This window comes from Podarcis cretensis, assembly GCF_951804945.1.
Source record: "Podarcis cretensis genome assembly, chromosome: 8".
Taxonomy (NCBI): Eukaryota; Metazoa; Chordata; class Lepidosauria; order Squamata; family Lacertidae; genus Podarcis; species Podarcis cretensis.
In genome coordinates, this window is record NC_137177.1 from 16970597 (window position 1) to 17235322 (window position 264726).

The following is a 264726-nucleotide window of genomic DNA, read 5'->3' on the forward strand; positions in this document are numbered from 1 at the left end:
GGGAAGTGGGAGTCAACAGACACTCAAGGAATAGTTTCAGAGAAAAAGGTTTTATTTCTACCATCCATGAACTGGTAGAAGGAGCAAGTGTGATAAGTCACAAAAAGCATGCACGAAGTTCACAGTCATGTGCACAAGCATATATACCCCTTTCCAGTTCCCTCCTCCTTTCTCCTCCTTCCAGAGTCCTGCCCCATGAGTTCCTCTGAGCATGAACAGAAAGCTGTCTTGGGACTATTGTGGACTCTTGGCACCCTTCCCAGGAAAGGGGTTTCAAAGTGTTCAGATATGTTTCAATCTCTTGTTCTGGCATGGTTCCCGGACAGAAAGTAAGTTGCAATGTGGTTCTTTAGCAAGGCCAGAAGGCATGAGAAAGGCCTGAGAAACAATGGACTGTATTCCCTACCTTTGTTGCAATCTTTTTAGTTACAGCAAGTGGAATGTTTCTGATGCTTAGCTAATGCCTTTTAGCTGCTGAGAAAAATGATTTTGAAAAGCTCTGAGAAGCTTTGAGCCTGCTTTGGTGGGGGGTGACTTCGGGCCTAGGTGAGGTCACCTGTCCTCACTTTCCTTCATTATGAGCCATCCAACCTCGGAAACCCAAAAGGTTTCCACAGTGTTGGCCACTAGTGTGGTTCTCTCTGTCACACACACACATTCTACATACAGTGTAGAATCATAGAATTGTAGAGCTGGAAGGGATCCAGAGGGTCATCTAGTCCAACCCCCCTGCAGGGCAGGAATCTTTTGTGCTACGTGGAACTCGAACCCACCTCCCTAAGATGAAGAGTCTCATGCTCTACCGACTGAGTTATCCCAGCTTTAAATGTTTGCTGTGAATGCACCTATGCCTGATTTCCTGACAGAGGAGAACTCCTTGTCCGCTCCTCAGTTGCTGGCTCTGATGGGCAGGTATTTCTGTACTGGTTTTTGCAACGCGCTATGGCCTAGTGCAAGGGGGCGCAGGTGGTGCTGTGGGTTAAAGCCTCAGCGCCTAGGACTTGCCGATCGAAAGGTCGGCGGTTCGAATCCCTGCGGCGGGGTGCGCTCCCGCTGCTCGGTCCCAGCGCCTGCCAACCTAGCAGTTCGAAAGCACCTCCAGGTGCAAGTAGATAAATAGGGACCGCTTACCAGCGGGAAGGTAAACGGCGTTTCCGTGTGCGGCTCTGGCTCGCCAGAGCAGCGATGTCACGCTGGCCACGTGACCCGGAAGTGTCTTCGGACAGCGCTGGCCCCTGGCCTCTTAAGTGAGATGGGCGCACAACCCCAGAGTCTGTCAAGACTGGCCCGTACGGGCAGGGGTACCTTTATGGCCTAGTGCAAGACAACGCAGGGCTCCTGCACCTTAAATAGGGGCACAGGAGAGGGAATTTTGGCTTGTCTGCTGCAATTTCCTCTTCTGCACAACCGTTAAAAGGTGCATGAAAGCTGTGCCTTTCCCTTTCCTTTATACTTTCTTTGCGCCTGGCTAGTCTACTCGGACAGCCGACTCCAGTGGGTAAGAGATTCTGTAGATTCTGAGACTAGGATCTGCCAGTACAGTGGTACCTCAGGTTAAGTACTTAATTCGTTCCAGAGGTCCGTTCTTAACCTGAAACTGTTCTTAACCTGAAGACCACTTTAGTTAATGGGACCTCCTGCTGCTGCCGCGCTGCCAGAGCCCGATTTCTGTTCTCATCCTGAAGCAAAGTTCTTAACCTGAAGCACTATTTCTGGATTAGCGGAGTGTGTAACCTGAAGCGCATGTAACCTGAAGCGTATGTAACCCGAGGTACCACTGTAGATCTCGGGTTGGTTTGAATTTCCTGCTGCAGATTGTTTTTACAACGGAAGCAACAAAGCAGCATGTGGCACGCTGCTGAATAAAAATAGTGAGGGTGAGCAGAAATGTGTGTCTGTGGTACGGGTGTAAGAAATACCGTAGTTCAGTTCTGGCACTCCAAACAAGTTTATGGGCTGAGAAATTTTAAGGGTATGCCTTTCACCTCAGGCTCCACTTGCTGGATCTCAGGCTTTGTAGAGATTGGAAGAATCAACTGAAAATGAAAGAAAGCCATCAGGAAAAAGATCTTTAGCAAGCATTTAAATCACAGGTAGGCAAACTAAGGCCCGGGGGCCTGATCCGGCTCAATTGCCTTCTCAATCCGTTCTGCGGACAGTCCGGAAATCAGAGTGTTTTTACATGAGTAGAATGTGTGCTTTTATTTAAAATGCATCTCTGGGTTGTTTGTGGGGCATAGGAATTCATTCATCCCCCCCCCTATATATATATATGTTTTTAATTGCATTGTGCTGTTTGCCATCTTGTAGTATGGCCTGCCTGGGCTCCTTCAGGGGGAAAGGCAGGTTAAAAACCAAACTGATAAATAACAACAGAAGCACTCTTCTTTAAGCATAGAGAATCTTATTAACTGCCCTGAGATCTTCAAATGAAGGGCTTTATAAAAATTAATAAATCATTATAATCCTGAAGGAGGTGCTCCTGTACAGATGCTCATACAAGGGCTAGGGCCACAGCATTCCTCCCAAGGCAATCTGGGTGGAGTAGTACCTATCTGATCAACCTCTTGGTGAATCAACCAGCGGGCGGCCTGGTTGATATGCGTTATACGCAATGCCTAAGTCACAGCTCCTTACATCTTTAATCAATGAAGTTGTGGCCTAATTTGAACCAAAAATAATGTCATGAGTGGTTTGATACACAGTGTGGGATGGCTGGCTCAGTGCCTGGGAATGCAATTAATATCTTAGCCCATTCTTGCTGCATGCAGTTTGACGCTTCTTAAAATGTTGGTAACTTGACTTTGGCCCAATTTTGAGTTTGGACCTCTGAGCACTTTGATTGGCAGGTCTGCAGAAACAGCAGGGAAGGACTGTGGCTCAGCAACAGAGCTCCATGCAGAACAAACCGGGCTCATTCCCAGCATCCCCATACACTGGTACCTCGGGTGAAGAACTTAATTCGTTCTGGAAGACCGTTCTTAACCTGAAACTGTTCTTAACCTGAGATACCACTTTAGCTAATGGGGCCTCCCGCTGCCACCGCACCACTGCCGCACGATTTCTGTTCTCATCCTGAAACAAAGTTCTTAACCCGAGGTACTATTTCTGGGTTAGTGGAGTCTGTAACCTGAAGCGTCTGTAACCCGAGGTACCACTGTATAGGGCTGGCAGAGAACTCTTTCTGAAACCCTGGAGAGACATGCCCATTAAACAGTACTGAATTAGATTGTTTGACACAGTAGAAGGCAGAGTCCTATGTTCTTAGGCAGACAAAGATAGGATCTCAGTTTTTTCAACTTTTATTAACTTTCACTCAATACAACAGAGAAGATGGCAAATACCCCTGAAAGGCCGAAATGAAAACAAGAGGCAAAGGAGGAAGAAAGGAGTATTTCTTCATTGCTGAGATGCTGCAAAAGAGACATTATAAGAGAAGTTTCATCAGCAGGAGAACCAGGAGGGGATATGCTAACGAGGTAGCAGCCCTGCTGGCTTGAGAGACCTTGGCCTGGGAGCAGGTCACATTTCTCATATTAGGAAAGCCAGAAAGCGATCTGTTCATTGATTGTAGTGTCTGGCAGCCAGATTCAGAAATGCAGCCCTTCATGGTGCTATTTACAACGTTTGTGTCTGCAAGGGAAATCAAAGGCGAGTGGTCAGGGGAGTCAGGAACTAGTGCACACACACACAAAAAACCATCCACTCAATTTTTAAAAATACCTATCCACGGTAGGACACATATATTTTATCCATCATGGCTGACCTTAAGCTGAGATACCAAATTAGAACAAAGGAGCAAAAGAGGTTAAGGTATTATGATATTGTTATGTAAATGTATGAGCAGGAATTGATAATTATTATTACACAGTGGTACCTCTGGTTAAGAACTTACGGTAATTCGTTTCGGAAGTCCGTTCTTAACCTGAAACTGTTCTTAACCTGAGGTACCATTTTAGCTAATGGGGCCCCCGCTGCTGCCGTGCGATTTCTGTTCTCATCCTGAAGCAAAGTTCTTAACGCGAGGTACTACTTCCGGGTTAGCGGAGTCTGTAACCTGAAGCATTTGTAACCCGAGGTACTACTGTAATTAACAATAATAATAAATTGAATACAAGGAATGAAATGTGAATCAGAGATAAATATGTAATATCAAGCAGCAATGGGAGAAAGTAGGGACACACTGAGGACAAAGAGTGAGAAGTCAACTTTTGGGGAGAAATTATATTAAATTTGGTGTAATTTGGCATTTATTTGTTGAAATTTTGGGAAACTAATAAATATTATTTGGCAAACAAAAATACAGAAAAGGGAACATCAGATGAAAAGGTCAACTGCAAATAGCCTAAGGATAGCAAAGAGGAGGTTTCAAGGAAATACCCAGTTTGTCAGACCATCTAAGCTCTTGCCATGGTTACCATGGTACAGTCTGTTTGAATCGGAACAGGTTCCCCTGACAATACAGAGCAAGACTGAAAGAGCCCAACCAACTGTTCTGCTTTCTAACCAAAATGGTTGCTGTGACTGGACTCGAAAGTTACCTGCCTTGAGCTACTAGACCGGAGGAGGCAGGGGGACCTCTGCCCCACTGGCTAATTTTGGCCTCCCAGGCACATGAGGGCATTTCTCTCAAGCCACACCGACCTGCCAAGACATCACTCATGACATCAGTTGATGGGCAGAAGGGTGGGGCTCAATTATGCACCTGCTGCGGGTGCTTCCAGGCTGGTATTTATTGTGGGCGTATTTTGCAACATGTTGTTGGCACACTAATAGGAAGTAAGTGGTGGGTTTCCAGGGCTACCACATTATTCCTGTCCGGAGGGGATTTAGCCCCCAACGAAAGAAGGACAAAAATAAACATTTGTGGTAGGAAAAGTTATGGGATTTCAGCAGGATATGCACTGGTTCGAAATGAAGCAGTGACTGTCCCAGAACCTTTGCAGCAGCAGTCTTGAAAAGGAGAATCGTGTGTCATCACCCTGATAGTATCCTGAGTACAAATCATCATGAACACACAATCAAAAGACGACTGGATAAATCATTCTAGCTCATTATTGTCCGCTACTCTGACTGGCAGTGGCCCTCCAGAGTCTCAGGGAAGATCTTTTCCATCTATGGCCTTTAACTGGAGGTGCCAGTGATTCAGCTTGGGGGTTTTTTGCAAGGAAAGTATACTAGAAGCAACATTAACTACACCCATGCATTTAAGGTGCACATTTTTCTTGGGTAAATAGCAGCCACAAGAAAGTCTGAGGGGACAAGGGGATGAAGGGGGCGGGGTTGGGAGGAAATCAACTCTCTCCCTGCCTCAGTCTCCACAAAAGTCACCTCTCTGAAGATGCTGTTTGCATCTCAGGAAAAGCTAGCCCTGAGCTACAATTCTTTCCCACCGATACTGAAAATCAATCCACATCCCATAGGAAGAAGAAAAACTGAAATGGACTGCAGCATCGGAAATCACAATTAGCAATACCTGTAACGGTGATAAAACCTATGCAGAAAGCATTCCCTCCAGTACAATAGACATATTCCTCAGGGCATTCCTCATTTTTAGAATAGCAGGATGGGCAGAACTTTCCATTGACATCAGGGGGCATTCTTGGCACTGAAACGTAAGAGGAATCAATTGAATTAAGGAGAGACAGTGTGGTGCAGATTAGTTTAGACAAAGTATTCCTAGTCCTTACCTCCCACCTATGATCCCCTGCCCCCAGCAGTGCAGAAGCAGAAGCTTCCTAACCATTTTTGATGCATGCTGTGTCTGTCTAGACAGAGTAGAAAGTGATTACTTCTTTCCTCATGGTATTGGGCTAAAATGACTAATAATAATAATAATAATAATAATAATAATAATAATTTATATCCCGCCCATCTGGCTGGGTTTCCCCAGCCACTCCGGGTGACTCCCAACAGAATATTAAAAACACGATAAAACATCAAACATTAAAAAGTTCCCTAAACAGGGCTGTCTTCAGATGTCTTCTAAAAGTCAAAGAGTTGTTTATTTCCTTGACATCTGGTGGGAGGGCGTTCCACAGGGCAGGTGCCACTACCGAGAAGGCCCTCTGCCTGGTTCCCTGTAGCTTCACTTCTCACAGTGAGGGAACTGCCAGAAGGTCCACGGAACTGGACCTCAGTGTCTGGGCTGAACGATGGAGGTGGAGACGCTCCTTCAGGTATACTGGGCCAAGGCCATTTAGAGCTTTAAATATCAGCACCAACACTTTGAATTGTGCTTGGAAATGTACTGGGAGCCAATGTAGGTCTTTCAGGAATGGTGTTATATGGTCCCGGCAGCCACTCCCAGTCACCAGTCTAGCTGCCGTGTTCTGGATTAACTAGTTTCCGGGTCATCTTCAAAGGTAGCCCCACGTAGAGCACATTGCAGTAGTCCAAGCAGGACATAACTAGAGCATGCACCAGTCTGGCGAGACAGTCTGCGGGCAGGTAGGGCCTCAACCGGTGTACCAGATGGAGCTGGGAGACAGCTGCCCTGGACACAGAATTCACCTGCTCCTCCATGGACAGCTGTGAGTCCAAATTGACTCCCAGGCTGTGGACCTTGTCCTTCAGGGGCACAGTTACCCCATTCAAGACCAGGGAGTCCTCCACACCTGCCCTGCTGAATTCCTTCATGTGCCTGAAGGGCACATCCATTGATCTCCACACATCCATCGTTCTCCACACATCCATCTTTTGCCAGTTATGCTCCTTGTCAGACTTCTGGTCTGGGCAGAATGCCGGAAGAATGACCTGAGCTCTACGGAAAGGTTTGCTTTAGGAACAAACATACCTAGGATCTGTTTACAGCAAAGTTCTCTCAGGGCAGAAAACAGAAGGTTGCATATGCTACTAGTCCACTGAGATCCAATGGGGAAGCCCCAGGGGTAGTTTTCCAGGGAGCAAAGGAAGCTTCCAGGCTGAGCCTGATGCCTGGGAAACTGATCCTGCCCACTCGCTCAGCTGCAAATTGCGAGGGGGTATAGGGGGCCGATCACCAGGAGTGGGCTCAGCCCACCCCTCTAGTATATGCGGCACTGCCCCATCCTGCTCTGCCACCCGCTACCGAGCACAGGCAAATGACCAATTGAAATGTGCCCAGTTGGCCCGCAACTGCACAAACATGCATGGTGCCAAACCCATACTTTAAAAATGGCAAAAACCACCTTAAAAGAGGTTTCCAGAGGTTTTGAGGTTGTTTGGAGGCTTTTCCGATGGTGTTTCAAATATACTCGATTTCACATAAATGCTCGGAGCCTCGGAACATAACCCCTGTGCAAATTGGGAGTTGCCCGTAAAATAATACCTACATTCAGGGGATTCTGGCGAACAATTCTCCTTTGAGCAGCAGACAGTGCTTTCCCTGATGTGTTTATCCTGTCCAAGATCGATGTCAAACCATATTTTGCAGAGGTCAGGGGAAAGGCAGCCCTTCACTACTTTTGTAACTGTGGTGTTATCTGCAGAAAACAAGAAAGGAGGGTATATTTAGAAGGCGTAAGGGGATGCCTGCAGAATCCTCGTGGGTTATGCGTCAAATGGGCATGCACGACAGGCATACACAAGCTAACCTTTTTCACTTCAAGGGCAGCATGACAGAACTGGGCAGAAAGTGAAAACCAGACTGAGGTAAAGAACAAAATTGGGTGGGGTAAATCCCAGAGCCCTAAAGGAGATTAAGTGTGAGAATCTCACCCTTCCTTAGTATGCAGTATGCTATTCAATAAGGCTTGAAATATCGAGTCCCCACCCCAATATGCATTTATAGACAGGAAAATGGAGGCACAATGAGTTATATAATGAGAAGAGACACTATTCCTCTTGGGCAGTAGAGGCCCAGCCAATACACCCTGAGCTAAGGACTGGGCTGTCTTTCTGAGAACGAGGGTAAAACCCAACATATGGCTTTAAAGGCCATGACCCTACTTGCTTTCTCCACACCTCACACACAAGGATGAGACAGTTGCTCAGTAGCAGGGCTAATGTCCTGCACACAGAAGGCAAGAGATTCTCTCATTCGAGGATGTGAGCAGCCCTCCAGGTTGGGAAGGACCAATGTTGCCAGTGGATTCATGAGTTTGGCACAAAACTGCAGTCTATTCACTCCTACGGTCCACCTTTTGGGCGTTCTGCCAAAGTAATGTAACACACATCATCAGCAGAAGGGCAAGCTTCCTTTCTGCCAGTGCAGAATGTTTGTCCACGGCAAACTACACAGTCCAAAGAGGCACCTGGAGAAAGGGAAGAGAAGACAATTGCATGAATGATACAGGGTGGGCAGAATTCAAAGCTGTCAACCAGAGTAGAGGGTTGATATGGCTGCCCCTCTACTTTTGTTTTTGTATTTATTTTTAAACCACTCAGAACTCTTTCTGGCATCCTTTTTACTGCATATTCTATGACTTGTACTCAACAGTGATACTAGGGCAGTCATACACATTCCAGTGCTGTTTAAGCCTGCAAACGTTTTTGGGCGGTCACATTTCATCATTTCCAATCAGGGTATTTCCCGCCCCCCGCCCCCAAAGAAAAAAAAAAATTGCTCCACACAACAATAATGCAATAGTATTGGGGAAGCTCTCCAGAACAAACTAAAGCAGAGCATATCCACCAGTAATACACTGCTATTGTATTAATGACATTATTGCAGAATATACCCACAACAAAACAGGGTCTCCAAAACCTTGTAGCTATAAGCAAGGCTCTGTGCGCTTCATATACTCCTTATTTATTTTAAAAATGAACCTGTATGCCAGATAAAGGAGCAAATTTACATTAAGTACATTTTTGCCCTCCTGTGTTTCTGTGGAATCAGAGCACGCACACAGACCCTGTTCATGCATTGCTCTTGTATACAGCAGTTAGGTTCGTAGATAGCAGATAGGATTGGGACCGTACTTTTAGCCTTGCCCATGACATTGCATCTTACCATAAGCATGTGTTGGGTGTCTGCCGGGTGTACCCAGGCACCCCCTAATGTTTTAAAAAACCAGTGACCAGGAGAAGCAGACAGAGAGAGGCACAGGCAGAATAAAAAGGCTAGAATGGATCTGCAGCTTCTGTCTGCATCTCTCTCTGGAAGTGGCAATGGGGTGATTGGCTCCAGCGGTGGCAGTAAAGGAGGAGGAGGACCTGGGGTGTTTTTTTTTAGTTTTTTAAGTTTGGCGCTTTTTTTGCTATTTATTTTGCGTTTCTGTTTTTGAGGCTTTTTTGAAAATGCCGATTGATTTTCCCGAGGATGAAAAAAATAATCTCAAACTCATGCAGAAATATGGAGAACTAAATTTAAATTGGAAAAATGATGAGCTGAGAGAGAAAAAATGAAGTTGACAGATTCAGCCATCCCTACTGGATAGTCATGTAAATAAATAGACACCAAGTCATACCAGCTTGGATGTAATTCAGTGTTTTGCAGTTGATGGCCCGGGATTATGAGAGTTGCAGTCCAGGGCCTCTAGGCTGAAGAACACAGATTTCCTAATGAAATAAATCTCCCACTCTGATACCATTAGGAGCTTCCAGCTGCCCCTTACCTGTAGTTAGCAGAGAGAAGAAGAAAATTCCCAGAAGAGCCTGCATGGCGATGGTTCAAAAGCTCCTTCAATGAAGCAAATGTTGTGACTCAAAGTATCTGCTAAAACATTCACGGCAGCAAGATAAATAAAAATATAAGACTTGTTGCCCAGCAGGAAATTCATTACCACAAGCTGAAAACATGAATTCCAAGTAGAGGTGACCTATCCTTTGCCCAAAGAGTCATGTTGGCAATTGAGCAAGCAGCTGAGCTCTGGTTTTTGCAAGCTCTCTGTCTTCCTGAAGACACAGTCCAGCTGCACAGTGGTACCTTGGTACTCAAATGCCTTGGTACGCAAATGCCGAAAACCCGGAAGTAAGTGTTCCGGTTTTCGAATGTTTTTTGGAAGCCAAACGTCTGATGCAGCTGTCGGCTATTGTTTCCAGGGCACCTTCACCAATCAGAAGCTGTGCCTTGGTTTTGGAACATTTCAGAAGTCAAACTGACTTCTGGAATGATTAGGTTCGGCACTCCCCCCCCCTTTTTTTTTTTTTGCTATTTATTTTGCGTTTTTGTTTTTGAGGCTTTTTCAATTAATTTGTTTTAGTGACTGTGTGGAACCCAGTTACAGATAGGTAGCCGTGTTGGTCTGCCATAGTCAAAACAAAAAAAATTCCTTCCAGTAGCACCTTAAAGACCAACTAAGTTAGTTCTTAGTGTATCTGAAGAAGTGTGCATGCACACGAAAGCTCATACCAAGAACTAACTTAGTTGGTCTTTAAGGTGCTACTGGAAGGAATTTTTTTTGTTTTGTGTGGAACCCAGTTCAGCTCCTGATTGATTGATTGATTGATTGATTGATTGATTGATTGTGTGACTGCGGAAATGGATAAAAGCCCCCCACTCCATCCAATGACTATCATTTAATTTTAATCATCTACAATACTGTCTTATTTATTTTATAGTACAGTACACTGATTGTTGCTTTCATTTTATGGATCAATGGTCTCGTTAGATAGTAAAATTCATGTTAAATTGCTGTTCTAGGGGTTGCTTTTAAAAGTCTGGAATGGATTAATCCGTTTTGCATTACTTTCTATGGGAAAGCACACCTTGGTTTTGGAACGCTTTGGTTTTGGAACGGATTAAGTTTGAGAACCAAGGTACTACTATACTCCTAAACAAGAGGCTTCTTTCTGCTGTGCAAAGAATCCTAATATGCTTCTCAAATGCTCATCTCATGCTCCCAAAATATCTGAAACAAATTACAGGAAACTCCCCTGCCATGTTGGAGGATTAGTAGAGCCTACAAAAATTTGGAGCTGGCACTGCACCCAGTCAGGCTTTTGATTCTCCTTGGCAGGAGACACTCACCCCTCACAGTCATCTGTTGCAGAGGGGTATCAGGCACTGGCCTCTGTCTACCCCACTGAAGGAGCAAATAAATTTGGATTTGAACCTGGGACCCTCTGCACGCAAAACAGATGCTTTGCCACTGAGCTGCAAATTTCCCGCAAGAGACGGGCAGGATCAGACCAAACCTAGCCCAACCAATTATGTCATCTGGTTATTATGAGCAACTGTTTAAGAACTGGTGCATGCATTTGATTCCACACACACACCCTTCCCTCTCTACCTCTTTTCCCTCATGTAACACATTTTTTAAGACTGTAAAAGTCTGTCTTGTTTTTAATTGATTGCACGTGAGCCACTCTGGGAGCCTTCTTGGCATAAGGGCAAGGTACGAATGCTCCAAATAAATAAATAAAGTAAGCCAAAAAGGAGGTAGCTGGGGTTATTGGTTTGTTTTGGTTCTTACTTTTATTATGCATTTGGGGGTTTTTATTGTATTTTTTTTGTTGCAAATCACCCTGAGATCTATGGATGGACAGTGAAGAAGAAGAAGAGCAGCTTTTTTGGGGGGTACGCAAGGGTATGCATACCCCTAAACATTTTGTAAATCTTTATACTTTTGTTCATGTACTGTATTTATTTCCCCCTGATTTGAACTATAAAATTGTGACTTTCTTGAGTCAAATTCAACCCTGCATCAAATTCCAAATTGTTAGGAATTCCACAGCAGGCCTTTTATCTCAAGGCCGAGGGAGCTTAGGGGCTGGGGCAACCCCGTTTGGGTGGGTGGGGGAATAAGTCATTTTTTAAAATTATTATTATTATTATTATTATTATTATTATCATCATCATCATCATCATCATCAGGAAACTAGCAGGCCTTGGATTCATTAATTGTTTTGTTTTGTAAGGTGTATACCTACCGCCTGGGGAAAAAAATAAAAATAAAAACCTTCAAAGCGGATCAGAGCAGGAATGCAGGCTGAGGCCTAGTCCTATCCAGGGTAAGAGCCTTTGCCACCGCCACCCAGCCCTCTCCCCACCCCGGCTTCTTCTTCTCCCTACAAAATTGGGGAAGGGGCCTCTTCTTTTTGGCCTCTGCGTAACAAACTTCTCCAAACAGACTCCCAGCCGCCAAGCGTCTCCGTTTTTGGACCCACCGTAAATGCAAAGCGCTACAGAACCGCTATGGAACTGTCATGGCTCCCCACCCACCCCGGCCTAAGGATCCTAGGAACCAGTGCCGGATTTACGTATAAGATAAACAAGCTATAGCTTAGGGCCCCACTCTCTTGGGGAGGGCAAAAAAAATAAAGGAGGGGAAAAACTGGATGTACGTTTCCAAAATATAAGATAAAAAAACAAATAAAACCTACATACAGCAACAGTCTTTTGTGTTGTGTAGGCTCCTATGATGTAAGTCATGGGCCCCGGCTGCTAGCCTGCTCCCTAAAATATCACTGGTTTGCTCATTTCTATATAAATTACTTTGATAAAATGCGTATTTTGTTATGTGCAAATGGCTTTAGATACCTATTAGGTCCATAAATTACCATATAGCATATATTCAGCACAAAAAAACAGTGACAATTTGTTGTTGACAAAGGAAAGCTGGACATATAAATGGCCCCATTACCTTCAGTAGTTTAGGGCCCCAACCAACATAAACCTGGCCACGCTGAGAACTATAGTTTATTATTTATTATTTATATTTTATTTATGCTTTTCAGGTTTATACATTTCACAAATTTAACAGTCTTTTTAACATTTCAAAACTTGACTTCCTTCCTCCTCTTTCTGCGGCTCCTTAAATTTATTTTTAATATCTTTTGCATATCCAAGTTAACTTAATTTGCTCATTTATTCATCTGCTTTGAATATATACTTCTATGAAACTGCAGGTTATTGCAACAATCCTGCCAATGTTCTTACCTGTTTACAATTTATCCGTAAACATTCAATAAGCCCTTCCCATTCTTTTATAAAATGTTTGTTATCTTGCTTTCTTATTCTTCCGGTAAGTTTCACCATTTCTGCATATTCTGCATAAGTTTTTGGATCCATTCTTCCTTTACTGGGACTTCTGCTTCTTTCCATTTTGGGACTGGTAACATTCTTGTCGCTGTAGTAGCATACATGAATATGTTTCTATACACCTTAGGTAGTTCTGTCCCTGTAATTCCCAAAAGAAAAGCTTCTGGCTGTTTTACAAATGTTATTTTAAACATCGTTTAAAATATATACCGCTTTCCAGTTCCCTCCTCCTTTCTCCTCAGGAGTCCTGCCCATGAGTTCCTCTGAGCATGAACAGAAAGCTGTCTTGGGACTATTGGACTCTTGGCACCCTTCCCAGGAAAGGGGGAATGAGAAGCCGAGGGGGTGGGTCAAGGAGCCCTGGTGGTTCAGCATGTCCAAGATGTTGCAACCGAATGAGATAAGATTCAGTTTCTCAGGCCTGCTATGAACAGAGCCTATTCGTTATCCTTTAAAAGTAACATTTTGCCTTTTGCCACAGCATCTTGTGAGAAAAGCAGAGAAGAGCAGAGAAAAGCTGTTTTGGATTTTTTAGAAGACAAAAGGAGTTTTGGACAGTTTTGAGGCCTGGGGTGATTATTGAAGCCTGGGGTGATTTCACAGACAGGATTTGGGTATTCTGTCCCTTCACCACCACATATGATAAAAAGAACCTTATTTCTCTTTACATTTTCAACACTTATTTGATTTAGATTTATACATTTTTGCCAATTTACTCGGTGTTTTTTTTTTTTTTATAATAATTTTTATTAATTTTCCACACAAATAATAAAGAACAATATAAAACAGTACAACTTCAAGCTCATCGGTTCATACCCTTCTTTCTTTGACTTCCCCATACCTCCCCATCCCTGCATCCTTGTTTAATAATTCTTTAGCAACCCTTATGTCCATTGTCTTAATTCCCTTTCATAAAAATTTCTAAGTTTTTTTGTTTACTGCTGCAATTCTTTACTTCTTACCCCCTGACATCTTAACATTCCTCAATTTTGCAATTATTTTTGAGATATATTTTGAATTTCTTCCAGTCCTCTTCCACTGTCTCTTTCCCCTGGTCCCGGATTCTGCCCGTCATCTCGGCCAGTCCCATAAAGTCAATCACCTTTGTTTGCCATTCTTCCAGAGTAGGTAGTTCTTGCGTCTTCCAATACTTTGCCAGTAGAATTCTTGCTGCTGTAGTGGCATACATAAAGAAAATCCTATCCTTCCTTGACACCACTTGGCCCACCATGCCCAAAAGGAAAGCCTCTGGTTTCTTAGGAAAAGTCCACTTAAGGACCTTCTTAATTTCATTATAGATCATTTCCCAGAAAGCTTTAACCTTTGGGCAGGTCCACCAGAGGTGGTAGAAAGTGCCTTCAGTCTCATTACATTTCCAACACTTATTACTAGGCAAATGATATATTTTTGCAAGCTTGACTGGGGTCATGTACCACCGGTAAATCATTTTCATAATATTTTCCTTTAAGGCATTACATGCAGTAAATTTAATACCGGTGGTCCATAACTGTTCCCAGTCAGCAAACATAATATCATGACCGATATCTTGTGCCCATTTAATCATAGCTGATTTCACCATTTCATCCTGTGTATTCCATTTTAACAGCAAGTTATACATTTTTGATAAGTTCTTAGTATTGGGTTCCAGCAATTCTGTTTCTAATTTTGACTTCTCTTTCTGAAATCCTATTTTCCTGTCCTGTTTAAACGTCTCATTTATCTGATGGTAGTGCAACCAATCTCGAACCTTAGGCTTTAGTTTCTCATAACTCTGAAGTTTCACCCTTTCACCATCGTATTCTAAAATCTCATGATATTTTGGCCATTTAGAATCCATATTAAGCTTTTTTACTTCCCTAGCTTCCATTGGTGACACCCACCTAGGGGTTTTACTTTCCAACAAATCTTTATATCTGATCCAAACATTATACAATGCTTTCCTTACAATATGGTTTTTGAAACTTTTATATACCTTTACCTTGTCGTACCATAAGTATGCATGCCAACCAAAACTATTGTCATACCCTTCCAGATCCAAAATGTCAGTATTCTCAAGAAGTAGCCAGTGTTTCAACCAGCAGAAAGCTGCTGATTCATAATAAAGTCTTAAGTCCGGCAGGGCAAACCCCCCTCTATCCTTTGCATCAGTTAAAATCTTAAATTTAATTCTGGGCTTTTTGCCCTGCCAGACAAATTTTGATATGTCTTTCTGCCACTTCTTGAAACAGTCCATCTTGTCCACAATCTGCAACGTCTGGAATAAGAACAGCATTCTAGGCAATACATTCATCTTAATAGTAGCGATTCGGCCTAACAAGGAGAGTTTCAGCCTTGACCATATTTCCAGATCCTTTTTAACTTCTGACCAACATTTTTCATAATTATCCTTAAATAAGTTCACATTCTTGGATGTTAAGTTTACCCCCAGGTATTTTACCCTTTTTGTTATTTCCAGGCCTGTTTCATTCTGAAAACTCTCTCTTTCTTCCATTGTTAAATTTTTTTCCAACACTTTCGTTTTTTGTCTATTCAATTTAAAACCTGCTACTCGACCAAATATTTCAATTAGTTCTAATACTCTTTTAGTACTAGTGTCTGGCTGTTGCAAAGTCAATACTAGATCATCTGCAAATGCTCTTAATTTATAATGTCTAACTCCGACCTGAACTCCTTTGACCAACTGGTCCTTTCTGATCATGTTTAACAAAACCTCCAGGACTGATATAAAAAGCAAAGGGGATATTGGGCAACCCTGTCGTGTACCTTTTTCTATAGGTATTTCTTCTGTTACCACGTTATTTACAATTAATTTGGCCTTTTGTTGAGAGTATATTGCACCTATACCGTTTTCAAAACCTTGGCCTACCCCCATCCCTTGGAGATTCTTTTTCATAAAAGTCCAACAAATGTTGTCGAAGGCTTTCTCCGCGTCCACAAAAATCAAAACTGCTTTCCTGTTAATGTCAACGTCCAGCAGCTCCAGAATGTCTATAATGTTCCTCACATTATCTGACATATGTCTACCTGGGAGAAAGCCTGTTTGGTCCTTATGAATCTCTTCTGCCAACACTCTTTTCAATCTTTTTGCCAAAATGTCTGCAAAAATTTTGTAATCCACATTGAGTAAAGATATAGGGCGGTAGTTTTTGACCTGGTTCTTCTCAGTCTCTGTTTTCGGTATAAGTGAGATGAAAGCCTCTTTCCACGATTCAGGTGCCTTTTTCCCCTTCAAGATTTCATTGCAAACTTCCTTCAATGGTTGTATCAGCCGTTCTTTCAGCATTTTGTAGTATTTGGCCGTCAGGCCGTCTGGTCCTGGTGATTTTCCCAATTTCATATTTTGAATGGCACCCTCTATTTCTTGTTCTGTTATTTCCTCATTTAAGATCCTTTTACTTTGTTCTGGAATTTTTGGTAGACCGTATTTTCTGATGAATTCTTCTATTTCTTGTTCGTTAATTGGCCCTTGTGCATACAGTTTCTTAAAAAAACTTTGAAAACAATTGTTTATCTCATTGGGTTTGTGGATAATTTTTCCATCCATTTCTAAACTTGTTACAGTATTCATTTTCTGCCTTTTTTTCAATTGCCATGACAGAAGTTTCCCACATTTATCCGCTGATTCAAAAGTTCTTTGTCTCATTTGCTTTATCTTCCATTCTATTTGTTGGTTCATGAGCTCCATGTACTGCATCTGATAAAACTTTATTTCTCTCAAAATCTCATGGGACTTTGGTTTGGACCTCAACTTCTTCTCTCCTTCTTTTATTTTTTCTAAAATTTTTTCCTTCTTCTCATTTTGTTGCTTCCTCTTTATAGAATTTTGTTGAATTAGGAAACCTCGCATCACGGCTTTGCTTGCGTCCCAGATTATTCTTTTTTCCACATCTGTTTTCCTGTTGATCTCAAAGTAATCTTTTAATGTTTTAAGGGCCTTCTTGTGGATCTCTTCGTCCTTAAATAGGGTGTCATTCATTCTCCATCTAAAGGATCCAGTTGTTGTTAGTTTCATCTCCATCTTCACCGCATTATGGTCGGAGCACGTTTTTGGACATATTTCTACTTTTTTTATTCTTGGCGCCAGACTGCTAGAAATCCAAATTTGGTCTATTCTTGTCCATGTCATTTTTGCTTCAGAGAAGAAAGTTCCCTCTCTCTCTAGAGGATTCTTTGTTCTCCAAATATCAATCAAGTCCATTGTTTCAGTCATTTCGAAAAAGATCTTTGGTAGTCTCCCTTCTTTTGAAATCACTTGTCTCTGTGCTTTATCCATGTTTGTTGAGACAACTCCATTCATGTCTCCCATCATTAGGATTTTATAATCTAAAAAGTCAACTAATGTCTCATGCAACTTCCTAAAGAATTCGGCCTTCCCTTCATTTGGGGCATAAACTCCCACAATTAGTATCTTTTCTCCTTGAATTTGTATTTCAATTGCCAGGTATCTTCCTTGTTCATCTTTAAATATCAGTTTTGGAGCCAATTTTTCCTTTGCATAGATCACCACACCTCTTTTCTTTACTTTGTCTGATGAGATAAATTCTTGACCAAGTCTCTTATTTATCAGTAATTTCCTATGTATCCTGGCAATATGGGTTTCTTGCAAACATATTATATCTAATTGTTCTTTCTTCAAAATGTGAAAAACCTGTCGTCTTTTCCGAGGAAGGTTCAAACCGTTACAGTTCCAACTAAGGAGTTGCAGAGACATTTTGTATTTAAGTAGCTGTTCCTCCAACTGCTCCAAGCTTCTGCTCTTCCTCCGATGGTGGTGGTAAAAGTCCAAATGACAAATTTGCTATATCAGGTGGTTCCCTCTCCTCCACGGTTCCTTTCTGCAAATCCTCCAGGTATCTCTCCAGAAATTGTTCTTTGTCCTGAATTGTTTTTATTTTAATCTTCCTTCCTTTAAAGTTAAAGGACAATCCTTGTGGAAACTCCCATCTGAATGGTATGGTGTTTTTCTTCAGCAGATCTGCTAGGCTTTTGTAATATGTTCTCACCTCTAAAATGTATTTGGGAATGTCCTTAAAAATCTGTATCTGACAATTTTGGATCACCAATGCCTTTTGATAATGCAGATTCAATATTTTATCTCTTTCTTCTTTTGATCTCAGTGTAATTAGACAATCCCTTGGTTTTTTATCCTGCTTTCTACCCAATCGAAAGGCTGATGTTATCTCAAATTCATCCTCTTCCTCCCATTCCTCCTGCCAAAAAGTTATAATGTTCTCTGTAAGAAATTTCACAAGGTTGTCCCCTTCCCCTTCAGGCACCAATCTAAGTTTTAGGTTCTTCTCTTTACGTTGAAGTTCCAGTAAGGAGAGGGCTGCATCATGCTCATTCACTTTTTTAATAATAGGCCCAAACTTTTCCCTTGTCTCTTCGGCCGTTGTTTTTGCACTTTCTGCAATCTTTCGTGTTTCTGAATTTTCCTGAATTAATCTATTTATAGAATCTGTGTTAGATTTAACACTAGCTGTATTCACATCCAATCTTGTTGTCAACTCTGTTAATTTTTTAGAATTCTCTGTCGATAGCTTTGTCAATGCTTCCAGGGATTGATTTATTTTAAGTAGTGCCTGAGTCATAGGATCCATAGAAGCTGGTGTTTTTTCCTGTGCAGCTGGAACAGTTCCTGATATAGAGCCCCTTTTCTTCTGAGATTGTTTTGCTTTCTGCCTTGTTACTATCTCTTCTGTAGGGGCACTCATATCCTCAAGGTCGTTTTCACAGAGTTGATTTCCAAGTGGAAAATCCCACTGTTACTTTTCCAAGTGCAACAGTTTCACATAAAACCCTCTAGAGGGAGCATTCAATTGTATCCAAATGGCAAAGATAAAGAAAAACAAAGAAGCAAGGAAGTATAACAGTAGCCAAAAGTTTCCAATATCCAAACTGTAACGTCTCTATCTTCTATGTGGCCAAAATGCAACAGGGTAAATCTAAGGTCCAGTAACTTTGTTACAAACAAACCCCCACTTCGCAAAGTTTGACAGTCCACGTCCCGGTGTCTTATTTGGGCAGCCCGACCCAGGGGGATTTGGCAATGGAAGATCTTAATTTTCCAATAATTTTCCAGCAGGTTAACAACGTTCCAATCCCTTCCCCCCTTCTCCTGCCAATCTGGGGGGAAGTTTTAAGTCCGATGTCAGTTTGACAGCTTAAAAAAAATAGAAAGGTTCCCTTTAAATGCAGCTTGATTTTCGTTGCTTTATCTCTTCTGCGGTTCCGGGGAGGCAGACTTCCTTAATTTATGCCTTTCCCGTTTTCAGCCGAATTTCTTATTTAATGTCCCGTTACTTTTTCGATCTTACTCACGGGTGCTGTGGTCAAATTCCAATTGCAGGAAGGAATCGGCGCTCTCCGCTCATGGCGACGCGGCTTCACTCCGCTAGCTGGGTGACGACTCTCAGCACCGCGCTTACCCCGATGCCGCTCAGAAGCCTTTAAAAAGGCTCCCTCACAGTGCCGGGGGGCGCGAAAGGTGCCCACCGAATCTCCTTTGTTCACAGGCTCCGCGCCTGTGATTTTAGGGGTCCCCCGCTTGCCGTAGCGGGTAAGACCCGAACTAACGAAGCAGTCCTGCCTCGGAGCTCGAGGCTCGGACCGCCATTAAGCGCTGGCGCTGACCGGAAGTCCCAATTTACTCGGTGTTAGATACCATCAATATATCATTTTCATATCCTGGGGATAAGGGTGCTAGGAGTTTAAGGGTGCTAGGAGTTGTTAGGGGTGGCTGCAAATTCCCCTGACAGAGCTACAATTCCCCAGGTGGTTTGAACAGATGGTCCCCTCCCCATTGCCTGACCTCCCCCCTCCCCAAAAAACCCTCTTCTCAAAGAAGCATCTAAAAAGGCTCCTTCCCCTGCTTCAGGTATCTTGCACCCTGCGATCAACAGGCGAGGTCCTTGGAGCCAAGTCCTAGGGGCTGAAGTCACTTCAGCCCCCCAGTAAAATATTTGAGGGGACTGCCCCACCAAAATTGATGGGCATTGCCATTCGAATGGTGTACACGCACCAGGGGTTACCCAGGTCTCCCCAATATTTTATTCAAGTTGGCACCCCTGGAGGACAGGTGAGCCAGTGGCTGTTGACCTATGGGGGGGGGGCCTTTGCGGTGGCATTTCCCTGGTGAAGTTTATCTGCCTCCCTAGTTAATCAACTTTTAGGAAGAAATTAGAAACATTCCTGTTTTAGACACACATACTTACAGCTCCCATTTAGCCTTTTCATATCTCTTGAGCTGTTGCATAACATACCCTCCAACGTTTCTCCGATGAAAATGGGGACATCCTATTCCATCATCATCATTTTATTATTTATACCCCGCCCATCTGACTGGGTTGCCACAGCCACTCTGGGCAGCTTCCAACATATATAAAAACAGAATAAAACTTTTTTAAAAACTTCCCTACGCAGGGCAGCCTTCAGATGTCTTCTAAACGTTGTATAGTTACTTATCCCCTTGGCTTGGGGGTTGCATAACTCCATACGCTCAAACATTTCTCCGATGAAAATGGGGACGTCCTAAGGAAAAGTGTGACATTCCGGGATCAAATCAGAAACCAGGACAGCTTCTGTAAATCCAAGACCGTCCCTGGAAAATAGGGACACTTGAAGGGTCTCTTCTAAATATGCTGACATTTTTCAGTTGTACATTTGAAGGCTATACATTGAAAGTAAAAAAACAATGGAGGTTAAAATATAGTGTATTATTACTGCTGACAATGACTAATAAAGATACCGATAATTCGCTTCTGAGTGTGTGCTGGGGGACACACACATTTCACAGGCATTCAATGGGTAAAAAGACAGTTCCTGGCAACCTGGAAATCAATGGTTGAATGTTTTTAGAATGCTTTAAAAATGTTTTATCTCAATATGTTTGCCGTCTTGGGCTCCTTCAAAAGGAAGCATGGGATATAGATTACATAAACTACTATTATTATTACTACAGTGGTACCTCAGGTTAAGTACTTAATTTGTTCTGAAGGTCCGTTCTTAACCTGAAACTGTTCTTAACCTGAAGCACCACTTTAGCTAATGGGGCCTCCCGCTGCTGCCATGCCGGCAAAGCACAATTTCTGTTCTCATCCTGAAGCAAAGTTCTTAACCCAAGGTACTATTTCTGGGTTAGCAGAGTCTGTAACCTGAAGCGTATGTAACCTGAAGCGTATGTAACCCGAGGTACCACTGTACTACTACTAATTATAATATCATCCATTGATTGCCTTATCCTCCACAAATTTGTGAAAATTTATTTGTGTACCACCTATTAGTGGTACACCCTCAGTGAGTGCAAAATTGGCCATGGTAAGGACATTTTCAGAAACATCCCTACTATGTACAAATATCATTTCCATTTATTAATTTACCTGACCCTCCAAGCATTCATTTTCTTTTTTCTTTTTTCTATAATTTTCTCATTTTTACATCCTTAAGATATCAATGACTTCCTTTCTTCTCTTTCCATGGTTCATTTTGCATATCATACTGTAAATCCCTGCATATTTTACAAAACTATACCATTCAGTATTCCATTATTACACCCATCAAAACTTATTACACTGTTGAATTTATCTTAATGCTGCCAGCATTTTCAGCTGTACATAGTTATTTCCCATATATTCAATAAAAAAATTCCAATCTTCTCTATATGTATGTTCTTCTTGTTCTCTTATTCTGTGCATATTCTGTCAATTTAAGTTGCCATTCTTCTTTGGTTGGGACCTTGCTTGTTTTCCATATTTGGGCTAACGAAACACGGGCTGCAGCAGTGACATACATAAATAACCTTTTTTGACACCTGGGAATTTCAGTCTGAATTATCCCCAACAGAATGGACTCTGGGGTTTTTTTGGAAAGTACTTCTGAACATTTTTTCAATTCATTATGGATCATTTCCCAATACTCTTTTACCCTTTTACAAGTCCACCACATATGAAAGAAGATTCCATCAACCTCTTTGCATCCCTAGCACTTATCTGATTCAGTCTTATACATCTTAGCAAGCCTACTTGGAATTAAATACCATCTCAAGCATTCATTTTCTAATCAGATAGAAGCACATCAAACAAGATTACTGCTCGAGAAGCTGCAGGATACATATGGATTGCAGCTAGCATCATGTGGCTTCAAACACCAGCTGTGGGAGATTATCAAAGTGGGTAAGGTGTACATGGTCCAAGTTTCGGATGGGTTGGCAGAGATTACCTATTCTTTCTCTTACCTAAACACTGAGAGGCAGAGGAGCGAAGGTTTCTCTTTTATACCTTCCAGCCTCCCCAGCCAAAATGCAGTAAAATGCCCCTGTTCATTTACTAGCAAAGCTGTTTGCTCAAGCTATCATGGGAGCCAGATTATTAAGAGAGCTGAGACAGGTCTGACTTGTTCATGTGCTTTATTACCACTAACTTAACTCCAAACAAAGCTGTTCCTGGGTGGTGACATCATCTATTACTTATTAAATTTATAGACCACCTTTCATCCGAAGATCACTTAGTTGTTCACAACTTCAAAAGCTGTAGCTGGGCAGAGGCTCAACCCCCTTTCTGCTAGATTCCCCTAGATTCCGAGGGATGGAAAATTCTTTACCTAAGCTGGGGTTGCACAGGAAAGCAGGTCTCCCGGCTGTGTGGGGTGCAGTTGGGTAGGGCATGCTGCAAGGGGCAGGACTGGATCAATACCATTTACGAAAGTATCACATTCTTAGTCCATCCTTCCTCCAAGCGTGTTCAGGGTTCCAAATATTGGATTCAGGGGAGAAACTGGGGAATCAGCTCTGATCAACAGAAACAGACAAAAACTGAACCTTGTTTCTATTCCAGCATTCATTCATCTTCTCTCTCAGCAAAACATTGGATCTATTCCGTCAGCACTTTCTGAGCCCACCCTTCCCTCAAGAAGGTCTGGGCTGCTCCCAATGTCTCCAGATGTTGAAAGTAGGCAAATAATTATTTCACCTCTTATCCCTGGGCAGTGGATCTATCTGATCAGTGGATCAATAGAACAGGAAAATGGCACTGACTCATTCCCCCCCAACTTTTATTTTATTTGTTTCACTCAATAAAACATAGAGGAAGGCAAATCCCTCTGAAACTCAAAAACAAGAGGCATCTTCCTTCAGCGGTGAAGTGGTGCAAGAAGCTCATTACAAAAGAAGCTTCATCAGCAGGAGAGCCAGGAGAAGAAATCTGAATGGGAGGGGAAAGGAGAGAGGAGAAGGAGGAGAAGAAGAAGTGATGGCTGCCACGGCTGGGGTACACTGAACATTTGCAACATGATTAACATCATGAAAAATCCCTCCGTCAAATGTTTTTAAGTGGGTGCAGGTGTCTTCACGAGTGCAGCCCTTCCTGGAGCCGATTACGACATTCTCCTCTGTGCGTAAAAACGAAAAGATGAGTGGTCAGAAGATCCAGTAGCCTATACACACACACTGAAAAATGCATCTAGCCACGATATATAGCGTTACATGCCACTCCAATCTCCACCAAGCGTCTGCGTGAGACAGGCACTTTCCCAGGGTCATGTTTCCGTTGGGAATCAAGGCACAGTGAGGACTAGTGTCTTTTTAAAAAATATGGTTTATTTTACACATATTTACACCTAAAGCCTTCCATTGAGGGAATGCAGAACATGAGGCCCCAGGAGTGTCCCTCATTGCCCCTCTAGTAACTTCAGTGAGCTTGGGTTCAAAGCAGCAGCCCGCCATGGCTCCAGAGTTCTCCCCTTTGTTTCCCTCCTTCCTCCAAGAACACCTTGCCAAACGCAACACCTCTCCTTCTGTCTGCTCCCCCCCCCCCCATACACACTGGGGAAACCTCTGTTTTTTCAAAAGGAAGGCATTTTTCCTGTGTGACATCACACCCATGTTACCCTGGCAACCTCCTTTGGTGGGCTATCAACCCCTTCAGTCTTGCTTAATATCTTCCATCCCAAGTGATACCTTGAAAAACAAACTGAGCTTGCGTTTTGTTCTGTTTTTTACACTGCTAAGCTATATCTCACCCAGGGGAAAACTCCAAGCATTTAGTAATTTCTAGCACTCAGTAATTTCTAACATTCACTAACTTCTTAGAATTGCAGGTGCTTTTACACCCCCAAACTCTGGGGCTATGCCCTTGCGCGTACCTCCCCAGCCAACCTCAACAAGTAAGCAAAGCAAACTAAAAGCCTGTGCAAAAAGCCTGTCACGGGGGAGCACGGGGATGCTGGTCCCCATCAGTCTTAGATTGGAAAGGTTTCTCTCCTTATTGAGAAAACATTAAAGAGCTGATGGATTTTAAACAGTCCTAGGTGCCAGACTTGCAGGGCTGAACCTCTGCTGTGCCAAATCCTTGAAAGAGAAGCTAGCTACCCAGCAAAGACCCTTCACTGCAATTCATATTGGCTAACATCACTAACAAGTGGGCTCATCCTTCCTGGCTGAAATCACTACTAGGATGGCAGGATAGCAGACCATGCTAACCTCCTAGGGAGCCTCCCTGCCTCACTCATTGGTACTCAGCATCTCTGCAACTGCTATGTACGTATCAAGAAAGCATGCATGTTAATTGCATTCATGCTGTTCACATCAAATCCAGCTTGGCCCAAGCTACTATCCAACAGCGCTGCTAAAAGGCACTTCACACAGCAGGAGTAGCCACAGCTTAAAAGGGCCATAGCAATAGAATCAGAAATACCTGTAAGTGTGGCATAGCTAACACAGTAAGTTTCAGATCCAATACACTCTGTGACCGCTGCAGAACAGTCGCCTTTGTTAGACGAGCAGCCTGGGCAAATCTTCCCATTGGCTCTGGTATTCCGTTCTGGAACTGAAAAGCAAAAGGAGTGTGAGAGGTTCAAGGGAGCTTGTGTTAGTGTAGTTCTCCTTAGAAAAAAACCCCTTCACTACGGATGAAGTAGTTTTGTTTGCGCCACATTTTTAAGCAAAGCGGCCTAATTTGCATCCCCTGGACCCGTGGTTCCCAACGTGGAGGCAATTTTATTTTTAAGGGGGGCAATTTGAGAATGAATTAGACCAAGTTAATGGCCTTTTAGCTTCCTCCACGTGAATAGGAGTTCACTTTTTGAATAATAAGAATTATATGTCATGGAGGGTGGGGGGACATTGGGATTTTAGAGGTGCTTAGGTGGGGCATGGCCAAAAAAGGCTGGGAACCACTGCCCAAGACCAATACAAAATTCAGCAAAGTTAGGAACCCCTGGAACCGTCCCGTTGCCTCCACGAGGCAGAGGACTGAAGGATGTGCAAGGGCTCTGAGAGCTTTCCAGGGCTTTCCTGTGACCTTCTCAGAACTCGGTAAGCAAGGAAAACCTGCTGGGTGTGCAGATGGTGGTAGGAATAAATAAATGAAGAACAGGGAATAGTAGGTTCCCCTGCTCTTTATATATTTATTTGCCTCCCCCTGCCACCACTCCCAGCTTGCGTAAGGTTGTGGTAGCATAAGTAAACAGATCCTAAGCTACTAGCCCCTCTTAATGTGATTTGTACTTCTCCAAATTCTGTTCTACAATTCTTGGCTCAAAACACAGACCAAAATGTATTTAAAAAACATAAATGGTATCTCAGGATAAAATACATTTATAAATGTTGGTGTTTAGGTAAATTACGTATTTAATGCTAAAATGTGCATCAGAACCATATTTAAATATTTCTACAGGTTTTTTATTTTAAAATATCCACAGATTGATGCAGAAAGAGGACAGCCTAAACGTATGAATAAACACATGCAAGGGTACCATAAACCAGGAACAAAATTATGCGTCCATCTCTGAACTGAACTAAGGATGGGTAGATCAGCTTATTTCCGGTCCTTGACACTTTTGCATGTGTTTGTCAGTTCTTGTTCCGTCCAGTTTCTGCAATAATTTCTAATTTTTTAAAAAACAGAAACCTACAGAACAAATTGCATTATTGAGGTATTTAAATGCACATTTTCCTTCACATATTCTATTGTTACGCGGGTGGCGCTGTGGGTTAAACCACAGTGCCTAGGACTTGCTGATCGAAAGGTTGGCGGTTCGAATCCCCGCGACGGAGTGAGCTTCCGTTGCTTGGTCCCAGCTCCTGCCAACCTAGCAGTTCGAAAGCACCTCAAAGTGCAAGTAGATAAAATGGGACCGCTCTCCGGCGGGAAGGTAAACAGCGTTTTCATGTGCTGCGCTGGTTAGCCAGAAGCGGCTTAGTCACGCTGGCCACATGACCCGGAAGCTATCTACGGACAAGCGTCGGCTCCCGGCCTCTTGAGCGAGATGAGCATGCAACCCAGAGTCAGTCACGACTGGACCTGATGGTCAGGGGTATCTTTACCTTTACCTTAAAGCCACATTTTCCTTCACATATTCTATTGTTACCTTAACTTTTTGAAAGTCTTAAATTATTGTTGTTAATTGTTTTTGTTGTTGTTTTCTTATTTATAATTTTATTGAGGTGTCTTTTTTGTAAATGGTGGGTTTTTTCATGATCAACCATTGTATAAATTTCAAGAAATAAAAACAGATACAAATGAAAGATTTCAGCAGTGTTTGGAGCTGGAGCGAGGACCAGCAGAACAACAACTGGAGAGTTTTAATTACAGTCAAAGGACACCTGGTGGCAAGCCATGATTTATCCCACGTGGAGAGGCTGCATTTCCTACCACACATCGCAAGAAAGACTTGAGAGAATTATTTATTATTATTATTATTATTATTATTATTATTATTATTACCCCTCCCATCTGGCTGGGTTTCCCCAACCACTCTGGGCAGCTCCCAACAGATTAAAAACACAATAAAACATCAAATATTTAAAACTTCCCTAAACAGGGCTGCCTTCAGATGTCTTCTAAAAGTCAGATAGTTGTTTATTTCCTTGACATCTGGTGGGAGGGTGTTCCACAGGGCTGGCGCCACCACCCAGAAGGCCCTCTGTCTGGTTCCCTGTAACTTCTCGCAGGGAGGGAACCGCCAGAAGGCCCTTGGCGCTGGACCTCAGTGTCCGGGCTGAACGATGGAGGTGGAGACACTCCTTCAGGTATACTGGGCCGAGGCCGTTTAGGGCTTTAAAGGTCAGCACCAACACTTTGAATTGTGCTTGGAAACATACTGGGAGCCATTGTAGCCCCAAGGGCTCTTGCCTGCTAGGCACAGAAGGTCAAGCCCTACTGCAGCTTGTGCCCTCCAGAAGTTTTGGAACACAACTCCCATCATTTCTCACCATTGACCATGGTGGCTGGAGCTGATAGGAGTTGCAATCCAAAGTTTCTCGAAGCCACAACCTTTGGAGAAGGCTGCCTTACAGGATGTGGGTACATCACGCTGCTCAGTACTGCCTGGCGAATCATCTACCTCTCAGTGGGTCACTGAAAATATCGTTCCAACCCTGGAAAATAATCTGTGTTTGTAACATACGGTAGGTCCTTTCAAATTTCCAGAGATGTCGCTTCTTGCCCATGTACTGTAGTGACTCAGCAGTCCTTTCTCATTAGTATTTATTGTTTACCGGAAGGTTCCAGGCTGTCTGAGCCCTCCTTATATAACTGTGTGCAGGTGTGAGAGCCAGTCAGTCTTTCTTTCGTTTTCAAGCTATTCAAGTTCACTGCCTTCTCTCTCTAACTGTTTTTTTGAAGCTATGCACACAGCCAGGGATCTGGCTGAGGGCTTGTAACCACTATGCTTATTGAAATGCTTTCGTAAAGTGTATTTGCTTATGGAGTGAGCTGTTTGTGCTGCCAACACACTGCTGAGTTACTCTGCTGAGCTCTTTACATGCCCTGGAGTCTGAGGGAGTACTAGGCATGCATACTAGGAAAGTCCTGGGGGTGTCAGGACCCTAATCCTGACAAATGCAGCCATTTAATAAGAACTTAAAGTATATTCTATGGGTCAAGATTTCATTAATTAATTGTTAGGCCTTCATCTGTTGGAAACCGAGACCGCACGGAATGGCCACCTCATGCAGACAAACAGAAAAAGGAGACAACTTATACAAAAACAGAAACCTACGTATCGGAGCAGCTGGATTGCAGGCATGCTCTTCACAACAGGTGGCAACCTGCCTTAGGTGGCTCCCATTGCCATCAGTCATAGTGATCACACCAAAAAGGCAGATTTCAGGGTTTGCACATCCCTTTGCGATGAATACATCCTTAACTACACAAAAAAGAAGAAAAGAGAGGATACATTTAGATGGTGAGAGGTGTTACCTACTCAGTCATAGTGTGCTATATACTTGGGCATGCATGGAGGGAAGGGACCATGTCACAACTATTTATTTACCACAGTATGATGACAGAATTACAGTACTTAAAAAAACACACCAAGAAAGTGTGACCGGCCTCAAGCAAAAAGGATCAGTCTAAATCAGGCATCCCCAAACTAGGCCCTCCAGCTGTTTTGGGACTACAGTTCCCATCATCCCTGACCACTGGTCCTGTTAGTTAGGGATGATGGGACTTGTAGTCCAAAAACAGCTGGAGGGCCAAGTTTGGGGATGTCTGGTCTCAATTAAATGAAAGAAATGGGTCCCACAAAACAAAATTTCCTGTCAAAGGCCAAGGTAAACAGGTGGGTCTTCTTCAGCATATGGGGAAAGCTGTAGAAAGAAAGTGTCAAGTGCACCTCTGTGGGGACGGAGTTCCACATTTTAGGGCAGGGCTTTCCAAACTGTTTGTCGCGACACGTTGGTGTGTCAGCTGCAGTGCATAGGTGTGTCACATGAACGGTCCCTGCTCTCCTCCCAGGGCTGTAAAGGGGTTAGTTTAACCTCTGGTTTGCTAGTAAAACTAAATTACTGTGTCGCGAAATGATGCATGTCTAAAAAGTGTGTCACCAACATGAAAAGTTTGGAAAGCTCTGTTTTAGGGACTGGCACACAGAAACCCAGGCTCCCTTTCCCCGCACTTCTATGGATAGTGGAACTGCTGAGGGAGGCACCTCTGCTAATTTTAACACCTGTAAGGAACTGCAGAAATAGAGGCAGACTTTCAGATATCATGGGTCTAAGTTGTTTAAACACCAATATTTCGAACACCTTGACTTGGGCCTAGAAGCAAGATGATAACCAGTGCAGTTGTTTTTAAAACAAGGATGGTAAGAGCTCTAAATAGAACCCTGTCCAGTAACGTAATCATTGCATTTTGTATCCGTTGAAGTTTCTGCATCATCTTTAAGGGCTGCCTCACATAGACACCATTGCAGGCAGAGCCGTCTTTCCCATAGGGCTTAGTGGTGCGTTGCGGCAGGGCGCAGGCCTCTCAGGGGCGCCCCAGCGAGCGGGCGGGCTCGCAGCTTCCCTCCCAAGCCTCTGTGGGGATTGTTCTCCTGCAGTGGCATGGGGGAGAGTTGCAGGCCTCCCAATAGCTGACAGTGTGCAGCTTTGCCCCCACTATCCAAGGTAATTTGGGGGTGCTGGGCGGATATTTGCACTCCGGCGCTGCATTTGCTAAAGACAGCCCTGATTGCAGCAGTCCAATATTAAGACACACTGAAGGCTTAATATAGGCCTTAAGTATAATCGACCCCCCCACCCCAAGTATAGCTTTGATTCCCAAGAACCTACTGGCTCTCTCTGTGGGGCTATTGGTAGTAGCAGAAACCAAGTTCTGCACAGAGGGCCTCAGATGTGTTCTCTGGTTGTAATATATAACTCCCCTTGCTGGCAAAAAGAACAGGTCTCTGCTGGAAGCCTGGGATAAATTCAGAGTGGACGGTACTGGGCAAAATGGAGAACTGATCTCACTCAATATTAGGTGGCACCACTTATTCACATATTTTGCACAAAAATGTGGCCTATTCACTATATGGCCTGGTTGACCTATGATCCCTCTCATCCACCTTTACTGTTTTCAAGCAGAGAGCTGGAACAGGCGAAAAATTCTTCAGGACAAGTCTGCCTCTCGCTTGTGCAGGTGTCGACTCCCTTGCAAATCTCACACTCAATAGAGGCACCTGAAGGAGGGAACAGAAGGGCTTTCATGTAGTGTATGGCATGTACAGAGTTCAAAGTTATCAACTCCAGAAGAGGGTGTCAAGTCCAAATGAATTGCTAATGCAGTGCTCTAACATAAAACTAGATGACTCTTGGGTCCCTTCCAGCTCTGTGATTCTATGATTTGCGATATACAGTATTGCCAGGTCAAAAATTATAAATACAGTGGTACCTTGGGGTACAGACGCTTCAGGTTACAGACTCCGCTAACCCAGAAATAGTACCTCGGGTTAAGAACTTTGCTTCAGGATGAGAACAGAAATCACGCGGTGGCAGCGGGAGGCCCCATTAGCTAACGTGGTACCTCAGGTTAAGAACAGTTTCAGGTTAAGAACGGACCTCCAGAACGAATTAAGTTCTTCACCCGAGGTACCACTGTACATATAAATTAACTACACATATAAATTAACATACACAAATTTTATGCAAAGAGTATTTTCTGGTTGTCATTGTTCTTTGATCATGCATTTTCTCATTTTATGAACAACATGAAAGCAGTTCCCCCTACTTGGATCTGAACGGCTGCATTGATCCAAATGTAATAATTTTCCTTTTCTGCAAAGCTAAAAGTAACATACAGTTCAAGGCAACAGCGGTTGGTCATGGTGACAGGGGCTGTGTTGTTCTTCCTCCTTCTCAATGCCATTGTCCCCAATGTTGCTGCCAGTTCTTGGGTGGCAGGGAGTCAGCATGCTGCCGGCACGGCAGCAAAGCTAATCTGATATTCCCAATATTGCACTTGTGCCATGGCAACCTCCCCACTGCTTTGCCTCTCTCCCTCTAAGTAACCAGCAGCAAATCATGACACAGGAAAGCCAGAGGTGCCATGCAGCTCTATCCTGCCCTGCTGGCCCCTATTGGTTCCAGGGCACGTGCAGAGTTCCAGATGTCCTGAGTTACTCAGTGGCACCCATCCCATAGTGAGCTTACCTGTAGTTAGAAGCACAGAGAAGAGGAAAAGCCCCAAGAGAAACTGCATGTTGATGGGAAGCACACAGTGTGAAGCCTAGGAGAAAGGAAGCAAATTTTGTGGCTTGAAGGACCTGCAGAATACGCAAAGCAGTGGCGTAAACAAACAAACAAACACCAAAAGAGTAAAGGTAAATAAACCCACAGGAAATTCGCTGTAATAAGCTGCAAAGAGGAGTTTCAGTTAAAAGTGGTCTAATCTATGGAAGAAAAGCCATATTGACAATCTGCTCAGCAGCAGAACCCAAGATAACTGTTGTATAGTCACGGTTTGGTCATCACCGCCTTCCCCTTTCTAGGGTTAGAAAATAAATTGCAACAAAAACACAAAGCTAGCCTGAACTGAGTAGAGCGACCATAACATGGATTATGAATAGGTGGCCATACTAAAATTTGCAGTTAGGCAGCTAACTGTTGGGTGTGCGGCAGCCACCTTCCTGGTCGAAGCAGTGATGGCCCTTCCCTTGATTGACTACCGCCGTAGGGCCTTCTGAGGAAGAACTGCCGTTTTATATTATATTATATTATATTATATTATATTATATTATATTATATTACATTATATTAGTGTATTTATTTATTTATTACGTGCCCTGCCGGGAGTTGCAAGAGGGAGCAGTGATGCCTCCTTCAAAACTGGCTTTCCGTTCCCTTCTCTAAAACATGTACCCTGCACAAAACCCCTCTGCAACCTCCAGCCAGTCAGCCAAAGGATTCGGCCACTGGCGTGTGCCACGCACGGAGCAGAGGCGGGCCTGGCTTTTCTGAGGGCTTTCCTAGACTTGTTTCAGATGAAGGAGACGTAATCCTGCCCTGCTCCTGAATACGTCTACCTTTCCCAGCTCACACGTCTCGGACCCTCCTTGCTGGGGCCGTTGCCCTGGCTGCCAGCTTTCCCCTCCTTTTACTCCCATGTAAGCGCACCTGGGGCCTAAGAAGCCTTTAAGCACGGCCTCCTTACTATGTGGGCTGGAGTGGGGCAGGGGCTACATCAAGCAGGCAGAGTGGAAGGAGCAGGAGGAGGCCTGACTTCCAGGCCTCTTCCGCTTATACCAGGGGTAGGCAACCTAAGGCTCATGGGCCACAAGCGGCCCATGGGGGTTGTTTAACCGGCCCATGAGCCGCCCCTGAACCAAGCCAGCCGCTTGGCAAGTCCCCACGCGCTGCACTAAACTGGCGCAGCACAGTGCGGGGACTCGCTTCCGCTGCGCCGGAAATTGCGTCTGCGCAGATGCAGACACCAGAAATCACATCTGTGCAGATGCAGACGCCGGAAATCGCAGGCGTGTGTGCACGATCCGGCCATAGCTGTCAACGTTTCCTGTTTTTTAAGGGAAATTCCCTTATTCCGAATAGGATTCCTCGCAAGAAAAGGGAAAAGTTGACAGCTATGGATCCGGCCCATGGAGGGATCTCCGCTGGAGTGCACCGACCCAGGCGTGGTAAACCTTGCCGACCCCTGGCTTATACCCAAAAATGGGGCAACCTAGTGACCTCCAGGATCACCTTCGGGCCCGTACTTATGGGCCTGAAGCCCCACCCCCACCCCTCTTTTCCTCACAAACAAGGAAGGAGTCGAGCGGCCCACTTTTACCCTCTCGCTTTTGCACTCAGCAGGGTTTTCACAAGTTGCCGTAAGCAACTTCCAATTCTCTGTATTAGCTTCTGGGGCGGATAGTTACGCATCAACCCCAAATTAAATAGAGGGAACCCATCTGCACAAAATTTGCCCATGGCGATTTGCAACGTCCGTTTGCAGTTTTGGAAAGAGCTGCTATCGATGAAATGGAAATGATGCCTTGCTATAGCAGAGAAGGCTCTGGGGGAGTTCAGTTCCTTCTCAATTCCCACTGAGAACGTGCTGCTAATGGTCGGCCAAATCCAAAGCTCTTTTTTCTTTCTTTCTTTTTTTTCATGGTTTCTTATCTTTAAATGAGAGTTGGCCGGGGGGGTGAGGGGACAGCTCTCAAATAATAGAGGACGCTTTGAAACAAAATAGAGAAATGTCCTCTGTAATGTAAGACATGGTAGGGCTTTTAACACAGACCTCCAGCAAGGTTGCTCCTAGTCTAATATAGATGAAGGAAGGGAGGGGACTGGTGGATAAAGTTTCTTAAGAAAACAGTACATGCTTCATTTCCTCTTATCTGAATACAACAACACATCCCCACTTAAAAAATCAGGAGTCAGATTTTGTTGGATATGTCTGTGCCCAGGCTTGCATCAGGGGACGACTCAGCTATAAAGCTGCAAACAAAAATGTTTCAAGTGTGTTGTAAAGTGAAACATACAAATGTGACACTAGATGGCATCAGTGAGCAATGGCAAATTCAATGTGTTTTTCAAAATGTTTTTTTAAAAAAGCATTTACACAGTGTTTCTTTACATGTGCGTAGGATTCCACCAGGGTGTCTCATCACACTTTCATTCTTTGGAAGCATATTGGATTTCTGTGTTTTTGCGGCAACCACCACGGGATCACCACCCCCACCAGAAAAAATGCCCTAGAATAGGGATGGATGAATCTGCTGGTTTTGGATTTTTTCTGTTTCTCATTTTTCCATTTTTAAGTCCTCTATGATTCCACATCAGTTTGCTTTTGCTTTTTTTAAAGCACTTCAAGGTGACATTCTGGACTCCACAGCCAAGCCCCCGTCTCCGCCAATGACTGCAGAGAGGGTAGCAGAAGGGCTGAGGGTGGATCACCATAGCATTCTCTACTTGTTGTTTTGTTTTTTAAATGTTTTATATTCAGAGATGTACTGACCAGTCACATGGCTACAGCTGCTCATTTTCTTATTGTCACTTTTAAAATATATTATCATTTTATAAAGGAAAATTGTGCTTATTTCCAAGTAATTGTGAATTTACCATGAGGGCAGCAGAAGCAAGCCTCCTTTTATTCATGTACTCATGATGGCACTGCGATTTAAGTGAGACTCCTGGCTATGTGGATTTTTATACTTATCAATTTTTATACTTTTATACTATGTGGATTTTTATACTTCTCAATGGTAGACACACACACACACACACACACACACACACACTCCAAATGGGTGTAGAATTTTTCCCATCAGTTTTTGGAAGCATCCCTGCCAAGCGCTATATAAATCACACTTATCAAAGGACCACATTCTTAGGCCATCTTTCCCGCAAGCAGCTAACAAGCAATAATAAAATAATAAAAATAAGTTGAATGAATACAACTTAAAAACAAAATTAAAATACAACATTAAAATATTGAAACATTAAAATATTAAAATGTAGCCTCATCGCAGGAGGAGAAAGGAAAAGAAAAAAGAAAGAGGGGGAGGGAGGGAATCAAATTGGCTCCAAGCCAAAGGCCAGGCAGAACATCTCTGTCTTACAGGCCCTGGGGAAAGAAATCAGATCCTGCAGGGCCCTGGTCTCAGGAGACAGAGCGTTCCACCAGGCCAGAGCCAGAGTTGAAAAGGCCCTGGTTCTGGCTGAAGCTATTCTAACTTCCTTAGGGCCCGGGACCACTAGGGTGTTGCTATTTATGGACCTTGAGGGTCTCCGTGGGGCATACAGGGAGAGGCGGGGGTTTCTGTTTCAATTAGCAATTCATCCACAATTTGACCCATGCATTAGTGCACTGACTTGTTTGGTTGGTTATTTAAACATTAATAATGCACTGTGTTGCCTTTTTTAAAAGCATCACTGCAACTGGAGATGTAAGGAACAGAACCTGGGATGTTCTTCATTCAATGCTTGCAAAGATACTTGATGGAACCTGCATTTTAAACATGGGTGGTATATTTGAGCCCAGCTTCAGTTGTTAACAGGCTGGCACAGCAATGTATTTAAGACTAAATGTTCCATTGAGGCATCTGATCAAGGCCTGTATTTTAAAATGAACTTAAAGATATATTTGCAAATGTTTGTGTGTTTCATGCCAGGCAGAAACCAGCTGGCTAAGTACTCTGGCAGTTGTTTATCTTCCTGCTCTCCTGAACAAGGGCCCCCCTGATTTATAGCAGTAGCAGGAGACAAGTTTCTCAAAGTTGTAAAAGGGAATTAGAGGCTGGGAGCAAATGTTACACTGACCCTACATATTACAGAATACAATCAAGCTGCAAAAACACTAATTAAGAGTTGGTAAATAGTAAGATTTATTGTTTAACAGAAAATAATACCATGTGCCTCCCATCAGACTCTAGCCATATTTTCCTAAGGTTTAAGGTATACTGAGAGAGTTAAAGGGCAATAAATTTTGGGAAGAGCTAATGGGAAAAGCAGCTGGCTGGGAAAGGGGGGTGTAAACTGAAGAGGCTTCTTTTGAAGCTGTTTTTACTGAGTTCCTTTTTTACTTTACAAAGGCCTTTTCTTCTAAAAAGCTATCTATGTTATGTATGAGATTTGTTGGCTTAATGTAATTACGCAAAGGATTTAGAAAGTAAGAAATGTTAGATTCTTATGTTAGATTCTTATTTCATTGATGGTGTGTGAGAATGTGAACCCAAGATCTCTGTTTAGATAGAATTTAATACCACGAGCCATTTGTTTTAGCCATTTGTTTTGGAATGCAGGGGCAACAGGGGCAAAAGGTGATCTGGTAATTAAGGTACCTTGTCGAGGCAAATGTAAGATATATGGCTACTTGTCTGCCATTTATGGATAGAAGGAAATATAGCTCTTTGTCTGCCATAAAAGGTAATAGGAAATGGGTGTATCTTTTATGATTGGTTCTAGCAAACAGCTAATAGTAATTTAAACCAGGTTGATTGGACAGAGGCAGCCAAAGGAGGAGCAAGGAGGCTGGGCTGAGGAAATATAAGTGCTGGCCATCAGGGCTGGAAGGGGCAGAGCTTTGGTAACCATATACCACTGTGTCTATCATTTATTTGTCTGACAAATAAATTATTATTTTAATTTCTCTACTGCTGCGTTGAATATTTCATTCCAGCTAAGCGTTAACCACAAGCAGGGTGCTACACCATTGCTACACCATTCATGGCTGCTTGCTTCCTCCCTCCCAGATCTCTGGCCATAATGTCTGAGGCTGATAGGAGTTGTAATCTAACAACATCTGGAGGGTCCTTAGTTTCAGGATTGGCTGGAAAGATGAAGAAGCGATTCTCGAAACAAGGAAAATTTCATTCAGTATGCAAGTTTATTACTACATGCTCGTAATACATAGCACACAGATAAATACTCTAGCTCACTAAACCTCATCTAGTCCTATACAGAAAACAAACTACTGCTTTCCCACCAAATACTGAAGTTTCTGTTGCAAGGGCAATTTACAGAAGGAATTGGTGGCATAACCAGAGCAAATAGACAGTGTTGGCCTCCCACTTAATCCAGTCCAAAATCTGGGCTTTGTTTTGGTGTGATCAAACATCGGAGAGTCCCCAGCCCTGTTCTGAAGAAGTGATGGCCCCAATTCACCAGATTCTCTTCCAAGATGAGTGCCTGCCAATATGGACCCACTCAGAGCTATGTGTGACGCAACACTCTATCGCACATCTATGCAAATAGTAATGTAAGACAGGTTAGGGCCCCTACAAACTGGCGTTTTATTGTGGGTGAGTTCTGCAACATATAAACACAGTAATAGTATATCAGTGCCTTAGTGGTGCATTTGTTCTGCTTTATGAGTTGTTACATTGAAGGGGTACAGTTAGGGTTACCCCAGAAACCCCTAAAAACTGTTTGTGAATTCCACCCCCTCCCCCAGCCAGGCCTCCCCTTAAGCATTTTAAAAACTTCATTTTCCTCTAAGCAGCCTCTAAGCACGAGCTAAGCAGTCCTCTCTGTAACAAAAACGCTGTAGCAAACCTACAGCTGAGAACAGTAAAGCTTTTCGCTTCCCAGATCCAAGATAACCTTGTCCTGGTACAGTACATTGATTTGCAACATACTTCCGGGAGCAGAGCCAGAGAACGAAAAGCAACATTTCTATGTAAGAATCTGTGAAGAGGGAGAGGGAAGAAGGGGTTTGGAGAACAGGATAAAAACCTGATGTAAAATGCTTTTTGCTGCGGCCTGTCTTTTGTGAACTGAATCGCACAGGTGCCTCTGCCCCCCCCCCCCATGGCAGAATAAAACGCTCTTTCTCTGGATTAACCCCTTGGTGTCGTTTGGCTCCTGTTGTCTCTGCTCAGGTGCAACAATTTTTCCTACCCATGGATTAAAAAGGCTACAACATCATGTTTTCCCAATACTACCACATCATCCAGAAGGGCTGGAGCACAAGAAAAGTGGGACAAAAACAAAGCAAACACCCCGAACATTTGTGGTTTGGAAAGTTATGGGATTTCAACATGAAGTTACAGGAAGGGCACTGATCAGAAAGGAAGTAGTATAGCAGCCCCAAAACATATTGAAACATTAGTATAGTATAGTATAGTATAGTATAGTATAGTATAGTATAGTATAGTATAGTATAGTATAGTATATAGAGTAGTATATAGTATATAGTATATAGTATATAGTATATAGTATATAGTATAGCCCCAAGAATATCATGAGCACAAATCTTTTTTTAAAAAAAAATATTTATTCAACTTTTAAAGATTACAAAGAGAAAAAAGAAAAAATAAAAAAGAGAAAAATAAGAAAAAACAGAAAAATGCAAGCAATTTAAAAAAAAAACACAGATCAAACCTTTACATAACTTTATTTCCTTTGCTTATTTCCTTGACCTCCTCACACCTCCCTTTTTTGTGTTCTAGTTCAATTAGATATTTCAGCAAATCCTTTCCAGCTTTGTTTTTATCCTATTAATTTATCTTAATATACTGTAATTTTACATTCTCGTCTTTCACCAAACAATTAACAAATCCATTTTTACCTAATCCTTTATATCATTTCTGTTAAAACCACATTACTTCATTCCAACATCCTTCTAACATTCCTTAATTTTGCAATGTTTCTGTAGATAAACTTTAATTTTTTTCCAATCTTCTTCCACCGACTCTTCACCTTGGTCTCGGATTCTGCCAATCATGAGCACAAATCAACTGATAAAAAAAGGACATTCAAGGGCCCCTTTATTCTTAGAGGCTAACGCAAAATCTCCTTGATATTTCCTTCACCTTAAAGTTCCTCTGTTCTTTATATGTATAGATCACCTAAGTTCAGGACCCTGATTTTTCAAGTGCTCATGGCACTCACAGCCAAGTACTCCCCATGAACTCTGCAGCTTCTATTGTTATCTTTATCTTGTTTCATGTATTCCATGAAATACCCAAAACAATTTATGAATATAAACAGGAAAAGCATATAAAGAATTTTACTTGCAAAACCATTTCCTCCCCTCCAAAAAACCCCAAAACATTGATTTTGCGGATTCCATGTTACTAGCAGATCTCTAAACACAATAGATAGGTGTCTGGTCTTTATTTGGGACTTTCAGCGCTCAGAGGCTTTTGCACGAACATTCTCCGCATCTTCTTCGACATCTTGCAGAAAGCATTGCAGCATGTAGTAGATGGTTTTGAAAGAAATAGTGGAACTGCCCAACACAGGTATGAACTCAACAATCTGTTCTAGCACTGTTGGTGCTTTACTCTTGGCCAAGAGATCAAGTACAAATTCTTTGCTGATCTCATTAGCCAGTGGAGACTTCTTAATAACTGATTTCAGCTCACTTAGAGGTTTACCAACCCGGTTTGCAAGACTGCACAGGGACTCTTCATCCAACCCAAAAGCCATGCAGAACTTTTTGAGTGTTGTCACCAAGAAGGAAATATGCCAAGGTAATTTGAGAGCTAACCGAGTCACACAGCCAAAATAGGAAGACACAAGGGCCTGCTTCCATATAAGTTTCCTCATCTCAGATTTCTTCTTCTCCAGGATATCTCTTGAGAAAGTTGGCACTGAGAGAAGGAAGGCGTGTCTTTTGAGATGATTCAGTTCCTTCTGCAAGGTTTCTTGCAAAATGGGGAAATCATACATGGTCAAATCCCAATTTGATATCAGAAAAACCTTTGGAGAAGCCTCTCCCAGTTTTCTCAGTTTATCACAACAATCTTGCCTTAAGTCCTCAAGTGTCTCCATTTCATTGAAGTTGGGTTTCCTTCTTTCAGCAGCCATGCTAAGATTAATTTTAGGGTGCACATAGTAAAACTTCTTTTTCATTTTCTGAATCTCACGAGCCAGCTGGGTGTCACTCTCTGTAAAACGTTCTGAAGTGATGATAAAGAAATCGTATTTACTAAAATCTACCTTCTCCAGATACTCATCTGCTTTGAATTCATCCGTTCCAATTCCTGGTAGATCCCATAGTGTCACCTTGGGGAACTTCGGGTGCTGATATTTTGTCGCAAACATGGTTGTCTGTTTCACCCCCGTCTCAGCTGAGCCCTCTCCAAAATCTGGCATACCCCGCAAGGCATTGACAAGAGAAGACTTGCCAGTACCTGTACACCCTGTGATGGCAATGTCAAGTGTGACATTGCTTAGCAAATCTAACTCTTGCCGAATCTGGGCTACCACATCTGGGAGATTTCTTTGTCTTAAAACAGCCTTCATATTTCCCAAGTCAGCAATAAAAGTTGAGATGTCACACCACTTGGCTCTTCTAGATGAATCACTTGATCTAGGAAAGAAAAAAGCATTTTCAATATTAAAAAATACTACATATTTTTCTTTGACAACCTAGATGTACAGTGGTGCCCCGCAAGACGAATGCCTCGCAAGACGAAAAACGCGCAAGACGAAAGGGTTTTTCGGTTTTTGCGTTGCTTCGCAAGACGATTTTCCCTATGGGCTTGCTTCGCAAGATGAAAACGTCTTGCGAGTTTGTTCACTTTTTTCTTAAAGCCGCTTGAAGAGGCGCGGTTGTGACGGACCGTGATTCGCAAGACGAAAAACATCACAAGACGAAAAGACTCGCGGAACGAATTAATTTCGTCTTGCGAGGCACCACTGTAGCTGCATGGAGGTGAACTGATGTATGTAAGAGTAGTACTGATGGAGGTTATTGCATGCCAAGGCACCTGAGCCACAAAGTTCCCAGGAGAACAATAAATCACACTGACATGGAATATTTTGGTTTATGGGTTCAAATAGGCCACAACTTTATTGGTTACAGATGTGAGTGGTTTGGCTCAGGCATTGGGGTGAAGCCAGGTGGTATCTTGACTCTCGCCCATCTGCAGGGAATCCACAGAAGGATAAACCCCCCTTAACTTACATTAGATAGTGACACCCTGAGGAGTCCCCATAGGGGACTCATGTCCAGGCTTCGGACAGGATTCACACCCCAGATCCTTTTAACAGGATACCCTTACTGAGGAGGGGCAAGCGAGGCAACAACCTCGCAACATCAGACTGCCTTAGAACCATTGTGTGTTCCTCATTTATATGGGAAGGGCATATAGCTCGGTGGCAGAGCATCTGCTTCAAATGCAGGCGATCTCAGGTTCAATCACTGGCACCTCCGGTTTGGGCTGGGAACATGCCCTTTCTGAAACCCTGGAGAGCTGCTGCCAGTCCGTGTAGCCAATACAAGGTCTAGCTCAATAAATGGTCTGACTCAACATAAGACAGCTAAGTTCCTTACTAAGGTTCTGTACAGGGTGCCATTACTCCAAAGATAATAATAATAATAATTTATTATTTATATGTATTGTTTGAGTCAGGGAGGACCCTGACAAAGAGAAGGGATTCACCTCCTGCAACTGAAACCTCCAGACACAGTTTGCTTTGTGCTCTACCCCCTGCCGGCATAAATGGCAGGAGCCTTGCCAGAGGCTTGGAAAGAATTGAGGAGCATCAGATGGTGACATAAATGGCCTAAGCTGAACCAAACGTACCTATCGAGTATCTGGCTTAGTACTAAGGCATGCCTCTTGAGATCAATAAATTCATCTTGCAGGGTCCTTTGCAGGAGGGGGAAATCATACATGCTCAAATCCCAATTTGAGATAAGAAAAACCCTTGGAGACGACTCCCCGGCCTTTGCCAGATTTTCACAGTAGTAGTTCCTTATTTCCTTAAGGGTTTTGTCCTCCGTGAAGTGTGGGTTTCTTCTTTCGTCAGTTATACTGACATCCACTTTGGTGCGCACATAGAGAAACCTCTTCTTTCTTTTCCAAATTTCACGAGCCAGCATGGCATCGTGCTCAGTGAAGCTTATTTCACTAACAATGATAAAGAAATCATACTTGTTGAAATCCATCTCTTTTACGTATTTCTCTGCTTCAAACTCATGTGTTCCGATTGCTGGCAGATCCCAGAGAGTTACGTCGGGGTAGCTGGGGCACAGGTACCCTTTGAGTTCCTTAGTACCTTGTATCATATCAACCACGGCAGCATCCTCCTCATTGTCTGCCATATTGCGCAGGGCATTGACCAGGGATGATTTGCCGACACCTGGCCCCCCTGTGATGGCAACGTCCAGGCTGCTTTTGCCTGGTGGGTGTCCTCTTTGAGCTGATGTGTCTGATCGGGAGCTGTTAGCACCCATAGCTGCTCCTCCGGGACATTCATCAGGTCTAAGTAAGAACAGAAATATAGCAATGGTTAACTCCTTCTTACATAAAGCTCCTGCTTAAAATAGCTGTAGGCCAAGTCCAAGAAGGCTCACATTAAAGTCCTAAATAAACAAATACCGTATTTTTCGCTCTATAAGATGCACCAGACCACAAGACGCACCTAGTTTTTGGAAAAATATATTCTGAATCTCAGAAGCCAGAACAGCAAGAGGGATCGCTGCGCAGCCTGCATTCGCTCCATAAGACGCACACACATTTCCCCTTACTTTTTAGGAGGGAAAAAGTGAGTCTTATAGAGCAAAAAATACGGTATATGAAAGACTGACTCCTTTCCTAAAGACTGCCCCACAAATACCTGCAGTTCAAAGGTGCCACAGCAGTGGCCACACATGAGTAGGGAAGTGAAGACATTGATCCAACAAGGAAACACTCACTGCCACCCCATTATAAGGGAAAGGGGTGGGCACAGCTTAGTGCTACAAGCAGCAAATGTTGCTGAATTACAGTTCCCATCAGCCCCAGCAGGCATGGCCAATGGGCAAGGAAGATGGGAGTTGTAGTTCAGTGATATCTGGAGGGCCAAACGTTCTTTACACCTAACATCGGATTTGGGAAAATTGAAATGGATAACCCACTTCATAGAGGCCTGACTCATGCAATGCAAGGCTTATCAGTTCAGTTATCAGGTAACCCCATTGCATCCTTCCCACCTCAGGTCTTTGTGCAAGAGAGCAAGACTCTGGGGAAAACAGGGGTGGGGTATAAATAACATTATTATTATTATTATTACTGCTTGATGCCAGGAGCTGGAGTGGGGTACAGTCAACTAAATGAGGAAAGTGAGGGGAGATATAGTCTCTACATCCTTATATATGGGTACAGCCACAACAACACAGAAAAAAGAACATGTTTGCTTTCATATTGCATTGAATAAAGTTTGGCTTCAGCTGAAACCAACATACTTATTGTGTATCTTCCTTCCTGGGTCCTGGGGTGGTAGTAGGGCACGCCTCTGGAGATCAATACATTCATCTTGCAGAGTCCTCTGCAGGAGGGGGAAATCGTACATGCTCAAATCCCACCTTGAGATGAGAAAAACCCTTGGAGGTGACTGCCCGGCCTTTGTCAGACATTCACAGCAATCTTTCCTTATTTGCTCAAGGGTTTTCTCCTCATTGAAGCTTGGTTTCCTGCTTTCAGCAAATATCATAACATCCACTTTGGTGCACACATAGAAAAAACCCTTGTTTGTTTTCTGAATTTCGCGGGCCAGCACGATGGCATCATCAGTCAATCTTCTTTCGCCAACAAGGATGAAGAAATCGTACTTTTTAAAATCCATATCCTTTATGTATCTCTCTGCCGGAAACAGAGGTGGTTGAATCCCTGGTAGATCCCAAAGGGTTACATCTGGATATTGGGGGTACAGGTACCCCGTTGGTTCCCTAGTACCTTTTATCACATCGACCGCAGCTGCACCACCCTCATCGTCTGCCATATTTCGCAGGGCATTGACCAGGGATGATTTGCCGACACCTGAGTCCCCTACGATGGCGATATCAAGGGTACGTTTGCCAGATGGCTGATTCATTTGAGCTAATGTGTCTTGTTTGCTGCTCTTACAAGCCATGGCTGCTCTTCTCTGAGATTTATCACACCTAAATAAGAACAGAAATATTGCAGCAATTAATACCTTCTGCATCTAACTCCTCTTTTAAAACAGCTGGATGGGTTGCCAGTTCAGTTCCAGGCCCAGTTCAAACTACTCACATTAGTGTTTAACTCCACTGAGCATTCAAAGGAAACCATGTTCTGGGTAAGCACTGGAACCCCAGGAATCTCTTACCAAACAGAAATTGGGGTGCAGGCAACATTATAGTTATTACAACATCTTAAGTAAACAGCTTCAACAAATGCTGTTGAAATTCCTGTACAGCTTTATCTGCCTCTCAGTTTTCCTGCCTAAACCCCCTGAAATGGCTGCAATGCTTTGATGAGAAGCTTTCAAACTGCATAAATTGGACTTCCTGTCCTGGTGAGGGTTTCCCCTGGAGAGAGAAACTCTGATATACAAGGGTGCCTTGGTTTCCGAACTGCTTAGTTGTCGAACAAATCGGCTCCCAAATGCTGCAAACCTGGAAGTAAGTGTTAGGGCTTCCGAATGTTTTTCAGAAGCCAAATGTCCGACACGGCTTCTGCTAGAGTGCAGGAAGCTCCTGCAGCCAATCAGAAGCTGTGCCTTGATTTCAAACGGTTTCGGAGTCGAACTGACTTCCAGAATGGATTAAGTTTGAAAACTAAGGTTCCACTGCAGTGCTTTGTTCTGGGAGTACGCATACACCTAAACATTTTGTGAATCTTTGTACGTTTGCCCATTTACTGTATTTATTTTTTCCCATTTGAACTATAAAATGGTGATTTTCTTGAGTCAAAATGAGAGTATCCCTAAACCTTTTTAAAGGGGGAAAAAGCACTGTTCCACTGTATATTTGATTGTGCTCCTTTCAAACATACGTTCACTGCTGAATACACTGCTGAATAGTAGGAACGGTTGAAATATGGGAAAGTGAGCAAAGAAAGTAACAGAATTACCGTATTTTTCGCTCTATAAGACGCACCAGACCACAAGACGCACTTAGTTTTTGGAGGAGGAAAACAAGAAAAAAAATATTCTGAATCTCAGAAGCCAGAACAGCAAGAGGGATTGCTGTGCAGTGAAAGCAGCAATCCCTCTTGCTGTTCTGGCTTCTGTGATAGCTGCGCAGCCTGCATTCGCTCCATAAGACGCACATACATTTCCCCTTACTTTTTTGGAGGGAAAAAGTGAGTCTTATAGAGCAAACAATACGGTAATTAGGGGGGAGCTCCTTTGAGAGCTGAAAGGCAGCATAGAAATACTTTTACAATCAGCAAATTAAAATTGTTTACCATTGGCAGCCCGTAGCTCTTTGGAAAAACAGTGACTCCCTTACAGTGACAAGTTGGACACCTATTTGAGAAGATTGCTTTCTCTAGCATGGAGAAAAACTTATCTGGTACATGGCACTCTTTGAAATAATTTTTTTACAGTGACACTGAAAGCAGCTTCGCTTCCCTCTGCCTTCTGAGCAATGAATAACAGCCAACAAGGAAGTGAGGCAGAGTGGTTTCACAGTGAACTGAATTCTGTTCTGAGAATATGAGCCTGGCCTTGGTGGGCCATTGGCCTGATCCAGCAAAACTCTTCTGTTCTGACATTTACATGGGTCTGAACAACAACAACAACAACGTAACAAAGCAACTTGAAATGTAGTTTGGTTCTGACTGGGACCTTCCAGAAGCCAAGATCCAAGTCTGGGGAGGGGGCTATGTGTGGAACTTAATGGGGATGAGGAGGGAGATGCATTAAGCCAATGTATTATGATCCACAAACAGTAGACTGGCGCAGCAATGTATTTCAGACCAAATGTTCCATTGCTGATAATTCCTGGCTGCTTGCCAGCACACAGCTCTGCTCAAACGGCTGATTTCTGAGAAAGCAAAACCTAGACTGGGTGGTTCTGTTTCCTCTTCATTGTAAACCATTTGGAGAACAAAAACAAACAGAAATCTCTCCAGCCAGACTAGCAGAAGCTAAGCAAGCACCGAAAGCCTTCCCCAGCAGTCAAGAGAATGCAGAGGGTCAGAGGGGTGGTTGCCCCGGGTGCAAAATTTTGAGGAGGCACAACCAGGCTGCCCCACACAGGTGATGTCTCATTTCATCCGCCGTCACCGCAAGGCACCTCCACCTCCACCAGGCCTCCATTGCAGCAGCTGGCGTGCTTCAGGAAGGAAGTACATCAGTGGCCTTGGCACAGGTGGCAGGCTTTGGTAGAGGACTTGCGGCAGCGGAGACAGAGTGTGAGTTAGGCGGGGAGATGGGGGGTGGCAGGCAAGTGAGCGAGCGACGGTGGGGGGGGGGGCAGACACGTGGTGGCAGAGACAGGTGGGGGCAGGCATGGAAGGGCTGACCCCAGCATAGCCCGGCCTAGAATTCCTCTCTGGGGGTGCTGCCAACCCACGGTACACCACTGCTCCCAACTACACATTTTGTTTCCTAGTGCACTCCAAAAAACAAACAGCCTTTGAGCACCAGAATATGTGTGAGTGCAGGGGAAAAGGAAGCCCTGCAAGTCCCAGAGGATGTTTGCAAATGTTTTTAGTAAACAGGGAAGAGGAACAGAGAAAGATGAAGGACAGGACAGCGACTATGTGGACAGCTTCCGAAGAGCTTATCTCTCCACTGTGTCAACCCAAAGGAAAGGAAAAGAGGCAGGCGGCAAGAGGAGGAAAAGGAGGAGGGCAGCTTCCTAACAGCTAAAGAAGGATAGTATGTCAAATTAAAACGCAGCATCGTTTGAGAGGGAGATCTGGGTTGGTTTCAGAGCAGTTACTTAAAGTTCTTATAGTAGCAATAGCTCAATAGTGAAGGCATGTAATTTATTCCCTTTGTAGCAGGGAAGAAGAGCAGCCGTCTCCAACATTAATAATAGTAATAATAAACAACTCTGGCCGCCCCGCCCCACCCGCCTAGCAAGGAGCTCAGAGTCGATCAAGCTCAAAAAGAAACGGAAATCATCATAATCGCAAGAGAAAAGTTCAGCTCCTCACCTGCTGCCCGCCCGATTTTTTTACAGCAAACCTCAGTCCACTCCTCGGTCTCTTAACACTTTTCTCCTTCCAACTCTCTTCCTTTCTCTCTTTTATTCCCTCTACCTCCTGCTCGTCGCACTACTAAAAGCAAAAACGAAAGCGAAGTTGCGAGCGAAGACAACGTAAGATTGCAGGAGAGTTTGAAACTTTCCCTTCCCTCCCATGGTGATAATCGCCTATTTCCCGATGGCAGCAAATAGCAAAAGCAGCTTTCCCCGCTAGGGGGAGCACCGAGCAGCCGCTTGATAGACGAGATTCTGCCTTTCCTGGGAAGTCCCGAAGGATGCCTTGTGAAACTTGAAGCATCTCTGTTGTTGTCGCCTCTGTGTCAGTCTCAGCAGCAGCCGAGTTGTCTGCAAGCCCACACAATCCAGATATTATTCCTTGACGGCTTCCTTGTGGTCGGCTTTTGCATTGTTACATTGATAGGCTGCGAAAAGTGGAAGGGCTCTAAAGCTGTGGGGGTTTGGGGCATCTTAGAGGAAATAGTTTAATTTTTTTGAAACATTCTGATATTCTGCAAGGTGCTGAGCGGCTTTGGAGCCTGCACGACAAGCTGGCTTTGCAGACCAAAACAAACACAATACCTTGTTACGCAGATGCAATTACAACAACATATGGAGCGCAACAGGCTGAATGGTAATGTTCGTAACAAATGTCTTACTGGTTACTTCCTAACATATGAATCAAGTCCAGAATATACACCATATACAGTCCTAAAGCAAGGCATATAACCTGTTAACGGAGAAATCTGAGGGCTCCCTTGGACAAAAAAAAACAGGAATACCAGAGCAAAACAGCAGCCAGTAGGCTTGGTCTTTATTGAAGACTGTCGCCACAGGACTCCCACCTGCCACAAGGCGGAACAAGATGGAAGCCCCAAACTAAAGAGCCCCCAAGCTTTTATTAGCTGTTAATCCCCATGTTATCCCCCCCCCACTACATCACTCATACATCACGGTTACATCATGAAAGGGGAGGTCTGGTGGCAGTAATCGAAGCATCCTGGACCCTGCCCCATGGTTCTCCTTGCCCTCCACCAATCACCCATCAAGTGTAAGAAAATTTACATTTCCCCATTTCCCAGCCAAGTTAATCACACCCTTTTGTCTTCATCTGGGTTTTTTATTTCTGGAATGGCTACCTGTCTGGCACTCAGGTGTCAGGATGCCAAGGATTATCACTCAGGCAGACAGGCTGCTGAGTAGCTGAGCTCACATGTCTATATGAATTTCTGAAGTTTTCCCAGTGAGCCAGTACATTTATCAGTGAATTGTTACATTTGGTATCGTGCAGGCAAAGGCCCTTTGAATAGATAGGAAGAAACTGTGATGAAGTGTTTTGTGGAGACAAATCACAAAAGTCACAAAAGCGATTGTGCTGATTTTGGTAATGGGCTGCACTTGCATGATATCTGCTGTAGGGGCAACCCCCCCCCCAACATATACATAAATTCCTGCAACAAACCTATTTAATTAAATCCAATGTAGATACATTTCTTCCTTTCTTAATACATGTTTGTTTGAGTTCATATATTACACAGTCCTCAAATGTGGTTAAGGAAAGGTCCCCGGAATGTAATGGGCTGCAACATGAGCAGCCCTGCTTGGCAGGGGGTTGGACTCGATGGCCCTTGTGGTCTCTTCCAACTCTATGATTCTATGATACAGCTGTTGAGGTTGGCTAGCATAGGTAGCAGACACAGGCAGGCTGGCCCAGGCAGCTGGGTTGGGTATGACAAGGTTTCCGGATATTTCCTTGTTTTGCCCCGAAGGGCTTCCTCAGCTGTTAATAGTTCTATATAATAAATATAAACACTTGATAATACAATGATTAATATTAGACATGTAGAAATTACAAATATAAATATATTATATCATGACTAAAATTATGAAGTTCATACATTACACTGGGCAACAATTTTTTACTTTTTGAATGTTGTCTAGATTTCTACAACTGATTTAGGGTATTTTTGCACTGCTGAATCAGGAAATGGCATCCGTTTCTCTCCATCAGGTCAGGTTTTCTGTAAACTGAATGGTGGGCATTGATAAAGGTAAGTACACGTAAATTGCATGTTGCTTCACCATTTTTCAAACTTCAGGGCTTGAACTTCTGTTTCTTGGAACTCCTGGAATGCTCAGCAGCACGGAGGTCTCTCTTCAGAGTCCAACAGTAGTCAGCCATCATGACTGCGTCACAGCGACCCTGATACCTGGTCTCCATCTCTTTCATGTCCTGATGGAATCTCTCCCCCTGCTCATCACTCATTGAACCCAGGTTCTCAGAAAACCGGTCCATATGTGAAAATAGGTAGTGCATCTTGACGCTCATGTTGCAGCCCAGGTTTCTGAAAGCAGTCAGCATGTTGTTGACAAGTTCTGCGTAGTTTCTGGCCTTATTGTTGCCAATAAAGTTATTCACTACCAGAACAAATGCCTTCCACGCTTCCAGTTCCACTTCGTTCATTGAGTTTCCGAACTCTGGATCTCTGATGAGCTGACGGATCTGAGGACCATCAAAGATGCCAGCTTTCAACTTCTCCATGGTCAATCCTGGAAAAGCCTGGCACAAGTAAATGAAGCAGTCACCATCATTGTCCAGAGCCTTGGTGAACTGCTTGATTAAGCCGAGCTTGATGTGCAGTGGTGGGAAGAGTATCCTGTCTCTGTCCACCAGAGGGTCATTGATGACGTTCCTTTCTTTGCAAGGCACCAATTCCTTCCACACAGGCCAGTCCTTCTTCGTGTAATGCTGAGCATGGTCCCTACTCCTTCAGTGTACTCGAGTGAGCCAGGGGTATAGAGGCAAACTGGTTGCCGTTGTGTAGCAGAACACATTTCAGTGATCGCTTGCTGCTGTCAATGAACAGTCCCCAATCTTTGGGTTCGTACTGTGGCACTCCAAGCTTGAGCAGAAGCTGCGCAATATCTGCACAGTACACCAAGTCCTTCTCTTCCGAGAAAAAATGGAGGTACTCTTGATGCCTGTTGTGTAAGAAGCTGATGCGAGCACTGTCAGAGAGGAGGTTTTTTCCTTCAATCTGGATGCCAACAGTTCGGCAGAGTCCTTTGACAAGCTGAGGTCGCAAATTAGATCATTCAACTCCTTTTGGGAAATTGGATGTGGAGCATCATCTTCAAGAACCACTTCTTCTTCATGTCCTTCAACACTGGAGGCATCTTCGTCACTAATGTCAGGAAGTACTCCGAAGATAGGCACTGGAATTTCATCACAATGAGCTACAGGACGACGAGCTGATTGAAGATCAGGATACTTCATGGGGCGGCTGCCCCATTAACTTAGTTTTGATCGCCCAACTTTATGCTTTGCTGGACCAATTTATGGAAGATTTCGAGGTTTTATGACTTCAAACTGATCCCTTTTCGACATAATCACCCAGAACTATCGGACCTGAATACTTCTTGTCATTAAAATAATCATTTCCAATCAAAACAATTATTTGACAAGGCATTTTACCCCCACCAACTTCTTCTAAAATGCTCCACACAAGCATACATGTGAACAAAAATGTAAAAAAAGACATGTGGCCATAGCTCAAAACCTTGACCTGATTGAGCAAAACCAATGTGATTTTGGGATTCAGCGCATCAGATTCATCCTAAATCAGCTGAAAAAATGCAGACAACAAATTTGTTGTTGACCAGTGTTATCAATCATTATAAGATACAGTACAGAGGTTGTGCATACCATCAAAGTGTGTAACAGATCACGTAAACAATGATTCTTGGACGATTCTCAATAGTAATGGCCAATGAATCGAATCTCAGTACACCCTTAATAAGCAAAACCATATGATGAGACAGGTGTTAACCTAAATGCAGTCTTAAAGGAATATGACCACAATGGTGTCACATAGGCAGAGCTCTTATGTAGTATATGTTTCACATAGCTCAGGGGTTAAAATGCATCTCTGGGTTATTTGTGGGGCATAGGAATTCGTTCTTTTTTCCCCAAAATATAGTCTAGCCCACCCCATGGTCTGAGGGACGGTGGACCGGCCCACAGCTGAAAAAGGTTGCTGACCCCTGACATAGCTTGTGTGGGATATGTCATTATAAAAAGCATGTATACAATTCAGTATTTAGACCTAAACGATGCAGAGTGTTGAGTAAAATAAATAAATCTGCTTTCCTTCTGTGTAAGGACTCTTCCTGCATTTTCAAGAGGTCCTTGATAGGTCCAAAGTACAAAAAAAATGTAAGGTCATCCTCAGTGTGCGACTTTTGAATGAAATGGGATACCAGAGGAGCACCCAAAATTCTATTTCTGATCCTAGAACGATGCTCCAGTTGTAGCCTTTTGTTGCACCCACGCACAGACAAAAGGAGCCAAACGACACCAAGGGGTTAATCCAGAGAAAGAGCGTTTTATTCTGCCATGGGGGGGTGGGCAGAGGCACCTGTGTGATTCAGTTCACAAAAGACAGGCCGCAGCAAAAAGCATTTTACATCAGGTTTTTATCCTGTTCTCCAAACCCCTTCTTCCCTCTCCCCCTTCACAGATTTTACATAGAAATGTTGCTTTTCGTTCTCTGGCTCTGCTCCCGGAAGTATGTTGCAAATCAATGTACCAGGACAAAGTTATCTTGGATCTGAGAAGTGAAAAGCTTTACTGTTCTCAGCTGTAGGTTTGTTACAGCGTTTTTGTTACAGAGAGGACTGCTTAGCTTGTGCTTTTTGTCTTAGAGGAAAATGCAGTTTTTAAAATGCTTAAGGGGAGGCCTGGCTGGGGGGGGGGGGATTCACAATCAGTTTTTAGGGCTTTCTGGGGTAACCCTAACAGTACCCCTTCACAATATCCTGGTTCTGATTGGTCTTGTGGTTTGTCCCACATATAATAAACCACATGTGCATTTTATTACATAGACAGTGCGTGCAGTAGCACATGTAGCAAATGATTGTATGGTGAATTTAAACCCTCACTGTTGGTGAACTCTTTTACCAGAAGTGCGTATCTGCATGCAACGCAGTGTCCACACTTGAAAAAACCTCTTGGGGCTGTTATTAAAGTCTGTCGTTGTGGTATGGGTTTTAGATCAGTGTGTACCAGTATGTCTCGAAGGGATCTAGTGCGTCGTTTCCCGAAGCATGGAAGGACCTCGCAACCAGGAATATCTTTTAAGATATGGCAATGCTGTTTCACTATTCTCACAATGTCTCTCGTCATGTGATTAAATTCTTTTTTAAAAAATATATTTATTTGTTTTTACAGAAAAAAAGGAAACATCAGAAAGGTACAGAACAACAAAAACAATCACAGATACACATAAAACAGATAAAAAAAGCAAAATACAGAAAGAAAAAAAAATTCCCTCCATTAGAAAAAGAAAAAATTAAATATAAAAACTCCAATTTTTAAATTCATGTTTACAAAACTTTCTTTCATGACTTCCTCACGCCTCCCTTTTTTGTGTTCCTCTTTGTCCAATCAGATACAGCAAATCCTTACCCTCTTTAGAAACTCATTTCTAATTATTAAAATCAATTCTATTATGTCTCCGATCTTTCCTCCTTATGTTTAAACACCTTTAGCATATTGTTTACTTTTGACATAATATAACTTTAGTCTTTCACCCTTTTTCTATTACATTTTTGCATACATTTTAACACTGTATCACTAATGCCATATTATTTTTATATCCAACACCATTTTAGCATTCATAAACTTTGCAGTGTTTCTGCAGATAGTCCTTAAACTTCTTCCAGTCCTCTTCCACCGCTTCTTCTCCCAGGTCTCGGATTCTACCAGTCATTTCTGCCAGTTCCATGTAGTCTATTACTTGCATCTGCCATTCTTCCGTCATGTGATTAAATTCTAAGAAAGAATGGATTCTCTTGGTGATCCCATGAGTATCAGTCCAGGTTTTTTAAAGTGTGGATCCATCCTTAGTTCTAGTTATTTGTTTTTTTAAAAATAATATTTATTAAAGTTTTAAAGGTTACAAAAAGAAAAAGTAAAAACACCATATTAAAAACAACAACAACACATCGCAATAAGGGGGAAAAAAAGACAAAGAAGAAAACAGAAAAAAACAAAACAAAAAAACAAAAACACAGCTAATCTTCCCATAACTTATCTTTCATTTGCTTGTTTCCTTGACCTCCTCACACCTCCCTTTTTTGTATTCTAGTTCGGTTAACTATTTCAGCAAATCCTTTCCATCTTTTCCAATTTTTGTCCTGTAATTTATCTTAATATAATGTAACTTTACTTTCCTTCCTTTCACCAATTAACAGTCTATTTTTTCCTAAACCCTTATAACATTTCTGCTAAAACCACATAACTTCATTCCAACATCCTTCTAACATTCATTAATTTTACAATGTTTCTGTAGATAGTCTTTAAATTTCTTCCAATCTTCCTCCACCAACTCTTCTCCCTGGTCTCGGATTCTGCCAGTCATTTCCGCCAGTTCCATGTAGTCCATCACCTTCATCTGCCATTCTTCCCGGGTGGGTAGATCTTGTGTCTTTGCAATAAGTATTCTTGCTGCTGTTGTAGCATACATAAAGAAAGTTCTAACCTTCTTTGGCACCAATTGGCCAACCATGCCCAGGAGAAAGGCCTCTGGTTTCTTCAGAAAGGTATATTTAAATACCTTTTTCATTTCATTATAGATCATCTCCCAGAAAGTCTTAATCCTTGGGCATGTCCACCAAAGGTGAAAGAATGTACCTTCAGTCTCTTTGCATTTCCAACATTTATTATCGGGCAAATGGTAGATTTTTGCAAGCTTGACTGGTGTCATGTACCACCTGTAGATCATTTTCTTTATATTCTCTCTTAAGGCATTACATGCCATGAACTTCATACCTGTGGTCCATAACTGATCCCAGTCAGCCATCATAATATTATGTCCAACATCTTGTGCCCATTTAATCATAGCTGATTTCACCGTTTCATCCTGAGTGTTTCATTTCAACAGCAAGTTATACATTCTTGACAAGTTCTTAATATTGGGATCTAGCAGTTCTGTTTCCAATTTTGATTTTTCCACCTGGAAGCCAATTTTTTTGTCCAAATTATATGCCTCCATTATCTGGTAATAATGGAGCCAATCTCGCAGTCTATTTTTTAGTTTTTCAAAACTCTGCAGTTTTAATCTGTCTCCCATTTGTTCCAAAATTTCCCAATATTTCGGCCATTTGGCCTCCATATTGAGCTTTTTCTGAGCCTTCGCTTCCATTGGTGACAACCACCTTGGGGTTGTATTTTCAAGCAAGTCCTTATATCTTAACCAGACATTAAACAGTGCTTTTCTGACAATATGGTTTTTAAACGCTTTATGTGTTTTGACCTTATCATACCACAAATATGCATGCCACCCAAATACATTGTTAAAACCTTCTAGGTCCAGCACGTCAGTGTTTTCCAGAAGCAGCCATTCTCTCAGCCAGCAAAAAGCGGCTGATTCATAATAAAGTTTTAAGTCTGGCAGGGCAAATCCACCTCTTTCTTTAGCATCAGTTAATATCTTAAATTTTATTTGAGGCTTCTTGCCCTGCCAGACAAATCTAGAAATATCTCTCTGCCACTTCTTGAAACAATCCATTTTATCCAAAATTTGCAATGTTTGAAACAAAAACAGCATCCTTGGCAATACATTCATTTTTATCACAGCAATTCGGCCTAGCAATGATAGCTTCAGATTTGACCATATTTCTAAATCCTTTTTCACTTCCATCCAACATTTCTCATAATTATCCTTAAATAAATTCACGTTCTTGGCAGTCATATTTACCCCTAGGTATTTCACTTTCTTAACCAGTGTTAATCCTGTCTCCTTCTGAAACCTCTCTCTCTCAGTCACTGTTAGATTTTTCTCTAAAACCTTGGTTTTTATCTTATTCAACTTAAATCCTGCTACTTGTCCAAATTCTTGGATCAGTCCCAGTACTCTTTTAGTACTAGATTCTGGCTCCTGTAATGTCAATACCAGATCATCAGCAAATGCTTTCAATTTGTACTGTTTAGCTCTGACTTGTATACATTTAACCAATTGGTCCCTTCTAATCATGTTTAAGAGAACCTCCAGGACTGATATAAAAAGCAATGGAGAGATTGGGCAACCTTGTCATGTTCCTTTCTCTATCTTAAATTCTTCCGTCACTACATTATTCACAATTAATTTAGCCTTTTGTTCTGAGTAAATTGCACCTATACCGTTCCCAAAACCTTGACCATCCCCTGTAAATTCTTCTTTATGAAACTCCAAGAAATATTGTCAAAGGCTTTCTCCGTGTCCACAAATATCAGAACTGCTTTGGTGTTAATATTCACTTGTAGTTTTTCTAAAATGTTAATTATGTTCCTCATATTGTCAGACAAGTGTCTACCCGGGAGAAAGCCCGCTTGATCTTTATGGATTTCTTCTACTAGTACCTTTTTTAGTCTTTTAGCCAAAATATCTGCAAAAATTTTATAATCCACATTAAGCAAAGATATGGGGCGGTAGTTCTTAAGCTCCTTAGTTTTAGTTCTTTGTATGGCTGTGGACACCACTGTACTGTTAGGATATTTCCGTTCCACCTTAAAATGGAGCAGGCTTTTGTGAGTCACAGAGTCTGCGTATTTCCTGTTCACAGGATGTTTATGTTTTGCTATTGCTTTCGTTTCTCTCTCGGTGCCTGAACACGCTAGCAGGCGGTCATGTTTTTCTTTGTTCTGACTAACGCTGAATAAACTTGTAAATATGCTCTCCTGCTGTGCAACTTTCGCTGTGTGAATTCTGCTGATAGAGTGTGCACCAGCCTAAGAATGTGGAAGGTATTTTTCTAAGGCTTCGTGTCGCTAATTGCTGATACTGCATGTCTACGGGAGATCGATGGACGTCCGGAGTCCGGCTGGAGGCAGTGATGGCCTATGTCTCCCTGGCAGTATCCCAACATGTACGTGGGCAACCACATTCTAGGAAAGAGGTTACCAACTTGTCAGAGTGATATTTCAAATCCTTCAGATTAGAAGAATTTATTTTGAGCCATAGAAATTGACCAAACGGAAGGTTATCTTGAAGGTGTCTTGGATGATTGGAACTATAATGAAGTAAAGAATTTACATCTGTACTTTTTTAAAAGTGGCAAACCTTGATTTTTAGCTGGTCAATGTAAATTTCCAAATCAAGAAAGGGTAGAACTGAATTTACCTTCAAATTTTAAATGTGAGTTTAGACCCTTTGTCCACAGATTAAACCGATCAAAAATATCCTCAGTGAATATAAACAATAAATCACCAATGTAACGTCTATAAAACAACAAATATACTCCATATGGGTCATTATGAAAAATGTGTTCTAAATCAAAATTACTCATGAAAATATTGGCCACGCTGGGAGCGCATCTCGAACCCATAGGCACACTCTGTTTCTGGATGTAATATTTAGTCCCAAAACAGAAGTAATTGTTGTACAAAATTAAAGATACAATTTCCATGAGGAAATGTGCTGGTGGATATGTTTGATTATGATCTATTAACATTTACTTAATCAGCGTCTTCACCTCATCTAGGGGTACATTGGTATATAGTGAGGAAACATCCCAAGTGGCTGTGATACTACGCTGGGTAGGTTCTCGATTAAGGTAATGACATGTTTAGTATCACGGATATACAACGGTGTTTCTTTGGTAAGGGGATTCAAGAAGCTATCAATGTAGTGTGAACAATTTTTCTAGAAGAGAGACTGAGGCTGAAAATATTGGTCTCCCTGGTGGGGGCAGTACGTTTTTATGTATTTTGGGGAGGGTATAGAATATAGGTACCCTCATATGCTGGGGACATAGAAATTCAGCCACAGAAGTATCAATATAGCCTAATAAGACGGCTTCATCTAGGATGGACTGAAGTTTATTCTTTATCACCGTAGTTGGATCACCAGGTAAGGGTAAATAGAAGTGGGTATTACTCTGGCTCTCAGTTTCCTTTACATAGTCTGCTTTATTCAGTAGCACTATTGCGCCACCCTTGTGATCAAGTCTTTGGCCGTGGTAAGCTTATTCAGGACCTCCCTCTCCTCCTTACTCAAATTCTTACAGAAATTGGGGTGCGGGCAACGTTATAGTTATTACAAAGTCCTAGGTAAATAGCTTTAAAAAATGCTCTTGAATTTCCTGTACAGCTACATCCGCCTCTCAGTTTTACAGCCACCACCATTCACAGCTGACCCTTCAAGTCAGCTGGATTTACAGAAGCCATCCTGGTTTCTGATTTGACCCTGGAATAATAATAATAATAATAATAATAATAATAATAATAATAATAATTTATTATTTCTACGCCACCCATCTGGCTGGGTCCCCCCAACCACTCTGGGCGGCTTCCAACAAAACACTAAAATGCAATAACCTATTAAACATTAAAAGCTTCCCTAAACATGCCCCGTTTTCCTTAGGACACAGAGCCATAGCTAGGTGGGGCCTTGCCAGAGGCGCAGGCAGGGTGTGTGTGTGCAAAATCGGCTGCCGAGACCCTCCGCCAGGCGCCCTGTCTGGCCAGCTCTCACTGCCCACAGCCCAGGCAGGATGGGGAAGAAGGCATGCTGGGCAGCAACTGCTCCCAGCTGCCTCCCTCGCCGCTTGGTCTCCCTGTGCATGCCGCAGTGCCCCATCCCATTTGGCCATGAGGTACCAGCTCTGCCTCTCCCAGAACTCGCTTGGGGTCGGGGCCAGGAAGCTACACCAGCCCAGTGGTGGAGCAAGTTGATTGGGCGCCTGGGGCGGGGCCAAGGGGCGGGGCCAGCCACCCATGGGGCGGGGCCAGCCTGGGCAGGACCATCTGCAGGACCACCAGGGAGTCTGCCTGCCTCCTCCCAGTCAGCCACACTCCAGCTGAGGGTGAGGCAGCAGGTGGACCGTTTGGTGCAGGGCGGAGCTGCACTCCCAAGGGAGACACTTGGCTTGGGCGTGCTGCAGGCCTGTTGTGAATGCCGCCTGGCTTTTTGTCACCCCCCCTCAGTGGTGATACCCAGGGAGCCCGCCCCTACCACACCCACCTTCCTCCGCCCCTGCACCAGCCTCAGCCCCTGACACTGCCCAGCTCACCTCACTGCTCGCACCCCTGCCTCTCCGGACGTGGGGGAGGGAGTTGCCAAGTTCAAAGCCTGTGTACTCCGGAGTCACTTCTCTATCTCTCTAGTCTTGCTCACCCTCCTTCAAGAGTGTCAACCTGAATAAAATATATGGGGGGGGGGCAGGTAAGCACCGCCCTGTATAATCAAGATGGAGCACACACACACTATTTGAATGGCAATGCCCATTAACATGGGGGGCAGCCTTCTCAAATATTTTAGGGAGGGGCAAAGGAACCTTGACCCCAAGGAGCCGGCTCCCATGCACTCCTCCCTATTAAAGTGGGGTGCTCCCCACTTTATGCGACTTCACTTATGCACACAAGGCCCTGGAACATAACCCGCAAGTAAGTGAGGAGACGCCTATATACCATCATCTAGGTCAGCCTTCCCCATCTTGGTGTCCTCTCTCTGTTTTGGTCTCCTTCAATCAGAATTCATTACAAAAGGGAATTCATTACAAGGTGAAGTGTGTGAGGAATTGAACTGAATGGGTGCTGGGGGGGGGGGGGTTGGAGGAGAGACAGAAAGAAGAGCCAATTTGTCCGTGGCTAGGGGGCACAATCTAGACAGTTCTGCCAGGGTCTCAAGATCACCTAGCTAAAGCTCTGTTTGTTGTTGTTGTTTAGTTGTTTAGTTGTGTCCGACTCTTTGTGACCCCATGGACCAGAGCATGCCAGGCACTCCTGTCTTCCACTGCCTCCCGCAGTTTGGTCAGGCTCATGTTTGTAGCTTCGAGAACACTGTCCAACCACCTCGTCCTCTGTCGTCCCCTTCTCCTTGTGCCCTCAATCTTTCCCAACATCAGGGTCTTTTCCAGGGAGTCTTCTCATGAGGTGGCCAAAGTATTGGAGCCTCAGCTTCAGGATCAGTCCTTCCAGTGAGCACTCAGGGCTGATTTCCTTCAGAATGGATAGGTTTGATCTTCTTGCAGTCCATGGGACTCTCAAGAGTCTCCTCCAGCACCATAATTCAAAAGCATCAATCTTTGGCGATCAGCCTTCTTGATGGTCCAGCTCTCACTTCCATACAGCTCTGTAAGGCTGTCCCTATTTCTGTCAGAGAAATGTTGGAGGGTATGGCACAGGTGCACCAGCACTGTGTGCCATCATCCCCCCCCCCATCATAGCCCAGCTGGTTGTGGCGCAGGTGTCCTGAAATAATATGCAAAAATACATTGGGCAAAACCTCTTTTAAAGATGTGGGTTTTGAGATGAAAGTGCATTGGTGTTCATCAACCATTTGTTGGCAAGCGGTAGCTTCCAGCTACAATGGCGCTACTCTGTCTCCCCAGTATGAGGCAGCAATGCATCTGAACACCAGTTGCTGGAGACCACCGAAGGGGAAAATATTTTTGTGCTTAGGTCCTGCTTTCCAGTTTCCCACAGGCATCTGGTTGTCTGTTTTGACATTTACATGGGTCTGAATAACAACAACAACAACAACAACAACAACAACAACAATGCGACAAAGCAACTTGAAATGTGATTTGGTTCTGACTGGGACCTTCCAGATTCCTCTGAAGCCAAGATCTAAGTCTGGGAAGCGGGCTATGTGTGGAACTTCATGGAGATGAGGAGGGAGATGCATTAAACCATGGGTAGGCAAACTAAGGCCCGGGGGCCGGATCCAGCCCATTCACCTTCTAAATCTGGCCCACAGACGGTCTGGGAATCAGCGGGTTTTTACATGAGTAGAATGTGTCCTTTTATTTAAAATGCATCTCTGGGTTATTCGTGGGGCATAGGAATTCTCCCCCCCCCCCAAAAAAAAAAAAATATAGTCTGGTCCCCCACAAGGTCTGAGGGATGGTGGACTGGCCTCTGCTGAAAAAGTTTGCTGACCTCTGATTAAACCAATGTGTTATGATCCACAAACAATAGATTGGCACAGCAATGTATTTAGGACTAAATGTCCTGTTGTTGATAATTCCTGGCTGCTTGCCTGCACACAGCTCTGCTCAAATGGCTGATTTCTGAGAAAGCGAAACCTAAACTGGGTGGCTCTGTTTCCTCTTCATTGTAAACCATTTGGAGAACAAAAATAAATGAGTTTTAGCACATTTTAAATTGGGTGTGGAAGGTTGGCACACTGCAGAGTGTGCCAGGTGGAACATGATCTAATCTAAATACTGGATTATGCAATAGCCTGATCTATTAGAAGGCTCAAAATGCATGAGAATCCTCCACTGATGTAAGCAATAACATTGAATATAAAAACAATTACAGTACACACAATAATTGGGTCCCCCCTTTGTGGAAAGAACATACTGTCAGACACATTTTAGCATTCCTACATAATATCACACAACAAACTAATTAATTATCAGTTGCATATTTTGAGGCAATCGTGATCTTTTACACACCTTTTCAGTCCTGGAGCACAGAGTGTTGAGGTTTAAAAAGTGAGAGAATGTCCTTGCAATTCAACTCCCCCCTCCCCCTTTGTCAGCCTCCCTCCTCCATCAGTCTATACCCTTTGAAAGAACTTGCTGTGGCCACTTTGAAAACTCAGGTGTCTGTTGTTGTTGCAGGTAATAAGTAGTCTTGTGGTCACGAGGAATTGGGGAATTGGGTTGAGGGGTTGTTGTTGCTTTTTCATCATTGGGTCTGTAGTAAGATATCTGTAGACAGGATATCCTGTAAGGGGCAGGATTTTGGGGGGGGACTTAAAGACAGTTAGAAAAGGAAGGGGCGAAAAGCAAAAAAAGAATGTCATTGAGCTTCCTTGGGAAGCTGCAAACAATAAAAATCTTTTTTCCCCCGTGAAATGAATTAAAACAATTTAAAAATCCCATAAGGGAAAAGGGCAGATTTTTGTTTACTACATTAGAATGCAAACTACTTGTCTTTTCATTCAAAGGGAGATTCAGCAGTCTTTGCTGTTGTTTAGTCATTTAGTTGTGTCCGACTCTTCGTGACCCCATGGACCAGAGCACGCCAGGCACTCCTGTCTTCCACTGCCTCCCGCAGTTTGGTCAAACTCATGCTGGTAGCTTCAAGAACACTATCCAACCATCTCGTCCTCTGTCGTCCCCTTCTCCTTGTGCCCTCCATCTTTCCCAACATCAGGGTCTTGTCCAGGGAGTCTTCTCTTCTCATGAGGTGGCCAAAGTATTGGAGCCTCAGCTTCACGATCTGTCCTTCCAGTGAGCACTCAGGGCTGATTTCCTTAAGAATGAAGAGGTTTGATCTTCTTGCAGTCCATGGGACTCTCAAGAGTCTCCTCCAGCACCATAATTCAAAAGCATCAATTCTTCGGCGATCGGCCTTCTTTATGGTCCAGCTTTCACTTCCATACATCACTACTGGGAAAACCATAGCTTTTACTCAGCAGTCTTTAAATGGGCAATAAAAGGTCCTGCTGATCAAGTTGTAAAATAAAACTCAAACACCACTCTTTTTGGATCGGGCCCACCACAATGGCAGCCCACTGGGGTTTGCCAGTGGACAGAATAAAAGACATGGGACGCTGGCAATCCAACGCGTACAAAAGTTATATCCGCGACAACTCCAAAATTTAAAACAGACCTATCACTTACACTTCTCTGTCATTTTCTTGCTTTTCAGGGACAAACTGCATAGAAATTTGGATTGTGGGACACAGTATCGTCCATTGGGCCTGGGAACAGGCAGCAGCTAGTGGCCAGGGGTGCCAGCTGGGTTTTCCATCGCACATGGGATGCGCTGGGCAGAGACGATGCCAATTGTGAAGGCCAGGGTGGATGCACATGCCCCCCCCCCAACGCTTTGGTTTTGCAGCTGGCTGAGAACGATTTGCCTTGCCGGAAAGGCGTGGACTTGCTCTTCAATATCAAATAGGACTAGGACAATCTTGCGCTGAATTTCCCGAAAATGACTCTCTTTTGGTCGCTGCTCTTGGAGAGACGCATTTGGTGTGGCAGCAATTCTCCAGCCGCAACAGATCATGGCCGAAAACACTTGAATCGTTCTGTCTCACAGAAGGTGATCACGTTGGGTGGCTGGGTGATCACGCACCCTTCCATAGTTTTCACCATGATGGCACTATTTCATGATGATGTCATACCCCTTTCCAATTGGGGGAATGATATATGGCTGGCCGATGACCATGACACAACCCCAACAGGAACACCAGGGGGAGCTCAAAAGGGCTTCCCCTTCCGGAGGTTTACCCTTACTGGACTTCCTGCGCATCGGGCAGGAGTCAGATATAGTCGGGGCCATTCAATGCCTAAGCAATTACCACTCACATTCTGTAATCAATAAATTTGTGGCCAAAATTTTGCCCAATAACATTAACCTAATATCCGTGTCCTTGTTTGAGTTATTTCTCAACGAAAGGGTGGCTGCGGGGTCTTGACACGCAATTCCTGGCTGCTCACCAGCACACAGCTCTGTTCAAATGGCTGATTTCTGAGAAAGCGAAACCTAAAATGGGTGGCTCTGTTTCCTCTTCATTGTAAACCATTTGGAGAACAAAAACAAAAGGAAATCTCTCCAGCCAGACTAGCAGAAGCTAAGCACGCACAGGAAGACTAGTTTGGTGCAGCCAATTCTGTCCAAAGCAGTGAAGCAGCAGTAGTGGAAAAATCTGAGAGTTTGTGACAATGATGAATCCACAAAAATAAACACTATTTCCCGGGACACTTTTGATTAATAAAAGAGATTTTTAGAATGCAAACTACTTGTCTTTTCATTCAAAGGGAGATTCAGCAGTCTTTAGATGGGCAATAAAAGGTCCTGCTGATTAGGTTGTAAAATAAAACTCAAACACCATTAGCCATATGACTTAATATTGAATCCATAGGGTGTTTAAAAACAGCAGCAGCAGCAGCAGCAAAAGCAACAACAACAACAACAACAACAACAACAACAACTGTGTTTTTCCTCTTGCATCCAGCTCTTGCAAAAAATGGGGCTCTGTGTGAGCAGGTACTCACAGCCATACAGAACAGGATTTAACAGCTGATAATTGCGATATTAAATCCTTCTGCTTTCACTGCCTGCACCCATTCCCTGCTGTCTTAGCCGACACCTGGAGCCAACCTAGAATCCAACACCATGCACCTGCCCATCAGCTGATGGCAGCTGTTTGGCAGGTAGACGTGGTTTGGAAAATATTGTGATCGGAGGCCAAATTGGACCCCTTCATGGGCCAAGATTGAAATAAGAGCTCCTCTGTTTACTCAGCTTGCCTCCTGATTGAATAATGATGGGAAGGCAGGTGTCACTAAAGTAGAATCATAGAATCATAGAGTTGGAAGAGACCACAAGGGCCATCGAGTCCAACCCCCTGCCAAGCAGGAAACACCATCAGAGCACTCCTGACATATGGTTGTCAAGCCTCTGCTTAAAGACCTCCAAAGAAGGAGACTCCACCACACTCCTTGGCAGCAAATTCCACTGTCGAACAGCTCTTACTGTCAGGAAGTTCTTCCTAATGTTTAGTTTGGATCCATTGCTCCGTGTCCGCTTCTCTGGAGCAGCAGAAAACAACCTTTCTCCCTCCTCTATGTGACATCCTTTTATATATTTGAACATGGCTATCATATCACCCCTTAACCTCCTCTTCTCCAGGCTAAACATGCCCAGCTCCCTTAGCCGTTCTTCATAAGGCATCGTTTCCAGGCCTTTGACCATTTTGGTTGCCCTCCTCTGGACCCGTTCCAGTTTGTCAGTGTCCTTCTTGAACTGTGGTGCCCAGAACTGGACACAGTACTCCAGGTGAGGTCTGACCAGAGCAGAATACAGTGGCACTATTACTTCCCTTGATCTAGATGCTATACTCCTATTGATGCAGCCCAGAATTGCATTGGCTTTTTTAGCTGCCGCGTCACACTGTTGGCTCATGTCAAGTTTGTGGTGAACCAAGACTCCTAGATCCTTTTCACATGTACTGCCCTCAAGCTAGGTGTCACCCATCTTGTATTTGTGCCTCTCATTTTTTTTGCCCAAGTGCAATACTTTACATTTCTCCCTGTTAAAATTCATCTTGTTTGTTTTGGCCCAGTTCTCTAATCTGTCAAGGTCGTTTTGAAGTGTGATCCTGTCCTCTGGGGTGTTAGCCACCCCTCCCAGTTTGGTGTCATCTGCAAATTTGATCAGGATGCCCTTGAGTCCATCATCCAAGTCGTTGATAAAGATGTTGAATAAGACCGGGCCCAAGACAGAACCCTGTGGCACCCCACAAGTCACTCTTCTCCAGGATGAAGAGGAACCATTGATGAGCACCCTTTGGGTTCGGTCAGTCAGCCAGTTACAAATCCACTGAGTGGTAGCATAGTCAAGACCGCATTTTACCAGCTTCTTTACAAGAATATCATGGGGCACCTTGTCAAATGCCTTGCTGAAATCAAGGTAGGCTACATCTACTGCATTCCCTTCATCGAGCAGGGTTGTAATTCTGTCAAAAAACGAGATCAGGTTAGTCTGACATGACTTATTTTTCAGAAATCCATGCTGACTATTGGTGATCACAGCATTCCTTTCTAGGTGCTCACAGACTGTTTGCTTATTGATCTGCTCCAGAATCTTCCCTGGTATTGATGTCAGACTGACTGGGCGGTAATTATTTGGGTCCTCTCTTTTCCCCTTTTTGAAAATAGGGACAACATTTGCCCTCCTCCAGTCTGCCAGGACTTCGCCTGTTCTCCAGGAATTCTCAAAGATGACTGCCAGTGGTTCTGAGATCACATCTGCCAGTTCTTTTAATACTCTTGGATGCAGTTCATCTGGCCCTGGAGACTTGAATACATCTAAACTAGCCAAGTATTCTTGTACTATCTCCTTAGTTATTCTGGGCTGTGTTTCCTCTGCTGAATCATTTGCTCCAAATTCTTCAGGTCGGGCATTGTTTTCTTTATCGGAGAAGACTGAGGCAAAGAAGGCATTGAGGAGTTCAGCCCTTTCTGTGTCCCCTGTTTGCATTTCACCATCTTCTCCTCTGAGTGACCCCACTGTTTCTTTGTCTTCCTTTTGCTACGAACATACCCATAAAAGCCTTTTTTGTTGCTTTTAACCTCTCTAACAAGCCTGAGTTCATTCTGTGCTTTAGCTTTTCTGACTTTGTGTCTACACGTGCTGGCTATTTGTTTGAATTCCTCTTTGGTGGTTTCTCCCCTTTTCCATTTTTTGTACACATCCTTTTTTAATCTTAACTCAGTTAAAAGTTCTTTAGATAGCCACCCTGGCTTCTTTAGGCACCTTCCATATTTCCGTCTCATTGGTATTGCCTGAAGTTGTGCTTTTACTATCTCCCTCTTAACAAACTCCCAGCCATCATGAACTCCCTTTCCTTTTAGTATTACTGTCCATGGGATCTCACCCAGCACTTCCCTAAGTTTTATGAAGTCGGCTTTCTTAAAGTCAAGAAATTGAGTCCTAGTATGCTTGGCTGCTCCTTTCTGCTGTATAGTAAACTTCAGAAGAGCATGATCACTCGCACCTAATGATCCTTCCACTTCTACCCCACTAACCAGGTCATCAACATTGGTTAGGACCAGATCTAAAATGGCTGTTCCTCTTGTTGCTTCTCCCACTTTCTGGACAATGAAGTTGTCTGCAAGGCCAGTGAGGAATCTGTTTGACCTTATGCTCTTGGCTGAGTTTGACATCCAGCAAATATCTGGGTAATTGAAGTCCCCCATTACTACTATCTCCCTTCCTTTTGCATGCTTGGCCATCTGTTCCAGGAAGGCATCATCTATGTCCTCCGTTTGGCTTGGGGATCTATAGTAAACTCCCACAATGAGGTCACTGTTATTCTTCTCTCCCTTAATTTTGACCCAAATGCTCTCACTTTGGCTTTGAGGTTCTAAATCTTGGATCCCTTCACAGGCATACACATCCCTGACATATAACGCCACTCCTCCTCCTTTCTTGTCTGGTCTGTTTCTCTGAAATAGATTGCATCCCTCCATTATTACATTCCAATCGTAGTAGTCACGTTGCATTAACACACTGTTGTGCTAACTGCTTAGCACCCACTGCCACACTTTGTGGTCAGGGACATAGGAAGGGGTGCGTTGGAGACAGTCGCCCCGGGTGTCATCCCGGGGGGGGGGCATGACAAACCTCCCCCCCCCCCGGCAGATCGCGCCACTGCGCCACTATTGGCCCATTCCACCTATCGCTCTTGCGATACGTCATCACACACCCCAAGGTAGCTGGGCCCCTAGGAGTTGGCCCGTTGGAGTTGGCCCCTATGTATGCCCCTTTCCCAGCATGGGAGCCTAGCCAAGCATTGCCGAGTCATATCCTGAATCTAGCAGGATCTCATGGTGAGATCTGGATCCCTCCCAGTGCCTTGCGCAATTTCCCCCTGGCCAGGAATCTCCGAGTGGTGCGACCACATAAGGGTTAAGGGGAGTGGGAGAGCTGGGCTCCCTAGAGCAGTCCGGAAAAGGCCCCTCTCTCTGTCTCTCCTCCTCATCTCATCTCCTCTCCATGCTTGTCTTGGGAGGCCACTGGGGTGGTGAGTCTTTTGGGTGAAGGGGAGGCTCTAGGGTGATTGGGGTTGCAGAGGAGACTGTTGGGGGGCTGAGAGATGAATGGGGGAAGGGAAGCAAAGGGACCCAAGGCCTCTCAGCACCCCCCTGGAACGCTCACCCTGTCCCCGTGGGCGGCTAGCCCTGCCCCAGGAGCCAGAGCACCTAGCTCCACCACTGTTTGTGGAGCCAGCTCCTTTTGGAGAGCATGGGTTGGTATCGTCAGTCCTTGGTTTCAGGTTTGGCTGGAAAGATGAAGAAGGACTTCTCGAACCAAGGAAAATTTCATTCAGCATGAAAGTTTATTAATAGGTAAAGGTAAAGGGACCCCTGACCATTAGGTCCAGTCATTGCCGACTCTGGGGTTACGGCGCTCATCTCGCTTTATTGGCTGAGGGAGCCGGCGTACAGCTTCCGGGTCATGTGGCCAGCATGAATGAGCCACTTCTGGCATGAAAGTTTATTAACAGGTAAACGTAAAGGTAAAGGGACCCCTGATCATTAGGTCCAGTCATTGCCAACTCTGGGGTTGTGGAGCTCATCTCGCTTTATTGGCTGAGGGAGCCGGCGTACAGCTTCCGGGTCATGTTGCCAGCATGAATGAGCCGCTTCTGGCGAACCAGAGCAGCGCACGGAAATGCCGTTTACCTTTCCACCAGAGCGGTACCTATTTATCTACTTGCACTTTGACGTGCTTTCGAAGTGCTAGGTTGGCAGGAGCTGGGACCGAGCAACGGGAGCTCACCCCATTGCGGGGATTCGAACCGCTGACCTTCTGATTGGCAAGCCCTAGTCTCTGTGGTTTAATCCACAGCGCCACCCACATCCCTAAGTTTATTAATACATGCTCTTAATACATAACACACACATAAATACTCTCTAAATCTAGTCCTATACAGAAAACAAGAGGCTTGGGTAGAATTGAGGAGTGTCAGATGATAACATAAATGACCTAAGCTGAACCCAATGTACCTGAGAGCCAGTGTGGTGTAGTGGTTAAGAGTGGTAGTCTCGTAATCTGGGGAACCGGGTTCGCGTCTGCGCTCCTCCACATGGAGCTGCTGGGTGACCTTGGGCCAGTCACACTTCTTTGAAGTCTCTCAGCCTCACTCACCTCACAGAGTGTTTGTTGTGGGGGAGGAAGGGAAAGGAGGATGTTAGCCGCTTTGAGACTCCTTAAAGGGAGTGAAAGGCAGGATATCATATCCAAACTCTTCTCTTCTTCTTCTTCTTCTATCACGTATCTGACTGGGTACTAAGGAATGACGGGAAATCCCCCAAAGCCATCTCTGAGGGTGGATCATCCTAACAGGTCCCCCAGCTCTGCAGAGGGGGAAAGGTGCTGAAAGCCTAAATCTCAACAGGAAGTGATCTGACCATGACAAGGGACTGATGTCACTATGCCCCCCTTTCAGATCATGCTCTTCTTGCCCAGTTGAGAAAACAAGGTCCAGAGTGTGGCCTGCCACATGGGTTGGGCTGCTGACATGTTGGGACAGCCCCATGGTTGTCATGGCAGCTATGAGGTCCTAAGCCATCCCAGAGCTGGTCACCTTGGCATGGATGCTGAAGTCTCCCAAAACCAGCAGTCTATGAATCCTCAACACCCGCCCTGAGAGCCAGTGTGGTGTAGTGGTTAAGAGCGATAGACTCGTAATCTGCGTAATCTGAGGAACTGGGTTCACATCTGTGCCCCTCCACATGCAGCTGCTGGGTGACCTTGGGCCAGTCACACTTCTCTGAAGTCTCTCAGCCTCACTCACCTCACAGTTTGTTGCGGGGAGGAAGGGAAAGGAGAATGTTAGCGGCTTTGAGACTCCTTTGGGTAGTGATAAAGCGGGATATCAAATCCAAACTCTTCTTCTCTGAGAGGTTCTTTTGGCTCAGGCAAGGAAACTGCTGGGCAGCGAGACAGGCAGTAAGGATATCAAACACCATTAAGACCTATTACAATAGTTTGGGGTAGTTTGTTGTTGTGTGAAAAAATGTGGAAATCCTTACTTTATGAATCTCAAACTTTTAACTATGTTTTAAAACAATTTCTAGCCCCTGTGGAAACATGTTGGTGCAGGCAACTCTCCCCAGCCACCTAACCCAGAATGTCTCCCTTTGAGAGATGACCCTCTTCTGCAAAGCAAGGGAGAAAAGAGGGGCTGCTGCATTAGTGTCAGCAAAGCATTTTGAAAGTAAAAAGGGGAGAAGAGAACGGGCAGTGTGACAGTTTTGCTTTGTTCAGGGGGAAATCTAAGCTCGATTTCTACAAAGCAGCAATCAAATTTCTCATCTCAGTTCCCTTTATGACAACTGTCATGTTGAAGAGGAGAATTAGCCCCCCTTCATATCAACATAGAAAATTCAGTGTTCAAGGATGAGTCTTCAGGCACGTAGCAAACACATTTCCTTTACTTGGTGGAACTTAATTGAGCACTACAGAAAATAAGATAAATGAGGTTAATAACATAAAAACATCATAAAAGTTACCATTACCAATTTAAAATATTGTTAAGGCTGAGAAACCTTTACTAAGTCTTAACTAAATTATAATTGCCTGAATCAGCAAGGCTAGAATTTGGCAGGAAGCAAAATATTATATGGGTCAAATGAAAGGGGGGGGGTGCTCAAAGGAATGGATATTTATTCCCAAATTCTCCTTTGAAGGAGGTATTTTTTCCTAAGCTTTCTCCATTATCGAAGAAAAGCAAGATTACATTCCACAAAATCTGCAGCCTCAGAAAGGAAAAAGCTATATGCCCAAAATACCTACCCTTCAACTTCTACAGTAATTTTGATTACTGCCTACTATCATCTAACAAAATAATTTTAAGGTAAAGGTGAAGGTACCCCTGCCCATACGGGCCAGTCTTGTTGCTTTTTATTCCTATTTTTAAAAGCTTGATTGTGTTGTATTGCGGTAAGGCAAATCAGCTATAGGGTCTGCTCCATTGTCTCTAGAACCAGCCAAAATGGGTAAGAAAAGGGGTGCCAAAGTGGGAAGACTTGCCATAGCAGCAGCAGCAGCTCCTACAACCCCACCTTGGGTTGCATCATGTCTTATGCCAGTTCTACTTGGCCCTGAGATGCTCTGCCTCACACTCTTCCAGTCCTAGGGCTTTCTTTCGAACCCTTTCAGCATCCTCAGCTAGATTATTCAGGAAGCTTGACAGCATCCCATAAGTGATGACAAAAGACACCCCTGCCATGTCTCAGTTCTCCAAAGGACCACAGACCCTGGGTGCATGCCAGGAACCCCACAGCCTCTTGCCACTGCTCGGCAGAGAGAGAGGGAGGTTTTCTAACTTTGCTTCAGAAGCATGCCATTTGCACCCCTCAGACTGCTTTTGTCCCACTGCCTAGTCTTATGTGGCTTACAATGTACCTTTCCACTGATCAGCCATGTTGGAGGGGGGAGAAGGGGAAGTTCCAGATAGTTTGCCTTGTTGCATGGGCAATCGGGTATGGTGGGCTTCAGATAACTGTTAACTTCTGCTGTCCAGCCTCCTTTTAAGCACTCTCAGAGGCTCCCCAGTTTGAAACTTTCCCTCCCCATCCCATGATTCTGATGATAATCCCTCTCCCCGCAATGCTGCTATTAATCTTAGGGAAAAGCTTCAGAGCAGCAGGAGATCAAACATCATTGGGATCACAAGCCTGCCAGCTGAGCAAGGGGAAAGCAGGCTGGGAGGGAAAGACGTTGAAGGACCTCTCTTAAGACTTACTTGCTCCTCAAGATCCTTGACAAACAGTTGTTTGAGGAGAGGAGGAGAGGATAGTTTATCTTCTCACTTCAGCTGCTCACACTCTCTCCTGTTAGTGTTGAAAGGGCTCCCTAAGCAGAACAAAGTATCTCTGCACATGCTAATACAATCCTTTCACTTCCCCAACCCCCATCTTTTTAATGCAAATAACAGGAGAGGTCTATTCAGAGAGCAGGTTAGAAGAAAGAACTTGACACACTTCAGACATGAGGCAGAACCTTGTTGTCATTGCATTCTTATATTAATAAGTCTGTGCCCAGTGCGCATCTGATGCACTGCACATGCTGGTCTGGTTGTGCAACCATGGACGCCACGTGTCCTGATCAGCCGAATTCTCCTCATAGCGCTGCTCTGCTCCCCCAGCCTGCCATTTACACCCCAGCCTAAGGATTTTATCCAACATTACTCATGCTCAGAGCACACCAATGAATGCAACTTATTAACAAGAAGGTTTTTTAAAAATTTCTAGGAAAAATCTAGGAATATTTCCTTTGCAAATATTCTACACTGCAGTAGTACGAAGGCTGGGCTCTAAGCAGCCCTCTTTCTTCAATGCCACGCTGCAAAAAACTCAGGTGCTGCTGAGACTGGCACAGAGGCAACAGCAGCAGAGGTGAAGGATTACTTCCATGGGATGCTTCCACAGGTGATCTTTTGGGACTTCCCCGAAAAGGCAGCATCCCCGCTGGCAAACGGGCTGCTTGGAGCTCCCTCTGGCCAGGAATGCGGCTTCGGCTATTTGTTGCGATCTTATCTCATCCTCGCTGGTTACCTTCGCTTTCTTTTTTGCTTTTAGAAGTGTGACGATCAGGAGGGAGAGAGGGTATAAAAGAGAGGCACACAATGAGAGAAGGTAAGAGAAAAGCGCGAGAAACCTCGAAGCAAAGACGACTGAGCTTGGCTGCAAAAAATCGATCCGGCAGGAGGTAAGGAGTTGAACTTTTTCCCTCGATCTAGAATGATTTCCGTTTCTTTTTGAGCTTGTTTGCGTTAAAGGAGACTCTGAGCTCCTTGCTTGGTGGGGGTGGCAGAAACAATTGCTGTTGCTGTTGTTGTTTACCTTTTACCTTTTTATTGTTATTTTTCACCTTTTTATTGTTATTATGTTAACCATTACATTATAGCTATTGTGATATCATATATCATATATCATATATCACATATCATATATCACATATCATATATCATATATCATATATCATATATCATATCATATTATTAACAATAATATTATTGTTAACAATGATGTTCGAGAAGGCTGCCCTTCTTCCCCGCGGCAAAGGGAATAAATGACATGGCATCACCAGGGAGCAAGGGTCCCCCCCCCCGCGCCCGAGTTTAATAAAAGAGGTCTGTTAGCATTGCAATGCAGTTCATGACCCCACCCGCTTTGTCAGAGCAGGGAATGGGGTGCAGAACAGAGGAATACAGCAACTACTATCCTGCAAACAATGCCCTGAGTGCTGAAGAGGCAGAGACCATCGGGGCATCCCCTTAGTGCACAAGCAAAGCACAAGAGATTTAAATAACTGCCCTGCCACCCTTTTGCGTGTTAATTCAATATATCCCTCTGCAGACACCCCCCCAGTCCCTACAAGAATGCAGCAGGAACACGGCTGCTTCCCAGCACTTGCTGATGTGTAAAAATGGTATCTGTGCACCACTTCTGATTAGAAAAACTGCATGGCAAGGGTTCGGGGCAGGGCAGAAGATGCTGGAGCTTCTCTTGGTTCTGTGTAGGTGCTGCCTGATGAGCCTGGGTAGCTCAGTTGGTTAGACCATGGTGCTGATAACACCAAGGTTGCAGGTTCGATTCCTGTATGGACCAGCTGACTATTCCTGCATTGCAGGGGGTTCGACTAGATGATCCTCAGGGTCCCTTCCAACTCTACAGTTCTATGATTCTGTGACTTTCTCATAGCTCTTTTTTCCTATAGCTGTATTTCATTTATTTATTTATTTATTCATTCATTCATTCATTCATTATATGTATATAGCTTTAAGGACAAGATAATGTTGCTGATTATGGGTTGTCTTCAACTAACATTTACTCAGAGTAGACCTATTAAAATTAATGGATCTTAGGCATGGTTATTAATTTCAGTGAGTCATCGCTGAGTAAAGAGCTCCATGTGGATATTTCCCCCAGTATTGAGCATTGCCTTTAAGAATATTTCTGGGCTCTTTCTGCATCACTTATTTCAACCATCTGGCTCCTTTTTTTCACCTCCCCCCCCCCCATGACATTTTTAAGAACATTCTTTTTACTGGTGACTTTTGTAAAAGTGGCAGGGCAAGACTTGGCCAGAATATACAAGGGATATGCACAGTGCATTAACTTATTTATTTATGAAGTGTTTTATCCAAAGTTTTAGCCAAAAAAAGGGAATCTTTAGTGAGGTGTAAATGCTTCCTTTAGACACATCTCTAGAGGAATGAATAATTTGAGTTCAAAAAAAGATCCACATCCCACATAAACATGTTTTAAGGGTTTTGTGTGAATGCATGCACATATAGATTTTTGTGAGATTGACAACAGGAACAATACTTCACTTTATTGAAATACTACCAACTGCTGCTCAAACAACCCACTGGTCTTAGAGATATGTCCTATGTAAATTGATTTCCCCCCATAAAACATGGATTCTAAATATGTCCATATAAGTGTGTTGAAGGCTATCATTTAACTATTATAGTTTTCTTCTCTTTCTCAGATAAACTGAGCCACAAGGAATCACTGTCATGGATCCTGCCATAACAACAAAAACAACAGAAAAACAATATGTTGCAACAACAGAAACCTTAAGAATAGACCTTGCTAAAGTGAAGTCTGCTTTCAAGAGAAAAACATTTGAAGCTGTTTCAGCTGAAGCTAAAGAGCAGTCAAATTTATTAAATAACGCCACGTTGGAAATTGCCATCACAGGAAGATCAGGTGCTGGGAAATCATCTTTTGTCAATGCCCTGCGGGGAATGGCAGATGATGAAGAGGGTGCAGCTCTGACGGGGTTGACAGAAACAACAATGGTGCCACAAGAATATACACACCCTGCATTCCCCAAAGTCAAAATTTGGGATCTACCAGGATTTGGATACAATGGATCTAATGCAGAGGAATACCTAAAGAAGGTCAATTTCAGCAAGTATGATTTTTTCATCATCATCGCCTCAGATCGCTTCACTATACATGAAACCAATTTGGCTCTTGAGATCCGTAAAAATAAGAAGAAATTCTACTATGTGCGCAGCAAAGTGGATATTGATATAGAAAACAACTGGAAGTCAAAACGCATCTATGAGGGGGACATCCATGAGAAGATGCTGTGTGAGGAGAAGACTCTTGACATTATACGGAAAGAAAGCTATGAGAAATTGAAGGCGTTAGGTGAGTCTTCTCCAAGGGTCTTTCTGATATCAAATTGGAATTTGCGCAAGTATGATTTCCCCCTCCTTCAAGAGACCTTTGAAAAGGAACAGGATGAAATCAAGAGAGATGTTTTAATTATGTCTCTTCCAATTTTAACAAAAGATAGCATTAAAAAGAAAAAGGCTGCTATGGAGAGCCTGATATGGGAAAAAGCCATGGTGAGTTGTTCTGTTGGGTTGATTCCTCTCCCATTCCTCTCGCTTGGTTGTGACATTGCCATTGTGGCTGTGACAATGAGGGAGATCTGCAAAGTTTTTGGCTTGGATGAAGATTCCCTCAATATACTAGCAAATCGTGTGGGGAAACCTGTTGAGGAGTTGAAATCTGTTATTGAACATACCCCAAGCACCAGTAATATCACGAGAGAATTCGTCATGGATATCTTGAAGAGGTCACTAATATGGGGAACAATCACAGCGGTAGAGCTGGTTCTGGATTTCATACCTGTGTTAGGGTCTCTCTATGGTGGGGGCAGTTCTTTTGCTACCACATTCTACTTGCTGAAGAATTTCCTGGAAAACGCTGTGAAAGATGCAGAGAAAGTTCTGGCAAAGGCTGCTGAGCCCAAGAGACGCAAGTAAACAGCCAATACATCTACCTGGGAAGAGACATCCAGGTACAACATGCATAATCTCATCTTTCTACCACAGCATAAACCAATCGCTCCCTTTATTACTCTTCAGCTCAGCACTCGTAGGGTTGCCGTATTTCAAAAAGTGAAAATCCTGACACAAATGTATTTGAGCTTTTCGCTGGGCGGGAGGCAACGTTGATGAGCTTTTTTTGGCAAAATCTCAAAAAAAAAAAAGTTTTTGAGCTATTTTTAAGGAAATTCACCAAAAAAAGGCCAACACTTCTGACATCGGTTGCCATCTTTTTCCATATGTTTTCACAGACACTTTTACCAATTTTTGAAAATTCTGCCTGGACGCTACATCTAACTAATGAATCCCAGACATATGGAAGTCCTATTGTAACAATGCTTAATTAGTAGCCTGCCTGGGTGATTTTTGGCTAGTTAAGAGGTTCCTTATCTCCTACCTGTCAGTGTTAAAGTGATGGATATCATCCAAGGCAAATAAAAAAAAAGATGGCAAAGATCAAACCGTGGCCTCCTCTACTTCTCCTCCTCCGACATGCAGCAAATTTGCAGCAGCAAAACATAAAGAATCGGGAAAAGAAGAGAAGAGAAATGGCTTCTATTGCTGATAGGCTTAAGTAAATTGTGATGCAGAATCAATGTCTGAAGGATAATTTAGCAAAGGTGAATCTTAAAATTACAGCCCTGAATCAAAAAGTTACTGATATTAATGAGGAGATATCAAAATCTGAAGCAGTTGAAATTATACAAGATGTAACACAGATATCGTCTTGGATGGGATCCTGCGAGATATGCTTATCCATTCAAAAATATACTATATAGTTTTGTAGCCTTTAATATATTTTATGGTTATTTAGTTATTGCTGCTTTTAAAAATGTTTTAATATATTCTCTGCCTCCTTTGATTTCTATTATTTCCTTTTCCCTTATTTACTTAATCTCAATTAAATAATAAATATCAAAATTTTAAGAAATGTTTTTTTCTGAATCCTCCCTACTGCAATTATTTCCCCAACTGTTCTAATTCTAAAATCATTTAATCCAGGCATGGGAAAGCTGCAGGCAACAGTCCAAATTTAGGTGTCCTAACCTGAACCACAAGCCTGTTTTCTCTCAGCCTCCTTGCTGTAATGATCAATCTTTTCTTTTCTTCACCAGCTGGGTGGGTGGGTAGGGGAAGCCTGAGCCTTTGGGGAGGGTTTTTCCTCAGGAAGTAAGCATACACATACCCACAAATTTCCTTGTATTTTAGGATGCTATGAAACAGAGAAAGACTGGTTCATCTTCAACATAGTAGGAGGAGAGGGAGTTTTGGGTGTCCTCCTGCCACAAATAACTCCAGATAGGTGCTTCTTATTCTTTCTTTGTTTTGTTTTGTTTTTTTAATAATATTTATTAAGTTTTTACAAAAAGAAGTTTAAAAAACAAAAACAGACAAACAGACAAAAAGACAAAAGCCAAAATTTAAAAAGAAAAAATTAAAAATCACTCTTTCAAATATCGTACCACTCATTAACTTATTTTCATGACTTCCTCACACCTCCCTTTTTTGTATTCCATTTACAAATTTGTTCAGCAAATTCATACCCTCTTATTCTACCCTTAATTATTTTTCCTCACATATTTTAACTTCTAATCATATTGCTAGAACCACTTTGTTTCATTCCAACATCATTCACATTCAAACATTTTGCAATGTTTCTGTAAATAAATTTAAAATTTCTTCCAATCTTCTTCCACCGACTCTTCGCCCTGGTCTCGGATTCTGCCGGTCATTTCCGCCATCTCCATATACTCCATTACTTGCATCTGCCAGTCTTCCAGAGTGGGTACATCTTGTGTCTTCCAATGCTTTGCTATGAGAATTCTTGCTGCTGCTGTTGCATACATAAAGAAAGTTCTGTCCTTCTTTAACACCAGTTGGCCGACTATGCCCAGGAGAAAGGCCTCTGGTTTCTTAGGGAAGGTGTACTTAAGTACCTTTTTTAGTTCATTATATATCATCTCCCAGAAAGCCTTAATCCTTGGGCACGTCCACCAGAGGTGAAAGAATGTACCTTCAGTTTCTTTACATTTCCAACATTTATTATCGGGCAAATGATAGATTTTTGCAAGCTTGACTGGGGTCATGTACCACCTATACATCATTTTCATAATATTCTCTCTTAAGGCATTACATGCCGTAAATTTAATCCCGGTGGTCCACAACTTCTCCCAGTCAGCAAACATAATGTTATATCCTATATCTTGTGCCCATTTTATCATAGCAGATTTTACCGTTTCTTCCTCAGTATTCCATTTCAACAGCAAATTATACATTCTTGACAACATCTTAGCATTGGGTTCTAACAATTCTGTCTCTAACTTTGATTTTTCCACCTGGAAGCCCACTTTTTTATCTTGGTTATAAGCCTCTTATTTGAAAATAATGTAGCCAGTCTCGCACCTTATTTTTGAGCTTCTCATAACTCTGCAATTTCAATTTATCACCTTCCTCTTCCAAAATTTCCCAATACTTTGGCCATTTAGTCTCCATGTTAAGTTTTTTCAAAGCTTTCACTTCCATAGGTGAGCCACCTTGGGGTTTTACTTTCCAAAAAATCTTTATATCTCGACCATACATTGAACAATGCTTTCCTGACAATATGGTTTTTAAAAGCCTTATGTACTTTAATCTTGCCATACCACAAATATGCATGTCATCCAAAATGCATTATCATAACCTTCAACATCTAAGATGTCTGTGTTTTCAAGAAGTAGCCATTCCTTCAACCAGCAAAAGGCTGCTGATTCATAATAAAGTTTCAAGTCTGGCAGGGCGAATCCCCCTCTATCTTTAGTATCCGTAAGTATCTTAAATTTTATTCTGGGCTTTTTGCCCTGCCAGACAAATCTGGAAATATCTCTTTGCCACTTCTTAAAACAATCCATCTTATCAATAATTTGCAACAATTGAAACAAAAACAGCATTCTCGGCAGTACATTCATCTTAATAACAGCAATTCGGCCTAGCAAGGAAAGCTTCAAGTTTGTCCAAATTTCCAAATCTTTTTTCACTTCTGACCAGCATTTGTTTTTGAAGGATATGTGCTTTTTATTTTTTATTTTTTCGTTTCTTGGTTTTTGAGAAAACCCCCAAAATTTGTCTGTATAAATACTCTAAAGCATTTAGAAAGTGGCAATGAACTTGAAGATGAGCCAGAAATCATTCTTCATTTTGCCCCAACATCAACTTAATTCATCTTCAGTTTACCCAGAAATTATGGGAACTACTTTCACATGTAGTTCAGATGTTTTTCAAACTAATTCAGTGCACATTGAACTTGTTCATTCCAAGCACTAGCCAGTTGTTTTTGAGATTGTTATAGTCCGTGCGTGATTTTAGCAGCTGCTGAAATAAAAATCCAAGTTTTTCCAGCTGTCGGAGGGGGCTACACGGACAGCTACTAGCTGCTACACTAAGAGATGGCTATGCATCAAGCTGGGAGTCAGCAACACCAGCTCATATTTGTGGAATGAGTTTATCCCTCCTCAGAATGCAACTTTTCTGTAAAGCCTTACAGCCTTAAAGCCTTGGAGGTTGAAATGTTCCCCCACTGGCTGCCAACACAAATAAACAAACAAAGTAATATAGTTTTTATTGACAAATAGCAAAACACATTCAAACTCACTAGGTGTGACCAATTTTCTGTGCATTAATTACTATGTACTCTCTCTGCTTATATCTGTGTTTTGGTTTCTAGACAACTCTAACCAAATAAAGCTCTGTGTCCCCATTCATTATAATGAGGAATCAAATAATCCCCTTTTGGTCAAAGTAGGTGAAAGTAGGTGAAATTTGCAGGCATAAGAGACCCTACAAATTGGATTGAGCCTACATAAATCCAGGGGCTCTTTGTGGAGGAAGTTAAGTGGGTTTACATTCCTCCATACATATTTGATATTTTCATGGGTGGGTCTGAGCACAAGCTTCTCAGACTCTGCCCAACACCATCTGATTTACAACACTGCTTTGGCTTTCTGAACAGCTGAGAGCGAACTGCAAGGGACTTATGTTCCATGTTGAAGCTTCTGTGGCGCTGAGAATGGAACTTCATGAGGAGAATTATGACAACTGAGAAAGAGACTTGGGACAATATGGCAGCAGGGGCTCTAGAGCTAAGTGTTGCTAGAAAAATTTCAGTTTATTTAAGAACACGTTTCACTTGGGCTGTGCATCAGATCCAGCCCAATCCAATTAATGAACTAGACTGGGCCAGTTTGTATCAACATAGGATTGGGTCAGATTACGCTGAGGCAATCCTAGATCACACCAGATCAGGCCAGCCAACCCATCTCACTCACTCTTTCATCTTTAAAAACAATTTATATACTTGTAATCACAACAACATATTAACCTATCCAGACCATGAGATCATCTTCCGAGATCCTCCTTCGTTTGCCTCCTCCTCAAGAGATTTGGAGTGTGGCAACACGAGAATGGGCCTTCTCTGCAGTGGGTGCCCGACTGTGGAATGCTGTTCCCAGGGCAGTTTGCCTGGCGCCTTCATTATACACCTTTAGGCACCAGGCAAAAACATTCCTTTTCAACCAGGTCTTCGGCTGGTCCGATTTACATCCTATGCCCTTTTAAAATGTGTTGTGTTTTTTTTTGCAGGAGGGGGGGTATTGTTCTGTTGTTTTATTTTTATTTGGTATCTTGTGGTTTTATATCTTGATTTTATTCTGTGAAATGCCTTGAGTATAGGGCGGTATATAAATTCAATCAACAACAACGCCAAACACCATCCAAAATGACTCAGAGCAACAACAACAATGACAACAATTTTATTATTTGTACCCTGCCCATCTGACTGGGTTGCGCCAACCAGCCTGGGCACCTTCCAACATATATGAAACAGCCAGTTGGCTGCCATGTAAGGGAGTCTCTCAAACATGAATCTACTGGAGCGGTGAAAGAAGGCAGCTCCAGTATACAGCCGGACGAGATGGAAGGAAATGTGTCTACCTCAGTAATGAGCTCACAGAAACAAGCTCTGGAAATTTGGAGTTGCCATGCTGAGAGCAGAGTTAGATGCTCAGTTACATTCGTAAAAGCAAGCAATGCAAAAGACTGGGAGAGAGCTAATGTCTCTGGAGTGGCCTCTTGCAGAATACGAGGAGCTGTTCGTATCCCCCCTCCCCTAGGGAGAAAATGCTGGGGGGGCACACATCGGGGTCTCATGGGGTTTACACTTGCCCAGCATGCTTCAGAACAGGCCCCTCCCCCTGTGACAGACTCTGATAACCACTTTAACCACAGAGTTAGGAGTCTACATGTGTTTCTCCTCCAAATATCATATTTGAGGGGCACCCCCCCCAAAAAAAAGTTGATGGGCATTGCCCTTGCCCTTGTGAGAAAGTAGCAGGAACACGGCTGCTGCTGGGCTTGGAGAGAGAGAGGGAGCCAAACAGCAGAGGTAACAGGACTGTGTGCTGGGGTGCCGACTGAAACAATGGGGGAGGCAGATAAGCCCTGCCTCACCTCATAGATCACAAGATGTGGCGCACACCCCATTTGAATGGCAATGCCCATCACCTTGTGGGGAGCAGCCCCCCTCCAATACTTCAGTTTCTCGGCCCCTGGCAGCTGGCTCCTATAACTGTGCGCAAGTCATTCTCATTCTCGTGCTCCCCAGCTCCTCTCCCTCTTTCACCCATCACGGCTCAGCTCTGCACACCAAAATGGTGCCCAGGCACTTCTGATTAAAGAGGCTGCTAAATCACTTTTGAGAATTATACTTCTGTGAAGGGAATAGGGGCCTCCTAACAAGTCTCAGCACCTTTAACTAACTACCTAGAATTCTTTGGGGAAAGCCATAACTGTGGTATCCTAGGCATAGGGCTCCAGTTTTTACCCCACACCACCCCAGTTTTTCTGCCCTTTGGAGCCAGCCATGTGGGGATCACACTGCATCAAAACTCAGGAGAAATGGGATGACATGATACAAAGACTCCAAACAAATTTGTTCTTTGGACTGTTGGGGAAAACTTCCTTTGCATTCTCCTCCTCTGCTTTCAGGCTGCAGAAATTTCTGCTTCCTTTGCTCTCTGTCATGACCCAGCAGAGTCCAAGAAATTATTTACAAGGGGGAGGAACTAGGGTGAACTCATTTAGGTTTCGTTTTCTCAGAAATCACCTGTTTGAGCAGAGTTGTGTGCTGGTCAAGGGTGGGGGAGAGGAAAACTTGGAAACAGGATGTAATTTCTGCTCCAAGATAACAAAAAGCCGCAGCTCACTTCCCCTTTCTAAGATTAAGCAGGATAAATAAATAATCAGCAACAGAGCTGATAATATAATTTATTATAAATGCTCTGTTGCTGAGCAGTACATGTTCGCGCTGGTTTATTATTTTTTGATCATATCTCGAAGTCCGAAAGACCCATAGTGATAGGGGCATTCTGCCATAGGGAACTTTATTAGCGCCAGCCATTTCTGAACTCTGTCCGCAGTACAGTGTGTCAAAAGATTTCAGATTAAAATTGCCACTGCTGGCACTGAGAGCATGGGACAAGAAATTCCTGATGTAGACACTTCTCAGATGGCTTTGCAGATGCTACCTGGTCTGCACTGAGAGGGTGGGGGTGGCAAAGAGCTCCAGCTCCCAAGGCTGCAGGAAGCTGGAGGACAAGCTGGGGAAAGGGAAAGCAAGTCTTTCTGCGTGAGGCTGGAGAAACCCCTGAAGGGAGCAGTGCTGGGGGCCCCTGCATTATGTCCCCTAAGGCTGAAGGTGTCAGATAAAGCCACTTCCGGACCTGGCCCAGGAGGTGGGGTTGCGGGCTTCACGCCCACCTCACGTGAGTGGGGGCTGGTTTCAGCCCCCGCTAGAGCAGGGGAATCCCGGCTGCGTCGTCCACCCAGCCAGCCAATCGGGTGGCTGGGAGGGCATGGCCTGCCCTATTTAGGACCGGCGCTGGCTAGCCCCCGCGTTTTCCCACCCTCCCTCCCTTTAGATAGGTAGGTTTCTGGCTTTGCTATGGACTTCGGTCTGTCGCCGCAAGGGGCATGGTAGGAATTTTTCCCAATTGGCAATTTGCAGCCATTTGGTTTTTTGCCTACCTCGTAGCAACTCGTCACAACTCCTCGGCATTGGCGGTTAGGCATTGGTAAGAAGGGGTTAAGAGGATGGGGAGGGGAGGAACGCCATCACCTCCCCCCAGAGAATGAAGGGTGGTCCGGTAAAGGACTCCGGGAGGGCGTGGCCCTGTCCGAAGCCTATGGAGGTGTGGGCCTAAGGCACGCCCCCGAGCGGTGACCCGGGGGAGCTCCTAGTTGACGTGCCTCAGCAGGAGACTCCCCCACTATGGTGTTAACCCTTCCTGTCTCTCCAGCAAATGGGCTGGAGCCGGATAGTCGGTAGGACCAATAATAATAATAATAATAATAATAATAATAATAATAATAATAATAAATTTTATTTATATCCTGCCCTCCCCAGCCGAAGCCGGGCTCAGGGCGGCTAACAACAATAAAACAGTACAACAGTACAACACAACACAACACAACACTCTAAAATCATTCATTAAAAATTAATTCAAAGCAAACCTCTGGCAACCATTGGGCCAGAGTTCCGCAAAGATTGCTGAAGGAGGGAGTCAGGCTGTGCCCTGGCCAAAGGCCTGGTGGAACAGCTCTGTCTTGCAGGCCCTGTGGAAAGATGTCAAGTCCCCCAGGGCCCTAGTCTCTTGTGACAGAGTGTTCCACCAGATCGGAGCCACAGCCGAAAAAGCCCTGGCTCTAGTTGAGGCCAGCCTAACCTCTCTGTGGCCTGGGACCTTCAAGATGTTTTTATTTGAAGACCGTAAGTTCCTCTGTGAGGCATACCAGGAGAGGCGGTCCCGTAGGTACGAGGGTCCTAGACCGTATAGGGCTTTAAAGGTTAAAACCAGCACCTTAAACCTGATCCTGTACTCCGCCGGGAACCAGTGCAGCTGGTATTGCACCGGGTGAATGTGATCTCGCAGCGAAGACCCCGTAAGGAGTCTCGCTGCAGCATTCTGCACCCACTGGAGTTTCTGGGTCAGTCTCAAGGGCAGCCCCACGTAGAGCGAGTTACAACAATCCAGTCTGGAGGTGACCGTCGCGTGGATCACAGTGGCTAGGTCAGGGCGAGAGAGGTAAGGAGCCAACTGCTTAGCTTGGCGGAGATGGAAAAAATGCCGCCTTTGTTATAGCTGCAATCTGCGCCTCCATGGAAAGGGAGGTGTCGAAGATTACACCCAAACTCTTAACGGACGGTGCTGGCACTAATTGCGCCCCCGCAAGAGATGGGAGTTGCCCCCCAATCCCATATCATCCCGTCCCAGCCACAGGACCTCTGTCTTCAAAGGATTTAGCTTCAACCGGCTCCCATGTAACCATCCAGCCACAGCTTCCAAACATCTGCTCAGTGTGTCTGGGGCCGAGTCAGGATGGCCATCCATCAACAGATAGAGTTGGGTGTCATCAGCATACTGATGGCAGCCCAGCCCAAAACTCTGGACAAGCTGGGCGAGGGGGCGCATAAAGATGTTGAAAAGCATCGGGGAGAGTATCGCACCCTGAGGTACTCCACACACCAAGGAGTGGCGCGATGACAATTCCCCCCCAAACGCCACCCTCTGTCCCCGACCAGAGAGAAACAAGCGCAGCCATTGAAGGACTGTGCCCTGGATCCCCATGTCGGCAAGGCCAGGAGTTTGTGATCGACCATGTCAAAAGCTGCTGACAGATCTAGAAGAATCAGCAGCCCCGACCTGCCTTGATCCAGCTGTCTACGAAGATCATCTGTTAGGGCAACCAGAGCCATCTCGGTCCCATGACCAGCGTGGAAGCTGGACTGGAATGGATCCAGAGCCAATGTTTCATCCAGAAACCCACCAAGCTGTTCAGCAACCGCTCTCTCAATCACCTTACCCAGGAACGGAAGATTCGAAACCGGGCGGTAATTGGTTAGATCTAAAGGATCTAATGATGTTTTCTTTAAGAGCGGGCACACCACTGCCTCTTTCAGTTCCCCTGGGAATGTCCCCGTGCCAAGGGACAAATTGATGATATCCCCTAGGGGGGACCGCACCTTGTCTGGACACGCTCTAATCAGCCAAGACGGGCACGGGTCAAGAGGACAGGTGGTGGGCTTTCCAGCTCGGAGGAGTCTGTCCACATCGGCTGGGGATATCAGGTCGAAGTGGTCCAGTACTGGACCCAAGGACAGTCGAGGGGCCTCCAGTTCCTTTATTGTATCCAAATTGGCAGGGAGGTCATGGCGGAGCAACAAGACCTTCTCCACAAAAAAGCTCGCAAATGCCTCACAGCTGTGTGTCAAATTGTTATTTAAATTTGGCTGTCCCTCAAGGGACGTTAAAGACCTAATTATACTAAACAATTGCGCCGGGCGAGAGCTAGCGGATGCAGTGGAGGCCGAGAAGTAAGACTTCTTAGCAGCCTTCACCGCCATCTCATAGGTTTTCATAAAAGCCCTATAAGATTTTCTTGAGGCTCCATTAAGGGCACCCCGCCATACTCGCTCTAGCCGTCTGAGGTCCCGCTTCATTTTCCGGAACTCCTCGGTAAACATGGGAGCCCGGTTTCTGCGGGGTCGCAGAGGGCGCTTAGGTGCGATCTCATCCATGGCTGCCGGGAGCTGGATATTCCAGCCCTCAACGAGCTCAGTCAATGAGTCGCCAGGGGGAGCAAGGTCCCACAAGGGTCCATCAGCCTCTGCGGGCGAGCCCAAATCGGCTCGCCACCTAAGCAGGGTGGGGGTGGAAAGTCAATCCTGGCTTTCAGAGTGTAGTGATCAGACCATGGCACCTTCATCGAAGGAGACATGATCACATCTATACCTACGCCGAAGATCAAATCCAGCGTGTGGCCTTCTTGATGTGTGGGGCCCAAAACAAAATGGGAGAGCCCTGGTGTCGCCATGGAAGACACCAGGTCCAGAGCCTGTGAGGAGGGAGTGGCATCAGCATGGATGTTGAAGTCCCCCAATACCAATAGGTTAGGGAATTCCAAGGCCCAGCCGGCCACCGCCTCCAGCAGGCCTGACAGGGTGGCTGCTGGTGCGCTAGGTGGCCGGTACACCAGCCAGACAGCCAAGCTCTCCTCGGAGCCCCACACTAGGCCAACACATTCAATGCTGGGGATCGATGGCGATGGTAGAGCCCTGAAAGAACAATCTTCCCGGATTAATCATGCCACCCCTCCCCCCCAGCCCACAGTCCGTGACTGGTGGAGGACGGAGAAACCCGGGGGTGCCATCTCTCGTAAGGTAGCTGTTTCCCCTTCGCGCACCCAGGTCTCCGTCACACAAGCCAGGTCAACCCCCTGCGAGGTAAAGAAATCTCGCAGGGTGGTGGTTTTGTTGCCTATAGACCTGGCATTGCACAGCACCAGTGACGGAGGTGAGTAATCCTTGCTCACCCTACCCTCGTCCCTTGGGATGGGGCGCAGATTGGAAGGGGTACGAGCATATTCATATCTTGATCCCCTTTGCCTATAACATCTGCCCCCACCGCCATACCTCCCTCGCCCCTCCAGGGTAGCAATCCAAAGCCTCATATTAGCCTCCATTGATGGCAATTAATGTTATTCTTTCCCAGGCTAAAACAATAAAACCTTAAACAATAAAAACAAACAAAATAAAGAAACCCCAAAACAATAAAACAATACAAATAAAAAACTGCAAAAATTACAAATCCATCAAAATCAAACAAATTCCCAAGCCCAACCAAACATCCATCCCACCCCCATATACAAAAATTTAAAATATTAAAACATGTTAAAAAGAACTCTGCACCCCTCCGGGTCCTCCTGGGCAGCAGAGCAGTCCTTTGAGGCTTCATGCCCCACCCTGGGCCAGATGGTAAGTGGCAGGAAGGAGCAGGGCCCTCAAGCACTCACACTGCCTAAGCCAATGCCTCTCATTCCTGAATTCAATAAAGTTGTGGCCTAATTCGCCCATTTAACCTTAAATTCTGGTGTCTGGTGTCTTTATTTATTCTTGGTGGGGGGCAGGAACTCGCCACACAAGACACAGGCTTTGCTGTCAGTCTAGGATCACTCTGAGGAGAGTTTGGTGTTCTTCCTGCCTGCCTGGTTTGCAAAGCCAGCTCATCATGCGGGCTCTATAGCCGCTCTGCATCCTGCAGAATGTTAGGACTTTTCTAAAAAATAAATCATTTCTTCCTCATGTGCAATCTTGTAATTTGAAGCCATTTGAGGCCCTACCCTCTGGAGCAGAAGAAAACAAGCTTATTCCCTCTTCTGTGTGAGATATTTGAAGATGGCTATCGTATCTCCTCTCAATCTCCTCTTTTCCAGGCTAAACTTACCCAGCTCCTTCTACCGTTCCCCATAAGGCTTGGTTTGTGGAGCTTTGATCATCTTGGTCTCCTTGCTCTGTACACGTTCCAGCTTGTCAATATCCTGCTTCTGCGGGATATGAGGAGCTTCCAGCTTCAACATCACTGTGTGCATCACATCTCCATATCAGCTGGCTATTTCCTTTTTAAAAAAAGTTCTCATGAAAATTCATCAGGACTTCTATTTATTATGATTATGATTATGATTATTATCTTCCCCAAAAGGCAGTGTACAAAATGCAATGAACACAGCTGAAAAGCAGTTAAAAACAACACAGGGGGGAAAAGTAAATATGTTTTCAAACAATGCTAAATAGACACTCATGGCAGCAACCTATTCATCCACTTGGGAAAAAACATCTTCAGTTGTTTCCAGAAATTGCAGGTAGCGGGTTCCTGTTGTATCTCTGCAGGAATGCTATTCCACAGAACAGGGGAAGCCACACTCAAAGCCCTGCTCTGAATTACAGAAGATCTACCCAAATATCAGCAGATTTTATCCTGCCTGCATGATTGTCCTCATTTGCACTGGTTAATAGGGGCCAGAGAGTACACAAAGCTTTGTTACCATCAATGTTAGATACCACCTTTGTTGTAATGGGTTTTTTAAGCAATAAATACATCATGGTACAAATGTTGCCACTAATACATCAACGAGATCATGAGCCACAAGCATCCACGCTGTGAAGAAAGCATGCTGGAACAACACTGTTTATTTCCCAGCATTTATGTCCTGCTTAATTGCAATAAACCTCAAGGCAGTTGAGACAAGCGATAGGACCCGTTCTGCTTCTTTACAGGTGCCAAAACATTTCACGCTGCCCCTGAAATTTCTACTGTCCTTTGCTAAGACTCCAATCTACACTGCAGTAGGAGGAGAGCCGGGCTCTGGAAAGTCATAGGATCGTAGAATTGCAGATCTGGAAGGGATCCCAAGGGTCATCTAGATCAACCCCCTGAAATCGGTGCCATGTGGGGCTTAAGTGCAGAAAACGCGGGAGCTGCTGAGACTGGCACAGAGGCAACTACCGCAGAGGTAAAGGATTAACCATCTCGGTCGCTTCAAGTTTCACGAGTGAGCCTTTGGGACCTTCCCTTTTAAAGGCAGCTGCACTGCTGTCAATCAGGCTGCTTGGAGCTCCCTCTAGCGGGGAATGCGGCTCTGACTACGCGTTGCAATCTAGTCCTCGCTCCTACTTTCGCTTTCTTCTTTCCTTTTTTTTGTGCGACGACCGGGAGGGAGAGGGAATAAAAGCGAGAGCGAGGAAGAGAGTTGGACGGAGAAAAGCCTAAGAGACCAGCAAGCAAAGTCTCCGAAGAGAGGACTGAGCTTTACTGCAAAAAAACCGAACTGGCAGCAGGTAAGGAGGTGAGCATTTCTCCTGGGGCTCTGATGATTTCCGTGTTTTTTGTTTTTTTTTCTGAGCGTGTTTGCGTTAAAGGAGACTCTGAGCTCATAGCGAGGCGGGGGGGGGGGCAGAATCGTTTATTTTTACTCATATGAATAATGATGTTGGAGAAGGCTGCCCTTCTTCCCCGCTGCAAAGGGAATAAATAACATGCCATCACCAGGGAGCAAGCCGAGCTGGTGCTACTCTAAGAGTTGTAAGTAACTGCTCTGAAGTCAACGCGGGTCTCCCTTTCCAGCGGTGACGCGTGTTCATTCAACATCTCCCTCTGCAGCTGCTACGAGGCTGCCCTCCTGCTCCTCTCGCCTCCTGCCTCTTTCCCTTTTTGGGGTTTGGCAAAGTGGCAAAGTGGAGGGGAAAACTCTTTGGAAGCAGGCAGAGCCTTAGCGGGGTGATCTGGCGCCCCTGGCAGAACCGTCCAGATTGCGCCCCCTAGCCAGGGACAAATTAGCTCTTCTTTCCCTCTCTCCTCCAACCCCCCCACCACCACCACCTATTCAATTCCTCACGCACTTCCCCTTGTAATGAACTCTTTCACAGAAAATCCAGTATTAAATTTATCTTGATAAAACGTTTCAGGAAAGAAAATGACATTTTGATTTGACTTGACAGTTTTTTTTAATGTAATTCAGGTGTAAAACAATACACAGACATATAAACCATATCATACTGATTTGTTCCACAATGATAAGTTTCTGGTCTCAGAGCTCTCTCTCTCTCTCTCTCTCTCTCTCTCTCTCTCTCTCTCCCCCTCCTCTCTCTCTCTCTCTCTCTCTCTGTGTGTGTGTGTGTGTGTGTGTGTGTGAGAGAGAGAGAGAGAGAGAGAGAGAGAGAGAGAGAGAGAGAGCTCACAGCCCACCTCCCTTGCCTCCCCAACCTGGCGATCCCAGATCTCTCCACTGGTGCACACAGCCCTCCCTTCCAGGCTGCTCTTCATCTGCCTACCCAACACACACCTGGAACAGGGAGAGAGAGAGGGGGGGAGGGAGACCTCGTTCATTAGCCCCTGGCGCTCGTTTCCTGACTCCTCCCTCACCTTGGATGCCAGGATCAGAAGGAAAAGAACTCCCATCCCACTCTCTCCCTCCCTGAAGGGAAGATGGTAGGGAGTGGGGGTGAGAAACGACCAGTTCTGGGCCATCTTTACAAGCTGGACCCTGCTCTGCACTTCGCGCGCGCGCGCCCCCCCCCCCCGTTTGTTTAGAGGGTTTTTTACCCCCTCACTTTCCTCATGCAACTCTCCCCCTTCCTCTCTCAGCAACACCAACACAAAATCTCAGCAGCCCTCCAGGTGACTTCTTCAGAGGGGGGAAGAGAGAAGGGGTGGAATAAAGGTTTGCTGAGGGGTCAAGAGGTGAGGAATTTGTTTCTGGTCCTTTCACAGGTTGGGGAGAAGGAGGGGGGAGGCTGTCCCGAATCAGAACAGAAACAATTCCTTTGGAAAGCTGGTAATGTGCACATTGGGGGAGGGAGGGAAGTGGGTGGGGGAATTCAGACACATTAGGCATATGAGGTTATTAATTACTTAAATCAGTGGTTTTCAACCAGTGTGCCGTGGCACCCTGGGGTGCCTTGAATGCTGGTCTGGGGTGCCATGGGCAACACTGGCCTCCGTCCCTCTTTCATTCCCTTCCTCCTCTGATGCCCTCTGTTGTCTCTGCCTCCAAAACTCTTGCACATCTGTTTGTTGCTGCATCCCTGGCTACAAGCGCCCCAGGCGAAAGGTGCCTCTGGGGCTGGTTTCCAGGAGCTGAAACGGGGCCTCAGAGTAAGCAGGCAAGTGGGCGAGGGAGCCCAGACAGACAGACCACCAGCCCTTGCTGCTGGGAAGGGACAGACAAGTCCCCTGTGGGGCAGTGTGAGGAGGCACCTCTCTTGAGGGCAGGGGAGTGGCAGCTCAGAGACCACAGGTAGGAGCAGTGGCTGCTAGAAGACTCCCAAGGAGAAGGGAGAGGAGAGGAGGCTGAGGGAAGACTTCACAAGGGGGGGGTTGTTTGAAAAAGGGTGAGAGGCTGCCAGCTCTGTGGGAAAGGGGTAACATAACTGGGCTTCTGAGCCCCACTGGGGTGCCGCAGAAAGGAGGTCAAAGGAGCTGTGGACTCAAAAAGGTAGAAAACCTCTTACTTAAATGGCAAGCAGGGGAAGAATTTACATACAGTATCTAAAGGTAGGATGTGCTCTTAAAACATACTTAAATAAAACTGCCCCAACCCCTTCATCATTTTGACCAGACCCTCCTCTTCTGCCCCTTAAGGCTGGTAACACTTTGTTGCATCTTTCTAAAACATGTAAGGTCATCATCAATGTAATGGGCACAGCCTCCCTCCCCAACCTAAAAAAATAAAAACAAATCAAAAATCAGGAAGTGCAGTTTCTTAAAATGCTGAGAGTCCCCTTCCTCATATCCCTCTCTATATTCAGGGCTCTTGGGCTCTGCTCCTGTGTCCTGGGCTGGCTGGAAGCAGAGGAGTGGGGGGAGGCACCAGATGGGGAACCCCCAAGGGAACCCCCAGGGGAAGAAGGATGGCAAATGATAATAATATTGCAGACACTGGAAATTTTATGGAGGGCATGCCACTAATGAATGCTTCTATTTTTTTTAAAAAAATAATATTTATTCAAATTTTAAAGATTACAAAAAGAAAATTAGAAAAGATAAAAATAAAATAATACAGAAAATACAATACAAAAATACAAGCAGTTAGAAGAAAAAGAAAAAACAGCTCAAACCTTTACATAACTTTCTTTCCTTTGCTTATTTCCTTGACCTCCTCACACCTCCCTTTTTTGTATTCTAGTTAGACATTTCAGCAAATCCTTTCCAGCTTTGTTTTTATCCTAATAATTTATCTTAATATACTGTAATTTTACATTCTCGTCTTTCACCAATTAAAAAAAATAAATCAATTTTTACCTAATCCTTTATATCATTTCTGCTAAGACCACATTACTTCATTCCAACATCCTTCTAACATTCCTTAATTTTACAATGTTTCTGTCTTTCACTATATTCTGTCATTCATAATTCTACCTGTAAAGCTTTGTTGCTTGGCAAATGATAATAATACTGCAGACTCTGGAAATTTTACAGAGGGCATGCCACTAATGAATGCTTCTGGTTAGGCCGGTCGCTTAACATTTTCCTGCTTCCTTTCTCTGCAGCGCACTGAGATCCACAATGGTGGAAGACTTCGAGGTAGCCATTTCTCAGGGCCAATTGGCAGGTGCTGTGTCGCAGGTGCTGGCAAAACCACTGCACTTCTTCAACAGCACTCCGCTCCACATTGCCGTAGTAGGAGAGCCTGGCTCCGGGAAGTCCTCCTTCATAAATGCCATGCTGGGTCTTCGTGGCAATGACCCGCGTGCCGCTGCGACTGGCATACAGATGACGACAGTCCAAGTCAAGGATTACCCACACCCGACACTTCCACAAGTGATCCTTTGGGACCACCCCGGAAGGGGAACACCAACCTTTGGAGAGGACAACTTTGAGAAGAAGGTCGATTTGACTCACTTTGATTTCTTCATCATCGTCGGCTCCCAGCGCTTCCGCTCCACCCATTCTGACCTGGTCCGTGAGATCCAAGATATGGGCAAGAGCTTCTACTTTGTGCGCACCAAAGCAGACCTGGACCTGTCGGCCGCCAAGAGGCAACGGCCATCTGACTACAGTGAGAAGAAGGTCCTCTTGCACATCCAGGAGGACTGCAAATAGTGCTTGGTAAGAGAAGGAGTGAGGGACCCACAAGTCTTCATCGTCTCCAACTGGGAAGCCGACCGCTTTGACTTCCCCCTCCTGCAGGAAACGCTGAAGAACGATCTCTTGCGGCTGAAGAGGCAAGCCTTTCTGCTCCGCTTCCCTAGCATCTGCCTGCCTATCTTAGAGAAAAAGAAAACCACTGTGAATGAGAAGATTTGGACCAAAGGGCTTGTTTTACTGGTCGCTCTTGGAAGCCCAGTTCCCTTCCTTCTCCCCATATTTCTGTTTAGTAAGTTCCGCTCCTGGTGCTTCCTAGACTTTGGCCTAGACAATCGATCCCTTGCAGCTCTGGCCCAGCGTGTTGGAAAGACAAGCACAGCCCTTAAAGCAGCAATGCAGTCCCTGGGAATGTTCTCTGCCATTTTATGGGTGCTGCCCGACTTGGTGGGACTCTCAGTGATGGCTTATGAATATCACCACTGGGAGCATTTCCCCATCTTTGGCTGCCTTCTGTCGGGAGGGATTTCGCTTCTTCGCACCTACTTCATGCTGCAGAAATGCATATCGGGTGCTGCTGATGACACCCAGAGGGTTCTGTCCAAAGCTCTTGAGGCAGAGGGGAAAAAGTCCATCTAGCAGCAAACAGATGCACGATGATGACAAAGTGCTTGATATATAGTATCTGGTGAATTATACATGTTTCCATTTTTAAAACAACCACCACCAAAAGACATTAAAATAATAATAATCAGATGATCAGGTTTCCCTCTTAGCACGTTTATGCCTTCCTCTTTGCTTGTTTCTCCTTTGCGTCCTGAGTTTGAGTGTCTTCAAAGCCCATGGCATCTTTGGTAAAGGCTATTCTCCAACTGGAGCACTCACAGACCAGTGTTTCCCAGTTGTAAGTGTTTATACTACATTTTTTTAGATTTGCCTTGAGACAACATGTCATTGACACAATAATAATGCATGGGGGGGGTTGTTTATAGTGGGCCATTCAGATACCATTCCGCTCTATTAAGAGTTCTGCAACACTTCCCCAATGTCACTCAGTTATTATTCCCATCTGGAAGGTCACTCTTGCTCTGTAGTGTGACAAAAGTGGGCAACACACACACACCCATGAACATTTGTGCTATGAAAAAGTTGCAGGGCTTTAGCAGAAAACTATGGACCCATGCCTATTGCAAATGAAGCAGTGTGACCATCCCAAAACATTTGCAGATGCAAAGGGTATTGAAAGTGGGATCACGTATAATCACCCCAGTATGAGCTCAGATTTGAATGCTCAATAAAAAGGACGTCTGGAAGTTCCCTACAGCCTTCCTCAAACTGATGCCTTCCAGATGTTTTGGGCTTCATTGGCCATGCTGGCTAGAGCTGATGGGAGTTGTAGTCCAAAACCTCTGAAGCATTGCTTGCTTGGGAGGGCTGAGGTGAAATACTACTATACCGTGGGATTAGGACAGAACTAAACCACCCCTCCCACAATTTACCACTCTATTTGTGGTTGACAATGGGGAGTTTCAACCATTTCTTTCATTGTGGGGGGTCAAAATGATGCAACCTGTTTGAGTGAGGGAATGGCATTTCATGTGGCATTCACTCCCTAACTCTTCAGCCCTGGCCTTCACACAAATTCATTTCGGTCTGGATAGATCAGGCCCATAGATCAATGTTAGCACTACCCCCAGCATGAGTAAATTTGAAGGACTGGCTGCTTGAGCAGGGGGCTCCACAACTTCTATTTTTCTATCTTCAGGAAGCCTTGTTCCATGTTCTGTCATCGGGTGTTGCCATTTTCTTGGTCTAGCCCAACAGGGCCAGCTCTTCTATTAGCCAGTGTGAAGCAGCTGCCTCAGGTAGCATATGCTGAGAGTGTGCCTATTGGAGGAAGCCCAGTGGTGGCGGCTATCCCTAACCATTTCTCTTGAGGATCCCAGCTAGCCACTCTCCTCTTTTCAGATGCCATGAGACCTTTTTCATACCCTCCAAATTTCTCCAGTGAAAACAGGGACGTCCCATTCCATAATGATAATTTTACTTTTTTTAGCCCCACACATTTTACTGGGTTGCCCCAGCCATTCTGGGCAGCTACCAACAAATATAAAATAATAATAAAACATTAAACATTTTAAAATAACTTCCCCATACAAGATTGCCTTCAGGCGGCTCAGGGGTCAGATAACTCCAGACCCTTCTACATTTCTCCAATTAAAATAAGGAAAAGCGGAACATTCCAGGATCAAATCCGAAACCAGGGCGGCTTCTCTAAATCAGGGACATCCCTGGAAAATGCAGATACTTGGAGGGTCTGACTTTGCTGTTTTTGCTTCAACAGACTGACATGGCTACCCCTTTGGAAACAGCCTGCCTAAGTCCCCTAAGGCCATTTCCCTCATGTGAGGAGAGGACAGGGCTCCATTGCCAGTGTTCTGAAGTCATTCCATGGCTGATCCAGTTGCTTTCTGCTCATGGAATGGAGTGAGGGGCAGCAGCCATCTTGTCCACCTCAGGCAACAAAACGTCTTGGGTTGATTCTTCCTCAGAGAATAGATGTTGGGGATTGTGAATGTGGCGGAGACAGGGGGCCAGGAGGCTGACCCAGGAAAGGGAGCCACTGGTTTATGTAGCTGGGAGCCACCCGGCAGGCAGCAGCCGGACCAGGCAGAGGAGGAAGAAGAAGAGTTAGGGCAGGATGAGGTGGAGGAAGAAGAAACTGTTCAGGCAAGGGATGGGCCAGTTGACTCCCCGCCTTCCCCTGCTCCGCCATCTTCTAGAACCAGGAGGGGCTTGAAGAGGAATGAGCAGCAGCGGTTTCCATGCTGAAGGCGCCCTGTGGGAGCTGCTGTCGGTGTTTCTCTTGCCAATAAAGTGTCAACTACCAGCCATGCATCTTCCTGAGCTGCTGCAGTGGGCCATGACCATTATGTTCCAGTGTGTTTTAACCAAAAAAGCAAAACCACACATGCAAAACCCAAGTTCACAAAATCCCTCATAGCCCAAATAGTCTGTAGGCTCTACTATCCTCAGACTGAACGAAGAAGCGAGACTCATGTTTTAAAGAATGCCATAACAAAATGTTCAAAATGGTGTGCAAGTCCTTATCTTTATGAATCTTGAACTTTTAACTATGTTTTAAAACAATTTCTAGCCCCTGTGGTGCAGGTTACTCTCCCCGGCCACCTAACCCAGGATCTCTCCCTTTGAGAGATGACCCTCTTCCTCAAACCAAGGGAAGTGTCAGCAAAGCATTTTTGAAATAAAAGGGGGAGAGGAGACCAGGCAGTGTGATGGTTTTGCTTCGTTCAGGGGGAAAATGTATGCTTGACTTCTACGAAGCAGAAATCCAGTTTCTCTTTTTAAAAAAAAAATAATAATATTTATTCAAATTTTAAAGGTTACAAAAATATTCAAAAAAGAAATCAAAACAATAAATAAAAGCAAATCACATCCCCCCAAAAAGTAAAAAAGCGAAAACAGAAAAAAGAGGGGGGGGAAATTAAAGATACATACAGACAAAAAGTAAAAAAAGAGAAAAGAACAAGTTAAACCTTTACATATTTTTCTTACTTTAACTTATTTCCTTGACTTCCTCATCAACATCAGCAAACAAAACAAAACAAAATACATTAATTTCACATCGTTTTCATAACTTATTTCTCTTTTGGACTTCCCTCAGCTGTTCCGTAAATCATCCATAGTCATAATTTTAATTACACATTTCTCGAATTTATATTGACATTATTTATCTCTTTTTTTCCTATTCCCTTTAGACAATATTTCTTACTTTTTTACAGTGCTTCTTTAAATCCCTTAAGCGTCATCTGTCCTTCACTTAAATATTCCAGATATTCCACAAATTTCCCCCAGTCCTCGATGAACTTTTGGTCTCTTGAGTATCTAATCTTCCCTGTCAATTTATCTAACTCTGCGTAATCTAACAATTTCATTCTCCACTCTTCCACGGTCGGTATTTCTTGCTGTTTCCATTTCTGGGCCAGTAACACACTTGCGGCTGTGATTGCATATCGAAAAAATTTGCAATCTTTCCTTTTTATCTCATTTCCTACTATTCCCAACAGAAAGACTTCTGGCTTCTTTACAAATGTGTATTTTAAGATCTTCTTTAACTCATTATATATTTTTTCCCAGAAGTCTTTCACTTTCTTACATTCCCACCACATGTGGTAGAAAGTACCCTCTTTCTCCCTACACTTCCAACACCTATTGCATGTCTTATACATTTTTGCCAGTTTTACCGGTGTCATATACCATCTGTAGAACATCTTCATCATATTCTCTTTCAACGTCATACAGGCAGTGAATTTCAGACCCTCCTTCCATAGTTTCTCCCAGTCCTCAAATTGTATATTATGACCCACATCCCTGGCCCAGCTAATCATCACCGACTTGACTTCTTCATCTTCCAAATTCCAATCTAACAACAGCCTATACATTTTAAATAAATTTTTACCGTCATTATCTATAACCTCACTTTGAAATTTCGATTCCTTTTCCGTAAAACCTCGTTCTTTACCATCTTTCTTAAACATCTCATTTGTTTGGAAGTAGTGCATCCAATCATATACATGTTCTTTCACCTGCTCATACGGTTTTATTTTCCACTTTCCTCCTTCCTTAAATAACAGTTGACCGTACGATATCCAATTACTTCTCATATTAGTTCTCCTTACACTCATGACTTCTAGAGGTGATAACCAACGTGGTGTTCTAGGTTCTAGTAGGTTTTTATACCTGTCCCATACCTCAATTAACGGACCCCGGAAGATGTGGTTCTCAAAACCTTTATGGATTCTCCTTTTCTCATGCCATAGGTAGGCGTGCCATCCGAATCTATTGTCGAACCCCTCTAGATCCAACAATTCGTTATTCTCTAATTTAATCCACTCTTTCACCCAGCAAAGACATGATGCCTCATAATACAGTTTCAAATCTGGCAGGGCAAAGCCTCCTCTTTCCTTTATATCTGTTAACAATTTAAATTTGATTCTCGGCTTTTTGCCCTGCCAGATGTATCTTGAGATCGCTCTTTGCCACTCTTTAAAAATCTTACTCCCCTTAATTATAGGGATAGTCTGAAATAAAAATAATATCTTTGGAAGCACATTCATTTTAATTGTAGAGATCCTTCCCCAGAATGACAATTTCAGTTTTCCCCACACCTCTAGGTCCTTTTTTATTTCCTTCCAAACTGGTTCATAGTTATTTTTATATAAATCTATATTTTTGGGAGTTATCCATATACTCAGGTATTTCACCTTTTTAACCACCTCTATTTGTGTTTGTTGTTGCATTACTTCTATTTGATCTTGATCCATATTTTTCACTATCATTTTTGTTTTTTTCTTGTTTAGTTTGAAACCCGCCACACTCCCAAACTGTTCCATTTCCTCCAAAACTTCTTTTACCGTACTTGTTGGTTCTTCAATCATTATTACCAAGTCATCCGCGAAATCCAGTTTCTCATCTCAGTTCCATTTATGACGAAATTAGCCCCCCTCCCCCTTCATATCAACACAGAAAATTCAGTGTTCAAGGATGAGTCTTCAGACACATAGCAAATGCCTTTCCTTTACTTGCTGGAACTTAATTGAGCACTACAGAAAATAAGATAAATGATGTTAATAACATAAAAACAGTATAGTATGTTAGCATTACAAATCTGAAATATTGTTAAGGCTGAGAAACCTTGACTAAATCTTAACTAAATCATAATTGCCTGAATCAGCAAGGCTAGAATTGGACAGGAAGCAAAATATTACATAAGCCCAATGAGAGAGAGAGACGCTCCAAGGAAGGGGTATGTATTCCCAAATTCTCCTTTGCAGGAGGTTTTTCCCCTACGCTTTCTCAATTATCGATGAAAGGCAAGATTCATTCCACAAAATCTGCAACTTCATCATCATCATCATCATTATTATTATTCTAAATTGAATTTATATACTGCCCTATACCCAGAGGTCTCAGGGCAGTTCACAGAAAACTTCATGAAAGGAAAAAACTATATGCCCAAAATACCTACACTTCAACTTCTACAGTAATTTTGATTATTGCCTACTATCATCTAACAAAACAGTTTTAGCAACATCTAATAAAACTACATCAAAGTCAAACAATTCTCTTTTTTAAAGGCATACCTGGGTAGACGTTACACAGAGAGGTTTCAATAGGATGTTACATCAATATGACAAATGTGTCTAGTTTACATCTGAGCATATTTTAAAAGTATCAGCTAAAAATAGCATTCACTGTGGACATGACATGTTTATGAATCTCTAAGGGTGGGATGATTAAACCTGGCCAATTCAATTCATAAGATTATTGGGTTCCATACAGGAAATGGGGAGCAGTGGTGTGCCTGTCTGGCACGCTTGTCTCCAAAGGACTTTACAAAAATTCCTGCTTTTTATTCCTATTTTTTAAAGCTTGATTGTGTTGTATTGTGGTAAGGCAAGTCAGCTATAGGGTCTGCTCCATTGTCTCTAGAACCAGCCAAAATGAGAATGAAAAAGGGTGCCCAAGTGGGAATGTTTGCCATCGCAACAGCAGCAGCTCCTACTTACTGTTAGAATTCAGGCTCGGTCAGAGGTATGTGCCTATCTCTCCAGGCACCGGCTGAATTCTTTCGACCTCCCTCCGGCGACTCCCGGCAGGAAAAACACACGAGGTCCGTTCCGGCGATTTTCCTCAGGCTGTGAGAAAAACACACCACCTGCTTCTCCTCCTCCCTGCTCCCTGCATATCCCCAGGGAGGGGAATCAGACTCAGACAGAAATGTATCTACATGTCTTTATTCCTGTCTTTAGCAGTCATACAGTAAAAGATGTCTGCTCTCTTCAACCAACAGAGAGAAACACCAACTCCACCCATGTACATCCTGTACAGGTCATATGACACACACACTTAGCTAACATCCGGTGCTCAGTACAGAATGGACTGCCCCTTTGTTCCCATGGCAACAGTCACACACATCCTGTTTGGCTTTCCAGCCACAAGCAGCTGACTGAGCTGCTAGAGCCTTTGCTTGCTGCTGCATTGCTGCTTTAGAATAACACTTACTTCACCTTGGGTGGCATCAAGTCCCGTGCCTGCCTGGGGCTCTGGGTTCCAGGGCTTTCTTTCGAACCCTATCAGCATCCTCAGCTAGATTATCCAGGAAGCTCGACAGCATCCAATAAGTGATGACAAAAGACACCCCTGCTGCTACCAAGCTTTTAACTAGGGAAGGTGGGAAAAATTCTTTTGCATAATTGGTTATTTTCTTTATAACCAGATCGTTGGTAATTTCTTCCCTCTGAGCAGACTTCATCACAGCCTTCAGTACTTCAACAGGCTTCCTGGCCAATCTGGCCAGCCTAGCTAAGAAGCCATCATCCAGCTCAAATCTCTTGTAAAAGTCAACCATGGAGCAACGCAAGAGGGCAACATCACAAGTCAGAGGAAGGTTTGGAATGGGAATAGCATTGATGCCAGCAGACACCAGGGATATTTTCCACAGGTGGCTCTTCAGCGCAGATTTCTTCTTTTCTGTGAATTCAGGGGAAAACATGGGAAGGCTGAGCAGGAATGCAAGTCTCTTCAGGCTGGGCAGATCTTTCTCCAAGGTCTCCACCAGTCGGGAGAAGTCATACTTGTCAAGGTCAAAGGAGGAGATCAAAAAGATTTGAGGGATGGTGTTCCTGAAGCACTTCCTAAGCTGCTCCTTGAAGTCATTCCTCATCTTTTCAAGGACCTCGTCTGCATTGAAGGTATTTGGGTAAGACCTTTCCATGTTGGATAGATCTGAATCTACTTTGGAGCGCACAAAATAACACTTCTTCTCCATCTTCTGGATCGCCTGAGCTAGGTCAGTGTGGTTGGATTGGAATCTCTCTCTTCAGGCCTCGGAGAGCATTGATGAGGGTTGATTTCCCAGAGCCCGTCTCTCCAGTGATGGCAATGTGAAGCTCAGTGTTTTCCAACTCCTCCAGCTCCTCTTTTACCTCAAAAGCTGCTTCCTTCATTCTACCATCACTGAAAGCCTCCTCATATATCTTGATTGTTAAATTGAAAAATATATCGGGGTCTACATTCACACCTGTATTTTTCAATATAGCCTGGATACTCTCAGAGAACAATGAAAGTTTTTCTGCATATGAATTCATCCTAGAAGAAAAAGGGAGAGCTTAGAAAGGCTTGGTCAATACTATTGGCCCGTCTAGCTGGGAAACTCAGTGATGATTTACACTCAGCTCAAATATAAATATTCTCTGCTCAGCAAGAAAAAGCTTGAATTTTGATACTGTGGGCATTTCTACAAGGAATTCCTTTTGTGCTCAGTGTTGCTCTTAAATTTACATTCTTCTCAGTGTCCACACAACAGCATCATTATCAAAATGCCATTTTATATTTCACACACCCCTTTTAATGCAGACTTTCAATTTCCTTGCTTTTTCTGTTTTTGTTTTTACATACACTGGTAACTCGGGTTACGAACTTGATTGGTTCCAGAGGTCTGTTCTTAATCAGAAACTGTTCTTAACCTGAGGCACGCTAGTGGGGCCTCCCGCTGTCCCTAGGAGTTGGCTCCTATGATTCTAGGACTGGGAGATAGCTTAAATGATATATTTGGGTCCCCGCTAAGCCTGTGATTTCATAACTGTAAGATTGGATTTTGTAGTAAAAGGAACTGAAGTGGTCAAACTAATCTGGCCAAGTTCATGGATCTGGACAAGTCTGTTGGGCATTCATTTACATATCTAAAGGGTTGGTCAAGTTCAGATGTGTTGCCATAGAAATGACTAGCTAATAATGCTTCAAGAAGGACAGGATAGGCTCCCCCGCTCCCATCAACTGTCTGGATGCAACCTCACCAGGGCCTTTGTCTAGTCTCATCTGGAACAGGGAAGACAAAGACCAAACTTGCTCTCTGTGCTGAAACCCTGCAAGAAAACTTTTGGGGAATTAACATCTGTTGGAGTGTTAATGTTGTGAGCCCTTCCATCTTGTGCTGAGGTGGTGGGTGGGTGGGTGTGCAAACACAGCACCATATATCAAAAAGACACCACAGTTTCCAGCGGCTTTACACTGGAAGATTCCAAGGCAAGTGTTGGCACTCTTGAAGTCTCTCCCTACACAGGTGATGGGGTGTTTGTTTGAGGCAGCAGGAAATGAAGAGTTTTGAGCAAGATTTGCTGGGAGGAAGAAGGAGGAAGAAAGACTGGGATCCATCTTGGGCAGGCTGGCTGCAGGCTGACTGGGAGAAATGCCCTGGGGCTGCACTACTGTGGGGGGACAATTCCCTCTTGAAAAGAGCATGCTGTAAGATCTGGACTCCCTCCATGCAGACTGAAAATAGGGTAAATAGGTGAATTTCTTAAAGTCCCTGCTGTGTCTCAATTCTGCAAAGGACCACAGACCCCATGGGCTCTTGCCACTGCTTGGCAGACAGAGAGGGAGGTTTTCTAACTCTGCTGCAAAAGCATGCCATTTGCTTCCCAATGCTGCTATAAACCTTAGGGGAAAGCTCAAGAGCAGCAGAAGATCAAACATCATTAGGATCACAAGGCTGCCAGCTGAGCAAGGGGAAAGCAGGCTGGGAGGGAAAGACTTTGAAGGACCTCTCTTAAGACTTACTTGCTCCTCAAGATCCTTGACAAACAGTTGTTTGATGACAGGATAGTTTATCTTCTCACTTCAGCTGCTCATACTCTCCTGTTCTCTCTGGACTTTGTGGCAGAAGAACTAGTTCAGAGTTTTACTGAAAAACAAAGCAATTGTCCAAGTCCCATGGCAATCACAGTGAAAAACATTGAGATGGGCAGACCTCAGAAGGCTGTTGAACCAACTTTGTCTTTCTCAGTTAGGCTGATATGCTTCCCATAACAGGAAGCATAGGGTAGATCCACTCAGTGATGTAATGTGGGGGGGGGGGTCAGAGGAGTGGTTGTCTCGGGCACAAGTTTTTAGGGGGCACAACCTGAAATATACTCAGAGTCCTGTAGTGATTTCATACTCTTTATTGCCGCTTGTAAAACAGTAATTGAATTGCCCCCCAAATCTCATGCTTTTATATACATTATTTACACAATGAATCCCATCTGATTGGCTGATTCTGCTTAACTCCTGGAGCCTGATTGGTCTTTTCCTGCAAGCCAATCAGTTGCTGCATTCTAGAATCCTACTTGCCTATTCTTCTAGGATCCAAGCTTAGTACGTACATAAGTCTCTCTCTCTCTCTCTCTCTCTCTCTCTCTCTCTCTCTCTCCATATATATATATATATATATATATATATATATATATATATGCTGCATTTGCTTTTTTCTATCACAAGTATCATGCAAATCTATTTCAGAATTTGCTTTCCCTCGTACACACTCAAACTGAAGGAGGGCATTTAGCTAGACAGGAGCCTCCACATTTGTGAAATAGAAAGTTGAGGTAATTTTAATCTGTTCTAGTATTTTAACTCTTGCATATCTTAAAGCACGACTGTAATTGTTTCCTGGTTTTATTTTATCTCTTTGCAAACCGCTTTGAGGTTTTATTAGAATCAAGCGGAGTATAAGTTTTTGTGAAATAAACTAATTGGTTAAATTAATCTCCTTGCCACTTCCAGGATGTTTGTGTTATAATCAACGCTGCTTTCACATGATCACTCTAATTATTTTAGAAATGTCGAGAAAAACCAGATGTATGGCAGACCATGTTGGTAGTGTAGCTTTTGGGGGGTAGAAAAAACCCTACACTTTTGTGTTTGGATTTTCTCCTTTTGAAATGTGGCCACCCTAACTAATCAGCTTTCAGTTTTCCATGAGAAATATTGTGAATTGTCTTGACTCCCCTCCAGACTGGTGTCTTTTGTGGGTGTATTCTGCAACATGTCATTCACACAATAATAATGCATGGGGGGTTATACTGGGCCATCCACATACAATTCCCCTCTATTAAAAGTTTTGCAACACTTCCCCAATGTCACTTGGTTACTCTTGCTCTGTAGTGTGAAAAAAGTGAGCAACACCCACCCACCCATGAACATTTGTGTTACGAAAAAGTTGCTGGGCTTTAGCAGGAAACAAGGAGTCTGTGCCTATTGCAAATGAAGCAGAATGACCATCCCAAAACATTTGCAGATGCAAAGGGTATTGAAAGTGGGGTCACGTATAATCATCCCAATATGAGCTCAGATATGAATGCTCAATAAAAATGACGTCTGGAAGTTCCCTACAGCCTTCCTCAAACTGATGCCTTCCAGATGTTTTGGACTTCATTGGCCATGCTGGCTAGAGCTGATGGGAGTTGTAGTCCAAAACCTCTGAAGCATTACTTACTTTGGGAAGGCTGAGGTGAAATACTACTATACTGTGGGGTTAGGACAGAACTAAACCACCCCACCCACAATTTACCACTCTATTTGTGGTTGACAATGGGGAGTTTCAACCATTTGTTTCATTGTGGGGGGTCAAAATGATGCAACCTGTTTGAGTGAGGGAATGGCATTTCATGTGGCATTCTCTCCCCAACTCTTCATCCCTGGCCTTCACACAAATTCATTTCGGTCTGGATAGATCAGACCCATAGATCAATGTTAGTGCTACCCCCAGCATGAGGAAATTTGAAGGACTGGCTGCTTGAGCAGGGGGCTCCACAAAGCCACCCAACCTCTATTTTATCTTCAGGAAGGCTTGTTCCATGTTCTGTCACCGGGTGTTGCCATTTTCTTGGTCTAGCCCAACAGAGCCAGCTCTACTATTCGCCAGCGTGAAGCAGCTGCCTCAGGTAGCAGATGCTGAGTGTGTGTGTATTGGGGGAAGCTCAGTGGTGGTGGCTATCCCTAACCGTTCCTCTTGAGGATCCCTGCTAGCCAGTCTCGTCATTTAAGATGCCATGAGACCCTTTGCATATCCTCCAGCTTTTCTCCGGTGAAAACAGGCACGTCCTATTCCATAATGATAATTTTACTATTTTTAGCCCCACACATTTTACTGGGTTGCCCAAGCCACTGGGTTGCCCAAGCTAAACATTACACAGCAGGCACGTCCAACATGTAGATCATGATCTACTGGTAGATCACTGGCCGTCTGTGGTAGATCACTAGTAGATCACTAGCTCCCCTCAAATAAGCTCAACAACTTTGACCTCAAACCCCCCCCCCCAAAAAATGGGCCTTCCTTCTTCCTAAAAGAAGCTCAGCATCTTTAACCTGAACCCCCCCCCCAAAAGGGGGGTAGGTCAATGCCAGTTTTTAACTCTGTGAGTAGATCGCAGTGTCTTGTGAGTTAGCCACCCCTGCTCTACAAGATTCCCTTTAGATGATTCAGGGGTCAGATAACTCCATACCCTCCAACATTTCTCCAATGAAAATAGGGACATCCTAAGGAAAAGCGGAACATTCCGGGATCAAATCAGAAACCAGGGTGGCTTCTCTAAATCAGGGACGTCCCTGGAAAATACGGTTACTTGGAGGGTCTGCCTTTGCTGTTTTTGCTTCAACAAACCAACATGGCTACCCCTTTGGAAACAGCCTGCCTAAGTCCCCTAAGGCCATTTCCCTCATGTGAGGAGAGGACAGGGCTCCATTGCCAGCGTTCTGAAGTCATTCAGTGGCTGATCCAGTTGGTTTCTGCCCATGGAATGGAGGGAGGGGCAGCGGCCATCTTGTCCTTCACCTCCAGCAACAAAACGTCTTGGGTTGACCCTGCCTCAGATAATAGATGTTGGGGACTGTGAATGTGGCGGAGACAGGGGGCCAGGAGGCTGACCCAGGGAAGGGAGCCTCTCGTTTATGGGGCTGGGAGCCAGACCAGAAGCAGGAGGAGGAAGAAGAAGAGTTAGGGCAGGATGAGGTGGAGGAAGAAGAAACTGTTCAGCCAAGGGATGGGCCAGTTGACTCCTCACCTTCCCCTGCTCCACCATCTCCTAGTACTGTGGCCTTATGAGGCTTGGCCCTCGGGTGGGAAAAATATTGCGCCTGGGAAAGGGAAGTGGGAGTCAACAGACACTCAAGGAATAGTTTCAGAGAAAAGGCTTATATTTTTACCGTCCATGAACTGGTAGAAGGAGCAAGTGTGATAAATCACAAAAAGCATGCACGAAGTTCACAGTCATGTGCACAAGCATATATACCCCTTTCCAGTTCCCTCCTCCTTTCTCCTCCCTCAGGAGTCCTCTGAGCATGAACAGAAAGCTGTCTGGGGACTATTGGGACTCTTGGCACCCTTCCCAGGAAAGGGGTTTCAGAGTGTTCAGATATGTTTCAATCTCTTGTTCTGGCATGGTTCCCGGACAGAAAGTAAGTTGCAGTGTGGTTCTTTAGCAAGGCCAGAAGGCATCAGAAAGGCCTGAGAAACAATGGACTGTGTTCCCTACCTTTGTTGCAATCTTTTTAGCTACAGCAAGCGGAATGTTTCTGATGCTTAGCTAATGCCTTTTAGCTGCTGAGAAAAATGATTTTGAAAAGCTCTGAGAAGCTTTGAGCCTGCTTTGGTGGGGGGTGACTTCGGGCCTAGGTGAGGTCACCTGTTCTCACCTTCCTTCAGTACCAGGAGGGGCTTGAAGAGGAATGAGCAGCAGCGGCTTCCGTGCAGAAGAAGTCGCCCTGTGGGAGCTGCTGCCAGTGTTTCTCTGTACAATAAAGTGTCAACCACCAGCCATGCATCTTCCTGAGCTGCTGCAGTAGGCCATGACCCTTATGTTCCAGTGTGCTTTAACCAAAAAAGCAAAATCACACATGCAAAACCCAAGCTCACAAAATCCCTCCTAGCCTAAATTGTCTTTAGGCTCTACTATCCTCAGACTGAACGAAGAAGCGAGACTCATGTTTTAAGGAATGCCATAACAAAAAGTTCAAAGTGGTTGCAAGTCCTTAACTTTATTAATCTCGAACTTTTAACTATGTTTTAAAACAATTTCTAGCCCCTGTGGTGCAGGCGACTCTCCCCGGCCACCTAACCCAGGATCTCTCCCTTTGAGAGATGACCCTCAAACCAAGGGAGAAAAGAGGGGCTGCTGCATTAGTGTCAGGAAAGCATTTTTGAAGTAAAAGGGGGAGAGGAGAGTGGGCAGTGTGACAGTTTTGCTTTGTTCAGGGGGGAAATGCATGCTCGAATTCGACAATTTCTCAATTTCTAACTGTTGACTTCTGCTGTCCAGCCTCCTTTTCTGCACTCTCAGCGCTTCCCCAGTCAGCTCAACAGCCCAGAAGGGATTTGCAGGCCAAGGAGAGTTTGAAACTTTCCCTCCCCATCCCATGATTCTGATGATAATCCTTCTCCCCACAATACTGCTATTAAGAGGAAGGTGAGGACAGGTATGGTCTCTGCATCCTTCTATAAGGGTGCAGCCACAATAGCACAGAAAAAAGAAACATTAAACATGTTTACTTTCATACTGAGTTGAAGATATGTAATTGAATAAAGTTTGGCTTCAGCTGGTAGATCCCAAAGGGTTACATCTGGATATTGGGGGTACAGGTACCCCGTTGGTTCCCTAGTACCTTTTATCACATCAACCGCAGCTGCACCACCATCATCATCTGCCATATTTCGCAGGGCATTGACCAGGGATGATTTGCCGACTCCTGAGTCCCCTACGATGGCGATATCAAGGGGACGTTTGCCAGATGGCTGATTCATTTGAGCTAATGTGTCTTGTTTGCTGCTCTTACAAGCCATGGCTGCTCTTCTTTGAGATTTATCACACCTAAACAAGAACAGAAATATTGCAGCAATTAATACCTTCTGCATCTAACTCCTCTTTTAAAACAGCTGGATCGGTTGCCAGTTCAGTTCAAGGCCCAGTTCAAACTACTCACATTAGTTTTTAACTCCATTGAGCATTCAAAGGAAACCATGTTCTGGTTAAGCACTGGGACCCCAGGAATCCCTTACCAAACAGAAATTGGGGTGCAGGCAACATTATAGTTATTACAATGTCTTAAGTAAACAGCTTTAACAAATGCTGTTGAAATTCCTGTACAGCTTCATCTGCCTCTCAGTTTTCCTGCCTAAACCCCCTAAAATGGCTGCAATGCTTTGATGAGAAGCTTTCAAACTGCATAAATTGGACTTCCTGTCCTGGTGAGGGTTTCCCCTGGAGAGAGAAACTCTGATATACAGGGGTGCCTTGGTTCCCGAACAGCTTAATTGTTGAACAAATCAGCTCCTGAACTCTGCAAACCCGGAAGTAAGTGTTCCGGCTTGCGAGCGTTTTTCAGAAGTTGAACGTCCGACATGGCTTCTGCTTGAGTGTAGGAGGCTCCTGCAGCCTCTTGGATGCAACGCCTTGGTTTTTGAATGGTTTTGGGAATCGAACACACACCTGGAATGGATTAAGTTCAAGAACCAAGGTTCCACTCGAAGTATATTTGATTGTTGTCCTTTCAAGCAACCGTTCCCTCCTTAATACATAGCAGGAATGGTTGAAATATGGGAAAGTGAGCAAAGAAAGAAACAGTCAGAATTAATTAGGTGGGGCTCCTTTTAGAGCTGAAAGGCAGCATAGAAATATTATTCCTTGATGGCTTCCTTGTCGACTTTTGCATTGTTACATTGATAGGCTGCATAAAGTGGAAGGGCTTTAAAGCTGTGGGGGTTTAGGGCGTCTTAGAGGAAATAGTTTCTTTTCCAGAAAAGTTCTAACATTCTGCAGGGTGCAGAGCGACGTTAGAGCAAGAAGCTGGCTTTGCAGACCGGGCAGGCAGGCAGGACACCAAACTCCCCACAGAGTGTTCCTAGATGGACAGCAAAGCCTTTGTCTCATCCGCCATCCTCAACCTGAGAAGGAGATGATGCAAGGGATCATGGCGCTGCTGCACTCCAGGGTTTCTACAGCCGTACGCAGAGAGGCTCGCCTTCCATTCCCCCAGCTTGTCCTCCAGCTTCCTGCAGCCTGGGGAGCTGTTGCTCTTCCCCACCCCCTGCAGACCGGGCAGGCAGGAAGCAGCTGGATCTGCAAAGCCAGCTGAGAAGCGGCTGCAGCAGGATCTTTTCCTATCCAGCCCACAGTGCCAGTAGTGGCAATTTTAGACACAGTGTATTGCGATAAGAGTTCAGAAACTGTTTGTGCTAATAAAACTCCCAGTGGCAGAATCCGCCTTTTCCTATCCAGCCCACAATGCCAGTAGTGGCAATTTTAATCTGAGTGTATTGTACACAGTGTGTACACAGTGTATTGCGATAAGAGTTCAGAAACTGTTTGCGCTAATAAAACTCCCAGTGGCAGAATTCACCTATCACCATGGGACTTTTGGGCTCTGAGATATGATAGCCATCTTCAGATATCTCAAGGGCTGCCATATGGAGTGTGGTGCAAGCTTGCTTTGTCCTGCTTCAGATGGTCAGACCTGGACAAACAGCTTCAAGCTACAAGGAAAGAGATTCTGACTAAACACGAGGAAGAACTTTCTGAGAGCCAGAGCTCTTTGACAGTGGAACGGACTCCCTCTGGAGTATTAGTATTAATACAGTGGTACCTCAGGTTACATACGCTTCAGGTTACAGACGCTTCATGTTACAGACTCCGCTAACCCAGAAATATTACCTTGGATTAAGAACTTTGCTTCAGGATGAGAACAGAAATTGTGCAGCGGCGGTGCAGTGGCAGCAGGAAGCCCCATTAGCTGAAGTGGTGCTTCAGGTTAAGAACAGTTTCAGATTAAGAACAGACCTCCAGAACGAATTAAGTTCTTAACCCGAGGTACCACTGTAATATAATTTTAAAAATGGGTGTGGAAGATGAATGCAGAAGAGGTCAATTCTAGATGAACAAGAATGGAAGCGATGAAAGAAATCTGTTGAGTCAGTGGTGCTTTTATTTATAAATTATGTAATTTGTTTAAAGTCTTTGTATCATATCATCATATTCCTCCTGAGTTTTGATGAAGTGTGAGCCTTACAGTGCTAGCTTTTGCTCTCTGTCATGACCCAGCACAGTCCAAGAAATGATTTACAAGAAGGAGGACCTACAGCGACTCCATTTAGCTTTTGTTTTCTCAGAAAGCAGAACTATGTGCTGGGCAGGGGAGGGGGAGAGGAAAACTTGTAAACAGCATGTCATTTCTGCTACAATATAATAAAAACCCAAAGCTACTTTCCCCTTTCAAGGTTATTCAGGATAAAAAGTTGCAAATAATCAGCAGCAGAGCATTTAGAAAGAAATATGTGCCTGTACCAGCTTATTAGGCTTTTGTCAGAGATAAGCTCAAAGTACCTTGGTGATTTTAAACTGCATGGGGGTTTTCAGTCTCTGTTTGGGGTCTCCCATCTGAAGTATGTATGTCATTTCAAGATCAAAACCGGTGATACACTGTCATGACTGCTGATCTTCGGTACACAGATACAGCAAGGCACAGCCTATCTGTGAGTTTATGGACATTGCCAGTTCATGGACCTTGACAATGAAACCTGACAGGTCTGAGCATGTGAACCAATATAACATGCCTTATGATGCTTTTCCATTCTCAGAGGAGGGGGACCAAGAAGGTAAAAGTTCTGGAAATTGTTGTAAATAAAAATATGCCCTTTTCCCTTATGGGGTATCCAAGAGCCCATATGGAGTCCTTACATAGGTTCCCTATTGGTAGTAGAGAATAACAGAGGCCAACCAGAGAATATTGAGAAGCAAAGCAGCTAGTAAGCTTGATCTTTATTGATCTGTTGCAACAGGGTGCTCCCCTCACTCGCAGGAAAGGCGGTGGACCCACAAAAATGCTGTGCAAGGGCTTATAAAGACTTTTGAAATTTTCATCCTCTAGATCAAGACCACCCCCAGAAACATTATGCATACATCACAGAAGGGGTGTGACCTAAGACCACCCCTCAGATACATCCCATCTACATCACAGAAATTTAAATGTTGTGGGAAATCTAAGCTCGATTTCTGTGAAGCAGAAATCCAGTTTCTCATGTCAGTTCCCTTTATGACGAAATTAGTCCCCCTAAATTCAGCTGTTCAAGGATGAGTCTTCAGGCACATAGCAAATACCTTTTCTTTATCTGGTGGAACTTAATTGAGAACTACAGAAAATAAGATAAATGAGGTTAATAACATAAAAACAGTATAATATGTTAGCATTACAAATCTAAAATATTGTTTAAGCTGAGAAACCTTGACTAAATTTTAACTAAATTATAATTGCCTGAAGCAGCAAGGCTAGAATTGGGCAGGAAGCAAAATATTATATGGGTCAAATGAAAGAGAGAGGGGGTATTCAAAGGAATGGATATTCCCATTTTTTTTCCTTTGAAGAGGGCATTTTTTTCTAAGCTTTCTCCATTATCGAAGAAAAGCAAGATTACATTCCACAAAATTTGCAACCTCAGAAAGGAAAAAGCTGTATGCCCAAAATACCTACACTTCAACTTCAACAGTAATTTTGATTATTGCCTACTGTCATCTAACAAAATAATTTTAGCAACATCTTAATAAAACTACATCAAAATCAAAGAATTCTCTTTCTTAAAGGCCTGTCTGGGTAGAAATTACACAGAAAAGTTTCGACAGCATGTTACATCAATATGACAAATGTTTCTAGTTTACATTGGAGTATATTTAAAAAGTATCAGTTAAAAAAAGCATTCACTGTGGACACGACATGTGTAATGAATCTCAAAGGGTGCATTGATTAAACCTGGCCAATTCAATTCATAAGAGTATTGGATTCCATACAGGAAATGGGGAGCAGTGGTGTGCCTGTCTGGCATGCTTGTCTCCCAAGGACTTTACAAAAATTGTTGCTTTTTATTCCTATTTTTAAAAGCTTGGTTGTGTCATATTGTGGTAAGGCAAATCAGCTCTAGGGTCTGCTCCATTGTCTCTAGAACCAGCCACAATGGGTAAGAAAAGGGGTGCCAACGTAGGAATACTTGCCATAGCAGCAGCAGCAGCTCCTATTACCCCACCTTGGGTTGCATCATGTCTTGTGCCAGTTCTACTTGGCCCTGAGATGCTCTGCCTCACACTCTTCCAGTCTTCCTTCCTAGGGCTTTCTTTCGAACCCTTTCAGCATCCTCAGCTAGATTATTCAGGAAGCTTGACAGCATCCCATAAGTGATGACAAAAGACACCCCTGCCATGTCTCAGTTCTCCAAAGGACCACAGACCCTGGGTGCATGCCAGGAACCCCACAGCCTCTTGCCACTGCTCGGCAGAGAGAGAGGGAGGTGTTCTAACTTTGCTGCAGAAGCATGCCATTTGCACCCCTCAGACTGTTTTGTCCAACTGCCTAGTCTTATGTGGCTCACAATGTACCTTTCCACTGATCAGCCATCTTGTAGGTGGGAGAAGGGGAGGTTCCAGATAGTTTGTCTAGTTTCATGGGCAAAGGGGGATGGACAGTGTGGAGGGCTTCAGATAACTGTTAACCTCTTGCTGTCTAGCCTCCTTTTAAACACTCTCCGATACTCCCCAGTCAACTCAACAGGACAGAAAGGATTTGCAGGCAGAGGACAGTTTGAAACGTTCCCTCCCCATCCCATGATTCTGATGATACTCCCTCTCCCCCCAATGCTGCTGTTAAGCTTAGGGAAGAAGCTCAAGGGCAGCAGGAGATCAAACATCATTGGGATCACAAGCCTGCCAGCTGAGCAAGGGGAAAGCTGGCTGGGAGGGAAAGACTTTGAGGGACCTCTGTTAAGACTTACTTGCTCCTCAAGATCCTTGACAAACAGTTGTTTGAGGACAGGAGGATAGGATAGTTTGTCTTCTCACTTCAGCTGCTCACACTCTCTCCTGTCCTCTCTGGACTTTGTAGCAGAAGAGCTAGAAGATCTCAACAGACTGATGCTCTCGTTCTTGTGAATTGGTGCTAGCAACAGGAAATCTGTGGTCTGCCCTCAGCTAGGCTTTGAGCATAACAAACAGGTGCAGAAGAGGATGTGGTTGCTCGCTGCCTGGACCCCCTCCCTCCTGTTTTGAATTTTGACATCAAAATTCCCAGCTGCAGTCTGCTAGGTTACAGAATTCCCTTTTCTAAGGCTTGGCAGCTTCTAGCTAAGAAGGTGAGAATAGGTGGCTTGTGTTGCCTAAGGACTAATTGAGCAGAGGCCAAGTAGGGATGCATCATGGCTGAACTCATGTTGTTGCAGGAGAACCTGAGCTCTCACTTAAGTTCCTCCAAAGAGTCACACACATGAGGCGTTTGGTGAAGAAGAAGTTCGTTTATTGGCTCTGTACAGAAGCATGGTCCAGGGGGATTGCACCCAAAGGCTGGACCTGAGTCTTGGCAAGCCCCCTCTGTTATACCCCTCTCCCCTTACCATAACCTTTCTTGACCAATTATATTCCCCAATTACGCTTATTCCCTTATATAGTGGTGTTCTGCAGCTTGCATCATCTCTTATTTGATTGTATACCTTTTGCCACAAAGCCAGGCATGCGCACGTCTACCTCGTGTCACATGAGCTTTTACTTACTGCTGCTGACACAGTCTCTGACTACCTATGATTTTCTATAGCCTCCGCCCTTTCCAGGCCTGAGGCTCACCGCAATGTCAAGTGAGTCTGTGCCCCAGGTCCAGGTTCCAATTCCATGTTTGCCTCATTGCTGCTTGGTAGAAAGCTCAGGAGAACTTTAGCACAGTGCATTTCCTTCAGATGACAGACCAATGGAGGCTCATTGCCTCGTTGTCATTCTCTGTTTGCCACTAGTACAAGCAGTGGTGTAACTGTGTAAGATCAGAGAAGATGGGGTGGTCTCATACTGATACATGGTTTTAGATGAGGCCTTCTAAAATGCCATGTGGGGAGAGGGTGAGAATGTGGCCATGGTAGATGGGTAAAGATCTTGGAGCAGAAACTGCATCCTGTTTACAAGTTTTCCTCTCCCCACGCCTGGCCAGCAACACAGTTCTGCGCAAACAAGCTCCCTCTGGCCAGAAATGCGGCTTCGGCTATTTGTTGCGATCTTATCTCATCCTCGCTGGTTACCTTCGCTTTCTTTTTTGCTTTTAGTAGTGTGACAATCAGGAGGAAGAGGGTATAAAAGGGAGACAGAGGGAGATAGCAGGACGGAGAAAAGCACGAGAAACCTCGAAGCAAAACCTCCAAGAAGAGGACTGAGCTTGGCTGCAAAATATAAGTGCGGCAGCAGGTAAGGAGTTGAACTTTTCTCCTCGTTCTAGAATGATTTCCCTTTCTTTTTGAGCTTCTTTGCGCTAAAGGAGACTCTGAGCTCCTTGCTTGGAGGGGGTGGCAGAAACAATTGCTGTTGCTGTTGTTTACCTTTTATTTGTTTTTTTTTTACATTTTTATTGTTATTATATTAACCATTACATTATAGCTATTGTGATATCATATATCATATCATATCATTAACAATAATATTATTGTTAACAATGATGTTCGAGAAGGCTGCTCTTCTTCCCCGCGGCAAATAACATGTCATCACCAGGGAGCAAGCAGAGCTCGTGCTGCTATAAAGGTGTCCCCCTCTCCCCCCCCCCCGCGCCCGAGTTTAATAAAAGGGGTCTGTTAGCATTGCAATGCAGTCCATGACCCCACCCGCTTTATCAGGGCTGCGTCTCAGCACTTCCTGGTGTGTAAAAAAGGTATCTGCGCCACTTCTGATTAGAAAAACTGCGTGGCAAGGGTTCGAGGCAGGGCAGGGCAGAAGATGCTGGAGCTTCTCTCGGTTCTGGGTTGGTGCTGCCTGATGAGCCTGGGTAGCTCAGTGGGTTAGACCATGGTGCTGATAACGCCAAGGCTGCAGGTCCCTGTATGGACCAGCTGACTATTCCTGCATTGCAGGGGGTTGGACTAGATGATCCTCAGGGTCCCTTCCAACTCTACAGTGCTATGATTCTGTGACTTTCTCATAGCTCTTTTTTCCTATAGCTGTATTTCATTTATTTATTTATCTGTTATATGTATATAGCTTTCAGGACAAGATAATGTTGCTGATAATGGGTTGTCTTCAACTAACATTTACTCAGAGTAGACCTATTAAAATTGATGGATCTTAGGCATGGTTATTAATTTCAGTGAGTCATGAGTCATCGCTGAGTAAAGGTTAGTTGACAAGAACCCAATGTGGATATTTCCCCCAGTATTGAGCATTGCCCTTTAAGAATATTTCTGGGCTCTTTCTGCATCACTTATTTCTACCCTTTGACTCCTTTTTTTATCTCCCCCTTGGTGACATTTCTAAAAATATTCTTCATTTTATGGTGACTTTTGTGAAAGTGGCAGGACAAGGCTTGGGCAGAATATACTAGGGATATGCACAGTGCATTGGCTTATTTATTTATTAAGTGTTTTATCCAAAGTTTTAGCCAAAAAAAAAAAAAAAAAGAGGAATCCTTAGTTTGTGTGTAAATGCTTCCTTTAGTCAAATCTCTAGAGCAGGCATGGCCAAACTCAGCCCTCCAAATGTTTTGGAACTACAACTCCCATCATCCCAGGCTAACAGGACTAGTGGTCAGGGATGATGGGAGTTGTAGTCCCAAAACAGCTGGAGGGCCAAGTTTGGCCATGCCTGCTCTAGAGGAATGAACAATTTGAGTTCAAAAAAGAGCCACATCTCACATAAACATGTTTTAAAGGTTATGTGTGAATGCATGCACATATAGATTTCTGAGAGATTGACAACAGGCGCAATTCTTCACTTTATTGAAATACTACCAACTGCTGCTCAAACAACCCACTAGTCTCAGTGACATGCCCTAAGTAAATTGATTTTCCCACATAAACCACGGATTGTAAAGATGACCAGAAAAGTGTGTGGAAAGATATCATTTAACTATTAGAGCTTTCTTCTCCTTCTCAGATAAACTGAACCACAAGGAATCACTGTCATGGATCCTGCCTTAACAAAAGAAACCTTAAAAAAAGACCTTGCTGAAATGAAGTCTGCTTTGGAGAAAAAACCATTTGAAGTCGTTTCAGCTGAAGCTCAACAGCTGTTAAATTTATTAAATAACATGACGCTTGAAATTGCCATCACAGGAAGATGTGGTGTCGGGAAATCATCTTTTGTCAATGCCCTGCGAGGAATGAAAGATCAGGAAAAGGGTGCAGCTAAGACGGGGGTGACAGAAACAACAATGGTGCCACAAGAATATTCACACCCCACATTCCCCAAAGTCAAAATTTGGGATCTACCAGGAATTGGAACAAATGAATTTAATGCAGAGGAATACCTAACAAAGGTCAATTTCAGCAAGTATGATTTTTTCATCATCATCTCCTCGGAACGCTTCACTAAGGATGACACCAATTTGGCTCTTGAGATCCAGAAAAATAAGAAGAAATTCTACTATGTGCGCAACAAAGTGGATGTCGATATAGATAACACCTGGAAGTCAGAAGGCATCAGTGAGGAGGACATCTATGAGAGGATGCAGTCTGAGAAGAAGACTCTTGACATTATACGGAAAGATTGCTATGATAAATTGAAGGCATTAGGTGAGCCTTCTCCAAGGGTCTTTCTGATATCGAGGTGGGATTTCAACAAGTATGATTTCCCCCTGCTTCAAGAGACCTTTGAACAGGAACAGGATGAAATCAAGAGAGATGTTTTGATTATGTGTCTTCCAATTTTAACAGAAGATAGCATTAAAAAGAAAAAGGCTTCTATGGAGAGCCTGATATGGAAATCAGCCATGGTGAGTTGTTCTGTTGGGTTGATTCCTCTCCCAAGCCTCTCGCTTAGTTGTGACATTGCCATTGTGGTTTCGACAATGAGCCAAATCTGCAAAGTTTTTGGCTTGGATGAAGATTCCCTCAATATACTAGCAAATCGTGTGGGAAAACCTGTTGAGGAGTTGAAATCTGTTATTGAACATACCCCAAGCACTGGTATGATCACAACAGAATTCGTCATGGATCTCTTGAAGAGGTCACTAATATGGGGAGCAATCACAGGGGCAGAGCTGATTCTGGATTGCATACCTGTGTTGGGGTCTCTCTATGGTGGGGGCAGTTCTTTTGCTACCACATTCTACTTGCTGAAGAATTTCCTGGAAAATGCTGTGAAAGATGCAGAGAAAGTTCAGGCAAAGGCTGCTGAGCCCAAGAGACGCAAGTAAACAGCCAATACATCTACCTGGGAAGAGACATCCAGGTACAACATGCATTATCTCATCTTTCTACCACAGCATCAACCAATTGCTTCATTCACAAGTTCGACTTCTGGTCTTGCAAGATGGCATCCTAGCATGCTTCCTTTATTACTCTTCAGCTCAGCACTTGTAGCACTGCCATACAGTGGTACCTCGGGTTACATATGCTTCAGGTTACATACACTTCAGGTTACAGACTCCGCTAACCCAGAAATAGTACCTTGGGTTAAAACTTTGCTTCAGGATGAGAACAGAAATCGTGCTCCAGCGGCGCGACAGCAGCAGGAGGCCCCATTAACTAAAGCGGTGCTTCAGGTTAAGAACAGTTTTAGGTTAAGAATGGACCTCTGGAAAGAATTAAGTACTTAACCCGAGGTACCACTGTATTTCGCAAAGTGAAAATCTGAACACAAAAGTTATAGAGCTTTTCGCTTATTTTTTTGGGGGGGGGGCAAAGTTATAGAGATGGAGACGGCAAAGTTGATGAGCTTTTTTTGACAAACTCTCCCAAAAACAAAAGACGTTTTTGAGCTATTTTAAAGGAAATTCACCCCAAAAAATCAACACTTCTGACATTTCACAGACATTTTTACCAATTTTCAAAAATTCTGCTTGGACACTACTTCCAACAGGCGAGAATCCCAGACATATGGCAGCCCTATTGTAACAACGCTTAATCAGTAGCCTGCCAGGGCAATTTTTGTCCTGTTAAGAGGTTTCTTATCTCCTACCTGTCAGTGTTAAAGCGATGGATGTCTCCCCCTCCAACATGCAGCAAATTTGCAGCGGCAAAATGAAAAGAAGAGAGACACATGGCTTCAGAGACATCTGTTGCTGATACACTTAAGTAAATTGTGATGCAGAATTAATGTCTGAAGGATAATTTAGCAAAGGTGAATCTTAAAATTACAGCCCTGGATCAAAAAGTTACTGATCTTAATGAGGAGATATCAAAATCTGAAGCAGTTGAAATTAAACAAGATGTAACACAGATATCGTCTTGGGTGAGATCCTGCGAGACATGCTTATCCATGCAAAAATATACTATATAGTTCGGTAGTCTTTAGTATATTTTATGGTTATTTTGTTATTTCTGCTTTTAAAAATGTTTTAATGTACTCTCTTCCTCCTTTGATTGCCATTCTTTCCTTTTGCCTTATTTACTTAATCTCAATAAACTTATAAATATTAAAATTTTAGGAAATGTTTTTTTTCCTGAATCCTCCATACTGCAATTATTTCCCCAGCTGTTCTAATTTTAGTTGTAAAAAAATCACTTAATCCAGGCATGGGAAAGCTATAGGCAACAGTCCAGATTTAATTTTCCTAACCTGAACCACAAGCCTGTTTTCTCTCAGCCTCCTTGTTGTAATGATTAATCTTTTCTTTTCTTCACCAGCTGGGTGGGTGGGTAGGGGAAGCCTGAGCCTTTGGGGAGGGTTTTTTCCTCTGGAAATAAGCATACACATACCCACAAATTTCCTTGTATTTTGGAATGCTATGAAACATAGAAAGACTGGTTCATCTTCAACATAGTTGGAGTAGAGGCAGTTTTGGGTGTCCTCCTGCCACGAATAACTCCAGATAGGTGCTTCTTATTCTTTCTTTGTTTTTGTTTTGTTTTTGAGGGATATGTTTTTTCTTTTCTTGGTTTTTGAGAAAACAAAGAAACCAGAGACGACAACATCGGAACAAACAAGACTTCAATCAGGTTTCTGTCCATATCAGAGCTTGGAACTAGTTCAAGTTCAACATGTCTGTAAAAGATCTAATTCCCATTCATGTTCATTCCTTTATGAAACAAACCAGTTCTCTTTATGTTCAGTTCACTTTAAGTTAATCCAAATTACCCTTGGCAATTTTTTTTTTTTTGTAGAAATACTCTAAAGCATTTAGAAAGTGACAATGAACTTGAAGATGAGCCAGAAATCATTCTTCATTTTGCCCCAACTTAATTCATGTCCAGTTTACCCAGAAATTATGGGAACTACTTTCACATGTAGTTCAGATGTTTTTCAAACTAATTTAGTGCACATTGAACTTGTTCATTCCAAGCACTAGCCAATTGTTTTTGAGATTGTTATAGTCCATGTGTGATTTTACCAGCTGCTGAGATAAAAATCCAAGTTTTTTCAGCTGTCGGAGGTGGTTACACTGACAACTACTAGCAGCTACACTAAGAAATGGCTATGCATTGGCTATGCATCAAGCTGGGAGTCAGCAACACCAGCTCTTATTTGTAGAATGAGTTTATCCCTCCTCAGAATGCAACTTTTCTGTAAAGCCTTACAGCCTTAAAGCCTTGGAGGTTGAAATGTTCCCCCACTGGCTGCCAACACAAATAAACAGACAAAGTAATATAGTTTTTATTGAAAAATAGCAAAACACATTCAAACTCACTAGGTGTGACCAAGTATCTGTGCATTAATTACTCTGTACTCTCTCTGCTTATGTCTGTGTTTTGGGTTCCAGACAACTCTAACCAAATAAAGCTCTGTGTCCCCATTCATTATAATGAGGAATCAAATAATCCCCTTTTGGCCAAAGTGGGTGAAATTTGCAAGCCTAGGAGACCCTACAAATTGGATTGAGCCTACCTAAATCCAGGGGATCTTTGTGGAGGAAGTTAAGTGGGTTTACTTTCCTCCATACTTATTTGATATTTTCATGGGTAGGAGGTTATTTCTGATCTTAAAATAATTAAGAGGTGTCTGAGTTTTGTGAATTTTTGCTTATACATTTTTAAAAAGAGCTTTGCAGCTTCACCCTGGCCTTTCTGGTGCTAAGCCTTACAGGCCACAGATAAACCTAAAGTGAGAGGCAGAGTTCTTGGTTCTGTTGTTTGTTTGTTTCCTTGTTCATTAAAGCAGTGCAACATAGGAATCTAAGAAAAGGAGGGGTACCCTACCTGGAACAAAGGTCTCTCTTAAAAATATAATCCTCCATTAGCATGTTTTATCCTCAGCTCTTTAGTACTCTGTTGGCAATGTTATGAATGCTTGTCTTGCCAAATGCAAGGTGGTTCTTTTAAACTGAGATTCAGAGGCAATACAAAACACAAGTGAGTGAGAAGATTTAAGATTTTATTCTAAACAGCAAGCAATTTCTACATTACTAAGCAAGCACTTCAGTCTGCCACTTGGAAGCCCTCAAAAAGTGGCAAAGCGTCTCCCAGGTAGCCTTAGGTTTGCATGGCCATGTGATCGATCAGTCAGAGCACAAACTTCTCAGACTCTGCCCAACACCATCTGATTTACAACACTGCTTTGGCTTTCTGAATAGCTGAGAGCAAACTGCAAGGGACTTAAGTTCCATGTTGAAGTTTCTGTGGTGCTGAAAATGGAACTTCATGAGGAGAATTATGGCAACTGAGAAAGAGACTTGGGACACGTATGGCAGCAGGGGCTCTAGAGCCAAGTGTTGTTAGCCAAATTTCAGTTTATTTAAGAACATGTTTCACTTGCGCTGTGCATCAGATCCAGCTCAATTGCTGGATGCTGACAGGAGGAGAAGAAGCAGGCAGAGGGAGAGGACAGTTAACAGCAGATAGCAGAGAGGAGGGGGAGAGCAGCTGTAATCTGAGCTCTGACCAAAGGGACAGATAGATGTGTGAGAACTACGATAGTGGGCAAGAGGTGGGAATGCAGGAAATACTCTCTGCCAAATCTCTTAGGATTTCAAAAGTAGCAGAGATGCACGAAAGATACGGGAAGAGAAGGTGGGGGCTTCCGTGTTGGGGAAGGGGGAGGAGCTGAGCCGGGCAACTCCATCTTCTGGGGAGGGCGGTGAGTAGAGAAGCTCCGTCTTAGTTTGTTGCTTTAGCAATAAATCTGAAATAATTAACAGCCAGATTCGTCTCACGTTTGTGGGAGAGACCAAGCCATAACAGTTTGCCCGGACTCACTTTTTCTCTCATGCCGGAGGCCAACAGAGAACGTGATGGAAAGGCAAGTGCGGAACGTGGGGAATGCAGCTGGGGGAGCAGAGGGAGGGGCAGGAGAGCCCACGGACCCATAATAGAATTGAGAAGCTACACATGGCAACTCAAATCACAGCTCGACACGCTAGCAGGAGCTCTAGATGAACAAAGGAGGAACACACAGGCTGAAAGGGACTTCAGGGCCGGCAAGGGGCCTGGGGTTCATCCTGCAAAATTCAGTGGGGACAGAGAAGGTTATGCTGCCTTTAAAATGGAATCCAATTACATTTTGGATGTGACATCAGCCAAATTTAGCTTGGACAAACAGCGGATAGCTTATCTGATAAGCTGGCTGGAAGGATCAGCTAAGGACTGGGCCATCACTTTAATGGAGAGCCAGCACAGCACGCTGGGAAAGCTGCGGGAATTCTGGGGACAGATGGATGCAATGTTCAAGAGCCCCATGGAGCATGCAGCGGATGAGAAATAACTGTTGAATCTGCGACTGGAGGGAGCGGGGGACTCTGCGGCCTCTTATTGGGCTGCTTTCAATGCCTTAATGCAAAGGGTTGTCTGGGGACAGAACACGGGACTGCTGGCACCCATGTATGGAGCAGGATTGAACCCATCGATCCTGGATGAGATGGCGAAGATGCAACCCATGCAGTTGCTGGACGAGTTAGAGCCTCCCTACAGCTGGGGTTACATCAGGAGCAACAGACGTTAGAAAAGAGGGGGGCTGGGGGGCCTGCGCTAGTAAGGAGCCACACTCCAAGTCTTTCTGCGCCAGGGATGGGCAACCCATCCACCCAGGGGCAAGGAGTTGAACCAATGCCGATTGGCTCGGTAGAAAGAGGGAAGACTAGGATGGCATGGAAAGAAGGGAGTCAATGGCGTTGGGAAACACACAGTTGCTTTGTGTGCGGGAGGCAGGTGCATTTGGTGAAACTGTGTCCCAATAGGAAGGTGGGGGGGATCCCTGTCAGGGGCCAGTGTAGAAGAGAGGCCCAAACCCCAAGAGACACAGACGGGAAACGGCAACTACCTGCCTGCCCCATCTGCACTGAGAGGGAGTTGGAGGGTGGGGGTGGCGAAGAGCTCCAGCTCCCAAGGCTGCAGGAAGCTGGAGGACCAGCTGGGGGAAGGGAAGGCGAGTAGCTCTGCGTGAGGCTGTAGAAACCCTTGAAGGAACCTGTGCCTGGTGGCCCCCTGCATGATGTCCCCCTAAAGCTGAGGGTGTCAGATAAGACACAAGCTTTGCTGTCAGTCTAGGAACACTCTAAGGAGAGTTTGGTGTCCTTCTGGTCTGCCTGGCTTGCAAAGCCAGCTTGTCATGCGGGCTCTATAGCTGCTCTGCACTCTGCAGAATGTTAGAATTTTCCAAAAAATAAACTATTTCTTCCTCATGTTCAGTCTTGTAATATGAAGCCATTGGATCAGGCCCTACCCTCTGGAGCAGAAGAAAACAAGCTTATTCCCTCTTCTGTGTGACAACCCTTCAGATATTTGAAGATGGCTATCGTATCTCCTCTCAATCTCCTCTTTTCCAGGATAAACATACCCAGCTCCTTCAAGTGCTCCTCATAAGGCTTGGTTTTCAGAGCTTTGGTCATCTTGGTCGCCCTCCTCTGTACTCATTCCAGCTTGTCAATATCCTTCTTCTGAAAGATATGAGTAGCTTCCAGTTTCAACATCACTGTGCATCATGTTTTCTCCTCACCCAAGCGAATGACTTGCACACCTTCTCAGCTGGGAGCAACTATCCAGAGCAAATTTTAGAGGAGATGTGAGGGGGATGAGTTGAAAAAGAGGACAGGGACTCCTGCCCCATTAACATTTGTGTAGAAGGGGGAATGTCAGCAAGTATTTCCCTCAGCAAATCTCCTGAGAGAAGTGGGCAAATTTATTATTTTCCGTTTCTCTCAGTTTCAAATTTTTCCAATATTTAAGTTCAGCTCCTCACATCTCCCTATCTGTTGTGTATTTCCACTTTTAAAAAGTTTTCGTGAAAATTCATCATGAAAAAACAGCTTCGAATTTCTTTTGATCCCAAGCAGACTTCGCTTCAGACAAGGTCTTTTGTTAAGGTTTCTATTGTTACGGCAGGATCCATGACAGTGATTCCTCATGTCTGTTTATCTGAGAAAGGGAAGAAAACTGTAATAGTTAAACGATAGCTTTCCACACACTTTTATGGACATCGTTACAATCTGTGGTTTATGTGGGAAAATCAATTTACTTAGGGCCTGTCTCTACCAGTGGGTTGTTTGAGCAGCAGTTGGTAGTATTTCAATAAAGTGAAGAATTCTGCCTGTTGTCAATCTCTCAAAAATCTATATGTGCATGCATTCACACATAACCCTTAAAACATGTTTGTGTGAGAGTTTTACTTAGCATAGACACACTGAAATTAATAACTATGTCTAAGGTCCAGTAATTTCAATAGGTTTACTCTGAGTAGATGTTAGTTGAAGACAACCCATTATCAGCAACCTTATCTTGTCCTGAAAACTATATAAATATAATGAATAAATAAATGAAATACAGCAGAGGAAAAAAGAGCATAACATCCTTTTTAGAATTAAAGACATTCTAAGGACCTAACTGCATGATACATTAAGTGTGGGGTGTTATCAGTGGGGTTTTGTTTGTCTGTTTGTTTTTGTTTGAATTGATATGGGGAGGCGATTTTGCAGCAGGACTAAGGTGCATGGAGAAGGGAAGTTTCATCTTTGGTACCACAGTCATGGAAGGACACAGAAAGCCCCGAGAGGGCGACTTGGGAAAGTCGTAGAAACATAGCACTGTAGAGTTGGAAGGGACCCTGAGGATCATCTAGTCCAACCCCCTGCAATGCAGGAATATGCAGCTGGTCCATACAGGGATCGAACCTGCAACCTTGGTGTTATCAGCACCATGGTCTAACCAACTGAGCTATCCAGGCTCATCAGGCAGCACCTACCCAGAATCAAGAGAACCTCCAGCACCTTCTGCTCTGCCTCAAACCCTTGCCATGCAGTTTCTCTAATCAGAAGTGGCTCACAGATACCATTTTTAAATGCCAAAAAGTGCTGGGGCGCAGCTGTGTTCCTGCTGCTTTCTTGTAGTTTTAATATCCATCAACTGGGGGGGGGGGCTCTGCAGAGGGAAATATTGAATGAACCCTCGGAAGGGAGACCAGCCGCATTGGCTTCAGGGCAGTTTCTTAAAACTCTTAATGTAGCACCAGCTCTGCTCAATGGTGATGGCATGTTATTTAGGCCCTTTGCCACGGGGCAAAATGGCAGCCTTCTAGAACATCATTGTTAATAATATTATTGTTTATAATATGATATGATCAGTGCTTTTTTCTGGGGGGGGGGGACGCAGGGGTACACATACCCCTAAACATTTTGTTGTTACCACCTCCGATGGCTGCTTCCTTTCCTTTCCCAGAAGGGAATCAGGAAGATGTTAGTGCACACAACCTCATGCCAATGTGGAAGCTGCTGTGAGCTGTGTAATATGAGGTAATGCATGTTCTTTGCACTGACCATTTACTGTATTGATTTACCCTGATTTGAACTATAAAATGGTGGTTTTGAATGGTCAAATGAGAGTACCCCTAAACATTTTTTAAGAAAAAAAGCACTGGATGTAATATGATATGGTAGTATAATATAATATCACAACAGCTATAATATAATTAATATAATAACAATAAAATGTTAAAATGTTAAAAAACAATACAAAGGTAAAAGGTAAACAACAACAACAATCATTCTGCCACCCCCACCAAGCAAGGACATCAGAATCTCCTTTAACGCAAAGAAGCTGAAAAAGAAATGGAAATCATTCTAGACCCAGGAGAAAAGTTCAACTCCTTTCCTGCTGCTGGACCAATATTTTGCAGCCAAGGTCAGTCCTCTTCTCGGAGGTTTTGCTTCGAGGTTTCTCACACTTTTCTTCATCCTGCTCTCTCTCTGCCTCCCTTTTATACCCTCTCTCCCGCCTGACCCTCACTACTAAAAGCAAAAAAGAAAACGAAGGTAGCCAGCGAGGATGAAATAAGATCCCAACAAATAGCCGAAGCCGCATTTCTGGCCAGAGTCCAAGCAGCCCGTTTGCCAGCGGGGATGCTGCCTTTTCGGGGAAGTCCCAAAGGATCACCTGTGGAAGCATCCCATGGAAGTAATCCTTCACCTCTGCTGTTGTTGCCTCTGTGCCAGTCTCAGCAGCACCTGAGTTGTCTGCACTTCCTACTACTGCAGTGTAGAATATTTGCAAAGTATCGTAGAAATTTCCATTTTTTTTAACCTTCCAATTAATAAGGTGCATTCATTTCAGCCGGTGTGCTCTGAGCATGAGAAATGTTGGATAAAATCCATAGGCTGGGGGAGCAGAGCAGTGCTGTGAGGAAAATTTGACTGATAAGGGCATGTGATGCCCATGGTTGCATAACCAGACCTGCATCTGCAGTACATCAGATGTGGTAGCGGTAGTAGTAGTAATGATGATGATTTGTTATTTATACCCCGCCCATCTGGGCAGCTTCCAATAAAATATTTAAAATACAATAAAACATCAAACATTAAAAACTTCCCTAAACAGGGTTGCATCCAGATATCTTCTAAAAGTCATATAGTTGTTTATTTCCTTGACATCTGACCACTACCAAGAAGGCTCTCTGCCTGGTTCCCTGTAACCCCCCTTCTCACAGGGAGGGAACCACCAGACAGCCCTTGGAGCTGGACCTCAGTGTCCGGGCTGAACGATGGGGGTGGAAACTCTCCTTCAGATACTAGGCCAAAACCCTTTAGGGCTTTCAAGGTCAGCACCAAAACTTTGAATTGTGCTCGGAAATGTACCAGGAGCCAATGTAGGTCTTTGAGGACCAGTGTTATATTGTCTCGGTGGCCACTCCCAGTCACCAGTCTAGCTGCCTCATTCTGGATTAGTTCTAGTTTCTGGGTCACCTTCAAAGGTAGCCCCAATTAGAGTGCATTGCAATAGTGCAAGTTGGAGATAACTAGAGCATGCACCACTCTGGCAAGACAGTCCACGGGCAGGCGGCCTGCATACCAGGTGGAGCTGGGAGACAGTGTAAGAATGCAATGACAACAAGGTTCGGCCTCATATCTGAAGTGTGTCAGGTTCTTTCTTCCAACCCTGTCTCTGCATAGACCTCACTGGTTATTTGCAACAAAATAGATGAGGTGTGTGTGTGTGTGTGTGTATATGACAGTGAACGTATTGCATTAGCATGTGCTTCTGTTCTGCTTAAAGGGAGCCCTTTTGCCACTAACATGTCTACTGAGGGCCTCCTGCACATCCTTTGTCACGTGACTCATTTGCCTTGCAGAAAATTCTGAGAATGCAAAAGCATCATAAGCATGTTATATTGGTTCACATGTAGTGCTGCTCAGACCTGTCAGGTTTCACTGTCGAGGTCCATAGGCTGGGAATGTGCATAAACTCACAGACAGACTTGCCTTCTTGTAGCTGTGCACTGAAGATCAGCAGGGATGACCATGTATCACCAGTTTTGATCTAGGAATAACATACTGCATTTTTCCATGTATAACACACCCCCATGTATAAGACGCCCCCTATTTGGGGGGACTACAAAGTAAGAAATTTGTACAGTGCACTATCCGTGTATAAGACGAACCCAATTTTTAAACATTATTTTAAGGTTAAAAAAAACCCCTAGTCTTATACACAGAAAAGTATGGTACATACTTCTGATGGGAGACCCCGAATAGAGACTGAAAACCCCTATGCAATTTTAAATCACCAAGGACCATTGAGCTTATCTCCGACAAAAGCCTAATTAACTGGTGCAGGCATGTATTTGTTATTAAATGCTCTGCTGGTGACGTCACACAGAACTGTTTATCCCTGTAAGTTCTGATTCTCCTCACAGATTTGCAACTTTTTATCCTGCATAACCTTGAAAAGGAAAGTAGCTTTGGGTTTTTAATATCTTGGAGCAGAAATTAGATCCTGTTTCCAAGTTTTCCTCTCCCCCACACTTGACCAGCACACAGCTCTGCTCAAACAGGTGATTTCTGAGAAAACGAAAGTTAACGGGGTCGCTGTAGGTCCTCGTCCTCCTTGTAAATCCTTTCTTGGACTGTGCTGGGTCCTGATTGGGTGTCTGAACTCTTACCGCAGTACAGTGTGTCAAAAGATTTCAGATTAAAATTGCCACTGCTGGCACTCAGAGCGTGCGGCAAGAAATTCCCCCTGCAGACACTTCTCAGTTGGCTTTGCAGATGCAGCTGCTACCTGCCTTTCCAGTCTGCAAATAGATGGAGTCGGAGGGTGGGGGTGGTGAAGAGCTCCAGCTCCCAAGGTTGCAGGAAGCTGGAGGACAAGCTGGGGGCCATGGAAAGCCTTGAAGGGAGCGTTGCCCGGTGCCCCCTGTATTATGTCCCCTAAGGCTGAGGGTGTCAGATAAGACACAGGCTTTGCTGTCAGTCTAGGATCACTCTGAGGAGAGTTTGGTGTCCTTCCTGCCTGCCTGGTTTGCAAAGCCAGCTTCTCATGCAGGCTCTATAGACACTCTGCACTCTGCAGAATGTTAGAACTTTTCCAAAAAAGTTGGCTATTTCCTTTTTTAAAAAGTTCTCGGCAAAATTCATCAGGACTTCTATTTATTATGATTATAATTGTTATTATTATCATCCTCAAAAGGCAGTGTACAAAATGCAATGAACACAGCTGAAAAGCAGTTAAAACAACACAGGGAAAAAAGTAAATATTTTTCCAAACAATGCTAAATAGACACTCATGGCAGCAACCTATTCATCCACCTGGGAAAACTTGTCGGAATGAAAACATCATCAGTTGTTTCCAGAAAGTGCCGGTAGCAGGTTCCTGTTGTACCTCTGCAGGAATGCTATTCCACAGAACAGGGGAAGCCACACTCAAAGCCCTGCTCTGAATTACAGAAGATCTACCCAAATATCAGGAGTGAGGGGCAGATTTTATCGTGCCTGCATGATTGTCCTCACTGGCCCTGGTTAATAGGGGTTAGAAAGTATGATGAGCACTGACTCATTCTATACATAAAGCTTTGTTGGAAGAGGTTTTAAAGCAATAAATACATCATGGTACAGATGTTGCTGCTGTTGGACCAACGAGACCGTGAGCTGCAGGCATCCAAGCCATGAAGGAAGCATTGTGGAACAACACTGTTTATTTCGCAGCATTTATGTCCTGCTTAATTGCAATAAAACCTTAAAGCAGTTGAAACAGGCGATAGGACCCGTCCTGTTTTCCTCTCTGCAGGTGCCAAAACATTTCGCGCCGCTAGGATCTGGGATCGTAGAATCGCAGATCTGGAAGGAAACCCAAGGGTCATCTAGATCAATCCCCTGCCATGTGGGGCTTAAGTGCAGAAAACGCGGGAGCTGCTGAGACTGGCACAGAGGCAACTACCGCAGAGGTAAAGGATTAAGCATCTCGGATGCTTCAAGTTTCACGAGTGAGCCTTTGGGACCTTCCCTTTTAAAGGCAGCAGCACCGCTGTCAATCAGGCTGCTTGGAGCTCCCTCTAGCGGGGAATGCGGCTCTGGCTAGGCGTTGCAATCTCGTCCTCGCTCGTACTTTCGCTTTCTTCTTTGGTTTTTTTAGTGCGACGACCGGGAGGGAGAGGGAATAAAAGCGAGAGCGAGGAAGAGAGTTGGACGGAGAAAAGCCTAAGAGACCAGCAAGCAAAGTCTCCGAAGAGAGGACTGAGCTTTACTGCAAAAAATTCGGACTGGCAGCAGGTAAGGAGGTGAGCATTTCTCCTGGGGCTCTGGTGATTTCCGTGTTTTTTGTTTTTTTCTGAGCGTGTTTGCGTTAAAGGAGACTCTGAGCTCATTGCTAGGCGGGGGCAGCATAATCGTTTATTTTTACTCTTGATGATGTTGGAGAAGGCTGCCCTTCTTCCCCGCTGCAAAGGGAATAAATAACATGAAAAATCCAGGGAGCAGCAAGCAGAGCTGGTGTTACTCTAAGAATTGTAAGTAACTGCTCTCAAATCAACGCGGGTCTCCCTTTCCAGCGGTGACGCGTGTTCATTCGACATCCCCCTCTGCAGCTGCTACGAGGCTGCCCTCCTTCTGGTGCACACAACCTCCCTTCCAGGCTGCTCTTCGCCCGCATACCCAATACACACCTGGGGCAGGGAGGGAGAGGGGGGGGGAGAGGGAGACCTCATTCATTAACCCCTCCTCTCGTGTCCGGGCTCTTCCCTCACCTTGGATGCCAGGATCAGAAGGAAAAGAGCTCCCATCCCATTCTCTCCCTCCCTGGAGGAAAGATGGTGGGGTGGGGGGAGAGAGAGAAAGGACCCAACTTCCGGCCAAGTTTCCAATCTGGACCCTGATCTGCACTCCCCCCCACCGCCCTTTCCCAGCAACACCAACAAGAAATCTCAGCAGCCCCCCAGGTAATTTCCAGTCAGGAGCGTGAGGAAAATTCCCTCACTCCTAACAAACTTCGGAGGGGGGGAGAGAGAAGGGGAAAGAAAATAAAGGTTTGCTGAGGGGTCAGGAGGAGAGGAATTTGTGTCTGGTCCTTCCACAGGTTGGGGAGAAGGAGGGGGGAGGCTGCCCCCAATCTGAGAAGAGAAACCATTTCGTTGGTAAGCTGATACAGTGGTACTTTGGTTTGCAACCGCTTTGGATTACAACCGTTTTGGGTTACAACCATGTCAAACCCGGAAGTGCCTGTCCCTTTTTTTGAATCAAAACCAATTTTTGGGGGGAGAGGCCCCATTGGCGAAAGCGCGCCTTAGGGTAAAACCTGTTTTGGTTTACAACCAAACCTCTGGAACGGACTATGTTTTTAAACCAAGGTACCACTGTAATGTAATGTGTGGGGACGCAGGTGGCGCTGTGGGTTAAAGCCTCAGCGCCTAGGACTTGCCGATCGAAAGGTCGGCGGTTCGAATCCCTGCAGCGGGGTGCGCTCCCGCTGCTCGGTCCCAGCGCCTGCCAACCTAGCAGTTCGAAAGCACCTCCGGGTGCAAGTAGATAAATAGGGACCGCTTACCAGCGGGAAGGTAAACGGCGTTTCCGTGTGCGGCTCTGGCTCGCCAGAGCAGCGATGTCACGCTGGCCACGTGACCCGGAAGTGTCTCCAGACAGCGCTGGCCCCTGGCCTCTTAAGTGAGATGGGCGCACAACCCCAGAGTCTGTCAAGACTGGCCCCTACGGGCAGGGGTACCTTTACTTTTACCTTACCACTGTAATGTACAGCTTGGGGGAGGGGGGAAGTGGGTGGAGAATTTAGACACATAAGGTGTATATGGTTATTAATTACTTAAATCAGTGGTTTTCAACCAGGGTGGCGTGGCACCCTGGGGTGCCTTGAATGGTGGTCAGGGGTGACGTTGGCAACACTGGCCTCTCTCTCTCTTTCATTCCCTCTCTCCTCTGACGCCCTCTGGTGTCTCTGCCTCCCAAAGGCTTGAAGAGCTGTTTGTGGCAGCAACCCTGGTTACAAGATCCCCAGGTGAAAGGTGCCTCTGGGGCTGGCCAGGGGATGCTGGTTTCCCGGAGCTGAAATGGGGCCTCAGGGTAAGCAGGCAAGTGGGTGAGGGAGCCCAGCCAGCCAGACCACCAGCCCTTCCTGTTGGGAATGGACAGACAAGTCCCAGGTCTCTGTGGGGCAGTGTGAGGAGGCACCTCTACTGAAGGCAGGGAGGGCAGCTCAGAGACCAGGGGCTGTATCAGCAGCTGCCCGGAGGACTCCCAAGGAAAGGGGAGAGGAGGCTGAGGGAAGACTTAGCAAGGAGGGGGGTTGTTTGAAAAAGGGTGAGAGGCTGCCAGCTCTGCAGGCAAGGGGTGACATAACTGGGCTCCTGAGCCCCACAGGGGTGCCGCAGAAATAAAGTACTTGGTCAAAGGAGCTGGGGACCCAAAAACATTGAAAACATCTGACTTAAATGACAAGAAGGCAGAATTTACATGCAGTGTGTAAAGGTAGGATGCGCTCTTAAAACATTCTTAAATAAAACTGCCCCAACCCCTTCTTCTTTTTGACCAGATCTTCTTCTTCTGCACCTTCAGACCGAGAACTCTTTGTTGCATCTTTCTAAAAAACATGTAAGGTTTAATCATCAATGTAATGGGCACAGCGTCCCTCCCCAACCTAAAAAACAACAACAAAAATTAGGAAGTGCAGTTTCTTAAAATGCTGAGAGTCCCCTTCCTCGTGTCCCTCTCTATATTCAGGGCTCTTGGGCTCTGCTCCTGTGTGTTGGGCTGGCTGGAAGCAGAGGAGTGGGGGGAGGCAGCAGTTGGGGAACCCTAGGGGAAGAATCTCAGAGCCAAGGGATGGGGGTGGGATGGAGATGAGTGGTCAGAGGGAGAAGAGAGAGCAGACTGGGAGGAGGAGAAGATGTCAGAAGCTGAAGAGGCAACAGGGTTTAGTGAGCAGGAAGAGTCTGTGGAAGAGAGCGGTCCAGAATCAGAGGCAGAACTGGAGGGGGGTCAAGAGGCAGAGTAGAGGCAGAGAATCTCCCCCTTGTGGTGTAACCAGTTTCTCTCCCCCCCCCCCCCCCGGTCTCCCAGAACATGAAGAGGAATGAAGAGGGCAGAGCAATGAGAGACAAGATGAAAGAAATTCAGGTTGCTGGGGAAGAAGGAGCCTTGGAGAGCGGGGGATGTGGGGACCTACAGTCCTCGCAACAGCTTCATTGGGGCAAGAGATACTGGGGAGAGTTGCTGTGTTCACTTGGCCTGCACTGTTTGGTTTTCTTTGAGTAAAGAGTTAACTTCACAGACAACGGGCGTTTTATTGCTCACCAACTCCAGCTCCTGAAGTCCCATGACCTTTGGGCACTTTATCCTTCCTCTCACTTCTGAATTATGGAATGTGATGGGATTCATACCTTCTACCTATAAAGCTTTGTTGCTTGGCAAATGATAATAATATTGGCGACGCTGGAAATTTTATGGAGGGCATGCCACTAATGAATGCTTCTAGTTAGGCCGGTCGCTTAACATTTTCCTGCTTCCTTTCTCTGCAGCGCACCAAGATCCACAATGGTGGAAGACTTCGAGGTAGCCATTTCTCAGGGCCAATTGGCAGGCGCTGTGTCGCAGGTGCTGGCAAAACCACTGCACTTTTTCAACAGCACTCCGCTCCACATTGCAGTAGTAGGAGAGCCCGGCTCCGGGAAGTCCTCCTTCATAAATGCCATGCTGGGTCTTCGTGCCAATGACCCGCGTGCTGCTGCGACTGGCATACAGATGACGACAGTCCAAGTCAAGGATTACCCACACCCGACACTTCCACAAGTGATCCTTTGGGACCACCCCGGAAGGGGAATGGCAACTTTTGGGGAGGACAAATTTGAGAAGAAGGTTGATTTGAATCACTTTGATTTCTTCATCATCGTCGGCTCCCAGCGCTTCCGCTCCACCCATTCTGACCTGGTCCATGAGATCCAAGATATGGGCAAGAGCTTCTACTTTGTGCGCACCAAAGCAGACCTGGACCTGTCGGCCGCCAAGAGGCAACGGCCATCTGACTACAGTGAGAAGAAGGTCCTCTTGCACATCCAGGAGGACTGCAAAGAGTGCTTGGTAAGAGAAGGAGTGAGGGACCCACAAGTCTTCATCGTCTCCAACTGGGAAGCCGACTGCTTTGACTTCCCCCTCCTGCAGGAAACGCTGAAGAACGATCTCCTGCGGCTGAAGAGGCAAGCCTTTCTGTGCCGCTTCCCTAGCATTTGCCTGCCTATCTTAGAGAAAAAGAAAACCACTGTGAAGGAGAAGATTTGGACCAAAGGGCTTGTTTTGCTGGTCGCTCTTGGAAGCCCAGTTCCCTTCCTTCTCCCCATATTTCTGTTTAGGAAGTTCCGCTCCTGGTGCTTCCTGGACTTTGGCCTGGACAATCGATCCCTTGCAGCTCTGGCCCAGCATGTTGGAAAGACAAGCACAGCCCTTAAAGCAGCAATGCAGTCCCTGGGAATGTTCTCTGCCATTTTATGGGTGCTGCCCGACTTGGTGGGACTCTCAGTGATGGCTTATGAATATCACCACTGGGAGCATTTCCCCATCTTTGGCTGCCTTCTGTCCATTGGGATTTCACTTCTTCGCACCTACTTCATGCTGCAGAAATGCATATCGGGTGCTGCTGATGACACCCAGAGGGTTCTGTCCAAAGCTCTTGAGGCAGAGGGGAAAAAGTCCATCTAGCAGCAAACAGATGCACGATGATGACTAAGTGCTTGATATATAGTATCTGGTGAATTATACATGTTTCCATTTTTAAAACAACCACCACCAAAAGACATTAAAATAACAATAATCAGATGATCAGGTTTTCCTCTTAGCACCATGCAACATCTATTTCAGAATTTTCTTTCCCTCATACACACTCAAACTGAAGGAGTGCATATAGCTAGACAGGAGCCTCTACATTTGTTAAATAGGAAGTTGAGGTAATTTTAGTCTGTTCTAGTATTTTAACTCTTGCGTATCTTAAAGCACGACTGTAATTGTTTCCTGGCTTTATTGTTTTATGTCTTTGCAAACCGCTTTGAGGTTTTATTAGAATCAAGTGCTGTATAAGTTTTCATGAAATAAACTAATTGGTTAAATTAATCTCCTGGCCACCCTTACTAATCAGCTTTCAGTTTTCCATGAAAGTCTCATAAATGAGAAATATTGTGAATTATCTAGACACACAGCCCTCCTTCTTTGGCGGCCACTCGTAGCTGAGTACGGTTGTCTTCCATAAACATGGTTTTAACACCAAGTCCGTAAGTGACTGTGGAGGCCAGTTCTGGATCCACACGTCCTTCCACAGTGGGGACATTGGTTTGTGGGCGGGTGTTGATCACGGTGTGGATTTGCCAAGCATGCCTTCCTCTTCAAAGCCCATGGCATCATTGGTAAAGGCTATTCTCCAACTGGAGCACTCGCAGACCAGTGTTTCCCAGTTGTAAGTGTTTATACTACATTTTTTTAGATTAGCCTTGAGACAACATGTCATCGACAATAATAATAATGCATGGGGGGGGTTTATAGTGGGCCATCCAGATACCATTCCGCTCTATTAAGAGTTCTGCAACACTTCCCCAATGTCACTCGGTTATTATTGCCATCTGGAAGGTCACTCTTGCTCTGTAGTGTAACAAAAGTGGGAAACACACACACACCCATGAACATTTGTGCTATGAAAAAATTGCATGGCTTTAGCAGAAAACTATGGACCCATGCCTATTGCAAACTAAGCAGTATGACCATCCCAAAACATTTGCAGATGCAAAGGGTATTGAAAGTGGGATCACGTATAATCACCCCAGTATGAGCTCAGATATGAATGCTCAATAAAAAGGACATCTGGAAGTTCCCTACAGCCTTCCTCAAACTGATGCCTTCCAGATGTTTTGGACTTCATTGGCCATGCTAGCTAGAGCTGATGGGAGTTGTAGTCCAAAACCTCTGAAGCATTACTTGCTTTGGGAAGGCTGAGGGGAAATACTACTATACCGTGGGATCAGGACAGAACTAAACCGCCCCTCCCACAATTTACCACTCTATTTGTGGTTGACAATGGGGAGTTTCAACCATTTGTTTCATTGTGGGGGGTCAAAATGATGCAATCTGTTTGAGTGAGGGAATGGCATTTCATGTGGCATTCACTCCCTAACTCTTCAGCCCTAGCCTTCACACAAATTCATTTCGGTCTGGATAGATCAGGCCCATAGATCAATGTTAGCGCTACCCCCAGCATGAGGAAATTTGAAGGACTGGCTGCTTGAGCAGGGGGCTCCACAAAGCCACCCAACCTCTATTTTATCTTCAGGATGGCTTGTTCCATGTTCTGTCACTGAGTGTTGCCATTTTCTTGGTCTAGTCCAACAGAGCTAGCTCTACTATTAGCCAGCGTGAAGCAGCTGCCTCAGGTAGCAGATGCTGAGAGTGTGTGTATTGGGGGAAGCTCAGTGGTGGCGGCTATCCCTAACCGTTCCTCTTGAGGATCCCTGCTAGCCAGTCTCGTCTTTTAAGATGCCATGAGACCCTTTGCATATCCTCCAGCATTTCTCCGGTGAAAACAGGCACGTCCTATTCCATAATGATAATTTTACTATTTTTAGCCCTACACATTTTACTGGGTTGCCCAAGCCACTCTGGGCAGCTAGCAACAAATATAAAAACATAATAAAACATTACACAGCAGGCACGTCCAACATGTAGATCGTGATCTACCGGTAGATCACTGGCCGTCTGTGGTAGATCACTAGTAGATCACTAGCTCCCCTCAAATAAGCTCAACAACTTTGACCTCAACCCCCAAAAAACAGGCCTTCCTTCTTCCTAAAAGAAGCTCAGCATCTTTAACCTGAACCCCCCCCCCCAAAAAAGGGGGTAGGTCAATGCCAGTTTTTAACTCTGTGAGTAGATCGCAGTGTCTTGTGAGTTAGCCACCCCTGCTCTACAAGATTCCCTTTAGATGATCCAGGGGTCAGATAACTCCATACCCTCCAACATTTCTCCAATGAAAATAGGGACATCCTAAGGAAAAGCGGAACATTCCGGGATCAAATCAGAAACCAGGGTGGCTTCTCTAAATCAGGGACGTCCCTGGAAAATACGGTTACTTGGAGGGTCTGCCTTTGCTGTTTTTGCTTCAACAAACCAACATGGCTACCCCTTTGGAAACAGCCTGCCTAAGTCCCCTAAGGCCATTTCCCTCATGTGAGGAGAGGACAGGGCTCCATTGCCAGCGTTCTGAAGTCATTCAGTGGCTGATCCAGTTGGTTTCTGCCCATGGAATGGAGGGAGGGGCAGCGGCCATCTTGTCCTTCACCTCCAGCAACAAAACGTCTTGGGTTGACCCTGCCTCAGATAATAGATGTTGGGGACTGTGAATGTGGCGGAGACAGGGGGCCAGGAGGCTGACCCAGGGAAGGGAGCCTCTCGTTTATGGGGCTGGGAGCCAGACCAGAAGCAGGAGGAGGAAGAAGAAGAGTTAGGGCAGGATGAGGTGGAGGAAGAAGAAACTGTTCAGCCAAGGGATGGGCCAGTTGACTCCTCACCTTCCCCTGCTCCACCATCTCCTAGTACTGTAGCCTTATGAGGCTTTGCCCTCGGGTGGGAAAAATATTGCGCCTGGGAAAGGGAAGTGGGAGTCAACAGACACTCAAGGAATAGTTTCAGAGAAAAGGCTTTTATTTCTACCATCCATGAACTGGTAGAAGGAGCAAGTGTGATAAGTCACAAAAAGCATGCACGAAGTTCACAGTCATGTGCACAAGCATATATACCCCTTTCCAGTTCCCTCCTCCTTTCTCCTCCCTCAGGAGTCCTCTGAGCATGAACAGAAAGCTGTCTTGGGACTATTGGGACTCTTGGCACCCTTCCCAGGAAAGGGGTTTCAGAGTGTTCAGATATGTTTCAATCTCTTGTTCTGGCATGGTTCCCGGACAGAAAGTAAGTTGCAATGTGGTTCTTTAGCAAGGCCAGAAGGCATCAGAAAGGCCTGAGAAACAATGGACTGTGTTCCCTACCTTTGTTGCAATCTTTTTAGTTACAGCAAGAGGAATGTTTCTGATGCTTAGCTAATGCCTTTTAGCTGCTGAGAAAAATGATTTTGAAAAGCTCTGAGAAGCTTTGAGCCTGCTTTGGTGGGGGGTGACTTCGGGCCTAGGTGAGGTCACCTGTTCTCACCTTCCTTCAGTACCAGGAGGGGCTTGAAGAGGAATGAGCAGCAGCGGCTTCCGTGCAGAAGAAGTCGCCCTGTGGGAGCTGCTGCCAGTGTTTCTCTTGCCAATAAAGTGTCAACCACCAGCCATGCATCTTCCTGAGCTGCTGCAGTAGGCCATGACCCTTATGTTCCAGTGTGCTTTAACCAAAAAAGCAAAATCACACATGCAAAACCCAAGCTCACAAAATCCCTCCTAGCCTAAATTGTCTTTAGGCTCTACTATCCTCAGACTGAACGAAGAAGCGAGACTCATGTTTTAAGGAATGCCATAACAAAAAGTTCAAAGTGGTTGCAAGTCCTTAACTTTATTAATCTCGAACTTTTAACTATGTTTTAAAACAATTTCTAGCCCCTGTGGTGCAGGCGACTCTCCCCGACCACCTAACCCAGAATGTCTCCCTTTGAGAGATGACCCTCAAACCAAGGGAGAAAAGAGGGGCTGCTGCATTAGTGTCAGGAAAGCATTTTTGAAGTAAAAGGAGGAGAGGAGAGTGGGCAGTGTGACAGTTTTGCTTTGTTCAGGGGGGAAATGCATGCTCGAATTCAACGATTTCTCAATTTCTAACTGTTAACTTCTGCTGTCCAGCCTCCTTTTCTGCATTCTCAGCGCTTCCCCAGTCAGCTCAACAGCCCAGAAGGGATTTGCAGGCCAAGGAGAGTTTGAAACTTTCCCTCCCCATCCCATGATTCTGATGATAATCCTTCTCCCCACAATACTGCTATTAAGAGGAAGGTGAGGGCAGGTATGGTCTCTGCATCCTTCTATAAGGGTGCAGCCACAATAGCACAGAAAAAAGAAACATTAAACATGTTTACTTTCATACTGAGTTGAAGATATGTAATTGAATAAAGTTTGGCTTCAGCTGGTAGATCCCAAAGGGTTACATCTGGATATTGGGGGTACAGGTACCCCGTTGGTTCCCTAGTACCTTTTATCACATCAACCGCAGCTGCACCACCATCATCATCTGCCATATTTCGCAGGGCATTGACCAGGGATGATTTGCCGACACCTGAGTCCCCTACGATGGCGATATCAAAGGGGACGTTTGCCAGATGGCTGATTCATTTGAGCTAATGTGTCTTGTTTGCTGTTCTTACAAGCCATGGCTGCTCTTCTTTGAGATTTATCACACCTAAACAAGAACAGAAATATTGCAGCAATTAATACCTTCTGCATCTAACTCCTCTTTTAAAACAGCTGGATCGGTTGCCAGTTCAGTTCAAGGCCCAGTTCAAACTACTCACATTAGTTTTTAACTCCATTGAGCATTCAAAGGAAACCATGTTCTGGTTAAGCACTGGGACCCCAGGAATCCCTTACCAAACAGAAATTGGGGTGCAGGCAACATTATAGTTATTACAATGTCTTAAGTAAACAGCTTTAACAAATGCTGTTGAAATTCCTGTACAGCTTCATCTGCCTCTCAGTTTTCCTGCCTAAACCCCCTAAAATGGCTGCAATGCTTTGATGAGAAGCTTTCAAACTGCATAAATTGGACTTCCTGTCCTGGTGAGGGTTTCCCCTGGAGAGAGAAACTCTGATATACAGGGGTGCCTTGGTTCCCGAACAGCTTAATTGTTGAACAAATCAGCTCCTGAACTCTGCAAACCCGGAAGTAAGTGTTCCGGCTTGCGAACGTTTTTCAGAAGTTGAACGTCCGACATGGCTTCTGCTTGAGTGTAGGAGGCTCCTGCAGCCTCTCGGATGCAACGCCTTGGTTTTTGAATGGTTTCGGGAATCAAACACACACCTGGAATGGATTAAGTTCAAGAACTAAGATTCCACTCACTGTATATTTGATTGTTGTCCTTTCAAGCAACCGTTCACTGCTGAATACATAGCAGGAATGGTTGAAATATGGGAAAGTGAGCAAAGAAAGAAACAGTCAGAATTAATTAGGTGGGGCTCCTTTTAGAGCTGAAAGGCAGCATAGAAATATTATTCCTTGATGGCTTCCTTGTCGACTTTTGCATTGTTACATTGATAGGCTGCATAAAGTGGAAGGGCTTTAAAGCTGTGGGGGTTTAGGGCGTCTTAGAGGAAATAGTTTCTTTTCCAGAAAAGTTCTAACATTCTGCAGGGTGCAGAGCGATGTTAGAGCAAGAAGCTGGCTTTGCAGACCGGGCAGGCAGGCAGGACACCAAACTCCCCACAGAGTGTTCCTAGATGGACAGCAAAGCCTTTGTCTCATCCGCCATCCTCAACCTGAGAAGGAGATGATGCAAGGGATCATGGCGCTGCTGCACTCCAGGGTTTCTACAGCCGTACGCAGAGAGGCTCGCCTTCCATTCCCCCAGCTTGTCCTCCAGCTTCCTGCAGCCTGGGGAGCTGTTGCTCTTCCCCACCCCCTGCAGACCGGGCAGGCAGGAAGCAGCTGGATCTGCAAAGCCAGCTGAGAAGCGGCTGCAGCAGGATCTTTTCCTATCCAGCCCACAGTGCCAGTAGTGGCAATTTTAGACACAGTGTATTGCGATAAGAGTTCAGAAACTGTTTGTGCTAATAAAACTCCCAGTGGCAGAATCCGCCTTTTCCTATCCAGCCCACAATGCCAGTAGTGGCAATTTTAATCTGAGTGTATTGTACACAGTGTGTACACAGTGTATTGCGATAAGAGTTCAGAAACTGTTTGCGCTAATAAAACTCCCAGTGGCAGAATTCACCTATCACCATGGGACTTTTGGGCTCTGAGATATGATAGCCATCTTCAGATATCTCAAGGGCTGCCATATGGAGTGTGGTGCAAGCTTGCTTTGTCCTGCTTCAGATGGTCACCTCGACAAACAGCTTCAAGCTACAAGGAAAGAGATTCTGACTAAACACGAGGAAGAACTTTCTGAGAGCCAGAGCTCTTTGACAGTGGAACGGACTCCCTCTGGAGTATTAGTATTAATACAGTGGTACCTCAGGTTACATACGCTTCAGGTTACAGACGCTTCATGTTACAGACTCCGCTAACCCAGAAATATTACCTTGGATTAAGAACTTTGCTTCAGGATGAGAACAGAAATTGTGCAGCGGCGGTGCAGTGGCAGCAGGAAGCCCCATTAGCTGAAGTGGTGCTTCAGGTTAAGAACAGTTTCAGGTTAAGAACAGACCTCCAGAATGAATTAAGTTCTTAACCCGAGGTACCACGGTAATATAATTTTAAAAATGGGTGTGGAAGATGAATGCAGAAGAGGTCAATTCTAGATGAACAGGAATGGAAGCGATGAAAGAAATCTGTTGAGTCAGTGGTGCTTTTATTTATAAATTATGTAATTTGTTTAAAGTCTTTGTATCATATCATCATATTCCTCCTGAGTTTTGATGAAGTGTGAGCCTCACAGTGCTAGCTTTTGCTCTCTGTCATGACCCAGCACAGTCCAAGAAATGATTTACAAGAAGGAGGACCTACAGCGACTCCATTTAGCTTTTGTTTTCTCAGAAAGCAGAACTATGTGCTGGGCAGGGGAGGGGGAGAGGAAAACTTGTAAACAGCATGTCATTTCTGCTACAATATAATAAAAACCCAAAGCTACTTTCCCCTTTCAAGGTTATTCAGGATAAAAAGTTGCAAATAATCAGCAGCAGAGCATTTAGAAAGAAATATGTGCCTGTACCAGCTTATTAGGCTTTTGTCAGAGATAAGCTCAAAGTACCTTGGTGATTTTAAACTGCATGGGGGTTTTCAGTCTCTGTTTGGGGTCTCCCATCTGAAGTATGTATGTCATTTCAAGATCAAAACCGGTGATACACTGTCATGACTGCTGATCTTCGGTACACAGATACAGCAAGGCACAGCCTATCTGTGAGTTTATGGACATTGCCAGTTCATGGACCTTGACAATGAAACCTGACAGGTCTGAGCATGTGAACCAATATAACATGCCTTATGATGCTTTTCCATTCTCAGAGGAGGGGGACCAAGAAGGTAAAAGTTCTGGAAATTGTTGTAAATAAAAATATGCCCTTTTTCCTTATGGGGTATCCAAGAGCCCATATGGAGTCCTTACATAGGTTCCCTATTGGTAGTAGAGAATAACAGAGGCCAACCAGAGAATATTGAGAAGCAAAGCAGCTAGTAAGCTTGATCTTTATTGATCTGTTGCAACAGGGTGCTCCCCTCACTCGCAGGAAAGGCGGTGGACCCACAAAAATGCTGTGCAAGGGCTTATAAAGACTTTTGAAATTTCCATCCTCTAGATCAAGACCACCCCCAGAAACATTATGCATACATCACAGAAGGGGTGTGACCTAAGACCACCCCTCAGATACATCCCATCTACATCACAGAAATTTAAATGTTGTGGGAAATCTAAGCTCGATTTCTGTGAAGCAGAAATCCAGTTTCTCATGTCAGTTCCCTTTATGACGAAATTAGTCCCCCTAAATTCAGCTGTTCAAGGATGAGTCTTCAGGCACATAGCAAATACCTTTTCTTTATCTGGTGGAACTTAATTGAGAACTACAGAAAATAAGATAAATGAGGTTAATAACATAAAAACAGTATAATATGTTAGCATTACAAATCTAAAATATTGTTAAAGCTGAGAAACCTTGACTAAATTTTAACTAAATTATAATTGCCTGAAGCAGCAAGGTTAGAATTGGGCAGGAAGCAAAATATTATATGGGTCAAATGAAAGAGAGAGGGGGTATTCAAAGGAATGGATATTCCCATTTTTTTTCCTTTGAAGAGGGCATTTTTTTCTAAGCTTTCTCCATTATCGAAGAAAAGCAAGATTACATTCCACAAAATTTGCAACCTCAGAAAGGAAAAAGCTGTATGCCCAAAATACCTACACTTCAACTTCAACAGTAATTTTGATTATTGCCTACTGTCATCTAACAAAATAATTTTAGCAACATCTTAATAAAACTACATCAAAATCAAAGAATTCTCTTTCTTAAAGGCCTGTCTGGGTAGAAATTACACAGAAAAGTTTCGACAGCATGTTACATCAATATGACAAATGTTTCTAGTTTACATTGGAGTATATTTAAAAAGTATCAGTTAAAAAAAGCATTCACTGTGGACACGACATGTGTAATGAATCTCAAAGGGTGCATTGATTAAACCTGGCCAATTCAATTCATAAGAGTATTGGGTTCCATGGGGAGCAGTGGTGTGCCTGTCTGGCATGCTTGTCTCCCAAGGACTTTACAAAAATTGTTGCTTTTTATTCCTATTTTTAAAAGCTTGGTTGTGTCATATTGTGGTAAGGCAAATCAGCTCTAGGGTCTGCTCCATTGTCTCTAGAACCAGCCACAATGGGTAAGAAAAGGGGTGCCAACGTAGGAATACTTGCCATAGCAGCAGCAGCAGCTCCTATTACCCCACCTTGGGTTGCATCATGTCTTGTGCCAGTTCTACTTGGCCCTGAGATGCTCTGCCTCACACTCTTCCAGTCTTCCTTCCTAGGGCTTTCTTTCGAACCCTTTCAGCATCCTCAGCTAGATTATTCAGGAAGCTTGACAGCATCCCATAAGTGATGACAAAAGACACCCCTGCCATGTCTCAGTTCTCCAAAGGACCACAGACCCTGGGTGCATGCCAGGAACCCCACAGCCTCTTGCCACTGCTCGGCAGAGAGAGAGGGAGGTGTTCTAACTTTGCTGCAGAAGCATGCCATTTGCACCCCTCAGACTGCTTTTGTCCAACTGCCTAGTCTGATGAGGCTCACAATGTACCTTTCCACTGATCAGCCATGTTGGAGGGGGGAGAAAGGGAGGTTCCAGATAGTTTGTCTAGTTTCATGGGCAAAGGGGGATGGACAGTGTGGAGGGCTTCAGATAACTGTTAACCTCTGCTGTCTAGCCTCCTTTTAAACACTCTCAGATACTCCCCAGTCAACTCAACAGGACAGAAAGGATTTGCAAGCAGAGGACAGTTTGAAACGTTCCCTCCCCATCCCATGATTCTGATGATAATCCCTCTCCCCCCAATGCTGCTGTTAAGCTTAGGGAAGAAGCTCAAGGGCAGCAGGAGATCAAACATCATTGGGATCACAAGCCTGCCAGCTGAGCAAGGGGAAAGCTGGCTGGGAGGGAAAGACTTTGAGGGACCTCTGTTAAGACTTACTTGCTTCTCGAGATCCTTGACAAACAGTTGTTTGAGGACAGGAGGATAGGATAGTTTGTCTTCTCACTTCAGCTGCTCACACTCTCTCCTGTCCTCTCTGGACTTTGTAGCAGAAGAGCTAGAAGATCTCAACAGACTGATGCTCTCGTTCTTGTGAATTGGTGCTAGCAACATGAAATCTGTGGTCTGCCCTCAGCTAGGCTTTGAGCATAACAAACAGGTGCAGAAGAGGATGTGGTTGCTCGCTGCCTGGACCCCCTCCCTCCTGTTTTGAATTTTGACATCAAAATTCCCAGCTGCAGTCTGCTAGGTTACAGAATTCCCTTTTCTAAGGCTTGGCAGCTTCTAGCTAAGAAGGTGAGAATAGGTGGCTTGTGTTGCCTAAGGACTAATTGAGCAGAGGCCAAGTAGGGATGCATCATGGCTGAACTCATGTTGTTGCAGGAGAACCTGAGCTCTCACTTAAGTTCCTCCAAAGAGTCACACACATGAGGCGTTTGGTGAAGAAGAAGTTCGTTTATTGGCTCTGTACAGAAGCATGGTCCAGGGGGATTGCACCCAAAGGCTGGACCTGAGTCTTGGCAAGCCCCCTCTGTTATACCCCTCTCCCCTTACCATAACCTTTCTTGACCAATTATATTCCCCAATTACGCTTATTCCCTTATATAGTGGTGTTCTGCAGCTTGCATCATCTCTTATTTGATTGTATACCTTTTGCCACAAAGCCAGGCATGCGCACGTCTACCTCGTGTCACATGAGCTTTTACTTACTGCTGCTGACACAGTCTCTGACTACCTATGATTTTCTATAGCCTCCGCCCTTTCCAGGCCTGAGGCTCACCGCAATGTCAAGTGAGTCTGTGCCCCAGGTCCAGGTTCCAATTCCATGTTTGCCTCATTGCTGCTTGGTAGAAAGCTCAGGAGAACTTTAGCACAGTGCATTTCCTTCAGATGACAGACCAATGGAGGCTCATTGCCTCGTTGTCATTCTCTGTTTGCCACTAGTACAAGCAGTGGTGTAACTGTGTAAGATCAGAGAAGATGGGGTGGTCTCATACTGATACATGGTTTTAGATGAGGCCTTCTAAAATGCCATGTGGGGAGAGGGTGAGAATGTGGCCATGGTAGATGGGTAAAGATCTTGGAGCAGAAACTGCATCCTGTTTACAAGTTTTCCTCTCCCCACGCCTGGCCAGCAACACAGTTCTGCGCAAACAAGCTCCCTCTGGCCAGAAATGCGGCTTCGGCTATTTGTTGCGATCTTATCTCATCCTCGCTGGTTACCTTCGCTTTCTTTTTTGCTTTTAGTAGTGTGACAATCAGGAGGAAGAGGGTATAAAAGGGAGACAGAGGGAGATAGCAGGACGGAGAAAAGCACGAGAAACCTCGAAGCAAAACCTCCAAGAAGAGGACTGAGCTTGGCTGCAAAATATAAGTGCGGCAGCAGGTAAGGAGTTGAACTTTTCTCCTCGTTCTAGAATGATTTCCCTTTCTTTTTGAGCTTCTTTGCGCTAAAGGAGACTCTGAGCTCCTTGCTTGGAGGGGGTGGCAGAAACAATTGCTGTTGCTGTTGTTTACCTTTTATTTGTTTTTTTTTACATTTTTATTGTTATTATATTAACCATTACATTATAGCTATTGTGATATCATATATCATATCATATCATTAACAATAATATTATTGTTAACAATGATGTTCGAGAAGGCTGCTCTTCTTCCCCGCGGCAAATAACATGTCATCACCAGGGAGCAAGCAGAGCTCGTGCTGCTATAAAGGTGTCCCCCTCTCCCCCCCCCGCGCCCGAGTTTAATAAAAGGGGTCTGTTAGCATTGCAATGCAGTCCATGACCCCACCCGCTTTATCAGGGCTGCGTCTCAGCACTTCCTGGTGTGTAAAAAAGGTATCTGCGCCACTTCTGATTAGAAAAACTGCGTGGCAAGGGTTCGAGGCAGGGCAGGGCAGAAGATGCTGGAGCTTCTCTCGGTTCTGGGTTGGTGCTGCCTGATGAGCCTGGGTAGCTCAGTGGGTTAGACCATGGTGCTGATAACGCCAAGGCTGCAGGTCCCTGTATGGACCAGCTGACTATTCCTGCATTGCAGGGGGTTGGACTAGATGATCCTCAGGGTCCCTTCCAACTCTACAGTGCTATGATTCTGTGACTTTCTCATAGCTCTTTTTTCCTATAGCTGTATTTCATTTATTTATTTATCTGTTATATGTATATAGCTTTCAGGACAAGATAATGTTGCTGATAATGGGTTGTCTTCAACTAACATTTACTCAGAGTAGACCTATTAAAATTGATGGATCTTAGGCATGGTTATTAATTTCAGTGAGTCATGAGTCATCGCTGAGTAAAGGTTAGTTGACAAGAACCCAATGTGGATATTTCCCCCAGTATTGAGCATTGCCCTTTAAGAATATTTCTGGGCTCTTTCTGCATCACTTATTTCTACCCTTTGACTCCTTTTTTTATCTCCCCCTTGGTGACATTTCTAAAAATATTCTTCATTTTATGGTGACTTTTGTGAAAGTGGCAGGACAAGGCTTGGGCAGAATATACTAGGGATATGCACAGTGCATTGGCTTATTTATTTATTAAGTGTTTTATCCAAAGTTTTAGCCAAAAAAAAAAAAAAAAAAAAAGAGGAATCCTTAGTTTGTGTGTAAATGCTTCCTTTAGTCAAATCTCTAGAGCAGGCATGGCCAAACTCAGCCCTCCAAATGTTTTGGAACTACAACTCCCATCATCCCAGGCTAACAGGACTAGTGGTCAGGGATGATGGGAGTTGTAGTCCCAAAACAGCTGGAGGGCCAAGTTTGGCCATGCCTGCTCTAGAGGAATGAACAATTTGAGTTCAAAAAAGAGCCACATCTCACATAAACATGTTTTAAAGGTTATGTGTGAATGCATGCACATATAGATTTCTGAGAGATTGACAACAGGCGCAATTCTTCACTTTATTGAAATACTACCAACTGCTGCTCAAACAACCCACTAGTCTCAGTGACATGCCCTAAGTAAATTGATTTTCCCACATAAACCACGGATTGTAAAGATGACCAGAAAAGTGTGTGGAAAGATATCATTTAACTATTAGAGCTTTCTTCTCCTTCTCAGATAAACTGAACCACAAGGAATCACTGTCATGGATCCTGCCTTAACAAAAGAAACCTTAAAAAAAGACCTTGCTGAAATGAAGTCTGCTTTGGAGAAAAAACCATTTGAAGTCGTTTCAGCTGAAGCTCAACAGCTGTTAAATTTATTAAATAACATGACGCTTGAAATTGCCATCACAGGAAGATGTGGTGTCGGGAAATCATCTTTTGTCAATGCCCTGCGAGGAATGAAAGATCAGGAAAAGGGTGCAGCTAAGACGGGGGTGACAGAAACAACAATGGTGCCACAAGAATATTCACACCCCACATTCCCCAAAGTCAAAATGTGGGATCTACCAGGAATTGGAACAAATGAATTTAATGCAGAGGAATACCTAACAAAGGTCAATTTCAGCAAGTATGATTTTTTCATCATCATCTCCTCGGAACGCTTCACTAAGGATGACACCAATTTGGCTCTTGAGATCCAGAAAAATAAGAAGAAATTCTACTATGTGCGCAACAAAGTGGATGTCGATATAGATAACACCTGGAAGTCAGAAGGCATCAGTGAGGAGGACATCTATGAGAGGATGCAGTCTGAGAAGAAGACTCTTGACATTATACGGAAAGATTGCTATGATAAATTGAAGGCATTAGGTGAGCCTTCTCCAAGGGTCTTTCTGATATCGAGGTGGGATTTCAACAAGTATGATTTCCCCCTGCTTCAAGAGACCTTTGAACAGGAACAGGATGAAATCAAGAGAGATGTTTTGATTATGTGTCTTCCAATTTTAACAGAAGATAGCATTAAAAAGAAAAAGGCTTCTATGGAGAGCCTGATATGGAAATCAGCCATGGTGAGTTGTTCTGTTGGGTTGATTCCTCTCCCAAGCCTCTCGCTTAGTTGTGACATTGCCATTGTGGTTTCGACAATGAGCCAAATCTGCAAAGTTTTTGGCTTGGATGAAGATTCCCTCAATATACTAGCAAATCGTGTGAGAAAACCTGTTGAGGAGTTGAAATCTGTTATTGAACATACCCCAAGCACTGGTATGATCACAACAGAATTCGTCATGGATCTCTTGAAGAGGTCACTAATATGGGGAACAATCACAGGGGCAGAGCTGATTCTGGATTGCATACCTGTGTTGGGGTCTCTCTATGGTGGGGGCAGTTCTTTTGCTACCACATTCTACTTGCTGAAGAATTTCCTGGAAAATGCTGTGAAAGATGCAGAGAAAGTTCAGGCAAAGGCTGCTGAGCCCAAGAGACGCAAGTAAACAGCCAATACATCTACCTGGGAGGAGACATCCAGGTACAACATGCATTATCTCATCTTTCTACCACAGCATCAACCAATTGCTTCATTCACAAGTTCGACTTCTGGTCTTGCAAGATGGCATCCTAGCATGCTTCCTTTATTACTCTTCAGCTCAGCACTTGTAGCACTGCCATACAGTGGTACCTCGGGTTACATATGCTTCAGGTTACATACACTTCAGGTTACAGACTCCGCTAACCCAGAAATAGTACCTTGGGTTAAAAACTTTGCTTCAGGATGAGAACAGAAATCGTGCTCCAGCGGCGCGACAGCAGCAGGAGGCCCCATTAACTAAAGCGGTGCTTCAGGTTAAGAACAGTTTTAGGTTAAGAATGGACCTCTGGAAAGAATTAAGTACTTAACCCGAGGTACCACTGTATTTCGCAAAGTGAAAATCTGAACACAAAAGTTATAGAGCTTTTCGCTTATTTGGGGGGGGGGGGCAAAGTTATAGAGATGGAGACGGCAAAGTTGATGAGCTTTTTTTGACAAACTCTCCCAAAAACAAAAGACGTTTTTGAGCTATTTTAAAGGAAATTCACCCCAAAAAATCAACACTTCTGACATTTCACAGACATTTTTACCAATTTTCAAAAATTCTGCTTGGACACTACTTCCAACAGACGAATCCCAGACATATGGCAGCCCTATTGTAACAACGCTTAATCAGTAGCCTGCCAGGGCAATTTTTGTCCTGTTAAGAGGTTTCTTATCTCCTACCTGTCAGTGTTAAAGCGATGGATGTCTCCCCCTCCAACATGCGGCAAATTTGCAGCGGCAAAATGAAAAGAAGAGACACATGGCTTCAGAGACATCTGTTGCTGATACACTTAAGTAAATTGTGATGCAGAATTAATGTCTGAAGGATAATTTAGCAAAGGTGAATCTTAAAATTACAGCCCTGGATCAAAAAGTTACTGATCTTAATGAGGAGATATCAAAATCTGAAGCAGTTGAAATTAAACAAGATGTAACACAGATATCGTCTTGGGTGAGATCCTGCGAGACATGCTTATCCATGCAAAAATATACTATATAGTTCGGTAGTCTTTAGTATATTTTATGGTTATTTTGTTATTTCTGCTTTTAAAAATGTTTTAATGTACTCTCTTCCTCCTTTGATTGCCATTCTTTCCTTTTGCCTTATTTACTTAATCTCAATAAACTTATAAATATTAAAATTTTAGGAAATGTTTTTTTTTTCTGAATCCTCCATACTGCAATTATTTCCCCAGCTGTTCTAATTTTAGTTGTAAAAAAATCACTTAATCCAGGCATGGGAAAGCTATAGGCAACAGTCCAGATTTAATTTTCCTAACCTGAACCACAAGCCTGTTTTCTCTCAGCCTCCTTGTTGTAATGATTAATCTTTTCTTTTCTTCACCAGCTGGGTGGGTGGGTAGGGGAAGCCTGAGCCTTTGGGGAGGGTTTTTTCCTCTGGAAATAAGCATACACATACCCACAAATTTCCTTGTATTTTGGAATGCTATGAAACATAGAAAGACTGGTTCATCTTCAACATAGTTGGAGTAGAGGCAGTTTTGGGTGTCCTCCTGCCACGAATAACTCCAGATAGGTGCTTCTTATTCTTTCTTTGTTTTTGTTTTGTTTTTGAGGGATATGTTTTTTCTTTTCTTGGTTTTTGAGAAAACAAAGAAACCAGAGACGACAACATCGGAACAAACAAGACTTCAATCAGGTCTCTGTCCATATCAGAGCTTGGAACTAGTTCAAGTTCAACATGTCTGTAAAAGATCTAATTCCCATTCATGTTCATTCCTTTATGAAACAAACCAGTTCTCTTTATGTTCAGTTCACTTTAAGTTAATCCAAATTACCCTTGGCAATTTTTTTTTTTTGTAGAAATACTCTAAAGCATTTAGAAAGTGACAATGAACTTGAAGATGAGCCAGAAATCATTCTTCATTTTGCCCCAACTTAATTCATGTCCAGTTTACCCAGCAATTATGGGAACTACTTTCACGTGTAGTTCAGATGTTTTTCAAACTAATTTAGTGCACATTGAACTTGTTCATTCCAAGCACTAGCCAATTGTTTTTGAGATTGTTATAGTCCATGTGTGATTTTACCAGCTGCTGAGATAAAAATCCAAGTTTTTTCAGCTGTCGGAGGTGGTTACACTGACAACTACTAGCAGCTACACTAAGAAATGGCTATGCATTGGCTATGCATCAAGCTGGGAGTCAGCAACACCAGCTCTTATTTGTAGAATGAGTTTATCCCTCCTCAGAATGCAACTTTTCTGTAAAGCCTTACAGCCTTAAAGCCTTGGAGGTTGAAATGTTCCCCCACTGGCTGCCAACACAAATAAACAGACAAAGTAATATAGTTTTTATTGAAAAATAGCAAAACACATTCAGACTCACTAGGTGTGACCAAGTATCTGTGCATTAATTACTCTGTACTCTCTCTGCTTATGTCTGTGTTTTGGGTTCCAGACAACTCTAACCAAATAAAGCTCTGTGTCCCCATTCATTATAATGAGGAATCAAATAATCCCCTTTTGGCCAAAGTGGGTGAAATTTGCAAGCCTAGGAGACCCTACAAATTGGATTGAGCCTACCTAAATCCAGGGGATCTTTGTGGAGGAAGTTAAGTGGGTTTACTTTCCTCCATACTTATTTGATATTTTCATGGGTAGGAGGTTATTTCTGATCTTAAAATAATTAAGAGGTGTCTGAGTTTTGTGAATTTTTGCTTATACATTTTTAAAAAGAGCTTTGCAGCTTCACCCTGGCCTTTCTGGTGCTAAGCCTTACAGGCCACAGATAAACCTAAAGTGAGAGGCAGAGTTCTTGGTTCTGTTGTTTGTTTGTTTCCTTGTTCATTAAAGCAGTGCAACATAGGAATCTAAGAAAAGGAGGGGTACCCTACCTGGAACAAAGGTCTCTCTTAAAAATATAATCCTCCATTAGCATGTTTTATCCTCAGCTCTTTAGTACTCTGTTGGCAATGTTATGAATGCTTGTCTTGCCAAATGCAAGGTGGTTCTTTTAAACTGAGATTCAGAGGCAATACAAAACACAAGTGAGTGAGAAGAATTAAGATTTTATTCTAAACAGCAAGCAATTTCTACATTACTAAGCAAGCACTTCAGTCTGCCACTTGGAAGCCCTCAAAAAGTGGCAAAGTGTCTCCCAGGTAGCCTTAGGTTTGCATGGCCATGTGATCGATCAGTCAGAGCACAAACTTCTCAGACTCTGCGCAACACCATCTGATTTACAACACTGCTTTGGCTTTCTGAATAGCTGAGAGCAAACTGCAAGGGACTTAAGTTCCATGTTGAAGTTTCTGTGGTGCTGAAAATGGAACTTCATGAGGAGAATTATGGCAACTGAGAAAGAGACTTGGGACACGTATGGCAGCAGGGGCTCTAGAGCCAAGTGTTGTTAGCCAAATTTCAGTTTATTTAAGAACATGTTTCACTTGCGCTGTGCATCAGATCCAGCTCAATTGCTGGATGCTGACAGGAGGAGAAGAAGCAGGCAGAGGGAGAGGACAGTTAACAGCAGATAGCAGAGAGGAGGGGGAGAGCAGCTGTAATCTGAGCTCTGACCAAAGGGACAGATAGATGTGTGAGAACTACGATAGTGGGCAAGACGTGGGAATGCAGGAAATACGCTCTGCCAAATCTCTTAGGATTTCAAAAGTAGGAGAGATGCACGAAAGATACGGGAAGAGAAGGTGGGGGCTTCCGTGTTGGGGAAGGGGGAGGAGCTGAGTCCGGGCAACTCCATCTTCTGGGGAGGGCGGTGAGTAGAGAAGCTCCGTCTTAGTTTGTTGTTTTAGCAATAAATCTGAAATAATTAACAGCCAGATTCGTCTCACGTTTGTGGGAGAGACCAAGCCATAACAGGTTGCCCGGACTCACTTTTTCTCTCATGCCGGAGGCCAACAGAGAACGTGATGGAAAGGCAAGTGCGGAACGTGGGGAATGCAGCTGGGGGAGCAGAGGGAGGGGCAGGAGAGCCCACGGACCCATAATAGAATTGAGAAGCTACACATGGCAACTCAAATCACAGCTCGATACGCTAGCAGGAGCTCTAGATGAACAAAGGAGGAACACACAGGCTGAAAGGGACCTCAGGGCTGGCAAGGGGCCTGGGGTTCATCCTGCAAAATTCAGTGGGGACAGAGAAGGTTATGCTGCCTTTAAAATGGAATCCAATTAAATTTTGGATGTGAGATCAGCCAAATTTAGCTCGGACAAACAGTGGATAGCTTATCTGATAAGCTGGCTGGAAGGACCAGCTAAGGACTGGGCCATCACTTTAATGGAGGGCCAGCACAGCACACTGGGAAATCTGTGGGAATTCTGGGGACAGATGGATGCAATGTTCAAGAGCCCCAAGGAGCATGCAACGGCTGAGCAACAACTGTTGAATCTGCGACTGGAAGGGGGAGAGTTCTGTGGCCTTTTATTGGACTGCTTTCAATGCCTTATTGCAAAGGGATGGCTGGGGACAGAACACGGGACTGCTGGCACCCATGTATGGAGCAGGATTGAACCCATCGATCCTGGATGAGATGGCGAAGATGCAACCCATGCAGTTGCTGGACGAGTTAGAGCCTCCCTACAGCTGGGGTTACATCAGGAGCAACAGACGTTAGAAAAGAGGGGGGCTGGGGGGCCTCCGCTAGTAAGGAGCCACACTCCAAGTCTTTCTGCGCCAGGGATGGGCAACCCATCCAGCCAGGGGCAAGGAGTTGAACCAATGCAGACTGACTCGGTAGAAAGAGGGAAGACTAGGATGGCATGGAAAGAAGGGAGTCAATGGCGTTGGGAAACACACAGTTGCTTTGTGCGCGGGAGGCAGGTGCATTTGGTGAAACTGTGTCCCAATAGGAAGGTGGGGGGGGATCCCTGTCAGGGGCCAGTGTAGAAGAGAGGCCCAAACCCCAAGAGACACAGACGGGAAACGGCAACTACCTGCCTGCCCCACCTGCACTGAGAGGGAGTTGGAGGGTGGGGGTGGCGAAGAGCTCCAGCTCCCAAGGCTGCAGGAAGCTGGAGGACCAGCTGGGGGAAGGGAAGGCGAGTAGCTCTGCGTGAGGCTGTAGAAACCCTTGAAGGAACCTGTGCCTGGTGGCCCCCTGCATGATGTCCCCCTAAAGCTGAGGGTGTCAGATAAGACACGGGCTTTGCTGTCAGTCTAGGAACACTCTGAGGAGAGTTTGGTGTCCTTCTGGTCTGCCTGGCTTGCAAAGCCAGCTTGTCATGCGGGCTCTGTAGCTGCTCTGCACTCTGCAGAATGTTAGAATGTTTCTAAAAAATAAACTACTGTATTTCTTCCTCATGTTCAGTCTTGTAATATGAAGCCATTGGATCAGGCCCTACCCTCTGGAGCAGAAGAAAACAAGCTTATTCCCTCTTCTGTGTGACAACCCTTGAGATATTTGAAGATGGCTATCGTATCTCCTCTCAATCTCCTCTTTTCCAGGATAAACATACCCAGCTCCTTCAAGTGCTCCTCATAAGGCTTGGTTTCTCATTTTTCCAATATTTCAATATCTCAGTTTCTCATTTTTCCAATATTTAAGTTCAGCTCTTCACATCTCCCTATCTGTTGGGTATTTCCACTTTTAAAAAGTTTTCGTGAAAATTCATCATGAAAAAACAGCTTCAAATTTCTTTTGATCCCAAGCAGACTTCACTTCAGCAAGGTCTTTTGTTAAGGTTTCTATTGTTATCCATGACAGTGATTCCTCATGGCTCAGTTTATCCGAGAAAGAGAAAAAAAATGTAATAGTTAAACGATAGCGTTCCACACACTTTTATGGACATCTTTACAATCCATGGTTTATGTGGGAAAATCAATTTACTTAGGGCCTGTCTCTGAGACCAGTGGGTTGTTTGAGCAGCAGTTGGTAGTATTTCAATCAATCTCTGCCGGGCTCTGGAAAGTCATAGGATCGTAGAATTGCAGATCTAGAAGGAAACCCAAGGGTCATCTAGATCAACCCCCTGAAATCAGGGCCATGTGGGGCTTAAGTGCAGAAAACGCGGGAGCTGCTGAGACGGGCACAGAAGCAACTACGGCAGAGGTAAAGGATTAACCATCTCGGATGCTTCAAGTTTCACGAGTGAGCCTTTGGGACCTTCCCATTTAAAGGCAGCAGCACCGCTGTCAATCAGGCTGCTTGGAGCTCCCTCTAGCGGGGAATGCGGCTCTTGCTATCCTCGTCCTCGCTCGTACTTTCGCTTTCTTCTTTGCTTTTTTTAGCGCGACGACCGGGAGGGAGCAGGAATAAAAGCGAGCGAGAGAGAAAGAGTTGGACGGAGGAAAGGCTAAGAGATCAGGAAGCAAAGCCTCCAAAGAGGGAACTGAGCTTTACTGCAAAAAATTCGGACTGGCAGCAGGTAAGGAGGTGAGCAGTTCTCATGGGGCTCTGATGACTTTCGTGTTTTTTGTTTTTTTCTGAGCGTGTCTGCGTTAAAGGAGACTCTGAGCTCATTGCTAGGCGGGGGCAGCAGAATCATTTATTTTTGATTCTTAATGACGTTGGAGAAGGCAGCCCTTCTTCCCCGCTGCAAAGGGAATAAATAACATGCCATCACCAGGGAGCAAGCAGAGCTGGTGTTACTCTAAGAGTTGTAAGTAACTGCTCTGAAATCAACGCGGGTCTCCCTTTCCAGCGGTGACGCGTGTTCATTCGACATCCACCTCTGCAGCTGCTACGAGGCTGCCCTCATCCAGCTCCTCTCACCTCCTGCCTCTTTCACTTTTGGGGGTTTGGCAGAGTGGAGGGGGGAGTTCTTTGGAAACAGACAGAGCCTTAGCTAGGTGATCTGGCGCCCCTGGCAGAACCGTCCAGATTGCGCCCCCTAGCCACGGAAAAAGTAGCTCTTCTTTCCGTATCTCCTCCATCCCCCCTTCCTCCCATTCAATTCCTCACGCACAGAAAATCCAGTATTTTATATTTAATTTATTATGTCTTAATAAAAGGTTTCAGCAAAGAAAATGACATTTTTATGTGAGTTGGCAGGTGTGTTTTTTTAATGTAATTCAGTTGTAAAACAATACACAGATAGGCCTAAATGGAACGTACAAACCATATCATACTGATTTTTCCCACAATAACTTTCTGGTCTCAGAGCCGGAGGTGTTAGAGATTCTATACACTCTCTCACACACACATGCACACAAAGCCCACAGCCCCCCTCCCCCCCCCACGAGCGATCCCAGATCTCTCCACTGGTGCACACAACCCTCCCTTCCAGGCTGCTCTTCGCCCGCATACCCAACACACACCTGGAGCAGGGAGGGAGGGAGAGAGGGGGAGGGAGACCTCATTCATTAACCCCTCCCCTCGTGTCCTCCCTTCCGGCCAACTTTCCAATCTGGACCCTGATCTGCACTCCGCCGCCCCCGCACTTGTTTCTTTCGAAGGTTTTTTACCCCCTCACTTTCCTCTCCCAGCAACACCAACAAGAAATCTCAGCAGCCCCCCAGGTAATTTCCAGTCAGGAGCGTGAGGAAAAGTCTCTCACCTCTAAAAAACTTCAGAGGGGGGGAGAGAGAAGGGGAAAGAAAATAAAGGTTTGCTGAGGGGTCAGGAGGAGAGGAATTTGTGTCTGGTCCTTCCACAGCTTGGGGAGAAGGAGGGGGGAGACTGTCCCCAATCTGAGAAGAGAAACCATTTCCTTGGAAAGCTGATACAGTGGTACCTTGGTTTGCAACCGCTTTGGATTACAACTGATTTGGGTTACAACCATGTCAAACCGGAAGTGCGTGTCCCTTTTTTTGAATTAAAACCATTGGGGGGGGGAGACCCCATTGGTGAAGGCGCACCTTGGGTTAAAACCTGTTTTGGTTTACAACCAGACCTCCGGAATGGATTATGTTTTTAAACCAAGGTACCACTGTAATGTACAGCTTGGGGGAGGGGGAAGTGGGTGGAGAATTTAGACACATAAGGTGTATCTGGTTATTAATTACTTAAATCAGTGGTTTTCAACCAGTGTGGCGTGGCACCCTGGGGTGCCTTGAATGGTGGTCAGGGGTGCCGTGGGCAACAACGGCCTCAGTCCCTCTTTCATTCCCTCTCTCCTCTGACGCCCGCTGATGCCCTCTGGTGTCTCTGCCTCCCAAAGGCTTCAAGAGCTGTTTGTTGCAGCAGCCCTGGCTACAAGATCCCCAGGCGAAAGGTGCCTCTGGGGCTGGCCAGGGGGTGCTGGTTTCCCGGAGCTGAAATGGGGCCTCAGGGTAAGCAGGCAAGTGGGTGAGGGAGCCCAGCCAGCCAGACCACCAGCCCTTGCTGTTGGGAATGGAGAGACAAGTCCCAGGCCCCTGTGGGGCAGTGTGAGGAGGCACCTCTCTTGAGGGCAGGGAGGGCAACTCAGAGACTAGGGGCTGCATCAGCAGCTGCCCAGAGGACTCCCAAGGAGGGGGGAGAGGAGGCTGAGGGAAGACTTAACAAGGAGGGGGGTTGTTTGTAAAAGGGTGAGAGGCTGCCAGCTCTGCAGGCAAGGGGTGACATAACTGGGCTCCTGAGCCCCACTGGGGTGCCGCAGAAAGAAGGTACTTGGTCGAAGGAGCCGTGGACTAAAAAAGGTTGAAAACCTCTGACTTCAATGACAAGCAGGGGCAGAAGTTAAATATTTACATACAGTGTTTAAAGGAAGGGTGCACTCTTAAAAAATACTTAAATAAAACTGCCCCAACCCCTTCTTCTTTTTGACCAGACCCCCCTCTTCTGCACCTTCAGACTGATAACTCTCCCGTTGTGGGGAAGAAGGAGCCTTAGAGAGCAGGGGAAGGTGGGGACCTTCATGGCAGGAGCTTGTCCTACACTCAAGTAGGACCCTGGCAGAGACACGTGCCTGACTGGCATGTTCTCTCCCCCCTGGTCAATCTTTCGGAAGCGTCAAAAGCTTTCTTCAGCCCAAACATCACAGTGACCGATGCCAACAGACATCGGCACACTTAGGAATCCGTTAGAGTCTTCGCAGCTTGCGTAACAGACCTCAGTAACTCAGCATTTTGGCTAATTTGCTTTATTTACATATAAACACACATGGAGCACTGCAACATGGCTCCCTCTCTCTCTAGCATCAGACAGCAAAGAGAAAGAACAAAAGACAGTAGTCGCACTTCACGGAACACAGTAACACAAGCATCCTTTCTCTGTCACTTCCCACTCTGTGGAGTCAAAACATACACCGTCATGTGATAGACAACAATCCCATGACTGCAATCATGGAGCAGGAATTCTAACACTTCAGTCCTTGCAACAGCTTCATTGGGGCAAGAGGTACTGGGAAGAGTTGCTGTGTTCACTTGGCCTGTGCTGTTTGGTTTTCTTTGAGCAAAGAGTTAACGTCATTGACAACAGGTGTTTTATTGTTCGCCAACTCCAGCTCCTGATGTCCCATGACCCAGTGGTGTAGCGTAGGTTGTCAGCACCCGGGGCAAGGCAAGTAATTTGCGCCCCCTAACCCGTGGATTTTAGCACTCGAGTCTCCTCCGTGCCCCCCCAGATGTTGCGCCCTGTGCAGCCGGGCCCCCCTGCACCCCCCACGCTACCCCACTGCCATGACCTTTGGGCACTTTATCCTTGCACTCACTTCTGAATTATGGAATGTGATGGGATTCATACCTTTTACCTATAAAGCTTTGTTGCTTGGCAAATGATATTAATATTGCCGACACTGGAAATTTTACAGAGGGCATGCCATTAATGAATGCTTCTAATTAGGCCGGTCGCTTAACATTTTCCTGCTTCCTTTCTCTTCAGTGCACCGAGATCCACAATGGTGGAAGACTTCGAGGTAGCCATTTCTCAGGGCCAATTGGCAGGTGCTGTGTCGCAGGTGCTGACAAAACCACTGCACTTTTTCAACAGCACTGCGCTCAACATTGCCGTAGTAGGAGAGCCCGGCTCCGGGAAGTCCTCCTTCATAAATGCCATGCTGGGTCTTCGTGCCGATGACCCGTGTGCCGCTGCAACTGGCATACAGATGACGACTGTGCAAGTCAAGGATTACCCACACCCGACACTTCCGCAAGTGATCCTTTGGGACCACCCCGGAAGGGGAACACCAACCTTTGGAGAGGACAAGTTTGAGAAGAAGGTTGATTTGAATCACTTTGATTTCTTCGTCATCGTCGGCTCCCAGCGCTTCCGCTCCACCCATTCTGACCTGGTCCGTGAGATCCAAGATATGGGCAAGAGCTTCTACTTTGTGCGCACCAAAGCAGACCTGGACCTGTCGGCCGCCAAGAGGCAACGGCCATCTGACTACAGTGAGAAGAAGGTCCTCTTGCACATCCAGGAGGACTGCAAAGAGTGCTTGGTAAGAGAAGGAGTGAGGGACCCACAAGTCTTCATCGTCTCCAACTGGGAAGCCGACTGCTTTGACTTCCCCCTCCTGCAGGAAACGCTGAAGAACGATCTCCTGCGTCTGAAGAGGCAAGCCTTTCTGCGCCGCTTCCCTAGCATCTGCCTGTCTATCTTAGAGAAAAAGAAAACCACTGTGAAGGAGAAGATTTGGACCAAAAGGCTTTGTTTGCTGGTCGTTCTTGGAAGCCCAGTTCCCTTCCTTCTCCCCATATTTCTGTTTAGTACGTTCCGCTCCTGGTGCTTCCTGGACTTTGGCCTGGACAATCCATCCCTTGCAGCTCTGGCCCAGCGTGTTGGAAAGACAAGCACAGCCCTTAAAGCAGCAATGCAGTCCCTGGGAATGTTCTCTGCCATTTTATGGGTGCTGCCCGACTTGGTGGGACTCTCAGTGATGGCTTATGAATATCACCGCTGGGAGCATTTCCCCATCTTTGGCTTTCTTCTGTCTGGAGGGATTTCGCTTCCTCGCACCTACTTCATGCTGCAGAAATGCATATCGGGTGCTGCTGATGACACCCAGAGGGTTTTGTCCAAAGCTCTTGAGGCAGAGGGGGAAAAGTCCATTTAGCAGCAAGCAGATGTGCCATGATGACTAAGTGCTTGGTATATAGTATCTGGTGAATTATACGTTTCCATTTTTAAAACAACCACCACCAAAAGACATTAAAATAATAATAATCAGATGATCAGGTTTTTTATTTTAAAAATTCCATAAATCTTAGGCTTCTCATTTTTTATAAAAAATCCTAAGTGAAATAATCTGAATGCCAGCATAATACCCTTTCAGTTACTTTTTAAAATTAGTATCTCTATCCAATGTATAAGAATTAAGACCAATACTGAAAGGAGACTTTGGGACAAATGAACTTTTTCCTATTCATACTTCTTTCAGTCCACTAAGGAATTCCTCTGTATATGATGTCAGACTAGAAAAAAACTAGTGACCTATGTGAACCTGCTTGCAAGGATGGTCCCAAGTTATAATTTATGGAGGCTGCAGCATTCACTTTCTCTCCTTCTCTCTCTCTCTCTCTCTCTCTCTCTCTCTCTCTCTATATATATATATATATATATATGCTGCATTTGCATTTTTTCTTTAGGAACAGGAGTTAGCTCTGTATCACAAGTCCCATGCAACATCTATTTCACAATGTTCTTTCCCTCATACACACTCAAACTGAAGGAGGGCATTCAGCTAGACAGGAGCCTCCACATTGTTAAATAGAAAGTTGAGGTAATTTTAGTCTGTTTTAGTATTTTAACTCTTGCATATCTTAAAGCATGACTGTAATTGTTTCTTGGTTTTATTGTTTTTTCTCTTTGCAAACTGCTTTGAGGTTTTATTAGAATCAAGTGCTGTATAAGTTTTCATGAAATAAACTAATTGGTTAAATTAATCTCCTGGCCACACTTATTAATCAGCTTTCAGTTTTCCATGAAAGTCTCATAAATGAGAAATATTGTGAATTATCTAGACCCCCCCCCACTCCTTCTTTGGCAATCACTCTGGGCTGAGTAAGGTTGTCTTCCATAAACATGGTTTTAACAGTGAGTCCGTGGAGGACCGTGGAGGCCACTTCTGGATCCTCACGGCCTTCTGCAGTGGGGACATTGGTTTTGGGCGGGAGTTAATCACGGTGTGGATTTGCCAAGTGTGCTTTCCTCTTAGCATGTTTCTCCCTTGTGTCCTGAGTTCGAGTGTCTTCAAAGCCCATGACACCTTCGGTAAAGGCTGTTCTCCAACTGGAGCGCTCGCAGGCCAGTGTTTCCCAGTAGTCAGTGTTTATACTACATTTTTTTTAGATTTGCCTTGAGACAACATGTCATTGACACAATAATAATGCATGGGGGGGGGTTGTTTATAGTAGGCCATTCAGATACCATTCCACTCTATTAATAGTTCTGCAACACTTCCCCAATGTCACTCGGTTATTATTGCCATCTGGAAGGTCACTCTTGCTCTGTAGTGTGACAAAAGTGGGGAACACACACACCCAGGAACATTTGTGCTACGAAAAAGTTGCAGAAGAAGAAGAAGAAGAGTTTGGATTTGATATCCCTCTTTATCACTACCCGAAGGAGTCTCAAAGCGGCTAACATTCTCCTTTCCCTTCCTCCCCCACAACAAACACTGTGAGGTGAGTGGGGCTGAGAGATTTCAGAGATGTGTGACTGGCTCAAGGTCACCCAGCAGCTGCATGTGGAGGAGCGGAGACGAAACCCAGTTCCCCAGATTATGAGTCTATCGCTCTTAACCACTACACCACACTGGCTTTAGCAGGAAACTATGGACCCATGCCTATTGCAAACGAAGCAGTATGACTATCCCAAAACATTTGCAGATGCAAAGGGTATTGAAAGTGGGATCACATATAATCACCCCAGTATGAGCTCAGATACGAATGCTCAATAAAAAGGACACCTGGAAGATCCCTATAGCCTTCCTCAAACTGATGCCTTCCAGATGTTTTGGACTTCATTGGCCATGCTGGCTAGCTGGCCACTCTGGGCAGCTACCAACAAATATAAAGACATAATAAAACATTAAACATTAAACATTTAAATAACTTCCCCATACAAGATTGCCTTCAGGCAGCTCAGGGGCCAGATAACTCCATACCCTCCAACATTTTTCCAGTGAAAATAAGGACATCCTAAGGAAAAGCGGAACATTCTGGGATCAAATCAGAAACCAGGGCAGCTTCTCTAAATCAGGGACATCCCTGGAAAATACGGATACTTGGAGGGTCTGCCTTTGCTGTTTTTGCTTCAACAAACCAACATGGCTACCCCTTTGGAAACAGCCTGCCTAAGTCCCCTAAGGCCATTTCCCTCACGTGAGGAGAGGACAGGGCTCCATTGCCCGTGTTCTGAAGTCATTCAGTGGCTGATCCAGTTGCTTTCTGCCTATGGAATGGAGGGAGGGGCAGCGGCCATCTTGTCCTTCACCTCCGGCAACAAAACGTCTTGGGTTGATTTTCCTCAGAGAATAGATGTCGGGGATTGTGAATGTGGTGGAGACAGGGGGCCAGGAGGCTGACCGAGGAAAGGGAGCCACTGGTTTATGGGAGCCAGACCAGGGGGAGGAAGAAGAAGAGTTAGGGCAGGATGCGGTGGAGGAAGAAGAAACTGTTCAGGGAAGGGATGGGCCAGTTGACTCCCCACCTTCTCCTGCTCCGCCATCGCCTAGTACCAGGAGGGGCTTGAAGATGAATGAGCAGCAGCGGCTTCCGTGCAGAAGTTGCCCAGTGGGAGCTGCTTTGGGAAGGCTGAGGTGAAATGCTACTATACTGTGGGGTTAGGACAGAACTAAACCGCCCCTCCCACAATTTACCACTCTATTTGTGGTTGACAATGGGGAGTTTCAACCATTTGTTTCATTGTGGGGGGTCAAAATGATGCAACCTGTTTGAGTGAGGGAATGGCATTTCATGTGGCATTCACTCCCTAACTCTTCAGCCCTAGCCTTCACACAAATTCATTTCGGTCTGGATAGATCAGACCTATAGATCAATGTTAGCACTACCCCCAGCATGAGGAAATTTGAAGGACTGGCTGCTTGAGCACAGGCCTCCAACAAAGCCACCCAACCTCTATTTTATCTTCAGGAAGGCTTGTTCCATGTTCTGTCACCAGGTGTTGCCATTTTCTTGGTCTAGCCCAACAGAGCCAGCTCTACTATTAGCCAGCGTGAAGCAGCTGCCTCAGGTAGCAGATGCTGAGTGTGTGTGTATTGGGGGAAGCTCAGTGGTGGCGGCTATCCCTAACCATTCCTCTTGAGGATCCCTGCTAGCCAGTCTCATCTTTTAAGATGCCATGAGACTATTTGCATATCCTCCAACATTTCTCCGGTGAAAACAGGCACGTCCTATTCCATAATGATAATTTTACTATTTTTAGCCCCACACATTTTACTGGGTTGCCCAAGCCATTCTGGGCAGCTAGCAACAAATATAAAAACATAATAAAATATTACACAGCAGGCACGTCCAACACGTAGATCGTGATCTACCGGTAGATCACTGGACGTCTGTGGTAGATCACTAGTAGATCACTAGCTCCCCTCTAATAAGCTCAACAGCATTGACCTCAACCCCCCCCCCCAAAACGGGCCTTCCTTCTTCCTAAAAGAAGCTCAGCATCTTTAACCTGAACCTACCCCCCCAAAAAGGGGGTAGATCAATGCCGGTTTTTAACTCTGTGAGTAGATCGCAGTGAAGGATTCCCTTCAGATGGCTCAGGGATCAGATAACTCCATACCCTCCAACATTTCTCCAATGAAAATAGGGACATCCTAAGGAAAAGCGGAACATTCCGGGATCAAATCAGAAACCAGGGCAGCTTCTCTAAATCAGGGACGTCCCTGGAAAATACGGTTACTTGGAGGGTCTGCCTTTGCTGTTTTTGCTTCAACAAACCGACATGGCTACCCCTTTGGAAACAGCCTGCCTAAGTCCCCTAAGGCCATTTCCCTCATGTGAGGAGAGGACAGGGCTCCATTGCCAGCGTTCTGAAGTCATTCAGTGGCTGATCCAGTTGGTTTCTGCCCATGGAATGGAGGGAGGGGCAGCGGCCATCTTGTCCTTCACCTCCAGCAACAAAACGTCTTGGGTTGACCATGCCTCAGATAATAGATGTTGGGGACTGTGAATGTGGCGGAGACAGGGGGCCAGGAGGCTGACCCAGGGAAGGGAGCCTCTCGTTTATGGGGCTGGGAGCCAGACCAGAAGCAGGAGGAGGAGGAGGAAGAAGAAGAGTTAGGGCAGGATGAGGTGGAGGAAGAAGAAACTGTTCAGCCAAGGGATGGGCCAGTTGACTCCTCACCTTCCCCTGCTCCACCATCTCCTAGTACTGTGGCCTTATGAGGCTTTGCCCTCGGGTGGGAAAAATATTGCGCCTGGGAAAGGGAAGTGGGAGTCAACAGACACTCAAGGAATAGTTTCAGAGAAAAGGCTTATATTTCTACCATCCATGAACTGGTAGAAGGATCAAGTGTGATAAATCACAAAAAGCATGCACGAAGTTCACAGTCATGTGCACAAGCATATATACCCCTTTCCAGTTCCCTCCTCCTTTCTCCTCCCTCAGGAGTCCTCTGAGCATGAACAGAAAGCTGTCTTGGGACTATTGGACTCTTCCCAGGAAAGGGGTTTCAGAGTGTTCAGATATGTTTCAATCTCTTGTTCTGGCATGGTTCCCGGACAGAAAGTAAGTTGCAATGTGGTTCTTTAGCAAGGCCAGAAGGCATCAGAAAGGCCTGAGAAACAATGGACTGTGTTCCCTACCTTTGTTGCAATCTTTTTAGTTACAGCAAGCGGAAAGTTTCTGATGCTTAGCTAATGCCTTTTAGCTGCTGAGAAAAATGATTTTGAAAAGCTCTGAGAAGCTTTGAGCCTGCTTTGGTGGGGGGTGACTTCGGGCCTAGGTGAGGTCACTTGTCCTCACTTTCCTTCAGTACCAGGAGGGGCTTGAAGAGGAATGAGCAGCAGCGGCTTCCGTGCAGAAGAAGTCACCCTGTGGGAGCTGCTGCCAGTGTTTCTCTGTACAATAAAGTGTCAACCACCAGCCATGCATCTTCCTGAGCTGCTGCAGTAGGCCATGACCCTTATGTTCCAGTGTGCTTTAACCAAAAAAGCAAAATCACACATGCAAAACCCAAGCTCACAAAATCCCTCCTAGCCTAAATTGTCTTTAGGCTCTACTATCCTCAGACTGAACGAAGAAGCGAGACTCATGTTTTAAGGAATGCCATAACAAAAAGTTCAAAGTGGTTGCAAGTCCTTAACTTTATTAATCTCAAACTTTTAACTATGTTTTAAAACAATTTCTAGCCCCTGTGGTGCAGGCGACTCTCCCCGGCCACCTAACCCAGAATGTCTCCCTTTGAGAGATGACCCTCAAACCAAGGGAGAAAAGAGGGGCTGCTGCATTAGTGTCAGGAAAGCATTTTTGAAGTAAAAGGGGGAGAGGAGAGTGGGCAGTGTGACAGTTTTGCTTTGTTCAGGGGGGAAATGCGTGCTCGAATTCTACAATTTCTCAATTTCTAGCTGTTGACTTCTGCTGTCCAGCCTCCTTTTCTGCACTCTCAGCGCTTCCCCAGTCAGCTCAACAGCCCAGAAGGGATTTGCAGGCCAAGGAGAGTTTGAAACTTTCCCTCCCCATCCCATGATTCTGATGATAATCCTTCTCCCCACAATACTGCTATTAAGAGGAAGGTGAGGGCAGGTATGGTCTCTGCATCCTTCTATAAGGGTACAGCCACAATAGCACAGAAAAAAGAAACATTAAACATGTTTGCTTTCATATTGAATTGAAGATATATAATTGAATAAAGTTTGGCTTCAGCTGGTAGATCCCAAAGGGTTACATCTGGATATTGGGGGTACAAGTACCCCGTTGGTTCCCTAGTACCTTTTATCACATCGACTGCAGCTGCACCAAGCTCATCGTCTGCCATATTTCGCAGGGCATTGACCAGGGATGATTTGCCGACACCCGAGTCCCCTACGATGGCGATATCAAGGGTACGTTTGCCAGATGGCTGGTTCATTTGAGCTAATGTGTCTTGTTTGCTGCTCTTACAAGCCATGGCTGCTCTTCTCTGAGATTTATCACACCTAAACAAGAACAGAAATATTGCAGCAGTTAATGCCTTCCACATCTAACTCCTCTTTTAAAACAGCTGGATCAGTTGCCAGTTCAGTTCAAGGCCCAGTTCAAACTACTCACATTACTGTTTAACTCCATTGAGCATTCAAAGGAAACCATGTTCTGGTTAAGCACTGGAACCCCAGGAATCTCTTACCAAACAGAAATTGGGGTGCAGGCAACATTATAGTTATTACAACATCTTAAGTAAACAGCTTCAACAAATGCTGTTGAAATTCCTGTACAGCTTCATCTGCCTCTCAGTTTTCCTGCCTAAATCCCCTGAAATGGCTGCAATGCTTTGATGAGAAGCTTTCAAACTGCATAAATTGGACTTCCTGTCCTGGTGAGGGTTTCCCCTGGAGAGAGAAACTCTGATATACAGAGGTGCCTTGGTTCCCGAACTGCTTAATTGTTGAACAAATCAGCTCCTGAACTCTGCAAACCCGGAAGTAAGTGTTCCAGCTTGCAAACGTTTTTCAGAAGTTGAGCGTCCGACATAGCTTCTGCTTGAGTGTAGGAGGCTCCTGCAGCCAATCGGATGCCATGCCTTGGTTTTTGAATGGTTTCGGGAATCGAACACACACCCGGAATGGATTAAGTTCAAGAACCAAGGTCCCACTCACTGTACATTTGATTGTTGTGCTTTCGAGCAACCGTTCACTGCTGAATGGTTGAAATATGGGAAAGTGAGCAAAGAAAGAAACAATCAGAATCAATTAGGTGGGGCTCCTTTTAGACCTGAAAGGCAGAATATAAATATTATTCCTTGATGGCTTCCTTGTCGACTTTTGCATTGTTACATTGATAGGCTGCATAAAGTGGAAGGGTTTTAAAGCTGTGGGGGTTTAGGGCATCTTAGAGGAAATAGTTTCTTTTCCAGAAAAGTTCTAACATTCTGCAGGGTGCAGAGCGACGTTAGAGCCTGCACCAGAAGCTGGCTTTGCAGACCGGGCAGGCAGGCAGGACACCAAACTCCCCACAGAGTGTTCCTAGATGGACAGCAAAGCCTTTGTCTCATCCGCCATCCTCAACCTGAGAAGGAGATGATGCAAGGGATCATGGCGCTGCTGCACTCCAGGATTTCTACAGCCATACGCAGAGAGGCTCGCCTTCCCTTCCCCCAGCTTGTCCTCCAGCTTCCTGCAGCCTGGGGAGCTGTTGCTCTTCCCCACCCCCTGCAGACCGGGCAGGCAGGAAGCAGCTGGATCTGCAAAGCCAGCTGAGAAGCGGCTGCAGCAGGATCTTTTCCTATCCAGCCCACAGTGCCAGTAGTGGCAATTTTAATCTGAACTTTTAGACACAGTTTTTTGCGATAAGAGTTCAGAAACTGTTTGCGCTAATAAAACTCCCAGTGGCAGAATTCGCCTTTTCCTATCCAGCCCACAGTGCCGGTAGTGGCAATTTTAATCTGACACAATTTTAATCTAGACACAGTTTTTTGCGATAAGAGTTCAGAAACTGTTTGCGCTAATAAAACTCCCAGTGGCAGAATTCGCCTATCACTATGGGACTTTTGGACTCTGAGATATGATAGCCATCTTCAGATATCTCAAGGGCTGCCATATGGAGTGTGGTGCAAGCTTGCTTTCTCCTGCTCTAGATGGTCAGACCTGGACAAACAGCCTCAAGCTACAAGGAGAGAGATTCTGACTAAACACGAGGAAGAACTTTCTGAGAGCGAGAGCTCTTTGACAGTGGAACGGACTGCCTCTGGAGTATTAGTATTAATACAGTGGTACCTCGGGTTACATACGCTTCACGTTACAGACTCTTCATGTTACTGACTCCGCTAACCCAGAAATATTACCTTGGATTAAGAACTTTGCTTCAGGATGAGAACAGAAATTGTGCAGCGGCGGTGCAGTGGCAGCAGGAAGCCCCATTAGCTGAAGTGGTTCTTCAGGTTAAGAACAGTTTCAGGTTAAGAACAGACCTCCAGAACAAATTAAGTTCTTAACCCGAGGTACCACTGTATTATAATTTTAAAAATGGGTGTGGAAGATGAATGCAGAAGAGGCCAATTCTAGATGAACAGGAATGGAAGTGATGAAAGAAATCTGTTGAGTCAGTGGTGCTTTTATTTATAAATTATGTAATTTGTTTAAAGTCTTTGTATCATATCATCATATTCCTCCTGAGTTTTGATGAAGTGTGAGCCTCACACTGCTAGCTTTTGCTCTCTGTCATGACCCAGCACAGTCCAAGAAATGATTTACAAGAAGGAGGACCTACAGCGACTCCATTTAGCTTTTGTTTTCTCAGAAAGCAGAACTATGAGCTGGGCAGGGGAGGGGGAGAGGAAAACTTGTAAACAGCATGTCATTTCTGCTACAATATAATAAAAACCCAAAGCTACTTTCCCCTTTCAAGGTTATGCAGGATAAAAAGTTGCAAATAATCAGCAGCAGAGCATTTAGTAAGAAATATGTGCCTGTACCAGCTTATTAGGCTTTTGTCAGAGATAAGCTCAAAGTACCTTGGTGATTTTAAACTGCATGGGGGTTTTCAGTCTCTGTTTGGGGTCTCCCATCTGAAGTATGTATGTCATTTCAAGATCAAAACCGGTGATACACTGTCATGACTGCTGATCTTCGGTACACAGATACAGCAAGGCACAGCCTATCTGTGAGTTTATGGACATTGCCAGTTCATGGACCTTGACAATGAAACCTGACAGGTCTGAGCATGTGAACCAATATAACATGCCTTATGATGCTTTTCCATTCTCAGAGGAGGGGGACCAAGAAGGTAAAAGTTCTGGAAATTGTTGTAAATAAAAATATGCCCTTTTCCCTTATGGGGTATCCAAGAGCCCATATGGAGTCCTTACATAGGTTCCCTATTGGTAGTAGAGAATAACAGAGGCCAACCAGAGAATATTGAGAAGCAAAGCAGCTAGTAAGCTTGATCTTTATTGATCTGTTGCAACAGGGTGCTCCCCTCACTCGCAGGAAAGGCGGTGGACCCACAAAAATGCTGTGCAAGGGCTTATAAAGACTTTTGAAATTTTCATCCTCTAGATCAAGACCACCCCCAGAAACATTATGCATACATCACAGAAGGGGTGTGACCTAAGACCACCCCTCAGATACATCCCATCTACATCACAGAAATTTAAATGTTGTGGGAAATCTAAGCTCGATTTCTGTGAAGCAGAAATCCAGTTTCTCATGTCAGTTCCCTTTATGACGAAATTAGTCCCCCTAAATTCAGCTGTTCAAGGATGAGTCTTCAGGCACATAGCAAATACCTTTTCTTTATCTGGTGGAACTTAATTGAGAACTACAGAAAATAAGATAAATGAGGTTAATAACATAAAAACAGTATAATATGTTAGCATTACAAATCTAAAATATTGTTAAAGCTGAGAAACCTTGACTAAATTTTAACTAAATTATAATTGCCTGAAGCAGCAAGGCAGGAAGCAAAATATTATATGGGTCAAATGAAAGAGAGAGGGGGTATTCAAAGGAATGGATATTCCCATTTTTTTTTCTTTGAAGAGGGCATTTTTTTCTAAGCTTTCTCCATTATCGAAGAAAAGCAAGATTACATTCCACAAAATTTGCAACCTCAGAAAGGAAAAAGCTGTATGCCCAAAATACCTACACTTCAACTTCAACAGTAATTTTGATTATTGCCTACTGTCATCTAACAAAATAATTTTAGCAACATCTTAATAAAACTACATCAAAATCAAAGAATTCTCTTTCTTAAAGGCCTGTCTGGGTAGAAATTACACAGAAAAGTTTCGACAGCATGTTACATCAATATGACAAATGTTTCTAGTTTACATTGGAGTATATTTAAAAAGTATCAGTTAAAAAAAGCATTCACTGTGGACACGACATGTGTAATGAATCTCAAAGGGTGCATTGATTAAACCTGGCCAATTCAATTCATAAGAGTATTGGGTTCCATACAGGAAATGGGGAGCAGTGGTGTGCCTGTCTGGCATGCTTGTCTCCAAAGGACTTTACAAAAATTGTTGCTTTTTATTCCTATTTTTAAAAGCTTGGTTGTGTCATATTGTGGTAAGGCAAATCAGCTCTAGGGTCTGCTCCATTGTCTCTAGAACCAGCCACAATGGGTAAGAAAAGGGGTGCCAACGTAGGAATACTTGCCATAGCAGCAGCAGCAGCTCCTATTACCCCACCTTGGGTTGCATCATGTCTTGTGCCAATTCTACTTGGCCCTGAGATGCTCTGCCTCACACTCTTCCAGTCTTCCTTCCTAGGGCTTTCTTTCGAACCCTTTCAGCATCCTCAGCTAGATTATTCAGGAAGCTTGACAGCATCCCATAAGTGATGACAAAAGACACCCCTGCCATGTCTCAGTTCTCCAAAGGACCACAGACCCTGGGTGCATGCCAGGAACCCCACAGCCTCTTGCCACTGCTCGGCAGAGAGAGAGGGAGGTGTTCTAACTTTGCTGCAGAAGCATGCCATTTGCACCCCTCAGACTGCTTTTGTCCCACTGCCTAGTCTTATGTGGCTCACAATGTACCTTTCCACTGATCAGCCATCTTGTAGGTGGGAGAAGGTTCCAGATAGTTTGTCTAGTTTCATGGGCAAAGGGGGATGGACAGTGTGGAGGGCTTCAGATAACTGTTAACCTCTTGCTGTCTAGCCTCCTTTTAAACACTCTCAGATACTCCCCAGTCAACTCAACAGGACAGAAAGGATTTGCAGGCAGAGGATAGTTTGAAACTTTCCCTCCCCATCCCATGATTCTGATGATAATCCCTCTCCCCCCAATGCTGCTGTTAAGCTTAGGGGAGAAGCTCAAGGGCAGCAGGAGATCAAACGTCATTGGGATCACAAGCCTGCCAGCTGAGCAAGGGGAAAGCTGGCTGGGAGGGAAAGACTTTGAGGGACCTCTGTTAAGACTTACTTGCTTCTCGAGATCCTTGACAAACAGTTGTTTGAGGACAGGAGGATAGGATAGTTTGTCTTCTCACTTCAGCTGCTCACACTCTCTCCTGTCCTCTCTGGACTCTGTGGCAGAAGAGCTAGAAGATCTCAACAGACTGATGCTCTCGTACTTCTGAGTTGGTGCTAGCAACAGGAAAACTGTGGTCTGCCCTCAGCTAGGCTTTGAGCATAACAAACAGGTGCAGAAGAGGATGTGGTTGCTCGCTGCCTGGACCCCCTCCCTCCCTCCTGTTTTGAATTTTGACATCAAAATTCCCAGCTGCAGTCTGCTAGGTTACAGAATTCCCTTTTCTAAGGCTTGGCAGCTTCTAGCTAAGAAGGTGAGAATAGGTGGCTTGTGTTGCCTAAGGACTAATTGAGCAGAGGCCAAGTAGGGATGCATCATGGCGGAACTCATGTTGTTGCAGGAGAACCTGAGCTCTCACTTAAGTTCCTCCAAAGAGTCACACACATGAGGCGTTTGGTGAAGAAGAAGTTCGTTTATTGGCTCTGTACAGAAGCATGGTCCAGGGGGATTGCACCCAAAGGCTGGACCTGAGTCTTGGCAAGCCCCCTCTGTTATACCCCTCTCCCCTTACCATAACCTTTCTTGACCAATTATATTCCCCAATTACGCTTATTCCCTTATATAGTGGTGTTCTGCAGCTTGCATCATCTCTTATTTGATTGTATACCTTTTGCCACAAAGCCAGGCATGCGCACGTCTACCTCGTGTCACATGAGCTTTTACTTACTGCTGCTGACACAGTCTCTGACTACCTATGATTTTCTATAGCCTCCGCCCTTTCCAGGCCTGAGGCTCACCGCAATGTCAAGTGAGTCTGTGCCCTAGGTCCAGGTTCCAATTCCATGTTTGCCTCATTGCTGCTTGGTAGAAAGCTCAGGAGAACTTTAGCACACTGCATTTCCTTCAGATGACAGACCAATGGAGGCTCATTGCCTCGTTGTCATTCTCTGTTTGCCACTCGTACAAGCAGTGGTGTAACTGTGTAAGATCAGAGAAGATGGGGTGGTCTCATACTGATACATGGTTTTAGATGAGGCCTTCTAAAATGCCATGTGGGGAGAGGGTGAGAATGTGGCCATGGTAGATGGGTAAAAATCTTGGAGCAGAAACTGCATCCTGTTTACAAGTTTTCCTCTCCCCACGCCTGGCCAGCAACACAGTTCTGCGCAAACAAGCTCCCTCTGGCCAGGAATGCGGCTTCGGCTATTTGTTGCGATCTTATCTCATCCTCGCTGGTTACCTTCGCTTTCTTTTTTGCTTTTAGTAGTGTGACAATCAGGAGGAAGAGGGTATAAAAGGGAGACAGAGGGAGATAGCAGGACGGAGAAAAGCACGAGAAACCTCGAAGCAAAACCTCCAAGAAGAGGACTGAGCTTGGCTGCAAAATATAAGTGCGGCAGCAGGTAAGGAGTTGAACTTTTCTCCTCGTTCTAGAATGATTTCCCTTTTTTTTTTTTGAGCTTCTTTGCGCTAAAGGAGACTCTGAGCTCCTTGCTTGGAGGGGGTGGCAGAAACAATTGCTGTTGCTGTTGTTTACCTTTTATTTGTTTTTTTTTACATTTTTATTGTTATTATATTAACCATTACATTATAGCTATTGTGATATCATATCATATCATATCATTAACAATAATATTATTGTTAACAATGATGTTCGAGAAGGCTGCTCTTCTTCCCCGCGGCAAATAACATGTCATCACCAGGGAGCAAGCAGAGCTCGTGCTGCTATAAAGGTGTCCCCCTCTCCCCCCCCCCCGCGCCCGAGTTTAATAAAAGGGGTCTGTTAGCATTGCAATGCAGTCCATGACCCCACCCGCTTTATCAGGGCGGCGTCTCAGCACTTCCTGGTGTGTAAAAAAGGTATCTGCGCCACTTCTGATTAGAAAAACTGCGTGGCAAGGGTTCGAGGCAGGGCAGGGCAGAAGATGCTGGAGCTTCTCTCGGTTCTGGGTTGGTGCTGCCTGATGAGCCTGGGTAGCTCAGTGGGTTAGACCATGGTGCTGATAACGCCAAGGCTGCAGGTCCCTGTATGGACCAGCTGACTATTCCTGCATTGCAGGGGGTTGGACTAGATGATCCTCAGGGTCCCTTCCAACTCTACAGTGCTATGATTCTGTGACTTTCTCATAGCTCTTTTTTCCTATAGCTGTATTTCATTTATTTATTTATCTGTTATATGTATATAGCTTTCAGGACAGGATAATGTTGCTGATAATGGGTTGTCTTCAACTAACATTTACTCAGAGTAGACCTATTAAAATTGATGGATCTTAGGCATGGTTATTAATTTCAGTGAGTCATGAGTCATCGCTGAGTAAAGGTTAGTTGACAAGAACCCAATGTGGATATTTCCCCCAGTATTGAGCATTGCCCTTTAAGAATATTTCTGGGCTCTTTCTGCATCACTTATTTCTACCCTTTGACTCCTTTTTTTATCTCCCCCTTGGTGACATTTCTAAAAATATTCTTCATTTTATGGTGACTTTTGTGAAAGTGGCAGGACAAGGCTTGGGCAGAATATACTAGGGATATGCACAGTGCATTGGCTTATTTATTTATTAAGTGTTTTATCCAAAGTTTTAGCCAAAAAAAAAAAAAAAGAGGAATCCTTAGTTTGTGTGTAAATGCTTCCTTTAGTCAAATCTCTAGAGCAGGCATGGCCAAACTCAGCCCTCCAAATGTTTTGGAACTACAACTCCCATCATCCCAGGCTAACAGGACTAGTGGTCAGGGATGATGGGAGTTGTAGTCCCAAAACAGCTGGAGGGCCAAGTTTGGCCATGCCTGCTCTAGAGGAATGAACAATTTGAGTTCAAAAAAGATCCACATCTCACATAAACATGTTTTAAAGGTTATGTGTGAATGCATGCACATATAGATTTCTGAGAGATTGACAACAGGTGCAATTCTTCACTTTATTGAAATACTACCAACTGCTGCTCAAACAACCCACTAGTCTCAGTGACATGCCCTAAGTAAATTGATTTTCCCACATAAACCACGGATTGTAAAGATGACCAGAAAAGTGTGTGGAAAGATATCATTTAACTATTAGAGCTTTCTTCTCCTTCTCAGATAAACTGAACCACAAGGAATCGCTGTCATGGATCCTGCAGTAATAATAGAAAAATTAAAAAAAGACCTTGCTGAAATAAAGTCTGCTTTGGAGAAAAAAACATTTGAAGCCGTTTCAGCTGAAGCTCAACAGCTGTTAAATTTATTAAATAACATGACGCTTGAAATTGCCATCACAGGAAGATGTGGTGTCGGGAAATCATCTTTTGTCAATGCCCTGCGAGGAATGAAAGATCAGGAAAAGGGTGCAGCTAAGACGGGGGTGACAGAAACAACAATGGTGCCACAAGAATATTCACACCCCACATTCCCCAAAGTCAAAATTTGGGGTCTACCAGGAATTGGAACAAATGAATTTAATGCAGAGGAATACCTAACAAAGGTCAATTTCAGCAAGTATGATTTTTTCATCATCATCTCCTCGGAACGCTTCACTAAGGATGACACCAATTTGGCTCTTGAGATCCAGAAAAATAAGAAGAAATTCTACTATGTGCGCAACAAAGTGGATGTCGATATAGATAACACCTGGAAGTCAGAAGGCATCAGTGAGGAGGACACCTATGAGAGGATGCAGTCTGAGAAGAAGACTCTTGACATTATACGGAAAGATTGCTATGATAAATTGAAGGCATTAGGTGAGCCTTCTCCAAGGGTCTTTCTGATATCGAGGTGGGATTTGAACAAGTATGATTTCCCCCTGCTTCAAGAGACCTTTGAACAGGAACAGGATGAAATCAAGAGAGATGTTTTGATTATGTGTCTTCCAATTTTAACAAAAGATAGCATTAAAAAGAAAAAGGCTTCTATGGAGAGCCTGATATGGAAATCAGCCATGGTGAGTTGTTCTGCTGGGTTGATTCCTCCCCCATTCCTCTCGTTTGGTTGTGACATTGCCATTGTGGTTTCGACAATGAGCCATATCTGCAAAGTTTTTGGCTTGGATGAAGATTCCCTCAATATATTAGCAAATCGTGTGGGGAAACCTGTTGAGGAGTTGAAATCTGTTATTGAACATACCCCAAGCACCGGTAAGATCACGGCAGAATTCGTCATGGATATCTTGAAGAGGTCAGCAATGTGGGGAGCAATAACAATGGTAGAGGCAGTTCTGGATTTCATACCTGTGTTGGGGTCTCTCTATGGTGGGGGCAGTTCTTTTGCTACCACATTCTACTTGCTGAAGAATTTCCTGGAAAACGCTGTGAAAGATGCAGAGAAAGTTCTGGCAAAGGCTGCTGAGCCCAAGAGACGCAAGTAAACAGCCAATACATCTACCTGGGAGGAGACATCCAGGTACAACATGCATTATCTCATCTTTCTACCACAGCATCAACCAATTGCTTCATTCACAAGTTCGACTTCTGGTCTTGCAAGGTGGCATCCTAGCATGCTTCCTTTATTACTCTTCAGCTCAGCACTTGTAGCACTGCCATACAGTGGTACCTCGGGTTACATATGCTTCAGGTTACATACACTTCAGGTTACAGACTCCGCTAACCCAGAAATAGTACCTTGGGTTAAAAACTTTGCTTCAGGATGAGAACAGAAATCGTGCTCCAGCGGCGCGACAGCAGCAGGAGGCCCCATTAACTAAAGCGGTGCTTCAGGTTAAGAACAGTTTTAGGTTAAGAATGGACCTCTGGAAAGAATTAAGTACTTAACCCGAGGTACCACTGTATTTCGCAAAGTGAAAATCTGAACACAAAAGTTATAGAGCTTTTCGCTTATTTGGGGGGGGGGGGAAAGTTATAGAGATGGAGACGGCAAAGTTGATGAGCTTTTTTTGACAAACTCTCCCAAAAACAAAAGACGTTTTTGAGCTATTTTAAAGGAAATTCACCCCAAAAAATCAACACTTCTGACATTTCACAGACATTTTTACCAATTTTCAAAAATTCTGCTTGGACACTACTTCCAACAGGCGAATCCCAGACATATGGCAGCCCTATTGTAACAACGCTTAATCAGTAGCCTGCCAGGGCAATTTTTGTCCTGTTAAGAGGTTTCTTATCTCCTACCTGTCAGTGTTAAAGCGATGGATGTCTCCCCCTCCAACATGCAGCAAATTTGCAGCGGCAAAATGAAAAGAAGAGAGACACATGGCTTCAGAGACATCTGTTGCTGATACACTTAAGTAAATTGTGATGCAGAATTAATGTCTGAAGGATAATTTAGCAAAGGTGAATCTTAAAATTACAGCCCTGGATCAAAAAGTTACTGATCTTAATGAGGAGATATCAAAATCTGAAGCAGTTGAAATTAAACAAGATGTAACACAGATATCGTCTTGGGTGAGATCCTGCGAGACATGCTTATCCATGCAAAAATATACTATATAGTTCGGTAGTCTTTAGTATATTTTATGGTTACTTTGTTATTTCTGCTTTTAAAAATGTTTTAATGTACTCTCTTCCTCCTTTGATTGCCATTCTTTCCTTTTGCCTTATTTACTTAATCTCAATAAACTTATAAATATTAAAATTTTAGGAAATGTTTTTTTTCCTGAATCCTCCATACTGCAATTATTTCCCCAGCTGTTCTAATTTTAGTTGTAAAAAAATCACTTAATCCAGGCATGGGAAAGCTATAGGCAACAGTCCAGATTTAATTTTCCTAACCTGAACCACAAGCCTGTTTTCTCTCAGCCTCCTTGTTGTAATGATTAATCTTTTCTTTTCTTCACCAGCTGGGTGGGTGGGTAGGGGAAGCCTGAGCCTTTGGGGAGGGTTTTTTCCTCTGGAAATAAGCATACACATACCCACAAATTTCCTTGTATTTTGGAATGCTATGAAACATAGAAAGACTGGTTCATCTTCAACATAGTTGGAGTAGAGGCAGTTTTGGGTGTCCTCCTGCAACAAATAACTCCAGATAGGTGCTTCTTATTCTTTCTTTGTTTTTGTTTTGTTTTTGAGGGATATGTTTTTTCTTTTCTTGGTTTTTGAGAAAACAAAGAAACCAGAGACGACAACATCGGAACAAACAAGACTTCAATCAGGTCTCTGTCCATATCAGAGCTTGGAACTAGTTCAAGTTCAACATGTCTGTAAAAGATCTAATTCCCATTCATGTTCATTCCTTTATGAAACAAACCAGTTCTCTTTATGTTCAGTTCACTTTAAGTTAATCCAAATTACCCTTGGCAATTTTTTTTTTTTTTTTTTGTAGAAATACTCTAAAGCATTTAGAAAGTGACAATGAACTTGAAGATGAGCCAGAAATCATTCTTCATTTTGCCCCAACTTAATTCATGTCCAGTTTACTCAGCAATTATGGGAACTACTTTCACGTGTAGTTCAGATGTTTTTCAAACTAATTTAGTGCACATTGAACTTGTTCATTCCAAGCACTAGCCAATTGTTTTTGAGATTGTTATAGTCCATGTGTGATTTTACCAGCTGCTGAGATAAAAATCCAAGTTTTTTCAGCTGTCGGAGGTGGTTACACTGACAACTACTAGCAGCTACACTAAGAAATGGCTATGCATTGGCTATGCATCAAGCTGGGAGTCAGCAACACCAGCTCTTATTTGTAGAATGAGTTTATCCCTCCTCAGAATGCAACTTTTCTGTAAAGCCTTACAGCCTTAAAGCCTTGGAGGTTGAAATGTTCCCCCACTGGCTGCCAACACAAATAAACAGACAAAGTAATATAGTTTTTATTGAAAAATAGCAAAACACATTCAAACTCACTAGGTGTGACCAAGTATCTGTGCATTAATTACTCTGTACTCTCTCTGCTTATGTCTGTGTTTTGGGTTCCAGACAACTCTAACCAAATAAAGCTCTGTGTCCCCATTCATTATAATGAGGAATCAAATAATCCCCTTTTGGCCAAAGTGGGTGAAATTTGCAAGCCTAGGAGACCCTACAAATTGGATTGAGCCTACCTAAATCCAGGGGATCTTTGTGGAGGAAGTTAAGTGGGTTTACTTTCCTTCATACTTATTTGATATTTTCATGGGTAGGAGGTTATTTCTGATCTTAAAATAATTAAGAGGTGTCTGAGTTTTGTGAATTTTTGCTTATACATTTTTAAAAAGAGCTTTGCAGCTTCACCCTGGCCTTTCTGGTGCTAAGCCTTACAGGCCACAGATAAACCTAAAGTGAGAGGCAGAGTTCTTGGTTCTGTTGTTTGTTTGTTTCCTTGTTCATTAAAGCAGTGCAACATAGGAATCTAAGAAAAGGAGGGGTACCCTACCTGGAATAAAGGTCTCTCTTAAAAATATAATCCTCCATTAGCATGTTTTATCCTCAGCTCTTTAGTACTCTGTTGGCAATGTTATGAATGCTTGTCTTGCCAAATGCAAGGTGGTTCTTTTAAACTGAGATTCAGAGGCAATACAAAACACAAGTGAGTGAGAAGATTTAAGATTTTATTCTAAACAGCAAGCAATTTCTACATTACTAAGCAAGCACTTCAGTCTGCCACTTGGAAGCCCTCAAAAAGTGGCAAAGCGTCTCCCAGGTAGCCTTAGGTTTGCATGGCCATGTGATCGATCAGTCAGAGCACAAACTTCTCAGACTCTGCCCAACACCATCTGATTTACAACACTGCTTTGGCTTTCTGAATAGCTGAGAGCGAACTGCAAGGGACTTAAGTTCCATGTTGAAGTTTCTGTGGTGCTGAAAATGGAACTTCATGAGGAGAATTATGGCAACTGAGAAAGAGACTTGGGACACGTATGGCAGCAGGGGCTCTAGAGCCAAGTGTTGTTAGCCAAATTTCAGTTTATTTAAGAACATGTTTCACTTGCGCTGTGCATCAGATCCAGCTCAATTGCTGGATGCTGACAGGAGGAGAAGAAGCAGGCAGAGGGAGAGGACAGTTAACAGCAGATAGCAGAGAGGAGGGGGAGAGCAGCTGTAATCTGAGCTCTGACCAAAGGGACAGATAGATGTGTGAGAACTACGATAGTGGGCAAGACGTGGGAATGCAGGAAATACGCTCTGCCAAATCTCTTAGGATTTCAAAAGTAGGAGAGATGCACGAAAGATACGGGAAGAGGAGGTGGGGGCTTCCGTGTTGGGGAAGGGGCAGGAGCTGAGTCCGGGCAACTCCATCTTCTGGGGAGGGCGGTGAGTAGAGAAGCTCCGTCTTAGTTTGTTGCTTTAGCAATAAATCTGAAATAATTAACAGCCAGATTCGTCTCACGTTTGTGGGAGAGACCAAGCCATAACAGGTTGCCCGGACTCACTTTTTCTCTCATGCCGGAGGCCAACAGAGAACGTGATGGAAAGGCAAGTGCGGAACGTGGGGAATGCAGCTGGGGGAGCAGAGGGAGGGGCAGGAGAGCCCACGGACCCATAATAGAATTGAGAAGCTACACATGGCAACTCAAATCACAGCTCGATACGCTAGCAGGAGCTCTAGATGAACAAAGGAGGAACACACAGGCTGAAAGGGACCTCAGGGCCGGCAAGGGGCCTGGGGTTCATCCTGCAAAATTCAGTGGGGACAGAGAAGGTTATGCTGCCTTTAAAATGGAATCCCATTAAATTTTGGATGTGAGATCAGCCAAATTTAGCTCGGACAAACAGCGGATAGCTTATCTGATAAGCTGGCTGGAAGGACCAGCTAAGGACTGGGCCATCACTTTAATGGAGGGCCAGCACAGCACACTGGGAAAGCTGCGGGAATTCTGGGGACAGATGGATGCAATGTTCAAGAGCCCCATGGAGCATGCAGTGGATGAGAAACAACTGTTGAATCTGCGACTGGAGGGAGCGGGGGACTCTGCGGCCTCTTATTGGGCTGCTTTCAATGCCTTATTGCAAAGGGTTGTCTGGGGACAGAACACGGGACTGCTGGCACCCATGTATGGAGCAGGATTGAACCCATCGATCCTGGATGAGATGGCGAAGATGCAACCCATGCAGTTGCTGGACGAGTTAGAGCCTCCCTACAGCTGGGGTTACATCAGGAGCAACAGACGTTAGAAAAGAGGGGGGCTGGGGGGCCTGCGCTAGTAAGGAGCCACACTCCAAGTCTTTCTGCGCCAGGGATGGGCAACCCATCCAGCCAGGGGCAAGGAGTTGAACCAATGCCGATTGGCTCGGTAGAAAGAGGGAAGACTAGGATGGCATGGAAAGAAGGGAGTCAATGGCGTTGGGAAACACACAGTTGCTTTGTGCGCGGGAGGCAGGTGCATTTGGTGAAACTGTGTCCCAATAGGAAGGTGGGGGGGATCCCTGTCAGGGGCCAGTGTAGAAGAGAGGCCCAAACCCCAAGAGACACAGACGGGAAACGGCAACTACCTGCCTGCCCCACCTGCACTGAGAGGGAGTTGGAGGGTGGGGGTGGCGAAGAGCTCCAGCTCCCAAGGCTGCAGGAAGCTGGAGGACCAGCTGGGGGAAGGGAAGGCGAGTAGCTCTGCGTGAGGCTGTAGAAACCCTTGAAGGAACCTGTGCCTGGTGGCCCCCTGCATGATGTCCCCCTAAAGCTGAGGGTGTCAGATAAGACACAAGCTTTGCTGTCAGTCTAGGAACACTCTGAGGAGAGTTTGGTGTCCTTCTGGTCTGCCTGGCTTGCAAAGCCAGCTTGTCATGCGGGCTCTGTAGCTGCTCTGCACTCTGCAGAATGTTAGAATTTTCCAAAAAATAAACTATTTCTTCCTCATGTTCAGTCTTGTAATATGAAGCCATTGGATCAGGCCCTACCCTCTGGAGCAGAAGAAAACAAGCTTATTCCCTCTTCTGTGTGACAACCCTTGAGATATTTGAAGATGGCTATCGTATCTCCTCTCAATCTCCTCTTTTCCAGGATAAACATACCCAGCTCCTTCAAGTGCTCCTCATAAGGCTTGGTTTTCAGAGCTTTGGTCATCTTGGTCGCCCTCCTCTGTACTCATTCCAGCTTGTCAATATCCTTCTTCTGAAAGATATGAGTAGCTTCCAGTTTCAACATCACTGTCTGCATCATGTTTTCTCCTCACCCAAGCGAATGACTTGCACACCTTCCCAGCTGGGAGCAACTTTCAAGAGCAGATTTTAGAGGAGATGAGGGGGAGATGAGATGAAAAAGAGGACAGGGACTCCTGCCCCATTAACATTTGTGTAGAAGGGGGAATGTCAGCAAGTATTTCCCTCAGCAAATCTCCTGAGAGAAGTGGGCAAATTTATTATTTTCCGTTTCTCTCAGTTTCACATTTTTCCAATATTTAAGTTCAGCTCCTCACATCTCCCTATCTGTTGTGTATTTCCACTTTTAAAAAGTTTTCGTGAAAATTCATCATGAAAAAACAGCTTCGAATTTCTTTTGATCCCAAGCAGACTTCGCTTCAGACAAGGTCTTTTGTTAAGGTTTCTATTGTTACGGCAGGATCCATGACAGTGATTCCTCATGTCTGTTTATCTGAGAAAGGGAAGAAAACTGTAATAGTTAAACGATAGCTTTCCACACACTTTTATGGACATCGTTACAATCTGTGGTTTATGTGGGAAAATCAATTTACTTAGGGCCTGTCTCTACCAGTGGGTTGTTTGAGCAGCAGTTGGTAGTATTTCAATAAAGTGAAGAATTCTGCCTGTTGTCAATCTCTCAAAAATCTATATGTGCATGCATTCACACATAACCCTTAAAACATGTTTGTGTGAGAGTTTTACTTAGCATAGACACACTGAAATTAATAACTATGTCTAAAGTCCAGTAATTTCAATAGGTTTACTCTGAGTAGATGTTAGTTGAAGACAACCCATTATCAGCAACCTTATCTTGTCCTGAAAACTATATAAATATAATGAATAAATAAATGAAATACAGCAGAGGAAAAAAGAGCATAACATCCTTTTTAGAATTAAAGACATTCTAAGGACCTAACTGCATGATACATTAAGTGTGGGGTGTTATCAGTGGGGTTTTGTTTGTCTGTTTGTTTTTGTTTGAATTGATATGGGGAGGCGATTTTGCAGCAGGACTAAAGTGCATGGGGAAGGGAAGTTTCATCTTTGGTACCACAGTCATGGAAGGACACAGAAAGCCCCGAGAGGGCGACTTGGGAAAGTCGTAGAAACATAGCACTGTAGAGTTGGAAGGGACCCTGAGGATCATCTAGTCCAACCCCCTGCAATGCAGGAATATGCAGCTGGTCCATACAGGGATCGAACCTGCAACCTTGGTGTTATCAGCACCATGGTCTAACCAACTGAGCTATCCAGGCTCATCAGGCAGCACCTACCCAGAATCAAGAGAACCTCCAGCACCTTCTGCTCTGCCTCAAACCCTTGCCATGCAGTTTCTCTAATCAGAAGTGGCTCACAGATACCATTTTTAAATGCCAAAAAGTGCTGGGGCGCAGCTGTGTTCCTGCTGCTTTCTTGTATTTTTAATATCCATCAACTGGGGGGGGGGGGCTCTGCAGAGGGAAATATTGAATGAACCCTCGGAAGGGAGACCAGCCGCATTGGCTTCAGGGCAGTTTCTTAAAACTCTTAATGTAGCACCAGCTCTGCTCAATGGTGATGGCATGTTATTTAGGCCCTTTGCCACGGGGCAAAATGGCAGCCTTCTAGAACATCATTGTTAATAATATTATTGTTTATAATATGATATGATCAGTGCTTTTTTCTGGGGGGGGGGACGCAGGGGTACACATACCCCTAAACATTTTGTTGTTACCACCTCCGATGGCTGCTTCCTTTCCTTTCCCAGAAGGGAATCAGGAAGATGTTAGTGCACACAACCTCATGCCAATGTGGAAGCTGCTGTGAGCTGTGTAATATGAGGTAATGCATGTTCTTTGCACTGACCATTTACTGTATTGATTTACCCTGATTTGAACTATAAAATGGTGGTCTTGAATGGTCAAATGAGAGTACCCCTAAACATTTTTTAAGAAAAAAAGCACTGGATGTAATATGATATGGTAGTATAATATAATATCACAACAGCTATAATATAATTAATATAATAACAATAAAATGTTAAAATGTTAAAAAACAATACAAAGGTAAAAGGTAAACAACAACAACAATAATTCTGCCACCCCCACCAAGCAAGGACATCAGAATCTCCTTTAACGCAAAGAAGCTGAAAAAGAAATGGAAATCATTCTAGACCCAGGAGAAAAGTTCAACTCCTTTCCTGCTGCTGGACCAATATTTTGCAGCCAAGGTCAGTCCTCTTCTCGGAGGTTTTGCTTCGAGGTTTCTCACACTTTTCTTCATCCTGCTCTCTCTCTGCCTCCCTTTTATACCCTCTCTCCCGCCTGACCCTCACTACTAAAAGCAAAAAAGAAAACGAAGGTAGCCAGCGAGGATGAAATAAGATCCCAACAAATAGCCGAAGCCGCATTTCTGGCCAGAGTCCAAGCAGCCCGTTTGCCAGCGGGGATGCTGCCTTTTCGGGGAAGTCCCAAAGGATCACCTGTGGAAGCATCCCATGGAAGTAATCCTTCACCTCTGCTGTTGTTGCCTCTGTGCCAGTCTCAGCAGCACCTGAGTTGTCTGCACTTCCTACTACTGCAGTGTAGAATATTTGCAAAGTATCGTAGAAATTTCCATTTTTTTTAACCTTCCAATTAATAAGGTGCATTCATTTCAGCCGGTGTGCTCTGAGCATGAGAAATGTTGGATAAAATCCATAGGCTGGGGGAGCAGAGCAGTGCTGTGAGGAAAATTTGACTGATAAGGGCATGTGATGCCCATGGTTGCATAACCAGACCTGCATCTGCAGTACATCAGATGTGGTAGCGGTAGTAGTAGTAATGATGATGATTTGTTATTTATACCCCGCCCATCTGGGCAGCTTCCAATAAAATATTTAAAATACAATAAAACATCAAACATTAAAAACTTCCCTAAACAGGGTTGCATCCTGATATCTTCTAAAAGTCAGATAGTTGTTTATTTCCTTGACATCTGACCACTACCAAGAAGGCTCTCTGCCTGGTTCCCTGTAACCCCCCTTCTCACAGGGAGGGAACCACCAGACAGCCCTTGGAGCTGGACCTCAGTGTCCGGGCTGAACGATGGGGGTGGAAACTCTCCTTCAGATACTAGGCCAAAACCCTTTAGGGCTTTCAAGGTCAGCACCAAAACTTTGAATTGTGCTCGGAAACGTACCAGGAGCCAATGTAGGTCTTTGAGGACCAGTGTTATATTGTCTCAGTGACCACTCCCAGTCACCAGTCTAGCTGCCTCATTCTGGATTAGTTCTAGTTTCTGGGTCACCTTCAAAGGTAGCCCCAATAAGAGTGCATTGCAATAGTGCAAGTGGGAGATAACTAGAGCATGCACCACTCTGGCAAGACAGTCCACGGGCAGGCGGCCTGCGTACCAGGTGGAGCTGGGAGACAGTGTAAGAATGCAATGACAACAAGGTTCTGCCTCATATCTGAAGTGTGTCAGGTTCTTTCTTCCAACCCTGTCTCTGCATAGACCTCACTGGTTATTTGCAACAAAATAGATGGGGGGGTGTATGTGACAGTGAACGTATTGCATTAGCATGTGCTTCTGTTGTGCTTAAAGGGAGCCCTTGTGCCACTAACATGTCTACTGAGGGCCTCCTGCACATCCTTTGTCACGTGACTCATTTGCCTTGCAGAAAATTCTGAGAATGCAAAAGCATCATCATCATAAGCATGTTATATTGGTTCACATGTAGTGCTGCTGAGACCTGTCAGGTTTCACTGTCGAGGTCCATAGGCTGGGAATGTGCATAAACTCACAGATAGACTTGCTTTGTTGTAGCTGTGCACTGAAGATCAGCAGTGATGACCATGTATCACCAATTTTGATCTAGGAATGACATACTGCATTTTTCCATGTATAACACACCCCCATGTATAAGACGCCCCCTATTTGGGGGGACTACAAAGTAAGAAATTTGTACAGTGCACTATCCGTGTATAAGACGAACCCAATTTTTAAACATTATTTTAAGGTTAAAAAAAACCCCATGTCTTATACACGGAAAAGTATGGTACATACTTCTGATGGGAGACCCCGAATAGCGACTGAAAACCCCTATGCAGTTTTAAATCACCAAGGACCATTGAGATTATCTCCGACAAAAGCCTAATTAACTGGTGCAGGCATGTATTTGTTACTAAATGCTCTGCTGGTGACGTCACACAGAACTGTTTATCCCTGTAAGTTCTGATTCTCCTCACAGATTTGCAACTTTTTATCCTGCATAACCTTGAAAAGGAAAGTAGCTTTGGGTTTTTATTACGTTGGAGCAGAAATTAGATCCTGTTTACAAGTTTTCCTCTCCCCCTTCCCCCTCCCTGGCCCAACACACAGCTCTGCTCAAACAGGTGATTTCTGAGAAAACGAAAGTTAACGGGGTCGCTGTAGGTCCTTCTCCTCCTTGCAAATCCTTTCTTGGACTGTGCTGGGTCCTGACTGGTTGTCTGAACTCTTACCGCAGTACAGTGTGTCACAAGGTTTCAGATTAAAATAGCCTCTGCTGACACTCAGAGCGTGCGGCAAGAAATTCCCCCTGCAGACACTTCTCAGTTGGCTTTGCAGATGCAGATGCTACCTGCCTGTCCGGTCTGCAAATAGATGGAGTCGGAGGGTGGGGGTGGTGAAGAGCTCCAGCTCCCAAGGTTGCAGGAAGCTGGAGGACAAGCTGGGGGCCATGGAAAGCCTTGAAGGGAGCGTTGCCCGGTGCCCCCTGTATTATGTCCCCTAAGGCTGAGGGTGTCAGATAAGACACAGGCTTTGCTGTCAGTCTAGGATCACTCTGAGGAGAGTTTGGTGTCCTTCCTGCCTGCCTGGTTTGCAAAGCCAGCTTCTCATGCAGGCTCTATAGACACTCTGCTCTCTGCAGAATCTTAGAACTTTTCCAAAAAATAAACTATTTCTTCCTCATATTCAGTCTTGTAATTTGAAGCCATTGGTTCAGGCCCTACCCTCCGGAGCAGAAGAAAACAACCTTATTCCCTCTTCTGTGTGACAACTGTTGAGATATTTGAAGATGGCTAGCGTATCTCCTCTCAATCTTCTCTTTTACAGGATAAACATACCCAGCTCCTTCAACCATTCCTCATAAGGCTTGGTTTCCAGAGCTTTGGTCATCTTGGTCGCCCTCCTCTGTACTCATTCCAGCTTGTCAATATCCTTCTTCTGAAGGATATGAGGAGCTTCCAGTTTCAACATCACTGTCTGCATCATGTTTTCTCCTCACCCAGGCAAATGACTTGTACACTTTCCCAGTTGGGAGCAACTTTCCAGAGCAGATTTTAGAGGAGATGAGGGGGAGATGTGTTGAAAAAGAGGACAGGGACTCCTGCCCCATTAATATTTGTGTAGAAGGGGGAATGTCAGCAAGTATTTCCCTCAGCAAATCTCCTGAGAGAAGTGGGCAAATTTATTATTTTCCGTTTCTCTCAGTTTCTAATTTTTCCAATATTTAAGTTCAGCTCCTCACATCTCCCTATCTGTTGGCTATTTCCACTTTTAAAAAGTTTTCGTGAAAATTCATCATGAAAAAACAGCTTCGAATTTCTTTTGATCCCAAGGTCTTTTGTTAAGGTTTCTATTGTTATGGCAGGATCCATGACAGTGATTCCTCGTGGCTCAGTTTATCTGAGAAAGAGAAGAAAACTGTAATAGTTAAACGATAGCTTTCCACACACTTTTATGGACATCTTTACAATCCGTGGTTTATGTGGGAAAATCAGTTTACTTAGGGCCTGTCTCTACCAGTGGGTTGTTTGAGCAGCAGTTGGTAGTTTTTAATAAAGTGAAGAATTCTGCCTGTTGTCAATCTCTCAAAAATCTATATGTGCATGCATTCACACATAACCCTTAAAACATGTTTGTGTGAGAGTTTTATTTAGCATAGACTCACTGAAATTAATAACTATGTCTAAGGTCCATTAATTTTAATAGGTTTACTCTGAATAGATGTTAGTTGAAGACAACCCATTATCAGCAACCTTATCTTGTCCTGAAAACTATATAAATATAATGAATAAATAAAAGAAATACTGCAAAGGAAAAAAGAGCATAACATCCTTTTTATAATTAAAGACATTCTGAGGACCTAACTGCACGATATATTAAGTGTGGGGTGTTATCAGTGGGATTTTGTTTGTTTGTTTGAATTGATATGGGGAGGCGATTTTGCAGCAGGACTAAGGTGCATGGAGAAGGGAAGTTTCATCTTTGGTACCACAGTCATGGAAGGACCCAGAAAGCCCCGGGAGGGCGACTCGGGAAAGTCGTAGAAACATAGCACTGTAGAGTTGTAAGGAACCCTGAGGATCATCTAGTCCAACCCCCTGCGATGCAGGAATATGCAGCTGGTCCATACAGGGACCTGCAACCTTGGCGTTATCAGCACCACGGTCTAACCAACTGCTCAATGGTGATGGCATGTTATTTAGTCCCTTTGCCACAGGGGAAAATGGCAGCCTTCTAGAACATCATTGTTAATAATCTTAATCTTCTTTGCTTTATTTAGCGCGACGACCGGGAGGGAGCAGGAATAAAAGCGAGCGAGAGAGAAAGAGTTGGACGGAGGAAAGGCTAAGAGATCAGGAAGCAAAGCCTCCAAAGAGGGAACTGAGCTTTACTGCAAAAAATTCGGACTGGCAGCAGGTAAGGAGGTGAGCAGTTCTCATGGGGCTCTGATGACTTTCGTGTTTTTTGTTTTTTCTGAGCGTGTCTGCGTTAAAGGAGACTCTGAGCTCATTGCTAGGCGGGGGCAGCAGAATCATTTATTTTTACTCTTGATGATGTTGGAGAAGGCAGCCCTTCTTCCCCGCTGCAAAGGGAATAAATAACATGCCATCACCAGGGAGCAAGCAGAGCTGGTGCTACTCTAAGAGTTGTAAGTAACTGCTCTGAAGTCAACGCGGGTCTCCCTTTCCAGCGGTGACGCGTGTTCATTCGACATCCACCTCTGCAGCTGCTACGAGGCTGCCCTCCTCCAGCTCCTCTCACCTCCTGCCTCTTTCACTTTTGGGGGTTTGGCAGAGTGGAGGGGGGAGTTCTTTGGAAACAGACAGAGCCTTAGCTAGGTGATCTGGAGCCCCTGGCAGAACCGTCCAGATTGCGCCCCCTAGCCACGGAAAAAGTAGCTCTTCTTTCCGTATCTCCTCCATCCCCCCTTCCTCCCATTCAATTCCTCACGCACAGAAAATCCAGTATTTTATATTTAATTTATTATGTCTTAATAAAAGGTTTCAGCAAAGAAAATGACATTTTTATGTGAGTTGGCAGGTGTGTTTTTTAATGTAATTCAGTTGTAAAACAATACACAGATAGGCCTAAATGGAACGTACAAACCATATCATACTGATTTTTCCCACAATAACTTTCTGGTCTCAGAGCCGGAGGTGTTAGAGATTCTATACACTCTCTCACACACACATGCACACAAAGCCCACAGCCCCCCTCCCCCCCCCACGAGCGATCCCAGATCTCTCCACTGGTGCACACAACCCTCCCTTCCAGGCTGCTCTTCGCCCGCATACCCAACACACACCTGGAGCAGGGAGGGAGGGAGAGAGGGGGAGGGAGACCTCATTCATTAACCCCTCCCCTCGTGTCCTCCCTTCCGGCCAACTTTCCAATCTGGACCCTGATCTGCACTCCGCCGCCCCCGCACTTGTTTCTTTCGAAGGTTTTTTACCCCCTCACTTTCCTCTCCCAGCAACACCAACAAGAAATCTCAGCAGCCCCCCAGGTAATTTCCAGTCAGGAGCGTGAGGAAAAGTCTCTCACCTCTAAAAAACTTCAGAGGGGGGGAGAGAGAAGGGGAAAGAAAATAAAGGTTTGCTGAGGGGTCAGGAGGAGAGGAATTTGTGTCTGGTCCTTCCACAGCTTGGGGAGAAGGAGGGGGGAGACTGTCCCCAATCTGAGAAGAGAAACCATTTCCTTGGAAAGCTGATACAGTGGTACTTTGGTTTGCAACCGCTTTGGATTACAACTGATTTGGGTTACAACCATGTCAAACCGGAAGTGCGTGTCCCTTTTTTTGAATTAAAACCATTTTTTTTTGGGGGGGGGAGACCCCATTGGTGAAGGCGCACCTTGGGTTAAAACCTGTTTTGGTTTACAACCAGACCTCTGGAACGGATTATGTTTTTAAACCAAGGTACCACTGTAATGTACAGCTTGGGGGAGGGGGAAGTGGGTGGAGAATTTAGACACATAAGGTGTATCTGGTTATTAATTACTTAAATCAGTGGTTTTCAACCAGTGTGGCGTGGCACCCTGGGGTGCCTTGAATGGTGGTCAGGGGTGCCGTGGGCAACAACGGCCTCAGTCCCTCTTTCATTCCCTCTCTCCTCTGACGCCCGCTGATGCCCTCTGGTGTCTCTGCCTCCCAAAGGCTTCAAGAGCTGTTTGTTGCAGCAGCCCTGGCTACAAGATCCCCAGGCGAAAGGTGCCTCTGGGGCTGGCCAGGGGGTGCTGGTTTCCCGGAGCTGAAATGGGGCCTCAGGGTAAGCAGGCAAGTGGGTGAGGGAGCCCAGCCAGCCAGACCACCAGCCCTTGCTGTTGGGAATGGAGAGACAAGTCCCAGGCCCCTGTGGGGCAGTGTGAGGAGGCACCTCTCTTGAGGGCAGGGAGGGCAACTCAGAGACTAGGGGCTGCATCAGCAGCTGCCCAGAGGACTCCCAAGGAGGGGGGAGAGGAGGCTGAGGGAAGACTTAACAAGGAGGGGGGTTGTTTGTAAAAGGGTGAGAGGCTGCCAGCTCTGCAGGCAAGGGGTGACATAACTGGGCTCCTGAGCCCCACTGGGGTGCCGCAGAAAGAAGGTACTTGGTCGAAGGAGCCGTGGACTAAAAAAGGTTGAAAACCTCTGACTTCAATGACAAGCAGGGGCAGAAGTTAAATATTTACATACAGTGTTTAAAGGAAGGGTGCACTCTTAAAAAATACTTAAATAAAACTGCCCCAACCCCTTCTTCTTTTTGACCAGACCCCCCTCTTCTGCACCTTCAGACTGATAACTCTCCCGTTGTGGGGAAGAAGGAGCCTTAGAGAGCAGGGGAAGGTGGGGACCTTCATGGCAGGAGCTTGTCCTACACTCAAGTAGGACCCTGGCAGAGACACGTGCCTGACTGGCATGTTCTCTCCCCCCTGGTCAATCTTTCGGAAGCGTCAAAAGCTTTCTTCAGCCCAAACATCACAGTGACCGATGCCAACAGACATCGGCACACTTAGGAATCCGTTAGAGTCTTCGCAGCTTGCGTAACAGACCTCAGCAACTCAGCATTTTGGCTAATTTGCTTTATTTACATATAAACACACATGGAGCACTGCAACATGGCTCCCTCTCTCTCTAGCATCAGACAGCAAAGAGAAAGAACAAAAGACAGTAGTCGCACTTCACGGAACACAGTAACACAAGCATCCTTTCTCTGTCACTTCCCACTCTGTGGAGTCAAAACATACACCGTCATGTGATAGACAACAATCCCATGACTGCAATCATGGAGCAGGAATTCTAACACTTCAGTCCTTGCAACAGCTTCATTGGGGCAAGAGGTACTGGGAAGAGTTGCTGTGTTCACTTGGCCTGTGCTGTTTGGTTTTCTTTGAGCAAAGAGTTAACGTCATTGACAACAGGTGTTTTATTGTTCGCCAACTCCAGCTCCTGATGTCCCATGACCCAGTGGTGTAGCGTAGGTTGTCAGCACCCGGGGCAAGGCAAGTAATTTGCACCCCCTAAGTCGTGGATTTTAGCACTCGAGTCTCCTCCGTGCCCCCCCAGATGTTGCGCCCTGTGCAGCCGGGCCCCCCTGCACCCCCCACGCTACCCCACTGCCATGACCTTTGGGCACTTTATCCTTGCACTCACTTCTGAATTATGGAATGTGATGGGATTCATACCTTTTACCTATAAAGCTTTGTTGCTTGGCAAATGATATTAATATTGCCGACACTGGAAATTTTACAGAGGGCATGCCATTAATGAATGCTTCTAATTAGGCCGGTCGCTTAACATTTTCCTGCTTCCTTTCTCTTCAGTGCACCGAGATCCACAGTGGTGGAAGACTTCGAGGTAGCCATTTCTCAGGGCCAATTGGCAGGCGCTGTGTCGCAGGTGCTGACAAAACCACTGCACTTTTTCAACAGCACTCCGCTCAACATTACCGTAGTAGGAGAGCCCGGCTCCGGGAAGTCCTCCTTCATAAATGCCATGCTGGGTCTTCATGCCAATGACCCGCGTGCCGCTGTGACTGGCATACAGATGACGACAGTCCAAGTCAAGGATTACCCACACCCGACACTTCCGCAAGTGATCCTTTGGGACCACCCCGGAAGGGGAACACCAACCTTTGGAGAGGACAAGTTTGAGAAGAAGGTTCATTTAAAGCACTTTGATTTCTTTGTCATCGTCGGCTCCCAGCGCTTCCGCTCCATCCATTCTGACCTGGTCCGTGAGATCCAAGATATGGGCAAGAGCTTCTACTTTGTGCGCACCAAAGCAGACCTGGACCTGTCGGCCGCCAAGAGGCAACGGCCATCTGACTACAATGAGGAGAAGGTCCTCTTGTACATCCAGGAGGACTGCAAAGAGTGCTTGGTAAGAGAAGGAGTGAGGGACCCACAAGTCTTCATCGTCTCCAACTGGGAAGCCGACTGCTTTGACTTCCCCCTCCTGCAGGAAACGCTGAAGAACGATTTCCTGCGTCTGAAGAGGCAAGCCTTTCTGCTCCGCTTCCCTAGCATCTGCCTGCCTATCTTAGAGAAAAAGAAAACCACTGTGAAGGAGAAGATTTGGACCAAAAGGCTTTGTTTGCTGGTCGTTCTTGGAAGCCCAGTTCCCTTCCTTCTCCCCATATTTCTGTTTAGTACGTTCCGCTCCTGGTGCTTCCTGGACTTTGGCCTGGACAATCCATCCCTTGCAGCTCTGGCCCAGCGTGTTGGAAAGACAAGCACAGCCCTTAAAGCAGCAATGCAGTCCCTGGGAATGTTCTCTGCCATTTTATGGGTGCTGCCCGACTTGGTGGGACTCTCAGTGATGGCTTATGAATATCACCGCTGGGAGCATTTCCCCATCTTTGGCTGCCTTCTGTCCGGAGGGATTTCACTTCTTCGCACCTACTTCATGCTGCAGAAATGCATATCGGGTGCTGCTGATGACACCCAGAGGGTTCTGTCCAAAGCTCTTGAGGCAGAGGGGGAAAAGTCCATTTAGCAGCAAGCAGATGTGCCATGATGACTAAGTGCTTGGTATATAGTATCTGGTGAATTATACATGTTTCCATTTTTAAAACAACCACCACCAAAAGACATTAAAATAATAATAATCAGATGATCAGGTTTTTTATTTTAAAAATTCCATAAATCTTAGGCTTCTCATTTTTTATAAAAAATCCTAAGTGAAATAATCTGAATGCCAGCATAATACCCTTTCAGTTACTTTTTAAAATTAGTATCTCTATCCAATGTATAAGAATTAAGACCAATACTGAAAGGAGACTTTGGGACAAATGAACTTTTTCCTATTCATACTTCTTTCAGTCCACTAAGGAATTGCTCTGTATATGATGTCAGACTAGAAAAAACTAGTGACCTATGTGAACCTGCTTGCAAGGATGGTCTCAAGTTATAATTTATGGAGGCTGCAGCATTCACTTTCTCTCCTTCTCTCTCTCTCTCTCTCTCTCTCTCTCTCTCTCTCTCTCTCTCTCTATATATATATATATATATATATGCTGCATTTGCATTTTTTCTTTAGGAACAGGAGTTAGCTCTGTATCACAAGTCCCATGCAACATCTATTTCACAATGTTCTTTCCCTCATACACACTCAAACTGAAGGAGGGCATTCAGCTAGACAGGAGCCTCCACATTTGTTAAATAGAAAGTTGAGGTAATTTTAGTCTGTTTTAGTATTTTAACTCTTGCATATCTTAAAACATAACTGTAATTGTTTCTTGGTTTTATTGTTTTTTCTCTTTGCAAACTGCTTTGAGGTTTTATTAGAATCAAGTGCTGTATAAGTTTTCATGAAATAAACTAATTGGTTAAATTAATCTCCTGGCCACACTTATTAATCAGCTTTCAGTTTTCCATGAAAGTCTCATAAATGAGAAATATTGTGAATTATCTAGACCCCCCCCCCACTCCTTCTTTGGCAATCACTCTGGGCTGAGTAAGGTTGTCTTCCATAAACATGGTTTTAACAGTGAGTCCGTGGAGGACCGTGGAGGCCACTTCTGGATCCTCACGGCCTTCTGCAGTGGGGACATTGGTTTTGGGCGGGAGTTAATCACGGTGTGGATTTGCCAAGTGTGCTTTCCTCTTAGCATGTTTCTCCCTTGTGTCCTGAGTTCGAGCGTCTTCAAAGCCCATGACACCTTCGGTAAAGGCTGTTCTCCAACTGGAGCGCTCGCAGGCCAGTGTTTCCCAGTAGTCAGTGTTTATACTACATTTTTTTTAGATTTGCCTTGAGACAACATGTCATCGACACAATAATAATGCATGGGGGGGGGGTTGTTTATAGTAGGCCATTCAGATACCATTCCACTCTATTAATAGTTCTGCAACACTTCCCCAATGTCACTCGGTTATTATTGCCATCTGGAAGGTCACTCTTGCTCTGTAGTGTGACAAAAGTGGGGAACACACACACCCAGGAACATTTGTGCTACGAAAAAGTTGCAGAAGAAGAAGAAGAAGAAGAGTTTGGATTTGATATCCCTCTTTATCACTACCCGAAGGAGTCTCAAAGCGGCTAACATTCTCCTTTCCCTTCCTCCCCCACAACAAACACTGTGAGGTGAGTGGGGCTGAGAGATTTCAGAGATGTGTGACTGGCTCAAGGTCACCCAGCAGCTGCATGTGGAGGAGCAGAGACGAAACCCAGTTCCCCAGATTACGAGTCTATCGCTCTTAACCACTACACCACACTGGCTTTAGCAGGAAACTATGGACCCATGCCTATTGCAAACGAAGCAGTATGACCATCCCAAAACATTTGCAGATGCAAAGGGTATTGAAAGTGGGATCACATATAATCACCCCAGTATGAGCTCAGATACGAATGCTCAATAAAAAGGACACCTGGAAGATCCCTATAGCCTTCCTCAAACTGATGCCTTCCAGATGTTTTGGACTTCATTGGCCATGCTGACTAGCTGGCCACTCTGGGCAGCTACCAACAAATATAAAGACATAATAAAACATTAAACATTAAACATTTAAATAACTTCCCCATACAAGATTGCCTTCAGGCAGCTCAGGGGCCAGATAACTCCATACCCTCCAACATTTCTCCAGTGAAAATAAGGACATCCTAAGGAAAAGCGGAACATTCTGGGATCAAATCAGAAACCAGGGCAGCTTCTCTAAATCAGGGACATCCCTGGAAAATACGGATACTTGGAGGGTCTGCCTTTGCTGTTTTTGCTTCAACAAACCAACATGGCTACCCCTTTGGAAACAGCCTGCCTAAGTCCCCTAAGGCCATTTCCCTCACGTGAGGAGAGGACAGGGCTCCATTGCCCGTGTTCTGAAGTCATTCAGTGGCTGATCCAGTTGCTTTCTGCCTATGGAATGGAGGGAGGGGCAGCGGCCATCTTGTCCTTCACCTCCGGCAACAAAACGTCTTGGGTTGATTTTCCTCAGAGAATAGATGTCGGGGATTGTGAATGTGGTGGAGACAGGGGGCCAGGAGGCTGACCCAGGAAAGGGAGCCACTGGTTTATGGGAGCCAGACCAGGGGGAGGAAGAAGAAGAGTTAGGGCAGGATGCGGTGGAGGAAGAAGAAACTGTTCAGGGAAGGGATGGGCCAGTTGACTCCCCACCTTCTCCTGCTCCGCCATCGCCTAGTACCAGGAGGGGCTTGAAGATGAATGAGCAGCAGCGGCTTCCGTGCAGAAGTTGCCCAGTGGGAGCTGCTTTGGGAAGGCTGAGATGAAATGCTACTATACTGTGGGGTTAGGACAGAACTAAACCGCCCCTCCCACAATTTACCACTCTATTTGTGGTTGACAATGGGGAGTTTCAACCATTTGTTTCATTGTGGGGGGTCAAAATGATGCAATCTGTTTGAGTGAGGGAATGGCATTTCATGTGGCATTCACTCCCTAACTCTTCAGCCCTAGCCTTCACACAAATTCATTTCGGTCTGGATAGATCAGACCCATAGATCAATGTTAGCACTACCCCCAGCATGAGGAAATTTGAAGGACTGGCTGCTTGAGCACAGGCCTCCAACAAAGCCACCCAACCTCTATTTTATCTTCAGGAAGGCTTGTTCCATGTTCTGTCACCAGGTGTTGCCATTTTCTTGGTCTAGCCCAACAGAGCCAGCTCTACTATTAGCCAGCGTGAAGCAGCTGCCTCAGGTAGCAGATGCTGAGTGTGTGTGTATTGGGGGAAGCTCAGTGGTGGCGGCTATCCCTAACCGTTCCTCTTGAGGATCCCTGCTAGCCAGTCTCATCTTTTAAGATGCCATGAGACTATTTGCATATCCTCCAACATTTCTCCGGTGAAAACAGGCACGTCCTATTCCATAATGATAATTTTACTATTTTTAGCCCCACACATTTTACTGGGTTGCCCAAGCCATTCTGGGCAGCTAGCAACAAATATAAAAACATAATAAAATATTACACAGCAGGCACGTCCAACACGTAGATCGTGATCTACCGGTAGATCACTGGACGTCTGTGGTAGATCACTAGTAGATCACTAGCTCCCCTCTAATAAGCTCAACAGCATTGACCTCAACCCCCCCAAAACGGGCCTTCCTTCTTCCTAAAAGAAGCTCAGCATCTTTAACCTGAACCTACCCCCCAAAAAAGGGGGTAGATCAATGCCGGTTTTTAACTCTGTGAGTAGATCGCAGTGAAGGATTCCCTTCAGATGGCTCAGGGGTCAGATAACTCCATACCCTCCAACATTTCTCCAATGAAAATAGGGACATCCTAAGGAAAAGCGGAACATTCCGGGATCAAATCAGAAACCAGGGCAGCTTCTCTAAATCAGGGACGTCCCTGGAAAATACGGTTACTTGGAGGGTCAGACTTTGCTGTTTTTGCTTCAACAGACTGACATGGCTACCCCTTTGGAAACAGCCTGCCTAAGTCCCCTAAGGCCATTTCCCTCATGTGAGGAGAGGACAGGGCTCCATTGCCAGCGTTCTGAAGTCATTCAGTGGCTGATCCAGTTGGTTTCTGCCCATGGAATGGAGGGAGGGGCAGCGGCCATCTTGTCCTTCACCTCCAGCAACAAAACGTCTTGGGTTGACCCTGCCTCAGATAATAGATGTTGGGGACTGTGAATGTGGTGGAGACAGGGGGCCAGGAGGCTGACCCAGGGAAGGGAGCCTCTCGTTTATGGGGCTGGGAGCCAGACCAGAAGCAGGAGGAGGAGGAGGAAGAAGAAGAGTTAGGGCAGGATGAGGTGGAGGAAGAAGAAACTGTTCAGCCAAGGGATGGGCCAGTTGATTCCTCACCTTCCCCTGCTCCACCATCTCCTAGTACTGTGGCCTTATGAGGCTTTGCCCTCGGGTGGGAAAAATATTGCGCCTGGGAAAGGGAAGTGGGAGTCAACAGACACTCAAGGAATAGTTTCAGAGAAAAGGCTTATATTTCTACCATCCATGAACTGGTAGAAGGATCAAGTGTGATAAATCACAAAAAGCATGCACGAAGTTCACAGTCATGTGCACAAGCATATATACCCCTTTCCAGTTCCCTCCTCCTTTCTCCTCCCTCAGGAGTCCTCTGAGCATGAACAGAAAGCTGTCTTGGGACTATTGGACTCTTCCCAGGAAAGGGGTTTCAGAGTGTTCAGATATGTTTCAATCTCTTGTTCTGGCATGGTTCCCGGACAGAAAGTAAGTTGCATTTTTGAAGTAAAAGGGGGAGAGGAGCCTGCCTATCTTAGAGAAAAAGAAAACCACTGTGAAGGAGAAGATTTGGACCAAAGGGCTTGTTTTGCTGGTCGCTCTTGGAAGCCCAGTTCCCTTCCTTCTCCCCATATTTCTGTTTAGGAAGTTCCGCTCCTGGTGCTTCCTGGACTTTGGCCTGGACAATCGATCCCTTGCAGCTCTGGCCCAGCATGTTGGAAAGACAAGCACAGCCCTTAAAGCAGCAATGCAGTCCCTGGGAATGTTCTCTGCCATTTTATGGGTGCTGCCCGACTTGGTGGGACTCTCAGTGATGGCTTATGAATATCACCACTGGGAGCATTTCCCCATCTTTGGCTGCCTTCTGTCCATTGGGATTTCACTTCTTCGCACCTACTTCATGCTGCAGAAATGCATATCGGGTGCTGCTGATGACACCCAGAGGGTTCTGTCCAAAGCTCTTGAGGCAGAGGGGAAAAAGTCCATCTAGCAGCAAACAGATGCACGATGATGACTAAGTGCTTGATATATAGTATCTGGTGAATTATACATGTTTCCATTTTTAAAACAACCACCACCAAAAGACATTAAAATAACAATAATCAGATGATCAGGTTTTCCTCTTAGCACCATGCAACATCTATTTCAGAATTTTCTTTCCCTCATACACACTCAAACTGAAGGAGTGCATATAGCTAGACAGGAGCCTCTACATTTGTTAAATAGGAAGTTGAGGTAATTTTAGTCTGTTCTAGTATTTTAACTCTTGCGTATCTTAAAGCACGACTGTAATTGTTTCCTGGCTTTATTGTTTTATGTCTTTGCAAACCGCTTTGAGGTTTTATTAGAATCAAGTGCTGTATAAGTTTTCATGAAATAAACTAATTGGTTAAATTAATCTCCTGGCCACCCTTACTAATCAGCTTTCAGTTTTCCATGAAAGTCTCATAAATGAGAAATATTGTGAATTATCTAGACACACAGCCCTCCTTCTTTGGCGGCCACTCGTAGCTGAGTACGGTTGTCTTCCATAAACATGGTTTTAACACCAAGTCCGTAAGTGACTGTGGAGGCCAGTTCTGGATCCACACGTCCTTCCACAGTGGGGACATTGGTTTGTGGGCGGGTGTTGATCACGGTGTGGATTTGCCAAGCATGCCTTCCTCTTCAAAGCCCATGGCATCATTGGTAAAGGCTATTCTCCAACTGGAGCACTCGCAGACCAGTGTTTCCCAGTTGTAAGTGTTTATACTACATTTTTTTTAGATTAGCCTTGAGACAACATGTCATCGACAATAATAATAATGCATGGGGGGGGGTTTATAGTGGGCCATCCAGATACCATTCCGCTCTATTAAGAGTTCTGCAACACTTCCCCAATGTCACTCGGTTATTATTGCCATCTGGAAGGTCACTCTTGCTCTGTAGTGTAACAAAAGTGGGAAACACACACACACCCATGAACATTTGTGCTATGAAAAAATTGCATGGCTTTAGCAGAAAACTATGGACCCATGCCTATTGCAAACTAAGCAGTATGACCATCCCAAAACATTTGCAGATGCAAAGGGTATTGAAAGTGGGATCACGTATAATCACCCCAGTATGAGCTCAGATATGAATGCTCAATAAAAAGGACATCTGGAAGTTCCCTACAGCCTTCCTCAAACTGATGCCTTCCAGATGTTTTGGACTTCATTGGCCATGCTAGCTAGAGCTGATGGGAGTTGTAGTCCAAAACCTCTGAAGCATTACTTGCTTTGGGAAGGCTGAGGGGAAATACTACTATACCGTGGGATCAGGACAGAACTAAACCGCCCCTCCCACAATTTACCACTCTATTTGTGGTTGACAATGGGGAGTTTCAACCATTTGTTTCATTGTGGGGGGTCAAAATGATGCAATCTGTTTGAGTGAGGGAATGGCATTTCATGTGGCATTCACTCCCTAACTCTTCAGCCCTAGCCTTCACACAAATTCATTTCGGTCTGGATAGATCAGGCCCATAGATCAATGTTAGCGCTACCCCCAGCATGAGGAAATTTGAAGGACTGGCTGCTTGAGCAGGGGGCTCCACAAAGCCACCCAACCTCTATTTTATCTTCAGGATGGCTTGTTCCATGTTCTGTCACTGAGTGTTGCCATTTTCTTGGTCTAGTCCAACAGAGCTAGCTCTACTATTAGCCAGCGTGAAGCAGCTGCCTCAGGTAGCAGATGCTGAGAGTGTGTGTATTGGGGGAAGCTCAGTGGTGGCGGCTATCCCTAACCGTTCCTCTTGAGGATCCCTGCTAGCCAGTCTCGTCTTTTAAGATGCCATGAGACCCTTTGCATATCCTCCAGCATTTCTCCGGTGAAAACAGGCACGTCCTATTCCATAATGATAATTTTACTATTTTTAGCCCTACACATTTTACTGGGTTGCCCAAGCCACTCTGGGCAGCTAGCAACAAATATAAAAACATAATAAAACATTACACAGCAGGCACGTCCAACATGTAGATCGTGATCTACCGGTAGATCACTGGCCGTCTGTGGTAGATCACTAGTAGATCACTAGCTCCCCTCAAATAAGCTCAACAACTTTGACCTCAACCCCCAAAAAACAGGCCTTCCTTCTTCCTAAAAGAAGCTCAGCATCTTTAACCTGAACCCACCCCCCCAAAAAAAGGGGTAGATCAATGCCAGTTTTTAGCTCTGTGAGTAGATCGCAGTGTCTTGTGAGTTAGCCACCCCTGCTCTACAGGATTCCCTTCAGATGACTCAGGGGTCAGATAACTCCATACCCTCCAACATTTCTCCAATGAAAATAGGGACATCCTAAGGAAAACTGGAACATTCCGGGATCAAATCAGAAACCAGGGTGGCTTCTCTAAATCAGGGACGTCCCTGGAAAATACGGTTACTTGGAGGGTCTGCCTTTGCTGTTTTTGCTTCAACAAACCGACATGGCTACCCCTTTGGAAACAGCCTGCCTAAGTCCCCTAAGGCCATTTCCCTCATGTGAGGAGAGGACAGGGCTCCATTGCCAGCGTTCTGAAGTCATTCAGTGGCTGATCCAGTTGGTTTCTGCCCATGGAATGGAGGGAGGGGCAGCGGCCATCTTGTCCTTCACCTCCAGCAACAAAACGTCTTGGGTTGACCCTGCCTCAGATAATAGATGTTGGGGACTGTGAATGTGGCGGAGACAGGGGGCCAGGAGGCTGACCCAGGGAAGGGAGCCTCTCGTTTATGGGGCTGGGAGCCAGACCAGAAGCAGGAGGAGGAAGAAGAAGAGTTAGGGCAGGATGAGGTGGAGGAAGAAGAAACTGTTCAGCCAAGGGATGGGCCAGTTGACTCCTCACCTTCCCCTGCTCCACCATCTCCTAGTACTGTAGCCTTATGAGGCTTTGCCCTCGGGTGGGAAAAATATTGCGCCTGGGAAAGGGAAGTGGGAGTCAACAGACACTCAAGGAATAGTTTCAGAGAAAAGGCTTTTATTTCTACCATCCATGAACTGGTAGAAGGAGCAAGTGTGATAAGTCACAAAAAGCATGCACGAAGTTCACAGTCATGTGCACAAGCATATATACCCCTTTCCAGTTCCCTCCTCCTTTCTCCTCCCTCAGGAGTCCTCTGAGCATGAACAGAAAGCTGTCTTGGGACTATTGGGACTCTTGGCACCCTTCCCAGGAAAGGGGTTTCAGAGTGTTCAGATATGTTTCAATCTCTTGTTCTGGCATGGTTCCCGGACAGAAAGTAAGTTGCAATGTGGTTCTTTAGCAAGGCCAGAAGGCATCAGAAAGGCCTGAGAAACAATGGACTGTGTTCCCTACCTTTGTTGCAATCTTTTTAGTTACAGCAAGAGGAATGTTTCTGATGCTTAGCTAATGCCTTTTAGCTGCTGAGAAAAATGATTTTGAAAAGCTCTGAGAAGCTTTGAGCCTGCTTTGGTGGGGGGTGACTTCGGGCCTAGGTGAGGTCACCTGTTCTCACCTTCCTTCAGTACCAGGAGGGGCTTGAAGAGGAATGAGCAGCAGCGGCTTCCGTGCAGAAGAAGTCGCCCTGTGGGAGCTGCTGCCAGTGTTTCTCTGTACAATAAAGTGTCAACCACCAGCCATGCATCTTCCTGAGCTGCTGCAGTAGGCCATGACCCTTATGTTCCAGTGTGCTTTAACCAAAAAAGCAAAATCACACATGCAAAACCCAAGCTCACAAAATCCCTCCTAGCCTAAATTGTCTTTAGGCTCTACTATCCTCAGACTGAACGAAGAAGCGAGACTCATGTTTTAAGGAATGCCATAACAAAAAGTTCAAAGTGGTTGCAAGTCCTTAACTTTATTAATCTCGAACTTTTAACTATGTTTTAAAACAATTTCTAGCCCCTGTGGTGCAGGCGACTCTCCCCGACCACCTAACCCAGAATGTCTCCCTTTGAGAGATGACCCTCAAACCAAGGGAGAAAAGAGGGGCTGCTGCATTAGTGTCAGGAAAGCATTTTTGAAGTAAAAGGAGGAGAGGCGAGTGGGCAGTGTGACAGTTTTGCTTTGTTCAGGGGGGAAATGCATGCTCGAATTCAACGATTTCTCAATTTCTAACTGTTAACTTCTGCTGTCCAGCCTCCTTTTCTGCATTCTCAGCGCTTCCCCAGTCAGCTCAACAGCCCAGAAGGGATTTGCAGGCCAAGGAGAGTTTGAAACTTTCCCTCCCCATCCCATGATTCTGATGATAATCCTTCTCCCCACAATACTGCTATTAAGAGGAAGGTGAGGGCAGGTATGGTCTCTGCATCCTTCTATAAGGGTGCAGCCACAATAGCACAGAAAAAAGAAACATTAAACATGTTTACTTTCATACTGAGTTGAAGATATGTAATTGAATAAAGTTTGGCTTCAGCTGGTAGATCCCAAAGGGTTACATCTGGATATTGGGGGTACAGGTACCCCGTTGGTTCCCTAGTACCTTTTATCACATCAACCGCAGCTGCACCACCATCATCATCTGCCATATTTCGCAGGGCATTGACCAGGGAGGATTTGCCGACACCTGAGTCCCCTACGATGGCGATATCAAGGGTACGTTTGCCAGATGGCTGATTCATTTGAGCTAATGTGTCTTGTTTGCTGCTCTTACAAGCCATGGCTGCTCTTCTCTGAGATTTATCACACCTAAATAAGAACAGAAATATTGCAGCAATTAATACCTTCTGCATCTAACTCCTCTTTTAAAACAGCTGGATGGGTTGCCAGTTCAGTTCAAGGCCCAGTTCAAACTCACATTAGTTTTTAACTCCATTGAGCATTCAAAGGAAACCATGTTCTGGTTAAGCACTGGGACCCCAGGAATCCCTTACCAAACAGAAATTGGGGTGCAGGCAACATTATAGTTATTACAATGTCTTAAGTAAACAGCTTTAACAAATGCTGTTGAAATTCCTGTACAGCTTCATCTGCCTCTCAGTTTTCCTGCCTAAATCCCCTGAAATGGCTGCAATGCTTTGATGAGAAGCTTTCAAACTGCATAAATTGGACTTCCTGTCCTGGTGAGGGTTTCCCCTGGAGAGAGAAACTCTGATATACAGAGGTGCCTTGGTTCCCGAACAGCTTAATTGTTGAACAAATCAGCTCCTGAACTCTGCAAACCCGGAAGTAAGTGTTCCGGCTTGCGAACGTTTTTCAGAAGTTGAACGTCCGACATGGCTTCTGCTTGAGTGTAGGAGGCTCCTGCAGCCTCTCGGATGCAACGCCTTGGTTTTTGAATGGTTTCGGGAATCGAACACACACCTGGAATGGATTAAGTTCAAGAACCAAGGTTCCACTCACTGTATATTTGATTGTTGTCCTTTCAAGCAACCGTTCCCTCCTTAATACATAGCAGGAATGGTTGAAATATGGGAAAGTGAGCAAAGAAAGAAACAGTCAGAATTAATTAGGTGGGGCTCCTTTTAGAGCTGAAAGGCAGCATAGAAATATTATTCCTTGATGGCTTCCTTGTCGACTGTTACATTGATAGGCTGCATAAAGTGGAAGGGCTTTAAAGCTGTGGGGGTTTAGGGCGTCTTAGAGGAAATAGTTTCTTTTCCAGAAAAGTTCTAACATTCTGCAGGGTGCAGAGCGATGTTAGAGCAAGAAGCTGGCTTTGCAGACCGGGCAGGCAGGCAGGACACCAAACTCCCCACAGAGTGTTCCTAGATGGACAGCAAAGCCTTTGTCTCATCCGCCATCCTCAACCTGAGAAGGAGATGATGCAAGGGATCATGGCGCTGCTGCACTCCAGGGTTTCTACAGCCATACGCAGAGAGGCTCGCCTTCCATTCCCCCAGCTTGTCCTCCAGCTTCCTGCAGCCTGGGGAGCTGTTGCTCTTCCCCACCCCCTGCAGACCGGGCAGGCAGGAAGCAGCTGGATCTGCAAAGCCAGCTGAGAAGCGGCTGCAGCAGGATCTTTTCCTATCCAGCCCACAGTGCCAGTAGTGGCAATTTTAGACACAGTGTATTGCGATAAGAGTTCAGAAACTGTTTGTGCTAATAAAACTCCCAGTGGCAGAATCCGCCTTTTCCTATCCAGCCCACAATGCCAGTAGTGGCAATTTTAATCTGAGTGTATTGTACACAGTGTGTACACAGTGTATTGCGATAAGAGTTCAGAAACTGTTTGCGCTAATAAAACTCCCAGTGGCAGAATTCACCTATCACCATGGGACTTTTGGGCTCTGAGATATGATAGCCATCTTCAGATATCTCAAGGGCTGCCATATGGAGTGTGGTGCAAGCTTGCTTTGTCCTGCTTCAGATGGTCAGACCTGGACAAACAGCTTCAAGCTACAAGGAAAGAGATTCTGACTAAACACGAGGAAGAACTTTCTGAGAGCGAGAGCTCTTTGACAGTGGAACGGACTCCCTCTGGAGTATTAGTATTAATACAGTGGTACCTCAGGTTACATACGCTTCAGGTTACAGACGCTTCATGTTACAGACTCCTAACCCAGAAATATTACCTTGGATTAAGAACTTTGCTTCAGGATGAGAACAGAAATTGTGCAGCGGCGGTGCAGTGGCAGCAGGAAGCCCCATTAGCTGAAGTGGTGCTTCAGGTTAAGAACAGTTTCAGGTTAAGAACAGACCTCCAGAACGAATTAAGTTCTTAACCCGAGGTACCACTGTAATATAATTTTAAAAATGGGTGTGGAAGATGAATGCAGAAGAGGTCAATTCTAGATGAACAGGAATGGAAGCGATGAAAGAAATCTGTTGAGTCAGTGGTGCTTTTATTTATAAATTATGTAATTTGTTTAAAGTCTTTGTATCATATCATCATATTCCTCCTGAGTTTTGATGAAGTGTGAGCCTTACAGTGCTAGCTTTTGCTCTCTGTCATGACCCAGCACAGTCCAAGAAATGATTTACAAGAAGGAGGACCTACAGCGACTCCATTTAGCTTTTGTTTTCTCAGAAAGCAGAACTATGTGCTGGGCAGGGGAGGGGGAGAGGAAAACTTGTAAACAGCATGTCATTTCTGCTACAATATAATAAAAACCCAAAGCTACTTTCCCCTTTCAAGGTTATTCAGGATAAAAAGTTGCAAATAATCAGCAGCAGAGCATTTAGAAAGAAATATGTGCCTGTACCAGCTTATTAGGCTTTTGTCAGAGATAAGCTCAAAGTACCTTGGTGATTTTAAACTGCATGGGGGTTTTCAGTCTCTGTTTGGGGTCTCCCATCTGAAGTATGTATGTCATTTCAAGATCAAAACCGGTGATACACTGTCATGACTGCTGATCTTCGGTACACAGATACAGCAAGGCACAGCCTATCTGTGAGTTTATGGACATTGCCAGTTCATGGACCTTGACAATGAAACCTGACAGGTCTGAGCATGTGAACCAATATAACATGCCTTATGATGCTTTTCCATTCTCAGAGGAGGGGGACCAAGAAGGTAAAAGTTCTGGAAATTGTTGTAAATAAAAATATGCCCTTTTCCCTTATGGGGTATCCAAGAGCCCATATGGAGTCCTTACATAGGTTCCCTATTGGTAGTAGAGAATAACAGAGGCCAACCAGAGAATATTGAGAAGCAAAGCAGCTAGTAAGCTTGATCTTTATTGATCTGTTGCAACAGGGTGCTCCCCTCACTCGCAGGAAAGGCGGTGGACCCACAAAAATGCTGTGCAAGGGCTTATAAAGACTTTTGAAATTTTCATCCTCTAGATCAAGACCACCCCCAGAAACATTATGCATACATCACAGAAGGGGTGTGACCTAAGACCACCCCTCAGATACATCCCATCTACATCACAGAAATTTAAATGTTGTGGGAAATCTAAGCTCGATTTCTGTGAAGCAGAAATCCAGTTTCTCATGTCAGTTCCCTTTATGACGAAATTAGTCCCCCTAAATTCAGCTGTTCAAGGATGAGTCTTCAGGCACATAGCAAATACCTTTTCTTTATCTGGTGGAACTTAATTGAGAACTACAGAAAATAAGATAAATGAGGTTAATAACATAAAAACAGTATAATATGTTAGCATTACAAATCTAAAATATTGTTAAAGCTGAGAAACCTTGACTAAATTTTAACTAAATTATAATTGCCTGAAGCAGCAAGGCTAGAATTGGGCAGGAAGCAAAATATTATATGGGTCAAATGAAAGAGAGAGGGGGTATTCAAAGGAATGGATATTCCCTTTTTTTTTCCTTTGAAGGGGGCATTTTTTTCTAAGCTTTCTCCATTATCGAAGAAAAGCAAGATTACATTCCACAAAATTTGCAACCTCAGAAAGGAAAAAGCTGTATGCCCAAAATACCTACACTTCAACTTCAACAGTAATTTTGATTATTGCCTACTGTCATCTAACAAAATAATTTTAGCAACATCTTAATAAAACTACATCAAAATCAAAGAATTCTCTTTCTTAAAGGCCTGTCTGGGTAGAAATTACACAGAAAAGTTTCGACAGCATGTTACATCAATATGACAAATGTTTCTAGTTTACATTGGAGTATATTTAAAAAGTATCAGTTAAAAAAAGCATTCACTGTGGACACGACATGTGTAATGAATCTCAAAGGGTGCATTGATTAAACCTGGCCAATTCAATTCATAAGAGTATTGGATTCCATACAGGAAATGGGGAGCAGTGGTGTGCCTGTCTGGCATGCTTGTCTCCCAAGGACTTTACAAAAATTGTTGCTTTTTATTCCTATTTTTAAAAGCTTGGTTGTGTCATATTGTGGTAAGGCAAATCAGCTCTAGGGTCTGCTCCATTGTCTCTAGAACCAGCCACAATGGGTAAGAAAAGGGGTGCCAACGTAGGAATACTTGCCATAGCAGCAGCAGCAGCTCCTATTACCCCACCTTGGGTTGCATCATGTCTTGTGCCAGTTCTACTTGGCCCTGAGATGCTCTGCCTCACACTCTTTCAGTCTTCCTTCCTAGGGCTTTCTTTCGAACCCTTTCAGCATCCTCAGCTAGATTATTCAGGAAGCTTGACAGCATCCCATAAGTGATGACAAAAGACACCCCTGCCATGTCTCAGTTCTCCAAAGGACCACAGACCCTGGGTGCATGCCAGGAACCCCACAGCCTCTTGCCACTGCTCGGCAGAGAGAGAGGGAGGTGTTCTAACTTTGCTGCAGAAGCATGCCATTTGCACCCCTCAGACTGTTTTGTCCAACTGCCTAGTCTTATGTGGCTCACAATGTACCTTTCCACTGATCAGCCATCTTGTAGGTGGGAGAAGGGGAGGTTCCAGATAGTTTGTCTAGTTTCATGGGCAAAGGGGGATGGACAGTGTGGAGGGCTTCAGATAACTGTTAACCTCTGCTGTCTAGCCTCCTTTTAAACACTCTCAGATACTCCCCAGTCAACTCAACAGGACAGAAAGGATTTGCAAGCAGAGGACAGTTTGAAACGTTCCCTCCCCATCCCATGATTCTGATGATACTCCCTCTCCCCCCAATGCTGCTGTTAAGCTTAGGGAAGAAGCTCAAGGGCAGCAGGAGATCAAACATCATTGGGATCACAAGGCTGCCAGCTGAGCAAGGGGAAAGCTGGCTGGGAGGGAAAGACTTTGAGGGACCTCTGTTAAGACTTACTTGCTCCTCAAGATCCTTGACAAACAGTTGTTTGAGGACAGGAGGATAGGATAGTTTGTCTTCTCACTTCAGCTGCTCACACTCTCTCCTGTCCTCTCTGGACTTTGTAGCAGAAGAGCTAGAAGATCTCAACAGACTGATGCTCTCGTTCTTGTGAATTGGTGCTAGCAACAGGAAATCTGTGGTCTGCCCTCAGCTAGGCTTTGAGCATAACAAACAGGTGCAGAAGAGGATGTGGTTGCTCGCTGCCTGGACCCCCTCCCTCCTGTTTTGAATTTTGACATCAAAATTCCCAGCTGCAGTCTGCTAGGTTACAGAATTCCCTTTTCTAAGGCTTGGCAGCTTCTAGCTAAGAAGGTGAGAATAGGTGGCTTGTGTTGCCTAAGGACTAATTGAGCAGAGGCCAAGTAGGGATGCATCATGGCGGAACTCATGTTGTTGCAGGAGAACCTGAGCTCTCACTTAAGTTCCTCCAAAGAGTCACACACATGAGGCGTTTGGTGAAGAAGAAGTTCGTTTATTGGCTCTGTACAGAAGCATGGTCCAGGGGGATTGCACCCAAAGGCTGGACCTGAGTCTTGGCAAGCCCCCTCTGTTATACCCCTCTCCCCTTACCATAACCTTTCTTGACCAATTATATTCCCCAATTACGCTTATTCCCTTATATAGTGGTGTTCTGCAGCTTGCATCATCTCTTATTTGATTGTATACCTTTTGCCACAAAGCCAGGCATGCGCACGTCTACCTCGTGTCACATGAGCTTTTACTTACTGCTGCTGACACAGTCTCTGACTACCTATGATTTTCTATAGCCTCCGCCCTTTCCAGGCCTGAGGCTCACCGCAATGTCAAGTGAGTCTGTGCCCTAGGTCCAGGTTCCAATTCCATGTTTGCCTCATTGCTGCTTGGTAGAAAGCTCAGGAGAACTTTAGCACACTGCATTTCCTTCAGATGACAGACCAATGGAGGCTCATTGCCTCGTTGTCATTCTCTGTTTGCCACTCGTACAAGCAGTGGTGTAACTGTGTAAGATCAGAGAAGATGGGGTGGTCTCATACTGATACATGGTTTTAGATGAGGCCTTCTAAAATGCCATGTGGGGAGAGGGTGAGAATGTGGCCATGGTAGATGGGTAAAAATCTTGGAGCAGAAACTGCATCCTGTTTACAAGTTTTCCTCTCCCCACGCCTGGCCAGCAACACAGTTCTGCGCAAACAAGCTCCCTCTGGCCAGAAATGCGGCTTCGGCTATTTGTTGCGATCTTATCTCATCCTCGCTGGTTACCTTCGCTTTCTTTTTTGCTTTTAGTAGTGTGACAATCAGGAGGAAGAGGGTATAAAAGGGAGACAGAGGGAGATAGCAGGACGGAGAAAAGCACGAGAAACCTCGAAGCAAAACCTCCAAGAAGAGGACTGAGCTTGGCTGCAAAATATAAGTGCGGCAGCAGGTAAGGAGTTGAACTTTTCTCCTCGTTCTAGAATGATTTCCCTTTCTTTTTGAGCTTCTTTGCGCTAAAGGAGACTCTGAGCTCCTTGCTTGGAGGGGGTGGCAGAAACAATTGCTGTTGCTGTTGTTTACCTTTTATTTGTTTTTTTTTTACATTTTTATTGTTATTATATTAACCATTACATTATAGCTATTGTGATATCATATATCATATCATATCATTAACAATAATATTATTGTTAACAATGATGTTCGAGAAGGCTGCTCTTCTTCCCCGCGGCAAATAACATGTCATCACCAGGGAGCAAGCAGAGCTCGTGCTGCTATAAAGGTGTCCCCCTCTCCCCCCCCCCCCGCGCCCGAGTTTAATAAAAGGGGTCTGTTAGCATTGCAATGCAGTCCATGACCCCACCCGCTTTATCAGGGCTGCGTCTCAGCACTTCCTGGTGTGTAAAAAAGGTATCTGCGCCACTTCTGATTAGAAAAACTGCGTGGCAAGGGTTCGAGGCAGGGCAGGGCAGAAGATGCTGGAGCTTCTCTCGGTTCTGGGTTGGTGCTGCCTGATGAGCCTGGGTAGCTCAGTGGGTTAGACCATGGTGCTGATAACGCCAAGGCTGCAGGTCCCTGTATGGACCAGCTGACTATTCCTGCATTGCAGGGGGTTGGACTAGATGATCCTCAGGGTCCCTTCCAACTCTACAGTGCTATGATTCTGTGACTTTCTCATAGCTCTTTTTTCCTATAGCTGTATTTCATTTATTTATTTATCTGTTATATGTATATAGCTTTCAGGACAGGATAATGTTGCTGATAATGGGTTGTCTTCAACTAACATTTACTCAGAGTAGACCTATTAAAATTGATGGATCTTAGGCATGGTTATTAATTTCAGTGAGTCATGAGTCATCGCTGAGTAAAGGTTAGTTGACAAGAACCCAATGTGGATATTTCCCCCAGTACTGTACTTTAAGAATATTTCTGGGATCTTTCTGCATCTCTTATTCCTACCCATTGACTCCTTTTTTTTATCTCCCCCTTGGTGACATTTCTAAAAATATTCTTCATTTTATGTTGACTTTTGTGAAAGTGGCAGAACAAGGCTTGGGCAGAATATACTAGGGATATGCACAGTGCATTGGCTTATTTATTTATTAAGTGTTTTACCCAAAGTTTTAGCAAAAAAAGAGAGGAATCCTTAGTGTGTGTGTAAATGCTTCCTTTAGTCAAATCTCTAGAGCAGGCATGGCCAAACCCGGCCCTCCAGCTGTTTTGGGACTACAACTCCCATCATCCCAGGCTAACAGGACTAGTGGTCAGGGATGATGGGAGTTGTAGTCCCAAAACAGCTGGAGGGCCACGTTTGGCCATGCCTGCTCTAGAGGAATGAACAATTTGAGTTCAAAAAAGATCCACATCTCACATAAACATGTTTTAAGGGTTATATGTGAATGCATGCACATATAGATTTCTGAGAGATTGACAACAGGCCCAATTCTTCACTTTATTGAAATACTACCGACCGCTGCTCAAACAACCCACTAGTCTCAGTGACATGCCCTAAGTAAATTGATTTTCCCACATAAACCATGGATTGTAAAGATGACCAGAAAAGTGTGCTGAAGGCTATCATTTAACTATTATAGTTTTCTTCTCTTTCACAGATAAACTGAGCCACAAGGAATCCCTGTCATGGATCCTGCAGTAATAATAGAAAAATTAAAAAAAGACCTTGCTGAAGTGAAGGCTGCTTTGGAGAAAAAAACATTTGAAGCTGTTTCAGCTGAAGCTCAACAGCAGTCAAATTTATTAAACAATGTCACGTTGGAAATTGCCATCACAGGAAGAGCGGGTGCCGGGAAATCATCTTTTGTCAATGCCCTGCGAGGAATGGAAGATGATGAAAAGGGTGCAGCTCTGACGGGGTTGACAGAAACAACAATGGAGCCACAAGAATATACATGCCCCACATTCCCCAAAGTCAAATTTTGGGATCTACCAGGAATTGGAACAAACAATTTTAGTGCAATGGAATACCTAAAGAAGGTCAATTTCAGCAAGTATGATTTTTTCATCATCATCGCCTCAGGGCGCTTCACTGAGGATGACACCAACTTGGCTCTTGAGATCCGTAAAAATAAGAAGAAATTCTACTATGTGCGCAGCAAAGTGGATATCGATATTGATAACTACAGGCGGTCAAAACGCATCAATGTGGAGGACACCTATGAGATGATGCAAGCTGAGAAGAAGACACTTGGCATTATACAGAAAGATAGCTATGATAATTTGAAGGCATTAGGTGAGTCTTCTCCAAGGGTCTTTCTGATATCAAGGTGGGATTTGAGCAAGTATGATTTCCCCCGGCTTCAAGAGACCTTTGAAAAGGAACAGGATGAAATCAAGAGAGATGTTTTAATTATGTGTCTTCCAATTTTAACAAAAGATAGCATTAAAAAGAAAAAGGCTGCTATGGAGAGCCTGATATGGAAAAAAGCCATTGTGAGTTGTACTGTTGGGTTGATTCCTCTCCCATTCCTCTCATTTGGTTTTGACATTGGCATTGTGGCTGTGACAATGAGGGAGATCTGCAAAGTTTTTTGCTTGGATGAAGATTCCCTCAATATACTAGCAAATCGTGTGGGGAAACCTGTTGAGGAGTTGAAATCTGGTATTGAACATACCCCAAGCGCCGGTATGATCACGACAGAATTTGTCATGGATATCTTGAAGAGGTCAGCAATGTGGGGAGCAATCACAGTGTTAGAGCTGGTTCTGGATTTCATACCTGTGTTGGGGTCTCTCTATGGTGGGGGCAGTTCTTTTGCTACCACATTCTACTTGCTGAAGGATTTCCTGGAAAACGCTGTGAAAGATGCAGAGAAAGTTCTGGCAAAGGCTGCTGAGCCTAAGAAACCCAAGTAAACAGCCAATACATCTACCTGGGAGGAGACATCCAGGTACAACATGCATATTCTCATCTTTCTACCACAGCATCAACCAATTGCTCCCTTTATTACTCTTCAGATTATTTACTTAATCTCAATAAAATAATAAATATTAAGATTATAAGAAATGTTTTTTTCCCCTGAATCCTCCCTACTGCAATTATTTCCCCAACTGTTCTAATTTTTGTTTTAAAAAATCATTTAATCAAGGCATGGGAAAGCTGTAGGCAAGGGTCCAAATTTAGATGTCCTAACCTGAACCACAAGCCTGTTTTCTCTCAGCCTTCTTGTTGTAATGATTAATCTTTTCTTTACTTCACCAGCTGGGTGGGTGGGTAGGGGAAGCCTGAGCCTTTGGGGAGGGTTTTTTTCTCTGGAAATAAGCATACACATGCCCACAAATTTCTTTGTATTTTAGGATGCTATGAAACAGAGAAAGACTGGTTCATCTTCAACATAGTTGGAGGAGAGGGAGTTTTGGGTGTCCTCCTGCCACAAATAGCTCCAGATAGGTGCTTCTTATTCTTTCTTTGTTTTTGTTTTGTTTTTGCAGGATATGTGCTTTTTATTTTCCTTTTTTTTCTTGGTTTTTGAGAAAACAAAGAAACCAGAGACGACATCATCAGAACAAACAAGACTTGAAATCAGGTCTCTGTCCATGTCAGAGCTTAGAACTAGTTCAAGTTCAACATGTCCGTAAAAGAACTAATTCCCATTCATGTTCATCCCTTTATGAAACAAACCAGTTCTCTTTATGTTCAGTTCACTTCAAGTTAATCCAAATTACCCTTGGCAAATTTTTTTGTAGAAATACTCTACGTTCTTTCTTTCTTTGCTTTGTTTTTGAGGGATATGTGCTTTTTTATTTTTTTGTTTCTTGGTTTTTGAAAAAAAAACCAAATTTTGTTTGTGTAAATACTCTAAAGCATTTAGAAAGTGGTAATGAACTTGAAGATGAGCCAGAATTCATTCATCATTTTACCCCAACATCAACTTAATTCATGTTCAGGTTACCCAGCAATTATGGAAACTACTTTCACATGTAGTTCAGATGTTTTTCAAACTAATTCAGTGCACATTGAACTTGTTCATTCCAAGCACTAGCCAGTTGTTTTTGAGATTGTTATAGTCCGTACGTGATTTTAGCAGCTGCTGAGATAAAAATCCAAGTTCTTCCAGCTGTCGGAGGGGGCTACACTGACAGCTACTAGCAGCTACACTAAGAGATGGCTATGCATTGGCTATGCATCAAGCTGGGAGTCAGCAACACCAGCTCTTATTTGTGGAATGAGTTTATCCCTCCTCAGAATGTAACTTTTCTGCAAAGCCTTACAGCCTTAAAGCCTTGGAGGTTGAAAAGTTCCCAGACTGGCTGCCAACACAAATAAACAGACAAAGTAATATAGTTTTTATTGACAAATAGCAAAACACATTCAAACTCACTAGGTGTGACCAAGTATCTGTGCATTAATTACTTTGTACTCTCTCTGATTATATCTGTGTTTTGGGTTCCAGACAACTCTAACCAAACAAAGCTCTGTGTCCCCATTCATTATAATGAGGAATTAAATAATCCCTTTTGGCCAAAATTGGTGAAATTTGCAGGCGTAGGAGACCCTACAAATTGGATTGAGCCTACCTAAATCCAGGGGCTTTTTGTGGAGGAAGTTAAGTGGGTTTACCTTCCTCCATACTTATTTGATATTTTCATGGGTGGGAGGGCTTCCGTGTTGGGGAAGGGGCAGGAGCTGAGTCCGGGCAACTCCATCTTCTGGGGAGGGCGGTGAGTAGAGAAGCTCCGTCTTAGTGTGTTGCTTTAGCAATAAATCTGAAATAATTAACAGGCAGATTTGTCTCACGTTTGTGGGAGAGACCAAGCCATAACAGTTTGCCCGGACTCACTTTTTCTCTCATGCCGGAGGCCAACAGAGAACGTGATGGAAAGGCAAGTGCGGAAATTGGGGAATGCAGCTGGGGGAGCAGAGGGAGGGGCAGGAGAGCCCACAGACCCATAATAGAATTGAGAAGCTACACATGGCAACTCAAATCATAGCTCGATACGCTAGCAGGAGCTCTAGATGAACAAAGGACCTGTAAGGGACCTCAGGGCCGACAAGGGGCCTAGGGTTCATCCTGAAAAATTCAGTGGGGACACAGAACGTTATGCTGCCTTTAAAATGGAATCCAGTTACATTTTGGATGTGAGATCAGCCAAATTTAGCTTGGACAAACAGCGGATATCTTATCTGATAAGCTGGCTGGAAGGACCAGCTAAGGACTGGGCCAGCACTTTAATGGAGGGCCAGCACAGCACACTGGGAAATCTGTGGGAATTCTGGGGACAGATGGATGCAATGTTCAAGAGCCCCATGGAGCATGCAGCGGATGAGCAACAACTGCTACATCTGCGACTGGAGGGGGGAGAGTTCTGTGGCATCTTATTGGACTGCTTTCAATGCCTTATTGCAAAGGGTTGGCTGGGGACAGAACACACCGCTGGCACCCATGTATGGAGCAGGATTGAACCCATCAATCCTGGATGAGATGGCGAAGATGCAACCCATGCAGTTGCTGGATGAGTTAGTCAGAGCCTCCCTACAGCTGGGGTTACATCAGGAGCAATGGACGTTAGAAAAGAGGGGGGCTGGGGGGCCTCCGCTAGTAAGGAGCCACACTCCAAGTCTTTCTGCGCCAGGGATGGGCGACTCATTCAGCCAGGGGCAAGCAGTTAAACCAATGCAGATTGGCTCAAGAGAAAGAGGGAAGACTAGGATGGCATGGAAAGAAGGGAGTCAATGGCGTTGGGAAACACACAGTTGCTTTGTGCGCGGGAGGCAGGGGAATTTGGCGAAACTGTGTCCCGATAGGAAGGTGGGCCAATGTAGAAGAGAGGCCCAAACCCCAAGAGACACGGACGGGAAACGGCAACTACCTGCCTGCCCCATCTGCACTGAGAGGGAGTTGGAGGGTGGGGGTGGCGAAGAGCTCCAGCTCCCAAGGCTGCAGGAAGCTGGAGGACAAGCTGGGGGAAGGGAAGGCGAGTAGCTCTGGGTGAGGCTGTAGAAACCCTTGAAGGAACCTGTGCCTGGTGGCCCCCTGCATGATGTCCCCCTAAAGCTGAGGGTGTCAGATAAGACACAGGCTCTGAGCATGAGTAATGTTGGATAAAATCCATAGGCTGGGGTGTAAATGGCAAGCTGGGGGTGCAGAGTAGTGCTATGAGGAAAATTCGACTGATAAGGGCATGTGATGCCCATGGTTGCATAACCAGACCTGCATCTGCAGTACATCAGATGTGGTAGCGGTAGTAGTAGTAATGATGATGATTTATTATTTATACCCCGCCCATCTGGGCAGCTTCCAATAAAATATTTAAAATACAATAAAACATCAAACATTAAAAACTTCCCTAAACAGGGTTGCATCCAGATATCTTCTAAAAGTCAGATAGTTGTTTATTTCCTTGACATCTGACCACTACCAAGAAGGCTCTCTGCCTGGTTCCCTGTAACCCCCCTTCTCACAGTGAGGGAACCACCAGCCGGCCCTTGGAGCTGGACCTCAGTGTCCGGGCTGAACGATGGGGGTGGAAACTCTCCTTCAGATACTAGGCCAAAACCCTTTAGGGCTTTCAAGGTCAGCACCAAAACTTTGAATTGTGCTCGGAAATGTACCAGGAGCCAATGTAGGTCTTTGAGGACCAGTGTTATATTGTCTCGGTGGCCACTCCCAGTCACCAGTCTAGCTGCCTCATTCTGGATTAGTTCTAGTTTCTGGGTCACCTTCAAAGGTAGCCCCAATTAGAGTGCATTGCAATAGTGCAAGTGGGAGATAACTAGAGCATGCACCACTCTGGCAAGACAGTCCACGGGCAGGCGGCCTGCGTACCAGGTGGAGCTGGGAGACAGTGTAAGAATGCAATGACAACAAGGTTCTGCCTCATATCTGAAGTGTGTCAGGTTCTTTCTTCCAACCCTGTCTCTGCATAGACCTCACTGGTTATTTGCAACAAAATAGATGGGGGGTGGGTATATGTGACAGTGAACGTATTGCATTAGCATGTGCTTCTGTTCTGCTTAAAGGGAGCCCTTTTGCCACTAACATGTCTACTGAGGGCCTCCTGCACATCCTTTGTCACGTGACTCATTTGCCTTGCAGAAAATTCTGAGAATGCAAAAGCATCATAAGCATGTTATATTGGTTCACATGTAGTGCTGCTCAGACCTGTCAGGTTTCACTGTCGAGGTCCATAGGCTGGGAATGTGCATAAACTCACAGATAGACTTGCTTTGTTGTAGCTGTGCACTGAAGATCAGCAGTGATGACCATGTATCACCAATTTTGATCTAAGAATGACATACTGCATTTTTCCATGTATAACACACCCCCATGTATAAGACGCCCCCTATTTGGGGGGACTACAAAGTAAGAAATTTGTACAGTGTGTGAGGATAACCTGAGCTTACAGGGTTAAAACAGCTCAGAGTGTACGCACTGCCCACTGTTGGGAGGGGGGAGATTCTACGTCATGTCCGAGAGTCTCCAGTCTTTGTTCTTTTTCTCTACTTTCGCTTTTGAGGAGAGAGGACGTGTTTTCACGATGCTGTTCGCTGTGATAGATAATGGATAGTCTGCTGTAAATAAACTGCTTTTAGCTGCTAATATCCTGAGTGGACTTTATTTTAGCACACTGAAGAAAGCTCTGAAGAAGTTTTTGCAGTTTTCTCTTGCTGCGTAAACTCTGCGTTTTTTTTGCTCAGAGCCTTTGGAATGTGGCCTTTGAAGTCCAGCAGAGCTGTGCAGCCGAAGTGGGCTGGACACCAGGGCTTATCTGAGCAATAAATCATCTACTATCTAAGAGGTTATGGACGGTAATTGCAATTAGAGGAAGCTGCTTTGATGTCCGATGGAGAGCCTGTTTGGAATGCTGTGTGCTTACAAAGGCTGTAAAAAGTGAGACGCTGCTGTTTTTGCTGCCGGAAGAAAAAGACCAGCTCTGCCTGGGAGAAAGCAGGGAGAGTGGCTGCAAGCTGTGTGCTGCAAAGAGTCGCTGGATGCCTCTCCTTTGAAGCTGGCTGGAACGCGTGAGTACTTCAAGCCCCATGGGAGCACTGGGGGAGGAGATGGCTGAGCTCCAGGACTTTTATGATGTCCCGTTTGAAAAGCTCACAGCCCAGTCTTGGGAGGTCTGGTCAAGAAGAGTAAGGGGGTGGTTTCTGGCCACAGGGCTCTGGAGTATAGCCCAGAAGGAGCCGGCCCCACCCATGCCACTTGCTTCTGAAGATGACGCAGCAGGCTATGAGGCTGCTTTGCTGGAGGATAGACAGCAGAGAATGCAAAGGGAGCTCTGCATGTTGAAAGCCAGCGTAGATGCTTCGCTGTTGCCCCACTTGGAGGGCGTTGAGTCGGCTCAGGCCGCGTGGCAGTTGCTGAGGAGTCTGTGTGCAAGCTCAGCAAGAGACCAGGGCCTTAAGAAAGCCGAGAACAGGGAGGAAGCGGAGAGCCCAGAGGGGGCTGCTGGCCATGTTCCTGGAGTTACAGCTGGGAGTAGCTGCTTTGTCTCCGAGGGGCCGTGTGATGTTGAGGCCTACAACCAGAGTGCTGGGGAGCGTGCAGGCCCAGGCTGTGCACCCAAAGGTGGGGGTGCTGGGAACAAAGGAATGGCTGAAGAGGGAGCTGTGAGAGCTGTTGCTACGCGTCGCCGCTGTTATCGCTGTGGCTCCCCCTCCCATCTGGTGAGAGACTGTCCAGTCGAGGCACAGGAACAGCCGAAGGCCGTCTCCCGTAGCAACCAGATAAAGAGCTCTTCTTCAAAGCGTGGGAAAGGCAAGCCGAAGGCAGCTGGCAGAGACACTGAATGTAAACATTTGGCAGCCTCTATGGCTGCAGTCAAGAGTTGTCAACAGGATGCTGTGCTGACTTTTGTTATAGACAGTGGAGCTTCGCATCACTTAGTGCCATCTGCAGGATTCCTGGAGAACTGCACCTCTGTAATTTCTGGAAAGACTGTGTGTTTAGCAGATGGGACTAAACACGCACTCACGCAGACTGGCTCACTGTTTTGTTCTTTCTTACAGGATTCAATCCAGGCTTTTGTTGTTCCAGGACTGTCTTGCGCGTTGCTGTCTGTCAGCGCCCTTCTTGCTGAAAACTACAAAGTGTGTTTTGAGAACAATAAGTGTTCTATTTCTAAGAATGGACAGCACCTAGTCAGTGTTGAATGTAAAGACAGGTTGTTTGTGATAAATGCTTCTTTTGCAGGTACAGGTGACACGGAGGTGGCTCAAGCACAGTGTGCCAACGTTCCAGTTCATGATGCGTGTGCTCACTTATGGCACCGACGCATGGCTCACGTGTCCTGGGGGTCAGTGAAGAAGATCCCAGAGTGTACGCAAGGGTGCAAAATGAAACCTTGTGCTAAGTTTCTAGATTGCAGAGCGTGCAAGTCTGCAAAGGTAAAAACGTGCACATACCCAAGGTCTGAAAGGGTGACCACTAGGGCTTTTCAATTAATTCATGCAGATTTGTCAGGACCCATGTCTGTGACCAGTTTGGGCGGAGCCAAATATGCGCTGGTTCTGATTGATGACCATACTCGGAACTCTTGGACCTTCACGATCCAACACAAAAGTGAGGCTGCACCACTAATCAAAGACTGGATTGCGGCTGTGGAACTGCAGTTTTCCACACGGGTGCAAAGCTTTCAGAGCGATCGCGGTGGGGAGTTCACCGGGTCTGCACTGCAAAGTTTCTTCCGCAAAAAGGGGATTCAACACAGATTGACCTCTCCGCACTCTCCCCAACAGAATGGGATTGCGGAAAGACGGAACAGGACTCTAGGGGAGATGTCCGCAGCTCTTTTGTTTGATGCCGGGCTCCCACAGCGCTTTTGGGGGGAGGCTTGGCGAACGGCCAACTTTGTTCTGAACAGGTCGTTCAATTCAGTGGTAGGTGACACCCCGTACTTCTTGTTGCACGGAAAGCAACCGAAACTGCACTATTTTCGTGTTTTTGGTTGTGAGTCTTGGGTCCTCATACCAAAGGCCAAACGCAAGAAAGGTGAACCCAGGTCCCAAAGGATGATTTTCTGTGGGTATGAGCCAGGGACCAAGGGGTGGAGGTTTGCTTATCCGTCAGGGAATCAGTCCAGGATTCTGCTCAGCAACAGTGCTGAATTCTGTGAGCAGAGTGGTTGGGCTAGGATACATGGGAACCCTGACATCCTGTCAGAGAGTCTGTTTGACTCTGCCGATGAAGGTGAGGAAGAGGTTGAACCTGCAGCCGAGGCTCAGAGTTCAGACCCAGTGCAGGCAGAGGGGAGAACTTCTCCCAAGGCTGTGAAGATTGAGCAACGCAGTGCTCCATCTTCCCCCACAGGTTCGGCTGAGAAGTCCAGAAGGCGCAGTAAGTCAGAGGGGGAGCTCTCTGATGCCAAGGACGTTCTGGCTGGCCCCAGTGGGTCAGAGGAGGTTCCTGAAGTGGTGCTGCGCCGTTCTGCTCGGACGACCAAGGGGAAGCCTCCCGAAAGGTTTGCTGTCACTAGCGTGTGGGTCGGAATGGCACAGTGTGAACCCGAGAGTTTTGAAGATGTTCAGAAACTGCCTCAGGAAGAAGCCAGGAAATGGCATGAGGCGATGCAGAAGGAGATGAACTCAATGGAGTCTTTAGGTGTGTTCTCCCTCACGAAGTTGCCGATGGGCGAAAAAGCCGTGGGTAGCCGCTGGGTTTACCGTCTTAAGCCTACAGTGACAGGAGAACCGCAGTATAAGGCCAGATTAGTGGCGAGAGGATTCACGCAGCGCAGGGGGTTGCATTACACGGAAACGTATGCTCCCACCTGTAGGAGTGAATCTCTACGTTTGCTTTTGGCCATAGCTGCACAAAGAGGGTTGCTGGTGCATCATTTTGATGTGGACGTTGCTTACTTGAACTCAGACCTCCAGGAGGGTTTGTACATGCTTCCTCCTCCAGGGTTTGAGGGCAATGAGCGAGGTACTGTGTGGAAACTTCACAGGTCAATTTACGGCCTGAAACAGTCGGCCAAGAATTGGAACTTGTGCCTGAATGAAGCTTTGGAGAAGCTAGGTTTCAGGAAGAGTCTTGCTGACAGTTGCTTGTTCCTTAGAGGATCAGGAGACTCACAGGAACTGGTGTTATTTTTTGTTGATGACATCATCCATATTGGAAAGACAGACAAACAGGTGCAGAAGTTTGCCAAAGAGCTTGGGAAGCGGTTTCAGCTCAAGAACCTGGGTGCAGTAAAGATCTACCTAGGCGTGCAGATAGCGAGAACTGAGGATGGTAGCTTCTTGCTCAGTCAGAAAGGCAAGATTGAACAGTTGCTTGAGAAGTTCAGAATGTCCAATTGTGCAGGAGTTCGGACACCCATGGAGACGAACTTCGTGAAAGATAGCCAGCAAGCAGAAAGTGCCGAGTTTGAGAATGCTGAGCTCTTTCAGTCAGCTCTAGGTAGTCTGTTGTATCTGTCCCAATGGAGCAGACCAGACATTGCCTTTGCTACCAATCTGCTAAGTAGGGAAGCGTCAAAGCCCAGTGTAAGTGCTTGGCACGGTATCAAGCGGGTACTGCGCTACCTGCAGCATACCAAAGACTTCTGTCTTAAGCTGCCAGCTGAAGGTGAGGCGAAGCTCACATGCTATGCGGACAGTGACTGGGCAAATTCGCAGGACCGCAAGTCTGTGTCTGGGTTGGTGGTAAAGTTTGGGAAGTCACTAGTTGGGTGGAAGTCCCGGAAGCAAAGTCTCATTGCGCTGTCTTCTACTGAGGCTGAATTCAGTGCATTGTCAGATTTGTGCCGGGAACTAGAGTTCTATAGATGCTTGGTGCAAGAGATCTATGGGGATTGTAGCTTGCCCATCACGGTTTGGGAAGACAATCAACCTTGTTTGAAATTGGCTGAATCTGCGCAATTTAAGGCCAGAACCAAGCATCTGGACATACGTTTCCAAAATGTGTGTCAGAGTGTTCAGTCAGGTTTGATTCGGCTGAAGTATTGTGCCAGTCACAGTAACCTGGCCGATGGATTCACCAAACCTTTAAGCTTCCAGCATCATGGGGAGTTTTGTGGTGGTTTGGAGTTGGGGGTAAGTTCTGTACTTACTCCCCCCACAGTGGCGCAGCGCGAGAGGGGGTGTGAGGATAACCTGAGCTTACAGGGTTAAAACAGCTCAGAGTGTACGCACTGCCCACTGTTGGGAGGGGGGAGATTCTACGTCATGTCCGAGAGTCTCCAGTCTTTGTTCTTTTTCTCTACTTTCGCTTTTGAGGAGAGAGGACGTGTTTTCACGATGCTGTTCACTGTGATAGATAATGGATAGTCTGCTGTAAATAAACTGCTTTTAGCTGCTAATATCCTGAGTGGACTTTATTTTAGCACACTGAAGAAAGCTCTGAAGAAGTTTTTGCAGTTTTCTCTTGCTGCGTAAACTCTGCGTTTTTTTTGCTCAGAGCCTTTGGAATGTGGCCTTTGAAGTCCAGCAGAGCTGTGCAGCCGAAGTGGGCTGGACACCAGGGCTTATCTGAGCAATAAATCATCTACTATCTAAGACAGTGCACTATCCGTGTATAAGACGAACCCAATTTTTAAACATTATTTTAAGGTTAAAAAAAACCCCTAGTCTTATACACAGAAAAGTATGGTACATACTTCTGATGGGAGACCCCGAATAGAGACTGAAAACCCCTATGCAGTTTTAAATCACCAAGGACCATTGAGCTTATCTCCGACAAAAGCCTAATTAACTGGTGCAGGCATGTATTTGTTACTAAATGCTCTGCTGGTGACGTCACACAGAACTGTTTATCCCTGTAAAGTCTGATTCTCCTCACAGATTTGCAACTTTTTATCCTGCATAACCTTGAAAAGGAAAGTAGCTTTGGGTTTTTAATATCTTGGAGCAGAAATTAGATCCTGTTTCCAAGTTTTCCTCTCCCCCACACTTGACCAGCACACAGCTCTGCTCAAACAGGTGATTTCTGAGAAAACGAAAGTTAACGGGGTCGCTGTAGGTCCTCGTCCTCCTTGTAAATCCTTTCTTGGACTGTGCTGGGTCCTGACTGGTTGTCTGAACTCTTACCGCAGTACAGTGTGTCAAAAGATTTCAGATTAAAATTGCCACTGCTGGCACTCAGAGCGTGGGACAAGAAATTCCCCCTGCAGACACTTCTCAGTTGGCTTTGCAGATGCAGATGCTACCTGCCTTTCCAGTCTGCAAATAGACGGAGTCGGGGTGTATGTGTGGAAAGAGCTCCAGCTCCCAAGGCTGCAGGAAGGTGGAGGACCAGCTGGGGGAAGGGAAGGCGAGTCTCTCTGTGTGAGGCTGTAGAAACCCTTGAAGGAACCCGTGCCTGGTGCCCCCCTGTATTATGTCCCCCTAAGGCTGAGGGTGTCAGATAAGACACAGGCTTTGCTGTCAGTCTAGGATCACTCTGAGGAGAGTTTGGTGTCCTTCTGGTCTGCCTGGCTTGCAAAGCCAGCTTGTCATGCAGGCTCTATAGCTGCTCTGCACTCTGCAGAATGTTAGACTGTTTCTAAAAAATAAACTATTTCTTCCTCATGTTCAGTCTTGTAATATGAAGCCATTGGATCAGGCCCTACCCTCTGGAGCAGAAGAAAACAAGCTTATTCCCTCTTCTGTGTGACAACCCTTCAGATATTTGAAGATGGCTATCGTATCTCCTCTCAATCTCCTCTTTTCCAGGATAAACATACCCAGCTCCTTCAAGTGCTCCTCATAAGGCTTGATTTTCAGAGCTTTGGTCATCTTGGTCGCCCTCCTCTGTACTCATTCCAGCTTGTCAATATCCTTCTTCTGAAAGATATGAGTAGCTTCCAGTTTCAATATCACTGTGCATCATGTTTTCTCCTCACCCAAGCGAATGACTTGCACACCTTCCCAGCTGGGAGCAACTTTCCAGAGCAAATTTTAGAGGAAATGTGAGGGGGATGAGTTGAAAAAGAGGACAGGGACTCCTGCCCCATTAACATTTGTGTAGAAGGGGGAATGTCAGCAAGTATTTCCCTCAGCAAATCTCCTGAGAGAAGTGGGCAAATTTATTATTTTCCGTTTCTCATTTTTCCAATATTTCATAGAATCATAGAATCATAGAGTTGGAAAAGACCACAAGGGCCATCGAGTCCAACCCCCTGCCAAGCAGGAAACACCATCAGAGCACTCCTGACATATGGTTGTCAAGCCTCTGCTTAAAGACCTCCAAAGAAGGAGACTCCACCACACTCCTTGGCAGCAAATTCCACTGTCAAACAGCTCTTACTGTCAGGAAGTTCTTCCTAATGTTTAGGTGGAATCTTTTTTCTTGTAGTTTGGAACCATTGTTCCGTGTCCGCTTCTCTGGAGCAGCAGAAAACAACCTTTCTCCCTCCTCTATGTGACATCCTTTTATATATTTGAACATGGCTATCATATCACCCCTTAACCTCTTCTCCAGGCTAAACATGCCCAGCTCCCTTAGCCGTTCTTCATAAGGCATCGTTTCCAGGCCTTTGACCATTTTGGTTGCCCTCCTCTGGACACGTTCCAGTTTGTCAGTGTCCTTGTTGAACTGTGGTGCCCAGAACTGGACACAGTACTCCAGGTGAGGTCTGACCAGAGCAGAATACAGTGGCACTATTACTTCCCTTGATCTAGATGCAATACTCCTATTGATGCAGCCCAGAATTGCATTGGCTTTTTTAGCTGCCGCGTCACACTGTTGGCTCATGTCAAGTTTGTGGTCAACCAAGACTCCTAGATCCTTTTCACATGTACTGCTCTCAAGCCAGGTGTCACCCATCTTGTATTTGTGCCTCTCATTTTTTTTGCCCAAGTGCAATACTTTACATTTCTCCCTATTAAAATTCATCTTGTTTGTTTTGGCCCAGTTCTCTAATCTGTCAAGGTCGTTTTGAAGTGTGATCCTGTCCTCTGGGGTGTTAGCCACCCCTCCCAGTTTGGTGTCATCTGCAAATTTGATCAGAATACCCTTGAGTTCATCATCCAAGTCGTTGATAAAGATGTTGAATAAGACCGGGCCCAAGACAGAACCCTGTGGCACCCCACTAGTCACTCTTCTCCAGGATGAAGAGGAACCATTGATGAGCACCCTTTGTGTTCGGTCAGTCAGCCAGTTACAAATCCACTGAGTGGTAGCATAGTCAAGACCGCATTTTACCAGCTTCTTTACAAGAATATCATGGGGCACCTTGTCAAATGCCTTGCTGAAATCAAGGTAGGCAACATCCACTGCGTTCCCTTCATCTACCAGGCTTGTAATTCTGTCAAAAAACGAGATCAGGTTAGTCTGACATGACTTATTTTTCAGAAATCCATGCTGACTATTGGTGATCACAGCATTCCTTTCTAGGTGCTCACAGACTGTTTGTTTAATGATCTGCTCCAGAATCTTCCCTGGTATTGATGTCAGACTGACTGGGCGGTAATTATTTGGGTCCTCTCTTTTCCCCTTTTTGAAAATAGGGACAACATTTGCCCTCCTCCAGTCTGCCGGGACTTCGCCTGTTCTCCAGGAATTCTCAAAGATGACTGCCAGTGGTTCTGAGATCACATCTGCCAGTTCTTTTAATACTCTTGGATGCAGTTCGTCTGGCCCTGGAGACTTGAATACATCTAAACTAGCCAAGTATTCTTGTACTATCTCCTTAGTTATTCTGGGCCGTGTTTCCTCTGCTGAATCATTTGCTCCAAGTTCTTCAGGTCGGGCATTGTTTTCTTTATCGGAAAAGACTGAGGCAAAAAAGGCATTGAGGAGTTCAGCCCTTTCTGTGTCCCCTGTTTGTATTTCACCATCTTCTCCTTTGAGTGACCCCACTGTTTCTTTGTTCTTCCTTTTGCTACGAACATACCCATAAAAGCCTTTTTTGTTGCTTTTAACCTCTCTAGCAAGCCTGAGTTCATTCTGTGCTTTAGCTTTTCTGACTTTGTGTCTACACGTGCTGGCTATTTGTTTGAATTCCTCTTTGGTGGTTTCCCCACTTTTCCATTTTTTGTACACATTTAAGTTCAGCTCCTCACATCTCCCTATCTGTTGGCTATTTCCACTTTTAAAAAGTTTTCGTGAAAATTCATCATGAAAAAACAGCTTCGAATTTCTTTTGATCCCAAGGTCTTTTGTTAAGGTTTCTATTGTTATGGCAGGATCCATGACAGTGATTCCTCGTGGCTCAGTTTATCTGAGAAAGAGAAGAAAACTGTAATAGTTAAACGATAGCTTTCCACACACTTTTATGGACATCTTTACAATCCGTGGTTTATGTGGGAAAATCAATTTACTTAGGGCCTGTCTCTACCAGTGGGTTGTTTGAGCAGCAGTTGGTAGTTTTTAATAAAGTGAAGAATTCTGCCTGTTGTCAATCTCTCAAAAATCTATATGTGCATGCATTCACACATAACACTTAAAACATGTTTGTGTGAGAGTTTTATTTAGCATAGACTCACTGAAATTAATAACTATGTCTAAGGTCCATTAATTTTAATAGGTTTACTCTGAATAGATGTTAGTTGAAGACAACCCATTATCAGCAACCTTATCTTGTCCTGAAAACTATATAAATATAATGAATAAATAAAAGAAATACTGCAAAGGAAAAAAGAGCATAACATCCTTTTTATAATTAAAGATATTCTGAGGACCTAACTGCATGATATATTAAGTGTGGGGTGTTATCAGTGGGATTTTGTTTGTTTGTTTGAATTGATATGGGGAGGCGATTTTGCAGCAGGACTAAGGTGCATGGAGAAGGGAAGTTTCATCTTTGGTACCACAGTCATGGAAGGACCCAGAAAGCCCCGGGAGGGTGACTCGGGAAAGTCGTAGAAACATAGCACTGTAGAGTTGTAAGGAACCCTGAGGATCATCTAGTCCAACCCCCTGCGATGCAGGAATATGCAGCTGGTCCATACAGGGACCTGCAACCTTGGCGTTATCAGCACCATGGTCTAACCAACTGAGCTATCCAGGCTCATCAGGCAGCACCAACCCAGAACCAAGAGAACCTCCAGCATCTTCTGCCCTGCCTTGAACACTTGCCATGCCATTTTTCTAATCAGAAATGGCTCACAGATACCATTTGTACATGCCAAAAAGTTCCAGTTACAGATAGGTAGCCGTGTTGGTCTGCCATAGTCAAAACAAAATAAAAAAATTCCTTCCAGTAGCACCTTAAAGACCAACTAAGTTAGTTCTTGGTATGAGCTTTCGTGTGCATGCACACTTCTTCAGATACACTGAAACAGAAGTCACCAGACGGACATAAACGGACATAAATCGGACATCAGGAATCACAAGACAGAGAAACCAGTAGGAGAACACTTCAATCTCCCAGGACATTCTATACAAGATCTCAAAGTAGCTGTTCTATTACAAAGGAATTTCAGAAATAGACTGGAAAGAGAAGCTGCTGAATTGCAACTTATTACCAAACTGAAAAACATGGAGAGACCTGGTCTGAACAAAGACATTGGATTCTTATCTCATTATACATGACAAAGCCATTTTTCACCTTTTCACCCCTTGCTTTTTCCTGTAAGACCTATTGCAGTCGTTAAGAGTCGTCAACAGGCTCATCACAGCTATCTGCCTATCACCCATTCCCACCACCCTTCTGAGTAATACCCCTCCCCACCTTCTCACTATATAGAAGGGTCTGGTGACTTCTGTTTCAGTGTATCTGAAGAAGTGTGCATGCACACGAAAGCTCATACCAAGAACTAACTTAGTTGGTCTTTAAGGTGCTACTGGAAGGAATTTTTTTATTTTGTTATGCCAAAAAGTGTTCCTGCTGCTTTCCTGTAGTGGTAATATCCATCAACTGGGAGGGGGGGGCTCTGCAGAGGGAAATATTGAATGAACCCTCAAAAGGGAGACCAGCCGCATTGGCTTCAGGGCAGTTTCTTAAAACTCTTAATGTAGCACCAGCTCTGCTCAATGGTGATGGCATGTTATTTAGTCCCTTTGCCACAGGGGAAAATGGCAGCCTTCTAGAACATCATTGTTAATAATCTTATTGTTTATAATATGATATGATCAGTGCTTTTTCTGGGGGGATGCAGGGGTACACATACCCCTAAACATTTTGTTGTTACCACCTTCGATGGCTGCTTCCTTTCCTTTCCCAGAAGGGAATCAGGAAGATGTTAGTGCACACAACCTCATGCCAATGTGGAAGTCGCTGTGAGCTGTGTAATATGAGGTAATGCATGTTCTTTGCACTGACCATTTACTGTATTTATTTTCCCTAATTTGAACTATAAAATGGTTGTTTTGTATGGTCAAATGAGAGTACCCCTAAACATTTTTTAAGAAAAAAAAAGCACTGGATGTAATATGATATGATAGTATAATATAATATCACAACAGCTATAATATAATTAATATAATAACGATAAAAAGGTAAAAGGTAAACAACAACAACAATCATTCTGCCACCCCCACCAAGCAAGGACATCAGAGTCTCCTTTAACGCAAAGAAGCTCAGAAAGAAACAGAAATCATTCTAGACCCAGGAGAAAAGTTCAACTCCTTTCCTGCTGCTGGACCAATATTTTGCAGCCAAGCTCAGTCGTCTTCTCAGACGTTTTGCTTCGAGGTTTCTCGCACTTTTCTCCATCCTGCTCTCTCTCTGTATCTCCCTTTTATACCCTCTCTCCCTCCTGACCCTCACAATACTAAAAGCAAAAAAGAAAGTGAAGGTAACCAGCGAGGACGAGATAAGATCACAACAAATAGCCGAAGCCGTGGCCAGAGTCCAAGCAGCCCGTTTGCCAGCGGGGATGCTGCCTTTCCTGGGAAGTCCCAAAGGATCACCTGTGGAAGCATCCCATGGAAGTATTCCTTCACCTCTCCTGTTGTTGCCTCTGTGCCAGTCTCAGCAGCACCTGAGTTTTCTGCACTTAAGCAGCGTGGCGTTGATGAAAGAGGACTACCCAGAGCCTGGCCTTCCTGCTACTGCAGTGTAGAATATTTGCAAAGTATCGTAGAAATTTCCATTTATTTTTTTAACCTTCCAGTTAATAAGGTGCATTCCTTTCAACTGGTGTGCTCTGAGCATGAGTAATGTTGGATAAAATCCATAGGCTGGGGTGTAAATGGCAAGCTGGGGGTGCAGAGTAGTGCTATGAGGAAAATTCGACTGATAAGGGCATGTGATGCCCATGGTTGCATAACCAGACCTGCATCTGCAGTACATCAGATGTGGTAGCGGTAGTAGTAGTAATGATGATGATTTATTATTTATACCCCGCCCATCTGGGCAGCTTCCAATAAAATATTTAAAATACAATAAAACATCAAACATTAAAAACTTCCCTAAACAGGGTTGCATCCAGATATCTTCTAAAAGTCAGATAGTTGTTTATTTCCTTGACATCTGACCACTACCAAGAAGGCTCTCTGCCTGGTTCCCTGTAACCCCCCTTCTCACAGTGAGGGAACCACCAGCCGGCCCTTGGAGCTGGACCTCAGTGTCCGGGCTGAACGATGGGGGTGGAAACTCTCCTTCAGATACTAGGCCAAAACCCTTTAGGGCTTTCAAGGTCAGCACCAAAACTTTGAATTGTGCTCGGAAATGTACCAGGAGCCAATGTAGGTCTTTGAGGACCAGTGTTATATTGTCTCGGTGGCCACTCCCAGTCACCAGTCTAGCTGCCTCATTCTGGATTAGTTCTAGTTTCTGGGTCACCTTCAAAGGTAGCCCCAATTAGAGTGCATTGCAATAGTGCAAGTGGGAGATAACTAGAGCATGCACCACTCTGGCAAGACAGTCCACGGGCAGGCGGCCTGCGTACCAGGTGGAGCTGGGAGACAGTGTAAGAATGCAATGACAACAAGGTTCTGCCTCATATCTGAAGTGTGTCAGGTTCTTTCTTCCAACCCTGTCTCTGCATAGACCTCACTGGTTATTTGCAACAAAATAGATGGGGGGTGGGTATATGTGACAGTGAACGTATTGCATTAGCATGTGCTTCTGTTCTGCTTAAAGGGAGCCCTTTTGCCACTAACATGTCTACTGAGGGCCTCCTGCACATCCTTTGTCACGTGACTCATTTGCCTTGCAGAAAATTCTGAGAATGCAAAAGCATCATAAGCATGTTATATTGGTTCACATGTAGTGCTGCTCAGACCTGTCAGGTTTCACTGTCGAGGTCCATAGGCTGGGAATGTGCATAAACTCACAGATAGACTTGCTTTGTTGTAGCTGTGCACTGAAGATCAGCAGTGATGACCATGTATCACCAATTTTGATCTAAGAATGACATACTGCATTTTTCCATGTATAACACACCCCCATGTATAAGACGCCCCCTATTTGGGGGGACTACAAAGTAAGAAATTTGTACAGTGCACTATCCGTGTATAAGACGAACCCAATTTTTAAACATTATTTTAAGGTTAAAAAAAACCCCTAGTCTTATACACAGAAAAGTATGGTACATACTTCTGATGGGAGACCCCGAATAGAGACTGAAAACCCCTATGCAGTTTTAAATCACCAAGGACCATTGAGCTTATCTCCGACAAAAGCCTAATTAACTGGTGCAGGCATGTATTTGTTACTAAATGCTCTGCTGGTGACGTCACACAGAACTGTTTATCCCTGTAAAGTCTGATTCTCCTCACAGATTTGCAACTTTTTATCCTGCATAACCTTGAAAAGGAAAGTAGCTTTGGGTTTTTAATATCTTGGAGCAGAAATTAGATCCTGTTTCCAAGTTTTCCTCTCCCCCACACTTGACCAGCACACAGCTCTGCTCAAACAGGTGATTTCTGAGAAAACGAAAGTTAACGGGGTCGCTGTAGGTCCTCGTCCTCCTTGTAAATCCTTTCTTGGACTGTGCTGGGTCCTGACTGGTTGTCTGAACTCTTACCGCAGTACAGTGTGTCAAAAGATTTCAGATTAAAATTGCCACTGCTGGCACTCAGAGCGTGGGACAAGAAATTCCCCCTGCAGACACTTCTCAGTTGGCTTTGCAGATGCAGATGCTACCTGCCTTTCCAGTCTGCAAATAGACGGAGTCGGGGTGTATGTGTGGAAAGAGCTCCAGCTCCCAAGGCTGCAGGAAGGTGGAGGACCAGCTGGGGGAAGGGAAGGCGAGTCTCTCTGTGTGAGGCTGTAGAAACCCTTGAAGGAACCCGTGCCTGGTGCCCCCCTGTATTATGTCCCCCTAAGGCTGAGGGTGTCAGATAAGACACAGGCTTTGCTGTCAGTCTAGGATCACTCTGAGGAGAGTTTGGTGTCCTTCCTGCCTGCCTGGTTTGCAAAGCCAGCTTGTCATGCAGGCTCTATAGACGCTCTGCACTCTGCAGAATGTTAGAACTTTTCCAAAAAAGTTGGCTATTTCCTTTTTTAAAAAGTTCTCGGCAAAATTCATCAGGACTTCTATTTATTATGATTATAATTGTTATTATTATCATCCTCAAAAGGCAGTGTACAAAATGCAATGAACACAGCTGAAAAGCAGTTAAAACAACACAGGGAAAAAAGTAAATATTTTTCCAAACAATGCTAAATAGACACTCATGGCAGCAACCTATTCATCCACCTGGGAAAACTTGTCGGAATGAAAACATCATCAGTTGTTTCTAGAAAGTGCCGGTAGCAGGTTCCTGTTGTATCTCTGCAGGAATGCTATTCCACAGAACAGGGGAAGCCACACTCAAAGCCCTGCTCTGAATTACAGAAGATCAACCCAAATATCAGGAGTGAGTGGCAGATTTTATCGTGCCTGCATGATTGTCCTCACTGGCCCTGGTTAATAGGGGTTAGAAAGTATGATGAGCACTGACTCATTCTATACATAAAGCTTTGTTGGAAGAGGTTTTAGAGCAATAAATACATCATGGTACAGATGTTGCTGCTGTTGGACCAACGAGACCGTGAGCTGCAGGCATCCAAGCCATGAAGGAAGCATTGTGGAACAACACTGTTTATTTCGCAGCATTTATGTCCTGCTTAATTGCAATAAAACCTTAAAGCAGTTGAAACAGGCGATAGGACCCGTCCTGTTTTCTTCTCTGCAGGTGCCAAAACATTTCGCGCCGCTAGGATCTGGGATCGTAGAATCGCAGATCTGGAAGGAAACCCAAGGGTCATCTAGATCAACCCCCTGCCATGTGGGGCTTAAGTGCAGAAAACGCGGGAGCTGCTGAGACGGGCACAGAGGCAACTACCGCAGAGGTAAAGGATTAACCATCTCGGATGCTTCAAGTTTCACGAGTGAGCCTTTGGGACCTTCCCTTTTAAAGGCAGCTGCACTGCTGTCAATCAGGCTGCTTGGAGCTCCCTCTAGCGGGGAATGCGGCTCTGACTACGCGTTGCAATCTCGTCCTCGCTCGTACTTTCGCTTTCTTCTTTCCTTTTTTTAGTGCGACGACCGGGAGGGAGAGGGAATAAAAGCGAGAGCGAGGAAGAGAGTTGGACGGAGAAAAGCCTAAGAGACCAGCAAGCAAAGCCTCCAAAGAGGGAACTGAGCTTTACTGCAAAAAATTCGGACTGGCAGCAGGTAAGGAGGTGAGCAGTTCTCCTGGGGCTCTGATGATTTCCGTGTTTTTTTGTTTTTTTCTGAGCGTGTCTTCGTTAAAGGAGACTCTGAGCTCATTGCTAGGCGGGGGCAGCAGAATCGTTTATTTTTACTCTTGATGATGTTGGAGAAGGCTGCCCTTCGACCCGCTGCAAAGGGAATAAATAACATGAAAAATCCAGGGAGCAGCAAGCAGAGCTGGTGTTACTCTAAGAGTTGTAAGTAACTGCTCTCAGATCAACTCGGGTCTCCCTTTCCAGCGGTGACGCGTGTTCATTCGACATCCCCCTCTGCAGCTGCTACGAGGCTGCCCTCCTTCTGGTGCACACAACCTCCCTTCCCGGCTGCTCTTCGCCCGCATACCCAATACACACCTGGGGCAGGGAGGGAGAGGGGGGGGGAGAGGGAGACCTCATTCATTAACCCCTCCTCTCGTGTCCGGGCTCTTCCCTCACCTTGGAAGCCAGGATCAGAAGGAAAAGAGCTCCCATCCCATTCTCTCCCTCCCTGAAGGGAAGATGGTGGGCTGGGGGGAGAGAGAGAAAGGACCCAACTTCCGGCCGACTTTCGAACACTAACCCTGCTCTGTGCTTCCCCCCCCCCCCCCGCTGCCCTTTCCTCTCCCAGCAACACCAACAAGAAATCTCAGCAGCCCCCCAGGTAATTTCCAGTCAGGAGCGTGAGGAAAATTCCCTCACTCCTAACAAACTTCGGAGGGGGGGAGAGAGAAGGGGAAAGAAAATAAAGGTTTGCTGAGGGGTCAGGAGGAGAGGAATTTGTGTCTGGTCTTTCCACAGGTTGGGGAGAAGGAGGGGGGAGACTGTCCCCAATCCGAGAAGAGAAACCATTTCGTTGGAAAGCTGATACAGTGGTACTTTGGTTTGCAACCGCTTTGGATTACAACCGTTTTGGGTTACAACCATGTCAAACCCGGAAGTGCCTGTCCCTTTTTTTGAATCAAAACCAATTTTGGGGGGGAGAGGCCCCATTGGCGAAAGCGCGCCTTAGGGTAAAACCTGTTTTGGTTTACAACCAAACCTCTGGAACGGACTATGTTTTTAAACCAAGGTACCACTGTAATGTACAGCTTGGGGGAGGGGGAAGTGGGTGGAGAATTTAGACACATAAGGTGTATATGGTTATTAATTACTTAAATCAGTGGTTTTCAACCAGGGTGGCGTGGCACCCTGGGGTGCCTTGAATGGTGGTCAGGGGTGACGTTGGCAACACTGGCCTCTCTCTCTCTTTCATTCCCTCTCTCCTCTGACGCCCTCTGGTGTCTCTGCCTCCCAAAGGCTTGAAGAGCTGTTTGTGGCAGCAACCCTGGTTACAAGATCCCCAGGTGAAAGGTGCCTCTGGGGCTGGCCAGGGGGTGCTGGTTTCCCGGAGCTGAAATGGGGCCTCAGGGTAAGCAGGCAAGTGGGTGAGGGAGCCCAGCCAGCCAGACCACCAGCCCTTCCTGTTGGGAATGGACAGACAAGTCCCAGGTCTCTGTGGGGCAGTGTGAGGAGGCACCTCTACTGAAGGCAGGGAGGGCAGCTCAGAGACCAGGGGCTGTATCAGCAGCTGCCCGGAGGACTCCCAAGGAAAGGGGAGAGGAGGCTGAGGGAAGACTTAGCAAGGAGGGGGGTTGTTTGAAAAAGGGTGAGAGGCTGCCAGCTCTGCAGGCAAGGGGTGACATAACTGGGCTCCTGAGCCCCACAGGGGTGCCGCAGAAATAAAGTACTTGGTCAAAGGAGCTGGGGACCCAAAAACATTGAAAACATCTGACTTAAATGACAAGAAGGCAGAATTTACATGCAGTGTGTAAAGGTAGGATGCGCTCTTAAAACATTCTTAAATAAAACTGCCCCAACCCCTTCTTCTTTTTGACCAGATCTTCTTCTTCTGCACCTTCAGACCGAGAACTCTTTGTTGCATCTTTCTAAAAAACATGTAAGGTTTAATCATCAATGTAATGGGCACAGCGTCCCTCCCCAACCTAAAAAACAACAACAAAAATTAGGAAGTGCAGTTTCTTAAAATGCTGAGAGTCCCCTTCCTCGTGTCCCTCTCTATATTCAGGGCTCTTGGGCTCTGCTCCTGTGTGTTGGGCTGGCTGGAAGCAGAGGTGTGGGGGGAGGCAGAAGTTGGGGAACCCTAGGGGAAGAATCTCAGAGCCAAGGGATGGGGGTGGGATGGAGATGAGTGGTCAGAGGGAGAAGAGAGAGCAGACTGGGAGGAGGAGAAGATGTCAGAAGCTGAAGAGGCAACAGGGTTTAGTGAGCAGGAAGAGTCTGTGGAAGAGAGCGGTCCAGAATCAGAGGCAGAACTGGAGGGGGGTCAAGAGGCAGAGTAGAGGCAGAGAATCTCCCCCTTGTGGTGTAACCAGTTTCTCTCCCCCCCCCCCCCCCCCCCCCCGGTCTCCCAGAACATGAAAAGGAACGAAGAGGGCAGAGCAATGAGAGACAAGATGAAAGAAATTCAGGTTGCTGGGGAAGAAGGAGCCTTAGAGAGCGGGGGGTGTGGGGACCTACAGTCCTCGCAACAGCTTCATTGGGGCAAGAGATACTGGGAAGAGTTGCTGTGTTCACTTGGCCTGCACTGTTTGGTTTTCTTTGAGTAAAGAGTTAACTTCACAGACAACGGGTGTTTTATTGCTCACCAGCTCCAGCTCCTGAAGTCCCATGACCTTTGGGCACTTTATCCTTCCTCTCACTTCTGAATTATGGAATGTGATGGGATTCATACCTTCTAACTATAAAGCTTTGTTGCTTGGCAAATGATAATAATATTGGCGATGCTGGAAATTTTACAGAGGACATGCCACTAATGAATGCTTCTAGTTAGGCCGGTCGCTTAACATTTTCCTGCTTCCTTTCTCTTCAGTGCACCAAGATCCACAATGGTGGAAGACTTCGAGGTAGCCATTTCTCAGGGCCAATTGGCAGGTGCTGTGTCGCAGGTGCTGGCAAAACCACTGCACTTTTTCAACAGCACTCCGCTCAACATTGCCGTAGTAGGAGAGCCTGGCTCCGGGAAGTCCTCCTTCATAAATGCCATGCTGGGTCTTCGTGCCGATGATCCGCGTGCTGCTGCGACTGGCATACAGATGACGACAGTCCAAGTCAAGGATTACCCACACCCGACACTTCCACAAGTGATCCTTTGGGACCACCCCGGAAGGGGAATGGCAACTTTTGGGGAGGACAAATTTGAGAAGAAGGTTGATTTGAATCACTTTGATTTCTTCGTCATCGTCGGCTCCCAGCGCTTCCGCTCCACCCATTCTGACCTGGTCCGTGAGATCCAAGATAAGGGCAAGAGCTTCTACTTTGTGCGCACCAAAGCAGACCTGGACCTGTCGGCCGCCAAGAGGCAACGGCCATCTGACTACAGTGAGAAGAAGGTCCTCTTGCACATCCAGGAGGACTGCAAAGAGTGCTTGGTAAGAGAAGGAGTGAGGGACCCACAAGTCTTCATCGTCTCCAACTGGGAGGCCGACTGCTTTGACTTCCCCCTCCTGCAGGAAACGCTGAAGAACGATCTCTTGCGGCTGAAGAGGCAAGCCTTTCTGCGCCGCTTCCCTAGCATCTGCCTGCCTATCTTAGAGAAAAAGAAAACCACTGTGGAGGAGAAGATTTGGACCAAAGGGCTTGTTTTGCTGGTCGCTCTTAGAAGCCCAGTTCCCTTCCTTCTCCCCATATTTCTGTTTAGTAAGTTCCAGTCCTGGTGCTTCCTGGACTTTGGCCTGGACGATCGATCCCTTGCAGCTCTGGCCCAGCGTGTTGGAAAGACAAGCACAGCCCTTAAAGCAGCAATGCAGTCCCTGGGAATGTTCTCTGCCATTTTATGGGTGCTGCCTGACTTGGTGGGACTCTCAGTGATGGCTTATGAATATCACCACTGGGAGCATTTCCCCATCTTTGGCTTTCTTCTGTCTGGAGGGATTTCGCTTCCTCGTACCTACTTCATGCTGCAGAAATGCATATCGGGTGCTGCTGATGACACCCAGAGGGTTTTGTCCAAAGCTCTTGAGGCAGAGGGGAAAAAGTCCATTTAGCAGCAAACAGATGCACTATGATGACTAAGTACTTGATATATAGTATCTCTTTATATATAGCATTCTCTTTCTCTCCTTCTCTCTCTCTCTCTCTCTCTCTCTCTCTCTCTCTCTCTCTCTCTAGCTGTCTATCTATCTATCTATCTATCTATCTATCATCTATCTATATCTATCTATATATATATATGCTGCATTTGCTTTCTTTTTAGGAACAAGAATTAGCTCTGTATCACAAGTCCCATGCAACATCTATTTCAGAATTTTCTTTCCCTCATACACACTCAAACTGAAGGAGTGCATACAGCTAGACAGGAGCCTCCGCATTTGTTAAATAGGAAGTTGAGGTAATTTTAGTCTCTTCTAGTATTTTAACTCTTGCATAACTTAAAGCATTACTGTAATTGTTTCCTGGCTTTATTGTTTTATGTCTTTGCAAACCGCTTTGAGGTTTTATTAGAATCAAGTGCTGTATAAGTTTTCATGAAATAAACTAATTACTTAAATTAATCTCCTGGCCACCCTTACTAATCAGCTTTCAGTTTTCCATGAAAGTCTCATAAATGAGAAATATTGTGAATTATCTAGACACCCCACCCCTCCTTCTTTGGCAGCCACTCGTAGCTGAGTACGGTTGTCTTCCATAAACATGGTTTTAACACTAAGTCCGTAAGTGACTGTGGAGGCCAGTTCTGAATCCACACGTCCTTCCACAGTGGGGACATTGGTTTGCGGGCGGGTGTTGATCACGGTGTGGATTTGCCAAGCATGCTTTACTCTTAGCACATTTCTCCTTTGCGTCCTGAGTTCGAGTGTCTTCAAAGCCCATGGCATCTTTGGTAAAGGCTATTCTCCAACTGGAGCGCTCGCAGACCAGTGTTTCCCAGTTGTAAGTGTTTATACTACATTTTTTTAGATTTGCCTTGAGACAAAATATCATCGACACAATAATAATGCATGAGTGGGGGGGGGGTTATTGTGGGCCATCCAGATACCATTCCACTCTATTAAGAGTTCTGCAACACTTCCCCAATGTCACTCGGTTATTATTGCCATCTGGAAGGTCACTCTTGCTCTGTAGTGTGACAAAAGTGGGCAACACACACACACCCATGAACATTTGTGCTATGAAAAAGTTGCATGGCTTTAGCAGGAAACTATGGAGTCCATGCCTATTGCAAACGAAGCAGAATGACCATCCCAAAACATTTGCAGATTCAAAGGGTATTGAAAGTGGGATCATGTATAATCACCCCAATATGAGCTCAGATATGAATGCTCAATAAAAAGGACATCTGGAAGATCCTTACAGCCTTCCTCATACTGAGGCCTTCCAGATGTTTTGGGCTTCATTGGCCATGCTGGCTAGAGCCAAAACCTCTGAAGCATTACCTGCTTTGGGAAGGCTGAGGTGAAATACTACTATCCCGTGGGATTAGGACAGAAACCACCCCTCCCACAATTTACCACTCTATTTGTGGTTGACAATCGGGAGTTTCAACCATTTGTTTCATTGTGGGGGGTCAAAATGATGCAACCTGTTTCAGTGAGGGAAAGGCATTTCATGTGGCATTCACAGTATGGATTGCTCCCTTAACTCTTCAGCCCTGGCTTTCACACAAATTCATTTCGGTCTGGATAGATCAGGCCCATAGATCAATGTTAACGCTACCCCCAGCATGAGGAAATTTGAAGGACTGGCTGCTTGAGTTCTGTCACAAGGTGTTGCCATTTTCTTGGCCTAGCCCAACAGGGCCAGCTCTGTTAGCCAGTGTGAAGCAGCTCCCTCAGGTTGCAGATGCTGAGGCTGTGTGCATTGGAGGAAGCTCAGTGGTGGTGGCTATCCTTCACCGTTCCTCTTGAGGATCCCTGCTAGCCAGTCTCCTCTTTTAAGATGCCATGAGACCCTTTGCATACCCTTCAACATTTCTCCGGTGAAAATAGGGACATCCCATTCCATGATGATAGTTTTACTATTTATAACCCCACACATTTTACTGGGTTGCCCCAGCCATCCTGGGCAGCTACCAACAAGTATAAAAATAATTTTAAAAATTAAACATTTTAAAAGAAGGATTGCCTTCAGACGGCTCAGGGGTCAAATAACTCCATACCCTCCAACATTTCTCCGATGAAAATAATAATAATAAAAAAATTTATTTATTTATACCCCGCCCTCCCCAGCCAAGGCCGGGCTCAGGCCGGCTAACAACCAATAATTAAAACAAGTTGAATGAATACAACTTAAAAACAAGATTAAAATACAACATTAAAACATTAAAATGCAGCCTCATGACAGGAGGAAAAAGGAAAAAAGAAAGAGGGGGAGGGAATCAAATTGACTCCAAGCCAAAGGCCAGGCAGAACAACTCTGTCTTAGGGAAATCCTAAGGAAAAGCGGGACGTTCCAGGATCAAACCAGAAACTGAGCTGGATCCTCTAAATCAGGGATGTCCCTGGAAAATAGGGACACTTGGAAGGTCTGCCTTTGCTGTTTTTGCTTCAACAAACCAACATGGCTATCCCTTTGGAAACAGCCTGCCTAAGTCCCCCAAGGCCATTTCCCCCATGTGAGGAGAGGACAGGGCTCCATTGCCAGCATTCTGAAGTCATTCAGTGGCTGATCCAGTTGCTTTCTGTGAGGAGACTCAGAACTTATAGGGTTAAGCAGCTCAGAGTGAGCGTCCTGCCCACTGGGGGGAGGTTCCGCATCCCGGAATCTGTTCTTTGTTCTGTCTGGCTTTCGGTTTTGATGGAACGCATGCCGGCTGCCATATTTGCTGATTTATTACTTGCTGTAAATAAAGCTGCTTAGATTAGAAAAGCCACATACGGACTCTTTTCTGCATGACTGCACACAGAGACACGCTGTGCTTTACTCTGCTATCGTCCGGCAAGCTGAGACGCAGTGGAAGCGCATCGGACACCCCCCTTCCTGGCAGTTGCCTGCATTGCGTGGCAATTCCCGCCCCCACCCACAGTTGGAGAAATAAAGACACTGAACACAGACTTTGAGGTTAATGGGCAAAAATGGCCACAACTTTATTGATTACAGGTAAGAGCGGTATTGGCTTTAGGCATTGGCCCCTAACAGACTATCCGGTCTAACCGGGAAGGGATTACACCGCCAGGGGGAGTCCCCGAGATGCACATCCGTAGGCGCTCCCCGAGGGGTGGCCGCTCGGGGGCGCGCTTTAGGCCCTAGCCTCCGTAGGTTTCGGACGAGGCGACGCCCCCGGAGTCCTTTAACGAACTACCCTTCAAGACCTGGGGGAGGTGATGGCGTTCCTCCCCCCCACATCATTTGCATAACAATACCCCGCCAATGCCTAACCGCCAGCACCAAAGAGTTGTGACGTTTGCTACGAGGTAGGCGAAAAAACCAAGTGGCTTAAATGCAGCCAATTAGCCAAATGGAAAAATTCCTACCAGGCCCCTTGCGGCGACCAGCCGAAGCCCATAGCAAAGACCGTGTGCACACCTAGAGGGTGGGTGGGTGGGGAAATCTGCAGCTGTGAAGAGGGAAAGAGGGCGAGCCGGGTCAGCCCTGGCCTTAAGAGGGACCCGGAAAGCCCGCCCCCTGAGCCAGCCGATTGGCTGGCGCAGAGGAGGATGCATATGCATGAGAAGGGAATCCCGGAGTCCCCGCGGGGCTGTCGCCGGCCCCGCGAGAATGTAGTTGGGGGTGTGAGTCCTGCAACCCCACCCCCTCTTGAATTCGGTAGTGGCTTTGCGTGGCAATTCCCGCCCCCACCCACAGTTGGAGAAATAAAGACACTGAACACAGACTTTGAGGTTAATGGGCGAAAATGGCCACAACTTTATTGATTACAGGTAAGAGCGGTATTGACTTTAGGCATTGGCCCCTAACAGACTATCCGGTCTAACCGGGAAGGGATTACACCGCCAGGGGGAGTCCCCGAGATGCACATCCGTAGGCGCTCCCCGAGGGGTGGCCGCTCGGGGGCGCGCTTTAGGCCCTAGCCTCCGTAGGTTTCGGACGAGGCGACGCCCCCCGGAGTCCTTTAACGAACTACCCTTCAAGACCTGGGGGAGGTGATGGCGTTCCTCCCCCCCACATCATTTGCATAACAATACCCCGCCAATGCCTAACCGCCACACGAGCCAGGCTCGCCGCCAATACCCTCAGACCTGTAACCAATCCCTGATCCCCTGAAAGATGTCAGCCAGCCAAATGTCATTACCAGCATCGGAAAGATGCACGCCATCCCTGCGGTAGAGTGTTTCCTTGCTGAATTGGATGCCTGGGTGCTCAATGATACGCCCGCCAATTGCAGCCACTCTCCGCACCACCGAGCGTTCCAAAAGTCTTCTGGCTCTACCCACTGCCACGGGATTAGTGGCACCCCGCCAGCAGCGCCTCTCCAGCAAAGATGACCATATAATTGTAAGGTTAGGATATGAAGCCTTAATCATATCGAGATCATCGAAAATGCACCACCTCAAGTCCATCCCCTTTCTACAAGGCAGGTCGTTCTCGCCCAATTGGATGACGAGTGCATCAGGAGGGCCCAGCGCTGCAATTTTGTTTGATAACGTTGGGAGGAATTCCTCCCAACGCATTCCCCGCCGTGCAAACCAGGAAACTACAACATTGCTCGGGAGCTGAAGATCGCCACCAAAGCCCCTGACAACCGCCCGCATTCTTGCCCAATGGACGATGCTGTGTCCAAAGATCCAGATTCGTACGATGCCAAGACCTGGACCAGCAGATGACCCGAAGCTTTGAGCGAATTTGGGAAAGTATATCGAAAGTTATGGGTCTTCTGCTGTCGGAACTAGGGGGCTGCGATCTCCGCCAGCCTTCCAGCATTTTCCGCACCACAAAGTGTGCGCAAGGGTCCACCGAGAACAGGGCTTTGGAGAAGAAAGATATTGCCGCCGAATGTATATTAAGGGTTTTTGGGGCTCGTCCCAGGTCACGGAGGCACACAAGGTATTCAATAACCTCCGACTTGCGTGGGGGTCTGCCTGTTTTAAAAAACCCTTTCTTCTGGCGAAACGTTGTGAAATCTAACCAGGCCTTGTTATAAGATCTCAGGGTTGAGGGTGCAACTGCAGCCAATACTCCCTTTATTGCTTCTCGTTGCCAATATTCCAGAGGTGCTCCGGAAACGGTTGCGGCCGCAGCTGCGCATCCGGCGCCAATGAGCGAAAGCGCTCCTTCTGGAAACGAGACAGAGCATCCGCGATGTTATTATTGATACCTGGCACAAATTTAGCAGAAGCATATAGGTTCAACCGGAGGCAAGAAAGGACAAAATATCGCAAAAGCGACGCGACCCTAGGTGAACGAGAAGATTGTTTATTTAACACGGACACCACTGCCTGATTGTCCGTCCAAAAGCAAACCCTGCGGTCTTTGAACTGCTCGGCCCAAATATGGATTGCAACCACTATAGGGAAAAATTCAAGGAATGTTAAATCACGAAGTATGGGTTTTCCCTGCCATGCAGTGGGCCAGCGCTGAGCACACCACTGCCCTCTAAAATAAACACCGAAACCCAAGGAGCCAGCTGCGTCAGAATGCACCTGAAAGTCAGACCGCAGAGGCAGGGTATCTTGCCAGAGAGAGATTCCATTATAGCCATCTAAGAATTGGAGCCAAATCCGGAGATCCGACTTTACAGCTTTTGAAAGGCGTACCCTGTGATGAGGTGACCTCAGCCCCGCGGACAGTTTCGCCAGCCGACCGCAAAAGGGGCGACCGGGGGAAACTACACGGCACGCGAAGTTAAGGTGACCCAGGAGTGATTGTATTTGTCTCAGGGTGATTTTCCGCAAAGACATTAGCTGAGAGATAAGCTCTTTTAAAGCAACCAGCTTCTCGATTGGCAGACGGGACGTTTGGGCAACTGTGTCCAGCTCGATACCTAGGTAAGTCAATGAAGTGACCGGACCCTCTGTCTTTTCATTTGCCAAAGGAACGCCCAGCTCCCCGGCCAAGGACATGAAGGCCTAGAGCAAGGCCTTGCAGCTATTTGCATTACTAGCGACCAAAATGAAATCGTCCAGGTAATGCCCAACCCCCTCTGCACCAGTTTTTTCTTTTAGCGCCCATTCGAGGAACGTACTAAATGTCTCGAAGGCGGCGCAGGCGATGGAACACCCCATAGGCATCGCCTTATCGATGAAGTAAGACCCCTGGAATTTAAAGCCCAGCCAACGATAATCCTCCGGGTGAACTGGGAGGAGGCGAAATGCTGACTCTATGTCGCATTTTGCCAGGAAAGCACCCCTACCAAAGGCACGAACCAACTTAACGGCTTGATCAAAAGAAGCATACTTCACCGTGCACAGTTCTTGGGGAATGGCATCATTAACTGAGGCACCCTTGGGGTAAGACAGGTTGTGTATCAACCTGAATTCTCCAGGCGCCTTTTTTGGGACAATACCGAGAGGTGAGATGTGGAGCTGACCAATGGGGGGTGCTGTAAATGGACCGGCTACTCTCCCAGCGAGAATCTCTTTCTGAATCTTTTTCCAGGCGATGTCGGGTCTCTCTAGGACTGACTTCTGATTGGGGGGGCAGCCGCTATTTGGGGTAAAAGCCACTGGGATTCTAAAACCTTGGGAAAACCCTTCCCCAAGGAGGAGGGCGGCCTGTCTGTTGGGGTAAAGATCTAACAGGGTTCTTAGGGGTTGGAGCTTAATCGGTGAGTGGGCTAATTCAAGGGACAAGTTAATAGCGATTCCCAGCTGTCCCTTGGGTGGGTCCTGACGCGCCGGAGGGGGCACCCCGGTTTCCCTGGTATGGGTGCCCCCTGCCGCCACGAAAGGGCTGTTGTTTTCCCTTGTTGCAGTTAACCGCCGAGTGGTTGCCTGAACACTTGTCGCATTCGTGCAAGTACTTACAGGAAGCGCGCTGGCAAGACCCTCTATTGAAGTCCCAGCATTGCCTACGACGTTTTGAGTCGGCCTTACCAGACTTAGCTTGGTCATGCGGTTTCTTTTCGATATTCGGACCCACGTGCTCCATCCAGTAGTTATTGTCTCTCTGATCCCAACGTGTGGAGGACAGCAGGGAGGCATTCCTATGAAAGTCCTCATCGTACGAGATGGCGGCCTCGTCTCCCGCTAATTCCCGAGCCCTTCTTACTTGTGCCAGGTAAGAAGCAAGGTGGAAACCACGTTTTGGATAACAACCTGCCACTATCCCCATGAATACCTGGTAGCCATTGAGCCAATTCTCAAAAGTCCGTTCAGCCCGGGGGGACCTGTACCTTTTCTTACCGTAATACCGTTTCTTCTCTCCTTTCCCTTCATTTGTGTTGGCGGTAGTAAGGTGAACATGTCTACAAAATCCCCGTTCAAGATCTTGTCCCTCTTTCTCTTAGAGAGGTGATTTCCCAGAATAAAGTCAGTGAACAAGTGAGTTGAGACTTTAACATCTTCAACTAAAGCCCCATCTTTCCACTCCAGGGTACCATTAAAGGTTTTCCTGTGGGAATTGGCCTGCCTCTCATGAACCCACAAAGGAACACCAGTCTCTTCCCCCTCACCCCAATACGTCTCCATAGGAGCGTCGCTATCGCTATCTGAGGAAGAAGTACCTGTGTCGTTGTCAGAGTCCGATGGATCACTTCTCCTGCTCTTCTTGGACACATGTTTCTTCTTCGCTTTTCGCTTCCCTCCATGGGACTTGTTGACTTGCGGTGCTGGATCATTGTCAGCTGGAGCTGCCTGCTGGGGAGGTATCTCCTCATCCGAGGACGACCCTTCCGAAGGACCCTGTTGGGCTGGAAAATCCTGGAAAACACTAGGAATACCAATTTGCTGTTGGTTAGAATTAAGGGGGGCCACCTGCGGTGTGTGAGATTTATGCCCGGCAGTACTAGACTTTCGGGCTCCAGACCTGGCTTTCCGCGCTGTAGGTTTGGATTTTTGCGCGTGTGCAGTTTGCGACCGAGTCAGTGGCCGGTTGAGCTGCCCCTTATCTTGATGAGACGTGCTCGTTGAAGGTGTGGAAGGTCCCGCCTGGCCCTGCTGACTGGGGGGAGTGTCTGGAATGCAGTCCTGAGACACATCGACTATATTGGGGTTCGGGGCAACAGGCGCACTGCATTGTGCATAAAAGGTTTGGATCGCAGAGAAAAATTGTGCTAAGGCCTGAGGATTGCAAGGAGGAACCGGCATAAGTGCTCCACCCGATCGTGGCAATCGGGGATTGCCCTTGTTCGCCATGCTGTCAATCACGCGTACAGTGGGATTTTATAATTTTATAATTTTTTAATATATATATTATTATTATTATTATTATTATTATTATTATCATTATTGTTATTTAATTTTTTTCCTATTTATTTATTATTAAGGTTGTTACAATTTGTATGTTTTTTTTGTTTTTTTGTTTTTTTTAAATTATTATATTTATTTATTTATTTATCTATTTTTAAATTATTTATTTATTTTTATTTTTATTTTTATTTTTATTTTTATTTTTATTTTTTATTTTTTTATTTTTTTAAATTAATTATTATTATTATTATTATTATTATTATTACTACTGTTAATTAATGCCAATTAACTAAGAAGAGAGGAAAAGGCGCTGTATCCTTCGAGAGTTAAATAAATTGGCTAAGGTAAAAAGGGGAACTTATTCTTTCCGTATACTTATTTATTTATTTATTGATAGACGAATTAGAATTAGCTACAATGAACTAACAGTAGAGGCCGCAACACGAAAATCAGATCCCTGAATAAGAAAATGCCACTCCAAAAAGTAGCGGACAAATTAAGATACCCTTTGGGCAAAAAACTTTCAAAGGTATAATAAGGCTGAGCAGGAATTGAACCCTGGTCTCTCTCAGTTCTTCCTAGTCAGGCACTCAAACCACCGCACCACACTGCCGATGCACCTAGGAAGGCTAGAGGTTGCTGAAGGCTCCCCTCCGAAGTAAGAGAGATGCCACACTTAAAATGGCTGCCGGAGGGGGTTCACCGCCCAAAATGGCCGCCGGAGGGGATGCCACTCACAAAATGGCCGCCAGAGGGGCCGATGGCTGCCGGAGGGGATGCCACGCTCAAAATGGCCGCCGGAGGGACCAGTCGAGCAACCAGAATGGCGGCCGCTAACTACTTAACAAATTAATTCAGCCGTTAATTAAATGCTGCAGAGGCGAGGGGCCGCGACAGATGCTGTAAGGGCGATGGCGCGCCACTAGACAAAAGTGGGGCGGGGTGGTTACTCGACTAATGTTGCGAAAGCCCGATACGGGATTGAAAGGAAGCAGCCTGTGGACCCGGGAGTGCCTCTCCTAAAATGGCGGCCAGCAACACCACGTGGTCGCCCAAAATGGCGCCCCGGCACGTGTGTTACCACGGCAACCAGTAAACCAGTGGAGCTAACCAAACAGGAAGTCACTCAGTTAAATCTAGAAACAGGAGGAATGAAGGAGACGACGAACGATAACAAAGTTAAATACAAACAAAAAACCGTGCCAAATAAAATTACACTTTAGCCGAATAAAACGATTAAACCCGCGCCTGTCTAAACGTAAAGAACAGCTGTAAAGGCTGTAAATCAGAACCTGCCGTGAGCGCTGAAGCAGCTCACGTTAAGCGAACCAGGAGAATACAGGAAATAAACCGGGGAGGCGGCGCAGGCTCCAATAATTCCAGGGGACGCGCGACAATGGCGCGGGCGATAGGAGATCCCGGAGAGATCCCGGCTTGAGGAAGGAACTCTCCCAGCGCCTTCCGCTGCTAGTTCCCTAAGTGGACGTGAACCGGGAAGGCGGCGCAGGCTCAAACAATTCCAAGGGGACGCACGAAGATGGCGCGGGTGATCGGGGCTCCTGGTACCAACGGCTCGAAGAAGGAAACCTCTCAGCGCGTGGACGTCCACGTGTCCAGGATGAAAACTTCCTTATCGCCCTTACAAAAGGAGGGCAGGCGCGGCGGCAAAGTCGCAGCCAGAGAAATTAAGACCGAAATCTGCAGCTGTGAAGAGGGAAAGAGGGCGAGCCGGGTCAGCCCTGGCCTTAAGAGGGACTCGGAAAGCCCGCCCCCTGAGCCAGCCGATTGGCTGGCGCAGAGGAGGATGCATATGCATGAGAAGGGAATCCCGGAGTCCCCGCGGGGCTGTCGCCGGCCCCGCGAGAATGTAGTTGGGGGCGTGAGTCCCGCAACCCCACCCCCTCTTGAATTCGGTAGTGGCTTTATCTCACACTTTCTGCCCATGGAACGGAGGGAGGGGCAGCGGCCATCTTGTCCTTCACCTCAAGCAACAAAACGTCTTGGGTTGATTTTCCTCAGAGAATAGATGTTGGGGACTGTGAATGTGGTGGAGACGGGGCCAGGAGGCTGACCCAGGAAAGGGAGCCACTGATCTGTGGGGCTGGCAGCCAGACCAGGTAGACGAAGATGAGTTAGGGCATGATGAGGTGGAGGAAGAAGAAACTGTTCAGCCAAGGGGTGGGCCAGTTGACTCCCCACCTTCCCCTGCTCCGCCATCTCCTAGAACCAGGAGGGGCTTGTTGAGAAATGAGCAGCAGAGGCTTCCAGACAGAAGTCGCCCTGTGGGAGCTGCTGTCAGTGTTTCTCTTGCCAATAAAGTAAAGTAAAGCTGGTAGTTGACCAGCCATGCATCTTCCTGAGCTGCTGCAGTGGGTCGTGACCATTATATTTCAGTGTGTTTTAACCAAAAAAGCAAAACCACACATGCAAAACCCAAGTTCACAAAATCCCTCATAGCCCAAATAGTCTGTAGGCTCTGCTATCCTCAGACTGAACAAGGAAGCGAGACTCATGTTTTAAAGTTTTAAAGAATGCCATAACAAAAAGTTCAAAATGGCTGCAAGTCCTTAACTTTATTAATCTCAAACTTTTAACTATGTTTTAAAATAATTTCTAGCCCCTGTGGTCCAGGCAACTCTCCCAAGCCACCTAACCCAAAATGTCTCCCTTTGAGAGATGACCCTCAAACCAAGGGAGAAAAGAGGGGCTGCTGCATTAGTGTCAGGAAAGCATTTTTGAAGTAAAAGGGGGAGAGGAGAGTGGGCAGTGTGACAGTTTTGCTTTGTTCAGGGGGGAAATGTATGCTCAATTTCTATGAAGAAGAAATCCAGTTTCTCATCTCAGTTCCCTTTACAATGAAATTAGCCCCCCATCATATCAACACAGAAAATTCAGTATTCAATGTAGCACCCTGCTTGTGGTTAACGCTTAGCTGGAATGAAATATTCAACGCAGCAATAGAGAAATTAAAATAATAATTTATTTGTCAGACAAATAAATATGAGGCACAGTGGTATATGGTTACCAAGCTCTGGCCTGGCCTCTTGCCATTCTGGCCAGCACTTATATTTCCTTAATCCAGCCCCCTTGCTCCTCCTGTGGCTGCCTCTGTCCAATCAGCCTGGTTGAAATTCCTATTGGTTGTTTGCTAGAACCAATCACAAAAGATACACCCATTTCCTCTTGTCCTTTTATGGGAAACAAAAAGCTATATATTCTTCTATCTATAAATGACAAATAAGTAGTAATATATCTTACATGTGTCTCAACAAGGAACCTTAATTACCAGCTCACCTCTTGCCCTCCTTGCCCTATTGCCCTCCAAAACAAATGGTTAATCTTAAATTTTTATCTTAAACAGATGTCAAGGATCATCATTGAAAGATCTCCTTCCTTTGGAGGTCTCTAAAAAGCTTGACAAATGCTCTAATGATGTTTCCTGCTTGGCAAGGGGGGCTGGGCTGGTGGCTGATGGCCCCTGTGATCTCTTCCAACTATATGAAATAAGAATCTAGCATAAGGATTTAACATTTCTTTCTTTCTAAATCCTTTGCATAATTACATTTAAGCCAATATATTTAATACTTAACATAAATAACCTTTTAAAAGGAAAAGAAATCTTAAAAGGATCTCAGTTTAAGAAAGAAACAACTTTAGAAAAAGACTTCCCAAAATACTCTCTTCCTTTCTGCCAGCTAGATGCTTTTCCATTGCTCTTGACCTTTGAACCTTAGGAAAATATGGCTCAAGTTTAATGGGAGGCACATGGTTTTATTTTACTATTTATCAACTCTTAATTATGTTTATCTCTGCCTTTTTTATCTTCTGTAATATGTAGGGTCAGTGTCCTCGCTCTCAGCCTGTAATTCCCTTTTTGACTTTGAGAATTGTTTTCTGCTATAAATCAGGGGGGCCCCTTGTTCAGGAGAATAAACATTGCCAAGGTTCTTAGGCAGCTGCTCTTCTGCCTGGCATGAACATTTGAAAATCTTTAAGCTTTTTAAGATACAGGCCCTGATCAAAAAATATAAGCTTGATAAAAATGCAGGCTTATGATTAGATGCCTCATTAGCACATACCTTTCCTTTACCTGGTGGAACTTAATCAAGCACTATAGAAAATAAGATAAGTGAGGTTAATAGCATAAAAACATAATATGTTAGCATTACAAATCTGAAAAATTGTTAAGGCTGAGAAGCCTTGACTAAACCTTAACTAAATCAGAATTGCCTGGATCAGCAAGGCTAGAATTGGACAAGAAGCAAAATATTACATGGGCCAAATGAGAGAAAGATGCTCCAAAGGAAGAGGTATTTATTTCAAAATTCTCCTTTGAAGGTGGTTCCTCAAGTTTCTCAATTAAAATCTGCAACATTATTATTATTATTATAAATTGAATTTATATACCGCCCTATACCCAGAGGTCTCAATGCAGTTCACAGAAAACTTCATGAAAGCTAAAAACTATATCCCCAAAATACCTACACTTCAACTTCTACAGTAATTTTGATTATTGCCTACTATCATCTAACAAAATAATTTTAGCAATATCTAATAAAACTACATCAAAATTAAACACATCTCTTTCTTAAAGGCCTATCTTGGTAAAGGTTACATGGAGAGGATTCGATAGCATGTTACATTAATATGTGTCTAGTGTCTAGTTTACATCTGAGCATATTTTAAAAATATCAGTTAAAAATAGCATTCACTGTGGACACGACATGTTTAATGAATCTCTAAGGGTGCATTGATTAAACCCGGCCAATTCAATTCATAAGAGTATTGGGTTCCATACAGGAAATGGGGAGCAGTGGTGTACCTGTCTGGCACGTTTGTCTCCAAAAGACTTTACAAAAATTGGAAGATGCCTTTTATTCCTATTTTTAAAAGCTTGATTTTGTCATAATGCGGTAAGGTAAATCAGCTATAGGGTCTGCTTCATGGTCTCTAGAACCAGCAAAAATGGGTATGAAAAGGGGTGCCAAAGTGGGAATGTTTGCCGCAGCAGCAGCAGCAGCAGCAGCAGCAACTCCTACTTTCTCCACCTTGGGCTGCATCATGTCTTGTGCCAGTTCTGCTTGGCCCTGAGATGCTCTGCCTCACACTCTTCCAGGCCTAGGACTTTCTTCACTCTTTCAGCATCCTCAGACAGATTATCCAGGAAGCTCAATAGCATCCAATAAGTGGTGGCAAAAGACACCCCTGCACTTGCCAAACTACTAACTGGTGAAACTGGGAGGAAACATTGTAAAGTATGGGATATTTTCTTCACGACAAAATCCTGGGTGATTTCTTTCCTCTGAGGAGACTTAATCACGGCCTTCAGTTCTTCAACAGGCTTCCTGGCCAATCTGGCCACCCTAGCTAAGGAACCATCATCCAGCTCAAATCTCTTGTAGAAGACATCCATGGACACAAGCAAGAGGACAACATCACAAGCCAGAGGAAGGCCTGGAAGGGGAATAGCATTGATGCAAGCAGACACTAGGGATATTTTCCATATGTGACTCTTCAGCGCAGATTTCTTCTTTTCTATGACCTCAGAGGAAAAGTTGGGGAGGCTGAACAGGAATGCAATTCTCTTCAGGCTGGGCAGATCTTTCTCCAAGGTCTCCACCAGGTGGGGGAAGTCATACTTGGCAAGGTCCCAGGAAGAGATCAGAAAGCTCTGGTGACTGGATTCCTTGAAGTTTAGCAAGTTCTTATTGCAGTCATCCCTGATCGTTTCAATGGCTTGATCTTCACTGAAGGTTTTAGGATAATCCCTTTTCATGCTGGACATATCTATATCCATTTTGGAGCGTACAAAATAAAACAACTTATTCATCCGTTGGATCTCTTGAGCTAGCTTAACGTGGTAATCTTGGAACCTTGTGGAACCTACAATGATGAAGAAATCATATCTGGGGAAATCCACCTTCTTAAGGTAACTCTCTGGTGAAAAACCTGGGGATCCAATTCCTGGCAAGTCCCAAAATTTCACTTTGGGATAGTCGGGATGCGAATAAGCATTTGGATTCAGTGTGGTTTCTGTTACTCCTACAGGGGCAGCACCATCATCTTCTGCCTTCAGGCCTCGCAGAGCATTGATGAGGGATGATTTCCCAGAGCCCATCTCTCCAGTGATGGCAATGTGAAGCTCAGTGTTTTCCAACTCCTCCAGCTCCCTTTTTACTTCTGAAGCTGCTTCCTTCATTCCACCATCACTGAAAGTCTCCATAAACTTCTCATATATCTTGATTGTTTCATTGAAATATGTAACAGGGTCTGATTTTATGTCTACATTTTTTTGGAGAGACTTGATAAACTGAACGAATGCTAAAAATTTCATTTTATTTGATGATAGCATCCTAGAAAGAAAAAGGGAGAATTCAGAAAGACTTTGGCAATACTAGTGGTCCATCCAGCTGGGAAATTCAGTGATGATTTACACTCCACTGAAATATGAATATCTCCCCCCCCCCCAAAAAAAAAAAAACCAACCCACATTCAAATCTTGATATTGTGGGCTCTTCTACATGGAACTTCCATTTATGCTCACTGCTGCTCTTGCATATATGCTTTTCTCAGTGTCTATAGAACATCATCATCAAAATGTCATTTCACATTCTGTTCCCCCTTTTAATCCTGATTTTCCATTTCCCTGGGTGTTTTGTTTTGTTTGTTTGCTGTTTACTTCTTGGGATTTGCATGGAAACCGTAAATCCAGATTAAATGGGAAAATAACAATGGGTAGCATTTTGATGAGGACATTCTCATGTAGACACTCAAAAACTTCCATACATGAGCAGCAAGAAATCCTCAATAAACTGTGGTGTGGAAGCTTCCATTCATGCTCTGGTAGGAGCATTGAATTTGATTGGCTGGTGTGTCTGCACCATGCTGGACTCCCCACCACTTTGCACCACCCCTCCATCCTGGTAAGACATAGGGACACACTGATTGGTAAATGAACCATGTGGCTCCACCGCACGGAATGAGGCACCTCTGCTCTGTTCAGATTTTTCTTAAAAACAAATATTTCCCTTGATCCAATTCACTGTGGTTACTGCACCCACACTTGAAAGGGTTTGCCATAAGGCATATCAGAGCCTGGAATTTCACAAAAAAATACATATACGCGGACACTTTCACACATTACAACTTCCATTATACCTAGAGTTCTGCATCAGTGCCTCAACTGTATTTGGTGGAGGCAGTCAGGAAGGTGATGGGTAAAAAGGTAAAGGTACCCCTGCCCGTACGGGCCAGTCGTGTCCGACTGGGGTTGCGTGCTCATCTCGGTTAAGAGGCCGTGAGCCGGCGCCGTCCGAAGACACTTCCGGGTCACGTGGCCAGCGTGACGAAGCTGCAACTGGCGAGCCAGCACCAGCGCAGCACACGGAAACGCCATTTACCTTCCCGCTATAAAGCGGTCCCTATTTATCTACTTGCACTTAAGAGTGCTTTCGAACTGCTAGGTGGGCAGGAGCTGGGACTGAACGACGGGAGCTCACCCCGCCGCGGGGATTCGAACCGCCGACCATACGATCGGCAAGTGCTAGGCGCTGAGGTTTTACCCACAGCGCCACCCGTGTCCCTAGGTGATGGGTATGGTGTATTTAGTGAAAAATGAAGATTTGCCTCTCACTCTCATGTCATTGGATATATATAAAGCATTTGATTTGGTGGATTGGAATTATTTGAAAAAGATATTGCAAAAATATAAATTTGGACTGAAATATCAACAGGTGGTTGAGGCAATATATACGGAGTCCAAAGCAATGGGAGGAATTGATGGGTCGGCGGGGGGGGGGGGTACGCCCAAGTGCTAACTGGTACAAAGCAAGGATGTCCATTTTCTCCTGTGCTCTTTATTTTAGCATTGGAACCATTAGCAATCAAATTCAAAAAGAATGATGAGATTAAAGGATTTGAAATCCCGGGGAAAGGAAGGGCAGAGGGGGAATTTTTGACAATGTATGCGGATGACATGATGGTGATGGTTAGGGACCTGGGGACCACAGTAGTGCCATTAAAAAGAATTTTGCAAGGATTTTCAAAAGTATCAGGGTTAAAAGTTAATTTTAATAAATCATCAATGATGTGTTTAAATGTGAAACTTAAAATTCAACTAGAAGCCTCTAAATTACTGGGTATTCCTATAGCAAATAAGATGGTAAAATACTTAGGGGTAAGGATAACTAAAAATTTGAAGAAAATATTTGAATGTAATTATTAAAAAACTTGGAGCAGTATTCAGTTGAAGTTGAAAATATGGGAGAAAAGGAAGGAATCAATTAGTATAAGAATTGCATTAGTTAAAATGTTTTTGTTACCCGGATTAACGTATCTTTTTATGTATTACCCTGGCACATACCGGAATGGATATTGAAAGGGTGGCAAGGGAAAATCAATAGGTTTGTTTTTGCATCCAAGAAACCAAGGGCGGCAGGTAGATATAGGTATCATAGGATCCAAGATGGAGGATGGGGGATTCCCAACATGGTTTTATATTACGAAGCCTACCAACTGAGACATCTTATGATTTGGTTGGAGGGAGAACAGGGGGAAGATTTGGGGTGTATTGAGTGGGAGAATTTGGAAGTAGTAGGAGGGAAAAATAAGAATATACGATAGGAGGAAAAGGGAAGCAGATAAAATATCAACATTTACGGGGTCCACCTGGGTATGGGAGAAGCGGAGAAGTGGCCTCTCCCCCCTTACCAAAGTGTGGTATTTTGATAAAATGGCCCTGTTAAGGGAGCTCATCCCAAAGGAGGTAGGGGATAAATTAAAGGATATCTCAATTGAGGAGATAGAGAATAGTTGGGGAATAGAAGGTACGATGGAACAGGAAAGTGGTATTTGGAATAAAATTAACTGACTACAGAAAAGACAAATTTCCTCTCTGCTAAAGGAAGAAGAAGTTAAAAAATGTGGTAAAAGAATTATTACACCCTTCGAAGAATTAGTGTAAAGATATAGGACAGATAGGGACAAAATAGTTTCAAAATTGTTTAAGGTGTTATTAGACAAGAGGGAATCACCAAAGGAAAGTTTGAAAGAATATTGGAAGTTAGACATTCAGGAACAGATTTTAGATGAAGATTGGGAAAGAATCTTTCAGCAACCACCCTTTGTTGCAACCTCTAGGATAATCCAGGAGAAATGGGTTGAGCATCAGGGTCCCTGGGAGATACAAGAATTAGGAGCCTGGGAAATGGCGTTTCCCAGAGGTCCTGGCAGTTGTTGTTTTTTAAATAAATATTTTTTATCAACAACCAAAACACAAACAGTGAAACCCCCCAGGCGGCTGATACATTGGGTATACATAATCAATAATAACATATTCAAATCAACCATATGTACAATTCTACTCCTCCCTCCACAAGGTTTATTTAACTTTTAGCATTTTAATTGCTCCAAATTGTTCAAACCGACCCAAATAATTCAATATCTTCTCAAACCAATCCTCCTCTTTCTCACTGACCTTAAACCCTTTCATTCTGTGTATCTTCACAGTTAGATATTCTAAAATTATAATATTATTCAGTTTTTTCCTCCATTGGTTCACCCCTGTTTCTTCTGCATTTTTCCAATAACTCGCTATAACCTGTCTGGCTGCAATTACCATCAATTTTACCAATTTACATTCCTCTTTCGTTTTTGACTCAGTGCTACTCAGACCCACTCTCCGTGCTGCAACTCTTCCCCTGCAAGAAACCTTTTGGGGAATTAACATCTGTTGGAGTGGTAATGCTGTGAGCCCTTCCAACTTGTGCTAAGGTGGTATGTGAGTGTGCACACTCAACGCACAAACACAGCACCATATATCAAAAAAAGACAATAGTTTCCAGTGACCCTCATCCAAGCAAAGTGTTGGCACCGCTGAAGTCTCTGCCCATACAGAGTCACATACTGTGTGTGCATGCATTGGGATGATGAGAGTGCAGCAGTTAATGTGGATAACAGCCAGTTATTGTTCACTTTTTTGTTTCCTCAGCAATCGGGAAGGGGACCTTCAGTTAACTGTTAACTTCTGCTGTCCAGGCTCTTTTTCTGCACTCTCAGTACTTCCCCAGTCAGCTCAACAGCCCAGAAGGGATTTGCAGGCAAAGGAGAGTTTGAAACTTCCCCTCCCCATCCTGTGATTCTGATGATAATCCTTCTCCCCACAATACTGCTATTAAGAGGAAAGTGAGGGCAGGTATGGTCTCTACATCCTTGTACAGCCACAATATCACAGAATAAAGAAACATTAAACATGTTTGCTTTCATATTGAGTTGAAGATATGTAATTGAATAAAGTTTGGCTTCAGCTGAAACCAACATACTTATTGTGCATCTTCCTTCCTGGGTCCTGGGGTGGTAGTAGGGCATTGACCAGGGATGATTTGCCGACACCTGAGTCCCCTACAATGGTGATATCAAGGGTACGTTTGCCAGATGGCTGATTCATTTGAGCTAATGTGTCTTTTTTGCTGCTCTTACAACCCATGGCTGCTCTTCTGTGAGATTTATCACACCTAAACAAGAACAGAAATATTGCAGCAGTTAATGCCTTCTGCATCTAAGTCCTCTTTTAAAACAGCTGCATCGGTTGCCAGTTCAAACTACTCACATTAATGTTTAATGTTTAACTCCATTGACATTCCAAGGAAACCATATTCTGGGTAAGCACTGGAACCCCAGGAATCTCTTACTAAACAGAAATTGGGGTGCAGGCAACATTATAGTCATTACAACGTGTTAAGTAAACAGCTTTAACAAATGCTCTTGAAATTCCTGCACAGCTTCATCTGCCTCTCAGTTTACCTGCCTAAGGCCCCTGAAATGGCTGCAATGCTTTGATGAGAAGCTTTCGAACTGCATAAATTGGACTTCCTGTCCTGGTGAGGGTTTCTCCTGGAGAAACTCTGATATACGGGGGTGCCTTGGTTCCCGAACGGCTTAGTTGTCAAACAAATTGGCGCCTGAACTCTGCAAACCTGGAAGTAAGTGTGCCGGCTTGCGAACGTTTTTCAGAAGCCGAACGTTCGACGTGGCTTCTGCTCGAGTGTGTAGGAAGCTCCTGCAGCCAATCAGAAGCTGTACCTTGGTTTTTGAATAGTTTCGGGAGTCGAACAGAAACCCAGAACAGATTAAGGTCAAGAACCAAGGTTCCACTCACTGTATATTTGATTGTTGTCCTTTCAAGCAACCGTTCACATAGTAGAAATGGTTGAAATATGGGAAAGTGAGCAAAGAAAGAAAAAGTCAGAATTAATTAGGGTGGCTCCTTTTAGAGCTGAAAGGCAGCATAGAAATATTTTTACAATCAGCAAATTAAAATTGTTTATCATTGGCAGCCTGTCGCTCTTTGGAAAAACAGCAACTCCCTTAAAGTGACAAGTTGGACAGCGGTTTGAGACGATTGCTTTCTCTTGCATCTAGAAAAACTTATCTGGTACATGCCACACTTTGAAATATTTTTTTTACAGTGACAGTGAAAGCAGGCTTCACTTTCATCTGCCTTCCGAACTATGAATAACAGCCAACAAGGAAGCGAGGCAGAGTGGTTTCACAGTGAACTGAGTTGAGTTCTGAGAATATGAGCCTGGCCTTGGTGGGCCATTGGCCTGATCCAGCAGAACTCTTCTGTTCTGACATTTACATGGGTCTGAACAACAGCAACAACAATGCGACAATGCAACTTGAAATGTGATGTGGTTCTGAGTGGGACCTTTCAGAAGCCAAGATCCAAGTCTGGGGAAGGGGCTATGTGTGGAACTTCATGGGCATGAGGAGGGAGATGTATTAAGCCAAGCACCCCCAACCTTTGGCCCTCCAGATGTTTTGGACTACAATTCTGATCATCCCTGATCACTGGTCCTGTTAACTAGGGATCATGGGAGTTGTAGGCCAAAATATCTGGAGGGCCACAGGTTGGGGATGCCTGCATTTAGCCAATATATTATGATCCACAAACAAGAGCCTGGTGCAGCAATGTATTTCGGACCAAATGTTCTGTTGCTGATAATTCCTGGCTGCTCGCCAGCACACAGCTCTGCTCAAATGGCTGATTTCTGAGAAAGAGAAACCTGAACTGAACAGAAATCTCTCCAGCCAGACTAGCAGAAGCTAAGCACGCACAGGAAGCCTTCCCCAGCAGTCAAGAGACTAGTTTGGTGCGGCCATTTCTGTCCAAAGCAGTGAACCAGCTGTAGGTGGGAAAATCTGAGAGTTTGTGACAATGACTTTACAAAATTGTTGCTTTTTTAAAAAGCTTGATTGTGTTGTATTGCGGTAAGGCAAATCTGCTATAGAGTCTGCTCCATTGTCTCTAGAACCAGCCAAAATGGGTAAGAAAAGGGGTGCCAAAGTGGGAAGACTTGCCATAGCAGCAGCAGCAGCTCCTATTACCCCACCTTGGGTTGCATCATGTCTTGTGCCAGTTCTACTTGGCCCTGAGATGCTCTGCCTCACACTCTTCCAGTCCTAGGGCTTTCTTTCGAACCCTTTCAGCATCCTCAGCTAGATTATTCAGGAAGCTTGACAGCATCCAGTAAGTGGTGGCAAAAGACACCCCTGCTGTGTGTCAATTCTCCAAAGGACCGCAGACCCTGGGTGCATGCCAGGAACCCCACAGGCTCTTGCCACTGCTCGGCAGAGAGAGAGGGAGGTTTTCTAAATGGCAGAAGCATGCCATTTGCACCCGTCAGACTGCTTTTGTCCAACGGCCTAGTCTGATGAGGTTCACAATGTACCTTTCCACTGATCAGTCATCTTGGAGGTGGGAGAAGGGGAGGTTCCAGATAGTTTGTCTAGTTTCATGGGCAAAGGGGGATGGACAGTGTGGAGGGCTTCAGATAACTGTTAACCTCTTGCTGTCTAGCCTCCTTTTAAGCACTCTCAGATACTCCCCAGTCAACTCAACAGGACAGAAAGGATTTGCAAGCAGAGGACAGTTTGAAACGTTCCCTCCCCATCCCATGATTCTGATGATAATCCCTCTCCCCCCACCATTGGGTATGGTGGGCTTCAGATAACTGTTAACTTCTGCTGTCCATCCTCCTTTTAAGCACTCTCAGAGGCTCCCCAGTCAACTCATCAGCACCGAAGGGGTTTGCAGGCAGTTTGAAACTTTCCCGCCCCATCCCATGATTCTGATGATAATCCCTCTCCCCCCAGGGCTGCTGTTAACCTTAGGGGAGAAGCTCAAGAGCAGCAGGAGGTCTAACATCATTGGGATCACAAGCCTGCCAGCTGAGCAAGGGGAAAGCAGGCTGGGAGGGAAGGACTTTGAAGGACCTCTGTTAAGACTTACTTGCTCCTCGAGATCCTTGACAAACAGTTGTTTGAGGATAGGATAGTTTGTCTTCTCACTTCAGCTGCTCACACTCTCTCCTGTTAGTGCTGAAAGGGTTCCCTAAGCAGAACAAAGTATTCATGCTAATGAAATCCTTTCACTGCCCCAACCCCCAACTTTTTAATGCAAATAACAGGAGAGGTCTATGCAGAGAGTGGGTTGGAAGAAAGAAATTGACGCACTTCAGATATGAGGCAGAACCTTGTTGTCATTGCATTCTTATATTAATAAGTCTGTGCCCAGTGCTCATCTGATGTGCTGCAGATGCACGTCTGGTTGTGCAACCAGGGACGCCACTGCCCTGATCAGCCGAATTCTCCTCATAGCGCTGCTCTGCTCCCCCAGCCTGCCATTTACACCCCAGACTAAGGATTTTATCCAACATTACTCATGCTCAGAGCACACCAGCTGAATTGATTGCACCTGATTAACTAGATTTTTTAAAAAAAATATATAGGAATTTCTACGATGCTTTGCAAATATTCTACACTGCAGTAGTAGGAGGTCTGACAACTCAGGTGCTGCTGAGACTGGCACAGAGGCAACAACAGCAGAGGTAAAGGATTGCCCACATGGGGTGCTTCCACAGGTGACTTCCCAGAAAAGGCAACATTATTCAGGAAGCTTGACAGCATCCAGTAAGTGGTGGCAAAAGACACCCCTGCCATGTCTCAGTTCTCCAAAGGACCACAGACCCTGGGTGCATGCCAGGAACCCCACAGCCTCTTGCCACTGCTCGGCAGAGAGAGAGGGAGGTGTTCTAACTTTGCTGCAGAAGCATGCCATTTGCACCCCTCAGACTGCTTTTGTCCAACTGCCTAGTCTGATGAGGCTCACAATGTACCTTTCCACTGATCAGCCATGTTGGAGGGGGGGAGAAGGGGAGGTTCCAGATAGTTTGTCTAGTTTCATGGGCAAAGGGGGATGGACAGTGTGGAGGGCTTCAGATAACTGTTAACCTCTTGCTGTCTAGCCTCCTTTTAAGCACTCTCAGATACTCCCCAGTCAACTCAACAGGACAGAAAGGATTTGCAAGCAGAGGACAGTTTGAAACGTTCCCTCCCCATCCCATGATTCTGATGATAATCCCTCTCCCCCCCAATGCTGCTGTTAAGCTTAGGGAAGAAGCTCAAGGGCAGCAGGAGATCAAACATCATTGGGATCACAAGCCTGCCAGCTGAGCAAGGGGAAAGCTGGCTGGGAGGGAAAGACTTTGAGGGACCTCTGTTAAGACTTACTTGCTTCTCGAGATCCTTGACAAACAGTTGTTTGAGGACAGGAGGATAGGATAGTTTGTCTTCTCACTTCAGCTGCTCACACTCTCTCCTGTCCTCTCTGGACTCTGTGGCAGAAGAGCTAGAAGATCTCAACAGACTGATGCTCTTGTACTTCTGAGTTGGTGCTAGCAACAGGAAAACTGTGGTCTGCCCTCAGCTAGGCTTTGAGCATAACAAACAGGTGCAGAAGAGGATGTGGTTGCTCGCTGCCTGGACCCCCTCCCTCCCTCCTGTTTTGAATTTTGACATCAAAATTCCCAGCTGCAGTCTGCTAGGTTACAGAATTCCCTTTTCTAAGGCTTGGCAGCTTCTAGCTAAGAAGGTGAGAATAGGTGGCTTGTGTTGCCTAAGGACTAATTGAGCAGAGGCCAAGTAGGGATACATCATGGCTGAACTCGTGTTGTTGCAGGAGAACCTGAGCTCTCACTTAAGTTCCTCCAAAGAGTCACACACATGAGGCGTTTGGTGAAGAAGAAGTTCGTTTATTGGCTCTGTACAGAAGCATGGTCCAGGGGGATTGCACCCAAAGGCTGGACCTGAGTCTTGGCAAGCCCCCTCTGTTATACCCCCCTCCCCTTACCATAACCTTTCTTGACCAGTTATATTCCCCGATTACGCTTATTCCCTTATATAGTGGTGTTCTGCAGCTTGCATCATCTCTTATTTGATTGTATACTTTTTGCCACAAAGCCAGGCATGCGCACGTCTACCTCATGTCACATGAGCTTTTACTTACTGCTGCTGACACAGTCTCTGACTACCTATGATTTTCTATAGCCTCCACCCTTTCCAGGCCTGAGGTTCACCACAATGTCAAGTGAGTCTGTGCCCCAGGTCCAGGTTCCAATTCCATGTTTGCCTCATTGCTGCTTGGTAGAAAGCTCAGGAGAACTTTAGCACAGTGCATTTCCTTCAGATGACAGACCAATGGAGGCTCATTGCCTCGTTGTCATTATCTGTTTGCCACACGTACAAGCAGTGGTGTTACTGTGTAAGATCAGAGAGGATGGGGTGGTCTCATTCTGATACATGGTTTAGATGAGGCCTTCTAAAATGCCATGTGGGGAGAGGGGGAGAATGTGGCCATGGTAGATGGGTAAAGATCTTGGAGCAGAAACTGCATCCTGTTTACAAGTTTTCCTCTCCCCACACCTGCCCAGCAACACAGTTCTGCGCAAACAAGCTCCCTCTGGCCAGGAATGCGGCTTCGGCTATTTGTTGCGATCTTATCTCATCCTCGCTGGTTACCTTCGCATTCTTTTTTGCTTTTAGTAGTGTGACAATCAGGAGGAAGAGGGTATAAAAGGGAGACAGAGGGAGATAGCAGGATGGAGAAAAGCGCGAGAAACCTCGATGCAAAACCTCCAAGAAGAGGACTGAGCTTGGCTGCAAAATATAAGTGCGGCAGCAGGTAAGGAGTTGAACTTTTCTCCTCGTTCTAGAATGATTTCCGTTTCTTTTTGAGCTTCTTTGCGTTAAAGGAGACTCTGAGCTCCTTGCTTGGTGGGGGTGGCAGAAACAATTGCTGTTGCTGTTGTTTACCTTTTATTTGACCGCGAATGCATCCAGGCAAAACTTATACTCCGGGAATGCTTTAAGGTCTTCCAGCAAAATCCTAACCCTACTACTAAATTAGAGTTACAACTTAAAAAAAAAAAGAACTACAAAGAGTTACTAAAAACCAAAAAAAGAACCGCAGACTCTCTCATCTGGCAGGCCCTCATAAAAGCATCAATAGAAAAAGACAATACCAACTTCTGGAAAATTATCTCCAGTCAAACCAAAGCTCCTAACGAGGGCACAATAATCCCTGCAAACTCATGGGAAGAACACTATAAAGTGCTGTTTAGGGAACATCGACCTCCTGCACTGCTTAACATCTCTTTAGATGATGACACACCATGGCCCCCAACATCTGAAACTGAAATCACTTCGTTAATTCTACAAATGAAATCTGGCAAAGCCCCAGGAAGTGATTTCATTGTTGCTGAACTTCTGAAAGCGCAAATAAACTGGTGGGCCCCGGTTCTTGCAAATCTATTTTCATATATAGATAAGACAACTGAAATCCCTAAAGATTGGGGACTGGCTATAATTGTTCCTATATTTAAAAAGGGCTACCCCTCTGAACCATCTAATTATAGACCAATTAGTCTTCTGAATGTGATCTGCAAACTTTATACAAAACACCTATGCCTAAAATTGTGTGAATGGTTAGACCATAATGATTTGCTAGAAATTGAACAAGCAGGATTTACACCTGGACGTTCCACCATTGATCACTGCTTAGTGTTAGATTATTTTGTTTATAAGTATGTGAAACATTGGAAAAAGTCATTGTATGCGGCCTTTGTGGACCTAAAGGCAGCATTTGATTCTGTATCCAGGGGTAGGCTCTGGGCCAAATTGGCCAATATGGGTATTAACAGAAGGTTATTACTTCTGATGATTAAGCTTCATGAGAACAATACCCTCCAGATAAGACTCGCACAGGACGGCAGACTCTCTAGAGAAATCCCAGTCCAAAGAGGAGTCAGACAAGGATGTCTATTAGCCCCATTTTTATTTAACATCTATGTTAACTCCCTGGTCACATGTTGCCGTGAAATCGAAACCCATCCCCCCATGTTCTCTAATGGCAGAAAAGTACCAGTTTTAATGTATGCGGATGACGCTGTTCTTCTCTCTCAAACCAAAGTGGGCCTGAAACGTGCCTTAGGAAAGTTTAGTGACCAATGTAACACTGAGCTGTTAACAATTAACTTTGCCAAAACTAAAATTGTACATTTTAACCGCTCCTTCAGGAAAGATAATTGGAGCGTAAAGGGAAACGCCATTGAACAGACTAAGATCTTCCAATACTTAGGCATTACTTTCTCTTATAATGCCAAATTGTCAACACACCTGACCACATCAGCTATATCAGCAGGAAGAAGTGCAAATGCCATCCTTAGATTATTCAGAAGGAAAGGAGCTGGCTTCCTCCCGATGGCCCTTAAAGTTTTCCAGGCAAAATCTTTAGCCCAACTCCTGCATGGCTCTCAAATTAGCCCTTCTACCAACCTTAAGACCCTTGAAACAGTACAATCAAAATTCTTAAGATCATTATTTGCTACCCCAAAGTGTACACCTAATGCAGTCTTAAGGCAAGAGGCAGGACTGCCCAGAGTGGAATTAAAAGTCTGGGAGCAAGCAATATCCCTCTGGCTGAAAATCCATTACAATCCTAAGGGACTGTTACCTTACCTCCTGGCCGCAGTTCCCTATCCTCCTTGGCTTATGCAAATAACTAACAAGATCAAACAAATTGGCCTAAACCCTGAAAATCTTCTTATTGGAACTCTGAACAAGGCAAAAGTAATCATCACTCAGAGACTTTATGATGTCGAATTACAACAAGAAGATGCCCTACTCCCGGAGACCTATAGATGTTTAAAAGCTTGGTCTAATTTTGCAGCTGCCCCTTACTTAACTAACATCACTAACGAAGCTTATAGATGGGCTTTCTCCAGAGCCCGCTTTGAGACAATGCCCTCAGCAGTGCTGTACGGCAAATTTACGCGGGTACCAATGCATGCACGTCTCTGCCCCTGTATGTCTAATAAGGTAGAATCTGTCACTCACATCCTTCTATTTTGCGAATTCTATAGTGAAGAACGAGTTCAACTTATTTTGCCGCTTTTATCAAAATTTATACCCCTTCAACATTATTTGGAATCCTTCCCCGAAATTCTACGAAAATACCTTCTGGAAGATTCCTCAAGCTCAATATCATATGAGGTGGCCAAATTTTGCACTACGTAAATCTCTTTTGTTGAATGGCACACTGCGAAGTTCCCTTGTGTAATTTTTTTTTTTTTTGATGCTGTTGTTGATTTCCTTTTGTTTGATCTTGTGGTGTTCTGTGTCGCTGGCTCTTGCCGCAATAAAACTTGACTTGACTTGACTTTTATTTGTTATTTTTTTACATTTTTATTGTTATTATATTAACCATTACATTATAGCTATTGTGATATCATATATCATATCATATCATTAACAATAATATTATTGTTAACAATGATGTTCGAGAAGGCTGCTCTTCTTCCCCGCGGCAAATAACATGCCATCAGCAGGGAGCAAGCAGAGCTCGTGCTGCTATAAAGGTGTCCCCCTCTCCCCCCCCCCCGCGCCCGAGTTTAATAAAAGGCGTCTATCAGCATTGCAATGCAGTCCATGCCCCCACCCGCTTTATCAGGGCTGCGTCTCAGCACTTCCTGGTGTGTAAAAAAGGTATCTGTGCCACTTCTGATTAGAAAAACTGCGTGGCAAGGGTTCGAGGCAGGGCAGGGCAGAAGATGCTGGAGCTTCTCTTGGTTCTGGGTAGGTGCTGCCTCATGAGCCTGGATAGCTATGTGGGTTACACCATGGTGCTGATAACACTCAAGGTTGCAGGTTCGATCCCTGTATGGACCAGCTGCCTATTCCTGCATTGCAGGGGTTGGACTAGATGATCCTCAGGGTCCCTCCCAACTCTACAGTGCTATGATTCTGTGACTTTCTCATAGCTCTTTTTTCCTATAGCTGTATTTCATTTATTTATTTATCTGTTATATGTATATAGCTTTCAGGACAAGATAATGTTGCTGATAATGGGTTGTCTTCAACTAACATTTACTCAGAGTAGACCTATTAAAATTAATGGATCTTAGGCATGGTTATTAATTTCAGAGAGTCATGAGGCATCGCTGAGTAAAGGTTAGTTGACAAGAACCCAGTGTGGATATTTCCCCCAGTATTGAGCATTGCCCTTTAAGAATATTTCTGGGCTCTTTCTGCATCACTTATTCCAACCCTCTGGCTCCTTTTTTTCACCTCCCCCTTGATGACATTTTTAAAAACATTCTTCTTTTTATTGGTGACTTTTGTAAAAGTGGCAGGGCAAGACTTGCCCAGAATATACAAGGGATATGCACAGTGCATTGACTTATTTATTTATGAAGTGTTTTATCCAAAGTTTAATCAAAAAAGGGAATCTTTAGTGGGGTGTAAATGCTTCCTTTAGACACATTGTAGCACCCTGCTTGTGGTTAACGCTTAGCTGGAATGAAATATTCAACGCAGCAATAGAGAAATTAAAATAATAATTTATTTGTCAGACAAATAAATGAGAGGCACAGTGGTATATGGTTACCAAGCTCTGGCCTGGCCTCCTGCCATTCTGGCCAGCACTTATATTTCCTTAACCCAGCCCCCTTGCTCCTCCTTTGGCTGCCTCTGTCCAATCAGCCTGGTTGAAATTCCTATTGGCTGTTTGCTAGAACCAATCACAAAAGATACAACCATTTCCTATTGCCTTTTATGGGAAATAAAAGCTATATTTATAATTGGCAAACAAGTAGCCATTAACCTCTACAAGGCACCTTAATTACCAAATCACCTTTGCCCCCTTAATTCTAAAATAGAGCAGATGGCTAAAACAGATGGTGGCTAATTCTATTTTAAACAGGTATCAAAGATCTTTTGTACGCATCATCAATGAAAGATCTCCTTCATTGGAGGTTCCTTTAAACAAAAACCTGACAACCATGTGTCTAGAGTGCTCTGATGGTGCTTTCCTGCCCGACAGGGGGGCTGGGCTGATGGCTGACAATTTCAGGATAGTTACAACTCTTACAACTATATGAAATAAGAATCCAACATTTCTTAAATCCTTTGCATAATTACATTTAAGCCAACATATTTAATACATAACATATATAATTTTTTTTTATAAGCAAAGACGTTTTCAAAGTAAGAAAAAACTTAAAAACACTTTCTTTCCCTATTTCCATTAGCTCTTGCCCTTAGGAAAATGTGGCTCAAGTCTCTAACGGGAGGCACAATAATTCTTACTATTTACCAACTTAATTGTAGCTTAATTGTACTCTGCAACATGCAAGGTCAGTGACCTCGCTCTCAGCCTTTTATGACCGCAATAAACCAGAGGGCCTCTCTGGCCAAGAGGATGAACATCTGCCAAAATCTTAGCCAGCCTAGTTCCTGCCTGGCATGAAACATTTGTGAATTTGAACTCATTTTTAAGATACAACCTTGATCAAAAAATATAAGCTTGATAAAAATGCAGGCTTATGATTAGATGCCTCAACATCTCTGGAGGGATGAATAATTTGAGTTCAAAAAAGATCCACATCCCACATAAACATGTTTTAAGGGTTGTGTGTGAAGGCATTTTTGAGAGATTGACAACAGGCACAATTCTTCACTTTATTGAAATACTACCAGCTGCTGCTCAAACAACCCACTGGTCTTAGAGATATGTCCTATGTAAATTGATTCCCCACCCCCACCCCACAAACCATGGATTGTAAATATGTCCATAAAAGTGTGTTGAAGGCTATCATTTAACTATTGTAGTTTTCTTCTCTTTCACAGATAAACTGAGCCACAAGGAATCACTGTCATGGATCCTGCTGTAACAATAGAAACAACAGAAAAACAATGTGTTGTAACAAAAGAAACCTTAAGAAAAGACCTAGCTGAAGTGAAGTCTGCTTTGAAGAAAAAACCATTTGAAGATGTTTTAGCTGAAGCTCAACAGCTGCGAAATTTATTAAATAATGTCACGTTGGAAATTGCCATCACAGGAAGAGCAGGTGCTGGGAAATCATCTTTTGTCAATGCCCTGCGGGGAATGAAAGATGATGAAGAGGGTGCAGCTCTGACGGGGGTGACAGAAACAACAATGGTGCCACAAGAATATACACACCCTGCATTCCCCAAAGTCAAAATTTGGGATCTACCAGGAATTGGAACAAATAATTTTAGTGCAAAGGAATACCTAAAGAAGGTCAATTTCAGCAAGTATGATTTTTTCATCATCATCGCCTCAGGGCGCTTCACTGAGGATGACACCAAACTGGCTTTTGAGATACGTAATAATATGAAGAAATTCTACTATGTGCGCAGCAAAGTGGATGTCGATATAGATAACTACAGGCAGTCAAAAGGCATCGATGAGAAGGACACCCAGGAGAAGATGCAGTCTGAGAAGGAGACTCTTGACATTATACGGAAAGATAGCTATGATAATTTGAAGGCATTAGGTGAGTCTTCTCCAAGGGTCTTTCTGATATCGAGGTGGGATTTGAGCAAGTATGATTTCCCCCTCCTTCAAGAGACCTTTGAAAAGGAACAGGATGAAATCAACGAGAGATGTTTTAATTATGTGTTTTCCGATTTTAACAAAAGATAGCATTAAAAAGAAAAAGGCTGCAGTGGAGCACCTGATATGGAAAAAAGCCATGCTGAGTTGTTCTGTTGGGTTCATTCCTGTCCTATTCCTCTCACTTGGTTGTGACATTGGCATTGTGGTTTCGACAATGATACATATCTGCAAAGTTTTTGGGTTGGATGAAAATTCTCTCAATATACTAGCAAATTGTGTGGGGAAACCTGTTGAGGAGTTGAAATCTGTTATTGAACATACCCCAAGCACCGGTAAGATCACGTCAGAATTCGTCATGGATATCTTGAAGAGGTCAGCAATGTGGGGAGCAATCACAGCGGCAGAGCTGGTTCTGGATTTCATACCTGTGTTGGGGTCTCTCTATGGTGGGGGCAGTTCTTTTGCTACCACATTCTACTTGCTGAAGGATTTCCTGGGAAACGCTGTGAAAGATGCAGAGAAAGTTCTGGCAAAGGCTGCTGAGCCCAAGAGACGCAAGTAAACAGCCAATACATCTACCTGGGAAGAGACATCCAGGTACAACATGCATTATCTCCTCTTTCTACGACAGCATCAACCAATTGCTCCCTTTATTACTCTTCAGCTCAGCACTCGTAGGGTTGCCATATTTCAAAAAGTGAAAATCCGGACACAAAAGTTTTTGAACTTTTCGTGGGGGAGGGGGGCCAGGAAATTCACCAAAAAAACCCCAACACTTGTGACATGGGTTGCCATGGTTTTCCATATGTTTTCACATACATTTTTACCAATTTTTGAAAATTCTGCCTGGATGCTACTTCCGACAGATTAATCCCAGACATATGGAAGTCCTGTTGTAACAATGCTTAATAGCCTGCCTGGGTGATTTTTGGCCACTTAAGAGGTTCCTTATCTCCTACCTGTCAGTGTTAAAGTTATGGATGTCATCCAAGGCAAATTAAAAAAAAGATGGCAAAGATCAAACCGTGGCCTCCTCTACTTTTCCCCCTCCAACATGCAGCAAATTTGCAGCAGCAAAACATAAAGAATGGAGAAAAGAAGAGAAGAGAAATGGCTTCAGAGAGTTCTATTGCTGATAGGCTTAAGTAAATTGTGATGCAGAATTAATGTCTGAAGGATAATTTAGCAAAGGTGAATCTTAAAATTACAGCCCTGGATCAAAAAGTTACTGATCTTAATGAGGAGATATCAAAATCTGAAGCAGGTCAAATTAAACAAGATCTAACACAGATATCGTCTTGGGTGGGATCCTGCGAGACATGCTTATCCATGCAAAAATATACTATATAGTTTTGTAGCCTTTAGTATATTTTGTGGTTATTTTGTTATTGGTGCTTTAAAAAATGTTTTAATGTATTCTCTCCCTCCTTTCCTTTGATTTCTATTATTTCCTTTTGCCTTATTTACTTAGTCTCAATGAAATAATAAATATCAAAATTTTAAGAAATGATTTTTTTCTGAATCCTCCCTACTGCAATTATTTCCCCAACTGTTGTAATTTGTGTTTTAAAAAATCATTTAATCCAGGCATGGTTAAGCTGTAGGCAAAGGTCCAAATTTAGGTGTCCTAATCTGAACCACAAGCCTGTTTTCTCTCAGCCTCCTTGTTGTAATGATTAATCTTTTCTTTACTTCACCAGCTGGGTGGGTGGGTAAGGGAAGCCTGAGCCTTTGGGGGGGGGGGTTTCCTCGGGAAGTAAGCATACACATACCCACAAATTTCCTTGTATTTTAGGATGCTATGAAACAGAGAAAGACTGGTTCATCTTCAACATAGTTGGAGTTTTGTGTGTCCTCCTGCCACAAATAACTCCAGATAGGTGTTTCTTATTCTTTCTTTGTTTTTGTTTTGTTTTTGAGGGATATGTGCTTCTTATTTTTTATTTTTTCGTTTCTTGGTTTTTGAGAAAACCCCCAAATTTTGTTTGTATAAATACTCTAAAGCATTTAGAAAGTGGCAATGAACTTGAAGATGAGCCAGAAATCATTCTTCATTTTGCCCCAACATCAACTTAATTCATGTTCAGTTTACCCAGCAAGTATGGGAACTACTTCCACGTGTAGTTCAGATATTTTTCAAACTAATTCAGTGCACATTGAACTTGTTCATTCCAAGCACTAGCCAATTGTTTTTGAGATTGTTATAGTCCATATGTGATTTCAGCAGCTGCTGAGATAAAAATCCAAGTTTTTCCAGCTGTTGGAGGGGGCTACACTGACAGCTACTAGCAGCTACACTAAGAGATGGCTATGCATTGGCTATGCATCAAGCTGGGAGTCAGCAACACCAGCTCTTATTTGTGGAATGAGTTTAGCCCTCCTCAGAATGCAATTTTTCTGTAAAGCCTGGCCAGACTTACCACCTACCGCCAGACACTTGTGCAAGGTATCCGCAGGGCATGCCAGAAGCCCACTAATATGTCTAAAGTCTCAGAAGTAGAACAGAAACCAAATGAGAGTCCGGGAGACTTTTTAGAGAGGCTGCAGGAAGCCTATCGAATATGGACTCCTTTTGACCCTGAAGCCCCTGAAAACAGCAGAATGATTACTGCTACATTTGTGGCCCAGTGCGCTTCTGACATTCGTAAGAAAATTCAGAAATCAGAAGGATGGGAAGGGATGCTGATGAGCCAAATTATGGCCATTGCACACCGAGTTTATCGGAATAGGGATGAGGCTGAGAAACAAGAGAAGAAGAAGTGGCAGAAGGAAAAGATGGTAATGCTAGCCACAGCAGTGAAGCAAGACTACCGCCCCTTAAATGGAGGGAGAGGACGGGGAAAGAATCCACCACTGGGAAGGAATCAATGTGCAAATTGCAAGAAGGAGGGTCACTGGAAGCGGGAGTGTCCTGAACCCTTGAGGTTGGAAGAAGTACGCCCAGGCCCAGGCCCAGGCCCCGGCCCAAGAAACCAGGGACGGGGATGAGGAATGATCCGAGATGGAAGATATCAGAGACCTGGACAAGGACGGAGTAGAGACAATTTCATTGGACTGGCAGAAGAGGATTTTACCCAAGACTAGGAACGACCGGACTCCATAAAGTTAGGCTTCCAGGAGCCCACGGTCACGATTCAATTAGGGAGCCATTTAATAGACTTTATGATTGATACTGGGGCTGAATACTCAGTACTCCCAGAACTATTGCAGAAAAAGGCATCCAAAAGTGTAGTCATTAAAAGTGCCACTGGACAGTCAGCTAAGAGGTCTTTCCTCCAACCTTTGGAATGCCAGATTGGGGGACATCGTTTAACCCATCAGTTTTTGTATATACCTGAGTGTCCAATACCTCTCTTAGGCAGAGATATGCTGTCCAAATTGCAGGCCCAAATCACCTTCACTCCTCGAGGTCCAGAAATGAAACTGCCATCAAAAGCAGCAGGAATAATTACCCTCTCAGTACCTAAGGAACAATCATGGCGCCTAATGTCAGCCTTGCAAGTCCAGCCCACATTAGATACAGAATTAAACAAGCTCCTCTGAACTCTACAGGTGCCACCAGGAGTATGGGCCGAAAATAGCCCACCAGGAATGGCTAAGAATATAGCTCCAATTGTAGTAACCCTAAAACCTATGGCTACCCCTGTATCTGTAAAGCAATATCCCTTACCCCGGCGAGCAGCAGAGGGCATCCAGAAACATTTGGACCGCCTATTAAAATATGGTCTGCTTAAGCCCTGCCAATCAGAATGGAACACACCCCTTTTGCCTGTTCGAAAACCTGGGACAGATGAATACAGGCCAGTACAGGACTTGAGGCTCGTAAACCAGGCTATCGAGACCTTGCACCCAAATGTACCAAACCCATATACCTTGCTGAGTTTGATCCCACCAGAAGCAACATTTTTTACTGTATTGGACTTGAAAGATGCATTCTTCTGTTGCTGGCTGGCACCACAGAGCCAACCTATATTTGCCTTCCAGTGGGAAGACCCTTTGACAGGAACAAAAGGCCAGCTAACCTGGACAAGATTGCCCCAGGGATTCAAAAATTCCCCAACTTTATTTGGCACTGCCTTGGCGAAGGATCTAACAAGTTACCCCTCAATACCGGGAGAAAAGGTGGTTCTGCAATATGTAGATGACCTTATACTAGCGGCAAAGGATTTTGATACCTGTAAAGAAGGGACAGAGGAACTGCTCCACTTGCTCTGGGAAGCTGGCTACCGAGTTTCCCAGAAAAAGGCACAGTTATGTTTAGAAAAGGTCAAATATTTGGGCTTTGACATCTCACACCAACAACGAGCATTGAGACCAGAGAGGAAAGAAGCTATTTGCCTTATCAAGGAACCTACCACAAGAAAACAACTCAGAGGATTCCTGGGAACAGCAGGGTTTTGTAGACTATGGATACCTGATTTCAGCAGTCTGGCCAAGCCCCTACATGAAAGCACTCGAGGTGCAGAAAAGGACCCATTTGTATGGGGACCTGAGCAGAAACAAGCCTTTTTAGTTATCAAACAACGACTTATGGAGGCCCCAGCCCTTGGATTGCCTAATTCGGAAAAACCCTTTCAGCTGTATGTACATGAACAGAATGGGATTGCAGCGGCAGTCCTGACCCAGAGATTAGGAAGTTGGAACCGTCCAGTAGCTTATTTGTCTAAACAATTGGACTCAGTAGCAAAAGGATGGCCTCCATGCCTAAGGGCAGTAGCGGCCACTGCAAGCCTTGTCAAAGAAGCTGATAAATTTACCTTTGGCCAGACGATGTATGTGAATGTACCTCATGCTGTTCTGACACTCATGGAATATAAGGGTAGTTATTGGCTAACAAACCCAAGGATGGCTAGATACCAAGGCC

The 264726-nt window shown here is 44.8% G+C and overlaps 8 protein-coding genes, 1 long non-coding RNA gene and 5 pseudogenes across 43 annotated transcripts; 9 read left to right on the forward strand and 5 right to left on the reverse strand.

Moving 5' to 3' along the window:
• Positions 1-3286: 3286 nt before the first annotated feature.
• On the reverse strand, positions 3287-20216 carry LOC307221673 (phospholipase A2 inhibitor CNF-like). 9 transcript variants are annotated; one of them, XM_079986428.1, is made up of 6 exons: positions 20119-20216; positions 9537-9637; positions 8121-8234; positions 7314-7463; positions 5477-5608; positions 3287-3633 (listed from the first exon to the last, which is right to left on the reverse strand). In XM_079986428.1, exons 2-6 carry the CDS (start codon positions 9580-9582, stop codon positions 3428-3430), a joined length of 648 nt encoding a protein of 215 aa, XP_079842554.1. In that variant the 5' UTR covers positions 9583-9637; positions 20119-20216; the 3' UTR covers positions 3287-3427. The 9 variants fall into 9 exon arrangements, with proteins under 9 accessions (XP_079842554.1, XP_079842555.1, XP_079842553.1 ...); XM_079986429.1 differs by lacking the exon at positions 20119-20216 and adding an exon at positions 12251-12273 and having other exon boundaries at positions 9537-9634; XM_079986427.1 differs by lacking the exon at positions 20119-20216 and adding an exon at positions 12251-12272.
• A 2074-nt stretch (positions 20217-22290) lies between these two features.
• Positions 22291-32026, reverse strand: LOC307221639 (phospholipase A2 inhibitor NAI-like). Of its 8 annotated transcripts, XM_079986354.1 has the most exons (7): positions 31813-32025; positions 30997-31051; positions 30813-30888; positions 29729-29842; positions 27899-28045; positions 24592-24723; positions 22291-23287 (listed from the first exon to the last, which is right to left on the reverse strand). In XM_079986354.1, the coding sequence occupies exons 3-7, from the start codon at positions 30859-30861 to the stop codon at positions 23058-23060; spliced, it is 672 nt and encodes a 223-aa protein (XP_079842480.1). In that variant the 5' UTR covers positions 30862-30888; positions 30997-31051; positions 31813-32025; the 3' UTR covers positions 22291-23057. The 8 variants fall into 8 exon arrangements, with proteins under 8 accessions (XP_079842480.1, XP_079842475.1, XP_079842478.1 ...); XM_079986349.1 differs by lacking the exon at positions 30997-31051 and having other exon boundaries at positions 31685-32026; XM_079986352.1 differs by lacking the exon at positions 30997-31051 and having other exon boundaries at positions 31813-32024.
• Positions 32027-35956: 3930 nt separating this feature from the next.
• Positions 35957-37944, forward strand: LOC307221757. Of its 2 annotated transcripts, none has more exons than XR_013841477.1 (3): positions 35957-36475; positions 37017-37290; positions 37831-37944. It is a non-coding gene; the product is annotated as an uncharacterized lncRNA (long non-coding RNA). The 2 variants fall into 2 exon arrangements; XR_013841478.1 differs by lacking the exon at positions 37831-37944 and adding an exon at positions 37313-37357 and having other exon boundaries at positions 37017-37226.
• A 287-nt stretch (positions 37945-38231) lies between these two features.
• On the reverse strand, positions 38232-46243 carry LOC307221481 (interferon-inducible GTPase 5-like; the record flags this gene model as incomplete). 6 transcript variants are annotated; one of them, XM_079985971.1, is made up of 5 exons in its annotated part: positions 45950-46237; positions 42907-42978; positions 42283-42366; positions 40640-41320; positions 38232-39420 (listed from the first exon to the last, which is right to left on the reverse strand). In XM_079985971.1, the coding sequence occupies exons 2-5, from the start codon at positions 42948-42950 to the stop codon at positions 38232-38234; spliced, it is 1998 nt and encodes a 665-aa protein (XP_079842097.1). In that variant the 5' UTR covers positions 42951-42978; positions 45950-46237. The 6 variants fall into 6 exon arrangements, with proteins under 6 accessions (XP_079842097.1, XP_079842098.1, XP_079842095.1 ...); XM_079985972.1 differs by lacking the exon at positions 45950-46237 and adding an exon at positions 44249-44268; XM_079985969.1 differs by having other exon boundaries at positions 42283-42978; positions 45950-46243.
• A 23712-nt stretch (positions 46244-69955) lies between these two features.
• LOC307221555 (interferon-inducible GTPase 5 pseudogene) lies at positions 69956-74270 on the forward strand (annotated as a pseudogene). The gene is made up of 2 exons (XR_013844041.1): positions 69956-70222; positions 72011-74270. The product of XR_013844041.1 is annotated as an interferon-inducible GTPase 5 pseudogene (transcript).
• Positions 74271-85906: 11636 nt separating this feature from the next.
• Positions 85907-90563, forward strand: LOC307221651 (interferon-inducible GTPase 5 pseudogene; annotated as a pseudogene). The gene is made up of 2 exons (XR_013844042.1): positions 85907-86078; positions 89281-90563. The product of XR_013844042.1 is annotated as an interferon-inducible GTPase 5 pseudogene (transcript).
• A 4836-nt stretch (positions 90564-95399) lies between these two features.
• LOC307221746 (interferon-inducible GTPase 5-like) lies at positions 95400-99715 on the reverse strand. The gene is given in 4 exon segments (XM_079986545.1): positions 95400-96404; positions 96898-97713; positions 97715-97987; positions 99458-99715. Coding segments are annotated over 2 exon segments (1068 nt in total). The 5' UTR covers position 97987; positions 99458-99715; the 3' UTR covers positions 95400-96404; positions 96898-96917.
• Positions 99716-110702: 10987 nt separating this feature from the next.
• LOC307221562 (interferon-inducible GTPase 5 pseudogene) lies at positions 110703-206367 on the forward strand (annotated as a pseudogene). Of its 3 annotated transcripts, XR_013844045.1 has the most exons (5): positions 110764-110910; positions 140870-141008; positions 167207-167345; positions 203169-203307; positions 204968-206367. The product of XR_013844045.1 is annotated as an interferon-inducible GTPase 5 pseudogene (transcript). The 3 variants fall into 3 exon arrangements; XR_013844044.1 differs by lacking the exons at positions 203169-203307; positions 204968-206367 and adding an exon at positions 169018-171101 and having other exon boundaries at positions 110749-110910; XR_013844043.1 differs by lacking the exons at positions 167207-167345; positions 203169-203307; positions 204968-206367 and adding an exon at positions 142684-145176 and having other exon boundaries at positions 110703-110910.
• On the forward strand, positions 112613-115082 carry LOC307221564 (interferon-inducible GTPase 5 pseudogene; annotated as a pseudogene). The gene has a single exon. The product of its transcript is annotated as an interferon-inducible GTPase 5 pseudogene (transcript).
• LOC307221539 (interferon-inducible GTPase 5-like) lies at positions 113131-130387 on the forward strand. Of its 3 annotated transcripts, XM_079986152.1 has the most exons (3): positions 125114-125229; positions 125418-125554; positions 128806-130387. In XM_079986152.1, the coding sequence occupies exon 3, from the start codon at positions 128822-128824 to the stop codon at positions 129977-129979; it is 1158 nt and encodes a 385-aa protein (XP_079842278.1). In that variant the 5' UTR covers positions 125114-125229; positions 125418-125554; positions 128806-128821; the 3' UTR covers positions 129980-130387. The 3 variants fall into 3 exon arrangements, with proteins under 3 accessions (XP_079842279.1, XP_079842278.1, XP_079842277.1); XM_079986153.1 differs by lacking the exons at positions 125114-125229; positions 125418-125554 and adding an exon at positions 113131-113222; XM_079986151.1 differs by lacking the exon at positions 125114-125229 and having other exon boundaries at positions 125328-125562.
• LOC307221541 (interferon-inducible GTPase 5-like) lies at positions 149919-155747 on the forward strand. Of its 2 annotated transcripts, XM_079986159.1 has the most exons (3): positions 149919-150051; positions 150231-150367; positions 153745-155747. In XM_079986159.1, exon 3 carries the CDS (start codon positions 153761-153763, stop codon positions 154916-154918), a length of 1158 nt encoding a protein of 385 aa, XP_079842285.1. In that variant the 5' UTR covers positions 149919-150051; positions 150231-150367; positions 153745-153760; the 3' UTR covers positions 154919-155747. The 2 variants fall into 2 exon arrangements, with proteins under 2 accessions (XP_079842285.1, XP_079842284.1); XM_079986158.1 differs by lacking the exon at positions 149919-150051 and having other exon boundaries at positions 150076-150375.
• LOC307223372 (interferon-inducible GTPase 5-like) lies at positions 174672-187865 on the forward strand (the record flags this gene model as incomplete). The annotated part of the gene is given in 4 exon segments (XM_079989340.1): positions 174672-174954; positions 182434-182578; positions 185952-187113; positions 187115-187865. Coding segments are annotated over 4 exon segments (1629 nt in total). The 3' UTR covers positions 187154-187865.
• Positions 206368-225334: 18967 nt separating the features above from the next.
• On the forward strand, positions 225335-229967 carry LOC307221570 (interferon-inducible GTPase 5 pseudogene; annotated as a pseudogene). 2 transcript variants are annotated; one of them, XR_013844046.1, is made up of 3 exons: positions 225335-225464; positions 225653-225789; positions 228676-229967. The product of XR_013844046.1 is annotated as an interferon-inducible GTPase 5 pseudogene (transcript). The 2 variants fall into 2 exon arrangements; XR_013844047.1 differs by lacking the exon at positions 225335-225464 and having other exon boundaries at positions 225653-225797; positions 228676-229867.
• Positions 229968-242812: 12845 nt separating this feature from the next.
• LOC307221530 (interferon-inducible GTPase 5-like) lies at positions 242813-252813 on the reverse strand (the record flags this gene model as incomplete). 3 transcript variants are annotated; one of them, XM_079986129.1, is made up of 3 exons in its annotated part: positions 242813-244458; positions 248425-248616; positions 252677-252813. In XM_079986129.1, the coding sequence occupies 2 exons, from the start codon at positions 248586-248588 to the stop codon at positions 243165-243167; spliced, it is 1458 nt and encodes a 485-aa protein (XP_079842255.1). In that variant the 3' UTR covers positions 242813-243164. The 3 variants fall into 3 exon arrangements, with proteins under 3 accessions (XP_079842255.1, XP_079842254.1, XP_079842253.1); XM_079986128.1 differs by lacking the exon at positions 252677-252813 and adding an exon at positions 251397-251480; XM_079986127.1 differs by lacking the exon at positions 252677-252813 and having other exon boundaries at positions 248425-248660.
• Positions 252814-264726: the final 11913 nt, after the last annotated feature.

Bases quoted from the DNA above. Each gene is read 5' to 3' on its own strand.
- LOC307221673 (XM_079986428.1), bottom strand. From the start codon at position 9,582: ATGCAGGCTCTTCTGGGAATTTTCTTCTTCTCTCTGCTAACTACAG. The intron at 8,235-9,536 runs GTAAGGGGCAGC...CCCTTTCTCCAG, and splicing joins CTTCTCTCTGCTAACTACAG to GTGCCTCTTTGGACTGTGTA. The intron at 7,464-8,120 runs GTGGACCGTAGG...TGTTTTCTGCAG, and splicing joins TTTGGCAGAACGCCCAAAAG to ATAACACCACAGTTACAAAA.
- LOC307221539 (XM_079986151.1), top strand. From the start codon at position 125,348: ATGCGGCTCTGGCTAGGCGTTGCAATCTCGTCCTCGCTCGTACTTTCG. The intron at 125,563-128,805 runs GTGAGCATTTCT...CTTTCTCTGCAG, and splicing joins GACTGGCAGCAGGTAAGGAG to CGCACCAAGATCCACAATGG.
- LOC307221639 (XM_079986349.1), bottom strand. From the start codon at position 31,765: ATGGGAGTAAAAGGAGGGGAAAGCTGGCAGCCAGGGCAACGGCCCCAG. The intron at 30,889-31,684 runs GTAGACGTATTC...CCTTTCTCCTAG, and splicing joins AGACGTGTGAGCTGGGAAAG to GCTTCACACTGTGTGCTTCC. The intron at 28,046-29,728 runs GTGGATGAGAGG...TTTTTTGTGTAG, and splicing joins TCTGCTTGAAAACAGTAAAG to TTAAGGATGTATTCATCGCA.
- LOC307221541 (XM_079986158.1), top strand. From the start codon at position 150,170: ATGCGGCTCTTGCTATCCTCGTCCTCGCTCGTACTTTCGCTTTCTTCT. The intron at 150,376-153,744 runs GTGAGCAGTTCT...CTTTCTCTTCAG, and splicing joins GACTGGCAGCAGGTAAGGAG to TGCACCGAGATCCACAATGG.